Genomic DNA, 220,912 nt, shown 5'->3' with positions numbered 1-220,912 from the left:
AAAGAACATTTCTAAACATATCTCTTGGCACATTTGTGGGAGTTCTGAGAATGAAGTCTTTGACCGAAAAAAAAAATTCCTTTTCATGAAGAATTAATCTTCTAAAAAGAGCATGAAAAAGACAAAGCAGAGCAGAATTTTATAGAAAAGAAGAGAAAGGGCTGTGCCTTTGGGGCTTTGAATATCACAGAAAAAAAACATCTCCGAGTAGTTCATCTCTAAGTAATTGTTTTTATTTAAGAGATTTGTTTTAAAATCATCTGGGAATCTTACCAAAACAGCTTTCTGAACAATACTGCATTTTAGTTAGGCTTCATTAGTGGAAAAGTAAATTTATACTTTTCCTTGGTCATTAGGCTGACTATTGGTGCTGGAAAGTCAAAGCCTCGGTACTTTCTGAAAACGCTCTAAAACACACCTCTGTCTGCCATTTGATTGCATCTGATCAGAAAGGCAGAGTTATTTTGCAAGCCTACCCTTGGAAAGCATCGAGTTTCTCATAACATTTTGAAAAGTAACTGGGAACTTTGAAGTCATTTAAGTCGAACAGATGTGTATTCTCTCTGTCCAGTTGTGGTTGTTAGCTTGTTGAGGAACCTGCCTTTTGCCCGTGTTTGTTTCTGGTTCTGGGGAACTCTGGAGACCACATCTGACTGGTTTGACCTTGCTCATTGAGTTTCCACTACAGCTATTTGCTTTCACGTTTAGGTCTACTAGAACAAATATCTTGCCTTTACAAATACTCCAATAAAGTCACTTTGTATCTACAGAGATTGAAATGGCCTTGTGTTCATTTGTTGTTTTTGTTTTAACAGACCAAAAAAAAAAAAAAAAAAAAAAAAAAAGGCACATTTTATAGTAGTGTTTTTCTTAATGGATCCAGAAAAGTAGCCTCCTTTTTGGAACTGTGTCAGCATTTCGTGTAGTATGGCTTCAGGGAATAGTGTCTAGATAGCAGTTATTTTGCTTAACCATGACCAAGTGTTCAAAGAGGTGCTTCAGCTTTTCCAGGAAGATGGACATCAGCTGTGCCAGCCACCGTATGCTGCAGTGTTAGCTGTGTCATAGAGCATTTTAGGAATAAGCCTGGCCCGTTGGAACTAAATATCTGAAGAAACATGGCTTTCTCTGTCTTTGACAGCAGCTCCCTGAGGGCAAGCTGAGTTTTCATCCCTTCCATCCCTGCAGGCCGGAGCACCTCCCCCAGTTCTGTGAGATGGAAGAGTTACATGACAATCTCCATCCCCAGACAGCCTCTCACGGTTGCGCTCTGCCATCTTGCCGTGAGTTATCATTGGCCCGACTCCGGGAGACTATAAACAGCTGTTACTGTTAGGCAGTTTCCCTCAGGCCTTTCAGCTGTGTCCACTGTTGGCCACTCTGGCCTCCTCACTCAACCACACTTTCCTTGATTTGCTCTGTTAAGATTTTTTTGTTGTGGCTTTAATTTGAGCCCTTCCTGCACTGTTAAACTTCCTAATCTCACCACAGTCCTTTTCCCTCCACTTTACTATTTAGGCCAAACTCCACCCTTGCTGATGACGCACCCGCTGGGCTCTAGGGATGGTGCTTCTGCTCTTCCTGGTCTCATTAAACTCAAAGTTTCTAGACAGGAGATTGCCACACTTCCCTGTGTCTGCCACCGTAAGGCCCAGTGATTGTTCAGGGCATTCCTTGCACGTGTTTTCCACGTGCTTTTCATGTTCTTTCTCCGCTATTCGAGCCTGACCTGAGTTTGATCCTAGACCCACCTGGTGGAAGGAAAGCACCCACTCCTGAAAGTTGTCTTCTGACCTCCATGCTGTGTGCCCACACATGAACGTACACGTAAATAAATGTGTTCTTTTATTTTTTTAAGTTCTAAGCATGAAGGAAGCCAGGGAGGGCTTGTTAGGGTACTGTGGAATGGGGGAACTCCCCAAGCTAGGCCATGTAAGGGTCTGGCTCCACAGACACAGCACCTCCCTGAGGAAGTGCACCTTGGAAGTTACACCGTTCTGGATCCCAGTACTTAATATTTATTTAGAAAAACTGTAACCTTTATTTTTACTACATTTTTTTAAAATGTCATATGTATAGTGTGTCTTACTTCTCCGTCTTCACCAGTTCTTATGTGTCCTCTCCTCCCTCTTCAATCTGTGGCCTATTTTCAAAATATTGTGTATATATATATATATATATAATTTATAATAGCAAATATAGGTATTATAGCACATGTGTTATATAGTCTATTATATATCACTCACATGTATGTATTATGTAGTTACTATAATATGTATTTATAATGTATAATTTATATATTATATAATCAATATGATATATTCATTAATATACAATTTAATTATAAATAATAATAAATAAATGATAACTATCTTATTTATATATTATATCAATTATATAATAATGAATTGTATTAATTAGTTATATAATATTGTATAATGAAATAATAATCTATAATATAATATAATTAATATAATTTTAAATATATTATACATACACATACACTTATATGTATTTTATGGAACTTTAGGCAAATATAAAACATGATTTCCTATGGGTTTTTCAAACATCCTTACTGTTCTTTATCCTTCCCCATTCCTCTGTATTGTCCTAATCCCCTTCGCAATTAAAGCTCCCTTCATTTCCCTATTTCTCCCTTCACACCAGCTGCTTTTCCCCTCCCCAGCCCACCATGCCCACAGTTCTTCTAGTCTTTCCTGTTTCTGTGTCAGTCTATGCTGTAACTCGCATCTCAGGATTTGGAGCTGGGAGCCCAGATGAGAAAGTGTGTGATGTTTGTCTTTCTGGGTTTGGGTTTCCTCATTCAATATGGTATTTACTGTATCCATCCATGCACCTGAATTTATGATTTCATTTTTCTTTACAGCTGAAGAGTATTTTGTAGTATATATGTGCCACATTTTATTATTAATTGAAGGGCATTAAGGTTGCTTTTATTTCCTGGCTTGTAAATGGAGTAGCAGAGACACCACTGAGCAGGTATCTGTGGGGTGGACGCTGAGGGCTTTGGGGTATAGCTGGATAATAGGCTGGACTTCATTTTAGCTTCTGAGAATTCTCTGCGCTGATTTCTGGAGTGTTGCCACCAGTTTGCCATTCCATCAAGGTGAGCGAGAGGTCCTTTCCCACATCCTCGCCAGAATGTGTTGTGGAAGCCACGTTTTAAACAGGCGTGAGAATTGTAACTGTCCAAGTAGACTCACAGAAAGCACATTATTGCTCAGAGTTTCTGCGGGCCTATGCTTTGCTTTCATAAAGGGGAACATGCCCATGGCTTCAGTTACTGGTCCACTGGCAGGGTAAACTAGAAGGTCGCCAGAGATTGCTCACAGGTTATGTGACAGGGAGAGATTTTTTTAATGTTAATTATTTGTTTGAAAAAGAATTACAATGCAGAAAATCTAGAGATGCTTGCTTCTTCTGACCCCAGAAGAAGCTGTCCCACGGCCCCATTCTTTGATGCTGAGTAGCTAAGTTAGCGTCACCTCTCCTTAGGAATTGTTTTCTGGCCTCTGCGGGCGGGCCATCTGTTGAAAATCACCCATTAGGGTACAGTCTGGTCCAGTATCCTCTGAGGGGGCCTCTGCGGCAGGGCCCGCTCGCGTGACCTGCCTGAGCTGTCATGTGTTCCTGTGGGATGTCTTGTATCCATTAGATTTAGAGCCTCAACCTTAGAGTGTCTGCATAGAAGGCCTTCGTGGCTTCAGTTGCTTGGGAGGATAATTGCTGAGGTGATTAGTGCTATTGATTGGAAATTACTCAGTGAGCTGCTAGAAATGGTCCCCTACTCCCTGGAAAATCTTCCTCAGGTCTGTGAAATCAGTGGAGTTAGAGTAAAAGTAGGATTGGGCTAAGTCCTGCCTCCAAGTAAGAGTTTAGGTAAATTACTTAACACCCCAAGCCTTTATGTTCCCGGTTCAAATGCAGGTAAAAATGGTTTCAGGGATAGTGAGAGTGTTTGGAGAGCCAGACAGGACAATGTGAACCCAACAGCCGGCACCGTTCCCTAGCGCAGAGGATGTGCGCAGCAGAGAGCAGTCGTGTTCTGAGCAGAGCAAGTTCCTGCCAGAAGAAAAGAAATCCCCATCACCGAAAACCACCACAGCAGATGTACCGTCCTGATGTGCTGCCCTCGGGGCTGACATCGCGTCCACGGGTCTCCCCTTCTGCACTCCTGCCGACCTCCGCATTCCTTCCCTGCGAATTCAGGGCAAAGGAGCAGGGGCTCCAGAAATTGTAACTTGAAAGCTGAAAACCGTTTTCTTACAGAAAAGCATTGTTCTGTATGCCGGTTACCTTCGTGAAACTACTCATGGGCTCTTTCAGCCATGTCTGGCAATCAAAACCATCACATCTAAAATTGTTTCTATAGGAAAGTATGTTCCCAGCTCCCAACAACAGACTCAGAACTGAACTATTGGAATGCATCTTGTTTGAGGACAGTCTCTGTAGGCCAGCATTTGTGACTCATTGTCAGTGAAAGAGAAATGGCATTTTTTACACTGTTTCTGTAGCCTATGGCACATACATTTCTCTGAGGTTATCGAGGATCTAAAGTTATTTAAAATAATAACCATATAAACCTATATCACATTAGGCTGATGTCTGGAATCTTGTATGTCAGCCATTAACCCAACAACTAAGATGCACTTACTATGTGCTCTTTAGACATCTTCAGAATTTACTATTTTTAAGGAAGGCAGAGCTCTGTATTTTTGCATGTGCCTCCTGTGGTTGTGTAACTGGCTGCTGAAGCCCTGTCTCCTCCCTGCCCCCCTCCCTGCTCCGAGGCTTCTCTGCCCATGTTTGGTAACTGTTCCACAGCAGATTCGGCCACTGAAGCAAGCCAGCGGAACTCTCATTCAGACGAGCTGAAAGCTGAACAGCTCAGACCTCAGATTTAAGAATCTGCTATGTGTAGCTGAGCAGTGGGTTGCTTGGCCAGCATGTGCAAGGGCCTGGGCTGCATCCCAGCCTGGCAAGAAGAGAAAAATTTCTCCTGTGCAGTGAGTCAGTGGATGCTACCTACATGAACACAAGTAGGTTTGGAGCAAAGTTGTGAAGGGGGAATCCATGTCCTAAATGGGGTTGATGGGCTACCAACACCCCTCCCCCCCACACACTGAATGCCTTATTTTAAATTCTCTTCTGTAAGTCTCAAGGGAGCATTTCTCTAACTCTCTTGTTTGCATTTTGTGTGATCACCATGAAAAGCATCGAGCACACCTTCACTTCTTCTTCCTCTCTTAAATCCTTGTAATTATGACCAGAACAACTTCCAGGTCTCTTGGCTGTCTTATCCTAGGCTTGTACTCAGCCAAACTGCTTCAAATTAATCTCGCTAAGCTGGAGAAGATAAGCTCAGGCATGAATTCCCTCTTCACCACAATGGCTGGGTCCAAGCCCGCTCTCAGTATTACTACAATAAAGGCCGAGAAGACCCCTCCTAAGCCAGAGTGTCTTCTCTGCTTGAAGGGACAGCTGTAGTTTCCTGAGGACTGTGGGAATTGAGCAAGCTGACATACAGGTGAAATTCCTGGTGCTCACGCATGCAGAGAGACATGCACACACATACACAAATACAAACCTGTGGTCATTTATGAAATGCCTACTTTACACCAATCACAAAGATGAGCAACAGAGCCCTGAAGAGGGTCTTTGTGCAAACACAGACACTGAAATGGCAGCACAATAAAGGTTTGTAGGTGATGCTGGGAAATCCAGGACAAGGGCAGTCACTGGCCAGGGCATTTCAAATGGCCTCCCAGAACAAGGAAATTGGTTATTTTCAAAGGCAAGGTATTCACAGAGTACCATGTTATTCTTTGTAATTATATATTACTGTTCATTATCTTCAAATAAATCTGAGAGTAAAGGCTAAGGTAGTTCTCTGGAACAGGGCTCACAGCACAGGGAAAGAAAGCATAGATCAAGAGTCCACAGATCAAGACTACCAAGAAGAGGTAGTCTGAGGACCTCTCGGGTCCTTGCACTCATTCAGTGAGCACGTGCTGACAATCAAGGTCTCGTGAAGAGGATGGCTTACTTTGGAAGACATTGAACAAAGTGCCTAAGTACAATCGTGATAGGTACCACAGTAGCAGATTCAGGGTACTGGGAAGGTGTAACTGGGGACTGTGGCATAGGTGGCAGTTGGGGGTGGCTTTAGGGGAAATGGAGTTTAACCTGAAACTAACACAGGCAGTGGGATGAGCACGTGTGAAGATCTCCTGTGGGAAAACTGGCCATGAAAGGGTGAGGTCAGAGCCTCATGGGAGGAAATAGATTAGAGTGTAGGGATGTTAGTAGGTTTGGGACTTTGGAGATAAGGTGACATCCATGACTTGGGCTGGGGATTTGTTTGGTAGAGGGCCTGCCTTCTTTGTACACATGAAGCCCCCCCCATGCCGTTCCTATCACCAAAAAAAGCTGGGCATGACGATACATACCTGTAATACCACCACTAGGGACAAGGACGCAGGAGGACCAAAAGTTCAAGGTCACCATCAGCTGCACAGCTGCTTAGGGGAGACCAGCCTGTGCTCCATGAAACTTGTCCTGGGGGAGGAGGAGGGCGAGCAGGGCGGAGACAGATACACACACAGAGGGGGATATGTAAGCCAAAGGTCTGTATGTCCTACAGAATAATTGTCACCAAACTTTGCAAACCATATACCTTTACTCAGGTATTTTATGGGCCAGGGGTTAGCTCAGTGCTTACCAACCATCCATGATGACCTGGGTGTGGTGCCATACACCTGTAATCCCAGGAGGATGAGCCCCGAGGACCAGAAGCTCAGCCTCATTCTCAGCTGCAGTTAGTTCAGTGCCCCTCACAGTGTTGGAGGCTGAAGTCTGACTGCTTCACCCCTTCCTGTGTGTCACCCCGTGGCCAGGGTCGAATAGTAGGACAAGGTGGCCCGGAGTCCCACAGTCCCCTTTAAGAGCACACAGGCCCCCACTGGGCCCTACCCCATAAAGATGCTCCACTTACCAATGCCATCTGCCTTGGCACCAGCCCTTTAACATGTGGACCCTTGAGGGGCACTTACGATAAAAGCCATAGGAGGTTTCTGGTATAGAGTTGGTGAGCTCAAGATTGGGAGAGAGTAGTCGTCACACTTACTGTAATAATCTGGGTAGGAGGTGAGGAGAGCGGGGCAAGGAGGAGGTGCAGAAAGACGGAACATCTCCACATACGACGGCAGATACTTATTGTGGGATGGAGCTGGGTGGATGATGAGCTAGCTGACAGGAACAGATCCTGCCATTCCAGCCTGCAGTGATTTCAGTGATGGTGGTAACTTTTAGCACAGTTGAATAAATGCTCCATTGACATTTTGGAAGAAAGATAATAGTTAAAATTCCAAAAGGCTCTTTTAGCAATGTTTTACGATTGTTTTTGTGAGAGATGATCTCTTTAGTGCACAAGGCTTTTTTTCTTACTTGCTTGTTTGTCTGTGGCACCTGCCAGGAGAGTATTCCACTACTGATGTATACTGCAACCCATTTTCATCTTTTGCCTCTTCCCTCAGAATTTTTGCTGAAAGCCAGCATCTACAGGCTTCACTTTCTCACAGAGCAGCCTCTGGGCTGTAAAGGTTACAGGATCATTTTCATCATCTGCAATTTGTGGTACATGCGCAGTGCTCACAATTCCTCCCCTTTTCACTGATCCCTCTGGTGGTCCTTTCTTTGCTTGGTTTAACTATTTGAGTCTGTTTCCCAGCAGGCAGCACAGAAAGTTATGTTAGAAACTGATATGTGCACACACACATGCAGAAGAGAGGTGTTCTCCTAACCTGTTTCTTGCAGGTACCTTTCACACATTTCCAGAGAATACCAAGCAGTTCCTCATGAAGTCAGTCCTTGGCACAGTGCTTATCACAAGGTAAGTGTCAGCTGTTGATACTATTTTTTTTTGAAAGATCTATCTATCTATCTATCTATCTATCTATCTATCTATCTATCTATCTATCTATCCTATCTAATATAGGAGTGCCCTATCTGCATCTATGCCTGCATGCCAGAAGAGGGCATCGGATCCCCATATAGATGGTTGTGAGCCACCATGTGGTTGCTGGGAATTGAACTCAAGAGCTCTAAAGAGCGGACATTGCTCTTAACTACTGAGCCATTGCTCCAGTCCTGTTGCTACTGTTCTTAAAATCTTTTGGTTCTCTAATGGGTCCAAACAGATAATGAATGCAAAGCTTCTGTGAACCAAGTCCATGTATGAACATACATTCATATCTTCAAAGCAGAGTCCTTTTCACTGCTGCTGGAGTGCCAAGTTATAGGAGAGCTGGGATGGAACTCAGTCAATAAATGAGATCCCAAGGGCTGTGACAGTCACAGACCTGTGCCATCATTAAAAATGTCAGCTAGTAAAACAGAGTCTGGAATAATAGTTATAATGGAAACTGCTGATTGTAGAAACAAAACAAGGTGTTGTGTTTTCTGTTAATGTTGGTAATTACTTCTGCTTCACTTTCTTCGTAATAAAAGTTGGAAAGCAAGCCCCAGACAAGAGCCTGGTTGGTGAGCCAAGATCATACGAGGATTTTGTCCCTTTTCTTTTCCTTCCTCTCCACCCAGCCCCCTTCTTTCTTTCTTTCTCTCTCTCTCTCTCTCTCTCTCTCTCTCTCTCTCTCTCTCTCTCTCTCCTCTTTCTCCTCTCTCCCTCTCTTTCTTTTTTTTTTTTTTTGACAGGGTCACTATTTGACCAGGCTGGCCTTGAACTCACAGAAATCCACCTGCCTCTGCCACCATGACCAGTTGGAGGACAATAATCCATTAAGTTGAATGCCAATTTTTTTTCTAGAAAATTGTTTTTGTAACTCTTGAGCTAGTTCTAGAGAAATGCAGCTTCTTACATGCACAGATTTCTATAAGACTGGTAATTACTTTGGTGAGAAAGGGGGTTTTCCTTAGTCAAATGCCTGAAGCTCATTTGTAATATCGCATTCACTGGTGAGTTCAGAAACAGTTGGGGTCCTCTCTGTGTCCCTGCTTGAGTGCTACCCTGTACTCAGCGCTGGAGGAGGCAGAGAGGCCTGGACGTGTTCTCAGCTCTGCCCTCAATCAGGGCACATGGTGCTCATTTAAAGACAGGGAGGGGAGGGGCTGAAAATGGACTGGTGGGGAAGAGCACTTGCTCTCCTAGGTGAGGCCCCTGGTTTAGGCCCCAGCACCTACATGGCAACTGAAACCATCTGTCACTTCTGTTCCCGAGGATCCAGCACCTCTTCTGACCTCTGGGGCATGCAGTGGACATGCACATAGGCAGGCCAACACCTATACACATGAAATTAAAAAAAAAAAAAAACCTTAAAATAATAAAGACAAGGTGAGGGTCAATCAGTATAGTTTTCTTAGTTGTGAGAAATGCCATGATTGAAAAAACAAAAGCAAATTTAAATCAGGGGAAGTCAAGGCAAGAATTGAGGCAGAAACCACGGCAGGAGGAAGGCTGCCGAGTGGTGTTCTCCCCTGTTCAGCCAGCTTTCTTATACAGCCCGCGACCAGTAGTGCGCTGGACTCCTCCTTATCAGCCATAGATCAAGACGGTGCCCCACAGACACGCCCATAGGCCGGCATGGTGCAGCCAGCACTTCAGTGGTCCCCTCTTCCCAGGGGCCTCACTTTGAGAGAACCAAGACCACAGTAGTCAAGACACTAGTCGCTGACCAGAAGGGACAGTTCCCCTGCTGTTTGATACCCCAGGGATAGACGAGGAAAGAGCGAAAGTGAGGTTGTTTCGAGTTTAAGGTAAGCGCTGTGCACTGCTTGTCAGAAGGCAAGGCACTTCCGCATCCCCCAGACACATGGCCACCAGGCAGGGGCGTCCGGATAGGGGCATAGAGGGTGTTGGCAAGTATTCACATGTCCCAGAATGACCTTAGAGCAGCCAAGGCCTACTAGACCCGAGTGCACACACCTCAGTGAACAGAGAGGGTGTGTGCAAAGTTCCTTGATGCTGTGTAAGTCCCCAGAGCTGGACCATATCATGGCAAAGGGACAAGGGAGACCCTCAAAAATTAAAGAAATTAAAGAAAAAAAAAGGCGGGGGGAGAAGCTGTGGTTCAGCCTCTGGACCTGGGACTTAAAGTGGAAAACAGGCTGATCCAGAAGATGAGGTTATGCTCTTTGGCGAAAGTAACTTTGCAGGCTGAGGATTGTGAGCAGACCTTTTTTGTCTGAACTTTGGAAATAAGCTTCAGTTTTCCCTGACTGCCCCATTGCACACACTTTAGGACATGTGTGATAGGGTGGTCACACCAGAGCTCCAGAATGAAAAGCTGAAGAGACGGTCCCAAGTGCCAAGGTCAGAGCCACCTGAAAGTTGCTTGAGATGGACTTTGAAGCTGGCAGAAGACAGGATTGTCTTTCCACTTATTTTATTTATTTGTTGTTTCTGTTTCTTAAGCTTGTTTTGTTTCTGGTGCTAGACACGGAGTCCAGGGCCTGGTTGGTGGGAGGCAAGGCCTCCCGCCCTAGCCTATGGGCTGGCTTTGTTGATGGTGGTGGGCTTATTTTTTAAATGACTTCATTTCTTTTTAATCATGTGTATGGGGGTAGGGAGTATATGAACACGAAGGTGCCCTGGGGTGCTGGAAGAGGACGTTAGGTCTCTGGAGCTGGAGTTACAGGGGGTTGTGAACTGCTGAGCGTGGGTGCTGGGAACCGAACTCTGCCTCGGCGAGAGATGAACCCTTGGAAAGTGCGAGCCGTTTCTCCAGCATGTTTGCTTGGTGTTTGGAGATGGGGTCTTGTTAGGAACCTCCGGCTGGATGCTTGCTCCGTAGCCCAGGCTGCCCTGGAACCTAGAGCAACCCTGCTTCCCCCCAGCTCTGGGCACAGACAGTGCAGGTGCGCCGCAGCGCTCCACGTGATTTCAGTGTTGAAGACCGCGCAGACATTTTAGCCTTCAGAGGCAGCTTGCCCAATGTGTGAGCCTTGGCCCAGAGTGCCAGTGGGAGCTAGAGTTGCCCCTGTGAACTTTTCCCTGAGAAGTCACAGGTGGCAGTGAACAGGTGACACGAGCCGGAGGGTAGACCTGACCCTCTTGCTCAAGGTCTGAACGCCAGGGCCAGCCGCCCAGGGCTGTGAGGATGTAACTCAGAGCAGAGCAGAGCTGTTTGGTGGGGAAACAGCCCGAGAGCACCCCGTGGGAAATGGAACTCACAGCAAAACCAGCAAAAGCAGGAGGATGGGGAAGAACCCAGAAGTGCTGGGGGAAAGTAAAAAGGGTTCAGGAGAGGAAGAGGAGAAAGCATTAGCAGCACTCGGGGATTTCTGATGCCAGCGGAAGTAAAAGCCACAGAAGCAGAAAGAGGAACTCGGCTTCAGAGGGTATATTTCCCAGTGTCCTCTTCCATTCCCCTCCCCCAAGAAGCAACCAAATAGGAGAACGAATGAAAGGAAATGTCCAGTTTGTGATTGAGACCTCATGTTGAGGCAGGAAGCAATGCTCTCTCCAAAAGAAAGGGAGGAGAAATTCCTAGACAGGAATGTTGCCCTTTGGCATTCAGAGGGGCCTGAACCTTCTACCCAACTTTAAAGCTAACACTTGAAGAAAGAAAAAAGTGTGGGGACTCAGAAAGCTTTCATGTCATGTTCACAAGGAAGGGGAGCAGAGTAGAAAAGGAGGAAAGCAACATGGAAACAGTCTTTATTTTTTTTTTTATCAAGAAGTTATTCGTGCTCATGGCGAGTCATGAAAATAAATGGCGTGTCTCTACCTGCAGCTGGCAGCTGGCAAACTGAAGGCAGAGTACGAGAAAGTCACAGTTCCCAGCTGCTCTTCAGAAGGCATTTGCTAAGAGCTGATGCAACCGTGTGAGTCCTGCCCAATCTGGAGAACCAGGCATAGATCACCACCACCTTAAAATATCCAGATTGAGCCGGCGTGAGAACTGTCAGCAGCCGAGAGGTGAGACTTTGGAAAATGTCTCAAACTGCGGTGAGAGGCGCGTTGCGTGGAATGTATCCCCTTGACTGTTCCGCGGGGAACAGCTCAGCGGCCCTGTATTCACACTCATGTGCAGCCACCGCCACCGCCCAGTCAGAAACCACTGCATCTCCACTGAAGCTCTGTGCTCACTGAAAACAGCCCTGGGGCCTGGCGTGGTGGCGGAGCAGAGCACCTGCTCTTCCAGAGGTCAGGGACTCAAGTTCCTAGCACCCGCATGGTGCTTCACAACCATCCTTACCTCTTAACTCCAGTTCCAAGGGACCCCATGAGCTCTTCTGACGTCTGTGGGCATCAGGCACATGTGGTACTCATACATACATGTAGGCCAAACATTCCCACATGTAAAATAAATAAAGTAAAATATAAACACTAAAGTTAAGAAATGCTAGCTGCTCCCTTTCCCCAGCTGTTGGCAATGGCCTTCCCACTTTCTGGGTCTGTGAATTAACCAAGTTCCTTCTGTGAATGGCGTCCCATAGTATCTGTTCTTCGGAACTGGTTGGTGTACAAGTGACCTGTGTGAGATGTGTCGGCATTTCCATGAGCGCACAGAATGAGACTACTTGCTGAGGGAAATGCCTGGCATAACAGTCTTCTAAAGATTATCTGCCTCACAGTCTCTCCTTTCTAGGCTTAGGGATCATTGAGGAAGAGGGGGTGAGAAGATTAAAGACGTGGAGACAGTGGAATTACAAGGAAACAGTATTCTCCAGACAGAAGAGAGCACACAACAGAACAGAACCCACAACAGATGTGGCAGCATGCACAAAACTGCCACAGCACAAGCCAGACAAAATTCCAGCGGAGCGGGAGGCGGGCACAAGGCTCCCTCCCACGTGAGGAGCGGTCGGAAGTGGACGGCTGCTGGGAGGGAGAGAGCCCTTTTTCTTTAAAGGTGAGGCCCTTGGTAGGTCATGCTTCAGTGGATGCTATCACCCCAAGAGCATGTTGGCGGCACAAACTGGAGTTAACAAGTTTAAAAAGAAACAAAGGAGGAAGATACATAGATGGGTGGGTAGGCTCAGATCTGGAAGGAGGTGGGGAAGGGGTTGAATATGACAATTTCAAAGACTTAATTCAAAATGTATTTCTTTGTATTGTGGTTCATGCCTTATCCAAGCTCTGAGGCGACTACAGTTAGTTCAGGGCCAGCCTCATCTACAGTGTGAGATTTTATCTCAAAAATTTTAAGCTCAAAACATACACATCCACGTCATGTTTGAAGCTGTCAGAGCATGCGGGGTAGATTGGGATGTGTTTAGTCGCAAAGGAGGCCGGAGGCTTCAGGGCGCTCTCGTTCTCGGCCCTCTTCACTGTCTCAATTGGGCCATTTTCCTGGTTTTCACTTTCATTTTGCTTTATTGTTTGAGATGAAGCTAGTTTTGAGCTTCCTGGGCTCAAGCTGTCTGGGTCAGTTTTCTGAGTACCTGGATCCGCAGGCGTGTGTGGCTGTGCCTGGCTGGAGACGGCTTCTTCTAGTCTCACTGACAAGACAGTGCATCCAGATTCCCCTTTGCTGGTAAATGAAACAGTGTACCATGTCTTCCTGTCCAACAATGTGATTGTTTTCCCAGCCTGGAATGAAGTTCTGTGTGTGGGGGTCAAGAGATAGTTATTGAGCACCAGTATTTGTCTGTCACTCGTCTGGCAGGGCTCGGAGTGTCACAGTTGTCCAATGGCTGCCTAGGACACTCGAGGGACTGGCTCAGTCCAACACTCAGTCTTTTGGTGTAGGGGGGCATGGATCCAATTTCCATTTCTCCTTTTAGTAGCCCTGTGCTTTTCAAGAATATTACCAGAGACTTAGAAAAGCAGCAGAATATTGTATTTTAGGTGCTTTGAAATAAAATTTTTTCTACAAATGACATTATTTAACAGTTGGAAGTATGTTAGCTGTAGCTTTCTTTTAGTGTGTGTGTAACTTTTTGTAATCCTAGCTACTTGGAAGGCTGAGGCAGGTGGCTTGTGAATTTACATAACACTGTGTCCAAAAAGCAATTTCTGGGACCTCAGACATGGCTCAGTAGCTAAGAATGAGTGCTTTTCTTGCAAGAGGACCTGAGTTGGCTTCCCAGCACCTACACAGAATGGTTCACAACCAGCTGTGCCTCTAGCTCCAGGGGAGCCAGCACCCTTTTCTGGCCTCTCTGGGCAAATATACACACACACACACTTACTGTATATACAATACATTAATGCAGATATTGTGTATATAATATGTAAATATGTATTTGAAAGTATAGCTCAATGGTGGAACATGTACTTAACATGGATGGGTCCAGTCTTTGATCTCCAGAAAAAATTTACCATTTGCAGATAGACTGCTACTGGGTAAAGCTTTTTTCTTTTCTTTTTTTTTTTTTTTTTTTGGTATTTCAAAATATTTTATACTCATAGAAATTCTTCTTATTCTTAAAAGATTCTTCTATTATTCAAAGGATAAGGACTCTTTGAATTAAGAACCTTTTCCACAACAACTTTACTTTGACACTCTACAGTAACATATCCAGATATGTGTGTGTAAGAGAGAGTGAGAGGAAGAGGGAGGAAAGAGGGAGGAAGGAAGAGCGAGGGAGAGACACACTGGGGGCAGGGAGAGTGTGTTACCGGTCTCTGCTGTTCTGTGAGCTCTTACCTCTCAGGGTTGTGACTAGCTTGACCCTGCACTTCCGTTCAGCTGAGTGATTTCCATTCTGCTGTGCAGAGACACCTTCACCCACACAGTTGCCACGGTAATTCTCACAGGGTTTCTCTCAGCCCACCCAAAGTTATTTATATCATCACTTGAGCTTTGAAATCTCTAGTTATGTCTGTAAACTACTTAAAACAAAACTCACCAGGGTTTCCCAGAAGCGGCTCCGGGTTAGAGTCCTCAGTGTGAGAACATAAGTTCTGAATGGGCTGCAGCTTCACTCTTACCCTCCCCGAGTTCCCACTCACAGCATCTGTCCCTCTGTCACCGCAGCTATATATAGTCTCATCTCAAAAACTGGTCCAGATGAAGGCACACAGTTCTTCCCGGCTCAGACAGTGTGGCTATACAGTTAAGGCTGGGGCCATGGCAAGCTACATTTTCCAGAGCAAATTCAACCTCACATTCCTGAGTGATTGTTGCCTACCCTGTTAGATGGTTGGTTTGCCTATTTGTTCAGAAATGCTGCCCAAAATACGCAGAAGACTAAATGGAATCAAGGGCACTCAAGCCTCTCAAGAGTAAGGCTGACATCAGAACCATCTTACGGCTTACGGATGCTCATGCCCTCTCCCTGTGTGACCCTGCACATGGCAGCCCTTAGAGACCAGTGGAGGGCATTTGCCTAGCAGAAGCAAAGCCTTAGCCCCAGAAAAATAAAAATTAAAGAAGGCAGAGAAGAGGAAGGGAAGGAAGAGGAAAGAGCAGTCAGGTCTAGTTGAAGGACACATAGTGAGAGGGTAGTGAGCTCTCTGCCTTAGACAAGCGAACTCAGGTCTGCCAGGGGAACAGTGACTACCCGTGAGAGCTACAGGAGGCTTCGTCAGGTAAGACAACCTGGGCCTCACGGCGCTCACCATCTGTGTTATTACAAAATCCACACTTACGTGTCTAGCTTTATCACTGTGCTGTTCTTGGCCATGTAGTTTAGGGAAGCTTAGTGAGGCACACGGCTGTGTTTATCTTAATTGTGGTTGTGTTGTATCATGAATTACAGTATATCGGAAAGAAATCGGCAAGTTACTGCATGTAGACAGATCAGCACAGCAAAAACATGGAATCGGCAGGTGTAGCAAGTTTTCAGGGAAGGCAATTCATTCCTGGGGTTGAATGGCTGCAGAAGAGACCAATGCTAGAGCTGTGGCTGAGAATCAGCGAGGAGAGCCTTACGGGCTCTGCTGAGAATTTGGACGTTATTCTGGGTGTCAGGGAAACCTGCTAGGTTTAGATCAGGAGAGAGCAATCTGTGTTTTAGACGGATCTGTGGCAGCAGCAGGGCAGACTGCAGAAAGGGGTGTTGGAGGTTCCCGTTAGCTGTTCTGAGAGTGGAAAGAGGAAGGCCAGATGCCGAAGAGAAAGTCTTGTTATTAGAATTAAGAAAATGGAAAGACTTGAAAATCATCAGGTTTTGACTTTGGGTTTGCACATTGTGCAAGAAACCAAGATATGAGAAAGAAGAAGAGAAGCAAGGAGTGGGCAGGGGGTTATTAAGACAGTTTTGAGCTTGTGAGTCTGAGGAGCTGACCCTTCCCAGGGAAAGCCATTGTGTTTGCTATAAGATTGAGCCCAGAAGAGAACTTGGAGTCAGAAGTTATCTGAGGTGAGATCCTTGGGGCCTATTTGATCAGCTAAGAGAGGAGACGAGGACAGACACTGAAGCTCTGTGGTGATCTGAATGAGAATGGTCCCCACAGACTCATGTGTTTAAATTCTTGTGCCCAGTTAGTGGAACTGTTTGGAAAGGATTAGGAGGTGTGGCCTTGTTGGAGAAGGTGTGTCACTGAGAGTGGCTTTTGAGGTTTCTAAAGCCCATGTCAGGCCCAGTCTTTCCATCTCGCTCTACCTAAAACTTGTAGATCATATATAAGCTCTCAACTACTTTTCCAGCACTGTCTTGACTTGCCTGCTGCCATGCTGGTCATGAACTCACTCTGAACTGTAAACACACCCCCAGTTAAATGCTTCCTTTTATAAGTTGCCTTGGCCAGGGAGTCTCTACACAGCAATAGACAGTAACTAAGACGGATTCCTTTCCCCCCCTTTCAGATGTTCGATGCCTTCTTCCCTCTTACAAAAATTGTCTAAGCCCAGCAGGCCATCGCTAGTGGGGATGATAGTGTTTCAGAGGTCCTTTGTCTTCTGGCACTGTAAGAGGTAAACTGGCACTTTTGAATCCAGAAGTGTTTCTCTGGGAGTTGACAGATTTGTAGCTGTAGGTAATACAAACATTTTGTAGAATCAGCTCACCTGGGCATTCATCAGCCGTGAAATGTCTACACAAATCCTAAGTACAGGGGCCAGCACAAAACAGCGCAGAGGAAATGCTTGTGTTAGCATCCAACCATGGCAATTGCAAAATCCTGTCATTGTTAATGGAGGCTGCTGTGATGCCAACCATCTAGGTAGTTTCTAAGGGTGACAGACGAAGGGACTACAGACAGGGTGATCGAAGCAAGGCTTGAAGATTGTACAGCCTGGAGTGTGACCCCAGTAAAGTGTGTTAATTCAGGTTGGAGTAGCCATCTAGGATTCATTCCTGCTCTTAGCGAAGTCAGGAATGGGGAGCTGAGACTTGGCTCAGTCAGTAGAGTACTTGCTATGCAGAGGGAGGGTCTAAGTTTGGATCCCTGACACCCACGAGACGGCCAAGACTGTCGGTGTGCATCTGTGTGCACAAGTACACACACACACACACTGAACATATAACACACATAGACTTCTCTTTCTCTCTCTCAAGAATTAAAAGTTGAATATGAAACTTTAATGAAATATGATGATTGAGAAAACAAAATCAATATTAAATATCATTTTATTAAAATAAATAAATAAATCATTTTAGACAATTCTTTTTTCTTGTTCTTCTTCTTATTATTATTTATTACAATTTATTCACTTTGTATCCTGGCTGTGGCTCCCTCCCTCCCTCTTCTCTTCCTATGGCCCTCCCCCAGTTCACTGATAGGGGAAGGTCCTCCTCCCCTTCCATCTGATCCTAGCCTATCAGGTCTCATCAGGACTGGTTGCATCATCTTCCTCTGTGGCCTGGCAAGAGCAGCAAGGCTGCTTCCCCATCAGGGGGAGGTGATCAAAGAGCCAGCCACTGAGTTCATGTCAGAGACAGTCCTTGTTTCCATTACTAGGGAACCCACTTGGACACGGAGCTGCCACAGGCTATATCTGAGCAGGTGTTCTAGATTATCTCCATGCCTGGTCCTTGGTTGGAGTATCAGTCTAAGAAAAGGCCCCTGGGCCCAAATATTTTGGTTCTATTGCTCTCTTTGTGGAGCTCCTGTCCCCTCCAGGTCTCTATAACTCCTCATTCTGTCATAAGATTCCCTGTACTCTCCCCAATGTTTGGTTATGAGTGTCAGCATCTGCTTTGATACCTTGCTGGGTAGAGTTTTTCAGAGGCCGTCTGTGGTAGGCTCCTGTCTTGTTCCCTGTCTTCTCCTGCTTTCAATGTCTATCGCATTTGTCCTTTTAAATGAGGATTTGAGCATCCTCCCTAGGGTCCTCTTTGTTGTTTACCTTCTTTAGGACTATAGATTTTAGTATGTTTATTCTATATTATATGTCTAATAACCACTTATAAGTGAGTATATACCATGTGTGTCTTTCTGCTCTGGGTTACCTCAGTCAATATGATATTTTCTAGTTCCCACCATTTGCGGGCAAATTTCATGATTTCCTTGTTTTCAATTGCTGAGTAGTATTTCATTGTGTAATTGTACCACAATTTCTGTAACCATTCCTCAGTTGAGGGACTTCTGGGTTGTTTCCAGCTTCTGGCTATTACAAATAAAGCTGCTAGGAACATGGTTGAGCAAATGTCCTTGTTGAATAGTTGAGCATATTTTGGATATATGCCCAGGAGTGGTATGGCTGGATCTTGAGGAAGCACTATTCCTGATTGTCTGAGAAAGTGCCAGATTGATTTCCAAAGTGGTTGTATAAGTTTACATTCCCACCTGCAATGGAGGAGGGTTCCCCTTTCTCCACAAACTCTCCAGCATGTGTTGTCAATTGAGTTTTTGATCTTAGCCATTCTGATGTCTGTAAGGTGAAATCTCAGGGTCATTTTGATTTGCATCTCCCGATGACTAAGGACATTGAACATTTCTTTAGGTGTTTCTCTGCCATTCGATTTTCTTCTATTGAGAATTCTCTATTTTTCTCTGTATCCCATTTTTTAATTAGATTGCTTGGCTTGCTGTTAACTTCTTAAGTTCTTTATATATTCTGGATATTAGCCCTCTGTCAGATGTAGGGTTGGTGAAGATCCTTTCCTAGTCTGTAGGCTGTCGTTTTGTTCTGATGACAGTGACCTTGCTTTACAGAAGCTTTTCAGTTTCATGAGGTCCCATTTATTGATTGCTGCTCTTAGAGCCTGTGCTGTTGGTGTTCTGTTCAGGAAGTTGTCTCCTGTGCCAATGAGTTCAAGGCTCTTCCCTACTTTTTCTTCTAACAGGTTTAGTGTGTCTGGTTTTATGTTGAGGCCTTTGATCCATTTGGATTTTAGTTTTGCGCATGGTGATAAATATTGATCTATTTGTATTTTTCTACATGTAGACATCCAGTTAGACCAGCACCATTTGTTGAAGATGCTATCTTTTTTCCATTATATGGTTTTGGCTTCTTTGTCAAAAATCAGGTGTCTGAGGGTATGTGGGTTTATTTCTGGGTCTTCTATTTGATTCCATTGATCCTCCAGACTGTTTCTATGCCAGTACCACGCTGGGTTTTTTGTTTGTTTGTTTGTTTAGTTTTTTTTTTTTTTTTTTTTTTTACTGTTGTTCTATAGTATAGCTTGAGATCAGGCATGGAGATACCTCCAGATGATCTGTTATTATACAGGATTGTTTTAGCAATTCTGTTTTTTTTTTTTTTTTTAAATTTTTCCGTATGAAGTTGAGAATTGTTCTTTCAAGGTCTGTAAAGAGTTGTGCTGGTATTTTGATGGGAATGGCATTGAATCTGTAGATTGCTTTTGGCAGGATGGCCATTTTCACTATGTTAATCCTACTGCTCTTTGAGCACAGGAGATCTTTCCACCTTCTGATCATCTTAGACATCTCTTAAAGGTAACTAATATCACAGTTATTCTCCTGTGATAATTAGGGTGGGCCTTCTAGAGGAGGTGGGGTAGAAGCAGTGGACAACCTTCAGATGGGCGGAGGAGAAGGGTAGAGTGAGTAGAGGCAGGACTACAGGTGACCACAAAAGTGCACGCTTGTCTGTGGAGTGCTCATTGTAATGACCACGCGAGCGGTTTCCCTAAGTGGCCATTTTTAAAATCAGTGCTGCTCACTTAGCTTACCAGCATCTCAGTTGATGGTGACTCCGTCCTGCTGGCTGTTCATGCCACAAACCTGAAGTCCAGCTTCCCCATCTCTCACACGCCAGGTCTTTTTGTTCAGTATTTTTATTGTTCGTTCTGAGACACGGTTTCTCTATGCAGCCATGGCTCTCCTGGACTCACTCTGTAGAGTAACCTGGCCTCAAATTCACAGAGGGCCACCTGCCTCTGCCCCCCTCCATGCTGGGATTACAGGCGTGTGCCACTGCTCCTGGCAAAGTTCTTATCGTTAAGTTGCTGTCTACTACTGTGTATGTATGACACGTGTTTCTGTGTATGGTATGATGTGGGTGCGGGTGTGCCACAGCACTCAGTAGCCGTCAGACCACAAGTATGGAATCCATCCTGTTTCCGCTTTCCCATGAGTGTCCAGGATTGAACTCAGTTCACCAGGCTTCCATGGCAAGCTCTTTTATCACTGGGCACGTATTTTGAACAGTCTTTTATCTCCCTTTAGAACCTATTTGGAACCTGAGTGCCTCTCAGCCTCTCCACTGCTAATGCCCAGTACAAGCTGCTCCAACTCTGGCCTGGATAGCTACGTGGTTCTCCTCGCTGCACTGCTGCTTCACCCTTGCTGTTGCCGCTCTGCCTTCAACAGCAGCGCGACAGCCAGACGGATCCCACAGAGTGCACATCAGATCACGTGACCCTGACGAAACCCTTTGTGGCTCCTTAAATTATAGCAGATAAGGTCAGCACATCTGCTATGGCCTCTGAGGGGCTGACACCTGTTCCTCTCTGACCTTATCTCCAGCACGCTCGCCTTACACTGTTCCACTCGTCTGGCCTCACATAGCATCCTCTCGTTTCAAGATCTCAGCTGTGCTCTGCCAAGAATGATCTTTCCCAGAGAGCTGTGGAGTAAATTTTGCCTGCATGCAATTTTTAAAATTTTTTTAAATTAGTTAATTTATTCACTTCATATTTTGAAGGAACCCCCCCTCTTCTCTTCCCAGTCCCACCCTCCCTCTTCCCCATTTCCTTCCTCCCCTTCTCAGAAAAGGGGACCCTTGTGTACCCTTTTGTACTGGCATATCCAGTTGCATCAGGAATAAGCACATCCTCTTCCTGTGAGGCAGCCAGGCAGCCCAGCCAGGGGCAAGTGATCTAAAAGCAGGCAATGGAGCCCGTGTCGGAGACAGCCCCTGCTCCGCTCGCTAGTGCCTCACATGAAGACCAAGCTGCCCATTAGTTACATCTGTGCCGGGGGCCTAGGGTCAGTCCATGCTTGCTCTTTGGTTGGTGCTTCCGGCTCCGTAAGTCCCTATTGGCCTAGGCTACGTGACTCTGTTGGTGTTCTTGTGGAGTTCTCATCCCCTCTGGACACCAACCTACCCACAAATTTCAACCCAAAATTTATACTACCTACAAGAAATGCAGGGATAAAGATGGAGCAGAGTTTGAAGGAATGGCCAACCAATGACTGCCCCAATCTGAGACCCACCCAGTAGGAGACAGCCAACCCCTGACACTGTTAGTGATACTCTGCTGTGCTTACAGAGGAGAGCCCAGCACAACTGTCCTCCGAGGGGCTCTACCCAGCAGCGGATCAGCAGCGGACAGAAACAGATGCTGAGACCCAGCCAAACAAGGCAGAACTTGGGGAGTCTTATAGAAGAGTGGGGGGAAGGAATAGAAGCACATGCCATCTTTTTAATGAAGCCCACCTTTGCCTCGCTGCTTAAACTTGTGTCTGTCTGCGCTCACTGCTTCCACCCCGTCAGGAGCCCTCTCTATAAGGAAGGTCACCTCTGCTTTCTATGGAAGGATCTTCAATGCTCCACTCTCTCAGCTCCATCAGACCTCCTTCCTTCCAGGGAATTCAACACCCCGGCTTGGGACTCAGGTCCAGAAATGTATCTCCTTTTAGTCGTTGGTTTTCAAGGTGAACACTGAGCATAGAATCTGCTATGATCTGAGTGTAAGAGGACATTTCTCAGGAGGGACTTTCCTTAGATAGGCTTACTTCTCGTCAATTAAGAGGAATCTACTTTTAGTGTTACACAAATTTGTCTTTTCAAGAAACGAAAATATCTACTAGGCAGAATTAATTGTACTCTTCTATTTTATAATTTTATGTATTGCCTCCCCCACTTTGACTTAATGCACCCTTTGAAAACTACGCAAGGCTGCATTTCCTTCATATGATCATATGAATTCTCTGTCAGACATTATTCTCATTCCCTGAAGGACTGAAGTTAGCAAAAATCAAAGCTATCTGCCTAGAAACGCATGTTAAAATCTTCACATTTCCATTTTGTGGCTAGGGGTCTTGGGGCTCGGGCTCTGTCTAAAGTCACTCTCTTGGTGGATCCTGAGCCATCGTGGGCACCAGGCCTCCTGAAGGCCAGCGGATCAGTGGCCTGGTATCCAAGAGCACCTTCCAAATGGGTTTGGGCCAGTAAGTAGTTGACCAGGTTTCATTTATTTACAGCTGGCACCGGGGGAAACAAGACAAAGCCAGCACCCCAGCTCTCTCCCATGTGGAACGAGATTTAATTTGAAAATATGCAGAGCCTGTTTCTATAAAGCTTTGGCAATTCACCCTCTGGCATTAGCCAACTTATTGAGAATTATTAATTACCACCCTAGTTCCAAGTGTACATACGTGGCTGTTTCTTAGGCTCTAATCAGGAAGTGTTGGATCAAATGCATGGATTTTATATTCTTAAAAAATGCCAAGGGCAGCTTTTAAACTCTTCTAATCAGAAGAAATGAGCATGGGAATATGTTAATTAGCTCAATGTAGCCATTTCATAATGTCTACATATTTTGAAACATGTTGTGTACCATGAAGATGTATGATTTTTATTTGACTATTTAAAATGTTAATTTAGAAAATGAAGGTGCGAAATGTTCAGTGCACGAAGAAACAATGCAGCCCCTGTGAGGTGGAGCTGTTTTGGTTGGGCTGCAGAGGTGTAATCGCCGTAGCTACCCCAGGGCTGCTCGCTTCATGAGGCTGGGCACTGCTGAGGGACCTGGTCACCTTTGCTGCTGTCTTCACGACACTGCCAGACTCAATGGCCTGTGACCCTCTCTTTCCACCTCCAGTTCTCCACGATGCCCAAATGGAAGTCAAGTTTTCCTGTGCTTGTTGGCCTACAGACTTACTTTAGGCAGGGGATAAATTAACAGTAAACTCAGGTTGAGAATCTAGCACGGAACTCTGAACCCTTGACCCTTTTATCTGTCATCTGTGCGAGGAATACGTTTGTAGAGTAGTTGCAGAGATTTTGCAAATATTTATAGAGCATTTGAAATTCTAGACTTCTGCTCCCAGGAGATCATGGTCAGGCTGTTTATGTCTCTTATCAGTTCAGTGAGAGTCACTTTATTATTTTAAACGGTCCTTCCACCCTGTCCTATTTCCTGATAACCAACCTTTACCGAGGGACTGAAACAGCAGCAGTTAGTTAGACTGTAGCAAAAAACTGGGTTTTTAAAGCTAGCCCGGTATGTTGCAGTGTGTAAGAGGTGTTAGAAGTTGTTTCGTGTTTGCAGGAGAAACTATAAGAAACCGGAAGAGCCTGGGATGTAGAATGAACACACTCAGGCTTACACCAAGTTAAAGGGAAGGCATGCTCTATTTCTGTCTCATAATTCACTGTCCCACAGCTTTGGGTATTTGGAATGCAGCCTGTGCCCTGCTGGCAGGAATTTGGAATCAATTTACAGTGTGTGCGATGATAACACATGTTCTGGCTCAGGGACAGGGATGTTCAGAGCTGTAACTCTGTTCTCCCATTAGCACAAAGTCTTGCAAACTTGAAGCTGGAGAAGTGCCTAAAACACGAGGCTCAGCGTGTATGTGTCTGTTTATGGACTCGCCACACAGAACATCGGCCCAGGATAATTGCCGTGGACTGAGGTCATAAAACAAACAAACAAACAAACAAACAGCCCCACCTTTCTCGAGCTGACGGCCTGGCGTCCAGTGGAGACGCCACTTGCTGTAAACTAGAAGGATGGCTGCACGCACATTTGCGTGTGTGCCTAGCAGTACAGTGATGCTCAACAGCTGGAGCGCGTCTGAGACTCGGTGGTGGCGAGAAGCCGCCCAGCGGAAAGCACCCATTTTAACCAGGCAGAAAAGCACGTGTGCGAGATTCAGGCGGTGTACGCTGAAACCTGATACCCCGAGGCCCGAGGTAGAAGCTGAGTCTTGGCTCCAGAAGCTAAACATTCAAGCAACATGTGAGTGCACGGAAGCGCAGGCACCAGGCAGGCATCATTTGGAGGCCTTTGTGAACCCAAACGCCAGGGCTCAGCAGAAAAGGTGCAACGCTGTTCTGCCAAAGGTGGGATTTGCACGTTGAGACGATCAGAAAGAATTACTTACATCTTAGAACTGTAGCGTTGTACACCCTTGTAATGAATGTGTTACTGCTTTTGTTTACCCGTGTGCACACTGGCCTTCTCTGATTATTGTCCTGGGTGAATGAATGAACCCGTGGTCATATGATTTTAAATTTCCAGACTACAAAATCATTGCACTAATCATAAATGACTTGGTGTTTTTAGAGCATTTCTCTAATTCACAGCATGATTGACTTATGTCTGAATTATATATCACTGACATTTTACCAAAAAGAATCTGATTAAGTAAATGGTCAAGGAAAAAAAAAACCATAGCTTCAGTTGGAAGAAAGATTATTTTATCATTGCTTATTTGAATTTAGAACTATAAGAATTTGTGAAATGAGTCAGGCTTGGGCTAAGGCGAGAATTCTTGAGGTCAGCATGGGCAACACAGCAAACTTAGTCTCAAAAAATGAACACAGAAGGGGTGGGCTGTAGCTCTTAATCCACGGTACTGGAAAGAAAGGAGAGAAAGAAGGCCTGCCTGATGTGTTCAAGGCCTGGGGTCCAGCGCCACGCAAACCTGTGCAGCATGGAAGGTGGAGGCGGAAGATCAGGAGTTGAGGGTTATCCTTGGCTACACAGTGAGTCAGGAGAAAACCTGGGCTCCATGAGAACCTGTCTTAAAAAAAGGAGTTTATAAAACATCTATCATCATTATTATTAGTTGGGTTCTTTAGGCAGGATTTCTCTGTGTAGCTTTGGCTGTCTTGGAGTTGCTTTGTAGACCAGGCTGGCATTGAACTTGCAGCAATCCATCTGCCTCTGCCTCTGCTGGGATTAAAGGAGTGTGCCACCGCACTCGGTTTATTAAACAATCTCTTGATCTGAGTGTATTGTCAGAGAACACCTTAGCTCTGCCTCTGCCTCTGCTGGGATTAAAGGAGTGTGCCACCGCACTTGGTTTATTAAACAATCTCTTGATCTGAGTGTATTGTCAGAGAACACCTTAGCTCGCTGTGCAGCCTCTCAGAGTGACACTCTGGGGTGTTGGTCATTTTTTCATGCTGTGACAAAATGCCCGAGAAAATGATTTAAAGGAAAACATAATTATTTTAGACAATGGTTTTGGAAGTTTAGGTTTGTTGTTCCTGAGCTCTTGTTTGTCATGAGGCAGAGCATGATGGAGTGGGCATAGCAGAACAGATGCCATGACCTCCTGGCATTCTGGAAAGCAGGGGGGTTGGACAATGTATAGTCCCCAAGGACCTGATCCTTCCAACTAGGTTTCTACCATAGTCTATCAAATTGTAACCCATCAATGAGTTAATCTGTGCCTGAGGGCAGAGCCACCATGACCCAACCATTTCCTAAGAGCCCCAACCCTGGATGCTGCTGCATTGGGGACCCAGCCTTGAACATAGCCTTTGGGGGGAACTTAGGGAGCATACCCTAACTCCTTCACCTTCAGAACAAGCATCAGGAGGCGTTTTCCAGCCAGCGAGGTGCTTCTCGTACCTTGTTCCATCAGACGCTACCCACCTCTTCTGCCTTTATTCTAAGACAACACAGAGGGGGTCACAAGTGTCCGAGAGTAATCTGGGAGGTTCAGCTTCCCGGAGACCTGACTTCATCGTGTCAACGTCCCTGACAACTAGGACTGTGACCTGCTGACCTGTTCACCGTTTCCTGCTGCAGAGATGTCCGCACTGACCCGCTCTGTAAAGAGCAGGAAAACCTGCTCCACGTAAGTCTCCCGCAGCTCGCTCACCTTCTTTCTCATGAACCCACTCCACAGCCTTCCAGTTTATCTCCCTCAACCATGCAAGACTCATCCCTTCACAAAAAGGAAATAAAATAGATGGCGTGAGTACATGTGTGCGTGTGTGCGTGTGTGTGTGTGTGTACACGTGTGTGCGCATGTGTGCTACAGCACACCTGTGGAATTCAGAGGACAAAGTGCAGAGGTCAGTTCTTGCACTATACGAGTCGTGGTCCTAGTCCTCAGGCTCAGCAGTCAGTGCCCTTACCTTGAGGACCGCCTGCAAAGGAAACGCCTTAGACATTTGGTAGAAGACTGGATGGGGAACTGCTGGGGCTCCCTCGGGTTGTGAGTAGTAGTTTGTGTTGACATAAACACCCTCACCAGGTTCATCCTGCCACACTCGCCTTCCCAGGTGGGGCCCAGTCTCACTCCTTCACAAACCACACTCTACCCAGAGTCAGATGTCTTCCTCCTCCAGATTTCTCTAGTTGTAATGCTTGGAAGTTCTTATTATTAGCATTTCCCTCCCCCTCTTTCTGTTTACAGTATTGAAATATATACTCATGTGTAATAAACGCACACACACACACACATGCGGTCGAATACTCTGCACTGAGGCTGTCAGAGTGTCCCTTGTTTGCTCTGCAGCACAGCCAATCTTGCTCATCACCTTGCCTGTCACTTGCTGTGGAGACCCTGCTGCTAACAGTGACAGTCTAGAACAGCCCCAGGGCCGGAAGCGGGAGGGGGGACCCTCAGGCCCGTTAGCCTCCCGCAGTATTTCCCACCCAGGCCTCTAGCACCCTGAGGGTAGACAATGCAAGCGCTGTGGCAGCCCCTGGTAATGCCAACAACTCGCCAGCTCACCGCCAAAGCACAGTGCCCCAGTGAGCGCTGCTGTTTGAGCTTGCAGCTTGAGTTCTAACAAACAACATTGCCATAAGTATCTTGTAAAACATATTTAAATTATTTTCTCTAAATTTCTAAAACTAGTGCTGTGTCCAGGGAATGGCCATTTCTAGGGCTCTGTCCCTTACTCAGCGATTCTTCAAGGAAAGGGCTGTCTCGGATTGTCTTTGGTACTGCAGGAATGGGATTCTTCAAGTCCTCCCCAGTTCTAGATTTTACAATAATTGATGTTCTTTTCTGCTGTTATGAACTTAATTACTATAAAGGGACACTGCAGGGGCTGGAGTGATAGACAGTTGTCATGAGTTAAGCCTTGAGGTTTGATCCCAGCACCAAAACTAAACAAGAGGGAATAAGATGGTGCCACAGCTGTCTTGATTCGCACTTTCTCAGTGTAAAAATATTCAGTCGGTGGGTAAAAGTGATTGCCATGACGCCACGGTGACCTGAGGTCCTTTCCTAGAACCCCCCTAAAAAGCTGGATTTGGGTGGCACGTATCTGTAATCCCAGCACTCCCACAATGGCCACCGGAGAGTCAACCCGAAGCTGACCAATGCAACACAGTGTCAGAGGCTGCAAGAAGGACTCTGCCTCAATAGAAATAATAATACCAAAAATAGAACTGACTCCCCAAAAGCTGTCCTGTGATTTCTACATGGGCACCCCTAACACACACACTCCCCACCCCCACTCTAAAGGTAAATCTTTAAAAATATTTCAGGACTCAGATAATTTTTAATGAATAGTAAAACTTTCAGGGTGAGTGGGGTAAATGATTCCATCATATCTATTGGGAATTTTCAGAAGGTGGGGGGGGTGCGGATTGGACTTTTAACTGCTATTTACAATACTGTGACTGCTGCAATCTGCGTATTTATTTCCTCATCTGCTGAAAAATGCTAATACTTCTTGGCTTATTAACCACCCTTCAACCCCAGTACATCATTTCCAGCTTAAAGTGCTCACACAGAATGAGGGCCCTAGGGAGGAGAAGGGGGCTTGTGGCCAGCTAGAATGAAGACCAAAGTTCCCTGAGCCCTAGGCAGTGTTCTTTCTCCACAGCCCGTGTTTCCCACTGCTTTCTGGAAATGCACATGTCTCAGGAATGCCTCTGTGTGGTGCCAGAGTCCTCCCCCACAGTCCTCCTTCAGCAGCCCAGCCGCCTTGGGCTGAGGTTTCTACTCCCGCTGTTTGTGATTCTGCCTCTTGCCTCTGACCCGCTGTCCAGAGACTCTCTCCAAGAGCTGGGCTCCAGTTTGAGGTGCTCCCTGCTGTTCCCTCCAAGCTACTGTTGGCGGTGGAGCTGCCTCTGGTTGTGTGTCTGCTTGTCTTACTTGGCCGCAGTGTTCTTCCTAGGCTGAAAGGCTGTTGCTCCATGTACCACACCAGCAAGGGCTAGCCAGAGTGTGAGGGCTGAGTCAAATGGAGTCACTTTTCGGTGCAGCCAAAGGCCCTGGCTAACCATGATCTAAAGCATCTATTCTGATGTGTTCAGAAGGGTGTGGAGTCAGATGTTAAATTCTGTCCTCTTATGAGGGTGTCCATCTCAGTAACTGAATGGGTAATCCTATCACATCCTTAGGGCATGCACACACACACACACACACACAGAGAGAGAGAGAGAGAGAGAGAGAGAGAGAGAGACAGAGAGAGAGAGACACACACAGAGAGACAGAGAGAGACAGAGAGACAGAGAGAAAGAGAGAGATACAGAGAGAGAGAGAGGGAGAGAAACAGGGCTGCACATGCCTGGAATTTGGCCTGTTGTAGCAAAGTGTCTTGGCTTATTAGTAGCATCAAGGGCTAGGTGGCCTGGGTTTGAATTCTGGCTCTGCTATTTAGTCCCCCAACAGAGGGAGGCTCTCTTGGTGTGCGTTGCTCCTTTCACTGGCAGGGATATGGTTGTTGTTTTGTTTTATGCAGGCATATACATATACCCAACCTGTTTCTATCTATCATCTATCTATCATCTATCTATCTACCTATCCGTCTGTCTGTCTGTCTGTCTATCTATCTATCTATCTATCTCTCTCTCTCTCTCTCTCTCTATCTATCCGTCTGTCTGTCTGTCTGTCTATCTATCCATCTATCTCTCTATTTAGAGATGGGAACTGCTGTGACTCAAGTCTCTGGGCTAAGTGATCCCCCGTAGCCTGCTGTAGCTGGAACTACAGACCCATGACCCTGTGTCTGGCTCTTCCTGTTGTTACTTCCACTCACAGCAGGGAGATGCAGATCAAGCCTTACCTAAAGTGTCCCAGTCCCAGGCAGCAGGCAGTTGTACATGTGTTTGGAGACAGTATGAGGAAGCCTTATCCAGGCAAGGGTGGCTGTGACTTAAGCCCGTATCAGACGGAAGAACTAAAGGGGCATGACCGTGTAGTTCCTGCTGGCCTGCTGTTGAAGTGGACTCGGTGACAGCCTCACGGACCGGACCATCACTTTTCCCCTGCGGAGCCCATCTAAATGTTCTGGCTTGCCTTAATAATGGCCTCCCAACTCCTCATTTTTTAAAAGATTTATTTACATTAACTTTGCCAAGTGACCCTACACTAGCTGGCCAGGTGTACCAATGGGGGAAAAACAGATCCTTTATTACTTCTCCTCCATTTGGCTCCCCATGCTCAACTAGCAGGTTGTTATTTGGACTTTGTGTGCCAAACCTAACATGATATAATTTGAAGGCACACTGATCCAGGAAGCCGTGAAGTTGCTCCACAAGGTAAATTCTGAAGCAGTAGAAATTGATGAATTTTAAAAGTTCATGTTTCTGCTTTTCAAGCTACCGTTTCAGGACAGAAAACCACGAAAGAATAGAAGTGGAAAGGACCTTAGAGGTTGTATCATTTTGTGACTTTGTTTTTAAAAGGCCATGAAGGTGAAGAGTCTTGTAGGCTGTAAAGCTCATTACAGGGAGATTATCAGATGGATAAGTCAGATAAATAGCCATTAAGTTCTGGAAGCTGGTGTACAGTGCATGAGTCTGGGGAGGCCCAACAACAGCTGCAGTCTCAGGACTTAGCTCACAGTATCACATGGTTACCTCAGTTCAACAGAAGGAAGAAAGCCTCCCACCTCTGTTGCTTCTGGATCCATGGACAGTCAATAACCAGAATTGTCTCTGGGGTTTTGACATTCTCATAAAAAGTGTGCTACGTTTCTGGTGCCATGGTGTCTTTTGTGGAGTATTTCCAACTTCATGCTTTTTGTTGTTCTTAAATTTGAACTGGAGCCTCAAGAATGTCCAGGCCAGTGCTCAACGTCCCCACCCCACCTGATTACAAATGTTCAGCTGATCACTGTTAGAGCAGTGGTCAGCACAAACCATCCATTCACTCCAGGATGTTAAGGAGAATTGCCCCAGTGTCCAACGGCATAGATTAAGAACTTGTTTTGAATTCTAGTCCTGCTCCCCGTGACTTATGACTGAGCAAGTACACCTTGCTTATCTGTGTGCATGAGCCAGATGCTAGCGTCTCCTCCCACTCTCCTGTGGCAGGAGTAGGAGGCGCTACTCCTGAGAAGTGATCAGATCGTTGTTATTTGAATATGAGATGCTCCTACAGGCTCCTGGTCGGTCCCCAGGGTCCCAGCCAGTGCAGCTCTTTGGGGAGGTGGTAGAAGTCTTAGGAGGTGGAGCCTAGCCTCTGAAGTTCTTTCTGTCAGATGCCTGTCAGTGGTGAGAAAGGTCACTAACATAAAGGTGGAACCTTATGAATGTGATTAGCGCCTTGTAAAGAGACCTCAGAGAATTTCTTGTCACTTCCATGACAAGAAGCCAGGTCAAATAGATTTATGAACTAGGATTTCACCAGACACTGCATCTATGTTAACTTCGGACTCCTCCCTTCAGAATGGTGGGGAAACAATCCGTGTCATTTTTAAGTCATCCAGTCTAGAATGTTTTGATATAGGAGCCTGAATGGACTAAGACACCATGTCTCTGTTTCCCCATGTGTAAAATAGTAATAATGTTAGTTCCTGTAGCCTATGGGGTTATTGGAAGGATGGAATGACTGACATGCAAAGTAATTATGACAGAGCGCGGCGCCTCACAAACGCCACATCAGTTCTCAAAGCAGCAGCTGAGTTACCCTACTTTAGGACAGCAGCTCTCAACCGATCTCGACTCCTTTGGGGGTTACATATCAGATATCCTGCATATCAGATAGTTATGTTACAATTCATAACAGTAGCAAAATTATAGTTATGAAGTAGCAACAAAGTAATTTTTATGGTTGGGGTCACCACCACATGAGGAACTGTATTAAAGGGTCACAGCATTAGGAAGGTTGAAAACCACTGCTTTAAGATGCAAATGATGACAGAGCTGAAAAAATAGGTAGCGTTTCTGCTTTCCGAGTAGGGTTGGGTCTCACACTGTAGTTTATGCAGGATCTTAGGTAACAGTTTCCCCAGTTACCAAGACATTGCCCACATTTTCTTGCTACTCTTGGACAGCTTATCTTTTCAACAATAAGGGAGAAAAACAAGCAGAGATGGCAGGGTGGGGATTTATCCATTTTGATTCCTCAAGTTTCAGTCACAAAGTGAGTCATTAATGTCTTCTCGACCTAAAGGTTTATATGAATAAGTGTCTCAGTAGCCCATGAGCCAGCATGCACAAAGTCCACAGAGGGACAAGGTCTGTATATTCAGATAGATGTATGGAGACTGAAAAGAAATATATGACAGATTTTTACTGAGTTTAACATTGTAACGTATCACTGGAATGGTGTGTGGGTGGGCTACTTCATAGCTGGCTGCAGCTCATTCTGTAAGTTTAACAACTGTAGCTGGGTTTTCACCAGGTTTTCTAAATTTATGACAAACATCCTGTATCAAGTAAAATTAAAACCTGATATAAAAGGTTTCTAATTTATATTCTTGTCTCTTCATCCTCAAGAGACAGGATGGTGAGATGAGTAAGAGGTAAGGTTTGAAGAAGGGTTTATTGTTTCCCCTTCCAGCCTTTGTTTCCAAATAAAATAAGGGCCACGGTGCTAGTTCCCGCAGGTTCTATTGAGTATATAAGGCATGTAGGTGCCATGAGTTTCCAACGACAGATTAGAAAGAGGCACCCTTGCAGGACATAGATGTGAGTCTGGAGAATGTGTTAATGTTATTTTTATAAAATTATGTTTGTTTCTCTGTTTCTTAACCTGGCTATCGCCCAGATAATTAAGACTCTATTATTTGTTTAACAAACTTCATGGCACAACCACTCAGTAGTAATTACTCGATTCTTAACCCTCTAAGCTAATCTGGTTTCCTCACAGCGTACATCCCAAAGATACTTTCACTTTATGGCTTTCTTGCTCCAGCTCAACCTTTCTCCTCTCTCTTGGACCACACTTCCTCCTGTAACTCCTCCTCCCCTGGCTGACAGGAAGTCCAGCCCTGTTCTCTCCTTTGCTCAGCAATTGGCTGTAAGCTGCTTTATTGGCATATCGAGATAAATAAGGAGCAGTGTTTATACAACATTGAGACATGAGATTCTCAGAACAAGGACTGTGAGCTGATATGGGGGTACAGAAATCAGCATTTGAATAACACAATAACCTTATGCCTACAAGAATGAGATGCTGTGTTGGTTTGAGTAGGAATGGCCCCCATTGACTCGTGTTTGCCCCCTTGGCACATAGGGAGTGGCACTCTTAGGAGGCGTGGTCTTATTGGGGGAGGCGTGGCCTCATTAGAGGAAGTGTGTCTCTGTGGACATGGGACTTTGAGGTCTTAAATGCTCAAGCTCCAGCCAGTGTGGATTCCAGTCTTCTCCTGGATGCCTTCAGATCAAGACCTAAAACTCTTAAAGTCCATCTCCAGCAGGATGCCGGCCTGTATGCTGCTTCCCGCCTTGATCAAAATGGATTAAACCCCTGAAACTGTGAGAGTTGCTGTGATCATGGTGTCTCTTCCCAGCAATAAAACCCTATGACAGATGCTCTCCTTTGCTTCTGGCATCCTTGAACCAGGGCTCAGTGTGGTTGACTTCAGTCCCTCTGCCTCGGGCACTCCATGCACTAGCAAACGCAGCAGCATTACATATGGGATGGATTGTGGGGGTCCAGGACAAAGGGGTTTCAGTGGGGAAACAGAAAGTGGGGGCTACTGCAATGGCTTCTCGGGTAAAGATGCTTGCTTCCAAGCCTGATGCTGGTGCTTGTTCCTTGGGCCCCGCTTTATGGAAAGAGAACTGGCTCCTGGATCTCTGTAAGCTTGAGGCCAGGCTGGTTCAAACACCTTGAGTTCCATGACAGCCAGACATGAACTAAAGAAGTACACTAAAAATGTTTAAAGGAAGACAGAGTACAAAGGCTCAAAGACAGCTCAGTCCTGGTGGGCTTACGGAATGTGAAGAGCGATGATGGGCACACTGGTCACTGGGAAAGTCAGAAGGTGGGCACAGGGAGATGTCTCAGAGTTCTCACAGGACGCTCTGAGTTCTGCTTCCACTGTGGAAAACTACTGGAGAGCTTTACGCATAGCCCGAGCTCTGTTTTTAAATGGCCATTCTGGATCTGGTACAACTGAGATATAAGCAGAGAGACAGACAGGCACCGGTGTGAGACAGGGAAGCATGAACTGGGGTAATGGGGCTGGTGGAAAGGCAAGGTGTGAGGAGTATTCTGGAAGTGGACACATGATTTTTTGATAGGTTTGAAGGATTAAAGGAATGAAGAATTAAATGACTCCTGGCTTTTGACTCAAGGAACTGGGGTGTACGGTGAACCCTTAACTTGGACTTAAGAAGACGAGGACGTGATAAGTTTGGATAGATGGAATTAAGAATTTGATAGATGTTAGGTCTGAGATGCTTACAGTACAGTAAGCTACTGGTGACAAGCAGGCAGTTGCATTAAAAGTGGAGCTTCCAGAAGGTCTGAAAACTTGAGACTCATGCCTTTATTCAGCAGTGACCCAGGGCTATATGAGCCATTCAGAGATGATATGAAGGGTGTAGAGGGCCACCCTGTGAGCTCTTGCTTTAACTGGGCATGGGAGGAAGGGTCTGTCAAGAAAATTGCAGAATGTCTTTGTTTTTCACTGCTGTCAGAGTAGTACAGACTGGGTGATTTATAAAGAAAGAAAATTACTTCTGACAATTCAGACACCTGGGAAATCTACTACACCTAGTTTGTGCATCCAATGAGGACCTTCTTGCAGGGCAGCCCGAGAAAGGAGAGAATTATTAACAACTGTACACACTGGAAGCTTCAGGAGGCAAAGGCGATTGCCTCTAAGCATGATGGCCCAGAGTTCACGTCCTGGAACCCACATGGTGGAAATGATTCCATAGGTTACCCTTTAAAGCCCACACATACACTCACACAGATGGACACAAATAAATACATGTACAAATAACTCTAATAAAAAAGCCAGAAAAAAAAAAAAAAAAAAGAGTGCCTTTGACCGAAGGCAGCGGTTTGCATCTCAGGAATACAGGACCACAGGTTCCCACCCTGCTTGTGGGCGTTTCCTTCTAGCCAGGGCTGAAGCTTAGATCCCGGTGGTGGCGGCTTAGTGAAATTCTTGGTCTTGTTCCATCGGGTGCGGCGAGCCCTAAAACTGATGGATAAATGGGGCAGTCGGAGGCTACTGCATGCACATGATTTATTCCAACATTCTAGTGATAAATGTTAATAAAAAGGCAATCCAGGCATTTGAAGTGTTAGTGTCAACTTTAATACTTTATAGGTGTGACATGCCTCCACACTGGGGATAAACTGTAATGTGATTTCTATTATTTATTGAACACTTAACACCAGATGCTTGCCTTATCTCCTTTCATCTTCAGTCACTTTCTGACTTGGCATGTCTAATCTCCAGATTAAGGTGGCTGGATTTGGCACTTATGTCAATTTCATATAGGATATGTTGAGATAGAACAGGTGTATGGACTTGCTTTTCATCTGTACTCAATAAAAGAGGTTAAAAAACATTAATATAGTGGATATTTTGAAATAAGAGTCGAGATTGTCACTGTGGTTTGTGGTGCTGGGCATTAAAGCCAGGCTCTTGTGAAAAGGGCAAAGGCTGTACCACGGAGCTACATCACCAGCCCTTCCCCTTTTTAATTTTGAGGCAAAGCCTCATAAAGTCGCCTTGGTGGTCTTTGCATAAACTCTGTTGTCCCCAGGACGGCCCTGAAACGGCTCCATTCTCCTGCCTCAGCATTTTAGTAGACAGATTTATAAGCCTGGGCCACCAGGAAAAGTTGAATGTGAGTTGTTTTCTTGTTATTATTTTTTGCTTTTTGTTTTTAGCTTATGGTGTAGGCTTAATTAAACACACACACACACACACACAAAGTTAAATAAAAAGATTTTACTCAAATTCTCAGCTCTACCAGCCTGTGACTCATCTATCATTGACAAGGGGAGAGCAGAAACACAACACAACACGCAGGCGTCATTTTTGGACAACAGTTTTACGTCAAAACATGGAAGCTCCTCAGTGGGCCATAACTTTACCGTTGTTCATGAGTCAGCATGAAACAGACCTCCAGAGATGGCTGAGTGGGTAAGATTTATCTAAGAAGACAGCTGTGCAATCTGTATCCTTCTCCAACCTCATGGCACTGTAGATACAAGCTGCTGGCCCGGTCAGCTCCAGTCAGCTCCCCACATTAGAAAGACCTCAGCCTGAAAATGTCCGCTGTCCCGGAAAAACTCTGCTAGGAGAATGAATGAGAACAGATGGCTTACAGCATATTTTTCAGTCTTATACGCAATTCTCATTGATAGTGTGGTGCTTTTTAGTGTGGGACTTCTTTAGTAAAAAGGTAAAATAACTTAAAAATTGGTGCAGTTTTACATCATGACTTCCAAGTTAAACCTCTTAACTGTCAGAGTTTGCTGTTTTCTTAATACGGGGGATTTTAAATTAACATAGAATAAACAAAACAGGCCTGTGAGGGAACTTTCCGTTAGAAACAAACTGGAAACACCTATGGTTATGCAAGTGTTGGTTTTGTAGTGCTGTGAATTAAACCCAGAGAAGTGAAATGAGGAGGAAAAAGGCGTCACGGCGGGATGGGGCAGAGGATCCTTGCTAGGGATGTTCCCAGGCAATCCAGAAAAAAAGGAAGAAATAGTCGGAGTCGCTCAAGTTGGGCCAAGCAACGTGACTTCCTCATGTGGACATGTTGCTTTTACGGTTTTATGTTGACCACGGCAAAGAAAGCAGGTGGTTTAAAACCCCGTTCAGAGTTGTATCCGGACAGCCACACCGGGCCACAGTCTTGTATTAGAAGAGAGCGTCCATCGTTTATTTTGTCCTTCTCCAGCGTCCGACCTGCTGGGTGACCACATTTCCCCACAGTCTAGACTGGAAGGCTCCAGAAGCAATTAGACAGAAGATCAGTGTAAGCAGACAGGTGGCCTCATCGCGTCCTGCAGCTCTGAAAGTCCTACGAGCTACGTCTGCCGCGCACAGCAAATCCGCTTAAAAACAGGCAAAAAATAATTTCCAACTAGGACTTACACTACTTATTCATGTCGGAACCGGGCAGGCGACCGTGCCCTCCACTTCAACTACGTCTGCTAAGTGGCTTGCTCACCTCTGCAGCCCGATTCCGAAGCTGGGTACGTCTGCCAGGGTCTCTGGAGGTCTCACCTGCGAGGAAGGCCCCCACCTGTCACGCGCTGGACCGTGTCCACGGAGGGCGCCGGGAGCCTGCGGCCACGCGGCGCTGAGGTCAGCCTCTCGGGTGCCGGGGGAGCCTTTATTCTAAATTACAGCCCTCGCAGCCGCCGGAAATCCTCGCTGCGGAGGGGGCAGCGGCGCTGCGGCTGCGCTCGCGTCTCCTGACAACCACAGCGTGTATCTCCACCAACATCCCGTTCAAGGCCTCGCGCCGGGCTAGGGGTCATTCCCAGGACCCCGCCCCGGGGCACCCCGCCACGGCGGCCGGCGTGTCGCCAACAAAGCCAGCCCAGGAAAGTGGCCGAGAGCAGCCCCTCCTCGCGGGCCGCGGGCCCCAGCCCCCAGAGCCGCGCGGCCGGGGCCCTCGGGCACGTGCCGCGCGCCGCGAGCGTTCGCATTGTCCTCGTCCCTCCGCTCCCCGCCGCGTTCCATCCCCTGCTATCCGCGGAGCACACGCGCTCCGGGGCGAGCGGCGCGCCGGCGCCGAGCAGCCGTCCAACAGCTGCGGGGGCGGGACCAACAGCGGGCCGGGGCGGGGCCGGCGCGGGGGCGGGGCCGGAGCGCGGGGGCGGGCCCGGGGCGCGGCGAGGCGGCCGCGGCGCCAGCCAGCGAGAGAGCGAGAGCGCTGCGAGCGCGGCGAGCACCAGCATGGCGGGGCTCCGGCGCCCGCAGCCCGGCGCCCGCCGCCGCACGGCCGCGGCCGTGAACCTTCTGCTGGGCGTCTTCCAGGTCCTGCTGTCCTGCTGCCGTCCGGGAGGGGCTCAGGGACAAGGTCAGCCCGTCGTCGGGGCTGGCTGTCCCCGCCGCCCCGCCCCCCCTTTCTTTTAGGGAACTGTTGAAATCCGCGGAGGCTCGCGGAGGACGGGAGCCCGGGCAGCGGGGGAAGGACGGGCTGCTGCAGCCCCGCGACCGCAGCGTCCCCTCGGCCGCCCTGGGCCGGGCCGGGAGCGGGCGGCGTGGGGCTCGGGGACCGCTAGGCGCGCGCGCCCCGGAGCCTTTGTGCGCGGGCCCCTGCGCCCCGGGCGCATCCCCCGCTTTGTGTGGCGCGCGGGTGCCTCGCCGCGCCCGGCTTCCTGCAGCTTTGTTCCCCCGGCCCCGTGGCGCGGCGGTCTCGTTCCCTGGCCCGGACCGAGCCCTCCACGCCCTCCTCCCCGCGACCGGCCCCGGGGCCGCCGGCTGGCCATTGTATTCGCATCCTCGGCTCACCCCTCGGGCGGCCTCCCCTGCGAGAGGAGGAGACGGAGACTTGTTTGGGGGCAGGCGGGTGGCACGGGGCACGGGCGAGGAAACAGGAAGCGTTTCTTTTCCGTGCATTACAAACGCGATGTGTTTTTTGGTGTCCGTGCAGCGATTGAGCCCTTGCCGAACGTGGTGGAGCTGTGGCAGGCAGAAGAAGGGGAACTCCTGCTGCCCACTCAGGTGAGGAGGACCGGGTGACGGCGGGGGCGGGCGTGCGAGGGAGGAGAGGCCCGGAGCTTGCCGGCCCTCCCCCAGTGGCACGGGAGCGCTCCGGTCACTTTGCAAGGCAAATAAACGGTCTGAACACCTGGCAACGGCGGCCCGGCGGCCCTTCGGCCTCCTCCCGCGCCATGTGACAGACAGGCTGTGAGTTAGGCCGGCCCCAAGTTCAGATGGTGGGTGCTCGGGCCACCTCTCAGGATTGAGTGTAGCACATCCTTGCGTCTGGCCAGTGGCGGGTGCCTTGGCTTGCTAGTGGTTCCTCCAGGGTGGGCGGGGGGCCTGTTTCGGCGTCTCCACTGTTGTCTCCAAGCCATCGGGTGTGGTGTGGATGGCAAGTGGCTGGAGGGTTGAACACAATGGGAATATTGATTTCATAAATGTTAGTGAGCGGCACATGCCATTAGCCTAAGTAGCCTTGGGATGAAGAAGTGACTTTAAAGGAGTGTAATCTTGGATTTTCTCCAAGTGTCTTTAATTCCTGTTAGTATACACCCATTTAAGAACCTGAATTTCTGGTTCTCCCCCCTCCCCACAATGATATAATGATTACATGTGGAAAAATAATTGCTAACGTTTTATTGGGAATCTGTAGCATAGAGGGCTTCAGGCTGCAGTGGATGGGGCACTGAAGCTTTTGTCTTCAATTGAATGTTTTCATTATGCAAGGAACTCTCAGTGACTTGCAGAAGGGACCATTTAAACATAATTTTGACGACTGTTTCTCACCAGCAGTGCAGTAGAAACCCAAAATGCATTTGTGTGTGTGTGTGTGTTGAATGATAAGAGAACATTATTAGCTTGCCTGAGGTAAATTTCAGAGTGTTTGTTACTTCCCATGCTGGTGGTAGCATTACCATCAAGAGGCTGAGCTCCTTGCTTCTCTGCAGTCTCCAGCAACGTGGGTCCCCCTCTTAAGAGCTGGCCTGGAGATATTTGCAATGTTCATTTTGACCAGGGCTAATGAAAAACAGCTTGCAGGCAGAGAGGTGGTCACTTTCTTAGAAGACAGTTTCCCAGCTCTTTCCTGAAGGCCAGCAGGCTAAAGGAGAGCAGCAAGTCGTCTTTCTTTGCCCTAAAAGTATATTCCCAAATGGATTTTTAACCTTTGATTCTAAATAATACATCTGTTTAGAAAAGAGAGGAAATAAAAGCCAAACAGACCAACAAAAACCCCAAAGTCAAAATAATTTATAACTGAGAACCAACACTTAACATTTGGTGTGTTTACTTTAAATAGTCATAGTTGTGAATATCAGTTGCTTAACAGTCGCATGAGTGACCTTTGACCCAGAGAATTCTCTACTATGCCCTGTGCCTGTAGTGTGCCAAATGTCATTCCTGGTCTCTCTCCCTGGATGCCACCGACACTTTGACGACCACCGTATCCTCGTCCCTCTTCCCACTCCGGGTGTTTGTCTTGCAGTGCTGCCTCAGATTCCACTGCTTAGGCCATCTCCTCCTGTTTCATTCCGAGTTAGCTGCAGCTACAGGAATGTATGCCTTCCACTGGACCATCAGTTTTACCAAATATAGCATCTCCAAGTATGGAGAGAAACAAAACTTTCAGGTCAAGATGGGCTGCTGTGCTTTTGCATTTGGGTTCAACTGAAGCATCATGTCTTAAAACCAACCCAGACAGGAAAATGTTTCTGCCAGTGTGAAAGATATATTGTTTGTGCACAGGAACGGAAATGTCAGGGCCTGTGGTGACATTAATTACTTCATTTATAAGCTCAAAAGTTATTTTATAAAGTCTCCAGTTTCTGGCTTGATTTCACTGACATGCATGGTGTGGTTTGTTCTGATAAAAATAGTTAGTATTGGGACTGTGTCATGCCGGAAAACTCACCATAGACGTCGGTAGCTAAGGCATTTTAACCAGTGCTGTGCTGAAAGTGAAACTGGTGGCCACAAACATTTTCTGCACGTATAGACTCTATATGTGTTTCCTTTAGACATGGTACCGTGTGCATGTGCTGCCTGGGCAGGGAGGAGGCATGTGTGTATCTTAGATACAGTGTTCTAAAGAAGCTCATTTGGAAGGAGTTCTTTTCAAGGAACTTAGAATTATTTTCAAAAGGTTTTTCTTGTGTATGTCATAAGAGTCTGTGGAGAATATTTGTAGTGTCATGGAAACTTTATATCTTCCATGCACGAAGACTAAAAAATGTCTTTGGAACCTAAAAGTTGTCAGTGAGAAGTGAAATTGGAACATCAAGATGTTGAGTTCAATGAACAATAGATTTACCCAGTATTGATTATTTATACAGTTACTTATTTGGAAGGTTTTTGTTGTTTTAAACTTATGAGACTCTAAGTGATTAAGAACCTGTTATGTCATCATTCATTAAAAAAAAAAAAAGTCAGCCTGTGGTGGTGCACACCTTTAGTCCCAGCATCTGGGAGACAGAAGCAGATGGAGCTTTATGAGTTTGAGGCTTAGTCTACAAATCGAGTTCAAGGGGCTACACAGAGAAACCCTGTCTCAAAAAAACAAAACAAAACAAATGAAAACAACAACAACAACAAAAAAACAAATACAAAACAAAAACCAACCAGACAAGAAACTCAGTTGTTACTGGGCCGCCAGACCCTTGTTTAGTGTGGAGGTGTGAGTCCTGATGAGTCCCAGTGAGTATGCAAATTCTCCCCTTTTCTTTGTTGCTAGGGATTGAACCTAGGACCTTACATGTGCTAAACACGTGTTCTTGTCCCTGGGCTATATGGGGGCCCAGCCTCCCTCTTTTTTGTTCCCAGTTTTCTATGTCTGCAAAATTGGATATTTTTCCTATTAATTTCAGAGGCGCTCCAGGGTGCTTGTCTTGGTGGTTTCTTAGCCAGTGCATAAGCTCTGTCATGGAAAACAATTGCTTTCCCCTGCTGAAAGGGCTGGACCCAGCAGATAACTCAGTGTGATGGGCTTTGTGGTGAGCTGATACTCATGTTATTCCTGTGTGTGTGTTCTGAGGATGGCTCCAAGCCTTGTGCATGTTAAGCAAGTTGTATCAATGACTTACATCCCCCAGCCCTATTTGTATATTTTGTTATGTGGTCTCCTGTTAGGGAATTATTTTGTATAGTAACACAAAAAAATTATCAGTCATAATGGGAGGAAAGAAAAAGCCATTTGGTTTTATTGTTAAGAGTTATAGAACAGCCCTCCACCCCATTTTCTCACTCTCCAGCGCACGGAGTCCAAAGTGGTGACGGCCCAGACACCACACAGGCCTTTTCATTAGCTGTCTAGCCGTAGCTGCATCTGTGCAAGGTGACAAGCGTTGTGCACCTTACTGATCCATGTAAGGTAGGGTGATACTCTTTGACCTGCTCTGGCCTTTGGGCCTCCAGCCATCTGACCTGGCCTCTCTGTCCTGTTCCTCTCCTGGGACTCACTGTCTCGGCTGGCACTGGGACCCCTGAGCACTGAGCCCGGGATGTTGTCTGTGGTTGGGTCCTTCGTGAGTCTTGGATTGCTATCCGGTGGCCATCATCTCCTCCTTTCTGAATTTGGTGTGGTGCTTTGATAGCTATGTATGTGTGCCTGGGCTGCTGAGGGGTGAGGGGTGAGGGGTGAGGGTCCGCGCGGCCGCACTATTCCCTGTGTAGTGGGCACAGTCGCCTGTGATGCCTTTGGAGGAGAGGCAGTTGTCATATCTGGCCCCGGGTTTTTGTTGCTGAAGTTGCTCAGTCCTGAAGGTGGGCGGTGAAAGGGCTGCCGTTCACTGTCCTGTCACGGTGAGAAGCACTTTGGAGCTCCTCTCAGCAGGTGCCAGGATTGGCACAGCGCAGATGGGCGTCCCCAGCTGAGGGATAGCAAACAAAACTTTGTCTTTAAAAATACCATTTCTTGTTGCTTCCCCGCCTCTCAGTTCTGCGGGGATGGATGACAGAATTGGCAGAAAGTGAGACCAGAAGCCGAATAGTGAACAGCTGTTTGTTTAACCCAGGTACAGTCTTATGTAATAGCGTGCCGCTCTGGTCAGTGAATCATTAACTAGTGTTTGGAAAACTTTTTGTCACACAAGTTTATATTTGGCTTTGTCAACACTGAAAAGTACTAACCTGGGCTGAGAACTGTGAGCATCAGCGCCCTGTGGTCTTCCCTCACAAGCGCACCCCCAGAGTGTGGAGTGTTTTGCCTGGTTATGGAGCTGGAGCCGGGGTGCAGTACAGCTGAATAAGTCACCAGCTGCAACAGGGAAGCAGCAGGGGGGATTTGAACCCGGGACGTGGTTTGCTCCAGAGCCCGAGCTTTTGGCCAGAATGCTGTGTTTCAGGGCCACGTGACTGGCGCTGCGGTAACCGCGGTGACCGGTGCTGTGGTGGTGGTGGTGGTAAGGTAGGCACCACCTGTGTTGAAGGGGAGTAACTTGATGTTCTGCTTTGCTCTAGAGAAAGTTGCGTAGACGTTTCCAGAAATCCCGAGAGCTAGTAGAACCTCAGAGACAGCTGGGTTGTTCTAAGCCAAGCACTGGGGCAGGTGCAGATGGTGTTACGGTAAACCCAAGCACCTGCCGTGTGGCCCGAGCCATCAAGATAAAGGCATGTGGGTGATAAATGAGACGCCACGAAAGCACCGAGTGGTGCAGTGTGTTTGAAGGGCATCAGTGTTGTGTGCAGGCAGGAAGAAGCAGTGGTGGGAATGTTTGTTTTACTTGAAGCCGTCCGTGTATGCTGCGTTGAAAAGACACTTGAGCCAACTCTTGAAAGCAGTATGGGATTGAAATAGCAGCCCATGGCCTGGGGCAGCGGAGCAGGTAGGAGTAACGAGGATGCGGTCTTGTTCTTTGAGGGGTTGGTTTTATTGAGCCGATAAAGCTGGTGATGCCTGGGAAAGCCTTCAAGTGCTGAAACTAAGAATGGAGAGAAGAGGACGATGTCCCCCGGAGGGGTCACTTAAGGCTGAAGGCCAGAAGGGGCCCACCCTGAACAGTACTCGGTGGACGATGTCGTTCAGTTTCTACTGTGACATTTTAAATTACAACCGGAGCCTGCTGGTCTGGAGGAGGGATGGGTGTGTCAGGGCCCAGCGCTGTGCTGCCGACCATTCCTGAAGGTGCTTGGAGTCCAGCTCATGGCCGCTGGGGAGCTATTGGAGCATTTTCAGTCTAACAGGGTCTCGCTGTTAGCCCAGACTGGTGTGGAGACTCTCCACCCTCTTGCCCTCAGCCTTTGGGTCATCCTCAGGTTCCTTGTGGGGTACTGAGCAGGGACTTGAAGCGGGGTATACAGCGGGGGAAGGAGTGATGTGGAGGAAGATTGGTGTTGTGCTGATGCTTGCAGGATGGAGTGGAGTAAGCCCTGCATGTCGTGACAGTCCAGGCCCCACGGTACTGATGGTGGGCCAGTGCACCGGATAGATGTGAGTTTCCTGTTGGAGGTGGAGAGGGGGGCTAGAAGGGGCGTACCTAGGGGGCAAGCGTTGTGACGGTGCCCTCAGCAGAAGGGCTGGGTTAAAAGGTAGCTCAGACGCTTCTCTGCAGGCAGTCCTGTGTGCTCGCTGCAGAGTGGAGCATGAGGCACTGTATGCCCTGGCATTTGGGAGTAAGACCGAGTCGTAAGCCATGTGCCGTGCCTGCAGACTGGCTGCTAGGCGTGGTGCAGTGCAGAGCGAAGCTTGCCTCAGAGGCTTGAGACGTGGTCTTGGAGAGGGATGGGCATGGTGGAATGTGTGGACTGAGGAAGGACGGCACAGAAGATGGCAGCCCCGGCCCTGTAGTTCCAGTGTGGGTTAACGCGCTGATGTGCGTGCTTGGAAAGCTTTATTTACCTTTATTTCTGTGTGTATGTGGGCGCCTGATGCTCGGGAGGCCAAAAGTTACAGGTGGTTCAGAGCTGCCTGGTGTCCGTGCTAGGAACAAAACCCTGGATCCATCTCTCCAGGCCCTAACATGCTGAAGGTGTAGTGCAGGGGACCTTGGGCTAAGAAGAGGAGGCAGGAGTGGGGCTAGAGGGCCAGCTGCACTAGGAGTAGGAGACCCACAAAGGAGAAGCTAGTGGGTCAGGATGCCGGAAGCTCAGGGAAGGCTACCCTACTGAGGAAGCCTGGGCTGGGCACTGTGGCTGCTTAGCTGGACGTGGCGCTGTTCTGTGTCCACGCTGTGGATGTTTCAGTTGCCTTTTCCTCCTGACATACACGGGAGAGCTTTTTGAGGATGGTGTTTACTCAATTTACAAAATTAGTAGCGTTTTTATTGATGTTGAAGTATACTGCATGTTCATTGATAGAATTCTGAGGTAAGATATGTCTCTTCTTTTAAAATTAAATTACTGTAATATTTATTTATTTTGGAGACAGGGTCTCCCTATGCAGCCTTGCTGACCTCAGAGTCACTATATGTACTATGCTGGCCTTAAAAACCGTGTTTTTAGTGGGGCGTGGTGACACAGGTCTAATCCCAGCACTGGGAGGCAGAGGCAGAGGCAGGCAAAGCTCTGTGAGTCTGAGACCAGTCTGGTCTACACAGTCCAGGACAGCCAAGGCTACACAGAGAAACCCGGTCTTGAAAAAACTGAAAACTAAACCAACCAAACAAAAAACAAACAATAACAGAAACCCCTTTGTTTTTAAACCAGTGGTTTATTCACTAAATGTGAATGTAAGAGAGTACTGACAAATACTCTCTTTATTAAAGTTTATGGCTTTATATTTGCCATTATAACATTTTAAAAAAGGATTTTATTTTTGAGTCTGTGTGTCTGTATGTGAATATGTACATGTATGTGTGTGTGGCCCTCAGAGGCCAGGAGAGGCCTTTGATTCTCAGGAGGTAGAGTTGCCTGATGTGGATGCCGGGAACCAAACTTGGGCCCTCTGGAAGAGCAGTGGGCCCTGTTAACCACGGAGCCTTCTCAACAGCCTCGGCGCACGCCACTGTAACTCTGCTCACTGCTGTGCCAGTCACTGGAGGCGCTCAGTGCAGCTCGCCACCCCACTGTTGGTGTTTGGGTTTCCTCAAAACAGTTGCTAATGGATGCTCTTTCACTGCAGGGTGATTCTGAAGAGGATATGGAGGAGCCTTCTCAAGAACAGAGGTAAGGAAACTGGAGCAGTCACTGCCTGCCAGGTGCCCCTGCCCTTACTGGGGTGGCTGAAAGTCCTCATCTGTCTCTGACCATGTGTTCAATATGATCTGCGGTGGCGTTTCTCTGAATGTCAGTTGCACACTACCTTCTCCTTAATTAGAAATAGTTTTACCTTGTTATCCATTTGGAGACAGTCTCATGTAGTCTGGGCAGTGCAAACCTTGCTCTGTAGCTGGCCTTGAACTTGGGATCCTCTGCACTCTGGGTGCTGGAGTCAGATGGGTGCACCATCACACTCAGCCTATGGCAGTTGCTTTCTGTCAGTTTTCTTTTTTCAAATCACATCATTCATCGTGTGCGTCAGACAGACAGGTATGCGCATGCATGTGCTGGAAACTAGAAGAAAACTAGAGTGGGTTCTTCCTACTAGGGTGTGGGGCTGGGGGGTTGAACTCAGGCTGTCATGAGGGAAAGGAGGGCCTTCCCCTGCTGAATCATTTTACAAGCGCCCTGGTCAGCTTTCTGTCAGGTTAAGCAAAGGTATCGGATGGCACATGTGTGTATACATCAGTCTGTGTGTGCGTAAGGTGCTTATAGTCTGTGTATTTGCTTAAAAAGAGTGAATTCAAGTTTGCCTGCAGTGTACTCCAGTTGCTGTCTTTTATTTCATTGAAAAAAATGCTTGTTACCTCCTACCACTTGGGAGCCAGAGGGAAGCCAGTCTCTGTGAGTTCAAGACCAGCGAGGGCTACACAGAGAGAAGACAGTCCCAAACAAAGAAAAACAAGATGGGAAAAATGGTTGTCCCCTGCCCCCGCATCTTTACAATGACTTTGTCAAGCAGTAACTCACCCAAATGGCTCACCCATTTGAAGTGCTCCACTTTCAGTGTGCTCTCAGTTGCACAAACATCCCAGCTTTGGAAGTCCTCCGTCCCTCAGAAACGCCTTTCCGTCAGGGTCGGCCTCAGTAGCCCGTGGTGTCGCTTCATTTTGCTGCTGGCGGTTATTCCAGTGTTTTCTTTTATTTTTGTCCTCGGTTGCTTAACCCGGTTTCTGACTATTTTTTCCTTTTGTTCATTTTGTTTGTTTGGCTTTTCGGGACTGAGATTGTTCTGGATGTGCGGAGATCATACATGACACAGGTGGAATGAAGGCCCCTGTAGGACAGCCTTCTGTGTCCGTTTCTAGAAGTGCAGATTTTGGAGTCCTCAGAATCACCTCAGTGCAGTGTTGTGATGGATGAATTAATCGCCAAACCTTGTGTGAACTGTCCATTAACTGTCAGCTGCAGAACTGCCATCGTTTAGTGGATTTTTAAACTTCCCCAAACCAGTTTAAAATCTTGTGACTTTAAAAGGAAATGTTTGAATTGGGCCCAGTAGCATTTGCCTACAATCCTAGCACTTGGAGGCAGAAACGAGAGGATCAGGAGTTCAAGGTTATCCTTGGCTGCATTCTCAGTTTGAGGTCCTCGTGAACTATGTAGGACCACCAAAACCAAAAGCTGAAGTTCAGATACACCGAGAAGTGCTTTAGACAAAGAACTATAAGAAAAGTTACAAAGACACAGAGAGACGGCTTGCATGATTGTCACCCAGGCTCTGCTGTTGTCACTGCACGTATCTTCTAATACCCTGGTACATGTATGGCTGGGAGGCCAACACTGGTGTCTTACTGTGGACCAAGTTCTGGACTTTGTTTGGAGTGGTTTCCCAATGTCCTTTTCAGGGCTGAGTCGTCAGTGGGGTTCAGCAGCTTCATGGATGGTCTGAATGTCTTCTCTGGTTTAGCTGTTCCGTTATCCAACCACTTCATCAGAATGAGTGCCTGGATAGTTAGAGCTTGTTTTAATCCAGTACGTTTCTTTTAGACAGAACTCCACAGCTCCTCACCTCTGCTTTTGAATGTGATCATGAGCTCCTTGGCTTTGGGCCCCAGGATCCCGTATGAAGTTTCAGTTGCCGTGCCTTCTTGGGCATGATTGCTTCTCAGTTTATCAGTTTTCTAAGTTTTGATGGTCTTTTGAGGGGGTCAGGTATTTTGTGTGGTGTTCTTGAATTTAGTTTGTCTGGTATTTTTCTCATGGTTGTATCTGCTGGAGTGTTGGGGAGGAAGGCCACAAAGACCTTGCCATCCTGTCCCATCATGGCGTCACTTTCTCCTCTCATTCTGACTTGGATCACCAGGCCATGCTGTCAGGGCTCCCTGCTTGAAGTTCTTCTCACTCCCTCTTTTCATTCCATATTCTGTGAGGAAATTTACCACACAGAATCACGCTACAGCCCAGTACTAGGTTTTCCTTCTGTTTTAATGCCATTCATCCTTAATCTTAATTATGAAGTTACCAGTATCACTTTACACCCCCAAACAGCTTTTTTATAATCTTAAGGACTGCACCACAGTACCAATGACAGATGGACTTGGAGTCAATTGAGCTGCCATTTTCAGTTCAGCAAAAGCATCCATTCCTGTCTAGGTATCCTAGAGCAGGTACTATTCTAACAACATGAGACTAGAGAAATAAACTTGACCATAAGACAGTCTGCTTTATGAGAAAGCGTGATCGGTACCGCCATGTATCACTAGAGAGAATCTAGACGGTAAAATGTCTGTGCTACCCTGCCAAGGCTGCTTGAAGTGGGGCCTGACTAGGACACTGTGGATTCTGGGGTGTGGGGCCCGTAGAGCAACTTGTCTCTTACCTCACACTCTGGCTGAGGAAGCTGTTAGCGTAATTGGCCTTGGTGAAGACTGTGCATGTGTTATCTTGACTTCATCTTCTGTGGAAGCTCTGTAATTGTATTTGGTTGCAAGCCAGAAAAGCACTATTTGAAAACTTTTCCCCTTCTCTCCTCCCCATCCCTCCTTTTTCTCCTGGGTATTCTCCGATATCAGCAGCAATCTACTCATTTGCTGAGAAAGAAAGATTGCTTTGGAAGATTCGTGAAGAGAGCGAGCAAACCAGAGTGACTCTAGCTCTTGCCTGAGTAAATGCTCTGGGAAGCTGGGCTGGCTTTCTAAGAGCATATCTCTTTGATAAGCCTTTTTGGAGCACAGTGGTATTTGATAGGAACTGAACAGTTTAAGACTTGCTAAGGAATGAATAATGTTGTTATTTGAGCTTTAAAAATAATTATAGAAATCACAAACACTGCCTGGTCAGGGACAGTGTCTGAGGAAGGCTGTACTCCACCGCTGAGCTATACCCAAGCTGCTTTTGATTTTCAGAAAGTATTTTTATTTTTTATCTGCTTAGGAACAGCAGCAGTATGTTTTCTGCTCAAACAGTGAAGGTTAGTCAGTCAAAGGCAGATCCTGAGAGCAGGGGCACCAGGAGACTCCTGGTGACCTCTCAGCAACTGAGGTACAGTCGTTGGCAGAAGCAACTGGATCTTGAGGGAAGTTTCCTTTGAGTCTGGAGGTGATTCCTCAGCCCTAAGGCCTGCTGGGAATACTTCTTTGTTTGAGTCTTGATACCCAGGGATCCATTGTGGACATTCCTTTCATCCTGCTCCAGATTCTCCTTAGATGATCTCTCCTGTCCTTTTGTGTTTCTTCCCTATGAAAAAAGACAATTTCCAATCTTTCATCTTCCCCCTTTCTTTCTCTCTCCCTCTCCCCCTTTCACTTTTCCCCCTCTCTTACCTTGTGTATATTAAATGCTTACTTTGTTACCAAGTCACACCCAGCATTAAACCATTAAACCTTTGTCTTGTTCGAACACATACACGTACACACTGTCTCTTGTGCACGTGTGCACATATATGTATGGATGACAGATTGTACCTTCTCCCCAGAAGGCTTACCTAGAGTCTGCTGATATCTTTCTGTATCCTTAGGTGCTTCAAAGCTAGTGTGCCCAGAACTGAGCTCCTGGGCTCCTCCTTGGGCTCTTCCTCCAGCTTCAGGCCCTAGGTGAAAAGAACAAGCACCCTGGCCTAATACTAATGTCAGCGTGCTGTGTTACAGTAAGGTACAGGAGGGAGGGAGGGCGCGTCTGTTATTCCTATCATTCCCTCGCAGGACCAGCCCTCTTGGATGTGTGGCTCATCTTTATAGAGTCTTCTTCCTCTCTCCAGCCAGGTCTTCGTATCCCAGTGATATACTTGCTCTTGAGATCAGCCTTTGTTGGGCCACATCACTGCTGGATAGAGTGCAGCAGACTCCCAAGCATGGCCCCGGCACAGAAAGTCATTTGTGTCTGAGGGTCTTGTCCCCAGTGTTCTTATTTCCCTTCAGCCACATGGTGCCAACTCTATGCCCCTTCCTCCCTTCACTCAGGCCGCCTCCCTGAACCATCCTGTATATAAGCATGCTGACATTTTGTGTTGGTGCAGGATGCTTGCTCCCTGTGGAAATTACCTTTGTGGTACCTGAGGTCCAGCCTGATACTCCTTTTGATGCTTCAGAGCCAGGCCCTGTAACTCATGGCCGAGTTGAAAGGCTGTTACATGCTGCATATTCATGCTTTTGACCATTAGTCTCTCAACTCCATGACTTGTGTTTAACATATTCTCCATACCCAAGCCTCAGTCAGTCATTGCTGTTAAAGCCACAGCTGTGGTATCAGTGTTAGAGGTTGTGGCTTTAAATTGAGCTACTGTGATTGTCACATTTCAAGAGACTGTCCATTAGGTCACTGTCAGTGTCAGGTTCCTTGGGGCCTTATCCAGGGCACAGAAAACAGTGCAAAATGACCACATTTAGCTATGGTGGGCATGGCTTTAACATTATGGGTTTTTTCCCACTCTAATCAGTGTTTTAATTTAGGTTTTCTTAGTACTGGCTTTTAACAGGGGTGATGGTATATATTAAAACTGTTCTCTAACCTCAAAAGCCTTTAAAAAGATAGTTTTGAAACTTATGTTGTGTAATTTTTAACAAAGTTTTTTTTTTTGCCATTTAAATAATTATTTAGCTTTCATTGAAACAAATTAAAAATAATATCTGGTACTAACAGCTTTTCGTTTGATGTTTTTAGCTATTTAATACATCTTTCTGCTGGCTCTCGAAGTGGCTGGTTTTGTGTGCATTTGTATGTTGTAGTGCCTTATCAAATGCTTTTTTAATCCTTCGAGAATTGCTAGTCTATGACAGAGATAGGCAGGCCACTTCATTAATAATCAGTAGCCCCTGGAAGGAGCAAGTGGGTTTGCAGCATGAGAAGGGTGGGTTTGTGTGCAACCTGAGTCGCCCAGGTCCGGTTGAAGTCGCCCTGCCCCTTCCTCCAGATGGAGTTGCCTTTAGAGAAGTCACTTATCTCAGGACTAAAAGGCACTGTCCTTGCACCTCTGCGGCTGCCTGATTATTTATTGTGACAGGACATGGTGCTCAGCTGTGGAATCACCTCATGGAGCCCACTTAGTAGATGGGTGTTCTGCAGGGGAGCCAGGCAGAGGCGCAGCCCAGGAAGACTCGCCCACGGAGTAGATGCACATAGGAGACTCTGCGAAGTGAATGTGAGGCGAGAGCCAAGGCACAGCTGTGACTAGGAGAGACGCTTGGGTTCTTAGCTTAGGAACCCAGGTTTCAGTGTCTCTGGGAAGCCACAGCTCTGGGAAGATGAACTGCTGGTGCTTTGTGGCTCTTGTGCTGTATGCAGTGGGGGTTGTGATTTGAATTGCTCCACATGGTGTAACAGTGTGAGAAATGAAGGCGCTACCGAGACCACAACAGCAGCACTGATTAATTCTGGGAAGGCGTTCTAGGCTTCTTTTTACTTAAGATAGTAGCGCAGCTTGGGATTTCAGTGCTTAAATAATTTCCCAAGGCAGTATTCTCTGTCTGGGAACACCAACATTAAGATAATGGGGTCTCCTGAGAGCTCGTTACTCTTTTAAATGAATTGTCATCAAATTATTAGTTTGCCGTTAAGAGTTTTGCACATGTGAAATCTGACTCTAGAGCAATTGTGTCTATCCACCCTCCCCCAACATATGCCAGAGGAAAAAAATGTTGTCGCAAATAATTGCTGTGGTAGTCTAGACAATACTTCATATTTTCTGTGGCTGAGAGCTTGGCTGCTCCTCCAGAGGACCTGGGTTTGAGTCCCAGACCCTCTGCCTCCCTGAGTGTTGTGAGTACAGGCACACACCACCACGGCTTCTAGTCCTCTTTAAATGCAGTTCCACTGGACCCTGGGCCCTTTCCTGCCTCTATGCAGACATGCGCAGACCAAATGCCCGAACACATAAAACTAGGAAAGATTCTTGAGAATTCGCAGTCATTTGACGCTGATTCCTGGTCTCCAGAAGGTGGCCTGAACCATGTCTTGGTGTCCTCTTCTAAGGCGAACTTTCTTTAGTTTGAGAAGCAGATTTAGAGCCATTCCTGCTTTCCGCCCCTGTCTCCTCTCTGTGTTTAGTTCCGAGAGAATGGCTCTGAGTGGCATGCTGCCACCAGACTGTTCTCCTGCAGGAAGCAGGACTACCCCTGGGTGGTGCTCAGAGATGCCCACCACTGCATTTGCAGGCAGAGTGTGGCTTTAGTAACCTGCTCTGCCATCACGTGTGGTCTCCAAATAGACCAGATGCAGCATGCGTAGTAGGTAACTCATGTCCTTTTTCCTTCTTTGACTTGGCTTTGAAATTTAGTCTTTGTTGCCGTCTAAACAGCTGTTCAGGGGATAGTTAAGTCAGATGTGCAATAGGAATGTTTGGTGAGGTCTGCTGGACTCATGATTAATCTCAAACAAGCAAACAGACAAAAAACCACCAACAACAAAAGAGCTCACACTAAATCCAATTCATTAAAACTGGACTTAAGTAATTGCCCTGGTATTGTACCTCGTGGTTTACAGATTATTCTCAAATGTGTTATCTGTAGATAGCCAGGTGGGTATGTGGTGATACATAAATATAAAAAAATATATGTGTATATATACATATATATCACCAAATTGTTATTTTTTTATTATTTATTTAATCTGAGACAGGGTTTCCTTGTGTAGTCTTGGCTACCCTGGACTCACTTTGTAGACCAGGCTTTCCTTCAACTCACAGAGGTCTGCCTGCCTCTGCGTGTTGGGATTGCAGGGGTGTGACACCATGCCTGGTGATATTATTTTATAGATGAGTAAAGATTTTCACAATTGCAAAATAAGGTTACTGATCTATAAAAGCACAGAACAGACATGCTACACAAGTGTCCGTCTTCTCCATATACTCGTCTGCCCTGCTGTTGAATGCAGAGGAAGATAGGAAACCATTTTCCCACTTGGGTACATTGACAGTGTGTCCTGTGGGGTGAAACCATGTCCAGGATTCAGTTGTGGAAGCAATTCAGCTCTTTAGATAGTTCCTAGCAGAACCCCTGGAAAACAGGAGCCTGGCTCTTCAGATTGTCTCAGAATTGGATCTTTTAACATGTGTTAGGCCTGAGCTTTAATTTACAGTCTTGCTCCGTGAACGTTCTGCTATGCCCTTTTGAAATAATCTGGAAAATTTAAGCGTGGCGTAGTGGTGCACCGGGACTGTGAACACCCCAGCCACCGTGTTGTGTGTGGATAAGGTGTGCTGCTTTGTGACCATTTTAACAGCAAGGGACAGAAAACCCTGACTCAACCAGCTCCGACAGTAAAGAATGCACCATGCCACCTAAGCAGAAGCCAGGGCGGGGTGGCTCTGGGCTGGCTCGCTCAGCACCTTTCTTCCCACCTGCTTGTTTTGCTGTGTTCACTGGGCTCACGCTGGCCAGAGGTGTGCAGGCCTTATCCAGCAGGGCAGGCTAAAATACCCCCATCTGGTGCCTGTCTCTCAGTAGCACCCTTCACACTCTCCTTGCAACTCCCAGGTCACACCTGGGTCTGTGACCATCATTACCCTTCCTGGCCTACACTGTATGGACCCTGCTTGGTTAACCTCAAAGCAGGGCTTAGCCACAAGGGATATGTGCTTACTTGACCACAACCTGGGCTTTGCCTAAGTGGGAGCAGAGGCCGGGACGGTGGGAAGCCAGCAGCAGCTCTGCCTCACCAGGGGAGGGACAGGGGCCAAGTGTGGAGTGAGCCGCCCTAGGCAGTGGCCTTCCTGCAGACTCGGCTTACCTGGGAACTTGTTAGACAGCTGAGTTCTCAGACCCCACCCAGGCCGGCTGAGTCAGCAGCTCCAGGGGAGAGGCCCAGCCATGTGTGTTCAGGAGCCCTCTGGGTGATTGTGATGCAGGCTCCAGCTTGAAGAGTGTGTCCAGGGCTCTAAGGGCTCAATTCAGAATTACTTCTGTTGACAAGTCAGTGACGAGAAGCAGAGTGATCTCGGAGAGTCAGTCAGTCAGTAGAAATTGGGAGATGGAGGAGGTTGCTTGGTCTTGGCCTGTCATCGCTGGCCCAGGGTTTCAGCAGACCACAAACGCACACGCACTGTCTTCACACGCTCTCCAGTTGTGCCAGTGTGAGCCTGGTGCTCAGCGTGCCTTGGCTTACTGGTGCACAGGTGGGCTCAGCTATGGCACGGTAGCGGCCAGCTGAGCACTGGGAACCTTTCTCAAGCAGTCCGTTTACCATAAAGGAAGCGTGTCTGGCAGAAAGCATTGGCCCCTCAACAAAAAGGCCCAGGCACTGGGAGGGGGTGGCTGCGTGTAATACAGGGCAGTGTGTGGCGTGCGGCAAGGTTTGGGGATGAGGCAGGGAGAATGGGTGTGAAAGGATAGTAATTAGGTAAAAGAGAACCCTGAGAGACTGTGTGGGTCAAATCAATACAGGAACCACTCACACTAAAGGGGACTTCCGTCTCCCCTATCCGAGTCTCCCTCCTCCTCCAGCCCCACCCAGTGACTCAGGGTGTCAGGAACTTGGATGGTACTGGGGAAGGCCCACAGGAGGCAGCTGGGAACTCTAGGGAAGCAGTGCATTTGGGACAAGGCTTATCCTATGTAGTTATGTCGGAGAGGGGACTCCCCAACCAAACCATAGACTGGGGATTCCCTGAGGGCCTTCTGTGGTACTGTAGGAACCATTGCCAGTGGAGGGGGCTGGGTAGACCAGGGTGGTGTAACAAAGGGCCAGAAACCGATGCTTAGAACACTCAGAGTGTATTCTATGCAGGTCTGGAGATCAGACTGTTGGCCTGGGTGCTCACAGGGCCGAGTTCTTCTGGAACAGGCAGAGGTCCTTTGCATCAGCTGGCTGGCAGCTGTTGGTGTTCTCTGCCTTGCAGCTGCATCCCTCTACTTCTCCTTTGTCCCTATGTGTCTGTTGTTTTGGCAGGATGACCACACAGTTTGACTGGTAGCCAGCAATAACTTATAATACCTTGCAAGCATCCACTCGCCTGCTTCCTCCCCCCCCCCCCCCCAACACACACACACTGGAGCGCATAGGAAATCATTGTTTGGTTCTGGCTTATGCCCAGCCACAGCTAGGTTGTACAGCTTTATATCAGCTGCACAGCCATTCCTGAGGATTTTCTTGGCAAAAAGTGAATGGCTCTTCTTTCTAAATGCTTTCTTTGTTTATGTGTAGGAGCGTGTGCAAAGAAAATGACAGCAAATTGAGAGCTCTGTGTGTATGTGTTAATTGTAAGAAATCAAGTGGGTAGATTTAGGAGTATGTAGGTAAAGAGGAAGTAGGCAAATCCTTGAACTCAAACTATGCTTCTTTAGTTAGGATTTAGAACGACATGACCACAGACGAGGCTGTGGGTTGCGTATGCTAAGATGTGTCAGCACAAAGATCTTCAGCCCCCTGTATTAGCTACCTGGCCGTGGAGGCCAGGCTAGAGGGGATCACAGCTCGAGTGCATACTGTGGGCTGTTCCTTGGCTTGTGGAGGATCCTTTTGTTGTTTTCTGGAAATCCTGGAGGTGAGTCTCTGCCTTCATGCATTTAACGTCAGTTACCCAAGGGTGTCACAGTGCTGTCCACAAGGAATGTCTGCTCTTGAGAGTCTGAACACTTAGTGTGAAAGTCTGTTTTCAGGTGGATAAATGCCACATCAAATTGCCTGTTAGTTGGACTTTCGTGTAACTTAATTAGCAGCTTTGTGTTTGGGGAGAAGCTGATCTCTGATCCTGAAATTGGTTCCGGGTGGGGTGGTATAATTCCGGGGTGATTAGGTGCCCTCACAGCGCCCACTCTAGTCATTAGAGGCCTGGGCATTTGGAGGCAGAACTGTGAGGTGCAGAAAGCACTTGCTCTCCTGTCCTTAATCTTTTAATCCATTTAACCTGGTTGTAAAAGGAGGCTTCGTTTTAATTAGAAAGTATATTTAGGTGGCTTGGAAGGCGTTTCATTAATTCACCACATTTGGGTAGCTGGTGGGGAGCCTGTCCCTAATCACGTGCTTAGGTGCAGCTGAAGGCATTCTAGGTTTGCAGGCTTGGAGCGCAGGTTCTTCGAGGTCCACTGCAAACCAGAATTCTAGGTTAAGAATGAGCCTAAAGCCCAGGCAGAAGCCTGGCAAAGTGAGCTCAGGGCTGTGACCCGATCCTGCCTTTGCAGACTTAAGAGCTATGATGCCAGTTTGTGGATTAGGGTTTTTGGTGGGTTGGGTGTCAGTAGCTTGGACTCTTGTGAGTTTAAGGCCTGCCTCACTTAAATACTATTTACGTTTTCTTTTTATTTTCTCTTTGGAGCTGAGACTCAAAGGAGAAAATGGAGAAGGAAAGAAGCATTGTAAGAGGCTCAGCATCCCTGGTGGTCAATAGAAGGGAAGGGGCAGAACGCCAGAAACAGCCCAGGGAGCTGCTAGAGCACAGAAAGGCCGTGGGGAGGGACCTGGGTGGCAGGGGTTTGCCCACAGACGCTCTTTAGGGATTCTGGCCAGGCAGGTGGTGATTGTGCTGTTAGTCCGATGATGTGACGTGTGGTGTTTCAAATTGTTTTTTGTCTCAGTGATTTGTATCTTGTTTTGTCCCTCTAATTATTGAATGTGGTCCGAAAAAGAACTTTTATTCACATAAGCATGTTTATGCACAGCGTGGAATGTGTTGTCATATCTGTCACTGCATTGTAGCTTGTGTGGTTTTAACAGTTTGAGCACACTTAATATAGTCTCCGTATTAATTTTCAGTGGCACTTTTGTGGAGTATGATTTTGCTTTATCCTTTTTTTGATGTGAGGATTGAACTTGTGTGTACCAAAGTTTCTTAGGCTATGCTACTTTTCTAGCCTGCTTTGGATATTTTTAAAAAACAATATAGTAATAAACACTGAGCAGTGTTTATAATAGCAATAAAACACTGTTTTAGGCCCCGTGTGACACAGTATAAAAGCATTGGCAGGTCTTTTTCTTTAGGCATTTTGGAGAAAGTTAGCGTGGGCTATTTGTGGCAGCACGTCAGCAAACAGTGCATCCTTTGAGATTATCCCGCTGGGTTAGACTTTAGCATACACACTTAGTTACACGGCCCCCAGCTCACACTTCAGTCACACCAAGCTGCTGTCTTCAGCAAAAGCCTCATGGCCAGTATGGGCTGAATTTGTTTCCTTTCCACAGTTTGGAATTGTATTTATTTTTTATTTTGTCCAGGAGCTTGTGATCCTCCCGTGTCTGCGTCTGTGGTGCTGGTTTACACGTGCGGGTCGCCATGCCTGCAGTGTGTGTAGGAGCACACACTCCTTTTCTGGCTCACCAGAATTTGTTTTGAAATTAAAACAGTAAAGATCTGCACCTGCTCTTGGCATCCCAGTTCTGTGTGTTTCTCCTCCTGTTGTAAGTGGTTATTAATATTTACTATGGGTTTATCTTCTAGTCAAGCTTGCTGTTAATCTTAAACAGCTGTATAACCAAATCACCACACAGAGACTGGGTTGTTAGTTAACCTAGAACACGATACTGGGCAATATTTACTCCCTCCTAAACCTCCAAGCCCTCAGTTTCCTAACATTTAGATTTCCCACATTATACTTGCTTTTTGTGAAATTTTAGGTCTGGTTCATGCTTCACGTCCTCCAAGATCTCTCCTCCAGCTCTGTTCTCCTAGCTCTCCTCTCGCCCTTCTCCTCCCACTCCTCTCCTGCCTTCTGGCTCCTTCCCTCTTTCCTGTCCTCTGGCTTCTCCCTGCTCAACATTGTGTCTAGTTGCTTTATTTTGTCCTGTTTACACAGAGTTGAGACAGGATGCTTAGAATGAATATCACAATACAATATCCGGATTGAAATCAGAGAGTTGGGGGTGGGGGTCGGGGGGGAAATCAGTATTTAAATGAACAAGGGTAAGGTGTATACACTAAAAAACAACATTATACCAACATCCTCCCTTGAGCCTCAGAACCTCAGAAAGCAGGCGGCTCAGTGGAAGGAAAAAGCTCGCCACGGCTGGTTTCCTGCTGCTGTGATGAAATACTGTCAACAAAAGCAGCTTACAGAGAGGAGTTCATTTTAGTTTATGGCTCCAGAGGGAGAGTCCGTAATGGCAGGAGCTTCAGTTCCTCCAACAGATGCAAAGGCGCAAGGCTGAGACTGAAGAGCAGCGAGAAGGCCATCAGACTTCTTCGTCGCTCACTCTCATGTGCACAGCTCTCACGTCAGCGTCAGCAGGAGGCTGGTCACAGCTGTGGGATCACAGCCCCACCTCACAGGAAACAGAGAGAGCTGAAGTGGGGTGGTGCTATAAGCCCCGAGAAGCCATCCTTCGTGTGGTTCATTGTCCAGCAACACTGCATTCCCCCATTTATTTGCACATATCACAGTGTTGCGGATGTCATATGCTGGGAAAATGCAGTGTTAAGCTGCAGAAATTTTGTCTCCATGTAAAAGAACAGGTGGGCTTATTTTGTTATTTTGTTTATTTCTTAAAATATAGTTTAGCTATAGGATGCAAATTAAACTGTCCCTCATGGTGGTGGCTTACACCGAGTTTGTGGGTGCTGCACTATCATTAAATGCATTAAAATGTTTTTTCCTCTTTAGTTCATCTTCAGTTTAAAATAGAAGTTTGGGTTTTGAGATGATGCGGCAGGTAATGGCATTTGCTATGGAGCCCTACCAGCTGATGGGTTCCCGGGTCCCACACGGTAAAAGGAGAGACCTGCCCCCTGAAAGTTGTCCTCTGGCCTTCACAGCCCCGTGCCCTTTGGCCTGTCTGCCACCTCTAAGCTCCATTTCACATACAAGAAAGCTAGCCCTTCCTTCCTTCCTTCCTTCCTTCCTTCCTTCCTTCCTTCCTTCCTTCCTTCCTTCCTTCCCTCCCTCCCTCCCTCCCTCCCTCCCTTTCTCCCTCCCCCCTCTTTTTTTTTTTGAGACAGGGCTTCTCTGTGTAGCCCTGGCTGTCCTGGAACCTGCTCTGTAGACCAGGCTGGCCTTGAACTCTCAGAGATCCATCTGCTTTTGCCTTCCAAGTGTTGGGATTAAAGGCATGCACCATCGTGCCAGCCTAAGGTAACAATTTTTTAAAAATAGAAGTTTATTAAAGTTTTGAATTTTAGTTAACCTTTATTGAAAATTTTTACTTTAATGAATTTTTAATTAGATTTGCAATAAGTACTTTGGAGCCTTAGGTTAACCTTAGGTTAAGCCTTAGGTCTCAAGATGGTGCTTTAAATCTCTCCGCTCTGTCAGATCAAGCCTCAAGAAAGCAGCCGTTGGAGGCGGCATGGGGCAGGGATGTAAGTCAACAGTATAGTCCCTGCTAGCGTGTGAATTGTGGCTTCCGCCTCCTGCTGCAGAAACGAGGCCAGAGGGAAGAGAGAGTCTAACGGAATAGCCACTGGCCTGCCACAGTTGCTGGGAAGCCCCGAGGCAGTACAAGGTCTAACCCTCCGAGCTCAAGGAATGAGCGTGGTTCTGAGGGGACAGAGGGCTTCGGCTGCTCTACAGCAAGGTGCAGTTGTGAGTTGAGCTTCTGTTTAGCGCTTTTTCCCTGAAACCTTCCTAGCTTTGCCATATCTGGATCTGGGCATAGGGTGGAGATGGGGACCATGCTGGTGAGTTGTGAAGCAGTGAGCTGGTGAGAGCCATAGGCTAGGCTGAACTGACAGTTGACAAGAGAAACGGGTAGAAATTAGAAACAGAGGCAGGGCCAGGATTCTTTCCCCAGCTTGGTGGTGTGGGCTGGCTTGTGAAATAAGACAGCAGGTCCAGGTGGATACGACAGTGAATAACGGAAGCAGGAGGTCATTTTCCCACCCCGGGGCAGAGTTACAGCGAGCGCATGGCTGTGGTCTGCTAGTACTCTAGACTGCCAGGCCTTGACTCTGATATCTGCTTATCAGCTGGTGACAATTTGCTAAAGCTTTCTGTGCCTTTGTCTCCCTTTGTCTGCTATGGTGTTGCTGTGTTTCTGCAGAAGTTTATAGTTGGCAGTAAATATCAGTGTGTACTTTAGAGAGAATCCACTTGTGGACTTCCTTTTGGAAGTAGGATGAGTTTATGACACTGTACTTAGAATGGGAGCCATCTGCTTAATATATAGGCCAAAGATTAGCAAATGTCCAATAGTGCATCTGTATAGATAGTGTTATAGTATTCAGACAGGAAGTATGTTTATATTATTGAATCTTTTCAGGAAACAATTATCTATGCAACCTGGACGACTTTATTCTGAAATGTTCAGTATTTGCCATTAGTAATGAGGTGTTTTCATTATTTCACTTGATTTTTGCTCACTGTGTCTACAGTAACATTTAAACTTCTTGTGTTTGTGCGTGCGTGTAGATATGTGCATGCCAAGGCATGCTTGTGGAGGTCAGAGGGCAATCTGTAGATGTTCTCTCTTCTCTTTGCACCATCCGGCTTGGTGGGAAGTGCCCTGACCCCACTCCAAGATGCCTTGACCTAGGGAGCCACTTGGGAACGGGAACGAGGTGGAGCGATGGCTGCCTGCAGCCTCTGCTCCGAGTCTGCGACCCTGTGAGGGTCCCCTGTGCTAGGCTGCCCTCGATTGTCCAAGGTTGCTTGCCTCAAGAATGGGAAGCTGTCTTCTAGCAAAGGAGTGACTACTAGGCTTTGGGAAAGAGAATTGCTGGAAGGTTACTTTGTGGTGGGCGTTTGGGGCTGTCAATCAGGAGTCCAAGAGCTGCCGGCAGGTAGCGGGGCTGGGGAGACGTACGCGTAGTCTGGGGTGCATTCACTCTCCGCAGACCCTGTCTTCTCAGCGTCTCTTGCTTCTCTTTGAGGAGGTGTGAGGGGTCTGGAAGAACAGTTGCTGTCTACAACAAAACTGAGGCTAATTTGGGTGTTAACAAGAATGTGGCTGCCCCCCGCCCCCGCTTTTGGCACGCATATCAGCCATAGATGACAGAGAAATCTGAAGAGAATTCCTAGAGTGCCAGCAAGCTCGCTCCACTTCTGGGAGTGGACGGGATCAGAAGGTTTAAGACAGTCCTGTTCTTAGTCAGACATGGGACGATTAGAATAGATTTACTGGAGAAGAATTCTTCAGAAAGGGCTTACATTATACTTGCCCACAAATGTTACTAGAGAAACTGGCCCTAAACTAGTTGGGGAAAAAAGTCCAAACATTTAAAATCCCTGAATACTTTATTTAAACCAAATTCTATCCAGAAGCTAAGCATACAAGAGGGGTAAGTAAGGGCTGTTCAGTCACCGTGGGGTAGGGAGGCTCACTGAGGCAAAGGGAATGAACTCTTCTGTCTGTGTACTCAGTGATTTGGTAGTACACAACTCTTCGCCAGCCACACCGATGAGCCTCAGCGAGCCCCCTCATGTCACCAACAAATACTGTTGAACTGGCCCCTTCGCTTTTGTTTGTCAACTAGTGTTCATGAAGAGAGCTTTAAAAGGATTGTCTTGTGGTGGTGCTCTGGGAAGGCTGTCTTGCCTCTGGAAGGTGGCAGGGAGGGTGGTGCTAAGGGGAGGCAGGGAGTGGGGACCTTATTGTACACGTGAAACTGTCTATGCGGGACCGTCTCTTATTTACCGTGTTCTAAGTTAGGCTTCCTGTGGTTTCAGGCCACAGACACCAATAACACCTGCGTTTTCAATGCCTCTCCTAGCCCTGGTGACTAATCTCTCAGAAACCTGTGACTCTACCTCAGTTTGAAGTATTCCGTCCATAGAACCACTTATGGAAAGAGTGAATGTGATCGAGTTAGGCCATATGCTTTGTGCTCATCTTTTCGAAGGTGTTCTTGCATTTCCGGCAGTGCGTTTCCACACTGCGGTTTGACCCTGGTGGGCTGTGTCTGTGGGTGCTGCTCTATGGTGTTCTGAGGGAGGAAGCTGCCCGCCTCCTTTTATGCTGTACTCTTTCTCCACTCTACGTTATTTTGTCTGTGTTTGCAAATGTATTTCAAAATGCAGAAATTCTTAAGTGCAACCCACTTTTAACTCAGTGAATAGTGAAAAAAGTAAACCTGAAAGGCTTGTACATTGAACATCCAAATAGGTTTATGTCCCTAGGTTCAGCTCTTACGGGTGTCCTTAAAACTTCTGAGAGCACAGCTGTTGTGCAAGCAGTGTGACATTCTTGGTTTGTCAGGTCTCAGCACAGCTCCCTTCCGGTTGCCTGTCCGCTGCTAGTCTGGGGGTCGGGGGCATGGACAAGGAGGGTGGAAATGAGCAGTTCTGAGCAATCTGGGCTGCTCTGGGGGTGCCCGGTGCTAGGTGCCCTGTGCTGGCAGCCTTCCAACTGCTCCTCTGGGGCAGAGAGGCTGTGAGGGCCCTCCCCGCCAGCTGTTAGCTTCTCCTCAGAGCACACTTTGGCAGAAGGCGGCAGCTGCAGTTTGGTGGCCAGGAGGCTGGCCTGGCAAGCTCCTGCTGCCTTCCCACTCACGCCCTCCTCACTGTTTCATACGCTCCTGCAGCGCGTGCTTTGGTAGACTGGTTCCTAAAACTACTTTCCCTTTGGCAAGGTGCTGTACGGGGGCTACCCAGTCCTTCACACGGTATTTATGTCCACTACACGGGGATGTAGGGAAGGGGGCGCTCAAACGCATCCCCCACTTGTATTCTGTCATGTGGCAGTGAGGATGAGCTCCTGGTCCTGGGGGCCCCTGAGTGTCCCCACTCTGAGGAAAGCTGGACTTCAGTCCTCTGTGTCTTCAGTCCTGCCACTGTTGTAGGCTTGGGAAGCAGTCCTTAGGGAGACAGCACAAGCTTTGCATCCAGAATTTGCAGGTGTGAATCAACGTAAAAGCCCTCAAATGAAGACCAGCCTCATGACCCTGCACAGGGTAAGAGGCACGGCATGCTTGCAGTCTGTGAGCTTGGAACCCAGCAGTGATGGTAGCTGTGCCATGGCAGAGCGCCAGAGTTCATGCTGGTTCTGCTGTGTTTTCCCTGAGTGTACTCACATGCAGAACGTGGCAGCCTCTCAGTTTCCAGAACTGCTGCCTGGCTGATCCTGACTCACGGTCATCTCTCTTCTCCATTGAGTTTGAGCGTGGGTTAGGCCTGAGCCCGCAGTTCAGTCTCGAAGGCTGCACCTGCTGTCTTGTGAGCACTGCTGCAGGTGGTGTGGCCCCCACTCTTCTGAGGGCTTTGGATACTGCCCAGCATTGGTGTCTGTGGCTGCTGACCTGCAATAGCTGCTTTGGCAGATCCCTGCAATGTGCCGGTCTTGTCAGTACTGCCAGTGAAGGCCCGAGTCTCTGTGGTGTCCTGCGTTACCTGACTGTCAGCTTCAGCTGGCCCCCTTCGAGGATGGGCAAGCACTGTGCTGGTCTGGGTGAGAAGTGTCCCCACAGTCTTTGGCGTTTACATATTTGGTCCTGAGTGGGTGGCACCGTTTGGGGAGGCTGAAGAGGCAGGGCTTTGCTAGAGGGAATCTATCTTCCCTTTGAGGCAGGCTGAGGCTCAGCCACGTGCCGTTTGCCTTGGGCTTCCAGCTCCAGATGTGGCCCCTCAGCCTCTCCTCCATCCTGGCTCTGGCGTCCTGGGTTCTGACCCGGCAGCCTTATGCCCAGATAAACGCCTGTAGCTGCAGTGGCCATGGTGTTTGTTGGAGCAGAAGAAAAGTGAGGGATCCGGCCTCAGACTGGCTTTCCCTGACAGAGCCTTTCTTTGTCAGGGATGCCCTGTGAGTCAAACCTACGTTTGTTGTTCTGGGCTTTGCAGCCTTGGCTGAGTCTCCTGCTGAAGGGCAGTCTACGTTCTGCCAAACGCTTGCCATGCTGGGCTCTTTTGGGCAGTTACCAAGTCTCTTGTATTGGTTGGTTTATTGTATTCTTAACTTTTCCACACTAAGTCTTGCTGCCTCCTCCTTTCTCCCTCATGTTTATTTGGTGAAAACTGATGGTTTGTTTGGTTTTTAGTTGAAGTTTTGCCCAAGTGCTAGCGCGGCAGTAAGTGGTAGCGTGTGCTGAGAATGCTCTTTAGCTTGTTTCCTTCCTGGTCTGGGCTGTTGTTTACTATAATGAAACCTGGGCTTCGTTGGTGCCTCAAGTTGTTTAAAATTTAAAATGATATTTTCTGTACACTTTGCAGGGGTGTGTGAGTATGTGGGTGCACCTGCGCCATGAAGCATCCATAGGGTAAGAGGGCAGTGTGTGGGAGTTGTGTCTTCTTCATCATCTGGGTGACTGGCATTAGACTCGGCTCATTTCCTCAGGCGTGGTGGCCAGCACCTTTCCCAGAAGGGCCATCTTCTCTGCCTCATGTTTATGGCCAAACAAGCTAAACAGTGCCATTCAGGTGCCCTAACCACAGGCCTCCTTTTTATTTCTTCCATTTTTTTCTTTTTGACAGAATGAATCTCTTTCATAATATATTTGTAGGTAGTTGAATTTGTACCAGGCGTGGTGGTGTGCACACCTTGATCCCAGCACTTGGCAGGCAGAGGCAGAGTCTCTTGATCTCTGTGAGATCAAGGCTATCCTGGTCTACACAGTGAGTTCCAGGACAGTCAAAGCTACATAGTGAGACTCTGTCTCAAAACGAAACAAAAAGTATTTGCATTTGGTCTTGTTAACATTTTTTATTGTTGAATAAATATTGTTGGAACTATTTTAGCCTGTTGAAATCGAAGAAATACACACAGTTTTTGTTTGTCTTCTCTCTTGGAAAAATTGATATAGAATGACCAGTGACTTAATCTCCCTTTTTTCCCCCAAATCCTAATTAATGACAAGACAGACTTTAAAAGAGAAGACACCTTCCGTGAAGAAACACATGGGAAAGAATCTGAATGGAGAATTTTCAGACCACTCTGGGTGATAGAATAGGGGTGCTGAGGCTCAGGGAGACAGCCCAGAGGTAGAGCACTTTCCCATCACGAATAAGGACCAGGTTCCTTCCTATGGTGCCCCCCCCAGGTGTGGAGACAGAAAGTGAGGAAGGGGCAGAGGGAAGGCTGCAGCGCTGGGTTGTTAGCTGAGATCACTGTCCCATCCGGCATGTGCTGACACCAGGCAAGGGTAAAGAGGAAGTTCTCAAAATGTGTTGTGTTTGTTTCTTAGGGGGAGGGGTTACTGATAAAGATACGACCCAGGACATCAGGCTGACTCCCCTCAGAGCTCTAAGACTCACAGTGTCCGCCTCCAAGAGGTTCTGCAACAATTAAAGTAAAAACTGTATATAAATCTCTTATAGGATTTCTGGCCCATGGTACAGGCTAGCAGTGGTGTGTGTGCGCGCGCGCGCGTGCGCCTGCGTGTGTACATTACTAGAATCACAGCTGCTGCTTTTGCTGTCGCTGCTGCTGCTGCTGTGTTAAGGAAGTGTGTCACTGAGGTTTGGGTTCTGCCTTATGAAACACAGCACAGCAGCATAAGCACTGTGCAAGTTTACACTGGACTGCTCACTCTCAGCATCAGGCGGGCAGCGCTCCTGTGATCAAATCAACAAGGACTGCTCGCTCTCAGCATCAGGCGGGCAGCGCTCCTGTGATCAGCAAGGACTGCTCACTCTCAGCATCAGGCGGGCAGCGCTCCTGTGATCAGCACAGCTGCAGCCGGAAGCCTAAAATAGCGCTTAGCCTTAGATTACGTTCCGTTTTCAGACAGGAGAAAAGAGCCAGAGTAGGATTTACCCGAACCCTTTTCCAGAGAGTCACCCCAGTGAGAGTGGGAGAGGAGAGGAGAGGCAGAGGCAGAGGCGGGGTGGGGTGCCTATGAATGAGTGCATACATGCATGCTTTCCCTAACAGTCATAAGTTGTCTAGCTTCCATGGTAGGCTAGAAGAGGAACTCTGCTTTTGCTATGTGTCTAGTTGTAAATCCCTTCAAAAAGTTGGGCATAGTGGCTCATGCCTGTAATTTTAATGCTCAAGAGGCTGAGGCAGGGAGATTGCTGCAAATTTGAGGCCAGCTGGGGCAACAGAATAAGATTCTGGTCAGCACTCAGAAGGCTGAGGTGGGCAAGCCTTGCGTTGATGGCCAGCCTGGGTTGGTTAGTTCCAGGATAGCCTGGACTGCTAAGGAGAGAGGCTCAGAGAACAAGATTGCCAGCCGGTGAGCAGACTTCCCTTTGTGACACGAAGGGAAGGCAGCTGGGGCTGGTGCCCAGCGCTCTCTCTGTTGTAGTGAGCCCATGCGCCAGCATTGTCCCTGTCACAGTGAGCCTCTACTCACTCACGTGCCCACTCTGCACTCTGGAAGGCCAACTCTTCAGGTCCTAACACCAAGGACCATTGACATTACGTACACTTTCATTGACAAAGGAATTATTATGGGTTAAGTTAAATGGCATTACACTCCCAACACCTTTATTATAGCTTACTATACATTTAAAAAGGTGCTGTTGAAAAGTTAAGTTTAGTGTTAATTTCAAAGAGACTTGTAGATAAGGAGACAGCTAGAAGTGACTGAGGCTGCTTGGGGAGGCTGGAGCTGGTCACGGTATCTGGTATGGGGACAGTTGAGATGGCTGTAGCAGTTCCCCCATCTTCTGGTATCATGGCTTGTTGTTGGAAGTCTACTGCAGAAGTGCTGTGAATCTGATTGTCACTCCTGGAAAATCTGCATCTTTGGTTTTGACATCATTCCCTTTGTTGAAGAAGCTAGCGGAGGGTCTGTTTCTCTATTCCTAGATGTGGCTTTCTAGAGAGATGTCTCATTGGCTGGGTCATTTTTTCTCTCTGATTCCTGCTTTTCCTGAATGTGTTTATTTTTGTTGACCCAAATACTTGAGATCTATTTTTAGATGCAAAATTTGATATGCCTGGAGGTTAATCTTAATATATAGTATGCCAGAAAACAGAGAAACAGAATTGTGGTTTCTCACATTTAGCCTGGAGAGCCTTTGTTCAGAATTTCTTAAGAATCTTAGCACTTAGCAGGCACACACGAACTGCTCCTCGCTGCTGTAACTTCTTGTTTAATTCACTTTTTCTCTTACTCATTTTCAGAATGGAAGGGAGTTTTCTCATTTCAGAGATTTGGTTCTTCTTTCTTGTTTCTAGGTCACAACGTAGTTTTAAAATTGCCTGTAAACCAGGACAGGATTAGCGGTGTTTGAGTAGAAACAGGTTAAAGTCAGGCTGCATGAGGTGAGTATTAAAATAAGCAAGGGTCTGGGGAGATGGCTCAGTGGATAAGGTGCTTGCCGTGGAAGCCTGAGGACTAGAGTGCAGATCTCCAGAACCCGCGTAAAAGCTGTATGGGTGTGGTAGCTGCCCGGAATCCCAGCAGACGGGACACCTGTGCCCGCAAGCCAGGCAGACTGGCCGGAACTCGCGGGCTCTAAGTTAGGACTTGCCTCAGGAATTAAAGGACTGAGTGATAGGGAAAGATAGCCAGAGTAAACCTTGAGGCCTCCATACACATTCACACCCATGAGTTCACACACCTGAGCATGCATAGACACGTGGAGCTTATCACACACATAAAATGAGCAAGATGAGTAGGTGTAGGTTGCCCATGAGTTACTATCATTTTCAAATTAATAATTGTTCTTGATGACTTCTGTTTCAAGCACCTTAGCTTTGGAAAGGACGTTGGATGGAAATACAGTTGGATGGTTAAGAGGAAGCAGCCAGTATATATAGTACATTAATTCTTTGCTTATCTTTTGTGCCTGGAGCTATTTAAGAAGGCAGAAGATGGGGCCCTGCAACCCCCTGGAGATGGGACTGGGCAAATGTTTCCCTTCTCACTTGCTTCGCTTTAAGCAAAACAAGGCTGAGGTCTTTATCGGTAAACTTATTGCAAAAATGTACTGCCATTCTGGCTGTGACTTTGTGTTGAACATGACTAAAGATCAGGAAAATGGGGTTATGTTACATGAAAATCATGTAGCCGAGACAATTTAAAACTCACTATTCTGATTTCTTCAGCTTACAGTGAAACTTTGCTTTTAGTCATACACACTAGATGCCTCTTTCTCAGCAAAAGAAATACAGCTTACTGGAGTGGTAATCATTTTACTCAGTGGTTAGGCTGAGTTTTAATTGCATTTTCTTATAAATGACTTCTCCATTTATGTGCAGAACCAGCAGAGTACTGTGCTTCAGTAGGTTTTGAGATGTACCTCACTTCTAGTGAGATGTAGGCTGCATGAGCGAGGCGTGCTCGGCTTTTCACAGGCTCTCCCTTGTAGCAGACAGCAACATGCCATTGAGGTGGGTGCCTGCATCCGAATCCCCTCTTGTTTTCCAGCCTGTGACCAGCCTTCAGGAGCTAATCTTGAAATAGTCACATTTTAAGCTACTGGGCCTTAGCACTCAGCTACGCCTTTGAAGGGAGAACAGTTTAGCCCTTAACACAGGCTGATGGGGAAAAGGAAGTTGCTGTGCTTCAGTTTGTGTGCTTATCGTCTGTAAGAGGAAGTCTAGGTATTGGACCTTATTTGAATAAGACACGCAAAAATTTTATTTCTGATCTAAAATGTCTTGTGCAGAAAAATGAGCAGAATCCAGAAAACGGGCGGTATCGTGATGTCTAAGCAGAGAGAAGCACTCATTAAATGCAGAGGGGCTTGGGAGGAGCCAGGACTTGGAGACTCGGGAAGCACCAGAGCTCACTGGTGAGGAGCGTTGGGCAGAGCCGAGGGCCAGCCGTGGGGTGCTGTTCTAGATCTTGATAGGATAACTTCTTCCCTCTGACATTAAAACCTTTCCACGAAGTAAAAACCAAAAACCAAAAAGATGAGAAAGTATTTTTTAAGTAGAAGAGAAGAACAGCTTACATACTGCAGACTGAGAAGGCCAGGAGTGGTATGGCAGCAGTGCCAGGCAAGTGTTCTGAAGGTCAAGTAATGCGCGTTTGGAAGAACCCACCAGCATCTTGGGGAGATTATCACCTCCAAGATATATAGTTCTCTAAAATAGGAGATTTCACAGATGAAAAAAAATGCCTCTCAAAGACTCCTGCAAAAAGTGAATACTTTTTAAGGGCAAGAAAATTGGATCATCTTCGTATTTCTCAAAACGACATACAGAGTGAGGCACGGTGCTGGTCCAAGGATTTGACATTCAGCCAAAGTGTCCTTCAGTTCTCAAGACCAGGAAACAGTCTGTGCAAATGTGGGTATTCAGTGTCTTTGAACACTTGTTGAGAAGGTTGTAAGAGGGTGGATGTGTTATTTCCTGTTGCTACAACACCTGGAAAGCTACAGAGCTCACAGTTCTGGAGGACCCAGTAGCAGACAGATCATGGCAGAAGCACAGCATAGATGAGGCAGCTTGCTCCCTCATGGCAACTGAAAGCCAAGAGAAAGGAAGCACCCGATTCCAGTGTTCTTGAGTAGCAGAGAATGGGGAAACTGAAGACAGAGTTTACCTCAGTTGTGACTTGGTGCTTCTCCACATCTTTCACTGCACGTGATTATTGCATTTACTCTGTTTTCTGCATTGTGAATCTTGACTTTCTAAAAGAAAATACAAAACAAAAACAAAAGCCCAGGAGCCATCAAACCATGTATCCTAGACTCTTGGTGTGAATGTGTAGCCTGTGTCGTCAGTTCTGCCAGTTGATGAGATGCTGGTGTGTCCAGAGATGTCCTGACACATGTCTTCCCACGCAATGCTTTGTAAGCGTACACCATATCACTCACCAATATGATTCCCAGAGCAGATAATAGTGATATTTGTTGAAGGTTTGCTTGAATTGTGATGTGTAAATGTTTTGCTTTCTTTTTTAAGTTTAAAAAGATGGTGTATTTTTATCTGCATAGACTCCTACAACATTTGATAGTCTCTGATGCCTTTTGTTGAAGTATCTGGGCTTGTGGTGTAGCTTAGTGGTAGAGTGTTTGCTTATGGCTTTACCCCCACTGCAGGATGAGAGGGGTGGGGAAAGGGAGAAAGAGAAAGAAAAGCAGCTAACCCCTACAAACTAAGGTAATATACCACCTTTCCACAGTGGAAAGAAATTGTGTGCTTGGGTGGTCCCCCAATCCGATCTACTCCTCAGAACCCCCAGGAAGCTTCTGAAGAGTTACTGTTGCATTTACAGGCTGGTGCAGTTGGAAACTCACTGCTTTGCAGTAGCTTTTGGGGTAGAATGGCAGCGCTTTCTGGTGGCCTTGTTTTGGTCTTGGTAACAGGAATGTCCTGTGTCAGGAAGGGAATGCAGTGTTGATTCTGTAGAAGGCTCAGTTTTCATTTTAAAGCTCATCTTAAGAAAAGAACTGGTATGGAAACATTTTCACTCACTTACTCATTCATTTTTGTGGTGCTGGTGATGGAACCCAGGGCTTCCATGTTCAACATGTGAGTTACCACTGGACAATATGCAAAACAGTTTATATCAGAGCTGGGTAATTTAAAAGATGTTTTATCTTCTCTGTCGTTTCATTTTGCCTTTGAACTCAGGGTCTGTTGTCCGGGTCACTTAGAGCTGTGGCTTTCACGCTGGAGGGTGCACAGTCGCAGATAGTTGAAGACTCTTCAGGACGCACCCAGGCAGCCATCACGTAAGGGAATATGGCTGACACCTTGGCTGTGCATAGTTCTGTTGACTTAGCTAAGGTGGCCTGCAGGCCTGCTGGTTGCTCCCCACTGCTTCTTTCAGGAGGACCCCCTTCAAGGGAGCATGCTTGCAGCTGCCGCTAACCACCAGGGCAGAAGCACAGGGATAGTGCAAGATTCTGCAGCTGCCAAGAGAGCGAGCGGCCCCTGACACCTGGGGACAGGAGCACTTTCATGACAAGCTTTTTGTTCTTTGCTCTCAGAAACACCGCAAATGACTTAACTGAGCGGTCAGCTGATTTTTAGACACCTGTGGGTGCATTTTACTTGAAGGAAATCTTCATTCCAATTTTTATTTGTAAGAACTAGATAGAACAGTAGAATTCTAAATGTAATACCAATCCAGCCATTCATCAGTTTCTACCGAAGTGCCTGTTTCACCACAGGGTACATTCCCAACGAAACCTTGACTGATTTTGATGGTGTTTGGCTCAGATTTCATAATTTGCAGATCCTTACTGCAGAGAAATAGGACAGGGTAGACTCTTAGTGGAGAAAGCCGAATGTGGAGGACTGTGAAGAAGGTCATCGGAAAGATGGAGTCAGGGAGAGGAGTGAGGTGCAGGCCTGCTCCAAGTGAGTGCTTTAGTTATTTTGCTGAAAAGACGCGGTATTGGAAATGGCTGTGGCTCTGCCGTCAGACTGAATGTGTTGAATGAGCAGTTTGACTTAAAAACAGGATCTACAGTACAAGGAAGTATATCCTTTGCAACGGTAAAGACAAGGACAAGGTGGAGTACAGAATGCTAACTTGCACGCATGTGAAGGAGCGCATAGGTCCCTCCTTGCCCATTGTCTTTGGCATTATACAGATATTATATAGCAGAGACTATCATAAGGGCTAGGGGAGGAAGAGGATGGTGAGCATATATAGGTATTTTCCTTAAAGGTCATCTGATTGGACAAACAGTTTTTTTTTTTTTAATGGATCTGAAATGTGTGCTCTTTTTAAGATGGTTTCTACTGACCCATTCCTCATCTCTGGGCCTGCCTCCAGGCTCTTCTTGACATCTGGAAGTCTTCTGCCTTCTCCTTCATCTTTTAAGAAAAGACATTCCTTTCGGCCAGGTGTGGAGGTGCACACCCTTAATCGCAGCACTTGGGCGGCAGAGGCAGGTGGATCTCTGAGTTCAGGAACAGCCTGATCTACAGTTATTCTAGGTATGCAGGCTATAGGCATTATCAGAGATGATGATTTGTTTTAACTCACCTGTGCCATGCCTCAGCTTTGGCTGGTTTTCTCTTTCATCTGCTGGTTCTCTCCCTGCCTGCGGCCCTGTGGGCTGGAACTCAAGTCCTTGTGCGTGCTAGGCTAGCACTGTATACTGAGCTGCGCTTCTGACCTCATCTCTCTCACCTCCACTGTTATGGATTTTGAGTTGATTTCTTTAAGCACCCGTTTTTGATACACCATTTGCCCCAGATACTGCACAGCACGACCTTTGAATTCATTTAACTTTGCTTTGGATTCTCCATTAGCCTCTTGCCCTGGATGCCCTGGGCCGAGTGTCTGTAAGCTTTGATCTCTTCCTGCAAATTGAGATTTATGATCCCTTTTCTAGAGGCTGCTGGAAGGCTCCCTGACAGTTGCAGAGGCTTTCATGAAGGACCTGCTGTGCTCCGCTGGGACCCAAGTGCCTTTCTTTTGGCATGTGTCTCAGCTGCAGAGAATTGCTTTTCAAGTGATGAGAAACCAGTCAAGAATGTGTGGACATATAAGCGGAAGGTCCTGTTTGGATTTCCAAAATGGAAATAGGTTTTTCTTTTATTATAAAGGTTACAACCATATGGTTTTGTTGTTTGGTTTGTTTGGTTTATTATGTATCTCTGGATAGCTACAAATTTTGCCTCTGACTCTCAACTTCCTGGGATTGTGGACATGTGCCAGCTTGCTTGGATCCATAGTATTTAGTAAGTTAATTGTTGAGCCCTTGGTTTTTCTCACCCTTTAAAAGCTGACAGATGTTTCCTAGTTTTGCCGGTCCTCTAACCCAGGAGCTAGTCTCTACTAAGGTGATAGATAGCATTGTGGTTGCCCTTGCTTTGGGTTTTTGTTTTGAAACTGATTCTTGCTGTGAACTTTCAGTCTTCTTGTCTCAGCCCCTGGACTCTGGCTTGTCCTTGTTCTGTACTGAGATACTGAAGTTAGAGCTTACTTAAGCATGCTTAGTGGTAAGCTCTAGAAAGCACCGTGTAATGTAAATAAAATTAAAGCTGTTGTAAAATACACATATAACCACTAAAGTTTTAAAAAGTCGGTTACTGACTGATTGTTTTGTGTATGGTTAGGGGCATGTGTGCTGTAGCACCCATATGGAGGTCAGAGGACAACTTGCAGGAGTCAGCATGGGTGCCGAGGGCTAAACTCGGGTCGTCGACTTAGCAGCAAGAACTTCTACCATTGAGCCACCCTTCCATCCATGCCTGAATTCTCTACAAACAGTAGCTTTTCTTGTACGTGTATTTTTCAGTGTTTGGTCTGAAAGCCACGGCTTTGTGCATACCTTGCGAGGGCCACACAGGAGCTACATTCATAGCCCAGGAGTTTTCTTTCGTTGTTTAAATATTTTTTATGTGTATGTGTGTAGGCCTGGGTGTATGCTTGAGCATCATGTGCGGGTGTCCTCAGAGGCCAGAAGAGGCTGTCAAATCCCTGCAACCAGAATTACAGACAATGCTGAGCCAGCTGATGAGGGTGCTCAGAACTCAACCCGGGCCTTCTGCGAAGAGCAGCAAGTGCTCTTTCTCTCCCAGCCAACCTTCCAACCCCCAGTCATTGTCAGAAATATTCACAGTTGTACAGGCGTCACAGTTATCTAATTTTAGGAAAGCTTCATCACTTGGGAAGGGAGTATGGTTCAGTTCCAGTACTCAGGACATGGAAGCAGGAGGATTAGAAACTGGTCTTTGACTCTATTGTGAGTTCAGGATCAGCCTGAGAGTCTGTTGAAAAAGTAAAAATTTTGTTACCTCATTGGAAAAACCCTAAACCATCAGCAGTCACTTGCCACTACTCTCTGTCTCTTCCGTCCTTGGCAGATTAGACCAGCTCTGTCTTCACAGATTTGCCTGCTCTAAGTACTTCATGTGAATGTTTCATGTGATTTATGTCCCCTTGACTAGCTTCCTTTATGTAGTGCTTCTGGAATTTATCCACATTGTAGTGCATCCATCATGTGGGTTGTTCATTGTTGGTTGATACATATATCATTTATTTCCCTTGTGGGGCTATTATACAAACTATCATAAATGTAATGAGCATTTGTGTGCATTTTTTTTGTGGCGACATGCTTTTCCTTTTATTGAGGACAGAGGCAAGAGTGGAGTGTCTAGTCTGTGCAGTCACTCTGTGTGACATGTTGAGTGACTACCAAGCTCTTTTCCAAGGTAGTCGTGCTGTTTGACTTTGCACCAGCAAAGCACAGCATTCTCTTTTCCTAGCACCCTCCCCAATACCCTGCTATCAGAGGTCTTTCTTGAGAGGCCTGTCTGGAGGCAGGCTCTCTGGTAGCCTAGGCTGATTTGGACTCCTCCCACTCTGCCTCCCAAGAGTGGATTGTGCGGCTCTCTGCTGCCTGGCTTCTGATTGTAGCCATTGCTAATGGATATTAGTGGGTTTGATTTTTTTTTTTTCCCTTTCCTTTCTTTTTTGAAGGACTCTATCGCCCAGGCTAGCTTTAGATTTTATGTGAAGCTGAGTCTGGCCTTGAATTTTATTCTTTTGCTTTCACCTCCCAAGTGTTGGGGCTCATAGGGGCGTGCCGCCATGCCTGCTCTGAGTCACAGTTCTTTGCTGACTAATCCCTTTGAGCTGCTTTTCATGTGTTTGTTGGTCATCTGTGCATGTTCTTTGGAGAAGTGTATGGTCAGTTCCTTTGGCATTTTAAAAACTGGGTTAACTTTTTTTCTTGGGATGAGGTGTATACCATAAGGTTTTAATGTTTCCTGCAAGAGTTGCAAGAGTTGCTTTGCATTAATGCAATATGTTATAGTTTCTTTCTCTCTGGTGTGTTTTTCACTGGTGGGGATTAAACCCAGGACTTCAAGTATGTTAAACATATGGTCTACCACAGAGCCATGCTCCCATTTCCCTGCTTCGTGTTTTTAAGTGGATTATGGAATAGACATAGACTTTTGTAAGGTACTTTTCCGAGTTAATATGCTTGTAGCCCTCTTTCCATGCCCATATATAGTTATATCACCTTTTACTACCACTGTGTAGTTCTTTATATGAATACAGCCTAATTTAAAATAGAATTCTTTCTATATGAGGTTTGTCTGCTTTTTCTTCTTTTTCTTAAGTTTTGTGTTTTGGTGCCAGGGCATTTTCCACGGCACGCCGATGCTGTGCCTCAGAGTCCCACCACCAGCTGTCCAGGGGCAAGAGAAGCCACGCTGCACACATGCTTTGACTGTCACGTGACTCCTGTCTAGGATGTGGTGTTGGAATTGTAGTCACCAGGCTAACACGTAGCCTGTTGTCAAATGCCCCCACCAAAGCTGTTTCCATTTATCCTCACCTGCCTATGTCTTGGTCACTAGTTTCCCTACCTCCTTCCCAACACTGGGTAGTAATGTTTTTGCTTGTGTTTAAAAAGTCAATCCGAGAGGTCCAGGTAGGCACTGTGTATTTTAATTTGCATTTGTTTATTAAACTAAAGCTGGTTGAAGCTGTGTTTATTTCCTCTGTTGAACTTGTTGTTCTTGTGTTAGGGAATTACTTCCTATGCCAAGAAGATGTTTCCTGTGCTGAGAGAGTATTCCTTGTGCTCACCATGTAGGCTTTCCTACCTCTTCCCACACCCAGACACAACACCTTTATTTTATTTTATTTTATTTTATTTTATTTTATTTTATTTTATTTTATTTTATTATTTTTGCCATCTCGTTACATGGCTTCCTTTTGTGGCTGTGGGAGAGTCCCTAGGAACGTTTTTACATGATTATAGTTTTATTACATTTTCAAAAGTCAGATTACATATAACATACATATACATATAACACACACATACACATATATACATACATACACATACTTTTTTCCATAAGGTGTTGTGTTCCCCACTCCCCACGTCTGTACGTTTGCCCAGCCCGTGTCTACCTCTGCCTGCGACACAGTGCTGAAGGCAGTATTAAGGTGGACGGAAGTCGCTGTGCGTATGTCATTAGCATGTAGATTAGGGGCCCCTTGACCCATCTGTGGTGCTTGTCCTTCAGGGCTCCTGGAAAGCACAGGAACAGCGGAAGGAACAGTCTGAAGACTGTGCAGTCACGGCCGGCCGTGTGTGGGTGCAGCCCTGCGTTCGCAAACTATTGGGCAGAAGTAGAAGAGCCTGTCTGGGCTAGTCCCTGTGATGACCCAGCAGGGCTACTTAGTTAACTAAAGCGTCTCTCTTAACTAGTCCTGGGATTGCCTCCTTTTAGAATCTTTACAGTTATAAGTCTGTGGTATTGTGTTTCTGTGACTTGAAAATTTGTCCAGCTTGAGTGGTGTGCCCTCTATGTGATTTGTTTGCTAGTTTCCTGATTTTATTGTGGGCACACATTTTATAACGCGGTGGGCATACATCAAATGAGCTCTTGTTGAGCAGACAATTTCTGACACTTTTTGTGAGGGTGGAGACCCGGAGAGTAGAGGTGAGAATGTGCAGGGCTTTCATTGATTCCAGAGGACAGATGAGGTCGAGGTTAGCAGGTGTGGACATTTCCAAGCCTTCCCCAGGACCACAGAAGCCAGCCCTGTGACTGCAGTGCTGAACACTTTGGAAAAAGTGTTCTGAGCACCTTTGGAAAGCCCTGCCGGAGGCCGAGAAATGTTTTGGCAGACTGTGGGTATGATAGATGCTGCGAGGACCACAGGTAGTAGGCACGTCAAAGGAAGGTACAGAGAGAAAATGCAACCACAAGAGGGCTGAGCCGAGTGTGGGCTCTGGAAATCAGCAGCCAGCTTTAGCTGAGAAATCGTTAGTGAAGTGGCCGAGTTGGAAAACACAGCGAACACCGTCTTTGTGATTGCTTTTTGCCTCTGTTCTGTGTCCTCCTGGAAAGCAAATGTGTATGGGGTGGAGGCCTCGTGGTGTTGCAGGGATGCTCGATAGTGACTCCGGCCTGTGGCCGGGAAACAGCTAAAGAGAATTAGTGTATGTGACAGTTTCAAAAAGACCATGGCAGGCTTTTGTTCTTGCTGGCTTCTGTTTCCTGTAGGGAGTCGGTAGCTCTGTCTTGGTCTCAGGAACCCCCTCCAGGATCACTGGGCTGTTTCATGACCAGACTTCACCTTTCTCTGAATTTGGGGACCATGAGGACCGTGAGGGACCTCACTCTCTCGTGTACTTGCTTCCGTCTTTAAAAATGAGCTGTTTCTACATTTTAAAAATGTTTTATCTTTTTCTTTGGTTTTGATTGTTTTGACACAAGTTTTACTCTGTAGCTCAGGCTCTCCTGGAATTTAAAATGAAGCCCAGGCTAGTCACTCTCTGCTTGAGCCTCTGGAGCACTGGGGTTACAGGCTGCACCAGTGTGCGCAGCCAGGGCGCTGTTTCCCACGAACGGTGGGAAGTCCTTGCCCGTGTTCTCCGTCTCCGTCTTTCTCAGCGGGCAGAGTGCACACACAAATGACCTGCTCAATGGCTGGTTGACTGTGGACACTTCTTGCCTTGGGAAAATGGAAGGTCATGGTGAGTGGGAAAGTAATGGTAGAGATTTGAAGGAGATCCTGCGAGCTCTTGACAACTGGACAGCAATTGTCCAGTATCATGTGTAAAATGTTCTCTGGGTTGCGTGCTGGAGCTCAGCCTTCAGTAGAAGCTGCCAACAATTACTTACTGGCATAGCAGGCTTATTTTTGGTGTTACAGACATCAAAATGACGCTCAAATCCCAGTGGCCAGTTCTGTCTGGTTTACCCTGTGCAGGGGCCATACACACTTGGTCTGAGCAGGGCTGTTCACTCAGGCTTTGGCTAACGCTAATAGAGGAGGGAGGCTGCTGCACATCCTCACCTAATGTTCAAAGATCAGGGAGCTGCGGCGGGCAGCTTTAAACATCAGTGCCCAGCAAATGCCAAGGTAGGCTTGGTCATTTTGTACTTGTGACTCTGCTAATTTTAAGAGACTGGGATGAAGGAAAACACCGCCTGTAGGCAGGAGGGCAAGTGGCCGCTCGCCTCCCCCCCCCCCGCCTGCCCTCCCCCCACTCCCCCACCCCCATCTGCATGGGCAGAACTCTGATGACAAAAGCATGTTGTCCTTTCAAACTCTGGGGGCCCTCGCAAGCACCTGCTCAGACCAAGTGTGTGCTTTGGAGAGGCCGGAAGCTTCCTGGATGCTTTAGAGAAATAGGGAAAGTTGCCAGCCCCTGACCCCAGGGAGTTTACACATTTCTGCACTTGAAAACACAACTACCAGGAGAAGCCCTGCCTTCATGCTGGGCGAGTGCTGCTGCTGCTGCGGTGGTCAGGTCACCGGAAGCACCCCCCGGAGATTCAGAGAGCCTGCAGCCCGGACCTGTGTGAACTCAGGGCTGGTGTGCTTCCTTATCTGGGCTGGCATCTAGAGAAGGGGTGTCCTGGAGCCTTTGAATAAACCCCACCTTTCTCAGGCTGACTTCACTGTTTGAGGTTTGCGTTAAGATTGGCTTCAATTTGCATTAAAGTTTGAACACTCAGTTTTCATGCATCTTAAAAACAGATAATAAGCCTTTAAGTATGTGTTCCATACGGTAAGCAGCAGATTGGAAGGCCTCAAGGACCCAAGGGGAAATTTGAATAGTGCCCTCAGGGGAGACTAGGACAAGCCGGCCGACAGGACAGGGTTTCAGCTAGGAACAGTTCTGTTCAGGAACAGGCTCGCAGGTCTGCCAGGGACTCTTGACTAGAGTGGGTTAACAGTGATACCTGAGTAGTTAACAGGAGGAACTGGGGACCCTGTCCCAGGCTTCTGCTTCTGGGTTGGGACCTCTGCATCCAGCGGTTAAAACAGCTCTCGTGGGTGGCATGTCTGCGCTAGGTGTGAATAGGAGGCTTGAGCCCAGCCCGGCACAGGTCTTCATGTCTGGAGCCAGGGAGGCAGTAGAGCATCAACTGCGGCACTTCCTAGATCTGTGGTGTGGGCGTCTGTGGCGAGGACAGTTGCTCCCTTGTGGCCTTTGGAGGACCAGGATGATAATAGCGCCTGTTGGAGGAGCACGTGGTAAGGGCTTGCTGGATTGTCACCGTTTCTTTTGGGAGCCTCCTAGGCGCTGGCTGGGCACTTTCAGATACGTGCTTGCCTTGTATGTGGAGATCTCTTTTCCTGTGTCTTTTTTAAGACAGCGTCTGTGTCTGCCACAGCGTGCGTGTGAAGGTCAGAGGGCAGCTCGTGAGCTCGAGCTCAAGGTCTCCGGCTCTGCCCCGGTGCCTCACGCGTTCCTCACCACCAAGCCACGCTCCCACGCTCCATGTCAGATGGGCCAGCTGGACCATTTTAAGTGTGTAGTTCAGTGTAGATGAGTAGACTTCCTCAGACGTCCACATCACTGAATGACCGTCACCACCATCCACTTCTAGACAGGTTTTTATCATGCAGAACTAAATTTCTGTGCCCGTTCCATAAGAATGACTGCAGAGCGCGGTGACACACATCTTCAAGCCTGGCCTCAGAGCCCAAAGCCTGCTTAGGGCCAGGCTAAGCCAGCCCGGGCTACTTGGGGGGACTATCTCAGAACAACAGCAATTAAAAACAAGCAACTTTATCTGTGCCATCTGCCCCTGGCAACCACCGTTCTCTCTGTCTCTGTGATTTGACTATTCTAAGGACCTCGTGGGAATAGAATCACACAGATGTATCCTTTTGGGGCTGGCTTTTACTTAGCATGTCTTTAAGCTTCGTTGATTGTGTATTTGTTGTTGTTCTTTTTAAAATGTTTCGTTACTGCAAAGGAAATGTTTGATTTGCAGTCTTTGAGTTGTGTGGAGAATAAAGGGATTCCATAGATCATGTGCACTGGACCTCTTGTTGGCAATGCTGCTTCTTCAGGGATTTCAGTTTACAGGGGTATTAGTGAAGTCCCATGTACAGTGGGAAGTCTGGCTTCTTCAGGCACAAAGAAGACCTTTGAGCATAGTTTTCTGAGTCTGTGGGGCTAGAGTAAGAGTGAAGGCCAGAAGAAGAGAGACGTGAAGTGGGAGCCTCAGCCGCCCTTCACGAAACGGGGCCTTCACATCCTTGAAGCCTGCCTTGTGGGTTTTGAGCTTCCTGTTTGATGCTCTTTTGATTCAGGTTTTCTATGTTCATATGTGGGGTAAATAGTGAACTAGCTTTCATTATGTATGAATATCAGGAGGCATCAGAAGCTTTCTCCCAAGACTGGCACATTGGGATCGTTGTGTGTTAAATGCCTGGGAACCACACTCGGGGTGTGAAGGTAAATGCAATACAGGGAGGCCCAGCCAGCCCTCTGCACCCCAGACAGCCTGCTCAGGGGCCTCTTCCGGGAAGTCTGCCCTCCCCAGCCTCTGCTGCTTCTGCCTTGATCTCTCATGGTCTGCCCAGTACTCTTGTTTGCCCTATTCAGAGGGATTTCTACAGGAGTAAGGGCTCTCTGGCACCTTTTATTTTGTGTCCTGGTGACCTAGCAGATGTTTCTTTCACAGATGTTCTTTATGTTGAGTGAGTGGCATTGTGCCCAGGAGGTGGCCATTCTCATGGCTCATTCTGTACTGCCGTCCTCACTCCCACTTTGAACACTGGGTCTGCTCCGCGCCTGCCTTGATTTACCTTTTTAGTGGAAGTAGAGGAAATGCCCTGCTTCCCAGCAGCGTGTGCGTAGCCCGCCCCTACTCTGATCTGTCATATAAGCTGGGCATTAAATAACACGTAGGTTTTGAGGCTCTGTCCGTCTTGTGACACTGCCATTTAATACTGCTTTCAGTAATAAAACCAGTTTAGATTGCAGGACTGCCTATAGCTTTAACCTTTGTGCCTTTAGCATATCATGTTAAATGGTGACCTGCGGGCTGTGAATGTGATTATCAGATGTTCTGCCAGGCATCGGCAAACCTGTGGCTACCAACTGCCTGGCATATGCTGACGTGTGAGCTAGAAGTATTGGTCAAACTGAGGAGTTTCATAATACCTGGCTCCTTGCAGTCTGTGGCCTGAAGTATTGTTTTCTGTAAGATGCAAGGCTTGTTCTGAGTTTACTAAAAGCTAAGAGAGGGGAGCAATTGTTAGGAGTGACATGGGATGGTGACAAGCTTAACAAACTTTAAAGTTTGAAAGAAAACACTTCTTCCTTTCAGGTATGTCCATCCTGAGGCTGAAAGGCACACATGACCAAGAATAGCTACAAACGCAGCCCAGGCGCTGAACTTAAAGCATAAGAAGATTCTCTTTTGCAACTTAATTCTATTTTTGTAACTTGATTATATTATACCTTTGAGCACAGACTTTTGTGTTCAGTGTCAAAGGACTGGACACGGTTGGTAGGGGAGACAACTCTGTGATATAGGCCTGAAGGTCAGACCTTGAGGGAAGACGAAGAATTGAAGTGTTAGCACATGCCCACACTGACAGCGATGAGGGTCCAGTGGCTGGTGTTTTAAGGGTGCACTCCTGGAAAACACTCAGAAAGGAGGCCTCGTGCCCCTACCTAGCTTCTAATGTCAGAACTGAGTTTTTCTGTGATTACTAATTTTTATTGATAGGATTATAGAGGAAAGACTGTGCGCAGATATAAAAGAAAATTAAAGGGCTTGGCCGTATAGCCCAGTGGTAGTGATCTAGCATATCCTTTCTTGTCTGAGGAGATTTTGTGAAGAAGTTCAGCTTTCTACTAGTGATTGGATTGGATCGCTGGGTAGAAGGCAGGGGTTGGTTTTCAGCTCTTCTTATTAACTAGATTCCCGACTTTGGGCCAGAGTTTCTCTGGATTTTTTTTTCCCAGCCTAGAGAGGAAGAGATTTAGTTCTGTGATCTCTTAAGGTTGCTTCTGCCATAGACCGCAAGGGTTATGGGTTGAGTCTGGTTTTCATTGCTGTGTTATTGAGAGGCTTTTTAGCTGTGTCGCAGCCTTTGGGCAACATCCCATTGCTGTTATTTATCTGCTGCTGTGGGTGAGCGTGCCACTCTTCCATTATAACATGGCTGCCATGAGAAGAGGCATGAGAAGAGCATGCTGTTGGTGAGAGGCATGAGAAGAGCATGCTGTTGGTGAGAGGCATGAGAAGAGCATGCTGTTGGTGAGAGGCATGAGAAGAGCATGCTGTTGGTGAGAGGCATGAGAAGAGCATGCTGTTGGTGAGAGGCATGAGAAGAGCATGCTGTTGGTGAGAGGCATGAGAAGAGCATGCTGTTGGTGAGCGTGTCACTCTACCATATAACATGGCTGCCATGAGAAGAGCATGCTGTTGGTGAGCGTGCCACTCTACCATTATATCATGGCTGCCATGAGAAGAGGCGGCTTTCCGCCATGGCCCTGGGAACGCGCTGTGGAGGAAAAGTGAGGGTGGCGTCTGTGTAAGGATTACACAGTGTGCTCACTAGCTCCATGCTAACCTGACATAAGCTGTGGTCATCTGGGAGGGGTGAACCTCAGCTGAAAAGATGTCTCCAGAAGATTGGGCTGCAGATGTATCTGTAGGACATGGCGCCTCAGAGGAAGTCAGGGCAGGAACTCAAGGCAGGAACCTAAGGTAGAAACAGAAGCTGAGGCCATGGAGGAGTGTTGCTTACTGGCTTGCTCAGCCTGCTTTCTTATACAACTCAGGGCTACCTGCCCAGTGAACCCATGCTGACTGGGCTGGACCTTCCCACATCAGTCATTAATCAAGAAAGTGCCAGACAGACTCAACAGTTTTCTGGTGGCAGTTTCTTAGTTGAGAGTCCTTCTTCCCAAACACTTTAGTCTGCGCTAAGTTGACAGAAAATCGGTAGGTAACAGTGTTTGTTGTGTAAGCCTGATAACCAGAGTTCTGTCTCCACAACCTATGTAAAGGGGGAAGGAGAGAACTGACTCCATGACGTTCTCCGATCACTGTGTACCTTGGCACATGCACATATACAGAGACCCAGTGGTGATCATGACGATGACGACACAATGAAGGTTTGCCCATTTTTCTTAAATTTGAAATATTTTTTCTCATTGTATTTATATATTAGGATTTTTTCTTCAGTTAATCAAACAGTTCCATAAACAACCCTTTTCCACTCTGCTTTTAATGCTTTCTCCTCCAGCTACTGCCTCAGTCTTACCAGTTCTTACTTGCTAAATTGGTGTCCCACTCAGCTCCTCTCTGAGGCAGTGGTCCTCAAGCACTGAGGTATAGGAAGATCAGCCTGAGGCCTAGTTAACCTGGGGCTTCTGAGTTATGTGTGGAGTGGCTCTGAGCTTGCTTGTGTGGCCTGGCTCCCAGTGGTCAGCGCTGCTGGTGAGGGCTGCGTCCTGAGGGGAGGGCTCGGAGTGCATGCAGACCAACCCTGCTTCCACGGCGTTCTGGACAAAGGTGCTGTCTGTGGCTCACTGTCTGACATTGCCACAGGGTCATTTACTTGGCCCTGGTTTCGGGTCTCAGCAGGATTCTGAGAGATTGTTCCAGCAGCCGCTGTGTTGGAGAGGTTAGAGGTGAGGGATTCCCCCCCTTCCCTTACAAAGCTTACTCTCTCCTGCTGAGACAGTTGAATTGTAGGAGACTGTCATCCCGTGACACACACTGTAATCCAAGTTTGTACAGGGGGCTGTGGGAACATGGAGGGGTCATGGGTGTGTTGGCAGAAGCTCTGGTAATCACAGTTTATCGTCAGGCTCTGGGCTCTGAGGAGAAAGCCAGTGTTTAATATATTGTGTGGTTTTGTCTTTATGTCCCTTTTGTAGGGACAGGGCCCTAGACACCATAGGCTCAGTTGGTGCTAGGTGGGTGAGCTCATCTGCCTCTTATGGAAAGGTCAAAGGTCCCTTTTGTCCGGTCAGGTCACTCTTCCAAGTACACCTCTGCCATGAAGAGCTTAGCCAGGATTGGGGTTATTTCAGACAGTGACTGACGGCAGGAAATTCATCTCTTGAGGTAAAGAAAAGTCAGTGTTGCTGGGACTGTATGAAGACTCACTCCTAATTCTGTTTCTGGTCGTCCTTTAAGAAAGGGCAGATCAGAACTGGGCTGGGCCAGTTAGGGAACAGAGGTGTGGCCCACCCTGATAAACCTTTCCATTTAATGCCTGCTTTTGGGTGTTTTCTGAATAAGTTCACAGCCTTAGGCCAGGGAGTGAAAATTGGGAATCTTCTTCTGCTTGAGGAAACTAAGGCGAGTGCCTCAGGGAAGGTGGGCACCTGTTCCAAGCAGTGTCCGCCCAGCCTGGTGCTCTCAGGCCCTTGGCCCTAAGGTTGAGGTTTACTCTGAGATACTGGGGTCTGGTTGTGACCTGCTTGCACGCTGCTTACACCTTCACAGATCTCCTTGCCTGTGTTTGTCTTCAGCCTCCTCTTTCTGAAGTTGTTCTTGTCTCAGTTCTGAGAGGCTTCTGTAATCCTGGTGCCATTACTTTGAGCGCGGCTGTGTCTCCAACATTCACATCTCAGGTTCTGGCTGTGATGATGGATGCCATCTGTCCAGCCCTCAACCTGCACCCACAGTGAGCGCTGCACAGATGCCAAGGGACGCTCAGCTGGGAAGGAAACACTGTGGCCTTGGCTTGGCTCCAGACCTTGAGTGTGTGGACTAGGCTGCCGCCGGCCTCTACATTGGGTGACTTAGCAGCTGGGAGCATGCCGAGAGGAAAGACCCCACTTAGGAAGACAGGACAGAGCGGGGCTCTGTGAGTTTCCAGCGGTTGGCACGCATGGGCTTTGTGGGTGGCAAACATGAGTCTGATGTTTGATGCGTCATTTTTCTGTTACTAGAAAAGCTATGTGCGTGTTTTAAAATAGAATAAGCAGTCTGGTCTCTGCAGTGCCCATGAGCCGTTTCACCAGGGAGAAGTAGAGCAGTTGACATGGCATAACAGTAACAGGTGAGAGCTGTTGTTAGGAAGAAAATGTTTACTTCTGAACTCGAGGAGAAAGCACTCTCACGTTTTTCTCAGTGTTCTCCTACCTCCTTCAAAGCAGCGGTCTTGCCATCACACACGTGTCACACATATGTCAAGCCATCAGGCCCGGCAGTTACCATGCAGCTCAGTCTCAGAGTTCCCAAGACAAATGGACACGGATTGGGGGCCTCCCCCTCCCCCTTGTGGGCTGCAGACTTCGATTCCAGGTCGGGAAAGGGCCGTCGGTGCTGTGTGTGCTGTGGGTCACAGCAGGCTTCAGATTTGTGCATTGTTCTGGAAGCCAGCTGTTCTGTGGTCTGGGAAAAGCAGACGTCCAGTCTGCTGTCCACAGGGGCAAAAGAACACTCAGCAGTTGCTGCTTCTGGAATCCTTCTGTTTAATTTTGTCCTGGTTCTCGGGAGAAGTGTCCTTTAACCTGGTGTCTGAATTTGGACTTTAGCCAATGGAAACGTTCCTCTGCACAGAGAGGCAGCTGCCAGTGCCGTTGTAAGGAGATGCCTGGTGACATGGGATTTTCTCTGTAGGAAGTTGTACATACGGTGCTTTTGAAATGCGGTAGGTGGAATGGAATTCTTGTACAGAAATGAAAGTAACTTTCCCACGTGAACCGGTAGGCTTTGTGGGTGGACCTCGCTCCCCTTCAGTGTAACTTTTGAGAAGTGCAATTCAGTGTGTTTCCACTTACTGAGAGTGGAGGTGTGAAGCAAGGGGACCTTTGTGGATGGACTGAGCAACAGATACTGTGGTTGTGGAAGGGAGTGGGTTGAAAAATCAACAAGGAAAGAAAACCAAATCCCCAGTAGGAATTCTTAAGTCAAACACAAATATAAAACCTGAGCGGTAGTTCCTTCCAGGAGAAAATAATCAAGGAATCAAAAGGCAGCCCCGTGCACGTCTGCGCTGCATTCGCTAGCTGAGTCCTCACCTTACTCACTTCAAAGGCCCCCCGCTTTTTTCCTGCCTTTCCACATAACGGGGGGAGGCTCCCGGTGACATGTGCCCAGGTTCTGAAATCAGTCTCGTGTGCTGTCCTAAGATCTGGTTGCAAGCGTAGACTCTGGGATGTTGCACAGGGGCTGCGAATGCTCCTCACAGGAGCCGCGCTCTGCAGCCTCGGCGCTCCGCAGCCTCGGCGCTCCAGGGCTGACTAGCCCACTTGCTGTTTGTGTCGGCTGTTTTGTTTGGTGAGCCTAAAATTCTTGCTGTCCCATTTATTTTCCTTAGCTCTCTGCTACCCCCTTGAGAAAACACACTCCTTGTGGCTTAGGAACTCTGGTTTAATCTATGCATCCATGCCAAGAAAGTGCTGGTTGGGTGTTGACAGATTGGAATAATGTGATTTTTAAAAAATGTCCAGTGTGGGGGGATATTAGTTCTATCAGTTCAACTGTTTTTAATGAAATGACAGGAACTGGAAAGAGACAATTTATTGGAAAAGTTTCCAAAGCCAGGATCAGCAGTGGCGGTAGCTGGTCTCTGAGTGAAAGTGGGGCACATCCACTTTTAAGTGTGGTTGAAGAGAAGATTTTTAGTGCAGATGTGAGGGGAGAGGAGAGCCAGAGGCATGTGGAAGGGCTGGACTGAACATGGCCAAAGAATAGACCAAGGCCGTAAGAGGAGGGAGAGAGGGGACCAGGAGAGGGAGAGAGGAGACCAGGAGAGGGAGAAGAAGCAAGAGGAGGAGGACTAAGAGAGAGTGGCCAAAATGGCCGGTTATACAGGAAATCAGAAGCTGGGGGAGAAAAGCAAGCTGGAGGAGGGGCAGCACTGGAGAGGTCTAGGGTAGGGGCAGGGGAGAAGAGTGCGGAGCGGAGCCAGGACTCGGGGTACTTGTTGTGCTGGGGGGCCTGGCAGCCACCATCCCCTTCCAATAGTAGGCACCACAGTTAGCCATTTGTCCTGGGTTTCTTTGGGATCCAACAGCTGTGGGATGAGAGTCCCGTCAGGACTGGGGTGTACCTTACCTTTCCTCTCCTGGGGCAGTTCCTTGTGATTCTGGAAGCCTGTCTTGAAGCTCAGCATACAGTCTGTTTTTGTGCACACTTCAGAGCCCGTGAGCACAGCTGAATTCTCTGGATTAAATCCCTTTCTGTCCCATAGAGCCAGCTTTGCAATCCCTTTGAGACTGAAGAGTAGAGTGAGAATGAGCAGTGAGTGGAGGGATGGTTGGCTGACCGGAAACGCTGGATGCTTTGAAAAATGGGCCCATCCGTAGCTCCCAGATGCACACACTTAGTCCAGCTTTCCTGATGGGCAGAGTGGAATTGCTTAGTGAGAAAGTGTTCCTCAGATACAGAAGAAAGACTTCATCCCTCGAGCTTCTGACTTGGGGGAACTGTGTTAGTAAAATTGGCTAAGGGAGGAAAGATTAATTTGGGCTCATGGCCTCTGCTTTCAGTATGTGGTCTGAGCTCCATAGTGTGCATCCTGTGGCAGAGAAGAACTTGGCGGGCCAAAGCTGCTCACTTCCCTGGCAGCCAGGAGGCAGAAAGAGGGAAGGTGTGGACATAAGCTGCCTTGAGCAGCACCTCCCAGGGGCCACTTTCTACAGTCCGCCAGTAAACTGGTCACGGGATTACTCCATGATGAATTTAGTGCCCTCGTGAAACGTTCGTCTTCCAAAGTCGGTTAGCCAGCATCAGGCTTTTAACATGATCCATTCACCGCCCCAAAGCCTGTGTCACGCTCTTAATACATGAGCCTGTAACAGGGTAGAATTCATAGATGCCACAGCTTTCTCTGGCTGCTCTGAGGGACAGCCAGAGCGGATACAGTGCACTAAGTTCTCTGATTCTGTAAGCGGGGGCTCATGGACGTTCTTTTTTAGAAGAGCACGGATATTTTAGAAGCTACATGTTTTTTTTTTTTTTTTCAATGCAGTTTATTCAGGAACCTTGAACAATCCTCGGACCCCGGGGAAAGCCAGCCCACAGCTTAAATAGCCTCTGGGTAGCCAACCCAGGCGTGCCATGGGGGCAGTGCAGATAGGTCCACATACATGGAAGCAAGCCAGATCCTCGGCCTTAGCCAAATGTGGAGTTGTTCGTGACAGAGAGCACTCACCATCGGGAAGGTGGAAGGCGGAAACCAGCTCCATCTTTAAGGCATAGCATTCCGCAGCTCTCTACAGTTCCCCCTTTTTGTTTTAGACGCATCAGGCAAGAGTAGAGGTCTGATCTCTGATATTAGAAATAAATTGGGACTTTGTACCGATGTTCATTTAGGTGTCATCCACCCAAAGAGCATCAGATACCTTTTTCTCAGAGGCGGGACCTGGGGCATCAACCCGCATGCAATCAGACATGCTCTTCTCTGGGTCCAAAGCGGCTGACCCTGAGTGCAGTGCTTAGCCTCGCATCCTGAGCGTATCATTTTAGCTTTTTATGGTATCCAACCATGCTTGGGGAGAATGTCCTGCTTCAATGGCTGTAAAGGCCTGAATGATCATGGCTGCATCACACTGTTGTGAGACTCTAATCTTGCATATATACCACAGGCAAACCAAGGAGACCAACACCAGAAGGCCTGCTAACACTCCCATGCCCGCCCATTCCTTCAGATGATTCATGGCTGCAGCAATCCATGTTGATAATCCTGTGGCTAGTCCTGCGTCCACTCCGGTAGAATTTACTGTGACAATGGCCACTCTCAGCTGCTCCATCGTAGTATCGAATTCTCCAGTCCAATTACCTAAAATATAGCTCGACAATTGTTTAGACAGATTTGCAGCACAGGAAAAATTGATACCCTATGGCAAATCGCTCAACCTGGCTGTCAATGAAAGTATGCTGGACTTTGTGTCACTAGCATACAACATGAGAAGCTACATGTTTTTAGAGATTCCACTACAGATAATTTACGTTCCTCGGGTGAAAGCAGTTAATTCTGTCACCACTGCCAACAGGTCACAGCGTTTCCAGTCTAGAGTGCACAGGGGTTACTCCTAGAGGCAGAACAGATCTTACTGAAAACGGAATGAAAGTGGAATTGTCTGTAGTGAGAATTAAAATTCTGACTGAAGGCTAGGGAGATGACTGGGTAAAAGCATTTGTCCTGTAAGCCTGGCTAACCCGAGTTCAGTCCCTGGAGGCCATGTAAATTGGAAGGAAAGAACCAACTCCACAAAGCCACCTTTGTCCTCCACACATACTTTGTGCCATATGTGTGCCACCCCGGTTACACAGAGTATTAAATAAGTAAACACTTTAAAATGCCAATGTTTGTTGTACATTTTATTATACATTTGATCGTACTACTTTCTTGTATAAGATAGCATTAGTGTATTATCTGTTTCTACCAAGGGAGAAATACAGTGGACATTCTTTTTAATAAAATTTATTTTTATTTTACATTCATAGGTGTTTTGCCTGTGTGTTTGTCTGTCTGTGTGAGAGTGTCAGAAGCCCTGGAACTGGAGTTAGAGACAGGTGTGAGCAGCCACGTGGGTGCTGAGAATTGAACCCAGGTCCATCATGGGAAAGCAGCCAGTGCTCTTAACCACTGAACCATCTCTGCAGCCCTACAGTGGGCATTCTTAAGACAGGAACTGCTTCCGGAGAGATTGAGGGGTTACTTGGAGAGTAGTGAAGCCGAGTAGCTGAGTAGTGGTGGGTTGGCTGAGCTGTGGAGGCTGGCTAGTTGTGGGACCTCAGGCCTCCGTGAGATCTTTGGTTCTGCCCTTTGCTTTCCCCTCCCTCCGCCTCTCAGACTCTCTCATGTTCTCTGCTGGCTTGTTAAAGGTACCCGCTAACAGACCACGACGGTATCACCTGCGGCCTGCTGGAGCCATGCCTACTTGATTGAAACCAATGAGCCCTTCATGATGGAGTCCTTGAAGCAGCAGGGGTCTGCTGCCAAATGGGTCTGTTCCCTGCAGCTGCCAGGCACTTGAGCTCAAGCAGGGTGGTTTTCCTCCGGGGTGATGGGCAGGAATTAACTGCAGCTCACAGTGCTGTGAAAGTGTTAATCAGATGCATCTGTGTTTTCCTGTGGACCGAGGAGGCGAGCGCGCTGTGCACACAGGTGCGAGGTCTGTGGGGCCAGGCTGGGTAGACATGTGGGCGCTGCAAGTGTGAAGGGCTGCTCTTTCCGCACCAGGGACAGAGTGACCGAGTCGCGAGGCTGGTGCATGTTGGCTCTCTCTGCTTTCATCTTATCGCTGGTTTGAGATAATTCGCACGTCATATACAACCCAGAGTTTTGCATTTGATTTGTAAGCATGTTTTTAGGGTTGTTTAGATTTTTACGGATTACAGTCTGTTTAGATTTTTGTCCCTCCTCAAAGAGGCTGCTGGGACATCATGTGTATGCTGGTTTCCCAGGGAGGCCAGAAGAGGGTATCGGAACTCCTGGAGCCAGAGCTTTTGACTGGTGAACTGCCGCATGTTGGGGCTGGGAACTAGGCTCTGGTCCCCTGGAAGAGCCAGCGCTCGTAACCACTGACCTACCTTCAGCCTGTGTCTATAGTTTTAAGTATTCTTTCTCTCCTTTTTTAGTGGAGACACAGATCATTGTGGATCTTTTGAAAAGTCAGATTTTTTTCTCAGGAAGCAATTGTTTCATGAAGTCACTGATGATTTTAATATTATAGAGTCCCTAGATTACTGACTTCTGGACCCAACCTCATGACTTTACTGTAGCTACTGGGTTTACATACCTAAGCCTAAGCTGGGACCTTCTCGGTTTTAGATGAGCTCACGCATGTGCGTGAAGCATGGGCGTTCAGCTGTCCTGGTCCCTGGAGGAGGGGCTCAGCTCTTTTGCCACCACACTGGCCACAGCCTGCCACTTCTGAGGGTCTAGATGTGGGAGCACAACAGCAGAGGAGCCTGAGAGCTGTGCACCGGGCTCCGCTTTTGTTGTTGTGTAACTGGCTTCCAAATGCTTTGGCTTTTCATCCTTCTGGGACTGTGAGTTATGGATGACTAATCCACACTGTTAGACCAGGAGAACTCATGGCCTTGTGCATGTTGCTGACATGGTGGGTTTAGTCCCCAAAGGATCTATTGATTGTGAATAGGGGTCACATTCATGTACCCCAAGAATAAAGGGGGAATGGCTCTTAACCTGCAGAACCCAATAGCTTACAAAACCTGTTGAAGGAGAGAGTGGACAGTGGTGGCCAGATGTGTGACCATTCCCCAGCTGGAAGCCATGCATGGTCTGCTCTCCATCTGGGCCGGGGAGGCTGGCGGAGGTGTGCAGGCAGTACATGTAATGAATGACCACCCTCGACAAAAGTGATCTCCGGCTCCATCTGGCTCCCGGACAGAAGTCTCTTAGAGGCTAGTGTGGTGTCCTGTTGTGGGACCGTCCTTTCCCCTCATGAGCATTTTACCTTTCTTTAATCTACATTGCTGTGCGTGCTCCTTCTCTGCTTTTCTTCTTTGCCGTGGACGTGAGACAAAGAAACCTGGAAGGCGCTGGATTAGGGGGGCTTTGTGATCAGTAGTTCCCAGCTTGAAGGGCCAAGAGAGGCTCTCTTTCACAATCAAAGAACCACCGTTCGTTGTCTTTGAGCCAGGACCGTACTTGGGTGCCACTTTCTGAAAGATTTCACAAACCAAGGATTAGCCACACTGTCCTCTTCCAGCCCAGATCTGCCTGTCACTCGGACTTCAGCTATACGTCTCAGTACATCTCAGAGTTGCATTTGTAATCATCTAATTCATTCCAATTTTATATATCCTTGTCATGATTAGAGCGCGCGTGTGCGTGTGTGTGTGTGTGTGTGTGTGTGTGTGTGTGTATACGCATACGTATACCTAGGCCTTGTACATACTAGGCTTTACCACAGGGCTACATCACAAACTCAGTCTTGACTTTTTTAAATAGCTGAATAAGAAATATCAGTTACCTGTCATTGGTTTATTTAAAAAAAATCTGTGTACATTTTTATCATATTTGTAAATTAGATTTACTAAAGGTAAGGTTGAAATTGGGGAACACTATTTGTGCTCTGTTGTTTTTGTTAGGATGAGACTGTTTCATACTAATGAAAAAGAAATATTTTGAGGCTTGAACTGTGATTTTAGAAGCCCATGACTCCAGTTGGAACAGTTTTCTTATATTCATCTAACGAGAGACTGTTCTGAATGCTGAGAACACACTAGCAGGCAAAATGGACCTGCAGCCCTGTCTGTGGGGATCTTTGCAACCTGACAGCAGGAGGCGGAGGAGCAGAGACCCTGAGCAGACTCAGGCATGGATGTGAGGACAGTGTGGACTGGGTAAGCAGAAGACAGAGAAAGACAAGGATGGATTGTGGGCCACACCTGTGGGTATAAGCAGGGAATCTTTTCAAAGATTTAAAGAAGGGAAGAAATTTGCTCAGAGATTATCTGAGTGATGGATGCCTAAAAGAGGGACTGCTGCAAGAAAAGCCTTATACTGGGCCTTCTATCTAACCATAGTGTCCTCAGGGCAACCTGGAAGACCACAGCTAGAGCAGACTGTGCAGCGAGATGAGGGGACTGAGCTAGGTGGGGATGCTGGGCCCTGTGGTATGGACTTCTGAAAGCAGGAGTAACCTTGGAGATGCAGAGGAGAGCCCTTCGAGCAGCTGTAACGTGGGTTTTAAAGGGCTGGACCTTCAGAGTCGAACATGGTCCGTAGGGAAAGCAGCAGCCAGTGCTGATGGGGTCTGCACTGAGTCGTGGCATGGGCCTGGTAAGGTTCTGCCTAGGGTTTAAAAACAGGTACAGGTTCTGCTGGGATGGATGTGGAGTTTGAGGCACAGAGGGTCGGCGTGGCTGCAGTGTAGGAGCATCTGTGAGGAGGTGATTGAAGCAGCCTGGTCTTAGTTGTCCGTCTGTGACGTGAATAGGCTGGAATGCTAACTTGGATGTTAGGAGTGATGAAAGCCTAAAGAGATCTGAGGTGATAGATGGAGAGGACTGGGTCCTGTGCACACACAGGGAAGGGACAGACAGGAGCCAGAGAAGACCACACTGCCCCGAGAGGGAGCTAGGTCCTGGGTAATGAAACTTCCGCACTGGGTGCTCTGGAAGGTTTGGAGGAGCCGAGAAGTGGGCATGTGCTACGTGAACCACACAAAGGAATGTGTCCAGGCTGTACTTAGGAGCTTGTGCTATTTTTTTTGTTGTCCTCGAAGTTTCCAAAAACATGCCACTCTGAATATTTCTGAAGTTCCCGACACAGAAGCACATCACGGCTTTTCGGAAATCTGAGGAAAGGGGAACGTCACCAGTGCCGCGCTTGGTCCAGCATTGCTGAGGGTGCTCTGCCAGCCTCCCTCCCATGTTTGCTTTTTAATTGTAATCAAGCTGTACAGTTCCTTGCTCCCCCAGGAACACTCCCCTCCCGTCCCCCATGGTTAGCTGCTGCTGTAATCGGCTGCCGTGAGAACTGAAGGCTGCTCGCTGGACGGATGGATCCCATCCCATCCCATCCCACTGGCTGCTGCTTTCCCCAGCTGCCTGTTGCCTTTGTGGTTCGGCACAGGGTGCTTGCTGCTCTTTGTCTAGGGCTAGAGAGTGCTGGGGGGGAGAGGAGTGCCAAGAGGAAGGGGTGGGCTGAAAAGGAGAGCTGGGGAAGGATGGGGGTGGCCTGCTGTGAGAGTGGAGCAGACCCCAAAGGGTACTGAGCAAATAGGCCCTGGCTCCCAGGCTAGGGCACTAGCAGGGACCATTCTTTATTTTACAGCCTCTTCTGCAATTACACTTCAGCCCTCAAGGGTTTGAAAGAAAAATTACAATTTAAAAGGCAAACTCTGGGTGCTCCATTTGCATATGAGTGCATCTGTATAATTAAGAACAATTAAGTTCCCTGGCTGAATTGAAAGGGAGGCCCCAGCCACTCTCACTGTGGAGTGCAGCCCGTGGCTGTCAGTTCCCTGGAATTCAGTTGGCAGAATATTGCCATCTTCCCTGCCACTGCTGATCAGTGGGATTCTGGAACAGAGCCTTGGTGGCTCTCCCTCTTCTGTCCATCTCCTCTTTTCTGCTTCCCCTTCCTTTCAGGTAAGGCCCGACAGGCCACCTGACAGAGCTCTTTACAGGCGGCTTTTATTCAGTCATCCTTCTTTGGCTTGATAGGTCTTACTTTGCTCACAGACAAAATGCTGAAGGTCTGCTCAGGAGTCTCGGCGCACATGTTTCTCATTAGCCTCGTGCTCCCTGCCTGAAATCAACTGATACTACTGGCCCTGCTGACCCTGAATTCAGTGCTGCCTTTTCTCACCGTGGTGTGTCCCATGGACACTTTCCTACCAGTACTGCCAAGGAAGCAAGGCACAGTTTTCCAGGCTCTTTCTCCTCTGGGTTTGTAAGACCGTGCAGAACAGGAATACAGCTGCTTCCTGTTTGCTGCCCAGGTGAAGGAGGTTCTGGCTGTGAGCATAGGTTGTGAGCAGTCTTTGAAAAGTAGACTCACCTGGGCTCTTACTGATGAGGCTGTCCCAGTTACTTTTCTGCTCTTGTGAAGAATCACCATGACCAAGGCAGCTTGTGGAAGAAAGCGTTTATGACTTACGGTTTTACAGGATGTGTGCATGGCCATCACACCAGGGATCTGACTGTAGGCAGACAGGCGCAGCACTGCTCAGCTGAGAGCTTACATGTAATCCACAAGCAGAAGGTGGAGAGTGGGAAAGGCAAGGATTGGGGGGGGCAAGAGCAAGAGAGAGAGAGAGATGGATGGATGGATGGATAGACAGACAGACAGACAGACAGACAGACACACACACACACACACCACGAACACGAGAAACTAACTGGGCCCACCTCAAAGCCCACCCCTAGTACACACTTCTCCGAGCAAGGCCACAATTCTTAATTGTTCCCAAACAGTTCCACTGTCTGAGAACCAAACATTGAGATATATGATTCTGTGGGGGCCACTCACATTCAAACCACCACAAGGCTCCCTCTTTAGACTTCATTTCTGTACCGCCTTTGCTGGCTCTTCTGTCCCTGACTGACAGGAGTAGCCTTTTACCTTTGGCTCACTAAAGTGTCTCACAGAGGCTCTTTAAGGCATTCTGACAGGATTATTGCATAGATGTGACCTTGGTGGTAAGTCATGTTCTGTGGCCAAGTGTGTGACAGGTGTTCAGTGGGCAGCTTAAAAGTGCTGTTGAGAAAGCTCCCGTTCCGTTCCCAGGTGTTCCTGTGTTAGTTGCTACTGAGGTTTTCTCGCAGCTGGAGAGCTTCTTGCAGAGCTGCAACCCTTCATTGCTGCTTAAAGCAAGCGGCACTTTCAGAGAGTATGTATGCATTTTTTTTTCCTGCAGAAAGGAGTTGTGCTTTTTGAGCAACATCATATTGTGCCAATATTCATAGAAAGAAGAATTCATAGAAAGAAGAATAGGCCCCGGCAGAGTAAGCCACTGAGCCACATTAGTATTGTGTGAGATTCTCGTAATTGCTGTAAAGCCTTGAGGCTGCTTCGGTCACCATGCCAAGTAGACCATGCGGTCTGCCCTTCAAGAAACGGTTAAAACGTTCACTGGATTTCTGGGGCAATGTCACTAACATTGGGTATGTTTGTCAACTTTCTCATGCTGGGTAAGATCCTAATGCAGGTGGGTAGAAGAAGTGAAAGTAGCAGTCAGCAGCCTGTATTATAAAGACAAGTCTATCAGATTGACCCGAGGGCTTTTAGATGATCTTTTAGGTAATAAAATGAGGCAGGCCCGCTTTTGTTTTTTCATCACTGGGATAAATTCCCATGATAATCACAGGGCACAAAGGGTTGGTTTTGGCTGACTGTTTTGGAGCTGTCATTCCCTGGTGGATTGGCCTTCCTGGTTGGGGTCTGTGGGACGTCAGCACAGGTGATGACCCAGTTTCCAAACCTTTCACCTCTGGCATTCTTCCTGTGGTGGGGCAGGGGGTGAGGGGAGGACGGCTCTAGAGAGAGGAGAAGGAGCTAGAGTCCTGGCATCTCAGGGCTAGGCCTCTGGCTTCCTAAATCCCACTACTTCCCCTCTGAGTTGTGCCCCATCCCAGAAGAGTCATAGGCTGCAGACTCTGCCCTTAATATATGGTTCTTCAGAGGACTTATCTAAACCATAGCACTCCCCGACAAGGAACGGTAACTATTAAAACCTGTGTGGATGCTTTGGGCTACTTATGGCTACTCTAGTTCATGGATGCACTGCTTGTCTGTACTCAAGGAGGAAAAACCCTATCCTTAGTCTCCTCCTTACTCTTGTTCTCTGTGGATTTCTGAGCTGCCTTCTTTGCAGCATGTGAGAATATGGCTGCAAGCATCTGATACTAAGTTATATTTTGTGCTACCTTGCTCTCCCAGAGCTGGAAGAAAAGACAAAATAGAGTTTGTACTTTGCACATTATGAAATCATACTCAGATTATTTCAACATGATAGTATGATTGACCTCTAGAGTCCAGGAAAGATGTCAGTCCTCAAACTGCAGAGGAGTTGTACCTAACTGGAAGAGAGGAGGAAGGTGCAGCGGGGACCAGGGGAAACTCTCAATTGCTGGACTGTCCTTTGCCAGGCTTTTACTGTCCATGTGGATGCTGGCGCTCCTCACACGTGCAGCATGTGCTGTGGCTGATGTGTGAATATAATGGCATATTTTGACGTTATTTTGAATTGCAAATGAGGGCTTTTTGAAAGTAAAGTCCTGATAGTGTGAATGGAGAGCAAGAGACTTACCTGGTGTGAAGTATGAAATCCCTGGAGACCCCTCAGAGTGGCTAGCTGAGTGGAACTAAGGAAGGCTACAGGAGTGGGGATGCCCAGATGGCCTCTCTGGGCGCATAGACAAGCCACGCAGCAAGTTGGCCATCTCATACACCAAGTTCACTGCCATCTTGGATTCTGCCTGGAGGTGCTGACAGCTGTCCCTCCAAGTGGTGGTTCTGGCACATTTGGAATGTCGAGCCAGGAACTTCACTGAAGAGCCTAGGCCACAGACACACACAGGCTTTGGAATGAATCGCCACAGAAACTAGCACTACTGGTTGATTTAAGCAAAAGGGAATTTACAGAAAAGGGGCTAGCAGCTGGCAGAATCTCTGGGAAGAATTTAGGCTAGGCCTGGGGAGCACAAATTAGACAGGGCTGGCTAGATTGACTGCCGGAAGATCCAGCTGGGGACGCTGTCGCCTTTGCCACTCACACAGCTGGACTACTACTGCTGCGGTTGCCTGAAAGGGACTCTGCCTTCCATCTTCCCTTCCTTCTTGTCGTTTCAGTGCCTGAGGCCCTGCCTCAGGGGAGTCGGTCTAGTCACAGGGTCATGTGACAGTATCCTTGTTGCACAGGGAGCTAGTAAAACTGGTGTGAGGGTAGTTCTGAGTTCCGAAGCTGTAGAGTGGGAAATCTACAAATGCTGTCTGGAAGGGAATGAACAGCCACCAAATAGGGACATTTGTTATCAATAAAGTCTTAGAGTGGATGGGCAGGGACTTTGGCCAGAATATGAGAGCTTAAAGGAAGAGCCTCATTCAGTCTTGGGCAAAGCTGCACAGAGGAAGAGGAGCCTGACAGGGGAGATGGCGGCACAGCTGTTACAGAAGGAGGGAACACAGGAACAGTGTCCTAGAAGCCCCGGAAATCTCTGGCTGCCAGAGATGGAAGCCAGCAGAGATGGAGGAAGCCCAGTCCTTGACTCCGCAGCCTGAGGATCCCGGGCACCCTTAGCAGGAGAGTGGAGGCTAAGAGATAGCAGGGGTGGGGCAGGCCTTGGAGCCAGGGCTTGTGTGCATTCATGTCCCATCTCTCTACCCCAGCCTACCCCAGCACAGAGGGTCACAGAGGGCTTTGGCAGGTTGTTGAAGCCTCCAGTCTTTCTTCACAGATGGAATGGGACTGCAAGCCGGTCAACTGTCTGTTACAGGTACCTGTTACCTAAGGTTGGTGCGTGGTTTTAGAGGGTCCTGCCAATGACCAGGTGGGATAAGCGCTTGTGTGTGTGGGCATGCTTGATCGGTGGTGGGGAACACACGTAGAAGGAAGTGTTCATCTCCTGGTCATGACCCACAGAAGAAGACTGCCTTCAGTGACATACTGTCATTAACAGGAGAAGCAGCGCTCTGTGGACAAAGACGCTAACGCATGGGCATTTGGGAGGCTGCTGACCCTAGCTGTAGCAGATGGCAAGGGCCCACACAGGCCATACAGTCACGTGGATAAAGTGCTGGGCTGGCATCTGGGGCCTCAGGAGGGCTCGGTGCTTAGCCGCTGTCGTTGTTCATCAGCACTTGGACTTGTGAGGGGGAGAGGGCACAAGTCTCCTCACAGGATGTGTAGGAGAGAAAAGAGAGAGGGCAGGAGCCCAGGACCCATCCAGAAAGAGTATCTGGGCAAGTGGGTTAGTCTTTGACAGAGGAATTCTCTCTGTGGGAGTTACAGATATGAGGACTTTCATCAGCAGTTTTGGGACACATTAGTGGAGGACATTTGTCCTGGCTTTAGGAAGGCCTGGCTGATAATGCATTGTGGGTGCCTTCAAACCCAAGCTCTTTGTTTAATCACTGAGTGCACCCAGGTTGCGTTCTCAGGGCTCTTTATTCTTTGATGTTCTCTGCGTGTATCAGTGCTTTGACCCTGAAACCTGAAGCCTTCCACAGTGAAGGAAATAGGAAACCATGTTCTGCCAAAAGACCTGTTTTTCTACTGTGAGTTCTATGTTTTTTTATAATTTAATTTGGTGCTCTCTAGGTGTTGGAAAAGTTTATTATAAGGTGACAGTTTGGTAGATGGTAAGGCTTGGAGAGCAACGATGGGAGCAGACCACTGAGGAATATGGAGAATAGTCAGGTGTTGTCCCCTAATCTCCTTCTGTGGGGTTTCAGTTATGTGGAAAGAGAAGGCTGTCTTCAAAAGCAATACCCTCCATCGCAGGGGCATAGCCACTCTTGGGAGGAAAACATGATGTCTTTATTTGCTGGAGCGTGGGTGCGCACCCATGGACTTGGCCAGCACTCCTGGTAGTCCAGCAGAGCTTAGCCACCAAGGGCTGCCTCTGCTCTGCCGTCACCCACTTTCCTCCCACCCTCGATTCCCGGCTTCTATCCTCTTCTCAATTTTTAGATCTCTGCTGACAGTCAGTGCTTCTGGGGTGGTCTCCATCCAGTGTCCAACTGTGGTAGCTGTTCATTGAGTCCATCATGCAGCCCCGTTCTTTGAGACCTTTGCTAGAGCTGGGACTGGAACTCAGTAACAGAGTACCAGTCTAGCACACGTGGGGGCAGGATTCCAGCATGATTAAAAAGAAAAAGAAACCTTTGCTGTTTTTTCACTTTTTTCCAGGAAGGTCCTCATTTTCAGTAGGTGAGCCTTGTAATCTGCCGCTTGGCATGCTCACACGCCCTGGGCTATGGCCTGGGGACAGCGTATTCCTTAGCACCTGTTTTAGTGCTGCCAGGGGTGGGGCCAGAGTCCCTGGCCCTACTGCTCCCTCTGGAAAGGTGGAGTATTGTATTTGGTCAGCTGATAAGCGACGCAAATGGCCAGAGTGGCTGGTTATAGTTGATTTGCTTCCATGTCTAAGCAGCAGGGCTGCTGTTTTTAAAAGGGCACCTGTGACATCAGCACCTAGGCCACCTTTTCTAGGAGTTAAGGAGTCTAGGTACCCACAGGGTTCTGAGAATGTCAGCTACATCCAGTACAACCGTCCATTCTGAGGAAGAGGAAACGGAGCCCTGCACCATGGGATCCTGTTATAGCTGCTTCTGACTCAGGCAATCTCGTTCCTGATCTTTTCTCTTAGACTAACCATCTTTTCAAGTTAATTTTAACTTCGGTTTATTTGACTTTATTTTATATGTAGAGAGAAAATGTGGCCAAAGTTTAGGAAAAAGAGAAATACTACGGATTGTTTAGACAGAGATGGACCTTTAAAAACAAGTATGGGTTTCCTGATTTGGGACATTCAGACAGTGATAGATCTTCAGAAAGTGTGGAATGTTTTGATTTGTATCATTTAGACTGAAATGGACCTTAAAAAGTGTAGGATAGCTTGATTTGGGTCATTTAGTCAGAGCTAGACCTTTACAAATATGGGATGACTTGTATTCAGCTGCTGAAAAGGTTCTGTGTTCTGCAGAAGCTGGGCAACTTTAAAACAAGGACTTCACGTAAACACAGGGCTGTGGGCCATAAAGAAAGCGTGCTTTTAGCCTGCGCACAGATGTGGGTTCATTCTTCGCCCCCATCATCCAGAAAGGACTGAGAGTGGGGGATGGGGTACACAGACAAGCACCCGTGTCCTTCTGGGCCTCACACCTGTGTTTTCTGTTCCTGTCCCAGAAGCGCTTCTGTGCTGTTCTCTTTGAATAGTGTGTCTTGTAGAACAGGGTGAGGGTTGAGACACACAGCCTGAACACACAGTCGACTTGGACAGTGCGTGTGCTCACTTTGTGCCATATGAGGCTCTAGGGCAGGGGCGGCCGGGTGAGGTTGGCCGTCCTGGGCCACTGGGTGGTGTTGTTAAGGGTGAGATGTGCAGACGTCATGCTGCCTGTGACAGAGTAGAGGTGAGATGCTGGCTCATTGTTTATTTACCACAGCCTCTCAGAAAGCCTTCTTTCTTGGAGAGTGTTGGTTTGGAAATGACTTTGGCATTTAACCACAGTGTAAAGTTCTTAGCGCTGATAATGGAGGATAAGTTTTGATGTCCATATGTGACTAAATTATGGCTGCTGGCTACTTACCCAGTGTTGGGAAGGCAGCCACCTTGTCTCCTTACCCCTTGCACCATGGTAATGAACACAGAGTGCGACTGTGCCCACCAGCTAGCCATGCTCAGTTGTGCAGGAGACACCAGCTGGAGTCCTGTAGCCTCATTCAGTCACCGTCTCTGTTGAGAAACTGCAGACCAAGACTACAGTCCCCAGGCCTCCTCCCTGTGTGAGGTGCCAAGCCACAAGCTGTAGGTGTTCTGCCCACACTTCCAACCCACAGGTTGGAGGCAAGGTTCCCACAACCCTGTAGGTTTTTGATAATTGGATAGAGCAGCTCACAGAGGCCAGGGAAACATTGACTCATTCTTCTATTATAAAGCACAACAGGGGCCCCACAGGAATCAAGGCATAAGAGGAGGCAGGAAGGAAGGTGTGTATCATGTGCTCCAGCCCCGAGGCGCCTCCATGTGTTCAGCTGTGGGGTCTCCATGGAGAGTGGTTGCATGGGTCTAGGTGCTGACGTGGGGTGGGGTAGGGGAGCCCAGAGAGGCCTACCTGTTTACTCACCTGGACCTGGAGTGCGGCACAGCTTTCTCCACGCTATTTGTAGGACCCCTCAAGATACGGAAGGTCTTCGGACCTGAAAAAGGACAGGTCCTAAAAGGACTGTCCTAAAACAGAGAGGTTGGGAAAGATGAATTTCTAAGGTTTTTTTGTGAAGAAGAGTGATTGTAGTTCGTGGGGCCTGCCTTGGGGAGGGATTTGGGTTATCAGCCCCAGCCCTTCTGTGCGATAGCATGTGTATGAAGACTCCACATCCATACCATCTCTGATGGGCTGTTGCCTCAAGATGCCATCATATAAACGTACTTAACGGTAAGCTTCCCTACGCTTTGATATGTTTTCTGAATTTTTAAGGCAGCTAACATAAAACCTACTAATGAGGAAAAGAATCTTTTCTGTGACTTTTGGGGGGAAAATCACTGATGGGATTTTGTTTTGTTTTTTTTTTTTTTTACTTAAAAGTTAGAGGAATTTGGGGGCATTTCTGCTGTAGTACTTCACATTGATCCCCAGGTGCCTGATTTTTAGTTGAGCACTTGAAGTTTCTGATTGTGGAATTTGAAAATCTGTTAATTGTGGTATAGCCTAGGTCTGTGTTTCATTTGTTCTATTCATAGACCGTTCCCATCACTCCATTGGGATCTCTCAGTCCAGAGGCCAGTGGACACTGAGTGCCAGGGGCCTCTGCATTTGTCTCTTTTTTATTATTAGATGAATGTCATCCTCCTTGTAACATGATCTGTGGTCATTGCATACACCGTGTTCAGGGCATGAAGCAAAGGTCTTGTCCTCTCATTTACCTTCACAACAACTGTATGCTAAGTTCTGCTGCCCCTTGAACTTTTTTAGATAACGTGACAGGCACTAACAAGTGAAGCTACTGACCCGCTCAGGCCCCACTCATGGAAGCAACGGCTGTGGGCATGGAGCCAGTCTTCTCATACTGCCATGGTCTAGGCTATGACTTGGCAGGCTAGGCCTAGTTGGTTCCCTGGGGAGGTCATTTGGTGTCTAGACAGAAGAGTGTTTTCCCTTCCAGCTACCACAGGTCTGAGTGAGAATTTGGCTCTCTCTCCTGTGCTTTGTGACCTTGGTGAGCTGATGAACTCCTCCACGCTTCATCTGGGCGCTTGGAAACCATGTGTGAAACCTGATGATCAGCTCAGTTCTCCGTGCTGGGTGAGAAGGAACTCCTGCTCATGGCTGTTGCCCCTTGTTTGTGCCGCACATTTCTGTAGCCTCGCGAAGGCTGTCTGTGGTCTCCTGGGAGGCTGACCTTGACCAGCGTGGTGTAAAACCTCTGAGGCGTTCGCTTCTGCTGTGGAGGCAGCTGGTGGTCTCACAGGCAGCTCAGAGTGCCAGTGCTGGGCCTCGGGTCTGAAGCAGTGTGGTGAGCAGCACACCGTTGGGCGTCCACTCTGTTGGGTGGACAGGTTGTCAGGAGTTAGGTGTGTGAGACAAGAGTGTCGCTTTGATTATTAGCACAGCTGGTGTTGGAGATAGGGTAGAGACTCAGTAGCTGTAACCAAGAAACAACACTTTCAGGGGAAGGACTGGAGGAAGGGCCTCTGATGGACGCTGAGAGGAGGAGGAAGGAAAGACTGCAGCTGGACCTGTGAGGGAGGACTGTGGGGTTGGTTCTCCGTCCCCCCTGTAGATTTTGCTTTCAGGAAAAATCACACCTTGCTGAAAGATCTTCTAGAAGGTCACAAAACTTAGTAGCTGGCAGACTCACAGTCCAGATGACCAAGGCGGGCCCAGCTACCTGGAGGCTTTTAGGGGAAGGAAAAATGGCAAGATTCTGTTATCAGAAGCTGTTCAGTCTCTACATAAAGCATCTCCATTCACTTAAAGCGTTTCTTCCATCAAGCATCTCTGCATCACGTAACTTTGAAAATGTCATATGTCTGTCTAATTTATCTATCTAAATGTTTATGTAATGTGTTATATTGTTATTATATTTTTCATTTACATGTGTTTAGTTTCTTTTTCTACTGACTTGACTTATAGAAATAATCTTTTAAAAAGTTTATTTTATTTTATATGTATAAGTGATTTGCTTGTATAAGCAGCATGCACATATGTGTAGCATATGTGTGCCTGGTGCTCAGAGAATTCAGAAGGGCAGTCAGATCCACCAGAACTGGAGTTAAATATGGCTGTGAGTCACTATGTAGGTGCTGGGAACTGAGCCGGGATCCTCTGCAAGAGCAGCAAGTATCCTTAACTTCTGAGCCATCTTTCCAGCCCTGTGACTTTTAAAGGAAAATGAGCTCAACAGTAATAAGCAGCAAGCCCTGAAAATGTGACTTGCTGTGTAAGAGTCAGTGTGATTCTAATTCTTAGAAGTATATACCAAGAATGATGGTTCACGTCTATAATCCCAGCACCCAGGAGCTGAGACAAGATCTTTCCATGAATTTGAGACCAGCCTGAGCTACATAGTGAGTTCACAGCCTAGTCTGGCCTACATAGTGAGCCTTCATCTCAGAAACAAACAAAACTAAATGGAGAAAGTTCCAGACATGGCTGGAGATTATGCCTACCTTTAGGAGTCAGCCTGGCCTTTCTCTCTTAACCATTGGCCCAGCAGATTCAGGAGCCAAAGTTTCCTCAAACATACCAGATATTTATACACATACACACACATACACACACACACACACACACACACATACATATATGTATACATATTTATACATATATATGTACACACTATACACACACACACACACACACACATATATATATATGTGTATATATATTTATGCTTTTATTTATTCGGGGTGTATAAAGATGCCCGGTACCTGCAGAACTAAACCAACTAATCATTTATTGGGGCTCCATTTATGTCATCACACAAACAGGATCTGTACATTTGATAAACATTATACTAACTGTAAACTAAGAATGTAAAATTTTGGAATTCTAGTTCAAATTTATAAGGGAGTATACTTGTATCTCATGAATTTAGAGCCATTGACATCAGTATGTGATTGCAGCATCCAAACTTTAAAACTGCAGCAATTAATTTCTCTCCTTTTTCCTTGTCTTTTAGCTTCTCAGAGAAACTGTTTGTTGGGAAAGGCTTACATTTTCAGCCATCAGTTCTAGATTTTGGAATACAGTAAGTATTTTTTTTTTTTTATATATTGTAACTAAATCCATCTTATTTGCATTCAGGAGTGGCTGCATTGTCATCTTCTGTGGCCTGGTAAGGCTGCTCCCCCCTCAGGGGGAGGTGATCAAAGAGCAGGCCAATCAGATTGTGTCGGAGACTGTCCCTCTTCCCATTACTATGTAACCCACTTAGACACTAAACTGCCATGGATTACATCTGCGCAGGGGTTCTAGGCTATCTCCATGCCTGGTACTTGGTTGGAATATGGGTCTCTGGGAAGACCCCTGTGTTCAAACTTTCTGGTTCTGTTGCTCTCCTTGTGGGGTTCCTGTCCTCTCCATAACCTACTATTTCCCACTTCTTACATAAGATTCCATGCACTCTGCCCAACAGTTGGCCTTAAAGTCTCAGCATCTGCTTTGATAGTCTGCAGGGCAGAGCCTTTCAGAGGCCCTCTGTGGCAGGTTCCTAAGTTGTTTCCTCCTTTCTCCTCCTTCTGATGTCCATCCTCTTTGCCTTTTGGGATGGGGATTGAGCGTTTTAGTCAGGGTCCTCTCTCTTGATTAGTTTCTTTAGATGTACAGATTTTAGTAGGTTTATCCTATAAGTCTATATGAGTGAATATATACCGTGTGTGTCTTTCTGCTTCTGGCTTAGCTCACTCAGGATGATCCTTTCCAGGTCCCACCATTTACCTGCAAATTTCATGATTTCTTTATTTTTCATTGCTGAGTAATACTCCATTGTGTAGATATACCTCAATTTCTGCATCCATTCTTCAGTTGAGGGGCATCTGGGCTGTTTCCAGCTTCTGGCTATTACAAATAAGGCTGCTACAAACATGGTTGAGCCATTGTCCTTATTGTATACTTGAGCCTCTTTTGGATATATGCCTAGGAGTGGTATGGCTGGGTCTTGAGGAAGCGCTATTCCTATTTGTCTGAGAAAGCGCCAAATTGATTTCCAGAGTGGTTGTACAAGTTTACATTCCCACCAGTAGTGGAGGAGGGTTCCCCTTTCTCCACAACATCTCCAACATGTATTGTTACTTGAGTTTTTCATCTTGGCCATTCTGATGGGTGTAAGGTGAAATCTCAGGGTTGTTTTGATTTGCATTTCTCTGATGGCTAATGAGGTTGAGCATTTCTTTAAGTGTTTCTCTGCCATTCGATATTCCTCTACAGAGAATTTGCTGTTTAGCTCTGTTCCCCATTTTTTAATTGGATTACTTGGTTTGCTGCTTTTCAGCTTCTTTAGTTCTTTATATATGCTGGATATCAGCCCTCTGTCAGATAAAGGGTTAGTGAAGATTCTTTCCCAATCTGTAGGGAGTTGTTTTGTTTTGATGATGGTGTCCTTTGATTTACAGAAGCTTTTCAGTTTCGTGAGGTCCCATTTATTGATTGTTGATCTTAGAGCCTGTGCTGTTGGTGTTCTGTTCAGGAAGTTGTCCCCTGTGCCAATGAGTTCTGGGGTATTCCCCACTCTTTTTCCTAGCCAATTTAATGTGTCTGGTTTTATGTTGAGGTCTTTGACTTCAGTTTTGTGCAGGGTGATAAGTATGGATCTATTTTCATTTTTCTACATGTAGATATCCAGTTAGACCAGCACCATATGCTGAAGATGCTATCTTTCTTCCATTGTATGGTTTTGGCATCTTTGTCAAAAATCAGGTGTTCATAAGTGTGTGGGTTTATTTCTGGGTCTTCTGTTCGGTTCCATTGATCCACCATTCTGTTTCTATGCCCGTACCATGCAGTTTTTATAACTGTTGCTCTGTAGTACAGCTTATGATCAGGGATGGAGATACCTCGAGAAGATCTTTTATTGTAGAGGATTGTTTTAGCAATTCTGGGTTTCTTGTTATTCCATACGAAGTTGAGAATTTTTCTTTCCAGGTCTGTAAAGAATTGTGTTGGCAATTTGATTGGGATTGCATTAAATCTGTAGATTGCTTTTGGTAAGATGGCCATTTTTACTATGTTAATCCTGCCAAGCCATGAGCATGGGAGATCTTTCCATCTTCTGATAACTTCTTCTAATTCTTTCTTCAGAGACTGGAAATTTTTTTCATACAAAGCAAGTCTTTGACTTGCTTGGTTAGGGTTACACCAAGGTACTTTATGTCATTTGTGGCTATTGTGAAGGGTGTTGTTTCCCTAATTTCTTTCTCAGCCCTTTTGTCTTTTGTATACAGGAGGGCTACTGACTTTTTTGAGTTAATTTTGTATCCGGCCTCTTTGCTGAAGGTGTTTCTCCGCTGTAGGAGTTCCCTGGGAGAGTTTTTGGGGTCACTCACGTATACTATCATATCATCTGCAAATAGTGATAATTTGACTTCTTCCTTTCCAATCTGTATCCCCTTGATCTCCTTCAACTGTCTTATTGCTTTAGCAAGGACTTCCAGCCCTATGTTGAAGAGACATGGAGAGAGTTTTTTAAATAATATTTTAATATTTATGTGTGTGTTGGGAGGTGTGGTTATGTGCATATGAGTGCGGATACCCACTGGATGTCCTGGAGCTGGAGTTACAGGCAGTTGTGAGCTGCCCCATATGGGCGCTGGGAGCTGAGTTGCTCACAGTCTTCTGTGAGAGCAACTTGAGCTGATAGCCATGGAGCGTCCCTTTAGCTCCTGTCCTCACAGTGTTATAGATATGTACACAGTGTCATATATTAAGCCTATTTTGTAATGTGAAAGGGTGCTGATCCTGAGACTTGTAAAAGGAATATTTTCATAAAAGAGAGAATGTGAAAGTTGTTTAAGCCCTATCCTGATTTTTTGTTGCTCGTTTTGCAGAGCTAAGGATTGAAGGTAGGCACTTGCTTTACTACTGAGATGCCCATCAGCCCTGCTTTAATTGTTTAATGATATGCTTTATTCCATTTGATAGCGGCGAGACTTTAGTAGGAAGGCAGTGTCAAGCCGCTGTTTCTGCAACACGATGGCTTATTTTGTAATGGAAAAGTTGAACACTGAATTCAGATTCAGCTTCTGAATTCTTAGACCAGATGCAATTGTTTCTCTTTTCCGGGGGCTTCAGGCTGGAAGTTGTGCTCTGTTGGCAGTTGCTGAGGTTAACCGTGGACATTAGGAAGAGAAGCTGAGCTAAGCTACAAGAAGTCTCACAGTGCTAACCATGAAGTGAAGACGCTCAGCTTTGAGGAGTGACTTGAGGTGACTTGAGGAGGAGGAGGCAGCTCACCACTCTTGTTTGGGGTGCACTTCAAAACATGAAAACTGGAATTAAGTTCCTTGTGTATGGAGGATGGGGTCATTGGAGAGATACATCTTCACATCAGCCTTCTCAAAGCCCTGCCTGGCTCACGGGGCCTGCTCCTTACATTTTAGGACGAGCTCGTGTGAGTTCAAGTAAAGCCAGGTGAAGCTACATAGAGGCGAATGAACACGGCCAGTGGGGTCCGGATGCCTTTGTGCATTTATTTTGCAGTCTTGTCATTTCCTTCTATGCTTTTGAAGGTTAGAATGGCAAGGAAGGGCTGACTTAGAAATGAAAGGTCTTGCTGAGCTTTTTAAAGAGATTTTTCTAAAGGAGAAAGAGGTAAATCTGTTATGATAGTTTGCTGACTGCACAAGATTCTAAGTGAGTGAATTACTTAGCTATTTAATTAATAACAAGGTCTTGCACTGTAGCCCTGGCTACCCTGAAAGTCACAGAGCTTTCTGTCTCTGCCTCCTGAGTGCTGGCTTGCACTGCAATGCCCAGACTACTTTGTATCAATTTTTTTATTTTTATTTTTAGATTAAAAAAAAAATTGTTGAAGGCTGAGTTTATAATCATTTTAACTGATAATATAAGATGATTTATAATCTCACAGACTTCAAATCTGAGAGAATAGCTTGTAGGTTTTTTTCCTTAAGGAAATTGTGTGTGCGCGTGCTTGCGTGTGTAGGACTGTTTTAGAGACTATCTTTTAGATTGGAGGGTATAATGAAATGGATCATGGCAAATGTAACCGGAGTAGAAACCAACACTGTGTACAGGATCCTGACTGTCATTTACTCCTCCAGAATGTAAAATTCTGCACCTTGGAAGCTGGAGAGATGGCTCAGTCAAGGACACTTGCTCCTTTTTCAGCAGACGTGGGTTCAGTTCCCAGCACTCAAATGACAATTCACAACTGTCTGTAATGCCAGCTCCAGGGGGTCAGACACTCTTCTGGCAAAGCACCAGCCAGGCACGTGATGCACACACATGCAGGCAAGCACTCATACACACAATCAGTGAGTGTGTGTGTGTATATGTGTTACATCTGTTCTGATTGGCCACATGCGTTAACTGCTGGGTGCGTTATCTAAAATCCGTGTTGACTGGATCTACAAGGGGTTTGGTGTGAAATGGTTGCTGATCTTTACACTTGAAATCCTTTCAGAAGATTCACGTAAGCCGTGTCATTCTTTATAGTTTTCAGTGTGTAATTGTGTTTTATGTCATTTGAGTTGTGTTGCTTTGTCATTTTGTTTTGCTTGACACAGGGTCTCACTGAGTAGCCCTAGCTAGCCTGGACCTCAAGTAGACTAGGCTAGCCTCAGGCTTGTGGCAGACCCCTTGGCTCTGCCTCTGTAATGCTGGTATTGAGGCATGCAGCACCTGAGCCTTCACTGGCTCAGTGTTGTCCTGCAGTGGTGACCTAGGCAGGCGTTACCTGCCTGTGCTCATTGCGGGACTCTGAACTCTACACAGTTGTGCTAAGAAGTAGTGCAGTTTGCTGAGGGTCCCGTCACTGCAAGCAGGGACCAGCTGTTAGTCACCATGCTAGTTCTCATGGCAGCAAAAAGCAGCCTGTCGTTCTCCTAAGTTAAAAAAAAACCTGAGACGTTAGTTTCCGTTGTAACATATTAAGGAAAACACAAGTGTTTGTTTGTTTGTTTCCACCCAGCTGTCTGATCCCCTCCCCCCTTCCCTGGTCCATCTTTTCCCTTATTATTTTGGTGTCAACTTCAGGAAGACAACATGCTTTCTCCGAGCTTCCATTTCAACTTCAGATGCAGAGTCAGGATCTTGTCACTGCTTCATCTTCCTTCTCCCTGAGAGCTCGTCCTGAGGGTTAAAACCCTGCTAGTTCTGCGACTTGAAGTGCTAATCGTTCATAAATTTTCATCATTCTTTTGCCGTATTGAATTAATAGATTATCTTCCAGTTGTCACTACCGAAGGAAATTCATACCCTTTTAACACGTGTAAAAATAGAACATTGGAAAGTAGAATAAAAATAGCCGGTGGCGAGGAGGCTCCCCTAGCTAATGGAGCGCAGCGGCTGCAGCTGCCGGCCGTGGAAGGCGCTACCATCTTCTTACGCATTTCCTCATGCTCTTGGAGACCAGAACACTCATGTTCAGTTCTGTGGAGGGTGTGTCAAGCACTGGGGGACAAGCTGGCAGAGCTCTTGATTGTTTGGTACCTTTGGCGTAAGGCCACTGAATCTGCAGCCACTTCCAGCAAGGAAGGTAAATCTGAGCCCACTTCTCTGACTGGGTTATTAGGTGACCCTTATGTTTAGTAGGGTTTTTGCTGTTGTTCGTTTGTTTGTTTTGATTTTTGTTTTTTGAGACAGGGTTTCTCTGTGTAGCCCTGGCTGTTCTGGAACTCACTCTGTAGACCAGGCTGGCCTCAAACTCAAGATCTGCCTGCCTCTGCTTCTCGATACTGGGATTAAAGGCGTGCACCACCATGCCTGGCAGTGAAATATTTATTTTAATTGAATTATTTTGGGGGTTAGAGTGGTAGCTTAGCAGTTTTCAGCACCCGTATTGGGTCTCTCACAACTCCCTGAAACTCCAGCCCCAGGAGCTCTGGCACCCTTGTCTGAACTCTGTGGGTGTCAGCCTTCAGCACATATACACTTGTGGCACACCTTCACTCAGATGCACATACATACACATAATTGAAAAAAGTGAATAAAACTTAAACACCAAAAGAACCAAAGTTTGAGTTACACTGATGTGTGTTTTATTTATAAGTGGAGGTTCTAAAATGTGTATGATTTAAAATACACATCAGATACATTAAAATCTTTAATTAAGATAAATGCTTAGAAAAGTCACCTTGAGGAGCTGGAGAGATGGCGCAGTGGTTAAGAGCACTGACTGCTCTTCTAGAGGACCCAGGTTTGATTCCCTGCTCCCACATGGCAGCTCACAACTGTTGGTAACTCCAAGATCTGATACCCTCACACAGATACAAATGCAGGCAAATCACCAATGCATATAAAATAATTAATTACTTTTTAAAAAGTTACCATGAAAGCTGGGACAAAATGTCCAAACATTGATGGGTAGTCGCTGGTCTCACAAATGTTGCTAGAATAAGTAGCACATCTTTATTATTAGAAAAGATGGAACAAAACATGACCTACAAGTATAACACATGAGGATTTTGCTTAGCTTGGAATGTAGGTTTATGGGGGGCGGGGTCATGCTAATAACTGTAGAGATGGGGAACTGGAAGAATGACTGCAGCTCAGTCCTTGCAGGCTCTGCTGCAGCCTAACCAGCTGGTGAGGTCAGTGCTGGACCCATTGCAGATGTGTGGGCTGGAGGCCCTCCTGTGTGCCACAGTTCTCGCTAGACTGCCAGCCGCAGCCTAAGTGTGACAGCCTCTCCATTCGCTCATCAGCGCGAGGTTTTCAAGCTCTTTGAAAAGCCTTTTGCTTGCTCAGGTTTTTGTTTTGCTTTTAAGACAGGATTTCCCCCTGTATCTCAGACCTAAAACTGTGATTCCCCAGTGTCAGCCTCCCGAATGCTGTCCACAATATTGAGGTCCATGAAAACTCCCTTTCCTTCCCTCTCTTCCCTCTTGAACTATCACAAAAAATTATTACCCAAAACTTCAGTATGAAAATGTACTTGCCTTGATTTTTGAGAGTAAATTAAAATAGGTCATTTCCACAAAATTAAAATCTGCATTTCTGCAGTGCAGATTTCTGTGCTGAGCAGTGGCAAGCTTGTTCCAAGGCTCCAGACACCATGGTTTCTGTGTATTGCTCTTTTGCACATAATTGCTGTCTCCATGGGTTTATATTAGTCCTGTGATAAAGGGAAAAATTTCCCCTAATACTTCTTGGATACGTCTGCCATCATTTAGTTTCGGTAGTGACCTTTTGTGCACACATTTCTTCAGCTTAGAAGGGTGGACCTTGTTTGTGGTGTTTCCTGGGTGAGCTCAGAGCAGCTCTAACGGTGAATACAATTTCTCATCTAAATATATCTTGATTTGAATGAGAAACCCTCGGTATGTTAGTACATGCCAGAGTATGTTTGTTTTAGTGAGCAAACAAACATGAAAGTACTTATAACCCAGTATGCTGAATTCTTACAAGCAGAAACAAATGGGGCACTAGTATAGATTGTCATTAGTCTTATAAAAATAAAGGTTTTTTTGCTGGAGAGATTGCTTACTGGTTAAGAGCACCGGCAGCTCTTCCAAAGGACCTGGGTTCAATTCCCAGCACCCATGTGCCAGTTACAGACTATCTGTAACTCCAGTTCCAGGGGTTCTCACACATACATACAGGGTGACAGGAGACCAACACACAAAAATAATAAACAAACAAATAAATAAATATTTTTTGGTTGTTTTTTAAAATTGTTATGTAGTAAATGTTTTATTTCAAATGAGATTTGCTGTTTGTTCTGCCGTGAGAACTGTCTTCCCTGCAGAAGGGAGCTGTGCAGTGCTTTTTCTCATCACGCTGAGGTCCCAATGAGAAAGCAAAGTATGGCCTCACCGAAGGGTGAGCAGTGAGCTCACTGGACGTACTTACCGATCGTGGGTGACCCCGGAGCAGCTACGCCGAGAAGCCTTTACCCACCATGCACGAGGGAGCCCCTCCTTCCTTCAGGTCTCCACAGCCTGGAGATCCAGCCCCTGTCCGAGGTCACGTGCACTTATGAAGAATTATCTCCCCAGGCCTCCTCCTGTGAGGGACAGTCACGTGTGACACACCCAGCTAGACTCGTGCTGATGGAGGCCTTGGCCCTGAGGAGAGCCCTGTCCACCTTGTTCTTTTTTCACTTTATGAGGAGCATTGCTACCTCTCTGGGTTAAAATATGTACAGGCTAGAATTGTAGCTTAGCGGGCACACGGCACCCTAGGTTCAGTCCTCAGCTTAACAACTAGTGTGTACGTATGTGCATGTGGCTATGCATGATTCTGCTAATCACAAGTACCTGGCTTTTCCTCTTCCTCCACCAGGTTCCTGGGGCATCCTGCGGCGAAGCTTCTGTATGCCCACAACCCCAGCAGGGACAGCGAGGTTGTGGTGAACTCCGTGTTTACAGCTGCTAGACATTTTCACGTGCCGCCTGTGCACTGCAGGGTGAGTGTTGCTGAGCACGTGTCTCTGTGTGCACACCCCTTTTCCGGCCAACCTTTCCGTTTGCTTTACTGGACTTTTTCATTCATTTTTTTCATGATTTTGGTGGCTCTAGGTACTTACTGGGTAAACATGTTTAAAGGAACTAGTAATTTCCATATGTTTATCCTGGCTTTGTCAGGATAGAAAGCTCCCATAATCACTCTTAGGGTTGCCATGGATCCTGGCTCCCGAGGCTTCAGACCTAGCACTGGCTCTGGAGTTGTGGCCTCTCATACCCAGGAAATCAGAGCTCCTTGTGGTGTTGCCGTGCACAGCGCCATAGCTGCAGACCTCAGCCTTCTGCAGTCTGGTCACCTTCAGCATCTTTCAGCTTCTACTTATTTTGATTTCCACATCTGCTTGGTGTTAGAGCTTTCCCCAGCTGCTGAGACCAGGGAGACTTTGACGCTCTTGTAGATTTGGTTTACGACTGGTGTGGTTTAAACACTGTCCCCAGTGTGTCTCAGCATGTTTAATAATAAGTCTGTGCACATCACCCTCTGCACTGCTAATGGCAGGTGAACACGTGAGTGGGAAGAGGAGACTGTGAGAAGGAGAGGCCAGTGACTCGGGGCTGGAGGGAAAGTTCTGGGCAGTTATTTGCTGTGAGTTGGCAGCTGCCCTTGGAGTGATGGAGATGATCAGTTTGGAGAGGCTCGGGGCTTTGTGATGTTGGTAAAGAGTACAGGATATGCAAGGAACTGTTTCCAGAAGCCGTCCATCAAAAGGGAGGTCTGTGAGCACTCTTCCAGATGGCTGACAAGGTGCTTTCCTTTCAGGTCATTCCAGCAATGGGGAAAACTTCCTTCAGAATCATTTTCTTACCTACGGAAGAGGGAAGCATTGAAAGCTCTTTATTTATTAATACCTCCTCATATGGTGTCCTTTCCTATCCTGTAAGTAACTTCTCCTTTTGCCACATAGTTTGCCTGTCAACTTAGAGGCTTGAGAGATTTCCTACCATTTCTTGTCGTTAAACTATAACTGTAGCGATGGCTAAAGCTATCACCTCCGTGTACGTGTGTATATCGTGTGTACCTGACTCCAGGGCCTCACTCATGCTGGGCGAGTGCTCCTCCGCAGAGCTGTGGCCAGCCCTACCTACTTCCTAACAGCCTAGAGCAGCTACAGCGCAGTCTCCCTGGTTCAAGTGCTGCCTGTAAGATGGTTCTGCTTATGTGCAGCTCGGAAGACCATCCCTGCAGCCCACTAAGCCCTGGGTCTTTGAAGTGTGTTAGAATGAAGCAGAGACTGTACCATCCAGTTTTTTAGCATGAAGCCTAGCAGGCTCTTCCCCCTCACACAAGTGAGAGAGCTGCTCTGAGGGCCTCTTGGGCACTTGCCTCCTCTTGCAGGAGGATTTCTGGTCAGGAGACACTACCTGTGTGGTGGCCATCCATTCCTGAGGAGCTCCCCGTTCATATCACTCCTCAAATGAAGAGCCAGGGAAGGGCGCATGAGAGATCACTCTGCCAGTGTTCACAGCCCGGGGATCTTAACCCAAGTGTGGAGCCTGGGCCACCCTAAAGACGTGGTAGTGGGTAACTCAAGCACCAGAATCACTGTTTGGGCTTAATCCTCACCAGCTTCCTTTAATACACCAAATCCCACAGCGGAAGAGGCGACCCTGGCAGGAGTTTTACGTTTGAGGAACATTTGGGTTTTTGTAGATGAAGATGGATGTTTGGTCAGCAGTGTGCAGACAAGGCGGTCTCACACTGACAGATGCGTGCCTCTCTTGCTTTCTTGCAGGTATCTGGAGTGGGCGCTCGCAGAGTCTCTACTGACGGGTCTTCCGAGCAGCTGCCAACCGCTTACTTTCTGCTTCCGCAGGTCCAAAGCATCCAGCTGTCACAGACACAGGTCATTTTAATAGCACTGCTTCGAGAGCTAACTTGTAGAGTGTGCGTAACCGGATCTGTTCACACGGTCAAATTAGAGTTTGACCCTCTTTATTTTGAAAAGTCTTGAAACATGGAAATAGATATATATATATTTAAAGTGTGGGTGAAATCCTTGCACTCCTCCCTCCCTCTCTCCCTCCCTCCCTCCCTCCCTCCCTCCCTCTCTCCCTTTCTCCCTCTCTTCCTTTTTCCCTCTCTCCCTTCCTTCCTTCTGTGTGTGTATGTGTGTACATACATGTACCTGACTCCAGGGTGTCACACATGCTGGGCGAGTGCTCCTCTACAGAGCTGTGGCCAGCCCTACCTACTTCCTAACAGCCTAGAGCAGCTACAGCGCAGTCTCCCTGGTTCAACTGCTGCCTATGAGATGGTTCTGTTTCTTTATTGTTGACTGTTGGGCTATGCGCTCATGTTTCTTTATTTTCCTTTTTGCTCATCCATTTCCTTCAATATAATTTCATAATGGGTAGACCATGAGCCATTTTACGGGTCTTGTTAAATTTCACATGCTGCTCTTCAGGAAGACAGCAAGAACAGAGCCACCAGCAGTGACAGGCTTCCAAAGATGTTTACCACTGCTTCCTCTCCCTGCTGCTTGTCCTGCCCGGTTATGGCTTAGAGAGGGGAAACACTTAGTTTTGTTTTGAGACAAGGGCTTACTGTGTACCCTTGGCTAGCCTGGAGCTTGCTATGTAGACCAACTTGGCTTCAAACTTGCAGAGATTTGCCTGCCTCTGCCTTCTGAGTTCTGGGATTAAGGGCAGTCACCACCACTTCCTGCAGGAGTGTTTGTTTCTTTTAGAAATCTTTCTAAAAGATTTCACATTTCATTAGCTTACAGAGTTGCTTGCTGCTTTGTACTTTGCACTCTTTTTCCCAAACTACAAATTGACACAGCCATCACCTGCTTAAAACCTGTCAGTGCACTCCTTCAGGTGTTAGAGTGATGCCCAGTCCTCAGTGCTGTCCTTCTTCTGCGTGACCTTCCATGCCAAGGACAGAAGATGTCACAGTGTACATCATGAGAGAAGTTAGGGTAGGAGCACAAGGCAGGAAACTAGAGGCAAGAACGGAAGCAGACGATGGAGGAATGCTGCTTTCTGGCTTGTACCACTTACCTTTTTATACAACCCAGGACCAGCCCAAGGGCAGCAGGTAATAGCGGCTGAACCTTCCCACATCAATCATTAATCAAGCAAATTCCTCCCAGACTTGCCTACAAACCCATCTGATTAGGGCACCTTCTTAATTGAGGTTCCCTCTTCCCTGATGGCTCTGGGTTATGTCAAGTTGACAAAAAAAGCTAACCAACACAGAGGTCTACCTAGGAGTGTAGTTTTGTTAAGTAATATGTTTTTAGGAGCTGTCAAAACCTTTTAAAAGTGCTTACATCATTTTATAGTGCCACCAGCAGAGTTCATCAACTTCGCTAACACTTATTATCTGTCCTCTGATTTCTTTTAAAAACAGCCATCCTGATTTTAAAAGAAGTCATTTGATTTGCATTTCGTCATGGCTAAATTAAAGAGCATATTTTTGAGTGCTCATTGAAAATTGTGTATCATTTCTGAAGAAGTGTCTATCTAGCTTGCCCTCCCTTTAAAAAAATGAGTGATTCTGTGTGGTGTAGGTAGCATGTAGGTGCATGCATGCCATGGTCAGACCTCCAGGTCAACTCAGCATTCACTGTTTCTCTCACTGCTCCCTCCTCTTTTTATTTTTAAAAATAAAAAGACAGTCAGTCTGTCCATCAGTCAGCAGATTGTTCCTGAGCGTTCTAGTAAGTCATTGGGCTGTGGACAAAGCACAGTGCCCCTGCTCTTGTGCTGAATGGATTTCCAAGTTTATAGACAAAAGTGGTCCTTTGTCAGAAAGTGGCACTCAGGTCTAGTTCAGACATCTGAAGGTGTTTTCCAGAAGGCATATATTTCACTTTCTCTTATCTCAGTCATGATTAGGAAGAGAAAGTTCTTAAAGTGTTTTTCAGGCTTATTATATACCTGAAAATAGAACCCTACAAAATTTAGACCTAAGAAGTAATGATGGAATTTCTAAAAACCTATCCCTACAGTAGTATTCCATCTGTAAGTTGTTGCTTGGGTGTCCCTGTGTCCTTGTGTTTGTGGGCCTTTTTTCGCCAGCTCTCCGTGTCGGAAGGAAAGTCTTTATTTGCAACATGGTCTGTGCTGGGATTTCTATTTCTGCTACGGTGGGGAACCTGGGGTGGAAGGGTGTTTGTACGGGGTCATGACTCCTCCAAGGGGGTCCAGGTGTGCAGTACTCAGTAGATTTGCTTCTGGTATGAGGTGTCAAAGTATGTCATGCACAGCTAAAGAGTGAGGTGTCTGGACAGAAATAAGTACAGCATCAATTTTTAAAAAGTTGTCTCTTTAGTTCCATTGGAAGAGAGGTAACTTCATTTTGTTTAAGGAGAAATGTGAAGTTAAGAAAAGAAATACAATTATTTTGCATGTGTCAGTTAAGTCATATGAAAACTGAGACCGAGACGATAGACTGACTTAAAAATGTTTTCAGTGGAACAAGAGACTCAGAAATTTTGCTTGTGTATGGGGCCCCTGGTGTGGGTGTGTCTATGGTGATGTGAGTTTACAGGAAGAGGATGTACAAGCTCCTTAGATCTGGTAAGATGAAAAGCCACCTGAGCCAGGGACCAGCGACTCTCTCCATCCTTGGAGCTCCTGCCTCTTTCTTCCAAGCTTCTTCCAATCCTTCCCAGAACATGCCTTCCCCTTCTGCAGGCTCTTCTTCATGAGGTCTTGTCCTATTCTAAGGGTCCTAATTTCATAGTTCAAGACCCAGCTCAAATGTCTGTTACTCTCCAACTTCCCTGGGTCTCAGCGGCACTGGACACCCTGTTGTGTCTTCTCCCTTTTCTAGGAGGTTCTTCTGTACAGGGCCCAGTTAGTCATTTTTAGAGAGCCCATGTCAGCTTGCTGTGTGTCACCGAAGGCCCAGAGTTTTAAATAGAGCGGTGAGTCGATGGGAACTCGAGCTGAGGTCCCCAAATAGTGCATGCAGCAGTCGCTCTGTCCAGGGCGTGCAGAACTCCACCTTCTCACCACACACTCAGGCTGACCTTCGGCACACTTACCACAGCTGCAGGTGACGGTATTTTCATTTTAGAAGTTGTTGAGAGAACTTAGAGTTTAAATTGCTTGGTTAGAGGTCAAGATTAGAGCTAGGATAGCAAATGACAACTGAGTATGCTTTAATTTTTCCCCCCAAATGTAGTAAATGCCATGATTTTTTTCTGTATTCAGTTATTCATGATACAGGAAAGGAAAATGCCAGTAAAACTTTTTTACAGCATTTTTATTATGGCAACAAAACTAGAGACAGTTTGAAGCTCCACAGCGGAAGAGGGACTTGCCCAACTGAACTGTCGGCTTAGCATCGTTTTAGAACCACTTCCAACCTGGGATTAGGCAGTCCACGTGGACATGTTTGACAGGGTTGACCATGTGCTCTCGTGGTATAGCTGTGTGGTGGGCGGAGTCCGTAAACACTGTGTTAGCTCACAAGATGTTTATTCATAGTTGGTTTTTATTGCTGTGATGCACAGCCTGGCCAAAACCAGCTTGGGGAGAAAAGGGCTTATTGGGCTTCTGTATCCTGAGACCGCTGAGAGAAGCCAAGGCAGGAAGCTGGAGGCAGAGCTGGTGCAGAGGCCATGGAGGGTGCTGCTCACTGGCCTGCTTCCTGTGGCTTGCTCAGTTTTTTCCTTATACCATCCAGGACCCACTGCCCAGAGGTGCCGCTGGCCCCTGTGAGCGGAGCCCTCCGGATCAATTATTAATCAGTTACACGCCTCACAGGCTTGCCTATGGGCCAGTCTTTCTCCTCTGAAGTTTCCTTTTCTCAGATGACCCTTGTCAGCTGGTGTCAAGCTAATGAGAAACCAATTAGCACAGTGTAGTCACAGTTCTTAATAATTAAAATACGATGTTATTTTCAGTTCTTAATAGTTAAAATATAGTTTCATTATACCTCTCCCTTCCCTTCTTCCAACCCCGTGCATGAACTCTTTCTCATATTTGTGACCTCTTTTTCTGAAACTATTATGTTTACATACATATAAATACACAGATAACTATATAAATACAACCTGCTGAGCCTGTTCAGTGTTGTTTGGAGGTATATGTTTCCAGATGCCCACCTGGTATTGGATAACCAATTAGGGCTCTCATCCCTGGGAAGACTGGCTCCCTCTCTCTCCGAAGTTACTAATCACCTGTAGCTCTTTGTCTAGGGGTTGCACCCATGAAACATATTAAAACAAACAAACAACATTTTCTTCAATACTTTCTTGGACCTAGGCTGCTCGCTTGGAGAATGTTGTATTGATTTATTTGGTCAAAACAGTTTTTGAAACGTGTTGTCCCCTTACCCACCATTTGTGTGAAAGGCTAAAAAGAACTTACATTTTTGGAACCATTGTAAATAATTGTCTAAAATGAAGTTATGGGAAGCCTAGAGGAGTTAGAATTAAAGGGACTCCGTGGAACAGAGTATTACTGCATGTACACACATGTGCATGGCAACACACTTTTTAAATGGACTGTTTTCAAGAGAGTCTGAGATGACAAAACTTACGGATTTGTGAGGAAACATGGGAAACAAACCAGAGAAGTAAGAAGTAGAGTGTGCAGTTGAGGTGGATTTGCTGTGTGTGAAGACACCACGCTGAACGCTGCTGATAAATCAGCGAACATGTGTTAATACAAAATCAAAAGATACCACAAAACACAGCCGTACTTGGCAAAGGTCACCATCATTATACCTCTTGGCTTGTAATTTTCTAATTTGTGGGTGGGCGAGGCCGCTCCCCACCAGCGGGCATGCTGCTGTACTGTGTGGGGAGACACTTTCTTGGCTGCGTGATGTCTGATCCCCTCTGACCAGGAGTCATTAGCCTTGGAGGATTTGCACAGCCTTTGCTGTTGGTGCTGCTGTCAGGCCCATGCTCGAACAGGTGCTGGAGCCTGATGGGAGGGTGTCCAAGTAGTTGCTGTCAGATAGTTGCCTTCCTGGGTGCTGATCCCTGTCAGGTTAGTGTGACAGTGGGATGGCGGAAGTGATAAAACCAGTATCTGGAAGGAGACTTGAGGGACTATTTTTCACTCACGGTTGGACAAGGGAGAAATGAAAAGGACATGTTTTGTTTGTTGTTTGTTTGTTTGTTTTTAATCCATAAATATCAGTGCCAAGACTCACAGGGGTTCATGTTTTCAGCAACAAGGGTTTGCCCAGTAAGGCTAAAGCTTGTTTTGTACCTACCTAACACTGTTGTTTGGTTTTTAAAATGTGCTACAAAACCCTAATCTAGGATGTGGAGGAGAACATAGAAAATAGGGAAAGTTTAAGGCCCCACGGTGGTCCCGCTGTCCTGACTGTTGTACGCGATAGAAAAAGGTCAAGGCTCGAATACGGTCTTGATCTCCAGATTGTTCTCTGTGGTTAGCTGAGTGCAACGAGCACTTCTCTGAAGCACTTGAGGTTTAGATAGGCTTTTTATGTTCTTCTTTACTGGATTACAGCTGCAACAAGCTTATGTCCTAAGTAATACGTGATACAGTCCAGCAGTATTACATGTATTACATGCAGAATAATAATTGATTCCATTAATAGAGAATTAAGTAACCTTAAAAGGAAATTATACACTCTTTATGAAATTATGGCTGAACTGATGATGATGGGCACAACAGATATTATATGAAAGAGGTTTACTGGATGGAAAGAGCAAGACATGATAGAGGGACATGCTGCTGTACTGTGTGGGGAAGACACAGTAGAGGATGGAGAGAACAAGACATGATAGAGGGGGAGGGGAGGGGGCGCTCCGACAGAGAAAGGGAGAGAGCAGGAGACAGCAAGAGAACGCAAGAACAAGAAGGTAAGGGAGACAAAGTGGCGGGTTGGTCCTTTTACAGCTTCTGTTCAGCTGCCAGGGGGGTGACCCATAATGACATCATAGGTTATTGGGCAACCCAGAAGCAGGCTGCCTAAATACTAACAGTATTTCTTTCAAATATTCATTGTATTAGATTACTGCAGAAACTTGTTAGAAAACTTAAGCCGCCTCCTTGCTGCTGTTCTGAACTCACTGTGTGTGGAGACTCGGGTTAGAAAGCTAGGCAGGGTTGGGCCAGGCATGGGTATAGGATGCTTTACCCCAGCACTCAGAAGACAGAATTCTGAGTTCTGGCCAGGCCCTACCTCAAAAATGGGAAGGCAGTTTTGGGGGAGAGCCAGCACTTGAGCCCTAGAGAGCCTGAGGTTAAGAGTTTGATGCTAACCTGGGCTACATAGTGACCCTCTTGTCTCAAACAAAATCAAAAGAAGAAAGTTGAGCAAAGAACTAAGAATTAGAGAAATAAAAGAATAGCACAGCGTGTTTATGACGGAGGCAAGCTTTCTTTTACTATCCGGGGTGAGTCACTTTCCCTGTCCCCAGGGCAGGCCACCTGGGCCATGGAGGGCATCTTGAAGCTGAAGGAGACTCCCTCACCCTGGCACAGAGAAGGGAAAAGCCGCCTGCTCCCCTGCAGCACAGGATCCTAATTCGTTGCTCATCCCAGGAACCACTGTGCCTCCAAGGAAGGCAGCAGGGCTGAGCAGGCAGGAGAGCTGGAGAAGGAGGGATTCTTATAGTCTGGGGCCAGTTGACATACTTACAGAGCTGGAGGAGGAGAGGGGCCGATGTGCTCCACCTCCTGGTGCCTGCCTCCCCCCCTAGAAACAGCCTCCCTATGCCTTAAAATCCAGTAGGAATACTGAAGGGGCGCCAAGCTCAAACACTTGTTTCTGCATCTTTCTCCATTCCAAGTCCTCAGCTGTGATTCCTAGGGCAGCTCATGAATTCTTTAGTGGGGTCATACCAGTGTTAAGACTCTCTGAAGGCTAGCTTGCCCTGTCCAGTGATGTGTGGTGGGTAAGGAGAAGCCCCAAACCTGATGGCCTGCACAGCAATCACCGTTCTGTGCAGATGGCCTCAACAGTCAGGTAACCTTGCTGTGCCTCCGTTTATCCACAAAGTGTTAATAGCCCTGCATGGTAGACTCAGATAGCTACTGAACACATCAAGTCATATAAAGAGCTTAGAAACAGTTCCCAAAACACAGCTAAATGCATTCCTCATGACTTTAGAAACAGGTTTGAATATAAACTTTCTATTACAAAACTCTCAAGGAAAACGTTCAAATTCTGATTTAGTCTTCTGGCATGGAAGTTTGAGGCTATAGACCCATATCAAATTATCTTGGCCCATGAGTTCATAGACAAAGAATGTGAAGTCCTTTCCTTGTTTTCTTTGTCTTGGCCAGAGAGCTTCTCCGTGGCTGCGTGCAGCTGGGGACCCTTTGGCGGCTACATCCAGGGCCCCCTCATGCTGTGTGTGGCTTTCCTGGGATCCCAGTGCTGGCATACACTCCACTCCTAAGGTTCTCCCGAGCCTCCCTGTGTCTCAAGTCCTAGTACGACCCCAGAAGCGTCAGAGCATCAGTCTGTGTACCCTGAATGAGAAGGTGTGCTCCTCCCACTCTCTGGACCGCAGCCTAAGCAAGCCTGTCCCCAGTGCCTTTCATGTGCCCCAGACAGAGGATGGTGGAGACGGTAGCATAGGCTCCACCGGTCGTTTCGAGCCCAAGACCTTCTGCGCGTACTGTTTGGTGGGCGACTGTGATGTTGGTAAAGAGGCTTGTTGGGTGCTGTGGAGTTGAGAGGAGGTGGCACCTGAGACGCTGACTTTCTGCCCCACTGCTTTGTGGCTCTGTCTGTTCCCGAAACACTCAGCTGAATGCAGAGTCCTCAGGCTGAGATGTGGGATGCACTGGACTCCGTCACCTCTCACTCTGGACCCTGGATGTCTCCGACCTATTTCTTAGGGAAGGTTTCTCTTCTGTACTGCCTACTTGCAGCCAGAGAGCTACCTACCCCTCAGCACATTCCTGAGGGGGCCCAAGAGCCAGCACCCTTGGCTCTGCTCCTACCTATAGCTTTGAGTAAACTTTTAGATGCAATGGGAAGTGCTCTTGCCCTTGACCACACCTATTATGAGCAAGGCTGTCAAGTGTCAGGCAGCACAAGCCTGAGGATCTGAGGTCAAATCCCCAGCATGACACAGGCCTATAGTATTCCTGCTGTACCAGGGTGGAGACAGGCAGGTCGCTTGCTGGCAGCCAGCCTAGCTGCAGATTCATGTGTGGCTGTCTCACAGGAGTAAGGCACAGAGTGATGCAGCAGGTTACCTGCTGTCTCCCTCTGGCTTTGACATATGTGCCCTAGGTGTGATACATGTGTCCATCCGTCCATCTATCCGTACCCCCAACTTTTAAATTAAAAAGAAGAGGAAAGACTGACTTTGACTCTTGCTTTCAGCCCATGAACACATGACTCCCAGCATGCTGAGCTTGGGTCAGGGCAAGGCAGTGTGTCATGGTGCATGTGTGTGGTCGGACAGAACCAAGCTGTTCACCTTGCGGTGGCCAGGAAGCAAAGAGGGGGGAGGAAACAGTGGTGCCAGAAACCCTTCAGATGGAGAAGCCAGATTGTTTGTCGAATAGGCTACTTGCCTTTGGGTTACTCTTCCTCCTTACCTAGAGGTTAGTCTCTGATTGCGTGCATCTGTCCTTCAAGTTCTCTGGCAAATTTGTTGGGGGTGGGGGATGGGCAGTACATATGTGTATGCCCCATCCTCACCCCACCCACTGCCCCCCTCCACCACAGCCTTTGGGTTCTGAACTGTTACAGTAGATGAAAAGAATTTGAAGTATTTTAGGAGCAAAAGATTTCCCTTAGAAAAGGAGGAGTGAGGAAGAAGAGTCTCCGCAGCTTTAATGTGGGAAAGCCACCTTCCACAGACATCTAAATTATCAGTTTTGGGATTAAGCTGAGGAAGTGCAGTAACTGTGAGTGAAGAAATAGGAGTAAGCCCCCTGCCCCCACTCCCCTGCCCAGCGTGAACTCAGTGACTCTCCTGAGGATGGAAGTGGGGTCTGGATAAGGCAGCGGGCAGCAGACAGTCCTTGGAGTGATATGGACTTGCTCTCTTTCTTCAGAACAAAACAATTCCAGGCACCTCTAGATTTCCGCGCATGTTTTGTATCTGGCAAGATGAGAAAGGTTTTTGTTTTCTAATCTCCGTCAGAGGATAGAAGCTAGTGGTGGGATTGCAGCAGAATTACTCTTTAGTACCAGGGAGAAACAGCTATGCTGCACTTCCTGGTAACTCAGCTCGGCCTGTCTGTCAAACGCTGAATGGTAGTTGGTCATAACACCTGAGAGTTGTGTGCCAGGGGCAGGGCCTGGGGAAGCTCTCATTTTATAGAAGGCCATTGCTATGCAGAGTCCGTTGGGATGTCACCTGGACATCCCCTGGCTTGTACAGAACTGTGTCCTTACTGATAGGCGTGTGGGCACAAAAGATTTAGCTGTAATGGTGGGGCTTTCCAAGGCAACTTTGATTTGGAAACCCCGGCTCAAGGGCCTTGTTCTTGTGGTCTGGGTGATTGCAGCGAGGACTCTCCTTGCTCTGTGGTCAGGTGGCTGGCTGTGTGGCTGTCATTGGTAGAAGTCATCAGAATGACTTAGGGCTTTAGGCTTTTTCCTGTTTCATCACACAGCCTCAGAACTTCATGCTTTGCTCTTAAATGGCTTAGCGAGAAGACCAAGATGAATTTTTAGGTCTCATTTTCCAGTTCTTTACACTCCTTTTTACCACAAAACCACGAGGCTCTGCACAAAGGTGGCTAAAAGCATTTCTGTTTTCTTGAGGGCAATATCTTGGAATGGATTTGAAAATCTTAAGTCAGTGCTGGCGCAGTTCTGGTCTTTTATGTACCTAGGAAGAAAAAGCTCAATATATTCTGGTTTCTTTCTTTCTTTTTAATATTTACTTATTTTATATATGAGTGCTCCATCTTCACACATACCAGAAGAGGGCATCAGATCCCATTACAGGTGGTTGTGAGCACCATGTGGTTGCTAGGAATTGAACTCAGGACCTTGGGAAGAGCAAGCAATCAGTGCCCTTAACCGCTGAGACATCTCTTCAGCCCTACTCTGGTTTCTTGAAGTGCTGGTTTGTAAAAAGAATTTCTCTCACTAGCTGGCTCCAGGACCTTTGGTAAGTCATAGACCCCTCCTCCGAGCTGTGGTTCCCGTGTCTAAAAGGGAATACTGCCATGTTATTTTTTAAATAAAGACTTAAGATATGTTAGGCACTAACTTAGCAAAGTAAAATGGGAAGCTTCAAACATAGAGGATGGATGGATGGTTGGTTGGTTGGCTGGCTGGTTGGTTGGTTGGTTGATTGGTTGATTGGTTTTCTCAACTGCCCCGGCACTCTGGATCAACTTTTCAGCTCCTCTTTGACAAATTCACACAGATCATGGGCAGTGCGTAGACGTACTTCTGCTCCCCCTTGTGGAGTTCTGAAATACAGTCTATGATAAATGAAACAGTACAGTGTGAGTCTCCCTAAATCAGAGAATCTGAAATCCAGAGTGCTCTAAGATCTGAAAAATATTTGAGCCCCAACAGGACACCACAAACGTGATAGTACAGTGTACACAAATTTTCTCACTGACAAATTGCTTTAAAAGTGCTGTGTGGAAATGTGTCCAAGCTCTACGTATAAAATGTATAAAACATAAATTAATTTTGTGTTTAGACACAAGTTCCAACCTCAGAAGAGCTAATGACATGGAAATATTTCAAAATAAAAAACTTATTTTTTTCAAGCCCTTAGAATAAAAAACACTCTATCTTTAGCGTTTTCTTTTTGTTATGTGTCTGCTGAGCACATTATATCCTATTTAAAACGGCAGATTATAAAAATCACCCATGCAAAAATTTACCAGGATAACAGAACATTAGCCTTTAAATGATACCAGGTGACTGAGTTCTTAATTGTATTTAAATTGTCATTCTGAACTCTTCACATTATTTCTCCATTCATAGAAATGTTAGAGGGAAGAAAACTTTTTAAAATTAAAAAAAGAAACCCACCTTTTTATAAATGTGTACACTTTAAAATATGTTGATATGTTTTTCCCCATTAAAATGGAAATTCTGAGGTCAGAGCATGCACGACACGCCAGCATTTAGTTTACTCTTGTTTTAGAGGCTTTGCTTCTTCCCTTTAGGTTGCTGCCAGGTCGTTGCCTGGCTCAGGTTTCCCGGCTCCGCGGCGGCTGCGCAGCCTCTGCCGGTTTGCCAGCCGTACACCAGTGTCTACTTGGGTGGAAGCGTGGCTGTTGGGCTGGGGCAGTTTGCCATCCTGGGCCTCCACTGTCAGGAGCGGGGACAGACTCGGGCTCCAGGGGACAGAGGAGGCCAGTGGAACTTAATCTTGACCTAACTTAATGGAGGGGGACAGCGAAGTGAAGTTGTGTCTCTTGAGTTTTGGTAAACAGCTGTGTGAATAGTGGCAGGACTGGTCAATAGTGATGCTAACTGGCGGTGAGTGTGCAGCCACGCATGCAGCAAGGCCTGCACTACATAAACATGTGCTGAGGGCCCAGCTTGTTGGAGAGTACCCTTGGGAGGGGGAGGAAAGCATAAGAAACAGCATCCAGATGAACCACATCCGATGAACAGGGACACAAGCAGGTAAACCTCCGTTAAAGATGTGTCTGTTGAGCCAGGCTGTGTGGCTGTTGCTTGTGGCTACCCTTTAGTCTGGACCAGTAGTGGGCATTTTTGGTTCATGTCTTCAGTGGAGGGATTTACTTATCTTATTGCTTTGAGAGCATGGATCCCCATGTACCCTTGACTGAAGAGTGGTCCTTCTCTCTGTGGTCCATATCTTGACTTAGAAAAGGTCCGTGTTTATACAGTGCGACTCTGCAGTGTGTGTGCAGCATTAGGGACAGAGAGAGAAGACACTCCTTAGCCAGTGGCTTAGACACTCCCTGGAAGAGCAGTGGGGTACACCTAGCAACGAGGCTGCCCTAGCACCCTCTGAGGATTGCTTTGTTTTAGAGTGTGTAGAATGTTATTTATAGCAGTAATTTTCTAAGTCGTTGATTACACGCTCACAGTATCTTGAACATTTCATACTGTACTTAAAAACTTTATTCTTTTCTCTCCTAGACTTTAATGCCACGAATGAGAACCAAAGCAATTCTTTTTAGTGTTGGAGAATGAGCTAGTGGACCCAGGGCCTCAAAATATCAGAAAGCATTTGCTTTACCATTGGGGGTTACACCATAACCCCTAACATATATTCTCAGCAGGACCTATACCAGCAAATCAAATATGATGGTAGTGATTCTGCTTAACAGTGCCTCTCTCTTGGAATCAGGTGCTCACACATAGCTAAGCAAGCCTCCCCTTGGCTGAGCTTTCCCAGTGCTCGGACTCTGGATCCTTGGCCAAGTATGTTCCTTTTGTAATGACTGACAGAGACCTCATCAAGACAACCTCTGAGTTCTCACCTGAGGTCCTGAGACTGGCATGCTAACTTCCCTGCCTCCTCCTCTGTCTGCAGACCCACCCTGGCCTGGACAGCTGGGTCCCTCTTTGATTGGGTTGTTCATTTCCTTTCCTTGAAGTTCTGTCAAAGATGGCTGAGATCTTTGAACTTGACAGAGTCCTGCGTTCTTACTACTTTTGTCTTTCTTCCATAGTTCTTTCACATGTTAAAAAAGACTGGTGTTGACATTATCACCTATTTTTGAGGTTTCTGTCAGACTCCAGGGTCATGGCTTCTAGTGGTCATTGAACCGAAGGCACCCGTTAAAACTGCAGAACGCAAGGTTGGGTGTAGGAGGGTGTACCTGGACCCTCAGCATTCGGGGCAAGGAAGGGCTACACCGTGAGACTGTTTCAAAGGCAGACAAGCATTGTGCAGGGGAGAGCACTTGCTGCCCTTGCAAAGGACCTCCTTCTGGTTTTCAGCCACTGTGTCAGGAGGCTCACAATTGCCTCTAACCCTAGCTCCAAGTTATCTAATGCTCTCTTCTGGCCTCCTCGGACACCAGCACTCATGAGGCGTGTGCATACTTGTGTGCATGTTTGTGCGTGCATGTGTGTATGCGTGCACAAACAAGAATGTATCTTAAAATAAAAACAGTAAGTTGATTATTACTGGGTAAATCCACTTTAAAATAAGAGTATACTTCTTTGTTTAAACCAGATGTTAATCACACTCAAGACAGTGCTCATATGTACACTTGGGGCATTCTTAACTGCTTCCCGCCTTCCTAGAAATCTTCATTTTCTCCTTCCTTTAGAATGTAAGCCTAGTGACAACAGAATATGTTTTCAGTACAATATTACACACAGCATTTGTTGAGTAAATGACTGTTCCTAGTAAGGCTGGTTGATACTTTTAGCCTCCTCTTAAGTTCTTTTCCCTCTTTCTTTCAGGCAGAAACCACTAATACTAGCCTCCTGCGGGTGCAACTGGAATGCAGTTTACATAATAAAGTGTGTCGGCAATTAAAGGTAAAACAATATTTAGCAGATCTCTGTTTTCTTTCCTGCCTCTTAAAATCAAAATGAAAGCAGTGCTGCTTCTCACCATAAGCACGCTGTTGCCTTGAGTGTTTCTTTTTTTCAAAAACATGCAGTCACAAAGTTGAGATATTTGGTTTTGAGCTTTTCTCCTTTCCCCTCGCCTCCCATTTCAGAGCTGCTATCTGGGGTCTGATGATGCGTTCCACTTGGAGATGAGCATAATTGTAGCAGTGGAAAACTCCTCAAAGCATCCTGAAGACAATACTCAAGCGCTGTTGGATCATCTCTCTATTGTTTATGTAGCCACTGAGGAGACGGAGGCCTCAGGTAAGGTGGGATGTCATAGTTTTTGTTGTGGAACTGTCGCTCAGTGGACTGTGCACCGGGACCTGGCTCTCCCCCCTCTAGCTCTGCCAAAAAAGTAAAGCTTCAAACCCTTCTCTTGCAGCATGGCTAGGTTTCCCTGAATCGTTACTCAGTTTTACCAAAGAATCAAGACAAAGAGCCTCTCCTTTGGGTAGATTGCAGCAGGAACTGGTTCTCAGTCTGCAGCTACTCTGGCTGTGCTATTTCAGGGAAGTTAGGTGACCACAGCAAGCTGTTTTGAGTCTCTTTGGGAATAATTTTTCTTGGCATTTTGCAGATAGTAAGCAAAAGAAATGGGCATGATGGCCTAAAATAAACATTGGCAAAGGGTTTGAAGTCCCGAGTCTTTGAAGTCCCGAGTCTTTCTCCAGAGTTTCCGAGTTGCTGAAGCTCCGTTGACCAGATCATGCTGTTCCATGCTCTTCGTAGCTGATAGCAGTTGGTTCTGGACATTGGACAACTTGGAGGAGACCTCCTCTTACTAGATAGAAATAGCCTATTTTGGCAGTCCAACTTCTGAAGAACACATGCAGGAGATGCACACTCTGATACATGAGATTCATAACATGGGAGTTGTGTTATGTATTGGTTATAACAGCTGTGTTGGCATGCGAGTTTATATTTATTGCTCATTCAAAGAGAGAATGGTACAAGTGATCTGGAAAAGCATATTTATTGGCAGTGAGCAGAATGGGGTGTGTAGTGCCTGCCCTCCTTCCCAGCCACCGCTCTCATGCTGGGGACTGAGCCTATAGCTTCCCAAATGCATCACTGAGCTCTACAGCTTTCATTGTTGAACATTTACCACCCCCCCCCCCCCCCAGTCTTTAGAATGGCAGAACTTCAGCTGCCCTCTGGTTTGTAGTTTGTTGGCTTTTGTAGTGGCCAGGTGGGTACGCAGGCTGAGAAGACCGCTGTTCCCCCATAGGGAACCCATTTAGATGATGGATAAAGGGGAGAACCCGCCTTCTGAAATGCTAGAGTTTAACTGCTCCCAAGTGTGCTGGCTTTAAGTAAGGAAACGTGGAGCTGTCCAGATGACAGGAGAGCATAGCTTTGCTTGAAGCTGTCCAGCTGGTTACTGTGGTTCAGACAGAGCACACTATGTCAGTTTTGGTCCTGAGTGTTCTTCCGTGTGTGAGAACCTACATGATCAGGTTTTTTACTTGTTGTTTTGTTTTGTTTTAAATAAGGTGCTCTCTCCCTGTGACTTAAAGACCTGTCCCATGTACATGATGCTCTAGCTTTAATCCCCAACACTCAGTTCATGCATGCACCCCAGAAGGGACCAAAGAAATGGGCCTTTTATTCAATATCAGTATTGTAGAAACATTTTCATCTTTTTAGAAATGTATGCTGTATTACCGTGTTGCATTGTGGAGATTCTGTGGCTCTTTGTTTTAACCTCACTGCTCTGCTTCTTTTGGACAGATGAATCTGCAGTAAATATGTATGTTTTGCATTCAGGAAACAACCTCATTTGGATACAGGTAATTGCTGAAGCTTGTACGTAAAGTAATTTGAAATTACAGGTGAAGTTGCTACAGGTCCTCAGGGATTTCCAGGAGCCTTTGTGTCTGTTTTCTTTTGCTGTCATTTAAGTCCACTCTCCCTTCCGTGAACACCCTGTTTGTGGGGGGATTGTCAGCACCCCTTTCTGCTCCTGTAGACACATCTACTGAGCAGTTGCTGGCAGTCTTATCAATGCTGTTTTCCTGAGATTCCCTGGTTAGGAGGAATGAGTCGGGTTTATTCCTTGTTGTTTCAGGATATGCATCAACTCTCTCAGGAAAACATCCTGTCTCTGCAGTTTGAACCGGTACTGCTGCCGACGTCCACAACAAACTTCACAAAGATTGCCTCGTTCACTTGCAAAGGTGCGTGCTTAAACAGCGGCACGCCTGTCCTCTGGCGCTTCAGTTGTCAGTCATCCAGTGTCATTCCAGCTACAGGTGAAGCACAGTTTAAAGGAACCAAGTCGATCTGATTCCCGTAAAGCACAGCTTTCAGTGTAATGCAAAGTTGCTGTGTTTTCTGTGCCTGTTAGAGTTTGAGTTCAAGCTTAACTAGGTGACTTGCAGTTCAGCGTGTATATCCTGTTGCTTTCACAGGGAGCAGAGTCACAGGGCCCCCGTTCAGTTAACTGGAGAATAATTTGGACCTGTGGTCAGATTATTTACAATAAAAAATTGTTCTTTAAAAGAATTCCTATGGATCTGAATCACAGGAAGACATACCCAAACTCACTCAAATTTAAGGAACTTCAATTTAAAGCAACACACGAGATATAATTTATTACAGAGATCAACAAGGATTTAAAACGGGTGTTAGTATTCATTTTTATAATGAATAAGGAAAAATGTATGTAAGTTTTAGCTGAGACTTGGCACAAACTGTTAGAGAAGGAAACCGATTAATCTTTATGAAAACTTAAAATTGTCAATTGTCAGTTGTCAACTCTAGTTTAGCAGTTGTGCCCTAGAGGTGTTTGTGTTTTCAAAACTGTACCTACGCCAAGCATGGAGCATGTGCCTGTGGTCCGTGAGTGTGGAAGTGGAGACAGGGGGATTGCTTGAGCCCAGGGACTCAGGCCAGCTGCAGCTCTACCTTCTCAAAAACCCTAAGCCTGCACACAGAAACACTGACCGCAGAACTAAGGGCCCATGGCGGGTTCCACTGAGTCCGTGTATGGAAGGTAAACCCGGCAGCCTCTAGTCCCCCACACTCTGCAAGCAGAAGGTGGATGTTAGGTGTTTAAAGGCTGAGTGTCCCTGAGCAAGGTGGATACCTTCAGAGTGCTCAAGAAAGCTGTCTTTGCTGTCGAGGCCGTTGAGGGAGGAATAAAGGTAGAGCCGTGTCGGCCGGGTTTGTGAACGTTTGAATTTGGTTTGGAGCATGTGTACTGTGAGTAGAAGCAGTTCCCTGTAGGGATAAGAATTCAGCAGCAGTGGTTTAATGTCGTGATCCAGATCAAAAGAGCCTGGAAACGCTGTTTGGTCATGCTTCTGTACCATTCACCAGCGCGGCCCGCTGGGCTGCTTGGATTTCTTTCTCTCCCCTTCCTCTACGTGTTCCTCCTCACTCCACCCAGCAAGCTGCCTTCTCACCTCTGGCAGAGCTAAGGGTCTCCTGTTTATAGTGAAGACAGAGCTTTGTAAAGGAAAGCTTCAAAGTACTCACTTCAACTTTTTTTTCTCTGAAAGAATTGAGAGGCTGGTTTACAAGAGGGGGAGAGGAGAGTGTAGATGCTGTGCTCCAGATGATGTTAACAGCCAGCAAGAACGAAAGACGAGAGCGAAACCAAGCCGTGTGCCCTCTGTGCTCTTCCAATGGAGGCAGTGAAGGCAATTACAAATGTATATGTATCCAGTCTCATTTTTGTTCAGGTTTAACAGAAGAAAGATAGTAATATGTGTGCTTCACACTTGCTTCTTTGTACCCACAGCAGGTACCTCATGTGACAGTGGAATTGTGGATGTGAGGAAAAGAAAAAACACCCCAACAATAAAAGCATGCCTCTCCTCTCCTGTGGTTCAGGGGTAGGTTTGCCCTGGCTTTTCCTGAAGTCCAGTTTGTTTGTTTGTTTTTATGGTTTTTTGTTTGTTTTGTTGTTTTATCATCTAGCAGTGCTTTAAAAGCATGACCATTGTTACTGCTTGCATTAGTATGTTTAACACAGAAGGCTTTTGTAGCAAAAAAAAGTGGGACTAAATAATTCATTTTGGGGCTGGGGGGTAGGTTTGAACCAGATAATCAGAAGAAATTGCTCTTGTGGTATTTTCTGAGTTGTATTTGTATCCTGTGTTGCTCTGGTCGTGGCTCGTCTGTAGTGCTCTGTGAGGGAGCCAGGAGGCTGAGGGAGGTGCTGTTGGTAGCCATTTCCCATGAGGATGTTTTCTGCTCCTGTTTTCTCAAGTCTGTGCTCCGTAAAGACACACAACTGTGCTGCATGCAGGGCTGGTCACGTGCATGTGTTTTGTTCACAGGTATTTCAGAGTGGATGCCTCTACAGCCCAGTTCCACATAGAGAGCCACAAAAATGCAACAGGGGAGTGGTCAGTATGGTGCCGCAGCCATTTTGACCAGAGCATTGTAATAAAAGATGTGTTTGTTTCCAAGGAGGCCAGGCACATTTTAAAGGTATCCATAGTCCTCTTTCTCCAATGTTAGCCTAGTTTAAGCTTTGTTTAATACCAGGCTAGGAAGCCAGTGCCTATGACACCTGATCCTGGCTTATGTTTTTAAAGCAGGTACGGTTTCTTTTTAACGTTTCAGTTACTTTTAGGAGCTAACTTGATAGCTGTCTGAACTTTCCCTCTTTCAGAGTAAACATGATTAAAGTGTATGGTTTTACAAGGTACTCCACAGTGTCTGCTATGACATTTAAAACACTGTGTCTAAAAATAAACTTTGTTCAAAATCATAACTATTTGGCTTTTGATCTGGAACAAATGCAGTAAAATTCTAATTTCCAGACTACAGAACAAATTTAGCATTATGCGATAGTGATTTTAGTCATCACAAGCACTCGGAAGTAACCTCTTGCTTCTTTTCTTTGTAGGTTCTGAGTTTCCCTGGCCCTTTATTTCTACCTCCAGGCTGTTGGAATTTATTTTCTTTGAAACTTGCTGTTAAAGGCATTGCCCTAAACCTACTCACCAGTGTATTTCTGACTACAAACACAGGTGCCACTTTTGCAATCCCTCTGCAGATTTTCTCGGCCCCAGCCAAGGTATTGTGCTCAACACCATGTGCTGTCGTGTCCTTTAGCAGTTACAGTTGCCGTGTATCCCCATGCCTAACTTTTATTTACTTTAGTTAAGTATATTCTCTTTAAGGCTGTCTTAGAAATTTAAGGGCATTCCAAGACAGACTTGTTTAGATATGGAAATCTTGATTTGGAAAGGTTATTTCTCACGAAGTAAGATTATGTAATACAGTAATCATCACCAGTAGATTGATCAATTTTATAGTTCCTTTTGCTGTGGAGGAGCAAGCGCAGGGTCCTGTATTTGCCAGGCAGCTTCTCTGCCTTGAGCGACATCTCTTGCTCCCATTCCTAAAAGCTGGGAAGTGATGTTTGCTTACTGCAGGAAGCACGGTTGAGCTTTTAATATGTTTGCAGGGGCTTCAGTTTAAGTCAGATTATTCAGTGTTTAAATCAGTGTCTTTAAGTGATTATCCCGTTACACATAATCACTGAGTTTTCTTAGCGATCCAGTCTAAAGCCTAAAAGGTTTATGAGAGACTTCTTCCTAAAATCTGGGCAAATTGTGTTCACTTTGGGTTACTTTAAGCATGTCTCATTTTTTCTTAATGTTTATTTTTATTTAGTTATTGCTTCCTTTTGAGCCAAGCTATTCTGCATAGCACTGAGTTCTGGTTTTCCGCAATGAGACATTCATGCAACCATCTTTATGATTTTTCTCACTTATTAGTGTTGATGTTTCATAGTTAGAAATGCCTCACACTTAGCCTGAGAGTATAAGGTTCATCCATTTAGCCATATTTTGAACAGGAGGGATTTCTTTAAAAATACCCTTTTTCCAATTAAGACATACATATAAAAAGAGCAATTAAAGAGAGCAGGCAGGAGGCAGGCTTCAGTAGCACGTGCAAAACTCTCCCCAGACCTGCAGGAGGGGTAGCTGAAGGTCACTAGGGTAGGTCATGATACCCTGCCTAGAGGATCAGGGTGGCATTAAAGACAGCAGAGCACAAAGCCACCAGAACTGCTCCAGCTAATTCCTATGGCAGCTTGGTGTCTTCTGGGCCAGAGTTGTAGTTCTAGTCATTGATGGTTGTCCAGAAGCCACAGCACGGTGTCACGTAGGCATTGATGATTGTCCGGAAGTCACTGGAGTCACTCTGTGAGGCTCAGCCAGGTACTTCTGAGCTGACAAAGGAGCAAAGAAATTGCTTCTTAGTTGTTTGGCTGCTGGTTAAAGGGGAGTCCACGGAGGTAGAGGCCAATGTCTCCTTCGTATGTCAGTGTTTAGGATTTTTATGCTGAGTGTTGTGTTTTAAGTTATTCATATGTTACTTTTCAATCTAGGAAGGGAGTCTGGGGTTTGAAGTGATAGCACATTGTGGCATGCATTATTTCATGGGAAAATCAAAAACAGGTAAGTATTTTGCTTTAGGACTTCTGTAGCACTCCAGTTTGGGGGGAAGTGGAAAGCAGTGATAGAAATTAACATTTGTAGGTGGGATTAAAAATAACTAATTCTACTAAAGGAATTGCATTGTGCTCTATGCTGAGAGCATGATCATTGACAGAATGACCTTAAACAGTTGGTCATCCCCCAGACTCAGCCAGAGTACTTGTAGAAATGAGAATGTTCTCTTTTTCCTATGTAGTTTTTGCTTTTGTGAGAGATTTAAAATAATATCGTTTGATGATAGCAACCTTATCACCAGGAAAATCTGGAAAGTCGGGTTTCTTACCTGAAAGCTGGTAGAACTTAGAGTCCTGGGGAGTCATCTGTAGCTGCAGAGCATGCTGTGACAGTGAAGGCCTGGAGGACGTTTGGACGTTGTTCCTGGGTTTTGCTTGACTTTTATTTTTGTATTTTGATTTAATGAGATTTCTGATGTAAGGAAAATTTTATAGCACAGACTTACCTTTGGGAGAACCTCTTTTTCTTCTAGCACCCTTGTTAGCAGAGACAGGACAGGGCAGATGTCTAGAGGAGAAGTAACTCAGAGACCCCTGGCCATGCCCTCTTCTGAGCATCACTGCTTGTCCCTCCACATCCCCAACCTACATCCAGCCCTGAAAGATGCCACTGCCAAAGGGGGTCTCCGTGGAAGCAGCTCTGCACGTTCCGTGCAGTGCTGTTGAGAATGTTGCAAGCATAGTTTTCATTTGTCTCAGGCTGTTATCATGAGCCATGCGTCTTTTCCGTTATTACCTCCACATGATTCTCCTCAGTTTTGTTTTTCACGTTTGTTTAATTTGATGTATCATGGGCCATTGAGTTAGAGGGACTTTCAGAGGAAAGCAACAGAATTTGTCCACTCCGCAGCCCCCTCAGTTGGTGAAGCTTAATGGTCAGCCCTTGGCATTATGTACTAACTTAATTGTACTTTGTAAATCTAAATTTTGAATTTGATGTAACTTTCAGAAAATCCTAATTGGGATAGAAGCCTTTCTCTGGATCGGTCCACCTGGGACATGGACTCCGACCTTGCAAATAAGCTGTATGAAAGCTGGAAGAGATATAAAAGTGGTGATGTTTGCAGGTGCGTTCTTAGGTCAGCGGGAGAAACCTGCTGTGTGGTGCACTGTGCTCTGGACTCGTTGATGAGCGCACAAACTTCAAGCCTCAAGTTGTGACGGGATAGTGCAGTAGACGTTTCTCTAGAGTGTGCTCATCAGGTCTTAACGTTTTGTCCTTTTCTCTGTGTTATTTTTGTCTTTATGCATATTCATTTTTCTTGAGTTGTTTGAAAATGAGCGGATTTCATCCTTGAGCCCCCAGTACTTTACTGGGAAAATCTTTGCTAGCCATTATACTGAGGCTTTCATTATGGCATTAGAAAGTGGTGGGAGAATATCTTAAATTAACATTACCACTGTAACCAGCAGTATATCATGGTAGTCCACACTGAAAGTTCCCTAGTTGGCCTATAATACCTGTTTCCTTTGTTTCAATCCAGGGACGTTCGGGGCTGCACCCTGTTGTCTTGTTTCCATACTCTGTAGAGTGGACCCCATCCGTCTTCAGTTTTTATTATATTTGAGTCTAGGCTGGTTATCTTACAGGAAATCCCACACTGTGGTTTTTGTTTTTTATGTTTTTCTAATTGCTTTCTCAAGACTGACTCCCTGCTGATGTGTTGCTGGGACTGTGTCACATCAGGAACCCACATGGATGACATTTTGTGGGTTAGCATTGTTCATTTGAATCATGCAGTTTAGGTGATGCGTGACAGATAGCCCCTTGGAGAGCTTTTTCCTTTGGTGATTTAGTAGTCTGATCATAGAAATATGCTGATCCTCAGACCATGCCACCATGGGTGTCATGTTCACGGCTGAGCCTTCTCTCAGTTACACTAGTGACTGTGGAATGGTAAGGCAAAGGGTCCTTTGTGTGGGCTGCGTTTGTTAGCACACACTGCTTTCAGAGCCTCTGTTGAGCACCCAGTTTCCAGTTCGTGTGTGGGTGTTACTTCTCCCATCCGTTTGTTAGTTTGCATGGGGGTGCGGAGCAAGGGTGCACACACCTGCTCAGATATGCAGAAGCTTGACAAGGACATGCTGTGGTCCTCTGTCTCTCTCTGCCTTCGTCCCTTGAGACAGCTTCTCGCTGAGCTTGGAGCTCGCTGTTTTTAGCTAGCATGTGCTGGCCCCTAGGCCCAGCTGCTTTTGTGGCTGCTGGGAATCCAAACCCAGTTCCCCACACTCAGTCAGCGCTCTCACTGAGCCTGGGAATCCAAACCCAGTTCCCCACACTCAGTCAACACTCCCACTGAGCCTGGGAATCCAAACCCAGTTCCCCACACTCAGTCAGCGCTCCCACTGAGCCTGGGAATCCAAACCCAGTTCCCCACACTCAGTCAATGCTCCCACTGAGTCTGGGAATCCAAACCCAGTTCCCCACACTCAGTCAACGCTCTCACTGAGCCTGGGAATCCAAACCCAGTTCCCCACACTCAGTCAACGCTCTCACTGAGCCTGGGAATCCAAACCCAGTTCCCCACACTCAGTCAACGCTCTCACTGAGTCTGGGAATCCAAACCCAGTTCCCCACACTCAGTCAACGCTCTCACTGAGCCTGGGAATCCAAACCCAGTTCCCCACACTCAGTCAACGCTCTCACTGAGTCTGGGAATCCAAACCCAGTTCCCCACACTCAGTCAACGCTCTCACTGAGCCTGGGAATCCAAACCCAGTTCCCCACACTCAGTCAACACTCTCACTGGTTAGTTTTGATAACAAATTCCAAATTTACTGTAAATGCCCTTCAGGGTAGCTTGTGTGTCTCTGGTGTGCCAAAATCACAGTCGTTCTCTGGACACTTGCCTTCCAGTAAAATGGGTTTTTGTTTGTTTGTTTGAGTTGTGTGTTTATGTGTGCAGACGTTTGTGCTTAATGTCCGACATTGAACTTGGGGACTCTGACAGGTAAAACATGGGCTGAGAGACTTCTGGGATCATCCATACACACAGTCTTTCCAAATTTTGCCAAAAGCCAATTCCTAGAGAGCTCTTGTTCCTTTCAGAGGGAGTGGTATTTAGTGTTTACCTTTATATATATAAAAATCAAGGTTGTTTTTCATAAACGTTTCTTCTTTTTTCCTTGCCAATTATCCAGGAGAAGCGTTTTGGGCATGCCCCAGTTTGCCTATGCAAAGAAGTCCAAGGAGTCAGAGCCGTTTGTTTCCCTTCTGCCTCGTTTAGTCCAGGAGCCTGGCCTTGTGTTGAGCTTCAGTGCCACCGCCCTCCGGAGCAGCGCGGTAAGGACAGAGGGACTCGCGTCCTGTCAGTGACACCCAAGCCTGGACCTTTTGAGGACTGGGGCATTTATACCTGGAGGCTCTTTTAGAAGAAATTGACGTTTTCACGGAGACATCGTTAGGATACTGTAGGGACGTGGCACAGGACGGGAAGAGAGACTAAGCTCACAGCCGTTGAACACAGACATCAAGGGTCTGAGGTGCACACTCAGCCGATTGCAGGAGACAGATTCTTGGCTCCTAGTGGCTGAAACGGGTTCCTGCATTATGGAGACCCTCAGCCACAGGAGATCTGGAGGGAGCCGGCTAGCTCCTGGATGCTCTGTGTCTGTTGACTCGTCTTCAGCTCAGTGGCTTTCTGCCTCCTGGACTTGTCCCAGCTAGTCTGGATGGCAGGAAAAGGCTGAGGGAATGAGCTAATGACCTTGTATGCTGAGCTCCAGTGCACACCACACTGCTCTCTGAGCCTCTGCACCATTTTGGCCTAACTTACCCATTTCAAGATTACCAGAGCCCCCAACTGCCCCGTCCACGACTCATTACTCATTATGTTTGTTTATTTAATTGTGTGTGTGTGAATGTGTAGTGGACATCAGAGGATTACTGTCTGGAGTTGGTTCTTTTGCCCTGTGGGTTCTAGGTATTGAACTCAGTTTATGAGGCCTGGCCACAAGAGTCCTCGGTATTTAATGTGTCACACTTTCCTGGCCGTTCCTTCTCCCTTTTGGCAAATGTGTAGTTTTATGAGCCACTGAATGTTCTACACTAGGGCTGCCCTTTCTCTAACCGACCGTGGGAATTATTTAAAAACCAGAACATTTGCTTACATAACCAGAATGACTACAGTGAATAAATGAAACATTTATCACGATGCTGTTACCTAATCTACATTCTTGTAGGCAAGGCTTTGTAGTGATATCACCATCTTACCGTGCAGGGATTTCCTTTATCCCCTTTGTACTCAGACCGAGCGTCTTAGCACTGTCTTTTTGGTTTGCTCTAATCAGCTTGGGTCTGGCCTATCTATTCTTCCGTGATATCACCCACCGCAACAGCTAGTGCTGGGGACTGACGAAGGTTAAGCCAAGGTTAAGCGTGTGCTGTGCACGTACATGGATGTGTTTGGGGGTCCTCCAGCTGTTTACCTCCTGAGCTGTGTGGCGGCTGTCCTGGCAGGAGGCAGGGTGTGCTCCTTTGGTAGGATACCGTGTTCTTTGCTGTGCTAACCCTCCTCTCCTCAAATCTAGGTAAAATACTTCGTGGTGAGGAACCCATCCCCGCGGCCGGTGTCCCTGCAGCTCCTGCCTCTCTCCCTGTACCCAAAACCTGAAGCCGCGCTGCACCTGCTGCACAAATGGTAGGAAGCTCCCTGGTCAGGCCCCTGGGCAGCTCTGTTAAGACTCAGCTACTCCAAGCCCTGCAGCCTCTACCAGCCGTATGGCTGGCCATAGCGTGAGCCCGTCCACCCGGAGCCTCGTCCCTGGACACCTGTGCCTTAATGTGGATCTCAGCATTGTTTGGGGGCATCTTCACTGTCACTGCCTGGTCTGTCCTCCACTGGAACATTGTCGTCTTGAGTTTTTTTCATGTCGCCTTCTGAAATTGAGAACCCTTTAAATTATGTTGTTGTTTGGCAGCAGAGAAATGAATTTAAAGACAGGGACAGTGGAACCTGCCTGGAACCCTACCATTTGGGAGTCTGAGTTGGGGTGATCAGTTTTTGGGACTCACCTGGGCAGCGTGGTGAGTTTCACCTCTCTCAGGACCAAGAAACGAGTTCAGTGCAGCGCTAGGCAGGGTGCGCGGGTGAAGTGCTACCTCTGCCTTCACCAGGATGGAGTTGTGGATGTTCTTAGAGTGTCCCTCCTTCCACTCTGAGGCTGGCAGGAATTCCCCTGCCATGTCAGTGGTGTCTCCAGACACCGTCCGTTCTCAGGAGCGGAAGCTGCAGTTGGTTGAGGGCAGCTTACGTTAAGTTTCATAAGCTGTCTGGAGGCAAGTGTTGCTTTCTATGTAAATAAATCTCTGTTGCTGTATCTTTGTACTCTGGTCTACCTGACTCACTCATGGAGGACTTCCCACAGCTGCAGAGGGTGTGCAAAAGGGATGAGCTAGGGGGGCCCTAGCATGGGGGCCCTAGCATGGTATGAAGTGTGGAAATGAGTTGGTGAGCACATACGTGTTAGTCTCTATCGGCTGATCTCAATGCTGTTTTGAACATTGGAGTTTTTGTTTTGTTTATAGGTTTGGCACAGATATGCAGATGATTAATTTCACAACTGGTGAATTCCAGCTCACTAAAGCTTGCCCTTCCCAGGTAGGAGGTCATCATCCTGAAAAGGCTGGCTTGCTGGCTGCAGAAGCAGTCAGCCTGACCACCTTGCGTTTTGGTGTCTGCGTATTCTGTGCTGGCTCTTGTTTTCCTTCCCTGGACATAGAACGTCCATAGCAGGGTTTACTTGTTTGTTTTTAATACCATAGTGCTGCAGGATCAGCTTAGCCTGGCATCATTTTAAGGGGATGGATTCGATTCAGGCACAAGAAGAAACAGCAACTGAAACTGAGCTATGTAAAAAACAAACAAAAGTACAACTAGAGGTCTAAGAATTAATTTATAATTCTCTTAGCATCCCTTTGCTCCTTTATATTCCTTTTTAGTTCATTGTACGGGGAAAACATATGTTCTAATGTGTGCCAGGCATGGCGGTACACCCCTTTAGTCCCAGCACTAAGGAGGCAGATCTCTGTGAGCTCGAGGCCAGCCTGGTCTACATATTGAGTTCAGGATAGCCAGGGTTATGTAGAGAGAGATCTTGTCTGAAAAAGCAAGCAAGCACACAAAAAGCTTTCATATGTCTTAGTTGAACAGATTCCTGTGATATTCAGGACCCCGTTAAAAAGGTTTCCCTTAAAATTCTTAGGTGTCTAGGCAGTTAAGATGCCTTCTCTAAACACTTAGGAACAGGAGGACACAGATCGCCTCAGTGTAAGTGGAGGAGCAGGAGGGGGCCACAGATCGCCTGGAAGGTTCAGCCAGAGTGGAGGAGAGCCTTAGGTGCCCTTGCAGTAGAGACTTAGAGTAATGGGCAAATCATCCCGTAGTGGGACAGCATCATTCTCCCGTGACCCTGCCCCTCTCTGCTCCTCTGCTCCTCTTTCCCAGGTATCATCCAGGGTAATGGAGATAATTAGTTCAAAATACTGAAAAATGTTTTGCCTACATTTAGTGGGTCATTTATAACTTGAAATTTCAAAAAAAAAATGCAACTTATTTTCTATTTTGTCCAGATTTGAACAAATTGGGCAACTCATCTAGATGATGCTTTTATTGGCAACTAGAGAGTCCCTGCCCCCAAGAAAGAGCACTTTTGTGATGGAAAGGTTAAGTTACTGTGTTAAAAACAACAACAAAAGATGCTCACATTTTAACTGGAAATTGTTAAAAACTCTTTTTCGTGGGGCTGGAGATGTCCTGGTTAAGAGCACTTGTCCCCTCTGCAGAGAGCCCAGCCTTGGGTTCTAGCTACATGGCGGTTCACGTTGCTGGTAACCACAGTGCAAGTGGTTGCCCTGGTTTCCTCTGATCTCCACAGGGGCTTGCGAGCAAGTGGTGCATGTGCAGACACCACACAAGCATATATGCGCGTAATAAAATATTTAATAAAGTTTAAAACTTCTATATAAAAGGGGCTTTTGTTGGCTTTTTTGTAGAAGAGTGCTTTTGTCTTCTTTGGCCATGGGCTGGGTAGAGTACCCTTGAGCCCATCTGCCTTTATGACTGTGGACAGTTGTGTCATCTCAACTTGATCTTCATGACAAAGCTTGAAGATGCAGCACAGTTCACAAATAGATTGACTGCCTGGTGTTTTATGTGGATGAAATAAGCCAGTGCCTGGCATTTAAAAGCCACTTAATAGACTGCTGCTGTTGATATTATTACAGATTTAAGACAGAAGATTGGCAATGGTTTTTGTTCAGTGTTTATATTGTATTTATTAATAAGGAAGTTTTGTCTTGCAGAGTTTATAATTTTATTGGAATTGAACCCAGTTTCATCACCATCTGTTCTCCCAGGTAGTACAGGAAATGGCAGCAAGGCATGAAAGACAAAACTGAAAGGAGAAGTTACCATGCAGATCACATATTACACCTGTTAAAACCCAATCACTTCTCATGAGCTAGACGAAGCAGCAGAAATATTTTTGTAAAACAGTCTTGCCTATAAGTGCTAAAAACATTATTTATTTAGAGGGGTAGTGCAGGGGATAAAGGCAAATGTGACTAACAATGGTCTCTCTTTTAACTGGAGAAACTGTAAAGAAGATGGTTTATGTAAACCTAAGTTCACTGTTAAACACAAGCTCTGCTTCTCTGATGCAGTGGAAGCTCTTGCTCAGTCACTATAGAATTCATGCAGAGAAAGTCTGTTTTCTGATACTATTTCATGTCAACGCATTGGAATAGAAGGCTTTCAATTCCAACCCCGTCTTAGCCAGGAGGCAAAGCCACTTTGCAGTATCCCGCTAGACGGTCCTGAAGCTGCCACCAAAGTTTCTCAAACACAGCATAGGAAGTATTTGCCAGCTTGAGTGCCTCAGAACAAACAAATTCAGATAGGCTGAGAGGATGGTGAAGCTCAGTGGTTTGACCTTGTCTAGCTAAGGCCTTGGGTTCCGTCCTAGCGCAAATATAAGGCGGGAAAAGGAAACCAGCAGTGAGGAGGGATGCAGCAAGCTTACAGCTGGGCTGTGCTCTCTGCCTTGAGGCGCTTCATGGCGTGCTCTGTGACTCGCAGGGTGAGCCGTCTGAGGATTCCGGTTTTGGTGCGCTCCGTCTGCACTTGCAGCCATTGGAAATGAGAAGGGTTGGTGTTGTGTTCACACCAGTGCACTATGGAAGAGTTGCCTCCGTCATACTGATCCGGTAGGTGTGCCCAGGTCCCGGAGTCCACTTCTCGCTGACGCACTTTCCCACTGTAGTTGATTGTAGTGACGGGTCAGGAAGAGAGGGAACTCGCTTAATCCCTGTGCTTCAGTCACCTTCCTCCCGTAGTAAGCCAGCATCTCCAGAAGGGGAGTATATTTCACTCAGACCCTGGTTGAATAGGATATGACCCCAAAGGCAGAACGTGCTCACACACAGCCTCACACACATCTTTGTCCTTAGCAATACGATGATTGCAGCACTGCTGAAGACTTTGAGTACATTTGGAGCCCCTCCCCCACCTAGTGCCCTGTAGCCTCAAGGACCGGGCCAAGAAAAAAGAAATGCCTGTTGCTTTAACTAGGAAAACTGCATTCATTCTTTACTTTTTCCATATCGGGTCATCTTTATGAGAGTCTGCTTGCAAAAGCTACAGTATAGACCTGAATTGACATTCTCTGCATTGGTGAGCCTAACCCAAACCAAATTTGAATAAATCACACTTCTCAGTAGCCTTTGTAGTATCATATCACCTGCACAAAGTTTACTGGGCTTTCTTTACGTGGCATTGTTGTTCTGCAGCTGATTGAGACTAAAAAGAAAATGTGCTAAAACAAAATCCAGGGTGTTTGTGCTCATAAGCCTTGACCCAAAGACTCCCCAGCTTCCTGTGGAGCTGTGCATGCCATTTAAAGCCTATTCTTGAAGAAACGTTTCTGACAGTATATAAGTAAACTTTGCTTCCCCAGACTTAAAAAGAAAGTTAAGGTTTCTATAGTGGTTCATTTCCTTTTGACAGTTTCTTTATTGATGCAGTATTTTCTATAAATTTGTCATTTAAAGGCTTTTACATCGCTAACCAAGCTTCAGAGACATAAACATATTTCATTGTTTTTTGCATGGTTAGAAACATAGATAAATTCCTGCTGTGCTTCTGTGACATTGTCATCATGGTCCTGGGACTTTAGTCTTGTGTGCCTCCACTAAACTGTCCACATAGCAGGCCCAGTGTCCGTTAATAACAAGGGGACGCTGGCTGCTCTACTGCACTAATAGAACTCTGACTAGCTCTGTGTAGTTTGTAGGGTGATGCTTGATTAAGAAGAAAGAGAATTCTAATTAGGGTCACCCCATCCGTAAGGCAGTGTTTCTTCTCAGCACAGCCGCTATGCGGACTTCTTAATTCACTCTACAAACAAACTTTGTCATTTTGTCAGGTTTGTTAGCATCTGCGCCTGCCGTTTCGTTTCATGGTTTGATGTGTGGCCGCCACCGCAGCCTGGTGTGGGAAACCTGAACTTGGGTTTGCGGCAGGCAGTTGTACAGTGGTGGTCAGTCACCCTTCCGGCCAGCCTGTGCACTCTGACCCACATGCGTTTCCTGGAGCCACCTCCGTCTGTGAGATGCAGGAGATAGCACACTTTTACATTTGTCACTGGCCGGGAATGGCGCCAGCTAAGCTGCAGGGACTTAATGAAAGCTTATTTTCCTGCTGTGTCTAGGATGTAATTTAGTACTGTGTGGCCTAGGCCTGGGCTGACTCTGCTGTGCTTCCCTTCACTGCAGGAATAACTTGACTGTCATCGACATGGTTGGTGTAGAAGGATTTGGAGCACAAGAGCTCTTGAAAGTGGGTGGAAGGCTTCCTGGTGCAGGAGGGTCCCTCCGATTTAAGGTGCCAGAGTCCACCCTGATGGACTGCCGTCGACGTGAGTTCACAGGCCCGACACCTGCAACAGTCTCTGACTCATTCAGTACCTTACGGTTTTCTTGAAGGATTGAAGTTAAGGCTCAAAACTGAAACCATAGAGCTGGTTAACTTCTATCCTGTATATAGATGAGACTGAGTTAGCAACTTTACAGTTACTTTTTAAGTTGTTGACTCTTTCCCAAAACTCCCAACATAAAATATGCTTTCATTTACCTCCAAAAGTTTGATGTTGTATCTGAACTGTGTCTAGTAACTGATGATTTAAAACAAAAGTGTGTCTAAAACCTGGGGTGGGGGGACACACATGTGAAGGTCAGAAGTTTAGGGCCATGTGAGGCTACTACTTAGCAAGTTGGAGGCCAGCCTGGGGTGCTTGAGACCCTGTCCCTTACCTCATCCCTGGTTCAATATAAGTGACTGTTCCAGGGTTGCAGGTACATGATACCTTGCAGTAAATCTAAACTATTTGGCTCCAGTAAATCCAAACTATTTGAAGAATAAAACATATGAGTTTCACCTCTAGTGGCTAAAAGAAGAATCTTCTTTTGAGAAGAATCCAGACATTTTTATTGTTATTGTTTTATTGTTATTGTTATCCAGCATTTTTATTGTTTCTGCATTATATAGCGATATCTAGAGGTGATAGAATAAGGAACTATTCTGCAAACAAGGTGGAAATCAGTCTTTGATTTTCAGCTTTTCACATCTTTATGACGTTTTTGACTCAGTAACGTTTTTGACTGAAGTTTGTTTTGAAGTTTATGTCTACTAAATAAAAAAACTTGTTCCTCACCAGAACTGAAAGACAGTAAGCAGATTTTATCTATTACAAAGACCTTCAAAGTTGAGAATATCGGACCTCTTCCTATAAGTGTGACCTCCCTGAAAATCAATGGCTATAACTGCCAGGGTTACGGATTCGAAGTGCTGGATTGCCACCCGTTTTCACTGAACCCAAACACCTCCCGCGACATCAGCATTGTGTAAGTGCTGGAGTCGTTTCATTCAGTTCATGGTGCGCTGCCAGGAGATGCCCAGCTCCTCAGAAAGACAGCTTGGGCTCCAATATAAATATGTCGATTTTAAATATTTTAGAAGTATTTTTATATGGGCGTTTTGGCTGCGTGTGTCTGTGTGCCATGTGAGTGCTTGGTACTAGCACTCACCAAGGAGGCTGGAAGGTGTCTGATTCACCGGAACTAGAGTTAGAGCTGGTTGTGAGCTGCCATGTGGGTGATGGGAATGGGGCCCAGGTCTCCTGAAGAGCAGCCAGTGCTGCTAACCACTGAGCCATCTCCCGGGCCTGAGTATTGCTTTTAGGCTTAAGTTCTGCTTCTGTTCTCATTTTGCTCTGTAGCGAGAATTAAAACCAGTAACTAATCATTAGGATGAACCACTTTCCTTAGGTTCACCCCGGACTTTACCTCTTCCTGGGTCATCCGTGAACTGACACTGGTCAGTGCAGCAGACCTAGAATTCCACTTCACACTCAACGTGACTCTCCCTCACCACATGCTGCCCTTGTGTGCAGAGGTGGTTCCCGGCCCCAGCTGGGAGGAGTCCTTCTGGAGGCTCACTGTCTTCTTTGTCAGGTAAACTCCTGCTCTCCTGCCCTTCTCGGGCAGAGTAGTAAAGGCTGTTGCAGACTTAGGTGGAAACTCAATTGCGTTGTGTCCTCTAGCATATTGGATTGGAGACGACACAGTTCCAGGGATGTGGTAAGATTTGGGGTCTTCCTGAGAGCGCTGTAGGACCTGAGGTGTAGGTCCTGGTTGTTCTCCACACGTTCGTTAGCAGACACCGTGGCAGACCTGAGGGTGGACAGTCGGCTAGCTCAGCCCAGTGACTGCTGACATCACAAGAGCACAGTGATCCATTAACAGTGACTTTATTTAGAAAATATGTCTAAACATTGAATTGTCATGTCAACCTTATGAATATGCACATTTACAAAAATTATTGTTTTTAAAATTTTAATTTATTTTTACTTATTACAATTCACTTTGTATACCAGCTGTAGCCCCCTCCCTCGTCTCCTCCAATCCCTTTCTCCCTTTTCTCCTCTCAAGCCCCTCCCCTAGTCTAGTCTATAGGGGAGGTCTCCTCCCCTTCCATCTGACCTTAGCCTATCAGGTCTCATCAGGACTGGCCTCATTGTCTTCCTTTGTGGCCTGGTAAAGCTGCTCCCCACCTCAGGGGGGAGGTGATCAAAGAGCCAGCCACTGAGTTCATGTCAGAGACAGTCCCAGTTCCCCTTAATATTAAAATATCTACACCTAGAGGAGCTAAGCAAGAAGGAGGATCCTGGGTGAGATGCACAATCCTTATTCAGAAAGGCAAACGGGATAGACATCGGAAGAGGGAGAAAACAGGGAACAGGACAGGAGCCTACCACAGAGGGCCTCTGAAAGACTATCCTGCAGAGTATCAAAGCAGATGCTGAGAGTCAGCCAAACTTTGGGCAGAGTGCAGGGAATCTTATGAATGAAAGGGGAGATGAAAGACTTGGAGGGGACAGGAGCTCCTTGTCACAAGGAGAGCAACAGAACCAAAAGATCTGGGCACAAGTTTTTTTTTGTTTGTTTGTTTGGTTGGTTTTTTTAACCTTTAAGAAACATCAGAAAAGCCAGGTGCTGTGGCACATGCCTGTTATCCCAAAACTGAGTTGTGAGGCCAGCCAGTCTACAGAGTGAGTCTAGGACAGCCAAGGCTACACAGAGAAACCCTGTCTCGAGAAACAAAGACAAAACCAAACCAAAACCAAACCAGAAACAATGTCATACATTTAATAAAATGTATTGCCATATCTGTAGGGATTTTTTTTGTTGTTTTGTTTTTTACGTAGTTTCATGTTGCCCATACTGGACTCAAGCAATCCCCCTGCCTCAGCTTCTGAGTAGCTGGAACTCTGGCTGTGCTCTACTGTGCCTGGCTTATGGTGGGTCGTCTTAATGCTTCCAGAGCTGTATAGTAATGACTGGCATTGTGTTCTCCCCAGTTTGTCCCTGCTGGGTGTGATTTTAATTGCCTTCCAACAAGCACAGTACATTTTGGTGGAATTCATGAAAACAAGGCAGAGGCAAAATGGCAGCTCCTCCTCCCAGCAGAATGGTGGTCCAGTGGATGTGATCAGCTCCCATTCTCACAAGTAAGGGGCCTCCCCCTGTGTGGGGTGGGTCCATACTGCTCACTTCTGATTCCTCTCAAGGTGATAGAGTTTTGTCTTCATCAAAATTCCGAGGCTTGTGTGAACAGCTCCATTATTGTCTTAGTCCTTGTGTGTGGTCTTGGCTCATTGGTGCCCTTGTCAGTAGAAAGCCCATGGGGCTTTGAAACGGGGGATGCTGGCACCGCTCAGAGCACAGCATCAGCTGCCCCAACCCTGTGTATTAGAAACAGAACTGAAGTGTGACATACTTTGCATTCATACTAGATGTATTTCTTCTTACACCCAGAAGCAACTGCAAGAACTTCCTGGACACGTACAGCCCACCTGATAAGGGCAGAGGGAAGAACTGCCTTCCAGTGGGCCCGCCCCTGAGCAGGCTCCAGAACGCTGCCAAGAGGAGCCCAGCCACCTACAGTCATTCTCAGAAGAAGCACAAGTGCTCCTTCTACTACAGCAAACAGAAACCCAGTGCATCCATGGCCAGCAGTGCCAGCGTTAGCACTGACGACAAGCAGCCTTTGACCCTGGCAAGTGCCGTGTCTGCTGCCAAGGAAGACATTTGCACTGATGTCATGAGTGAGAACTGGGTTGGCCTCAAATATGCCAGTGGCACGAATGTAAACTTGCAGAAGAATTTAACCCTTCCCAAAAACGTACTGAACAAAGAGGACAGCTCACTGAAAACCACAGTTGTCGATCATACTTCTTCAGAATGTAGTATGAAGGAGGAAATACAGACATGTATGTTTCCTAAGGAAACTGATGTTAAAACTTCAGAAGACGTGGCTGAGCTCAAGGAACAGGAGCCCTGCCCACAGAAGACTTCTAAGAAGCCACTGGAAAGTCCTTTGCCCAAAACCCCACCCCAGTACCCTCAGTCAGACTTGCCAGAAGTTTCCAGGAAGCATGGTAATCTTGGGCCCCTGTTTGATGCCTGCTCCCCTCTGTCTTTTGTCTGTTGAGGGTGAGAGTGGTCCCACCTGTAACCTTCAGGGCAGTGGCGTGCTGGCTTCTCCCCTTCCTCTCCACTCTCTCTCTCTCCTCCAGATCCTTATACTGTAGTACAATCCAGTTCTTTATGATTCGCCGTGAGACTCTTTCCGGAGCACCCCAAGCCATGGGGTCACAGGGAAAAGCCTTGTGCCTGGCTGTGATCTTTGGGGAGCTGAGTGAGTTTGTGCACAGTTTTAAGCAAAGGCAGTGATACTGAAATTCAAAATGTGGAGTTTTAACACAAAGCACTTGTTTTGTAGACTGCTCTAGCTAAGAATTTAATGTTTCAGAATGTGATGGGCCATACTATCATATATCACCGTGGGGACTATCATATATCACCGTGGGGAGGATGCTAACACATTTCTGTTTGTGCTCAAATTCAGGCTTTTTATAAAAAAGTGGTCACCTCCTGTAGGGTTTCTGACTCAACAGACCTGTGCCAGATTTTATCTTCCTTCCTATTTTTGTCCTCTCCCTCTCTGGCTGTCCTGGAACTGGCTCTGTACACCAGGCTGGCCTCAAACTCAGAAGTTTACCTGCTGCCTCTGCCTCCTGAGTGCTGGGATTAAAGGCGTGCTCCACCACACCCCATTACACCAACGTTTATAATGGCTGCAGTGTCTCCTGCTCTCTGGCCTTGCTTCTTTAATGGCATCGCTTGGTTAGAGAAAGACAGATGCTCTGTGTGAGAGGGGGTTCAGATGACAGAAGGAGGAAGTCATCGGCACACCCGCGCTGATGCCTGCCACCTCTGCCAGAGGGCTTGTACTGCCTTTTCTTTTCCTTCCTCCTCTTTCTCTTTCAACTCAGTAGTCTTTTATGTACTTCTTTCAGACAGGGTCTCATTAGGTACCCCCTGTCTTGCCTGGATCTCACTATGTAGACCAAGCTGGCCACAAACGGATCCACCTGAGCACTGAAATGAGTCAGGCTTTGATCCTAGCATCTAGCTACTAGTACTTGTTGGCCAGCTTCATGTCCCTGCAGTGAAGTATCTCTTAAACGGTAAACTTGCAGAGGAAGGCTTACTTAGGGCAAGGTTCTGGGGTTCTAGTCCAAAGCCAGGTGGCCTGTTGTCTTAGCTCCTCACTGGAGTTCGGCTGGCAAAGTAGAAAGGCTGCGTCACAATGCACACACATCATGAGCCAGGAAACAGCAAGGCACGTGGAGGGGAAGGGACTGAGGTCTTGCGACACCATGACGGCAGTGACCTGAGAACCTCCCAAGAGGCCTGCTCCTAAAGGTGCACTGCACCTCCCATCGCGCCGGCCTGGGGACCAAGTTGCAACCATGCAACTCTCATTGCTGATCACCATTGATACCGAAGCGAAGGTGTGGAAAGGCTGTAAGCTAGTTCTCAAGAGCTTTATGCATTTTGGCTCTCCCATAAAGAAAATCTGATGTAACATAGCTGGGGTTCTCTGAGGAACAGGCACTATTAGAGTTGTTGGGCAGCCCTCACCTCTGCCCTCTAAGTAGTGAATGAGCACACTCCTTATCCTTATCCTCTTTGTCTGTTTGAATGTGACTACATGAGGTTTCCCTCACAACTGAAACCATAAAACACTTGTTCCTTTTTGTCTGGCTTCTCTCATTTATACTGTCTTTAATGTTCCTCAGGCTCTGTCTTTTAAACAGGACTTTTATCCCACTTAAAAAAAATACCATCTTAACTAAAGTAAGTGTTGTGTCTGGCAGTGTTAAATGTGGCCCCGTGATACAGTTTTCTATTAATCCGTTGGTGGCCAGCAACTGCGCATAGTGACAGCACAGCAATGTTAGTGACGCCCACTTCAATATCTTTTAAAGGTTGTAGAACTTTTATATAAGTATATTTGTAAACAAAGCGAAATTCTGGAGAATTGTGGTTATTAAAAAATTGTGCCTAAACCTTACTAAATTAAATGAGATTGTCACTTAATGGGGAATATGAATGGGAAAATACTAGGAACTGAATCTTTTTATTTATTGAAGGAAATAGCCAGCGAGTGCCTGTCAAGAACGACGTGGACAGTTTGGAGGCTGTGAAGGCGACTGACACAAAGGTGTCTTCAACGAAGAAGACGCAGCGAGCGTCTCCAGAGGACGCATGTCCTGAGAGGCAGGACACACCTTCAGCTGAGGTCTGCCGTCCGCTTTCTCTGTCCTATTAAAAAGAGCATAGCATACGCCTCGGGCAGAGAGCAGATACCTCTAATAAGTCTATCTCTTTCTCTGTAGATGCTAGCAAAAGTTTGATGTGCTCAGAACGTTTTGTCTTCTGGTTCAGCCGGTGATTGTGAAATGATTGTAGGGAACGGAGGCAGCGTTATCCTCTGGGGAACTAATCTTAAGCAGTAGTTAACTCCAGTGACAGTGGTACAGCAGAACCAGACCAGAACCTGTTCCTTCCAGACCAGAACCAGTTAGTACTGATAGCTCTGTTTCAAAGCTCTGGCTGTCCTGAAACTCACTGTGTAGACCAGACTGGCCTCGAACTCACAGTGGTCCTCCTGTCTCTATCTCTTGAGTGTATAATATGGATATATATATTCAGAAAGAAATGTTAGAAAGTTATTAGTTCTTTTGGTTGTACTTTGGTTCCAAAAAAAAAAAAACTGGTTACTTATAAAATTGGACCTTAATGTTTGACTTAAAAGTCATTCACTGTTTTCATGTCACACGTATTTCCATTACCTGTTCTGTCACCCTCATGTGTGTGTGGGCTCATGGGGGAATATTCAGAGAAGGTTTGTGGCGTGGCCAGGCAGTGAGCCTGGTTATCTCTGAGTGGCTGCTCTATACTCTTTAAACTGTATATAGCAAACATGAGTCTTGTTTAAATTAAATGCAAGTAATGCAAAGTGAGCGTGCCATAGACCTTCCAGAGTATGTTGAGAAAGGCGCAGGTGCTTGCATCAAAACCAGCGCTGGCTGCGGGGTGCTGGGAGGCCCGGAGGGAGTGGCGGCTCGCACCAGGCACAGCACACAGGAAGGTCAGGGAAGGCATGCAGCATGCCCTGCACGGCCTCCGAGAGGACCCGTAGAGGCACACGGGAGCATCTGGAGGACCCATCTACATAAAAGGCATCCATACACAGGAAACACAGCAGAGAAGGCCAGGCAGGAGTTAGGGACAGGGCACCCCGTGGAGTGGACCTGAAGGAGCCCAACTTTCTGTATTAGAGTGCTCTGAAGGAACTAAAGTGATTGTGTGTGTGTGTGTGTGTGTGTACATTAGGGTATACATCCTATACATTTAGGATAGGAACTGAGTGAAATCAGAAGTTGAGCCTGCTGTCTTTGTCTATGGTCTTTGGAGACGTGGCTGTTGCCTGCAGTGACATAGGACTCTGTTGAGATTGTGCTGGAAGGTACTGGACTCAGTGACTCCAAGGTCCCCTTGGTCTTATGTGGTCCTGAGAAGCAGAGGTGCTGCTGCTGGCTCCCTGCCTCACGTGTATCCCAGAACCCCCAGATTCTGCCTCAGCTCCAAGACCTTGCTACTCCTACCCTTGGGCCAGGTCAGCCTTGTGTATGTAGGTCCTTCATTGTGAGGGTCTGCTTTTTCAGATTGTTGTTTTCTTCCATTCATCTTAATCCATCACGTCATTTGAGGGCTCCTGTCCCTGGGGCTCCTCCTCCCCCAGATCAGCCCTGTGGGTGCTTACACTCCCAGCTCTTCAGGTCTGCATGGCTGTCCAGCCACCTGCGCAGTGGTGGCAGCTTGCTCCGAGGGTGCCAGCCTTAAAGGTTTCGGCGTTCAGAATGGACCTGGGAGCCAGGAATGTGCCCTTAGTTGGAGGGCAGATACTCTGATGCCCCATGTGGCTGACCGTGGTCATTTCCTTGTTGTTTCTGTGCCCTCATGATTTTGTGGATCTGTTTCTTGGGTCAGGGAGAGCCCTATTCACAGCACTGACCATCAGAGAAAGTCACTCAGCGAACATGGCTCTGAGGGAAGCCCTGTTTGCTTGCCTTGCACAGTCTCAGGACCTAACTTTGTAGCTTGGAAGATTGTAAAGATCTGTCTGTTACACAGAGAATGTTCCTCTAGCTCCCTTGGCAAATTTGGAAGCCATAAACTAAATTTTAGCCTTAGCTCTGGGTTTTTATTTTTTCATAAGTGTTTATTTATTTATTAAGAAAAGCAAATTAATGGTTACAGAAGCATACAAAAGAAGAGGGAAAGGGACACATCCAAAATGAGCAGTACTATTTTATGTGATGTCTTTTGAAAGAAAATTTTAAGACTTTGTTTGGTGTAAGGTAGCTAATAGAGTAACTTACATATTAGCTATATGTCTGATTTTTCTTGTGTGCGTGAAAATTGAATGGGAAGCTGGTACTCTGTCTTTCTCCTGCAGGGGGCGCAAGGGCTGCACTTCCTCTTCGTTTCATAAGTAACTGTGAGGAATGACTTTATTCCTAACTCTTGGCTGTAGTCCTGATTCACCCTTGATGTTAGGGCTGATGCGTGCTAGCGAGTCATTTCCATTTGACTTTCACTTGGGTGGCAGTTGCGTGTGCTGGCTTCATGCTGCTCCCTGAGGTATCTCTTGTTGTGGGGCTCCAGCCACAGCCTCGCCCCTGCCTTCCCCGCGCTAACCTCATGTCCCCTACTGAGCCATACCCCTAGGCCATGCTGGAAGACTACTGCACATGCGCAAGATGAACACCAGTGTTTGGTTGGGAGGTGTGTGTTTTGTTGTTGTTGTTTTGGTGGTGGGAATTGCATCCAGGACTCCCTATAGTTTGAAACGTTTGCCTTTGATATTTTACCTAGGGGAAGATGAGCATTTTCCTCTGTTTTGTATGTGTGTAAAATTAAGGGAAATCATTCATCTAAAATGTCACCATTGGACACAAACTCTGTAAATTAAGTAAGTGTCCACCAGGGGCAAGCATGCTTGCAGTACCTCCAGCTCAGGCCTGGCACTTGTGGATGCACGCATGCAGTATGCACACAAGCACTCTTTAAAAAGTAATACAAGATACAAGCTGACCTACACTGACCTATCTAAGCACATTGTTAATTATGAATATTCTGGATGAGCTCATCGTTTTTCATCTTTCCTGTTCTCTCTTGAAGTTGATCCCCTCTGCCTGTTTCTGTATTGGATGTTACTTTTTTTTTCTCTTATTTTCTCTAAGAACACTTCATGTGTATAGCCTGTGTGCTTTAATGTCGTCATTCAGATAATTCTACTAAATGTTCCTGGTTTGCCCTTGCTTACTGACTTGAACAGTCTCACTTGCTGCAGATACACTCTTGGAATAAGTCTGGTTTCTCTTTAGTTTCGTCTTTTGCTTTTCTGAAAGCTGAGGGAACTTTCTCCATCCTGACTTGTGTTAATCACCGCCTCTCCCAGGAAACTCGTGGAGCAGCTCAGTAATGGGCGGTGGGTGGAGGCTGACACCACACTGCTTTCGAGGAGCCAGGGGCCTGGTGAGGCTCTCAGGAAACCAGGGCATGGGCTAAGTGACTGACCAAGCTCAAGGTCCCTCATGTGTTGTGCCCTTGGTCCTTTCGCTCTCTTGGTTTTGCCCTTATCCTTTCCTCTGGCAAGTGGCTCCTGGACTCTGCTTTCTCAGAATCTCGCATGGCTCGGAGTCTGGCATGCCTGTATTCCTCTTCCTCATTTCATCCCCCATAAACTGTCACACTGAAGACCCCTGCTTTCCTTTGCTCAGTCATCCTAAATATGTTCACCCTCTGGCTTGCACAGGCTGACATTTCCAGCCATGTTGATTTCCGAAAGGCAGACAGATGTTAGTGACTACTGAGCAGCCCCTACTCTCTGACCCCACTTTGAGACTAGCTCTTGGATAGCACGGTTTCAGTACTTGGGGTGGCAAGCCTTTGGCTCTTATGGACAAGGTGGGCACAGAGGGGAAGGACACAGACAAGGCACCTCAAACAGCAGTCAGTGAAAAAAAACAAAACAAAAACAAAAACAGTGTGGAAACTGTTGTTCTGCCTGAGCAGTCTTCCGTGTGCCTGTTTACCATCAGACTAGAGCCCTGTAGAAGGGCTCTTTCTGTGTTGGACTTACAAAAATTTTAAACACCTTTAGAGTTAAAGAAAATTACTACTTATTTAATACTGGGAGGACTAAAAGAATATAAAATAGAAAGTAAAACTTCCACAGTCCACTGCAGGTGTGGTTGATGCTCCCTGCCATTGCTAGGGCTCCTTTCCGTGTCACAGATGGAGAAGTTTCCGCTAGCCCAGACTTAGCACAAGTAGGGAATTGAATACCCAAGCTGTTCTCTTTCTCCTCTAAGTCCTGTTAGCCAGTTGTCTGTGAGCATGCCAAAGATTGCTCCTCCGATTTCTGGGCTGCCATTCCGAAAAGGACGGTGATATGAGCTCACCTTTGCTTTTTCATCAAAGGAGTCTTAAGCACTTAGAAGAAGGACTCTGGTCCAGAGGTACGCCTCCATCGGGCCTGTGAAGTCCCGGGAGGAGGCCAGCCCCTCTGAGCTGCAGACGGGCCGATAATTCCGAGTTTCTGTGCCTGAGCCCCACGTTAGAGTGGCGGAGAGTGAGAGAGAGGGCACACAGCCTGCAAGATAGGAAAGATGCTTTAGAAGGCAGGGGGCTGGCCCATTGCCACCAACCTAGTCTGTGTCTAGATCACACCTGAGAAGTTTTAAGTCTACGTATGCATAGCTCGTGGACCCGTAGCATCAATATGTTGCCAGCAGATGAAGCTCTTCACAACCACGTTTGCACATGAAGCACGTTCTGATTGCATCTCCCCAAGAAGCTGTGCCTACTTTGGAACGTTTTGTGGGGGCCTGGCTGTTCACACAAAGCTCATCTGTAGACAAATTGGAACAGACATATAGCTTGTGCCTTCCCGGGTTACTCTGAATTTGCTTCAGCAGTTGATCATTGAGTTGCTGGCCCCAAGTGCCCAGGTGGAGGCCAAGGTGTCGCTGCCGCCTGCTGTCACTGGCACACCTTTCCCTCTCAGCCCCGCACGAGTTTTCCAGGCAGCAGCTAGTTTCTCCTCTCCGTCTCCAGAGCCTGGAGAGTAGAGAAAGGGAAAAAACAAAAACAGACTGAGAAAAGCCAGTCTCCTCTTTCACCAGAGTTGAGGTGCTTTTGTTGTAGGTAGAGCTGGTCCTCAGAAGTTAAACAAATGAAGTCCTGCGTTTATCTTTAGACATAGTCTCATGAACGCACAAATGTTTCCTTTTTCTTCTTCAGGAGGAAGATCCTTACAGGAAGAGGAAGCTTCAGGAGAAAAGAGAAGGAAGCACACAAACTCTCAATTGGAATAAAAACCGAACATGTAGAAAAAACAAGAAGAGGGGTTCTTCTCAGGCCTCCAGGTATGCCATTTCTGTAGCCCTTCCCGTTCAATCTCCATGTCCACCTCACTTGGCTCTTCTCTTTCTGTAAGCTTGGGTAGGCAGTATAGCATTGCGTTCTGACTGAAAGGTCTTTGCTGAGTTGACATTTTATTTTTTAATTGTAATTTTACTCCTTAAAAATCCTGTAATGTGACCTTTTAAGACTTTTGTTTTTATCTGTTCCTTATAAAGTGCTAAAAGCTGTGGGAAATTTTGGAGAACATCCCTTGTACCATGGAACCATGGATTCCTTGTACCTTGTACCATGTTCAGAGTTGGGCACTATGCCTTGGAACCCTTCTGCTTAGGGATACTGTTACCTCAGACTCATTTCTTTTCAGGAAGATTAGGGACATAAGCAGTGTCTGAGGAAGCTCTGAAGCAGCTGGGGTTCCAGAGGTAACCCCTAAATCTAATGTAGTCCAAGATTTGAAGATTTTTAACCAGCTAAGCAGTGTGCTCATTCATTCTGACTTTATATCCAGCGAAGGTGGCCTCTGTGTTCTGGGTTTTCATCCTGGACTCCCAGCACACCACATATGTGTGGTGGAGCCTCTAGCAGACATACGATACTCTCTTTCCTTATCTACAGTCAGGCTTTTCCAGTTCCCCAGTCCCCCTGTCCGGAGGATGACCCCTTGCAGCACCCCAGTTTCCTATAGAAAACCCCATTCCAAAGTCCTGACACCTGTCCTCAGCGGTCCCTGAGCAGCATGAAAGCCAAGCTGGGCGCCCTCTCTTCCCCATACAGACTTTGCCTTTCTTGAATCCTGGCATCCGGAGCTATCACCAGCTTGAGAGATTGGTTAGGTATTTCAATGTGCTGACTTTACAGTCCTCTAGTTTTTGTACATTTCAGTGGTGTGAGGTTTCCCTGTGCTATAGTTGAGCATTCTGAAGGCATAGAGTACCCAGGAAGACTGCCACCAAGTTCATCCCTGAAGGAGGACTCTGCCATGGAGCTCAGCACTGAAAGATGGGGCTGTCACCAAGCTCAGCACTGAAGGAGGGGCCTTCCCCTGAGCTCAGCACTGAAGGAAGGGCCTGCCACTGAGCTCAGCACTGAAGGAGGGGCCTGCCCCTGAGCTCAGCACTGAAGGAGGGGCCTGCCCCTGAGCTCAGCACTGAAGGAGGGGCCTGCCCCTGAGCTCAGCACTGAAGGAAGGGCCTGCCACTGAGCTCAGCACTCGGCTCATTCACACAGAGCCAGCAGCATGGTGGAAATAGCCATATGCATACCACATCCTGTATGGATATTTATCTGAGAGTTGGGGTACAAGATCCTATATAAAAGAAACGTCAGTTCCTTTTGCATTCTCCTGTATGTATTTTCATAAACATGGTTGACTCAGATCACTTGCAAATATTATATTTTTCTAAATAAGAACACATAGAAAGACAAGAATACAACTTCAGGTAATCTTAGGACACTTAAAACAATTCTGAGATCCAAGCAAATAATTAAATTCTTCAAAGGTAACTTGTAAGAAGCCTATGTCTCCTCATAACTGAGAGCACAGGAGACCTAAGCAGATGCTGCCGGGCTGGGCTTCTGGGCAGCTGCTTCTGCCCACATGTTTTCTGCCATGATTGGAAGCCAGTGACATCCTGCTCTGCATCTTCCATGTCTGGGCTGCTTTTTCTCATCCTCCCCAGGGGCACTGCCATGCCTGTGCAAAGAACCATTTCATTGTTCATGGAGGCTTCTATAGTTTCTCACTTTATCAAGTGAGCAGTCTTCCCAGACCTGCAGTCTGTCTTTCTACTAAGAAAATCTTAATTCTTTTCTTTGAGGGGCTCATGGCCCCGTAGCAGAGGTGTGGCTTAGTGTATGAACTTCTCTATTTCACAGCAGTGTGCTGAGTGTGGTAACTGCTAAGCAAATGTTGCAGATGAGGAAGAATGTATTTAAATGAACACTCAAACCTCCCACCCAACACTAAGCAGCAGGTTCACACACTGAAAAGTCAGGAAAACAGGCCCGGAGCCCTGGCTCTGCTCCTCAGCTGCAATTTTGAGCAACACTGTAGAATCTGTTTTTCTCTCTGTAAAATATGAACATAGATTAAATGTTCCTAAATCATGCTAGTTGATGCGGTTGCAGGAGTGCGAAACAAAATAACCCTATGAATCTGTGTGCTAGCATCACTCTGCCACTGAGCCACACCTCCCTCTCCCACATGTCAGGGGCCTTTCTTGCTCACCTTCCTCCCACAGCGTTCAGAGAGGCCTCAGCTGCCCCAGGCCATGACTGTCCCCTGACTTACCTCAAGCAGGAAGCGTGCTTGTGTAGTGAGGTGGAGGTGTGACTCTTCTCCTGGCTCTCCCAGGTCTTCGGAGCAGAATGAGCTGAAGCTTGCCTGCAGTGAATTTGAGAGGTCGGAGCTGAGCAGTGGCGTCAGAAGCTGGTGTGCACAGGACAGCACTGGGGAGCACTGGAAAGCTGGCATGGAAATTGCAGGCAGCTCCCCTGTGCACAGAGAGGAGGGTACGTCGTACAGACCTGTGAATGGGCTCCTTGTCGTGTGGTCTTTGAGGGTCTTGAGCTTTCAAGAAGTAGCACCGAACTGTCACTTTACAGACCACAGAGAAGTGGCTCAGAAAGCGCTTGATCTTTTGAGCCTGAGCACGGCTGCCATCCCAGGGGATGGCATCCCAGGTGGACAGTCTGACCACCACCGACTGTCATTGCACACTGTTGAAGGAGCCTTAGGCAGGGCCCCTTGGGGAAAGGGCCAGCTGAGCCGGGGGTCCACTTGTGAACCAATGTTTCCTGCATAGCCCTGTAGTTTCTCAGTCAGACTGCTGGTCTGCCAGGGGTCTGCTGGGCAGTGCCATAGGGACGCTATGTAGGAGGGAGGACAGCAGGGCAGGGCCCACTGAAGGTGGCAATCAAAGTATGATCTGTGATCCAGTCCACGCTGACATTGTCACACACTGGCTCCTCTGTGTGCACTGGACACCAAGGCAACGTTTTCTGTCCCTTTTCTCTGGCAGTCCCTTGAAAGATGGGTGTTGCTCTTAAGTCTTAATCGGACCGTCTTCCCGTACACCAGTAATCAGCAATATTTTGAAATATGTAAATGAACATTTTTATAATAAAGGAGGGGCATTAGAAGCTTTGCATCTATTCAGTAGAATAGACTCAATTCTCTTGATAGAAATTTTGCTTATTTCTAGAACCGTTGCGTGTAATTCAGTCTGTCTTGCAGTTGAGGCTCTTATCCCCATGAGCATGCTAGGCAAGCGCTCCTCCGCTGAGTTCCACACAGACCCTGGAGCCATTCTTAGATGAAGTTCTCCTTGGTCCCGCTGTCCACCCACAGGCAGCTGAGACCTAGCCCTTGCCCTGCTGTTCCCCTCAGTCCTGTGGCCACGTTTTCACTAGCTGAGCAGAGGAGGTGACCATACCCTGCCCTTCCTTCCCCTTCTCCACTTGCTACCACTGGCGCTAGTGGGAGCTGCGTGGGTGTAGCATGGCCCCTCTTTGCCTCTCCAGACAGTTACTACCAGAAGTCTGAGAAGAAGTGTGCAGACAAGTTTTGCTCGGACTCCAGCTCTGATTGTGGCAGCTCCTCGGGCAGAGTGCGGGCCAGCCGGGGCAGCTGGGGCAGCTGGAGCAGCAGCAGCTCCGACTGCGACAGGAAGCCAGTGGTGGATGCCCAGCACTGCCTGCTGCCTGGTGAGTTCAGGGGCCCACCCACGGGCAGCCGGGGCATGGTGCAGGGACCCTGTCAGTGAATGGAGCACATGAAAGGCATTCAGCTTTGCCTTGCCTCAGGCTGCGCCCCTCTCCTTTCTCTGCCAGTTGTTACTGGCACTGTTGATTTGTGTCTTTGAAACACTCCACAAACTTGTACATTTGTCTATCCTTTATTGTGCTAAGCTGTTTCACAGACCTGGCTGTTCTCGCTTTGTCTCTTTGACCATTTTTAAACGTGCAGAGTGGTGGCACAGAGCCCGTTCATTCACACGGTGCAGCCGCCGCCACCCACCGCCAGTGATTCCATCCCTCTAAGCTGAGTCCGTAGCCATTGAAGAGAAACTCGGCTTCCTCTCCAAGCCTCTGCTTACCCTGATGCTCTCTGCCCCTCAGCGTTTGGCTCCCGGGCTGTCTCAAGTAACTAAATCTTGAGTGACTGTAGACATGCGTGGCTGTCTTCTGTGGAGCGTGTGGTTGTAGGTTGTGGATGATTGTCGTATGGAGGTCGTGGATGACTGTGACCCACCATGATGATTTTATGTGCGTCAGATATGACTATCTTCTGGTGAATGGTTTACTTCACCCAGCTTGGCGTCAGTTCCCCTTCCTTGTCGAGCGTGGTGACATCCCGTCACGCATGTATGTGATATGTTTGCGTACTGGATATGTTCATCAGTGGGACTTCGTTGTTCTTACCTTGTGGCTATTGTGAATAGAACAATGCTATTGTCCACACTACCCTCCATTACTTTTGAGAATTTAGTGACAGGAGATCAGTCATGATTGTATTCCTGACTTCCAGAACATTGCCCCACACTTACTCTTGGGTGGTTGTTGTTACATTTATTTGTCATTACCTACGTGGGGGCGAGTTTGTATGAATATACGCCACCACGCCCCCCCAAACATCAGGTTGTTATGTGGAGGTCAGCTTGTAGAAATTACCTCTTTTCAACCTGCGGGCCCTAAGGATTAGACTGAGGTCATCAGGTGTGACAGACAGACACACACAGACACACACACTTTTTAAAGGGAGGAAATCCTTGCTCCTCTACCCACTTTTCTCTTCCCCAAACCCTCACTGTCATGAATTTTTTTGTATACTTTTAATACTTTTTTGTTATATGCTCATAATTTTATCAGAAACATGGGGAATTGTTGGTTCTTGGCTTGTCTAAATGAAACGCTAGCTCCAGATAGTATTCTGGTCTTTGCAGTTTTTTTAATAGTTCTGTGTCAACAACTCCTTCTGTTGTTTTCACCACCATGAAAAGGGCAGCAGAGACACAGTAAAGTTCACTGTATTGCCTCTGTGTGTGGCTGTTCTTGCCTGGAGCCCATGTGTTCTGCTCCAATCCCAGAGTGCGCACGAGGCCTCTGTGCTGTGTCTAAAGGTTGCTGCATGGCGGGAAGACAGCCCTGAGCTTGGATCCCAGCATGAAAGTGTGCCGATGCCCCAGAGGGCAGGCCAAGGGCCAGTCCTTGGAGCTCTGTGTTTATGGGAAGGCCCTGTCTCAAAAGCCAGGACAGAAAATGGCAGGCAAAGACACCCAGCAGTGACCTCCGGCAGCCACGTGCACGTGAGCACACCTGTTCACACACGTGCAGAACACACACTTAGAAGAACAAGCGTCTGTGTGACTGTGGGTTAACCTGAGAAATAAATCAGGCATTAGGGGCTAATGTGAACCCTCGTGCATCTGAGCAGAGTATGCGCAGTTGAGGCGAGAGGCACTTCTGACAGTGCGTTGCCTTTCATGCAGGAGACGGTGCTTCCCCACAGGATTCTCCAGAAGCGGCCATCCCCGTGAGCCTGTCTCCACACACCTGCAGCCCTGTGTGAGTACTGGGGGCCTCACTGCTTTTCCTGGCAGTGACGTGCTTCTTGGTGCGTTGCTGTGGAAAAGCCTTTTAAAGACACGGGAAAGCCAAACTTGATCGTAGTAATAACGCAGACAAGTGGTAAGGGCTCACGCGGGCATTCTCTTTCTTGTTGTCTTCTCAATGATGTGAGCGCACTAGGAAACATGTCACCTGCAAGCAGAAAGCAGAGCCATCTCCGCTGGACTAGGACTTGAATTCAGTCTGAGCACCGATAGCCCAGACAGTCTCCAAGGCCTGGTAGACACAGTTACAGTTCCTTCGTATGATATCTTCTTCAGAATTGGATTTAAAAGAGTTGCCTCTCGGTCTGTGTAGACAGTAGAATCTGGGACTGCACACTCCCAACCCTGCAGGTGCTCCCTGTGAACTGCCAGGGCGAGAAAGCTGGCTAGCAGTGACCAGCTGTCTGTGCAGGCCAGTCAGCTTACTGAAGCAAGAAGTTGTGGTATCCCTCACCTCTTGCCTGGCTTTGTATGTCATTGATATCTGTGTGTTCTGAAGGGACTCCCGTGAGACTCAAATGAGATTGGGTTATGCGGTCTTTGGATACGTGTAGAAATCATGGTTTCCTGTCCTCCCTTTGCCCACAGAGACATGAGTGTCCTGTCTCAGTTCACAGAGTCCTCCTGTGCCGGCCTTCCTGCTGCACCCGCAGGTGCTGGAGAGCAAGGTGAGCTCACTGTGGCAGGCGCCAGCGAGTCTTGCCGGGAGCTGGAGAAGGCGTCTCAGGAGGGGCCTCCCCAGCCAGCCGTTCTGCATCAGCGTGAATACCCTCAGTAGCCGAGACATAGCCAGCCGAGCCTCCTACTGCACTCTGCTCCCTTCCTCAGTCAGAGATGACAGAAAATGAGGGGGTGTGTGGCCTACGAGAACAAGGTTGAGGTGGGGAGCAAGCCAGGACGGTGGGCTTCCTCTCCACCTCTTCTCCCCTAGCCCACCATGTGGGAGCCCGTTAACTGGACCCCGGAGCCTGAGTGAGTCGCCTGGCTCCCAGCTGGGAGTGAGGCAGAGTTGAGCGCTAGCTCGCTGTGACTGCAGGTGGCTAAGACACCAGCCCTAGATGGTGAGGGGAGGGGGTTAGAGGAGCCCCTGCTTCTGCCTGGGCCTCCAGTGAGGAGTGGCTGGGAGACCACCTTCAGCTCCGGCTCTTCTCTTCTCTCTCTGGCTTCTGTCTCTCTTGTCTCTGGTGCTGTTTTGCTCTGGGGCTTCTTCCCAACTAGGGTCAGGAATTACGGCGTTTCGTGCCTGAGTTTTAGCTTCATGGCAGCATTAGCTTTGGCATGCACGCTTGTTTCTGTGTATAGAAATTTATGACGCACAGAATGCTGCTCAGAGGAGTGGAGTCAGCTTGAGCCACACGGCAAGGCAAAAGCTGTTATGCCCACTGGAGAGTTAGGAGTAAAGCTGACACCTCTGCCATCTTGCATATGGAAACAGATTGTTTGTGAATTGGACCCAGTCATTGATCCATACAACACAAATGTTTCCAGTGAAAGAAAATGAAAAATGCATTCATTTCTACTTTGCCAAGCTAAGGTTTGGAGGAAGGTTCAGCTGGCTCTGCTGTCATGTCCAGGAGCTGCTGGAGGGCAGCTGTAACTCTCACCAGGGATCAGTTAGAAACAACAAACTGCAGACCCCAGGGCAGCAGCGCTCAGTGCAAGAGAGCCCGCCTAGCAGGCCTAGGCCCAGCCCGCTACCGTGCACCTCCAGGTCTATGTGTTACTCTGCTTTGTCTGTGAGAGTGTTTGTGAAACCTCATGTCCCGGTTTACGTGTGTTTCACATGTCCTTACCCGATACTTACTAAGAATCTACAAATACTTTCGTTACCTGTACCTCCTAAGAATCTACAATTACTTTTTTTTTTAAGCACTTCTTGCAGTCCTTGGCTGCGTTCTAAAGACCTAAAGAAATCAGTTGTCTCCTGGTCTGCTGTGTAGGGACACTGTATACCCATTTGCTCTCCCTCACCTCCACTTTCATCCCTGCCCTGCAGAAATGCCTAGTCCCTAGGGAGCAGTCTCCTTAACTTTTGTGGCTGCCTTCTCCTTGCAAAGCTCATGGTGGTGTTGCTAGTCCTGCCCAGCCCACCTGTTCTGAGGAGCAGCAGGTTCCTGCTGGACAAGCCAGGTATTCCCAGTGATTAGACACCACATGGGTGCTGGGAACTGAACCCAGGTCCTCTGGAAGAGCAGTCACTGCTCTCAACTGCTGAGCCATCATCTCTCCAGCCTCCAAGTTAAAGAACAGAGCTCTCAGAAACCCCACTCAATGCTTGCGTGCACCTCAGTAGCAGGCTAAAAGTTCCGTAGCTAACTGTGCTGCTACGCTCGGCGACACGGGTGTTCCAGCCACCAAGGAAGGCGTAATGGCGACACTAGTAGACAGGTGCCCCCAGTCCCGCTGCCACCATCCCTAACCTTCAGCAGGTCGGCCCTGTGCAGGTCTTGGGCCTCCCCCATAAATGAGGAGAGTCACACCCTCTCCACAGGACTTACGCCAGGGTTAAAGGAGAAAACTGCGTGTGAAACACCTAGAACACGGCCTGGCACCTGGTGCCCACAGACAGTAACTCATCACCTGAGCATCACAGCCCAGTGGTGGTCCACAGGGGCGCTGCTCCCTGGCGCCCCTCCTCTTCAAACCCGGAAAGGGGTGTGCGTTCGTCATCACACCTGCTGATAGTGCGCCGTGGTGCCAGTGATTCTTAGCTATCTGGCACCTCGGTCGGTGGGAGCCTCACAGACTTCCCTTTACACTATGGCATGAAATGACACAAAGACTTTTATGAAATTATACAAAGATGGTCCAGAACAGGCCCCCAGAGCTCTGCTGGCAAGATGTGCAAAATGGGGGAACCCGTGGGAACTTGTGCCCAGCCTCTCACTGCTCAAGGTTCCCCATGGCATCTGCTGTCCCTTCTGATCTGACACCTCCCCCATCTATAATACCCTAGTAGTAGCCATACCCTGCCTCTGGATGCCCTTCTCTGCCTCCTGCTGGGTTCCTGGCTCCCGTCCCTGAGGCCTCCTCTTGGTGGACGGTCCCTTCCCACATCCTTCTCACCCTTGATGCCCTGCTTCCTGACTTTGCCACCATCTCTGCCCCAAAGCAGGAGTCTGGTCTCTGGCATTACCATGTCATCCTGTCCTTTTGTCTTTAGTCCCCACACAGGCCTGTTTCAGTTGCGGGTTCCTGATTTCCTTTCTCATCACCCCAGAATGACCCTGGCTTTTCAGAGTCGAAGCCTTTGTGCCTACTCGTTTGTCATTGGCACCTCGACCATCCACATTTAAAACTTCAAGTCTCACCTTAAATCCGCACATCTCTAAGTTTGTACCCTTAGCTTGGGCCTCTCTCCCAAACTGTGACCCTGTCTTATAGCTAGCTCTGGTTTAACACTTTTCTTGCGGTTCTAGCAGCCACTATGCTCAGTTTTCCATTCTTCCTCCTAACTGCCTAAATCGCAAACTCCAGGTTATCCTGGGCCTTTTGGTCCTTGTGACACATGACCTGCTGTCTTGCTCTGGTCACCCTCCCCTTGTCTGTCTGTAGAGTCGACAGCTTGCTCACCGCCTCCTCCCTGACTGCCCTGCTCCGGGAAGTCCTTATGTAATATCTCCTAACAGGTGTCCTGCTTCTGCCTCCCCCTACTGTGTGCCACTGTGTGCTAAGCATAAATGGGATCACACAGCTGTTGGGGCTAGCAAGCCCCTGGCATTTTCTTTCCACCTCGGTGCTGGCATGGGGAGACCCGGGGTCAGAGGAGACTCGCACAGAAAGAGGCATGACAACGTGTTTTCTGTTCTTCCTCCATTGCCCCAGCTGTAGCATGACCCACGCGGACTCCTGGTTTTAGGGAACCCAAGTCTTAATAATGGATGGGAAGCATTGTTTGGAGGACATGTTTGTGATGTAGGCGGGCATCGGCTGTGCCCTGGGGGTGTTGCAGGTGCTTCCATCTGTGTAGTGCTTCCTTCTGCTGGTTGTCAAAGCTCGACCTGTTCATGCGTGGTGCAGAGACAGCCTGGCAGCAAAGGCACAGTTCTCCTAAACGGACAGCGTGTGTGACAGAATGGGGCGCAGTCTCCCAGAGGGATAGTTGCCATTTTTGGCTGAGGCTCTTGCTCCAGCAAGAGCTTAGCAGACGGTCCCAAAAAGGCCCCCAGAGCCTGTGCTGGCAAGATGTGTAAAATGGGCAAACCAGTGGGAGCTTGTGCCCAGCACTCCCTCTGCTCACCATCCAGGGCTTTCCCGCCAAAGCAGTGACAACCCAGTTAGCCTCAAGTTCCTCCCTCCTTCCGGTCACACCCCACCTGGGGGCGCTTCCCAGGCATACAGGACTCCTCTTCTTCCCTCAGTCACATCTTCAGAGTGACCTGACCCACACTGAAAACTGTTGCATGGACTCTGCCATGTTGTGCTTCTGCTCACATGTCCCCTCCTTGAACCCTCAGGTCTGTGCCCACCTGGAGACCTGTGGCCCTCCCAGCCTGCATGTCTGGCCAGCAGCTTCCCGTGCCCAGTGGAGAATGGTGTGCCGGCCATGTCCCAGGAGCCAGCCTCTGTCCCTGACAGGTAGGCCTCGCTACTCTGGCACAGCTCTGCTTGGCCTGAGACCGCCCTGCAGCTGGAGCTCAGGTGGTCCTCGTGGATGCAGACTGCGCTGTTTGTCTCTGCCTTCTGGAGTTATACTGGGCCAGGGAACAGACCACCGTGAGCACATGCAGTCAGGCGGGAGAGCTGGCGGCCCCAGCGGACTCTATTTCAGACATGGTGCGAATCTGAAAGCGCTCCTGGTTCCCACTCCCGGCAGGTCTTCATTTTCCCAAGGCTCGTTCTTGAGCACATTCAAACGAACCCGCTCAGGAACCTGATAGTAAAAAGTTGTTCCACAATAGCAGCTGCTTCAGCTTGCCACCCAGAATGTGTTATGCAGTCAGGGGATCTGGCACACACCTGCTGTCGTGGGATCCGAAGGCTTTGGGTTTAGCTGGCTGCAGCACTCCTGCCTCATTGCTGTAGTGAGCGGGCAGTCTGTGGTGGTCACAGAACAGTGACCGTCTGCAGCGGTGAGTTCTCCAAGCTGAATGCTCAGCTCTTCTGACATTTGACTGGCAGGACCAACATGGTGGAGCCCTTCAGGTGTCTACTGAGATGCTGAGGTAGGCCTTGTCTTTCCAGCTGCAGATGTCTCCAGCTAGCAAATGAGGTCAGGAAGGCAGCTTGCCCTTGGCCCAGCCGACTGCCCTGCGGGTGGAATGTTACTGGCAAGAGAACAATCCTTTGACCCTGATTGACAAAACACATTGTTGATTTCCCTAAAGCGGGACTTGCAGCCGAGGATGTGGACCAAGAAGCCTTCCTCTGTCTTTGCGTGGTCCCTTGCTGTCCTGGTTTGGAAACTAGAGCTCAGTCTTATTTGTTTTTGCCGCAGTTTTGTGGATTGGAGCCCGCCCTGCGAAGGCCAGTTTCCCAGTGTGTACTGCCCGCTGGAACTGAACGATTACAGTGTCTTTCCAGAAGGTAAAGCATGCGACCAGTGGCTCTTTCATGCCCAGAAGTCAAAGCAAGGGGCGTGGACACATAACTCACAGTGAACAGACTGGCGTGGCCCACATGCACCCCCACAGTCCCCAGTCTGGTATCTGGGCCTTCCCTGTGTGACGACCTTATACCACTTAGTCCAGTAAATTAGGTAGAGCCGAGTCAGTTATGTCTGTAGCCCTATCAGGCAGCTCTTCAGCAGGCCAGTCTCCTGTGGGTAGACCCTGCCCATGGCTGTGGGAAGCCCTGCGGAAGGAGGGGAACCAGCCTGGATCAGGAATCGTGGGTACTTAACATGCTCTGTCTCAAACCATGTGCCATAAGAAGCAACGTGAGCCTCAGGGAATTCCCTGGTCACCTGGACCCTGCAGGATACAGCTGGGTCTGGATTTCTCGTGCTTCACTGCCATCCCACCACGGCTAAGTCCTGTGTCCAGTGTCCTTGATTCTGACACATGCATCACAGCCCCTAACCACAAGAGGGCCCTTTGGCAACTTTCTCTCTTGGAGGGAGGCTTTGTCGATTTCCTTGGCAGTCCCTAGAAGTTCTTGGCTTACGGTTATCGGGCCATGTGGTCCATACGCAGGCCACTGAGGTTGGGAGTCCTGGTCATTAACAAAATGGAAAGGAGCATAGTTGGATGGTGTCGCCAAGAGTACCTGAGAGCCTGGGGTTCCCTCCCCAGCATTGAGTGTGTTGGGGGGACTGAGGGTAGGTAAGAGTTTGGGCACTGTTCTTCAACAATGCTCTAGTAAACGTCATGCATTAGCAATATCGTGAAATTAGCAAGTGCAGACCCGTCAGCCTTGCGGGGGTGGCGAGTCAGCACACAGCCTGGACTCACACTGGCTGCCTTTCATTGGCCAGTATAGGAAATCCTGGAAGGCTTTTCATCCGAGGGTGAGAATTTAGCACTCATGAGCACGCTTCTTCTCCCATTCCTTGTAGAAAACATGAGTTACACCCATGGCTTCTCCTGCCCCTCCAAAGTTCAGACTGACTTCATTGGCCACAGCGCTCCCTCCATCTGGAACACTCCTGCCAGCGTGCCCACCGCCTGGGGGCACAGCAGCGTCGTCAGCTCTCCAGTGAGTGGCTCTTCCTGCCCTCCTTCAACGCTCCCTGTTCCGCCCCGTCCTCCAGCGCAGAGTGCAGATCAGGCCGAGGGTGGGATTCCATGTTCAAGAGCAGCAGCCACATTGTGGGGGGGCGTGATGTGTAGACAGATGGTGGGGACTCACAGACAAGGCCAAACGTCTGTCTGTGTCGCAGGCCCCTGGCTGGGCTGAAGGAGTCCAGGGTCAGCGGGGATTGCCCAATGCTGTCTCCTCTCGTGACCACACCAGACATTTTTTCATGTGAACGACATTTGGTTGAGTATTTCAGCCTGCAAGTAGACTTAATCAACTAGACATATCCCCTGGGGTACCTGTTCAGACTTGGGGCTACATCTTAAAAGCCCCTTCTTGGTTTTTAACCCTTTTGCTCTTATTTCCTTCTCTGTTTCCGCTTCAGTCCTACCTCACGAGCACCCGGAGTTTGTCTCCCATGTCTGGACTCTTTGGTTCCATCTGGGCCCCACAAAGTGACGTGTATGACAATTGCTGCCCCATCAGCCCCAGCACAGAGCATTCGACCCACATGGAAAACCAGGTCATGTGCAAGGAGTACTACCCCGGCTTCAACCCGTTTCGTGCCTCCATGAACCTGGACATATGGACTAGCACAGCAAATCGCAGTGCGAGCTTCCCCCTGTCCAGAGACTCCAGCTACTGCGGGAACCTGTGAGGGAGCGGAGTTCTGAGCAATGTGAATAAAGGGCCTTGTGTTTTGATTCCTAGCATAAGCTGGTTGTTGAGGTAGAGTACAGCATTGGTGGATATTTTGGCACTTTTATATAAAAATAAATGTTTTGTTTGTTTGTTTGTTTTTGTTTTTAAATCTGGGTGCTTGTTTTTGAACCCTTCGTAAGTGAGTTTTGGAGACTTGGCATCTCCAGATCATAACTTCCACCACTCAGGAAGGGGGTGGCTGTGGCTTTTGTCCCGGCATCAGACCCTGGGGTTCCTGCAGAAAGTGTGACTCAGTCCATCAGTGTCTGAGGCATGCAGTGCTTTGGAAGAGGACCTGGGCTGTCCCCACAGCCAGTAAGATGAAGGCGGGAGGCCACTCCTGACAGGCTCTGCAGGAAAGGCGTTGCTTTCTGGTCTTGGTGCTGTGTTCTGTCGTTGTAGGGTAACGGTTGTTCAGTCAGTGTTGGACTTCCGGGAAGTGGGCTCCCCTCAGCACTGGTACCTCGGGGAGTGGGTGCTGGTGGCAAGTAGTTTGTCTGTCGCTGGTGTTGGATGTCTGCTCTCGGCGGCAGTCTGTATTGTTAAGTATAAAAGCTGAGAACTTTTTCAACTTTGAATAAAAGTTTCTTATTTTTATATCCCACTTTGTCTTTACTGGAGATTGAGGTTGGGTGCCTTTGAGTGGGGTGCTGTGGTTGTTAGTTTGGCTTACTCCTTTTACTGTGGTTGAGTGGGGAGCCCTACAAGGTCAGGGCTGCCCTTTTGGTAAGGCTGAGCCTTCTGGGCTTTTAGTTCTGGGACCCCTCCAGTCGCCACATGAGAATCCCGGCATGGGTGAAACAGACTCTTCAGGATTGAATAATGCTAACTTATTTTTGCTTTTTAATTTTGCTTCTAGAAATGAAAGGCAAGGACTTAGATACCTTAGCAGCCGTGTCCCTGTCGTATTCATTAAAGCCAAAGAGTAGACACAGCACATATTTATTGTCAGATAATAAACAAGGCTACGTCCAAGAAACGGGATACCACCCTGTCTGTGAAAGGAGTGGTGTTGATCCATGCTGCAAGGGTGAGCTTTGAGAACATTATGGTGAGAGGAATAAGCCAGATGAACACTGGCTGGACCTGCCTGTGAGGGATAGACAGAGTGATTGGCCGCAGAGGGTAGCTTCTTGGGGTGAGGGGAAGGAGGGAGTGGGGAATTAGCGTTGATTGGCGTAGAGTTGCTGTTCGGGATGACGGGTTCTGCAGATACTGGTTGCACATCACTGTGAACAAGCCATGTCCGTGAATTATACACATGCACTTAAAATGGTTAAAAATGGTGAATTTTGAGTTTTGTGTATCCACCACAATAAAAATATCTTAGGGTAGAGCAAGATCCCCAAAGCGTTTTCAGCGTCAGGTTCCCACTTGGCTTCTAGAAGATGAGACATGAGATCTTAGCATTGCTTCAGAGCCACCTTTCCTCTCCAGTTTCTGTGGTCCTGGTATCAATTCCCCACCAGGAAAGTGAGAAGACGCTACAGTTTTGTTTTATTATTACACAAAATAAAAACTTTCACTCTTACTGGGATGTTCTTTAACCTTAAGACTAAAGAAAGTAGAAGTTAGTTTTTGTTTTTTCAGCATGCACTAAGCAGCTTCTCAGGCCTGGGAACTGTCTCGGGCTGCAGACAGTCCCGATCAAGGAAAGCTTGTGGTACATTTGAAGTAAAAACTTTTAGCCACAAGAAAGCTGGTGTGCTGGGGCAAAGGTTTCCAGTGTGAGCGGTGAAGGCAAAGGCCCTGAGGCAGGCTGCTGATGGAGCTGGACTTACTGGTCTGGGGTCACAGTAGGCAGACACAGGACACCTTCATAAATGCTGTAGGAGCCAAAAGAAGGGTGCACTTCCCTCTGAGTGCAGGAAGGCACCAATGTCAGTCTGAGAACCATCCAGAAGTTGGCTGCTGTTGTCCAAGTGCAGGGCGGCGGGTGGGACTGGGGGTGGCATAGAGCCAGCTGAGGTCCTGGTCTCTGTGGTGGAGCCGCTGAGGAGAAGGGACCCAGCAGCAGCAGAGGGAGCCGAGGGTCGCCGTGGGAGAGGCAGGCCTGGCTTCTCCCTGCCCTCCAGCCTGCCCTGGTGTAGCTCACCTGCCACCTCTCTGTACCCAGGGCTTCCTCTGTGAACTGGAGATGATAGCATGGCTGGCTTCGGAGAGCCGTGAGCATTACCAGATTTCATGGAGAAGCTTCAAGACCCGAGGCTGCTGGTACTGCCTGGTTCAGTGGCTGCCATCACTTGAAGGAACCAAGGCAGGTTAATACTAAGTCCTAGCTTTGGCAGAGGCTTTTTTTTAAAAAAAAAAAAATGAGTTATTTTAATTAATTAAAATATCATATTTTCCTCCCTTGGCTCCCTTTTACCTGTCTTGTGGAGCCTTGCCATTTCATGGAGCATCCTTTAACTACAGTTGTTACATGTACATGTAACAAATAGAAATGTAAATTCATCCTGCCGAGACTCCTCAGTGTGGCCTGCGTGTGTGTCTCTGGGGCTGGCCACTTGGTACTGGATAAGCAGCCAGGGTGCTTGTCCGTGGGGAGAATAGTTCTCAGTACTTGATCATTGCTGTAGTCCCTCATCCATGGGTGGTGCCCAGGGAGACCTCCCCCATCTGTTGGGATGACAGCAGGTGTCAACTGTTCGTGTGTGAGGCTTCCCTGTGAAAGCTAGAAGACAGCCTCACAGCACACTGCCTGGTCCTCTGGCTCTTACAGTTATTCGGCATCTTCTGTAACATTCCCTGAGCCTCAGGCGTGGGGGTTGGGTAGATGTGTTCGTTCCGATTAGGTACGCTGTGGTCAGTTGTTCTCCGCATTTTGACTAGTTGTGGTTTTCTGTCATGATCTCCTGCTACAAAAAGCTTCTTGGGTCAGTGGTGAGAAACCCTATCTGTGACTATAAAGATAGGTACTTAGAATGCAGTTAGCAATCGCATGGGGTTAGGAAAGTGGCTAATCTGGATTCTCCTCTGGGGTCGCTGACCTCCTCAGCCACTCCTAGCTGGCAGGGCTTACAATATTCCTGTAAACTTCAGATTGGCCCATCTTCCACATTGGGCATCTTAGGAACTTCCGGCTTCCAAGGAAAATAATGATAAATGCAACAACAACAACAACAAACTTTTGCATTTGTTCATTTGTATTACAGCTAACCTTCAAAAAGACAACATGTTATAATTAAGACAAGTACAGCAGTAGTTAATTTTATATACCCATGTTGGATATGGTTTTGGGTTTATGGCTCTGGGAATTGAACCTAGTCATACCTGCCCTGAGCTACAGCCCAGTCCTTTTTGTGTTTTTTTATTTTGAGATAGGATCTCACTAAATTGCCCAGATTGGCCTTAAATTTGTAATCCTCCTGCCTCATCCACTCAAATGGCAGAAATCAGAGGCCTGTGTCACCTGGCTAAAACTGTTCATTTTAATTTGCTGCTTGTTGTGTGGATGAGAACTGCAGCTGCTGAGCTACTGCTTGCTTTCCCTTGATTCTAGCTGAGCGCCCCCTCCCCAGCCCTTTCCCATTTGGAAGCTGCATTCTTGTTATTTAGACGCAACCACTAAAAAGATGGGTCCTCGGTAGCATGTGAAGACAGACTCAGCCCGGGGACTCCGGACAGGGAAAGGGTGAAGTCCCGCCTTCTATGAGCTGTGTGTGCTGAGGGAGTAAGTCCACCTCTCTCGGGACTTCCGTCTCTTCAGATGTCCCTTTTGCTGTTCTGCGTGGTTCTTAGACAAGGATTAGTCTACTTGATGTTTTTCAAAACTTACGAGAAAAATCTCAAGACTTCATGTAGGTTTTTCTACTAAGAAGATGGCTTAGCAATGGTTCCTTAAAGCAGAATATGTTGCTGGTGAGTGTGGGCAGGATTCCGGTTCAGCTTTTATCTTTCTGACATCTATCGGCTTGGCCCATTTTTACCGCCCAGCATCTTCACAGTGTCGGTGCTGTGTGACCATCAAAGGCATCCTATGTGCTCTCCTCTGGTGAGTGCTAGGAGCACAAGAGCAAGCCACAGAGCCAGAGCCTCTCAGAACTTTGTCATGGAGGCTTCAGAGTCCATGTGGATCTCATTCCCAGCATTCTCATTGTCTGTTCCCCTGTCAATACTGTCAAACCCTCTTCGGTATTCTTTGTTCAAAAAATTAAAACCAGGCAAGCAGGAAAAAAGTCAAGGAAATAGCATAGACAGGAACTTGGTGTGGCCTGGTGCTCTGCCACTGCAGACATCCAAGGGATGTCACAAAGCAGCCCTCGAGAGAGGCTCGGAAAATGGCGGGCAAGAGCTTGCCATGCAGCTGGGACCTGCCTGACCCCCGGACGCCACACCAAGGTTGGGACACGAACCACTGAGCTGTCTCGGTGACCAGGGCCACATGCCCTCAAGCGCAGTGCCTTGAGTTTAATTTCTGGGGCTCCTGCAGATTGTCCTCTGATCTCTGCACATGGGGCACGGCATGTGCGCCATGTGATCACATGAGCACACACTCAATAAGTGAAATAAAAACTGTGGAGGAGGATGTGGCAATATGCATCTGTAACCCCTGCAACAAGATGGAACATGGAAACAGCAGAGTGAGCCGGGAGGCCACCATGGCCAGCCAGCAGGGAAACAGCAGAGCAAAGTCAATACTGCCTCAGCTGGATAGAGAACTGAGTCCCAGAGTTGTCTGACCTCCACGTGTGCCATGAGCTGTGCACACACACAGACACACACAAACACGTGTGTACACACGCGTGCACACATTTTTTAATATCTGTCCCTTCAGCTTTAGTGGAGGTCTACTGTGCTGTACTAAATCTCTGAACTTCACTGTGCCAGGCATGGAGGTGTCCCGGTGTAGTCCTACCACTCAGAAGGTTGAGGCAGGAGAATTCTAAGTTCAAGGCCAGCCTGAGTGAAGTTGTGAAGCTGTGTCTCAAACAACAACAAAACCCACCAGCACCAAAAGCAGTTGTGAGGGGGAGCCAAAGGCAGTGCTGGAGGCGGACTCAGGCCCTTCGCCATGCACAGTGGGGCTACAGCGCCATCGGGAGCAGATTCCGAGTGATTCCCACTTGCTTTTTTTGTGGTGTTGGGGTTTTCCCCCTTTATGGGGAAGGAATCTCTATTATAAACACGTTACAGCGACTCCCCCCTCCATTCCCTGAAACTTAATTAAATCTTAGGGGGATTTTATTTAACAGTGGTGAAAAGTACCTTAAAAACAAATTTTCAAGTCCTCATAAAGTTTACATCATGCTGTAGAGGCATTTAAAGGCCGAGGTGCAGCTGTGGTGTGTGTTGCCCAGTGAAGTCCCGTATGTAGCGATGACTTGGCTGGGATGAGAGCACCCAGCAAGGTCTTCACAGAGCATAGCCAGCGTTAGCGTGCCTGCAGTCTAATTAGTCAGTGAGCAGGAAGCGCAAGTGCTCCGAAAGCCACCTCGGCACTGCAGCTTTGCCAAATGCAGCTCCCAGGATTCCTGTGCAACTCCAGTTCCAGAGCCAAAGCCATTTCTTCATGACCTAGACATTTGAGCACTTTCTTTGCGGTACTGGGAATTGAACCCAAGGCCTTGTTGTGCATTCTAGGCAAATACCGTCCTGGTGAGCTCTGTGAGCCATATCCTCGATACTCTGATGTTTGAACAATTCAGCACTTCTGGAACATGACACATTATAATAACATAGAATGTACTTGGATGTCAGTGACTTCCTTGTTTTAACATCTTAACTTTCATGTGTGTATGTGTAGGTATTGTGCTTATGTATGTAAATAAAGGTATATTTGCATGAGTGTGGTTTCACGTGCGTACAAGTGACAGGAGGTCGAATGTTGAGATGGGTGTCTTCAACCTCAGTTGCTTTCCAGTTTGTGCTGAGGCAAGGCCTCTCGGTGGAGCCCAGAGCTCACTGATCCGGCTAGTCTCGCTAGCCAGCGTGTTTTAGGACTCCCAGCACTGAGATTGGAGGCAGGCTGCCACACCTATCTGGCCTTTACATGGGTTCCAGGGATCCAAACTCACCCTCAGACATGCAGAGCAAGCAGGTTCCCCGCTGAGCCGTGGCTCCAGCCCACCCACCACTTATTGGCAAAGAAAATCTTTTACTTGTAGAAGTTGTTGAAAAAAAACAAAACAAAACGCACACACACACACCTTTGTGCCCTGTGACATTTCATCTGAGCACATTTTCCTTCACTAACTATAGTGAAATGCAGCCCATGAGATGGCTCATTGGCTAACAACCCTTGACATGCAAGCCTGGTAAGCTGGGTCAGTCCCCAGAACCCACATAATGGTGGAAGAGAGAGCTGGCTCCACACAGTTGTCCTGTGCTGTCCGAATTACCCCATACTGTAAGAGCAAGCTGACAGGCCTGCCGCTGTGACCCTGGCATGGCATAGGCTACAAAAGAGGAGTGAAATATGATGATCCTGCAGCCCACAGCTCAGGATTGAAACACGCTCCTTCAGCCACGCAAGCGCGAAGAGCTGGGTCAGGCCAGGTTCAAGTCCAGCGCCTGGAGTCGCCGTGTAGCTGTCAAATTGAAGCCAGCACTGCTCTGTTCCTCCTGTTTCACAGTTTAAAATCTGCTGAAGCAGATGCTGGGCGTGCACAGTGATCTGGGGTAATCCGGGTCAGTAGCAGAACCCAGTGGTTTTTCTGCAGCTGGGACACTGGTCAGTATGTTAGCAACAGGGCCAATGCCATCAAGGTGGAGGCAAAATAAATCCAGCACTCATCTGATTACTTCCTGATTTGATGCACAGCTGGATGAGAGAATGTTCAAAACGTCTATGGGGCAGCACTGTAGCTTTGGTACAGACAAAGGTATCTGAAAAACACGCTAAGAGTTTGGTGAAAACACTGAAGAGGAAGCCCAGTGAGCTTGCAGCCTCTAAGGCAGCCGTGCCCCGGGCAGTCTAAACAGCAGCATTTCTCCCGCTCAGTCCATGGCTATGGAGTGGACACTGAGGCCTTGCTGCCCGAGAGCAACCGTTCTTCTTTCTCTCTGCTTCATCTCCTTCATCCTGTTGCTTCGCTCTGCCTTGACAGTCACCTTCATGCCCAATGGGGCATCTATACTTATTTCTTATGAATGAGTTGATGGGTTTGAGGGGGTCGTCTGTGCCGGAGCTTGCCTCGCCTGTGTCACCCCCCCCCCCAGGGTTCAGTCCTCAGTACTGCTGGGAAAAAGAGCCCAAGTTGAAGTACATAGGAAGTAGAGTTGGCTCACAGAACAATGCGAGCTGACCACTCCGAAGCACAGAGCATTGGGTGCACAGCCAAGAATCTCTCAATACAGGGTTGTAGTCTGAGAAAGGCTGTTGCTGCAAGGCAGTGCTTACACAGAGAGGGTGCAGAGGCACAATCAAGAGACCCGTAAACAAGATGTGCCAGGCGGCTGTGACTTGCACACTGTCAACAAGAACTAAGTAACCCGTCACAAAGTTGTTTCTTATTTAAGTGCTGTGTGAGCGTGTGAGCTGGGCTTTCCCAGGACTCTGTGAGGTGGGTTGGTCTCTACCGGAGGAGCAACCTCACTATACTGAGGTGGCTATACTGTCACGTCATTAGGAGACACGTTTGTGCAGCTCTGTATGACCATTGTTTCTAAAATTACTTCTTCTGAGTGTGTCTCCACAGTGCACACATGTCACAGTTTTGTCTGGAAGTCAGAGGTCAGCTTACTGGAGTTGGTTCTCTCTTCCTACAGGGGGATTCCAGGGAGTTCACGCTGCTAGGCTTGGTGGCAGTGCCTTTGCCCACCGCTTTGGCAGTTCTCCGTTACAGCCATATTATGATCTGATGTGACTCACTGTTGACATATGTGTGATCACACAGCTATGCAGCAATGCAGCATGTGCATCCAGTGTGTGTGTGGGGGGGGCATGTATGTGCATGTGTAAGCTGTGCCTTGACTTCAGTGACTCCATTTTATAAGCGGCTTTTGGTTCCATTTTGAAAAAGAGGAGGACTATAGCCCTTAGGTGGACCCACAAACTTCATGGTCAGGCACCACCCAACCAGCACAGACTGATGGCTGATGGATTCCTGGGAGCAGACAGAAGACATCCTACAAATTTACTGTGGTGACTTGAGCCCCAAACCTCAGGCACACCAGACTAAGGAGAGAATCCCTCCCCGGGATTCCATAAAGCGATGGACACCTATACCGTGTCCCCATGGCCCCACAGAATCCATCACCATATGGCGATGTGTCAAAGCCTGACAAACAGAGGACCCGCAGCTGTCCCTGGGACTTCAGATCATGGCCCCTGCTTGACACAGCCTACAACACCTGTCTGTCCACCTTTTCGCCTCAGCTGGGGAAAAGTCAGGTTTAGGACCTGGTCCTGAGTCCTCTGGTCCCTGCTGGTGGGTGCTTCCAGCCTTGCAGCTGACCTCTGACTCAAGGCTAGGCTGCAGCAGCTCTCTCTCTCTCTCTCTCTCTCTCTCTCTCTCTCTCTCCTCTGACTCAAGGCTAGGCTGCAGTAGCAGCGCTCTCTCTCTCTCTCTCTCTCTCTCTGGACTCTGACTCAAGGCTAGGCTGCAGCAGCAGCTCTCTCTCTCTCTCTTTCTGGACTCTGGCTGTAGCAGCAGCTCCCTCTGCACTGGTCTGCTTTGTCATCTTCTTGATACAGACTCACTCGGCCTCTCCTGAAACATTATGGGCTCTGTTGCAGCCTTTTTAGCCCTATATGTGCATTTAGGCAAATAGATGTGTTTACTGTCTGCTGTGATGGGAGACTTAGTGTTAGTAGTTAAAACTGGAATCAAAGAACCTGCATTTGCCTTGGTCAGGTTATCAAGATGCGTGGGATAGGTTGTCACACTGTTGCCACCGGAAGAACTGAACCCTGTGAATGCATTGTTATTCAATAAATTCTGACCTGTAAGGAGACATAAGCAAGTCTGTGTTTCTGGTATAGCGTACTCAGAAAAGTGAGTTTGTTCACACTCTCTCGCCAATGGCTTTCCTCCTACCCTGTGGACAGCGAGGCTATTTCAGAGTGCCCACTAGACACTTGGCATCTCACACTCAGTGTCTACACCAACCTCTTCTGAACCCAAACCCAGGCCTAGCTTGTTCGTCTACTGACATGTGTTTCAAGTCCATAGCAGGCACCTAGACACCTGATAGCCTGGATGAATAAATAAGCCCAGATGCGCCCTTGTTTCTGAGGTCTAGGAGTCAAGGCGTGGTGTCTGAGTCAGTGTTCTGTTGCTGGACGAGACACCATGACCATGGCAACTCTTATAAAGAAAACGCTTAACTGGGCTGGCTCACAGGTTCAGAGGTTTAGCCCACTGTCATCATGGCGGGAACATGGCGGCACTCGGCACGCTGGCAGATGTGGTGCTGGAGGGGGAGCTGAGAGTCTACAACTGGATCTGCAGGCACCAGGAAGAGAGAGTGACAGTGGCCTGGCTTGAGCTTCTGAAACCTCAAACCCTCCCCTCTGCACACCCGCACTTCCTCCAACAAGGCCACACCTCCAATGATGCCTCTTCCTAAGACTCAATGGGATCCGGAGGGAGGCGGCAGAGCCAGGCAGGGCCCTGCTCCAGTTGGTGGGAGACACACAAGACCAAGCTGTGCATCTGCTCCTATGTGCAGGGACCTAGGAGCAGTCCATGTGTGCCTGTGGGGCAGCTGACAGCAGAGCAGCATGTGTGGAGTCAGAACAGGAGGAGAAGAAACAGCGGGGAAGACATGGCTTTTCTGGGAAGTGGCCAGCCTTAGAAGGGACACGACATTACGACATTACGTTGCTGCTCGTCTTCATGGGAAGAGGCTGCATAGTCTGTGGAGGACGTGAGGCGCACAGCACCGGAGGCTACTGCAGAGGGTGCCTGCCGCAGCCAACAAGGACACAGGGTGCATGGGAGTGTGTGACAGTGATTCCTGGTGTCAGGGATGTGTGTGTGTGTGTGTGTGATTCCTGGTGTCAGGGATGTGTGTGTGTGTGTGTGTGTGTGTGTGTGTGATTCCTGGTGTCAGGGATGTGTGTATGTGTGTGTGTGTGTGTGCGCGTGTGTGTGTGTGATTCCTGGTGTCAGGGATGTGTGTGTGTGTGTGTGTGTGTCTTAAATCGGTATCAGGAATCAACACAGACAGGAGTGGTAAGTTCTAGATGTTGAGGGATAATAGGAGAGAAGTGGCCAATAAGCTTCTAACTATGTCATGGTACCTGGAAGAGGATGAGCTTAAAGACGCCAAAAGCAAAGAAAGGGTGGGAATGGAATTGCGCTGATTTGGTCAGCGCACACTGTATAGATGCACGCAAGTGCTGTACGGTGCTTGACATGTTTGTGCAATTAAGACAATGGTTCATATTTTAAAGAAAAAAAGTAACAAGTTGAGATTTTTTTTTTCCAGAAAGAAAATGGGAATGAGATGAAGAGTACCTGGCTTTGCAGGGAGGCCTCTCTGGGGTGTAGCAGGTCGGCTGAGAAGGGCGTGAGGAAGGCGCCTGGGGAGGTCACCCTCAGAGCAAGCAGCAGAAGGGCAGGCCGGGAGGCGGGGGGGGGGGGGGAGCAGGTGCTGATGGGCAGGACAGACGTGCACGTGCGGGAGTGGGTGCCTGCCGGGGGAGGTGCTGACAGAGCGTGTGTGAAATAGCACTCTGAAATAGCCTCGCTGTCCACAGGGTAGGAGGAAAGCCATTGGCAAGAGAGTGTGAACAAACTCACTTCTCTGAGTACACTATACCAGAAACACAGACTTGCTTATGTCTCCTTACAGGTCAGAATTTATTGAGCATACAGTGTTTTGAAATATTGAGCAATTCCCCGAGACCACACAGCATGTCGGGCATGACGCAGATGAGGGTTTGAACCTCCGTTTATCCAGTGCTCGGTTCGTGGGGACTGCTGAGACACCTCAGTTGGTGGACTGGGCAACCGTTGGCTTCCGGGTACTCGGTGCGAGACAGTCCTTGTTGGACCAGGCCACATCATCTTGCATGCTGATGTAATAAATCCCCTTTTAGTACACGTCCTATGGCTTGTGTTCCCTTAAAGAAGCCCGAGTAACACAGGTTGCCCATGGCAAAGGGCAATGAAGCTACAGGTGGAGTTAAGGACACTTGCTGGCCGACTCAGAGGCAGGGATCTGTGCGGGCCGGGTGTGAGGGGGAGGCATAGGGTCTGGAGGTGTTATGCTGCTGGCTTTAAAAGCAGAGGAAGAAGTGAGAGCCGATGAACGCTGGTGTCTTCCACCGCCCAGGGAGGGTGGCCACACAGGTGCAGGCCTCCGGACAGCGGGCAGCCCTGCTGCATCTGATATTAGCCCATGAGGCAGATTCTGGGTGTTGACCTCTAGACCTGTGCGATAGTCATTTTATGCTGTTTCAGGTCACTGCATTTGTGGTAAGTGGCTCCAGCTTGCCGTGTTGGAGACTTAAGCTCCACACTCATTAACTAGTCCACCTATGAGCCTCATGGTTGCTGGCAGGAGGCACGAGGCCAGAGCCAACAACCGCAGCGAGGAGTCAGCATTTCATCCAGGCTGAGCCATTCTCTCAGAGCGGTGCGGAAAAGCCGTGTGACATCTGCAGCACGGTGGATTATGTCACAGGAAAGGGATCTGGAGGTAGGCAAAGCTTGAGGGTGAGCAACAAGGGTGCTCGAGGGGCCTCGGCTGATTGATGTGTGGCTTAACTGACTGACTTAATCACTTTAGAGGGTGTGGAAATGCCCCAACATTAACATTCTAGGTTTTACTTTGGGGGCCATTTTCAATAGGTTACATGAGCAGCGCCACACTTCACTTTCCAATGGGCTCTGTGTTCAGAGCGTGGTTAAGATAAACCAGGTCCAGCTGAGGGGTTCAGTAGGCTGGGGGCTTTAGTGCATTTTTTCACTTGTTATTTTCATCTTGATACAGGTATGCTGGGGCACACCCTCACTGCCAACCAAAGAACAGTCTGTCTTCCGCCCTGGTGGGAGACGGCATCTCTTCCAGGACCTGCTGCTGGATGAACTCTGTCAAGCAGGGAACCCACACGCTGCTCACTAAGGCTGTCACAAAATCAGGCCTGTTGTTGTGTAGATGTGGAAACTTCTAACCACGAGGGGAGCTGGGAAATGCCATTCTTGTTTTCAGCTGGGCTCGTTGTCCACGGTCTTATTTTATTTTTCAGCAGCTGCAATAGTGGCAATATTGGAGGCAACCGAGCAATAGCCTATGGTGTAGAGCCTTGGCTCACCGCATGTTCGGGAGATTATTTAGGGTGTCTCTCCAAAGAAACAGCAAGACAGTTACAGACAGCCACAGCTCAGCCTTCTACTGGTTAAGGCAAAGTAAGAACTGCCCTCTCTGTCTGTGTCTGTGTCTATGTCTGTCTCTCTCTGTCACTGTCTCTCTGCCTTTGTCTGTCTGTTTGTCTGTCACACACACACACACACTCACGGAGGACTTCTTTGGTATGAATTAATCAGTTCATCTCCCTCTCTGTGCTGTGAACTTCCCACCTTCCCTGCTGTCACCTTCACTGGCTAGCTAGTGGGGGTACACCAGCAAGCTCTTGCCTGTGACGAGCACCTCTCTGGTGCCCAGGGGCTGCAGTGCTGGCATTCTTCTGCAGCAATGCCTTTCTCAACCAGCTTGAGGGGAGGAGCCCGACACGAGGCCAGGCGTGGGGGCCAGGGCTGAATCAGAGCGGAAATTCAGGGTGCACAGCCTGCCACTTTCATTTCCTAAAACAGAAACCTGTGCGAAGGGCTTATGCAACCGTGGAATTTCAGCAACTCCGTGGAGCCCCAGGGTGTCGGGGCGTGGAGGAGCCAGCCCTGTGACAGCTCCTGCTGCGGCTCGTGTACTCTTGTTATTCAAGTTTCTGAAGCAGTGCCAGAACTTTCTCAGCTGGTCCTATCCTTGGAAAACCGTGGAAATCCCCCGCTGTTCCCCAGCCAAGTGCTGGGCTCCTCTTCTCTGAGAGGGAAGTTGCTGTTGGGATGGCAAGTCCCAGCCTGGAGCCCTCCCAAAGAGAGGCAAAAACGACCCCTCAGATGAGCTTCTGCTGTCCCCTCATTCGGTATGGGGCCCTCCATTTTCCTCTACTAGGCTGTTTTTTTCTGTGCTGTTTCAGCTGATTCTTTAGCAAGTGGCACTTCCTGTTCTTTGTGGGTCACCAACACTGGCTTTTCCTGAGAGGAATGAGCCATTTTCTTGGTAGAAGAAAATAGCTTGACCTCATTAATATAGAACATAAGTGACTGAAAGTCCGATTATAATCACATTCTTTCAGCTGTTTGTTTGGTTTGGTTTGGTTTTGGGACAGGGTCTCATGCAGCAGAGGCTGCTTCAAACTCATCTTCCTGTCTTCATCTCCCAAATGCTGGCATTCTGTGTGTGAGCTACCATACCCTGCCGAGTGAGGACTTTCAATGATGTAGGTCCATACAATTCATTTGTTCTCCCCACATCCCCCAAGTATTAGCTGTTGATGGAGTCTGTTTCCTCAAGAGTGAAATGATGGGAGAGTCCTGGTTCACTGTTCAGTCTGCAGCATAGATGCCTCAGTGAAAGAACAGCAGAAACCTGACTGCAGAGGGAGGAGAGGAAGAGAGAGGAAGGGAGGGATTGAAGAGGGGAGGAAGAGAGGAAGGATGGGGAAGGAGGGGGAGGAGATCATTTGGTTATTTCCTGATATTTTCCTGGCAATCAGTTCATATTCTTTACAGTCTTAGAAACAAATGCTTTTTAGTGAATATGGGTCAAAATTTGATCTGTTAGTTTTTTTCCTATCGTTTTTATCCTTTGCCAACATGGCTTTGGAGCTCTGCAGTTCCATGAGTCTAGGTGTTCGTCTGCCAGGTGACTTAAAACTCCTGTTGTTAGCTCATTCAGCCCATAATGATCCACTCTCTGCCCTCCTACTTATTATTATTATTATTATTATTATTATTATTATTATTATTCTACCTTGTGTTTCTGTATGCCTATGGGCAAGCAGCTTTGTTTTTCCACTCTGTTTTCCATAAAATTAGCATATTATTTAGCTGTTCTGAACAGTCTAACTTGCAACTAGCCCTTACAAACACCAGGCACCTGCGTACACTTCCTTCATCCTTTTCACAGCCGTGATGACTTGATCCAGAGTTCACAGCTAGAAAGATAGCTCAGAGGCTGTATTTCAGTGCCCTTTAAGGGGCAAGACACTTTCCCCATTCCCTCTGGAATATTATGTTTCATAGTAGAGTCATAGCGCCCAAAGGAAGCGTAGGTGGAACTCTGCCCTTTTGCTCCCAGGACATGCTCAGGGCTGATGAAATGGAATTGTTGAGAATTGCTACACGTAGCAAATTCTGGTATCTGTTCAAAGCAGAGGCTGTTGAATCTGGAAATAGAAGACTAAAATGTAAACAGAGGAAGGAATTGCAGGATACCCTTTTTCCCCCCAGGACAAATGTCCTCATCATTTTTATCCTGATTTTTCAACAATTTGACTAGACTGAGTAGATGAACCACAAACTAGAGGTGAAACTAGTTTAAATTGTAAAGCCTTTCTTGAAAACACTGGCTAACCTTGAGCCCTGTGCTGTGTACAAGAATGATTCCCATTTCCCAGATGTGAAAACCGAGTCTTATAATCTATTCAGTCACATAGCCAGTAGGTGGAACCATCAGGATTTGAGCTCAAGTCTGCCTGACAGTGCTTACCCTTGTGAGTCATGCTACACTGTCCCAACAGTGCTGTGGAGGTTTGGTAAATGGGGTGTGGGGTGGGGTGTGTGCTTTATTCTTGGACCCAGTAGTCAGCTGACACGGCTCTGGATTGGAGCACATGGGCCTCTACTGAAGGCTGCCCAGCATCTAGGAGATGACTTAGAGCGGTGCTTAGCTTTTGCAGGATATTTGATCACACTGTGAACCCCAAGATTGTATACTGGAAAAACCTGTTTCTAGTTGTGGTGTGGTTCAGCCCTAGCACACACCTTTAATCCAAGAGCTTTCTGTAAACGGGATTAAACAAAGTCAATGCTACATCAAGAGGCAGAGCAAGCAGCCAGTTGACAGGGAGTGAACATGACGCAGGAAGGAGGGACATGGAGTTGAAGGGTATTTAAGAAAGCACGGAGAAGGAGAAGGGCTTTTTCCCCCCGACATTGGTGGAGGAGGAAGGTCAGTGGGGTGCTTTCTCTGCCTCTCTGAGCCAGCAGGTTTTCACCCCAGTATCTGGCTCCTGAGTCTTCATTGGTATGATTAGGAATTTGTTTTAAAAGCAACATTTAGCTGTAAGTACTTTAGAGACAAAGTAAAGGGCATACATTTTAGATCTGCAATGAAAACTTACAACCTGCAGGGCAAGGATGGTGATGATGATGATGATGTTGATGATAGGGATGCTGCTGCTGCTGCTGCTGATGATGATGAAATGATGATAACTTACCAATACTGAGTTTCTTCTGTACACCCAGGATTTTGGTTGACCATATTATATATAACTTGATTTAGGCAGGGAGAAAACTCATCTGTTGCTGGAGTGAAAGCTCATACTGGAGCCATTATTTAATTATCATTGACCTTCATCTGAGACCTAAAATAATAAATGGCATTGTTTCAGGCAGGGTTTATTTGGCTTAAAATGTTCATATGTGGCAATTGCAGTTGAATTGTGCAAAATCTGTTGGGCAACATTCCTGTTTAAAAAAAAACTCACAGCAAAATGGGAAGACACCCACACACTATAAAAACTGCGGCCTTTTGTACTACTTGAGTGTACACTGACCGAGCAGGCTATAAGGCTGGGTAGTTGATCTTAGGAGAGGCAGTGACGGGCACAGCCAGATGGAAGAGCCAATCCCAGCTGCTACCTGGCAAGTTTCTAAACATTCTGAGCATCCATGGCTAAAAAGAAGATAATGCCCTTCTTGTGAAGTTGTTGAAGAATGGCACAAAGACAAAAGAAAAAAGGAAATAGATTTTAGCTCAAGATAGAGTCTCGGTGGAATTCAGTCTCCACTCCTCCATTCTCATTTTGGATCTATTTATGAAACTTTGTAGGGTCTCTTGCTGCCTCTTCTTTCCTTCACATTATGTGTGATATATATGATATATATGGATATATATCACCTAATGTGTGAAATATATATATCACTGGCTATATGCAGTACATGTATACACACACACACACACAGGAGATGTATACACACACACACTAGTGCAGTTACCAGTACAGTATACATATATTACCGTGTGTATGTATATGTATATATGTGTGGATATATATATATGTCTATGTATCCCAGTGTATTTGCTGAACAGCTATTCTGCACAAAGTTGCTAGGGTTAGCAGTGAGGAGATAGACATTGCTGTTTATGGCACAGCCACACAGGCATGAGTCTGGTCACAGAAGAGAAAACCACTTGTGTAGGTTGAAGAGTACAGAAAGTGGCTACCTAAGGAGAGTCCAGAGCTGTCTACACAAGAGGAGCTGGTGGAGACCATGTCAGATGGGTGATGATGTAGAGTTGCTGATTGGCACTGATGGTGGTGGAGGGAGGGACTGTGGGGGTGTCGATGGAGGAGTGGATAGCAGTGGAGGTGATGGAGGTGATGATGGAGGAGTTGATAGTAGTGGAGGTGATGGAGGAGTAGATAATAGTGCAGGTGATGGAGATGATGATGGTGGAGTGGATAGCAGTGCAGGTGATGGAGGTGATGGTGGAGTGGATAGCAGTGGAGGTGATGATGGTGGTGATGGAGATGATGATGGAGGAGTGGATAGCAGTGCAGGTGATGGAGGTGATGGAGGAGTGGATAGCAGTGCAGGTGATGGAGGTGATGGAGGAGTGGACAGCAGTGCAGGTGATGGAGGTGATATCAACAATGGGTTGATGGAAATAAGTGGTAAAACTGTTGGCGATGGTACTGCACACAGGGGTGGTGCGGACGGTAGACTTGGCGCTGATGATGGAGAGAATGGGCGGAGACAATGGAAGTGGGTTTAAAAGTAATCGTCAGGAGCAAGACATTATGACATGCGTGGCACAAAGATCAGGTTGGGATGTGTCTAAGCACACTGATACACTAGGCAATTGGTCGTCAGTGGCGGGAAGGAGGCAGCGTTTTCATTGCACACACACACACCCACAAACATAGCCACAAAGGCCAGGAAACCAGCGAGTGCTGGCGAGGACAGGGCTGGTGGAGCCCCCAGCCGCTGTGTGTCGAGTGTGGGTAACCCTGATGGGGTTCGGGCCGCGAAGGCCATCTCTGGTCAGAGACTGTCTCTCCCTGTGTCCTTTCACCCACTGGAAAGGGCGGAAGCTCGTGTTCCATGCAGGAGCTGCAACACATGAACTGAGTTCCCGTTTCCCTTTGGGCTTCTATTTCTGTGCCCGTGAGTCTTAGAAGCAGCTTTTGCTGGCCCTGCGGCCACTGGAGTGACATTCCTCACTCCCACAGCTGGCCTCACCGAGACCAGGACAGGAGTTGTGCACAGCATAGACAGATACGCTGGGATGTTCAATGAGAAGGTTGCGGTGGGGCTTGTTTCCCCCTTGATAGCGGTCAATGCACCTGCTGTAAAGCATGGGGCAGGGTTGGCGAGCCAGCTCTCCTCCAGTGCAGTGGGCAACTCGCCCACCCTCCACAGGCCGTCAGCATTCGTACCTCACGGCTGCACCCGAAGACAGGCTCCTTCTTTAGTCCAATTACAAGTGCTGGGAGGCAGGCCTGGCTTTCCGATGCCCAGAGACTCAGAAACCCAAGGATCTCCAGACCCACCCCTGGGCTTCAGTTGACACCCAGGGCTTGCCTGAGAAGGAAGGAGTCAGCAAGTGGGTCGAGGAAGAAGGAAGGACTGGCAGGGGCTAGGGAGAGGTATGCCGTAGTATCTGGACACATCTGTGTCCATAATGGAGAAACGAGTCAATGTGCATGGTCTTAATAGCTTATCAAGAACACACTGTAAATGGCTCGCTGGCTCGAACTCAGGGCCTGCTGGAGGCGAGAGTGGCTGACGCTGGCAGATGCTAACCACAGAAGCGCCTGAGCGCAAACGCCCAGAGATCCGGAAGTGCCAGGTGCCGGGGGTGGCAGGAGCGTGAGAGGCACAGACGTCAAAAGTCTCATGAGTACGCGGGCCACCCTGGAAGGGCGGCCGGGCTCTGGTGGAGGCCACCCTGGAAGGGCGGCCGGGCTCTGGTGGAGGCCACCCTGGAAGGGCGGGCCGGGCTCTGGTGGAGGCCACCCTGGAAGGGCGGGCCGGGCTCTGGTGGAGGCCACCCTGGAAGGGCGGGCCGGGCTCTGGTGGAGACCTTTGGTCCTGGCCCTGGGAAGCGGCGCTAAGGTCCGCTTTAGCAGGCCTCTCTCCAAAACTGTTTACATCACGATTCACGACGGTAGCAAACTGACAGTTGGCAGGTAGCAATGACAGCGATTTTGGGGTCGGGGTCAGCGAGGTCAGGAAGGCCGAGGCCCACCGCTGTAGCGCCTGCTGGCCGGAGGGGCCGTTTCTGCGGCTCAGCTGCTGCCGTCGCTGGCTGGCGAGCTCCGAGGTGTGGGCAGTGGCGGCAGCGGGAGCCCTGGAGTCTGGTCGAGTGTTTGGTGACTCCCTCCGTAACTGGCAACTCAGGGACGAGGGGTCCGTGGCAGCCCAGGGCTTTGCTGCAGACCCTCCCTTCTGCCCCTCCCGGGCGTTCACGAGGCAGGTCAGCCTCTGCGCTGGTCCCGGGCTCCAGCTTCCTCAGGCTCCAGGAGCCGGTCTGCGGGCTGTCGGGTGGATTGCAGAGGGCGGACTCGGCGCAGCCGCTCCTGGTGGCGGCCTCCTGGGCTGCTGGGGGAACCGGCCTGACGGTGCTTGCGACCCCGGAGAACGACGGAGCGCGGAGCTGTCAGCGCACAGGGCGGGGGCTCCGCGCACTGGCTGTGGGAGGGAGACGGCCTGTGAAGGACGCTCGAAGCCGTGGTTCTGCCGACAACGGGAGAAGAAGGGAAGATATTAACCTCCTTCTCCGCAAGGAGCCGCGTCTGTGCTCCGCTTTCAGGACGCGCTGGGACGCGAACTTCCTCTCCAGACCGTCTGAGACGGAGCTTTGAGTCAATGCCACCGCTTATATGTCACTGTGGCGGGACACGGGACAAAACTCACTCCGCCCCTGCGATTCTGAAAGCAAGACGAGCACATGTGCGGCTGCTTCAGCCATACACACACACACACACATACACATACACATACACATACATACACATACATATACACATACACATACACATATACACACATACACATACACATACACATACATAGACACATACACACACATATACATAGACACATACACATACACATACACATACACATACACATACATATACACATACATATACACATACACATACACATACATATACACATACACATACACATACACATACATATACACATACATACATATACACATACACATACACATACACATACACATACATATACACATACACATACACATACATATACACATACATACATATACACATACACATACACATACACATACATACATATACACATACACATACACATACACATACATATACACATACACATACACATACATATACACATACATATACACATACATATATATATACACATACATACACATACACATACATATACACATACATATACACATACACATACACATACACATACATATACACATACACATACACATACACATACATATACATATACACATACACATACACATACACATACATATACACATACATATACACATACATATACACATACACATACATATACATATACACATACATATACACATACATATACACATACACATACACATACATATACACATACATACATATACACATACACATACACATACATATACACATACACATACACATACATATACACATACACATACATACACATAGACACTGTGTCTATAAATGACTTCGAAATTTGTCTAAAAAAATACAAATTTATGAGAGTATAAAACAAATCCCATAAAGTTTACACATGATGGTGTTGATAATCACCAGAATATTGTGTATAAGGGTTTTCTGCTTTGTTTTCAAAGCAATTAGATGTTCTTAAAATACCAATCTACTTTTAGTAAAATTGCAAACCGTCTACCATTAAATGATTTTCTATCTCATTAAAATCCTCGATTGTTTTCTGCTGATTTTGTTATGCTTTAGCTCATGAAAAAGGAAGTGAGTTTTAAATACTTTAGATGAACATCCATTAATTATATACAATGGGTTTCCTTGCACTGTTTGAAATGTATATAATGTATTTTGATCATCTTCACCCCATTGCCCTCCCTTGTCCCCTCCTGCAGTCACTAACCTTTCTCTGTTCACAACTAGGCCCTCTGCTCTGCTTTCACACCTTTCTCTGTTCACAACTAGGCCCTCTGCTCTGCTTTCACACCTTTCTCTGTTCACAACTAGGCCCTCTGCTCTGCTTTCACACCTTTCTCTGTTCACAACTAGGCCCTCTGCTCTGCTTTCACACCTTTCTCTGTTCACAACTAGGCCCTCTGCTCTGCTTTCACACCTTTCTCTGTTCACAACTAGGCCCTCTGCTCTGCTTTCACACCTTTCTCTGTTCACAACTAGGCCCTCTGCTCTGCTTTCACACCTTTCTCTGTTCACAACTAGGCCCTCTGCTCTGCTTTCACACCTTTCTCTGTTCACAACTAGGCCCTCTGCTCTGCTTTCACACCTTTCTCTGTTCACAACTAGGCCCTCTGCTCTGCTTTCACACCTTTCTCTGTTCACAACTAGGCCCTCTGCTCTGCTTTCACACCTTTCTCTGTTCACAACTAGGCCCTCTGCTCTGCTTTCACACCTTTCTCTGTTCACAACTAGGCCCTCTGCTTTCACACCTTTCACGCCTGCTATTGTTGCTGTCCAGTGACCTTGAGCTTTCTTGCTCTAACACCGACAGGCGCATGGGCAACCAGCAGCTGCAGCACTGAAGAAAACGTCCCGCCCCCGAAGTCACTAACTCCTCATAAGTCTCCAGGGAAGCGAGCCCCCACCCCCAGCATCCTTTAACAGAACAAAAGTTGTAAGGGAGGCACAGGGGCTCTCTTAGGGGCACTCCCCTGAGGGCTCTGCCTCCTTCCCCAATTCCCTAATGGAGGGGTGCTTGCCAACCTTCTCTGGGGAATCATGGCCACCAAGAGTTCAAAACTGTAATGACCAGGGCATTCTGTTCCTCAACCCTCCACTCCTCCCTCAGATCTTACATTCTATCCCTCTCTTCGATAATGCTCCCTGAGACTCGGAGGGGGTGACATACGTCTCTCACTTAGGGCCCAGCATTCAACTGTCACATGTCAGCAGCACTTTGACTAGTCAGGAGGCTCCACTGCTTACTGTAAAAAGATGCTTCTCTGACCAAATCCGACAGCACCGCTGATGTGCAGGCAAAGGCATAGATCTGTGGAAAGCAGTTTGATAGGCACTTTATTTGGTAAAACAACAGAGGTGGCTTCCCTGCTAGGCTCTGTGTCCTCCCTAGCTCATGGGCTTTTGACAGGTTTAGAGTGCCAGGGTGTGTGTATATATGTATTTATAAGTATATATATGACTTCATAGCTGTGTGCTAGCCATTTGCTGCTGGGTCCATTGTATGTTAACACATATATAAGCCTCCATGAATATAAAGTTTGGAACACTTTGCCAAGCTGGGGTTCTCCAAACCAGACCTGGAAGCAATGCTAGTCTTTTCCAGGCTGTGTTCCTGTTTCCCTAATTGTTCTGTGATGATCGTCTTTAAGCAAAGGTAACTAGGCTGTCTTGCCAGTTGCTAAGCTTTCTGCAGAATCCTAACCTTGCCTACCCTAACCCTTTTTCCTCTACCATTTTGGTCATTTTCTAAAGAGTTTATTATCAAACTCTTGAAAAATCACTCTAACCAAGTACCCGTTTTACAAACTGGCTTCCTTTAAATATCCGCTGTTTTTCGTTGCTTAGATTCTTTCTCTTTGTAATCCTGTTGACTCTTTTCTGTTGACACAGAAATGCAGTGTCTCAAAGAACCCATAGTGCTCATTTTAAAAATGCTACTTTATTTGGGGTGTTTATGCCTCTACCTCCTTTCCACTAACCCCCACCCCGAGGCAGGAGAGAGAAGGTTAGTGGGGAGAGGGGGCACAGACCCCTTTACTTCTCCTGGCCGTTTAGTGATGAGTCTTTGGGGAATATGCCAATCTCCATCAACAGCAGACACAGCCAGCCGTCTCCTCCAAGCCGCTGCGCCCTCTGAACTGCCATTCACCACACTTCACCACAGGCCATTTACAGCCTCATAGTCCTGGACCACACCCCCCTCTGTGCTGCACAGGGAAGGCTGATACCAGCCAGCAAAGGCCACGCCCCCACATGAGACAGGTACCAGCTGTGGACAAACTAAGCCCAACTGAAATCCCACACTTGTTATTAAAACAGAAACATATTTACATAATGTAACTGAGTTCACAAAGAAACCGAAACTTCCATAACATATCTCCCTTTTGTTTAAAAGAATGGCTTTTTCTCTAACATTAATAAATGATATACATTAAAAATAATTATGAAAATTATTCAGGTAAGAATTACATTTACAATGTACAGTCCATTTGTATTTGGCACCCTTGGAAAAAGTATTCCATTATCTATCCTATCCTGGTAAGTCCTAAGCAATCTTAAATTCCGATCAATATACAATAGCCTATACCAATACATAATATTTGAGACTAATAGATTCAATAATATACCTTTTATCCTATGATCCTATATCCTTCTCTTATATCCAGTTTGTGAGACCCCCAAAGACTATCAGGAATTGACTCCACTGTAAATACATAAGGGTTTATTGTATACGTGTTTGAACATGGGACCCAAGTTCTCTGTCGCAGCATTAGAGAAGTGGGACCCCGAGCCCTGGATGAACAGGGTTTTTAATGGGAAAAACTGCAAGTTGGGGAGGGTTCCATGCCTTGGCATTACAAGATTGGGTAAAAGTCAGAGGGGCGAGGTGACCTTTTAGCTGAAGCTTAACTTATGATAACTATTCTTTTAAACTACAACTGAAATGTTGGGGAAAAATTTCCCACTTGATTCTGATTAGTTGTTGCCAGGGGAATTATCTCTATATTTTACCAAGTTTTTTTTTTTCTGTGATATTACCTGGAAGCTGTTGCTAGGAGAGATAACTCTGTTTTCTGCCAGTGTACATTCTGTGAGTCTTCCTGGTACCTGAGATCAGCCCCTGGTCACAGGTGTGCACAAGATGGCTTCTTATCTCAAAATGGAGTCACTCAAGCTAACTTAAGCTCTGCACTACAAGCTGCTATGTTGAAGCATGTCTCTCTGTGTCTCTGTCTGCTCCAAACTGTCACACCGTCTCTGGTCTCTCCGAAGTGCCTCACGCTAACACCACACTGTTGTTATTCTCCTGAGGTAATTGTTGTCTTGGAGGATTACTGCCTCTGTCAGCTAACCCTAAGCCTAGTCCTGGAAGCTTCTAGCCTCTGTGCAATCTAACCTAGGCCTAGAAGGCTTTCAGCTTCTGAGACTTACTGCTTAACAAACTCACCCTTGTGCTTACTGAGCTCTGGGCTGGCTGTTCTCCTCAGCTGTTCTTGCTAAAACTCCTCTTCCAGCTGACTTATTCAATCTGGCCTCTCTCTTGGCCCCTGAATTGCTCTGTTTGGTCTCAAACTAATTCCAGCAATCTGTTCTAATCTCCTAGTTTTTTATTCTCTGGCTCCTTCTGTCTTTAACTGCTCTCTGTAAAATTCTCCCAGTAAAACTGTGTCCTCTTCCATTGCCCCTTAAGTATTTTCACTTCCCTCTCTCCTCTCATGAGCCTATTCTGTCAAGTCTTTCTCTGATTCATCACTGTTTCTGCCATTAAATTAGACCTCACATTTACCTTCATTGTTTGGAATTAAAGGTGTGTACCAGCACACCTGGACCTTTTTTTTTTTTTTTTAACCTAATACTTACCCTATACCTGGCTGGCCTGAACTCAGATATGCTTGCATCTGTCTCCTGGATTAAAGGCATGTTTGTATTCTAGCTGGATTACACAGACCTAGAAGGTCTTTGGATGTGATCTCTTGAAGAACAGCCATGTTCTAAATTGAAAATCCTCTACCCTGGGCTCTCATATTTATATCCTCAGAGCCCTAGACCATGCCCCTCTCCATGCTGGCATGAGGCAGGCTTGTTACCAGCTGGGAAATATCATGCCACACATGAGACAATTAACAGCTGTGGACAAACTAAAGCCCAACTAAAATCCCACACTTGGGTTTAAAACAAAAACATTTACATAACATAACTGAGTTTACAAAGAAACCAAGACTTCCATTACAAGAACCTATACAATATTTTTTCTTTTTTGAAATGTTTGAACACTACCCACAGCAGGACAGACAGAATTAAATGTGGGGATGGGTGTCAGGTGGCATGACCCAAGAGCCACTTCTGTTCCTTTAGTCTGATGGAAATGCAAGGAGGGTGCCTGTCCTGGCTCCTTAAATCTGTCTTCTGACCACCAACATGGGAGATGAGATAAATTGGAGCAGATTTCATTCCTTCCACGAGGGACAGTCGAGACCAAACCAAGAACAATTAATTCTTAGCAATGGTTACTTAACAATGTCTTCAGAGAGAACTGTCCAGGGACAAAGGGGAAAGTCGGAGCGGAAATGAAGTCACTCTGGGGAATGCTCCTGTCATCCCAGAGTTTGGGAAGCTAAGGTGGCAGAAGGTGAGTTTGGGGCCAGCCTGAGCTTTTCGGTGAAGCTCTAAGTCAACAGCGAAGATGGAGTCACTTCTCCAAACCAAGTACAGAGAAGCAGTTCTGGTGTGTGCTTTCCTCTTCTCTTCTGACCCTGGCTCTCACCAGCATCTCATTATTGTATTTGTCTCAGGTGTGAGTATGTTTCAGGACTTTCATACCAAGTCTAGAAAATCAGCCCCAGACCCCTCAAGAGTGAAGAGTCAAGGACTGTAGTCTCGCTTGCAGGAGATGGGGTGCTCTGTAGAGTTACACTTGTGTCCACTCCTCCCCTCCCTGCCCCCACAATGATCAGCCACTCCCCCCTCCCAGTGATCAGCCTGTCCATGCTCTCCCTCTACCACCATAGCAATCAGACTATGAAAACAACAGACCACAAAGAATGAAGATTTCCCAGGCATTTCATGCTGGGGATGGGTAGGTGCCTCCCAGGAGAGGTTCTCCTTGGTTGTTACACCTTAAAGGACTGCCTTGCAGGTACGCTGCAGCAACAGTTGTGCGCTGCTAACGGGGGTGCCTTTCTGCCCCTCCAGGGAGACACTACAAAATTCAGCTGAGAAGAAAACACACAGGTGTACTTGGAAAAAACAGATGTTTTGAATATCTCCAGACTTTTGCCTTGTGGGGGACAGGTGTATTCTAAGTACCCATTCACATGGCACCGCAGGGGTGTGCCTCCCCACCCCCCCGAGGAAGTGTAGCTGATTTGGGAGTAGTGATAAAGCTACGGCCTATCACACCTGTAACTGGGCTGTGTCTGGAGAAGTCAGGGAATGTCCACCTTCAAATGGCCAAGTGTTTCTCCTGTGAAGAATGTGTTGTTTGCACGCTTGGGTCTGGTGTGTCGGTTCCACCAGCGAAGGTGCTTGCCACCAAGCCTGATGCCCTGAGTTCTATCCCTGAGATTCATACCCTGTGGGTAGCAACTGATTCTTATGAGTTGCCTCTGATCTTCACGGATGTGTCATAGTGTGCACATGCATACATGAATACTCGTTTGTGTGCATGTGTGCGCACACACACACGTAGACAAATATAATTTTTTTGAATTAAAATTGTTTCAAGGAGACAATCTTTCTGGACTCAGGCACAGGCAGAGGGCATGCATGCAGGGGGTTGGCCTAGTGCAGACTGCACCCTGGGGACGCTGATGGCATAGAAGCTATTGCCCAAAAGAGAAGATGTTCATCTTCACAAGCCAGAGATGTTGAGAGGTATAGAGAGATGCCGTTTCTGCCTGGCCAAGTGCTCCAGCTCCCGGGTCACAACAAGCCTTACGAAAAGGACTTCCAGAGCTGCTTTGGGTTGCTTGAGACTCACTTGGGAAGACATCTGCAATACCTGTGTGCTGCTTGTGGAAAGATGGGAGAAATTGCCAGCAGGATCAAACAAACAAACAAACAAACAAACAAACAAACAAACCATGTGGTAGATGCAAGAGCAGCACCCAGGCTAAACTCAACACTGAAACCAAAGAACGTGAAAACTCTGTCTGGAAACAAGAAGAAAAGCAACCAGATCAGGAAACTGCCGAAGAAATTTAAAAGCCACGATTGTGACTCTCACAGCACCCCCTCAGGCACCTGCTGTTCTGCCAAAAGACGTTTTTCTAGAGCAGCGTTCAATGGTTACCCTCCTTAACCCCCGTCCAACAAACCCCCAGCCAACAGTGTAGCTCATGCGAGAAAAGAGAAGTGTACATGATATGTAAGATGCTGAGCATTTCAGAGGAGAGCTGAATGCTGCTGTGAGGTGTTCTTCAAGTCTTTTTTTTCATCCCCTCTAATGAATGGAATCAGGGGAACTTCAGGGGATGGAGATGGTGACCCAGATCTTGCTGTGTAGCCTAGGAAGGTCTCCTGGAAGAGCCCATGCTTACCTACCTAGCCAAGGGCACTGGATATGGCTGCTAGGAGTTAAGTTAGGGTTGGAGGGACCACAGCAAGGATGAGGCTGTGACAGTTTTATTGATAGCAGTCAGACTTTTTAAATTCCTTTTACATCCTGACTGTAGCTCCCTCTCTCCTCTCCTCCTGGTCCCATCCTTCTTCCCTCTTCCCCTATCCCCCCACTCCTCAGAAAAAGGGAGACCCCCTACCAACCCACCCCACAGTCAGACTTTTTATACCTTCATCAGAAACAGAATCTAGTGGCAATTGCCAGGATCAATACGGTTGTTCTTGACAGGGTACAATGATGTTTTCAGACCTGCAATCTACAACTTGAAATCCTCCTGCTTGCAAAAGCCAGTCCCACCTAGAAGAACCTTCTAAGCCTTTTAAACTTCATTTATATGTGTACTACGGGACAAATTCTTTAAATGCATTTCAGTTACTTGAATTAAAACTTTTTTTCTGAGTTCTTAGGTTTAACTAAAAAATTATAAATATAGTGAATTTTAATTTCCTGTAAAAAATTTTAAAAATTTACCTATTAATTATGTATACAGTATTCTGCCTGCATGTATGCAGGCATGCCAGAAGAGGTACCAGATATAATTTTATTTAGTTTAAAATTATTATTATTGTTACTATTTATTACAATGTATTCACTTTGTATCCCAGCTCTAGTTTCCTCCCTTATCTCCTCCGGGGACCACTCTCCCTCCCTCTTCTCCCCCTATGCCCCTCCCCTAGTCCACTGATGGGGGAGGTCCTCCTTCCCTTCTATCTGACCCTAGCCTATCAGGTCTCATCAGGACTGCCTGGATCCTCTTTCTCTGTAGCCTAGTAGGGCCACCCTGCTAGGGGATCAAAGAGCAGGCAACCAAATTCACGACAGGTGCTCCTGCTCTCCTTACTAGGAATCCCCATGGAGACTGAGCTGCCCATGGGCTACATCTGAGCAGGGGGTCTAGTTCCTCTCCATGCATGGTCCTTCATCAGTCTCTGCAGGCCCCCTGGGCCCAGATTTTGCTGGGTAGAGTCTTTCAGAGGCTCTCTGTGGAAGACTCCTGTCCTGCTCCCTGTCTTCTCCCACTTCTGATGTCTGTCCTGTTTGTCCTTCTGAATGAGGATTGAGCATCTTCCCTAAGGTCGTCCATGTTGTTTAGCTTCTTTAGGATAATAGATTTTAGTATGTCAAAATACCGACATAATTCTTTACAGACCTTGAAAGAACATTTCTCAATTTCATATGGAAAAATAAAAAACCCCAGAATAGCTTAAACAATCTTGTATGATAAAAGATCTTTAGGAGGTATCTCTATCCCTGATCTCAAGCTGTAATATAGAGCAACAGTAATAAAAACTGCATGGTACTGGCACAGAAACAGAATGGTACAGTAATAAAAACTGCATGGTACTGGCACAGAAACAGAATGGTGGATCAATGAAATCAAACTGAAGACCCAGAAATAAACCCACATGCCTACAGACACTTGATTTTTGACAAAGAAGCCAAAACCATACAATGGAAAAAAGATAGCATCTTCAACAAATGGTGCTGGTTTAACTGGATGTCTACATGTAGAAAAATACAAATAGATCCATATTTATCACCCTGAATGAAACTAAAGTCCAAGTGGATTAGATATCATTTTAGATGGTTGTGAGCCACCATGTGGTTGATGGGAATTGAACTCAGGACCTTTGGAAGAACAGGCAATGCTCTTAACCTCTGAGCCATCTCTCCAGCTTCTCTATAGGAAAAGATACAAACATTTCAACATATGCTTCTACAAAAGGAAAAAAAAAACCCTGCAAAATATAATGAACTATGTGTCTCTCACAGTCCACAGGGGATGGATTCCAGAACTTCTTATCTAAATATGCCTGGTCTACGCAGGTAGACACTGCATACGTCCTGCATGCTGCAGAACTCCAGATTGCTGGCAACCCCCACGCAGTGCAAACACTGGGTGAAGTTTTGAATACCATTTATGGAGTATAGACAAGGAAAGGTCTGCACATGCTCAGTGTGGACACACTTCTCTGATTCTTTTTTAGTGCGAGGTAGGTCGAACTAGTGGAAGCAGGACCCATGCCTGTGGCAGGCGGCTGCACACGAGTGGGCCCTGAAAATGTGCTGAAGGGTTGGGCGCCAGGGCGAGCGCTGCAGAGATTCAGAGTTCCCGGAGCCCTGGCAGGCTATGGCAGAGTGTGCCCACAGGTCCTCTCTTTCATGTGCAGTTGGCGCAGTGGCTGGTATGCGGCAATTCAAGGTTTGCTTTTTGAAATCCTCTGTAAGTAAAAAGTACATTTTTGACCTGCAGTTAGTTGTAGCTATAGTTCTGGGCTCTACAGATATGCATACATTTTAAAATTGGAGTTATAAGTCTGAATTTTACTCCAATTGGCCAAAAACCCTTAGATGCAACAAATCCTTAAAAAGTCTCATGGAATATTATATATCTGTGTATGAAATTATAAAACTATAAATACATTAAAAAACAAATATCTAGAGCAAATATGTAGCTGAGTGTTAGCGTTTGTCTAATGTGCACGAGGCCCTGGTTCAGCACAGAAAAAAAAAAAAAAGAAAAAAAGAAAGATGTGGGCAGGGGCATCTCTGTGACAAGCTGGAGACCTGAGACAGGGTAGGGTGCTGGGTGGATATGGGGGTGACTGTAGCTGAGACTCCTAGTAACAGGGGTCACGGAGACTGAAGAGGACACTCTCCAATTACACAGGACTCCTAGTGGAGGGAGAGGAACACCAACCCACCCACAAAAACTTTGACCCAACATTTACCCTGTATACAATATGTGCAGGGATAAAGATAGAGCAGAGATTGAGGGAATGTCCAACCAATGCCTGGCCCAACCCAAGACCCACCTCATGGGAGAGAGCCAACCACTGGCACTATTAATACTCTGCTCTGCTTGCAGATGGGAACCTAGCATAGCTGTCCTCTGAGAGGCTCCACCGTGCAGTGGATTGAAACAGATGCTGAGACTCACAGCCATTGGGTGAAGTATAGGTAGTCTTGTGGAAAAGTAGGAGGAAGGATAGAAGGACCTGAAGGTGACAGGAGCTCCACAAGGAGACCAACAGGGCCAACTAGCCAGGGTCTGTGGAGGCCTGTGAAGACTAAAGCACCAATCAAGGACCATACATGGATTGGATCTTGGCCCCCTTCACAGATGTAGCTGAAGGGCAGCTCAGGCTTCATGTGGGCTACTTAGTAAGGGGAGCTGGGCTGTCTCTGATATGAACTCTGTTGCCTGCTTTATGATCACTTTTACATGGTGGGGCTGCCTTGCCAGGCCACAGGCAACTGATGAGCTGGGGTGGGTTGGTATGGGGGGGCTCCCCTTTTCTGAGAAATACAGGAGGGAGATGAGAAAAGAGGGAGAAAGAGAGAGACTGGGAGGAGAGGAGAGAGATGGCCTCAATTAGTGAATAAGTAAATAAATAAAAAATTTAAAATCCATGGGTCCCTTAACATAAAATATTCAACTGCTAATTATAAATCTAAAAACTTTTTTGGGCCAAATACTACTATCTATGAATTTCTCAGAGGAACAACACTTTCCTAGACTTTGAGAGACATACATGTAGCAAAGCTATTACATTTACATAACTTGGGAAATTCCTTCTTAGTTGCTCAGTAAGACTGGCCCAGTAGTCGGTGATGACTTGTCTGTGACTCTGACTGGTGGACACTGGACTCTAGTTACCCTCAGTAACTAGAAACTAAACCTGAGCAAGGCAGCAGTCACGTAAGGAGCCACTGGGCTTGTTTTTCTAAGTGACTCATCTTTCCCAGCTGCATGAAGGTTGGCAATCCTTGTTGTATTCCTGTACCATGTGGTTGGGTTTAGCCGTTATTGGCCCTTGAGATACTTCAGTATATTCTAAGATGCTTCAGAGAACAAAGAATGTGATAAAAACTCTGCCTTCTTTTTGTATTTTTCTGCTTGGTGTTAGGACAGGTAGTGAAATGATACTAATCAGATTTTTCTGGGTCCTCTTGAAAGGGGGGCAGTGGCTGAGTCACCAGGCTAGTGAGATGGTTAGGTCAAGAGACCACTCACTGTTCAGCTTCTCTCCCCTGTGCCCATGTCTGTCAACAGCAGTCTCAGGTGTCCACCCTCATTAGGTCAGTGCTGGGTGGAAGCTCTGAAAGGGGAGGCAAGCATGACTCAGGGAGTGCTACACGGATGCCGGCTGCACCAGAGGCTAGCATACTTCCACACAAGAGAACAAAACTCATGCCCTGGGCATTTCCATTCAGGCACACTCCGCAGAAGTGTGTGTATCTGGAACCCCCTCTTTTTTTTTTTTAATGGCCTAAAGATTTCATATAATGAATGAGAACTATTTGCCTTGTCTTTGGGAGTCTTCTGTATTTGGTTCCAACCTAAAGAAGCTCACCTTTTCATCATCTAGGTACTGGTCCTTCTAGTACAAGAAACTCAGGGTCGTACTGTCTCTGTCTCTGTCTCCCTCCCTCCCCTCCTCTCTCCCTTCTTCTCCCCCTCACTTCTCTTCCCTACTTCTCTCTCCCCTACTCTTCTCTAGTACCCTCCCTCTCCCATGCTTTTCTTCCCCATCCTATACTCTACCTCTTTCCCTCTCTTCCTTCTCTCACTCCTTCCTTCTTTCTCTGTATTTTTCTACTCTGTTAAACTTTATATTTCTGAGATATAAGTTCTCTAAACAAGGAAAAATAAAAACATTGGTGCTGGGGTTTTAACTCAGTGGTAGAGCACATGTGGAGTCCTCAGTTCAGTCCCCAATACCAGAACTCAAACCAAAGCAAAGCAACAACAACCGAAGTCCAACAGGATTTCTTTACACCCTGCGTCTGAGTTAAGACAGATGTTTCTGAACGCCAGAGATGAACCCAGAGGCCGAAAGCACACGTAGACCTGCCTCAGGTCTATGAGACGAAAGGAAACAGAAGAAAACTTTACTATCGACTCAGTGAAGACCTATAGTGAGACAGCCTAGGGCAGTGGGACAGCCTGGGGCAGTGGGACAGTCTGAGGCAGTGGGACAGCCTGAGGCAGTGAGACAGCCTGAGATAATAGAATGGCAGTGCATGTAAATCAGTGTCTGGAGGAAGACCAGGGTGACTGGAACTCAGCAGGCTCAGCCCAGGCCTAACAGAAGCTGCTACACAGCAGAGCATGGCTGTGGAGGATTTTCCAGGGTTGCAGGACAAGAGGAGGGCAGTGGGATCTATGGAACCTCACAGCTGAAAGTGTCAAGACCTACTGGAGAGTTTATTTCTGACACATTTAAAGTTAGGCTTGGGATAGTGGTGCAGCTTTGATGGTTGAAAAGTGAAGCACTCTCTTCGAAGAGATGCCAGGCTCTGGCAAGCTCTGGAGATGTGGCTTGGTTTAGAAGCCCTGGCTCCCCTTCATCTCTGCACAGCGGCACTTGTTTTCTTTACTGAGCACTGACCTGTGGCGGGAAGGAGTGTAGGATGGTGGTTGACGTTCATTGCCGACTCTGTAGAAGCACATAGCAAACTCACCTCTGGGCACAGCCCCAGGACATTCCTAGCGAGGCTCTGCTGAGGAGGAGACCCTTCACCCTAACCCCGGCAGGGTCTGGGGCCCCAGATGAACGTCAAGGGGAGCTGAGCGGAGCTCCAGCATTCTGTCCTCTGGCTCCCTCCTACGCCCTGCCGGACCCTTTCCCATCAGCTCTTTGGCGATCAGCGCAGAGCGGAGCACCCACCATCCAGCCACAGCTAGCGCAGGATTTCCCACTTGTGGTACCGGCTTTCACTCAGCTCGACTCAAATTCTGAGATGCATGCTTAAGACTCTGTCGGATGCTCTTAAAACAAACAAACAAACAAACAAACAAACAACCTCCCCCACCCCCAAGGAGCTTGTGGGGCTACAGAAGCTGGGTGTGGCTTCAGGAAGAGGAAGCCCGGGAGCGCCCTGGGTAAGAATGTTTACGAGGACTATTTTTTCTTACAGCAAGCGGGGGTCCTCTTGGGTACAGGTCCTCATGGTCTGCCAGCTGCGGAACTCCGACGGAGCGGCGTGGCACAGCAGCCTCAGTCGGTTCTAGACCTGCTGTGTCAGCCCTCCTCGAACATTTCCACCTTCCCAGCCTGGCGGGTCCCTCACCAGGTGAGGAGGGTGCTTCCTCCCAAACGGCCCAGCTATGGTGGTCTGGCCGTGGGAGAGCCCGGGTGCCCTGACTCAGAAGGCCTCCTGCCGTGCCTCGCAGGCTGGTTTCCTGGACCGTCTGCTATGGTGGAAGGCCCTTGAAGTTTAGTTGGATTTATTTCTCATCCCGGAGCGGGCCTCCTGCACACGCAGTCCAGTCAGTGTGAGACATCAGTGTAAAGGACCAGTGTTCATTACAAGCCTTGATCGGATCGGAAGACCTTTGATCAAGATTACACTGGGAATTTGGTACCCGTCCCCCTGGAAAACAGTTACTGGCAGTCTGGTCTGGCCTTTCCCACCCCGCAGCTTCTCGCTCTACACGTCAGAGAAATATTATGGGTATTCTGCCAATGCTAAGTTAGAGTATCTATTAATTATAAACTCTAGCACTGGGGAACACTCCCAGGATGAATTTGAGGACTGTTTAGTTGCTTGCTGCTTGGTCCTGACTCCAAAGCTTTCTCTGGTTCTCAGCAGCTCCGCCCTGTGGCTGCAGCGGGGTGGGGTGGGGATGGGTGGGGTGGTGGTGGGGTGGTGGTGGGGGGGGTGGGGGGTGGTGGGGGATGGATGGGGTGGGGGGTGGGGGATGGGCGGGGTGGGGGTGGGGTGGTGGGGGGCGGGGGAGGAGTTTGCGGCACACTTAGACACTTAGGCTGTTTATGCACCTCTAGCTAGACCTGGACACCTTGAACACGTTCTTTTCCTCTGTTAACTTTGTCCAGCAATGCCAGGGGCAACCAGCCAACGCGCTGTGTTTATCCCTCGGTTTTCCAGACATTTCCGGAACGATCTGGTGTAGTGTCACTGGGTTCCTCGGCTCCCAAGTGGCGAACATAGGTACCCCGTGTACTCTCTAAGCAGCCCACCCCACAGACTTTCATGCTCTCTCTAGCAGCAGAGAGACTCAAGCAATGCCAGATCTAACCAAATTAAAGACCCCGGCCCAGACACTGCAAAGCCAGGGAAAGAACTTCGCCTTTGCACTGACTCTAGAGCCACTCTCTGAGTCAAGTCAAGTAGGATTGTCCAGGAAACAGGGCCAGCAGAATTCTCACACAATTGCAAGGGGATTGGAGGCTGGACAGTCCCAGTTGGCCATCTGCATTCGGGAGAAGCACAGAAGCTAGGGGTCACTCAGTCCTAGATGGTAGAAGCTGCAGAAAGGGAAAAACAGCGAGGCAGCCTCAGGACGAGGCTGCAGGCCTGGAGTCCCAGTGTCGGGAAAGGACGCTGAAGAGCTGGAGTCTGAAGTCCCTGGGAGATGTAAGCAGCAATGGGCATGCTCACATGTCCTGCCTGGCCTTCTCCTCCTCTTCGGTTGCATCTGGGTCTTCACCTGCCGGTTGGTGCTGTTCCCATCGGGGCAGGTCTTTTCTCCTCAGTTATTTGTCCCACGTGTCGTTCTCTCTGGAAAGGGCCTCAGAGATACACCTGAGGTGTGTTTTCTTGGTGATTGGCACCTACCAGAGCAGTTAATAACCATGCCCACCAGCACTGTAGGATTGCCTACCTTGTGCACAAATGTTACTGCTGGGAATCTGTGGCTAAGTCAATGGCTTTGTTCGTCTGCTTGTTTGCTTTTCAGGACAGCATCGCACACAGCCCAAGTTGCTCCAGTGTTCCCTGCAATCCTCCTTCTTTGGCCTCTCAAGTCATAGGATTATAAGCGTGAGCGCCCGCACCAGGCAGAGATCAATGGCTTTTACTCATCTTTGCTTTTAGAGTTACAAAGAAAGGACCTCAGTTTACCTAGCAAGGCCAATTGGAGAAGTCAGCACAAAAAGAACAGTTCCTAGTGCTCAGGAAAGTAAGCTGAAAGGAAGGAAGGCAGCGGCTGCAGAGCCTGAATCGCCCAGGACATCGACACGGTGAACGTACAGGACCAGACTCCGCAGAGCAGAGAATTTCACTCTCAAGTTCCTATTAGCACATGTGGATCGAGTTTCACTGATTTCTGAAGGGCTAGGTTCAGAAAAGGATACTCTGCAAGAAGCCGCTTGGGAATCCAAACTTACAGCTTTTGTGACAACAAATGCAGATGTGGCTTTCTCTGAGTCTTATCTTCACCACCCCTGGATGGGCCAGGCGGAACATCATTGCCCCTGACTCTTTTAAAGACTAAACTCATAGGCGAAGAGATTGAAAAGCCAGACTGTATTGGAGTCCAGTGGTCTAGTCCCTGGCTGCATTCTCTTCCCCAGAAGCAAATCCTCCTGAAACAGCAAACTCCCACATGAAGAGGTTTGTAAAGCACATTGGCCCTTCCTGGAGTCACCTTGTCTTGGATAGCCCCCAGGCACTGTGTATGTGAGGAAATCTGCTTCTCTCTTGTTTTGAGTTTGTTTCAGCAGGTTCAAGGATGTGACCGGGGAAGGTGAGGGGAGTGGGGGAGAGGGAGAGAGAGAGAGAGAGAGAGAGAGAGAGAGAGGAGCAATTTCTCTATAGAGCATTATCTCAACCTGGGGTCACATATCAGATATTTTGCCTATTAGATATTTACATCATGACTCATAACAACATTACAGTTATGAAGTAGTAACAAAAGTAACTTATGGTTGGGGGTCAGCACACATGAGGAACTATATTAAAGGGTCTCATAGGAAGATTGAGAACCACCGTTATAGAGCCTATGGGGAGGACAAGCCACAAGGAGGAAAGAGATGGTGGGTTTAAGGGGGAAATCTGAACTATTTCTGATTTAGCTCAGTGGTAGAACACTTGTCTAGCAAGCTCAAGGCCCTGGTTCAGTCCTCAGCTCTGAAAAAGAAAGAAAGAAAGAAAGAAAGAAAGAAAAGAAAGAAAGAAAGAAAGGAAGGAAGGAAGGAAGGAAAGAAAGAATAACAAAAAGACAAAAAAAGGGGGGGAATCTGGCTTCAAATCTCAACTATTTCTGGTTACAGAGCAGTGTGTGTGTGTGTGTGTGTGTGTGTGTGTGTGTGTGTGTGATCTCACTTCCCTAAGGTCAAATGTAATCACAGGCACAAAGGCCAGTTTATTAATTTGTTTTTAAGTAGGGGGGTTCCCCTTACAGCTATTCCTCGCTGAGGAAGATGGAGCCACATCTCTGACAGGAAGCACACCGATCCACCATTTTTTTTTAGAATCACTTTGAGATGCAGACATGAGATAGAGAAAAGGAAGTAGCTTCAAAGCCCGGAATCTTCCTCCCATGGGAGGGAGGACGGGAAGCGGCGCAGCGCACCAGTCCACTGCTGAGGTGGGAGAAGGGGGGAATCTGGGCTGTTCTTCTCCGTTCACATCCTGGTGAACTGCTGCGGCGCAGGTCTGGGTGGTCTCTAGCAGACTCTCTTGACAGATGTTGAGCAGAAACGGATGCCGGAGGTAAACTGACGGGAGACAAGGTGTTGAAAAGAGGGACAAGTTGCCGCTCTTGAGGATGGAGAGAAAGATAAGCTACTTAAGTGATTAGGAGTTGACAGCAGTGTGACCACATCAGGAAGATAAAGAGGTGCACGCACGTCCGTTCTAAGTACAGCACCCTGTCGCAGGCTAAGTGTAGATATGGAAAGAAGAATCCGTAAGTAGGCAGTCTTGGGTCAAGGCGTGGTACCCCCGGTCATTCAGCCACCATGGTCCAGGCCTCCAGGAATTCCCTCCCGGTGATCTGACAAAACCTTCCTGTGACTGGCCCTGGTTTGCAAGCCCTGACTTCTCCCAGCGGGAGAACTCCAATATCCAAAATCCAAAGGGAGGGTGTGTCACCTTAGAGTCTCTTCTTCCTGCGGGAACCCTTGCAGAAGGATGCTCACCTCAGCGGAAATGCGCGCTGGGTCGCAGCTTTCGCTTTGACAGCCCAGTCTCGGGCACTTGGGGAAATCCCACACGGAGCCTCCGACCTCTCAGTTCTGTTTTCCCTGCCCTGCAGCTACTGCCAACCCCTGGCGCCGCGCGGGGCGCCCCGTGCAAGAACCCCGTGGGCGGCGCTTGCCTCGGTGGGCGGTGCTGGCGACGGGAAGTTCGGGCGCTGGGCTCGGGGCATGGCCTTTCCGCACCTCCCTGCCCTCGCGGGCCGGACCCGGAGAGCCAGAGGTCGCGGGAGCGGCTGGAGGTCTCCCAGGTAGGACACCCAGAGGGCAGAGGGGCGCCGGCAGAGCTGCTGCCACTGCGGAGCCCGCCCGCGGCCGTGCGACCCGCGTCGTGGCAGCCTCCCTGGCCCCGGGGTCGCGTCAGGAGTGGCCCCCGCTTTCTCGGAAAGGGCTGCTCTCCAGCCCAGCTCTCTCCGGTCCCCGGGCTCGGAGCCCGGGGCCAGACAGTGAGTAGAGGCGTTCGCTTGCAGGGGGTGTGTCCGCAATCACCGTTTCGGACCAGGAAGCTGTGAGCAGTTGCAGCGAGCTAGGAGTGGAAGAGAGGTCGCGCGAGGAGGTGCAGGCGATTCTCTTCTAACTGGGATCTTGCTTCTGCGTGTTGGGTCTTCACTTCTCAGCTTTCCTTCATCCCTGGAGCATCCGAGCCGAGCCGCGGCTCTGGACAGAAAACAACTGACCGAAACCGCGGGCATACAGAGTGGGTGGAGTTCTTTGAATACGGGCTCTTCAAGGGTTCCCTTAACACCCTTGCACTTCCATAAATGAGAACCCCGGGTTTACATTTTAGATGTCAGGAAAAGGCTCTTCTGCTTTCAAAAGGGAGACATTATTTTGGGTGTAAGAAGCTCAGCTTGCTGGAATGGTCTTGGTCTTGCCTACACTACCAACTCTTTAGCAAAGAGCAAATGAGGGAGAGACCCTCTCCCAAAGGGAAGAGCGAACATCATGACTTGGAAAATGTGGTGTTTCTCCGTATTCGAAGTTTCTGTTCCAAGCAAAGGACATTTGCACCTTAAACTTTCAATCAATTTTTTCAAAAATTGCCAGATGTTGACAATGTTTTAGAAGTTTCTAAGCTACCAGTTAATTTTTTTGTACTTCTGAATTTATAAGTAAATTAACATTTAACTGGATAAGTGCCCAATGAATAATCACCCTCGAGTTTAAAGAAGGCAAGTTAAGAGAGGGCACATAAAATAGGAGGAAAAAAATAAGAAAGTTCACAATGCAATGATTGGAAGCCTCCAAATATTAATAGTATTGAATAAGAGGGACTTGGTTTAAATGATTAGGTTAATGGTGTCAGAGAAGACTTAACTATAACTAAATATTATCTGCTTGTTTATCTTTTTGAGATGGCTGGCCTTGAACTCACCATGTGGCTGTGGTTGATTTTGAACTCCTGCCTCCACCTCTGGAGTGCTGGGGGCAGAGGTGTGCACCACTATGCCCTGTTTATCAGTGCTGGGGTCAAACAAAGGCTTCTGTGCACGCTAGCAAAGGACTCTACTGATGAGCTACAGCCCAGCCTGTCACCAGCCAATTCCAAGACATCCATTTCTCCTTCCTTCCTTCCTTCCTTCCTTCCTTCCTTCCTTCCTCTCTCTCTCTCTCTCTCTCTTTCTTTCTCTCGTTCCTTCCTTCTTTTAAAAAAATTGTTTATTTTGGGTATATGAGTGCTCTGACTGCATGCACACCTGCATGCCAGAAGAGGGCATCAGATCCCATTATAGATTTTTGTGAGCCACTATGTGGTTGCTGGGAATTGAACTCAGGACCTCTAGAAGAACAGAAAGTGCTCTTAACTGCTGAGGCATCTCTCCAGTCCAAGTTCCATTTCTTTTTTTTTTTCTCTTTTTTTTATTACTTTATTTTTTTATCAGTTACATTTTATTAACTCCGTGTCCCGATCCCTCATTCCCTCCCAGTCCCTCCCTTCCTCCCTCATCTCCCTGCCCCTTTCCAAGTCCACTGATGGGGGGGACCTCCTCCCCATTCATCTGATCCTGTTTTCCAAGTTCCATTTCTTAAGAACACTAAACATCAAAAGGGAAAATGCACAACCAGTTATCAAAAGAAAACTGTTGGGGGTGGGGTGGAGAGGTGGATCAGCAGTAAAGAACACTTGCTGCTCCTGAAGAGGGCCTGGGTTCAGTTCCCAACACCCACATGACTGTAGGGACCACATGCCTCCTTTTGGCTTCCGAGGGTACTGTGCACACACAGTGCACGGGGATAGATCCAGGCAAAGCACTCTTGCACCCGTTCGTATACAGTAAAGTGGCGCTTGCCACCAGGCCCGATGACGGGAGTTCAATTTCCAGAACCCGAGTGGTAGAAAGAAAGAACTGGCTTCCTCACATTGTTCTCTGACTTCCACGCTTGTGTTGTGGCACACATATGCCCCACCAGTAAATAAGTGTAAAGAGTATTTTGGAAAATTGTTGTGTGACTTCGCTGAACAGACATGACAATAGCATGTGGTTGCATAGCACGGCTACAGGTTATAGGGCCCAGAAGGCCCTGGAAGGAGCGTGTGGACTCTTCCGTGCAAGTGCTTTGGCAAAGTGAAGCACACTGCCTCATTGCCTCCCATTCATCTAAGTTGCCCACCTGGGATTGGACACACCTGTCTGGACTTAGCTCTGCAGAAAGAGAAGGCTCTGATGGCCCGAATGTCCCCCGCTCAGCAGACCACTCATTCCCTCTGCCTAGGGCTCCAAACGTCCCTCTGTCTGCCCACAGTAGGAGCGAAGCAGAGTCAGTGGGTGTGAGACTTTTCTTTTGGTCAGAAAATAGGCTGTTTCTGGACCATCCCTTGGTGTGTGTGCCCAGTGAGAGAGATGGTTTAGTCCTGTGCAGTCACGAGCCGAGGAGGAGACATGCTTCCTTGGGTGTTAGAGGAGCCAGTGACTAGAACCCATGTGGCCATATCTACTACATTTCTTCAACTACTTGTTCATTCCTCCATGCATTTCTTTATTGTTGCTGAATATATATTAAACTCTAGAGGGCTCTTCAATGGCCTGGCTAGTTTCCCAGGAATTGGGACAGAGACCGACCGGTTTATTTAGATAAGCCTTAAGGACACTATCTGCGGGTTAAAATAATTCCCTGAAGCTAACCTGGCTCTTCCCTGCTGCATCCCCTAAGTCACTTGCCGCTAAGCCACCCTGTCTAGGCTGGATCTGCTCCCTCAGGCCATATCTGCTCTCCTTATCTCTTTCTCTCCCTGCTTCTCTCAGTCTCATGGTCCCTAGCTGAAAACCCAGCCTGGGAACGAAGTTCCGCCTACCTCTATTCTGCCCGGTAACTGGCTGTCAGCAATTTTAGTAACCCATTAGAGATGATTGGGAAAAAGTTTATGCAACATCACTTGGCAGATGTGAGGATGCACTTGTTGGAACTGCAGCCAGATCTTAGGGCACAGAAATTAGCATTTGTACACACAGCACCAGACCAACCCTCAACAGTTTGTTTTCCAACCCACATTTATATTGGCCACTGTTTTTTTCTCTCATATGGTTGTTTAAACTTTCTTCATTGGCAGACAGAATCTGCTAGTGCCATTGTATGTATCAGAAAATTAATTTTAATTTAAAAATTTTAATAATTTATTTAATTTACATCCCTATTGTAGCCCCCTCCCTCGTCTCCTTCTGTCCCTATTCTCCCTCCCTCTTCCCCCCTCTTCCCCTGTTCTATTTTTCAGAAAGGGGTAGCCCTCCTCCCCTACCATCTGACCCCAGCCTATCAAGTCTCATTAAGACTGCTTGTATCTTCTTCCTCTGTGGCCTGGCAATGAACCCCTATACACACACCAGGAGGAGGAAGTGATTAAAGAGCAGACAATGGAGTCCATGTCAGAGACAGCCCCTACTCCTCTTACTAGGGCACCCCCATTGAGACTGACCTGCCTATCAGCTACCTCTGTGCAGGGGTTCTAGGTCCTCTTCATGCATAGTCCTTGGTTGGTACATTAGTCTCTGTGGGCTCCCATGGGCCCAGATTTGTTGGCTCTGTTGGTCTTCTTATGGAGCTCCTGTCCACTCTGGATCTTTCTATTCTCCCACTCTTCCATAAGACTCTCTGTGCTCTGCCCAAAGTTTGGCTGAGTCTCAGCATCTGCATCAATCCCCAGCGGGTGGAGTCTTTCAGAGGACATGTATGGTAGGCTCCCATCCTGTCTCCTCTCTTCATAGGCTTGATATTGGCTATAGGCTTGCTGTATATTGCCTTTACTATGTTTAGATATGTGCCTTGATCTCTCCAAAACTTTAAATATGAATGAGTGTGAGATTTTGTCAAATGTTTTTTTCAGTATCTAAGGAGGTGATCATGTATTTATTTTTTCCTTCAGTTTGTTATAGTTGGATTACATTGATGGATTTCCGTATATTGAACCACCCCTGCATGCCCGGGATAAAGCCTATTTGGTCATGGAGGATGTTATCTTTGATGTGATCTTGGATTTGGTTTGCTAGTATTTTATTGAGTATTTTTGTGTGAATGTTCATAAAAGAGATTGGTTTGAAGTTCTCTTTCTTTCTTGGGCCTTTGTGTGGTTTAGGTATCAAGGTGACTGTGGCCTCATAGAATGAGTTCGGTAATGTTCCTTATGTTTCTAGTCTGTGGAACAGTTAGAGGAGTATTGGTATTAGCTTTTCTTTGAAGGTCTGGTGGAATTCTGCACTGAAACCATCTGGCCCTGGGCTTTTGTTGGTTGGGAGACTTTTGATGACTGCTTCTATTTCCTTAGGGGATATAAGACTATTTAATTTGTTTACCTGATCTTGATTCAGCTTTGGTAAGTAGAATCTGTGAAGAAAATTGTCCATTTTATTTAGATTTTCATATTTTGTGGCATATAGGCTTTTGAAGTAAGACCTAATTATTTTTTGGATTTCCTCAGTGTCTGTAGTTATATCCCCCTTTTCATTTCTGATTTTGTTGATTTGGATAGTGTCTCTGTGCCATTTAGTTAGTTTGGTTAAGAGTTTATCTTGCTGATTTTCTCAAAGAACCAGGTCTTGGTTTCATTGTTTCTTTGAATTGTTCTCTTTGTTTCTAATTTATTGATTTCAGCTCTGAGTTTGATTATTTCCAGCTGTCTACTCCTCTTGGGTGTGTCTTCTTCTTCTTCTTTCTTCCTCCTCCTCCTCCTCTTCTTCCTCCTCCTCCTCCTCCTCCTGTATGGGATGTGTCCAATGTCTTTATGAAGGTACTTAGTGCTACAAGCTTTTCTCTTATCGATGCTCTTTTGTGTCCCACACGTTTTAGTATGTTGTGCCTTCATTTCACTGAATTTTAGGAAGTCCTTAATTTCTTTCTTTATTTCTTACCTGACACAGTTGTTATTGAGTAGAGAGTTCTTCAGTTTCCATGTGTGTGTAGGCTTTTTGCTATTTCTGTTGTTGTTGAGGTCCAGCTTTAGTCCATCATGGTCTGATAGGATACAAGGATTTATTTCAATCTTCTTGTATCTGTTGAGGCTTGCTTTGTGGCCTACTATATGGTCAATTTGGGGGAAGGTTCTGTCAGACGCTGAGAAGTATATTCTTTTTTGTTTGGGTGAAAAGTTCTGTAGATATCTGTTAGGTCCATTTGATTCATGACATGTTACTGTCATTATCTCTTGGTTTAGCTTCTGTTTTGTTCATCTGTCCTTTGATGAGAGTGGGGTGTTAAAGTCTCCCACTATTAATGTATGAGGATAATGTGTGGTTTAAGTTTTATTAATTTTTCTTTTACAAATGTGGATGCTTTTGTATTTGGGGCTTAGATGTTCAGATTTGAGATGTCATCTTGGTAGAATTTTCCTTTAATGAATATGAAGTGTCCTTCCTCATCTCTTTTGATTGATTTTGGTTGAAAGTCTATTATATTAGATATTGGAATGTCTACTCCTGCTTGCATCTTGGGTCCATTTGCTTGGAAAACCTTCTTTCAGCCCTTTACTCTCAGGTAATGTTTATCTCTGTGGCTGAGGTGTGTTTCTTGTATGCTGCAGAATGATGGTTCCTGTTTACACATCCATTCTGTTAGTCTGTGCCTTTTTATGGGAGAGTTGAGTCCACTTATGTTGATAGAGATTAATGACCAGTGACTGTTAGTTCCTTTTATTTTGATGTTGGTTGGGGTAGTGTGTTTATGTACTTGTTTGCTTTTAGTTTTGCTGTAGTGAAGTTATTTATTTCCTGGATGTATTTAGTCTTCTTGGGTTGGATTTTTCCTTCTAGTATATTCTGTAGGAATGGATTTGTGGAAAGGTACTGTTTAAATTTGTTTTTTGTTGTGGAATATCTTGTTTTCTCCATCTATGATGACTGAAAGTTTTGTATAGTAGTCTGGGCTGACATCAGTGTTCTCTTACAGTCTGCATGATATCAACCCAGGCCCTTCTGGCTTTCATAGTCTCTGTTGAGAAGTCAGGTGTGATTCTGATGGGTTTGCTTTTATATGTTACGTGGCCTCTTTTCCTTGAAGCTTTTAGTATTTTTTTTTTGTTGTTGTTCTGTACATTTAGCGTTTTGATTATTATGCGGCAGGAGGATTTTCTTTTCTGGCCTAATCTATTACATGTTCTGTAGGTCTCTTGTATGCTTATAGGCATCTGTTTCTTTAAGTAGGAGAAATTTTCTTCTATGATTTTGTTGAAATTATTTTCTGCACCTTGGAGACAGGAATCTTCTTTTTCCTGTATTCCTATTATTCTAAGATTTCATCTTTTCATGGTGTCCTCGATTTATTGGATGTTTTGTGTCAGGGATTTTCTTCACATTTTCTTTGATGGATGCATCAATTTCTTCCTTTGTGTCTTCTACACCTGAGATTCTTTCCTCCATCTCTTGTATTCCATTGGAGATGCCTACCTCTGTAGTTCCTGTTTTCTTCCCTAAGTTCCCCTTCTCCAGGATTTCTTCAGTTTGTGTTTTCTTTAGTGTTTCCATTTTCAGATCTTGAACCATTTTGTTAACTTCCTTCACCTGTTTGTTTGTATTTTCCTGCCTTTCATTCAGTTCCTTCACCTTTTTGAACTTTCCTCTATTTCTTTCAGTGATTTAATTATTTCCTATATTTTTTTTTCAGTGATTTAATTATTTCCTCTCTAAAGGTCAAAATCTTTTTGAGTGTATCTTCCTCTATTTCTTTACAGATTTTGTTTCCTCTGTTATCTTTATAAGCATAGATTTCAGGTCATTTTCTTGAGCTTCACTTGTGATAGGGTATCCAGGCTGCTTGTCTTAGGATAATTTGGTTCTGAAGATACCATATTGGTTTGGCTTTTGTTGACTGTGTTTTTATGCTAGCCTTTACCCCCCCCCCGGTTGTCTCTGGCATTGACTGGTAGTTTCTGGTGCCCCCTGGAGTCCTGGGGGTGAGGGTTCGGTACAGGAGAAGCCATGGGCAGGAAGCTGGATGTTCTTGCAGGAGCCCTCTTGTTGGCAGGTATGGTTTCCAACTGGTGGGTGGTTCTCAGGGAATTGCTGTGGCTCTGCTCAAGTGTAAGATCCTGTGGGCTAATTGGACTCCTCAGGAGCCTGGGGCTCTTCTTTCACCTGAGAGAGACCTGGAGACAGCTGCCCTGCCACTGTCTTTCTTGCTCTGAGGTAAATGATTTGCAGTGGCCCAGACACTGTGCTCAGACACTGTTTGCTGGGCGCAGCCATCTTGAAGAGCCAGCAAGCCCAGAGATTTGGTCAGTCTCCCTAGGGAGACAGGTTGAGCTTTGCAGCAGTATCTGGGGCTGTTCCTGTGGTTCCCATGCATCGGGAGGCCTGAGGTTGGAGCTGTGTGCCCTGGTACCCAGAAGGTATTCACTGGCTGGTGAGCATAGCGGTCAGGCATGTGGCTAGACCCCGAAGCCCCCGAGCTGAGGGAACCCAGGGACATTTCTGTGGATTAGCTGGGTGAGCTTAGGTCAGATCTAATTGTTTCCATCTCCTAGGGGTTTCTTCTCGACTGGGAGGCCCAGTCTCTGGTGTTCTGAGGCCTCAGTTCAGTCTGAAATGGTGAACACCGTGCAGGCATGTGGGTAGGCGTCGGCAACTGAGCGCCTTCGAGGACCCAGGAACTTTTCTGGGGAGGAGCTGGGTGACCTGAGATCCGTCCCGACTGTTTCTCTCACCACGGCGTTTCCTCTCCCCTGGAAAACAGTCACTGGTGTGTTGGGGCAGTCCAGTCTGTTGGTTGCTGTGCAGCCACTGCTGCTGATCAGACACAGTGTGTGATCATCTTGGATCCTCAATCTGAGAAAATTAATTTCTAATCCTCAGTCATGTATTGCAATTTGCCTCTAAGTTATTTCTTGTACAATGTGTGTGTGTGTGTGTGTGTGATAAAGAGAGAGAGAGAAAAAAAAGATAGAAAGAGAAAGAAAGGAAGGAAGGAAGGAAGAAAGGAAGAGAGAGAGAAATGAGAATATACACAAGACTGAAAATCACGACATGCCATTAGGTACACTCACTCATATGCGCTTTATTTGTTTTAAGGTCAAATCTCAGAAGATGATACCTGCTCTTTGGACCTTCTGGACTTTGCTGGCCATGACAGGCCTCTCCAAGGAAGGCTGTTGTGCTCAGGTTCCTCTGTCGTGTGACACTGCTGGCAAATGTGATGGCCGCTCCAGGTCTTTCACCTCTATTCCTTCAGGACTCACAGCAGCCATGAAGAGCCTTGACCTCTCTAACAACAAGATCACCTACATTGGCCATGAGGACCTGCGGGCATGTGTGAGCCTCCGGGCTCTGACACTGGAGTCCAGCGGAATCAACACCATTGAGGATGATGCCTTTTCCTCCCTGGGCAGTCTTGAACATTTGGACTTGTCTGATAACCACTTGTCTAACTTATCTTCCTCCTGGTTCAGGCCCCTTTCCTCCTTGAAATACTTAAACTTAATGGGAAATCCTTACAGGACTCTGGGGGGAACGTCACTGTTTTCTAGCCTCACAAAATTACAAACCCTCAGAGTAGGAAGTGCTGATGCCTTCAGTGGGCTTAGGAGAATAGATTTTCTTGGGCTGACTTCTCTCGACGAACTTGAAATTAAAGCATCAGGTCTCCGGAATTATGAGCCCAAAAGTCTAAAGGCGATTCAAAACATCCATCACCTGACCCTCCACCTGAGGGAATCTACTTTCCTGTTGGGGATTTTTGCAGACATTCTGAGTTCTGTGAGATGTTTGGAACTGCGGGAGACTAGCATGACCAGCTTCCTCTTTTCAGAACTGTCTGCTAATGAAAGCACTTCACTGATGAAAAAGCTAGCATTCCGAAATGCACGCCTCACCGACAAAAGCTTTAATGAATTTCTGAAACTGTTGCCTTACATTTCAGAACTGTCCGAGGTAGAATTTGATGACTGCACCCTCGATGGAATTGGCAATTTCGACCCGCCAGAGTCAGACATCGTGAGAGAGCTGGGTAAAGTGGAAACGCTAACAATCCGGAGGCTGCACATCCCGAACTTTTACTTATTTTATGATCTACATACTGTGTATTCCCTCCTGCAGAAAGTTAAGCGAATCACGGTAGAAAACAGTAAGGTTTTTCTGGTTCCTTGTTTGTTTTCTCAGAATTTAAAATCATTAGAATTCTTGGACCTCAGTGAAAATTTGATGGTTGAAGAATATTTGAAAAACTCAGCTTGTGAGGGCGCCTGGCCTGCTCTACAAACCTTAATTTTGAGACAGAACCATTTGAGATCAATAGAAAGAACTGGAGAGATTTTGCTGACCCTGAAAAACCTGACAGCCCTTGACATCAGCAGGAACAGCTTTGGTCTTATGCCTGACACTTGTCAGTGGCCGGAGAAGATGCGCTTCCTGAACCTGTCCAGTACAGGGATACAGGCCATAAAAGCATGCATTCCTCCGACACTAGAAGTGTTGGATGTTAGTAACAACAATCTCAATTCATTTTCTTTGCTCTTGCCTTGGCTCCGAGAGCTCCATATTTCCAGAAATAAGCTGAAGACTCTCCCAGATGCCTCCTTCCTCCCTGTGTTACTGGTCATGAAGATCAGCGAGAACGCAATAAGCACTTTCTCTGAAGACCAGCTTAGTTCTTTTCCCAACCTGGAGAGTCTGGAAGCAGGGGCCAACCACTTCATCTGCTCCTGTGAATTTCTGTCCTTCACGCTGGGCCAGAGGCCAGCCCTGGCCCAGGTCCTGGTCGGCTGGCCAGACAGCTACTTGTGTGACTCCCCGCCCCGCCTGCATGGCCAGAAAATCCAGGATGCCCGGCCCTCAGTCTTGGAGTGCCACCAGGCTGCACTGGTGTCTGGTGTCTGCTGTGCCCTTCTCCTGATGATCCTGCTCATAGGCGGCCTGTGCTACCATTTCCATGGGCTGTGGTACCTGCGGATGATGTGGGCATGGCTTCAGGCCAAGAGGAAGCCCAAGAGGGCTCCTTGCAGGGAGGTTTGCTATGACGCCTTTGTTTCTTACAGCGAGCAGGACTCCCACTGGGTGGAGCACCTCATGGTCCAGCGGCTGGAGAACGGTGACCCGCCCTTCAAGCTGTGTCTCCACAAGCGAGACTTTGTTCCTGGCAAGTGGATCATTGACAACATCATTGATTCCATTGAAAAGAGCCACAAAACGGTGTTCGTGCTTTCTGAGAACTTTGTGCGGAGCGATTGGTGCAAATACGAACTGGACTTCTCCCACTTCAGGCTCTTCGAAGAGAACAATGACGCCACCATCCTCGTTTTGCTGGAGCCCATAGAGAAGAAAGCCATCCCCCAGCGCTTCTGCAAACTGCGCAAGATAATGAATACCAAGACCTACCTGGAGTGGCCCTTAGATGCTGCTCAGCAGGAAGTATTCTGGGCAAATCTGAGAACTGCAATAAAGTCGTAGGTCTTCTCTCCAGTTCCTGTCTTGCCTTAACTGTGGTCTTTGTGACATGAACTGAAACAAACTTTATTCTGACATAATTATGTAAGTATCACAGAACTGTACTATTGAGGATTTGGGAAGTATAATTAATAGCCGTGAGCTTTATCTTGAACACTGTTGTATAAATATCTGATGTCAGGAGAATGGTTTCCCTGTTTTTCTTTGTACTGTGGGTAGCCAAGGTCTCTCTCCATTATTGACACCTGAATAAGCTGCCACTTAGCACATCTGGAAACAGTACATAGAGATGGAAGACTTAGCGCCTGTAGCCAGTCAGCGTGCTTTCTGCACAGAAGCACGCATGGCGGCTACAGAAAGCATTTCCTAATCTACTCACCTGCCATTCTCTGTGTAGCTGATGTCAAGGGCAAGGAGTCACAGTATTTGGGGCATGCAGGCAAATTTGTTGCTATTCTTAAAGAGAGGACTGTGTCCTCCCACTCCCATCAGCTCTTCCCGCATACAGTACCAGCTGCATTTTGGTGCAAACAGGGTTTGTCTTTCTGAATATTTGATAGCTTACTCTAGACATAATTCTTTGAAATAATGGATGTTATACAAGATACAGTAAATCTTGTCTTGCTTTGAGAAAAGAACGAGTGAGTATAAATTAAATATTAATTTGAAAGGACCTGAAAAAAGTCTCCCATGTCCTGTGCAGACTGCCAGGATTTCAGGTGTTAATTTCCACTGTGTGGTCGCAGCTCCTAACCCCACAGACATTCTCTTGCTTTTTCTCCTGTGCAAAGTCTTGTTTCTAATTCTATAAAGCTTTTCTTTTTCTATCTGAAAATATATACATTCGAGCAAAAGATTTTTAAAATAATTACATACCTAGAGGTTTCCTAGGACTCAAAATAACCCACATGCAGTAATCTGAAGACAGACACTATTGCCTTTATTGTTTATAATATTTGATAATGCATCAAATTTTAACGCAATATTCTTTGCTAAGAGTTCTTTACTGGTTCTCAGCAACTTTTACCTTGTGCTTGGAACTGCATGCAAAAAGGAGCGAACCTCCTTTGCCCTCTGTTCAGTTCTTGACCAAAATTACGTTTATGAGGTTAATTGGGTTTTAGAGTCAGGGACTCCAAAATTTTGGGCAAGTTACTTACCATAACCCAAAATATTTTCCTGTCTTAAAATGGGCAGCGTGATCTGTTCATACTGGGCTATTGAGGGTGTGAGGTGTGGTAGCATGAGAAAACCACACTCTCTGGTCACCGTTGCTGCCAGGAGAATTCTCAGGGAGAAGGTATCAGACCTATCTAGATGGGCTCTTTGGGTTCATGTGTAGTTATAGCCTGTTGTGGACATTTGCTGCGGATATTAGTGTTTTACAGAAAATTATTCTTTATATTACCATTTCTATGTAGGTATGTGCCTATTATTTCCCTGGCAGAGAGATTAGTGGCTCTGTTGTCCACAGAAAAACACCCCCAAGGAAGAGGAGCATTAATGTGTAGTGAGCTTTAGCGTGGGCGCTTACGCCATGCTGCTTCTTTCACAAGCTCCTGGGAAGAGAGCAGAGGCCAGTCTGTGAAAGAAGTGGACACACCAGGAGGAGGCACAGAAATCCAAGACAGTAATGAACTTTATTCCTACTTTTCTATTTCCTACCATGATCACCACATTGCCAGGAGAACCAGAAAGACCAAACACAGACTTAATCTTAACCAGAGTTGTGTTGACTTGATCCAGTACATGTTTCTAAATAATTTAAACAGTAATGGAAACACTTTCATAGTTTGATAGATTTAAAATGATCTTTAAGCTTCATTACTCATATAACTGAAAACCACTTTCAGCAAAGTGGCAGGATGAAAAATTAACCCACACAGAAATTAGTAGCTTTTTAAAAACCAGTGGCAGACATACTGAGAAAGAAATCAGGAAAAGAATACCATTGACAGGAAAACACCTAGGGGTAAATTTAACTAACTGAAAGACCTCTATAATAAAAACTTTACAACATGAAGAAAAAAATTGAAGAATATATTAAAAGAAGGTAAGATCTGCCATGTTCATAGATCCAAAATAATTTCTATTATGAAAATGGCCACCCTATCAAAAACAGTCCACAGATTTAAAGTGATACCAATGAAATTTCATATGCTATTCTTCACAAAAATAGAAAAAAATCTTAAATTTCATATGGACTCACAAAAGACCCCAGGTGGCCAAAGCAATCCTAAGTAAAAAGAATACTGCTAGAAGTATCATTTGACTTCAAATTATACTACAGAGCCATAATAATAACAATCACATGATACCAGCATCAAAACAGGCACATGAACCAATGGAATAGAGTAGAGATCCCAGATTCATTAATACACAATGAATAAAAGCCGGAATCCTCAGCAAAAGATGCTAGGAAAACTGGGTATCTACACATAGGAGAATATAACTACACTGTATCTTTTCCTCACCAAATGGTGTAGCCACAGTTTTTGGATGTTTTATTGGGTTCTTTTTCCTATCTCCCTACCTTACCCTTATCCCTTCCAACCCCCAACACTGGGTAGGAGTGAAAGAAGGATAGAGGGAAAAAGGGGGCATCAATCTCATTAGACTAATTCCTGCTGATTAAGAGTGTTGAGTTCCTTGGGGCAAGTCCAATCTTCATCATCAGGGTATCTCCAACCAGCAACCAGCAACCAGCAAACAGCAACAAACAGCAACCATCAAAAGGAGCAAACAGCAGCAGGGGGAGCAGCAGCTGTCACAGGCCTCTCTCGGGGCTCTCAAGAGTCCTCAGAATTCCAAACCTAAACTATTTTCAGCTGGAAAAATCATGCTTCTGCCAGAGCATGAAACACACCATAGTCAGCGGCTGTGGACAGTCCGAAGCAGCAGCATATCCAATACCTGGGATTAAAACAAAAACATCTTCCCAACACAACTGGGTTTTTAAAGAAACTAAAATTCTCACTGCAGAATGGAGCAAGGACCTTGATACAACAAACTCTGAAACTGGAAAGCTGGAGAGATGCCTCAGCAGCTAAGAGCACTGGCTGCTCTCCCGAGAGCCTGAGCTCGATTCCCAGAAACATGGTGGCTCACAACCATTTGTAATGGAATCTGATTATTTCTGATGTGCATGAAAACACAACACTCATATACATAAAATAAACAAATAAATCTTAAAAACAAACAAACAAAAAAGAAACTCTGAAACTGATAAAGAGAAAGGTACCAAGAAATGGATTATTTGCAATTTCTACCATGTGGTGTGTAAGCCTTTGAAATTGGTTTGCGGGAAGAATACAGAAGAATTTGGAACAATAGGTAAGACCAGTCCTTGTATGCTATTCTCAGAGATTAGTAGCCATTCCACTAGGAGTTTGGAAGACCAGAATGGCAATAGAAACACACATAGTGAAGACAAGGCCCTTGAGGTTTCCTGGATGAATTCACCAGGAATGGGATGAGGTGATACTCCTATTACAATCTAGCAAAGAACTGGTCTGTAGTATGCCTCTGCCATGAAAGTTTGAATAGCTGAATTCAGAAGTAATGGATTAATTTATTTGGTGAAGGAAATATCAGGACAGTATAACATACAGGCTAAGAAATGTTTGTTGCTTGCTGTGGTTAACCAACTTCATAGCAAGATGGACAAGGGAAAAGCAGAGCAGATTTGAAAAATTTGTAACATGATAAGGAAAACATTGTGATCATATTGCTCTGTGAACAAAGCAAGTGCTAGGAGAAAAAAATGACAGCTGTTAAAGATATTAGTAAAATAAGGAGAAAAGCATATACTTTATATTGGGAAATAAGAAATGTACCTTGAGGCCAAGACTCATCCACTGAAGGCTCCATGGTATAAAAATAATGAACTTTCGCTAAGAAGAGCATCGTCTGGAGGCTTGCCTAAGAAACAGCCTGAGGAGGATCAGCCACTGAAGCTGCCGTAGTCACAATCCAAGGGGGCCTGGATACTTGCTAAGCTGGCAGTAGAATTTGGTCCGTCTATATGAAGCTTGCTTTGTTACACGTGCAGAATGCAAGAGTAATTGGTGATCATATCTTTCTCCAAGTTTCCAGAAAACAAAACAAATCAAGACAACAGATGAGGTGGTTATGTGTAGCTGGGCTGGATTCCCTGCAGAAAAGCCCCGAGAGGCCTCTGTGTGAAACACTGCAGGCATAGTATAAGTTGCAGTGGGAACCCATCACTTCTGACAGGAGAAGTTGCAGGCATTGAGCAGAACTGGCCGCAGAACTACAGTCACTGCAAGCGGCAGGGGTCAGCACTGCCAGGCTTGTTGGGTCAGATGCTGCTGCCAGACATTCGAAGCTGCCTGGTTTGGTGCCGGCCCTGCTAGGATTTGGCCCAGTTTTCTCTCTGTCTCCATGCTTTCTTTTGGAGAATGGAATGCACATGCCACTGCATATTAGAAGGATGTGACCTGATTTTTAGGAGCTCATGATTATGAGCTTACCTGAGTCTCTGAAGAGACTGACATTTTGAGAGGTGGGTGGAATCTAGCGGAAGGAAGCTAATTCACATTGGTGGTGTCCTTTAAAGGGGCCTGGAAGCTGGATCCCCTCTCTTTAATTTTGCTCATTGGCCACCATGAGGCAACCCCCTTCTTTCCCATGCATTGCCTGCCCCAGCTTCCCACTTCCCCACAGGATCAACTGACCACAAATTAGGACCTCCAAAACTGTGAGCCAAACAATTCTTCCTTTTAAGTCGATCATCTCAAGTATTTGTTATAGTAACAGAAAGCTAATATCTGGATATATGACATTTCTCACCCATGAGGGTCATTTTGGACTCCATGAAAACAAGTATTGCCCTACACACCCAGAGTTCCAAAGGTTGCTGAAGCGACTTTTCACATAGCATTCCAAAAACACTAAGAAGTATATTCACACCAGAAATCAATGTAAGGGCTCCATTTTTTTTCCCCAGAAATAAAACTAATTTTTAGTGCTTTGTAACTGTGATTACTGTATGGGCTATTGCCTTTGTTCTTGGCCCCCCACAGAACTTTATACTATAAAGTTTCATTAAACCCTGTCGCTGAAAACAACAGGAGTCATAGGACACGGAGGAATCGAGCTAGCACTGACCTTGAAGCTTCCTTTTCGCCGGCTAGTTTTCACAGCACCGGAAGGTGTGGTGCATTTTATCAGGAAAGAAAAGTTATCATTGGTCTCACTCAATTGGAAACCTCAAAGGCTCAAATAGCAACCGGCCCAACAAGAATCACCGATTGCCGAAAGAGTGGAATGGATGTTTTTATAACTGGTGTCAGGTTGTATTTAAGGCCTGTTCAGCAGAGATCCCATGCCTGGAAGTGTTAACTGGGTCAAGAACCTGTGGATGGGTCAGTCAGAGGCTCTAGGGGACAACTAACT

At 47.1% G+C, this 220,912-nt stretch overlaps 2 protein-coding genes, 2 long non-coding RNA genes and 1 pseudogene across 11 annotated transcripts; 4 read left to right on the top strand and 1 right to left on the bottom strand.

Moving 5' to 3' along the window:
* Window positions 1–35,334: 35,334 nt before the first annotated feature.
* Window positions 35,335–37,177, bottom strand: LOC132652491 (uncharacterized). The gene is made up of 2 exons (XR_009590135.1): window positions 36,589–37,177; window positions 35,335–36,472 (listed from the first exon to the last, which is right to left on the bottom strand). It is a non-coding gene; the product is annotated as an uncharacterized LOC132652491 (long non-coding RNA).
* A 108-nt stretch (window positions 37,178–37,285) lies between these two features.
* On the top strand, window positions 37,286–168,041 carry Tmem131l (transmembrane 131 like). 6 transcript variants are annotated; one of them, XM_021649649.2, is made up of 35 exons: window positions 37,287–37,446; window positions 38,023–38,093; window positions 45,127–45,170; window positions 103,166–103,234; window positions 111,445–111,568; window positions 112,387–112,503; window positions 113,360–113,470; window positions 126,904–126,981; window positions 127,167–127,320; window positions 128,791–128,849; window positions 129,128–129,236; window positions 130,808–130,898; window positions 131,346–131,499; window positions 131,921–132,091; window positions 133,415–133,484; window positions 134,487–134,604; window positions 136,679–136,820; window positions 138,068–138,177; window positions 139,065–139,137; window positions 141,616–141,743; window positions 143,310–143,452; window positions 144,251–144,437; window positions 144,861–145,046; window positions 146,453–146,602; window positions 146,910–147,532; window positions 149,594–149,742; window positions 154,818–154,942; window positions 157,294–157,451; window positions 158,463–158,645; window positions 160,430–160,505; window positions 161,141–161,220; window positions 165,010–165,130; window positions 165,990–166,078; window positions 167,049–167,188; window positions 167,616–168,041. In XM_021649649.2, the coding sequence occupies exons 1-35, from the start codon at window positions 37,323–37,325 to the stop codon at window positions 167,886–167,888; spliced, it is 4,800 nt and encodes a 1,599-aa protein (XP_021505324.1). In that variant the 5' UTR covers window positions 37,287–37,322; the 3' UTR covers window positions 167,889–168,041. The 6 variants fall into 6 exon arrangements, 5 of the variants coding, with proteins under 5 accessions (XP_021505324.1, XP_060234479.1, XP_021505323.1 ...); XM_060378496.1 differs by having other exon boundaries at window positions 130,805–130,898; window positions 146,913–147,532; XM_021649648.2 differs by having other exon boundaries at window positions 130,805–130,898.
* Window positions 168,042–178,523: 10,482 nt separating this feature from the next.
* On the top strand, window positions 178,524–183,500 carry LOC132652490 (uncharacterized). The gene is made up of 3 exons (XR_009590133.1): window positions 178,524–179,524; window positions 179,819–180,234; window positions 180,640–183,500. It is a non-coding gene; the product is annotated as an uncharacterized LOC132652490 (long non-coding RNA).
* Window positions 183,501–192,747: 9,247 nt separating this feature from the next.
* Window positions 192,748–194,364, top strand: LOC110541774 (SIN3-HDAC complex-associated factor-like; annotated as a pseudogene).
* Window positions 194,365–204,769: 10,405 nt separating this feature from the next.
* Tlr2 (toll like receptor 2) lies at window positions 204,770–215,680 on the top strand. Of its 3 annotated transcripts, XM_021628471.2 has the most exons (3): window positions 204,794–204,883; window positions 205,103–205,329; window positions 213,125–215,680. In XM_021628471.2, the coding sequence occupies exon 3, from the start codon at window positions 213,140–213,142 to the stop codon at window positions 215,495–215,497; it is 2,358 nt and encodes a 785-aa protein (XP_021484146.1). In that variant the 5' UTR covers window positions 204,794–204,883; window positions 205,103–205,329; window positions 213,125–213,139; the 3' UTR covers window positions 215,498–215,680. The 3 variants fall into 3 exon arrangements, with proteins under 3 accessions (XP_021484145.1, XP_021484146.1, XP_021484147.1); XM_021628470.2 differs by lacking the exon at window positions 205,103–205,329 and having other exon boundaries at window positions 204,770–204,883; XM_021628472.2 differs by lacking the exons at window positions 204,794–204,883; window positions 205,103–205,329 and adding an exon at window positions 204,938–205,078.
* Window positions 215,681–220,912: the final 5,232 nt, after the last annotated feature.

The sequence above is a fragment of the Meriones unguiculatus genome, chromosome 2 (genome assembly GCF_030254825.1).
Source record: "Meriones unguiculatus strain TT.TT164.6M chromosome 2, Bangor_MerUng_6.1, whole genome shotgun sequence".
NCBI classification, from domain to species: domain Eukaryota; kingdom Metazoa; phylum Chordata; class Mammalia; order Rodentia; family Muridae; genus Meriones; species Meriones unguiculatus.
This window is presented reverse-complemented; position numbering and strand designations above follow the sequence as displayed.

Bases quoted from the DNA above. Each gene is read 5' to 3' on its own strand.
- Tmem131l (XM_021649648.2), top strand. From the start codon at position 37,323: ATGGCGGGGCTCCGGCGCCCGCAGCCCGGCGCCCGCCGCCGCACGGCC. The intron at 145,047-146,452 runs GTAAACTCCTGC...TGTTCTCCCCAG, and splicing joins CTCACTGTCTTCTTTGTCAG to TTTGTCCCTGCTGGGTGTGA. The intron at 165,131-165,989 runs GTAGGCCTCGCT...TTTTTGCCGCAG, and splicing joins CCAGCCTCTGTCCCTGACAG to TTTTGTGGATTGGAGCCCGC.
- Tlr2 (XM_021628470.2), top strand. From the start codon at position 213,140: ATGATACCTGCTCTTTGGACCTTCTGGACTTTGCTGGCCATGACAGGC.